At 34.4% G+C, this 288,358-nt stretch overlaps 6 protein-coding genes and 2 long non-coding RNA genes across 61 annotated transcripts; 5 read left to right on the top strand and 3 right to left on the bottom strand.

The window, feature by feature from the left end:
- The first annotated feature begins 50,494 nt into the window (after positions 1 to 50,494).
- On the top strand, positions 50,495 to 51,391 carry LOC127855966 (uncharacterized). The gene has a single exon (XM_052391905.1). It carries the CDS (start codon positions 50,495 to 50,497, stop codon positions 51,389 to 51,391), a length of 897 nt encoding a protein of 298 aa, XP_052247865.1.
- A 6-nt stretch (positions 51,392 to 51,397) lies between these two features.
- On the top strand, positions 51,398 to 75,101 carry LOC127855965 (neuronal acetylcholine receptor subunit alpha-7-like). The gene is given in 9 exon segments (XM_052391903.1): positions 51,398 to 51,971; positions 60,836 to 60,981; positions 64,988 to 65,032; positions 69,411 to 69,520; positions 69,839 to 70,380; positions 71,120 to 71,205; positions 71,207 to 71,335; positions 73,520 to 73,633; positions 74,317 to 75,101. Coding segments are annotated over 9 exon segments (2,139 nt in total). The 3' UTR covers positions 74,710 to 75,101.
- Positions 75,102 to 84,890: 9,789 nt separating this feature from the next.
- On the top strand, positions 84,891 to 90,466 carry LOC127855029 (uncharacterized). 5 transcript variants are annotated; one of them, XM_052390318.1, is made up of 5 exons: positions 84,891 to 85,119; positions 86,577 to 88,316; positions 88,353 to 88,379; positions 88,413 to 88,726; positions 89,051 to 90,466. In XM_052390318.1, exons 1-5 carry the CDS (start codon positions 84,996 to 84,998, stop codon positions 90,344 to 90,346), a joined length of 3,501 nt encoding a protein of 1,166 aa, XP_052246278.1. In that variant the 5' UTR covers positions 84,891 to 84,995; the 3' UTR covers positions 90,347 to 90,466. The 5 variants fall into 5 exon arrangements, with proteins under 5 accessions (XP_052246278.1, XP_052246279.1, XP_052246277.1 ...); XM_052390319.1 differs by lacking the exon at positions 88,353 to 88,379; XM_052390317.1 differs by having other exon boundaries at positions 88,353 to 88,726.
- A 62-nt stretch (positions 90,467 to 90,528) lies between these two features.
- On the bottom strand, positions 90,529 to 120,514 carry LOC127855032 (coiled-coil domain-containing protein 34-like). 45 transcript variants are annotated; one of them, XM_052390347.1, is made up of 8 exons: positions 120,415 to 120,514; positions 117,509 to 117,682; positions 116,700 to 116,852; positions 113,943 to 114,484; positions 95,625 to 99,902; positions 95,367 to 95,581; positions 95,195 to 95,323; positions 90,529 to 95,151 (listed from the first exon to the last, which is right to left on the bottom strand). In XM_052390347.1, exons 1-5 carry the CDS (start codon positions 120,429 to 120,431, stop codon positions 99,748 to 99,750), a joined length of 1,041 nt encoding a protein of 346 aa, XP_052246307.1. In that variant the 5' UTR covers positions 120,432 to 120,514; the 3' UTR covers positions 90,529 to 95,151; positions 95,195 to 95,323; positions 95,367 to 95,581; positions 95,625 to 99,747. The 45 variants fall into 45 exon arrangements, with proteins under 45 accessions (XP_052246307.1, XP_052246312.1, XP_052246321.1 ...); XM_052390352.1 differs by having other exon boundaries at positions 90,529 to 95,024; XM_052390361.1 differs by having other exon boundaries at positions 90,529 to 91,851; positions 92,142 to 95,280.
- Positions 101,460 to 112,436, top strand: LOC127855031 (poly [ADP-ribose] polymerase tankyrase-1-like). Its single transcript, XM_052390320.1, has 14 exons — positions 101,460 to 101,614; positions 103,381 to 103,540; positions 103,959 to 104,103; positions 104,702 to 104,832; positions 105,237 to 105,437; positions 105,681 to 105,779; positions 106,075 to 106,210; positions 106,559 to 106,848; positions 107,090 to 107,262; positions 108,355 to 108,614; positions 109,193 to 109,359; positions 109,712 to 109,912; positions 110,295 to 110,390; positions 110,716 to 112,436. Exons 2-14 carry the CDS (start codon positions 103,382 to 103,384, stop codon positions 110,872 to 110,874), a joined length of 2,217 nt encoding a protein of 738 aa, XP_052246280.1. The 5' UTR covers positions 101,460 to 101,614; position 103,381; the 3' UTR covers positions 110,875 to 112,436.
- Positions 120,515 to 123,476: 2,962 nt separating the features above from the next.
- On the bottom strand, positions 123,477 to 127,851 carry LOC127856247 (uncharacterized). The gene is made up of 3 exons (XR_008037923.1): positions 127,531 to 127,851; positions 125,914 to 126,062; positions 123,477 to 125,353 (listed from the first exon to the last, which is right to left on the bottom strand). It is a non-coding gene; the product is annotated as an uncharacterized LOC127856247 (long non-coding RNA).
- A 1,713-nt stretch (positions 127,852 to 129,564) lies between these two features.
- Positions 129,565 to 255,823, bottom strand: LOC127855313 (fatty-acid amide hydrolase 1-like). Of its 5 annotated transcripts, none has more exons than XM_052390774.1 (17): positions 255,704 to 255,812; positions 232,081 to 232,110; positions 175,767 to 175,954; positions 173,219 to 173,332; positions 168,428 to 168,484; positions 167,612 to 167,704; positions 162,589 to 162,722; positions 156,102 to 156,308; positions 152,252 to 152,292; positions 150,863 to 150,987; positions 148,804 to 148,929; positions 144,564 to 144,661; positions 142,586 to 142,691; positions 141,553 to 141,596; positions 140,873 to 141,024; positions 137,157 to 137,296; positions 129,565 to 135,983 (listed from the first exon to the last, which is right to left on the bottom strand). In XM_052390774.1, the coding sequence occupies exons 1-17, from the start codon at positions 255,771 to 255,773 to the stop codon at positions 135,855 to 135,857; spliced, it is 1,854 nt and encodes a 617-aa protein (XP_052246734.1). In that variant the 5' UTR covers positions 255,774 to 255,812; the 3' UTR covers positions 129,565 to 135,854. The 5 variants fall into 5 exon arrangements, with proteins under 5 accessions (XP_052246734.1, XP_052246733.1, XP_052246736.1 ...); XM_052390773.1 differs by lacking the exon at positions 255,704 to 255,812 and adding an exon at positions 236,072 to 236,198; XM_052390776.1 differs by lacking the exon at positions 232,081 to 232,110 and having other exon boundaries at positions 255,704 to 255,823.
- On the top strand, positions 188,927 to 190,903 carry LOC127855315 (uncharacterized). Of its 2 annotated transcripts, none has more exons than XR_008037477.1 (2): positions 188,927 to 189,138; positions 190,705 to 190,903. It is a non-coding gene; the product is annotated as an uncharacterized LOC127855315 (long non-coding RNA). The 2 variants fall into 2 exon arrangements; XR_008037478.1 differs by having other exon boundaries at positions 188,927 to 190,557.
- Positions 255,824 to 288,358: the final 32,535 nt, after the last annotated feature.

Below are 288,358 nucleotides of genomic sequence, written 5' to 3'. Positions count from 1 at the left end.
TGAAACGTCTTTTCCTTATATTGTATCAATTGATTGGTGTTTAATTATTAAATAATTAATTGTTGCAGGTTATCATTCCCACCTGCAAAAAGAATAATATTATTATCGGTAATCGGTCATTAGTCAAAGGCAGTTTTAAAAAAATCTTTCTCGTCCATGTTCATTTTTGACAAAAACTTTGTTTTCGTCATGCGTTATACACTTTAAGTCCTTAGTTGTTCGATACTCCAAAGAATTAACTGTTGACCAGAGTCAAACACGAACTAATTATGTCATTATCTAAAAATAAACCGCATAATGACTTTAAACTAATTAACATTTACAAAAAGTGTAGTTATTATATTCAATGCTTTATAAGACATGGCAATACGATCATGTCACTCTGCACTTGTTTATAATTCGCATATTTAAATTATAGCATATTTAAATTCACTTTTTATTTATATGCACGCTACGTGTGCATGGAACGGCTCTGTCAGCAAGCAATATTGCAGTTATCGAACCCCGCTTTAAAAATCAAACATTTTATAATGCGGGGTAAAATGCTACATATGTAACATCTGTTAGATAACAACAAAACTACAATGTGTATACGAATATCATAATGTATAGTTTATGACTGTAACGGACATTCGATTTCGTCTCATTGGATGACATTAAACAGATGTTAACCTAAGAACGAGTCTGTTGATATAACAGTGATGAGATATCTTGAAATGAAATTAACGATAAATAATTCAACTTCATTCTTTTTCATATTTAATTTTCGCAAATTTATTTTTATATAATGAATGTTACTTATACTATGAGGATCGTATTGTTAAAAACATAACTTATAGTCATATCTTAAGCAAATACGCGTTATATGTTCTTTTGACTTTTATAAGATATTCAAATTATGTTGATGCGATTGATACCTGTATCATATGATGTATAATACAAATATAAATACGTAGATTTTTATTACAAACGCATATCTATGCTACATTTAGTCCCTGAAAACAAGATAAACACATTTTGATACACCCTAGATGTGATTACTTTTCACGGACTGTGAAGTTGTTCATAATGGTGATATTATGTATATATAGGATCTGGCACGAGTTGTCATATCATACAATATTTTATTAAACGAGTTCAGGAATTGTGTTATTAAGCGAGCCTTTTGCGAGCTTACTAACGAATTTCCTGGACGAGTTCAATAAAATATGGTATGATATGGCAACGAGTGTCAGATCTTTTTGATCACAGGCTTTTAAAAGAGCAAATTAAATAAATATCTACGCAAACATAATGATAAATCCCGAATGTTGTTTACATTTCGTGACGTCATTTGACGTTGCAACGTCTTTCTTCGAAATAACAAATTGCGAATTGTCAATAAACAAAAACTAAGCCAATGAAAATGCTTAAAAAGTATATAACACGTGTGTAAGATAAAATATATGTAATGGTTATATTACATGGGCAACAGGATATGCCATGTGATAAAGTCCAGTATTGTATGGCAATGGTCACTTATATATGAAAAGCGGATAAATGATCGTATGATTTATGTGTAATTTCTGTTTCATTAACATTACAATAAGAACACGTTTGTTACACTTAATTGTTGAGGGTATGTCACATGTTAGTCTGCGGTTCTTACACTGACTCAATGCGGATAATGAAGGGGACATACGACCCCAATGAAGGGGACATACGACCCCAATGAAGGGGACATACGACCCCAATGAAGGGGACATACGAGACCAATGAAGGGGACATACGACCCCAATAAGGGGACATACGACCCCAATGAAGGGGACATACGACCCCAATGAAGGGGACATACGACCCCAATGAAGGGGACATACGACCCCAATGAAGGGGACATACGACCCCAATTAATGAAGGGGATATACGACCCCAATGAAGGGGACATACGATCCCAATGAAGGGGGCATACGACCCCAATTAAGGTCATTAGATCTAGTACAAAGAAATGAGTTGAATAATTTGTTTCAATGTGGTGCAATCAATATAAAATACCAATTATAGCACAATATCTTCTGCAGAAAGCGGGAAAAATATGTCTAAGTAAAAAAACAGCCACTTATCAGAAATTGTGAGTGCCTCAGATAAAATAAAATATAAGTATATCGCACACACGTACACACTACTAATATGACTTTGCTAAAATATGTGGTTATGCCAATTGCACGTTTAAACAACATATGTCGTGCAAGTAGGTCTCTTTTAGGACGATTGGTAATGGTTAAATATAACGTAATATCCCGTAAACCCAAATCCTGATTCCGCATATGTTGACTATTTAAAGCGCTGATCCAAAACTTAACTACCGGTAATTGTAAGTCATTTTCGGATTAAATTGCAGTTTTCCGATGGGTTGTTTGTAAGCTAGTTATAATACGAGTTCACCACGCTTAATATACGTTTAAGACATTCTTACTTTACAGCAACTTCATACAATTATGCAAGAGTATGTTCACAATAATTACGTATATAAAATTAAATATATAAGACCATGATCGCATATCATACACTCACTATTATACATGAACGATTCGCGATTACTAATGTTTTCATACGAGTTTCCGATACACAAAACACGCACTCGAAATACTTTGTAGTGAATCTTATGCGTCAACTTATATATAAAAAACATTCTATCATTCTATCAAGAAGGTGATTACTTATTAATCTAACTAATATGACTTAGCACACGGTAAGTGTATCCATTGAACCGCCCGAAAGCCAATTTCTGCTTTACAACTCCTTAAACTAGTATGAACATGTTGTTTTGATGTGGGGAAACATGTTGGTAAGAGATAAATGATCTTTTAAGAGATAAATCCATTTCATACGAGAAATCGCTGTTCGTATTAAACGTTTATGTAATGTTTAAAACATAATAATACCAAAGAACAAAACGGTATTGCTGAATTTTGAAATATATTACTTTATAATAATTTCGAATAATCGGTTTCTAAGTGAAATATGTTGTCAAAGATATAACATGTTATTTGTTTTTCATTGGAGACTGTTTGACTTCTTGGTAATAAGAGACGTATTCACGGACAGTATTTCCAACGTTTGGAAACAGATTAAACGATAAAACAACATTGTTCGTGTATGATAAGTCATAACAGTATAAAGCGTTTAAAATGCAACAAGATTTAATAGCCGGGAGTGTTTCTGTCGTTATGGCTTTGATTCTTGCTAATACGAGAATTTGTGTGATTAGTTAAAATACGCAGAATACATGGTAATTGTCAAGATGTTCGATGGCTTAATGTTGTAGCCTTTTAATCACAGTCGAATCCGGCTATGGTCAACATTTGTTTATCCTAGATTTACATTATTTTCATGTTGTTATACTCGAGTTATTGTATTACGTTTAATCCACAAGTTAAACTATTAATTGGCGAAAAGTCATTATTCTGTGAATAGGGCCCATTAACGTCAATGGTATTTCCTCCTCATATATCGGGTTCTCTTGTAACTATGGTTTGAAGAGGTACTTGCTTACTGAACAACATGTTACAAAATACACGCTTCCTTAGAAAGGTTGTCTAGCATATATCGATAATTTCGGTGCTTAATTTAATAAAGACGTTGTGTATTACCGTTAATCGATGGAAAACACAAATGCTTCTCACATTAATTCGTAATTGTGTCGCGTTCTTACAAAACTGGGCATGATGCCTGTGTGTAAAGTGTCGTCCCAGATTAACCTGTGCATTCCGGTAAGATTTTCGGTAAGAAGGGGCTTCCTTTAAACGAAGAATACCATTAAAGCGGAAAGTGTCGTCCCTGATTAGCCTGTGCGGACTGCACAGGCTTATCTATGACATCACTGTACGCACATGCATTATGCCCAGTTTTCTCAGAACGCGACACAATTTATCATTTGCACATCACCGATTTTCTTTTCTTATTAGTTATAATTAATATTGCACATCTTGCTTTTCACCAAACGTTATCTAGGAATCATATTATCTCTGTTATATATTTCGCTATAATTTATCACTGGTTACAGAATTTCTAATGAATAAATCGTTTTGAAAGAATGTTTTCTAGTGTAGTATGAGAATTGGAATTATGTCACCAAGCCATTAACAATAAGTTCATGTTTGTATTGTCACTCGGTATCGTTTTGGGGAATGTAAATAATGTCATTTGTGACTTAATGGCATTTCGAGTACAGACCAAAAACATTCCCGAATATTTGAGAGCGTTTGTCACGCGATATTTAAATGTGCAATGAATTAACTTGTTCATTTCACTGCATCAACAAACACCTAGAGACTTTTTTCGCTAGCAATTTGTCTGTACAAAATAGTCATTAATGGTTAAAGAATTCCACTTCTTCGAGTGCGTAATGCTTTATCTATTTACAAAATATATTCTTGTTTGCTTACAAGTAATACTTCTGGTCAAGATAATTATATTTGTATACGATTTAGACAAATATTGATTAATTTCATGACATAGTTTAAAATATTCTAAATTAAGACAAACACACGGGAATAAAAGATTTATAAAGTACTGGTGTTGAGCTTTCATAGCATACATGTATCAAGATTTCGTCTGATATATGCTGCGATTTATATGTGTAAATTCCACTTATACACGCTATATTTCTTGGTTATTAATCTTTGCGTAGACGCAAAATTGCTATTTTGCCTGCTGCCATTTTCCAACCAAATTGACATTTGGTACAGCTACTTAAATTAATAGATACGTCAATATGCGCCCTGAAGTGTCATATCCCATTATTCTTTTATGGCAAATTTACAGAAATGTTTCAAGATAATGTGTACTTCGCGTTATTATTTTCTGTATTCAGTTGATTTCGTGTACTTTTTCGATAGCTCTATTTCGATATGAGTAGTGTCTTGTCAAATCAATTAACTGTGCACCTGCTATATATATATATATATATATATATGTATATATATTTATATAGTTTACCGTCGTAAAGTTTGTAAGTATCCCGTGTACCTCCGATGTTATATTGGGTTTCATAAGGCAACTTTCAGTTGTTGTTTTTAATCAACGATGATCGATACACTTAATTCTTAACGCTTCAAACGACAGACGTTATATGCCCCATAGTCCATGTAGTGTGTCGCGTTATGCGTCGCGTGTCGTGCTTTGGGTGAACGTTGAATACGTGATATCATGTCGAGTGTCGTTGAAAATTGCTATTCGTCGTGTATCGCTCTTAATGCGTGTGTCATACTTAAGCGATTAACGTCGAGAGTTTTCGATTCCTCATTTGCTCGGTCTCGTGGGTAAATATATTATAAGCTGCTGCTGACGATGCGCCATCTGCCATTGGAAAAAAACAACTCCATAATGAAGCCCAACATGTGTTATATATCGTTTGTTCAAACCCTATTGCGACCATCAAATGTTCCTATATTGTTTGTCAGTGTTTATTATACAGTTGTGATGATTTAGAAAGATTAATCTAAAAAGAACTAAAACAATGTGGGTTTCAATATGTTGATGATTTTAATGAGACCGCTCCTGCAACGTCGATTTGAATACAGAAAATTTAATAACCAGAATATTTCATAAAGACTTTGAAGAAAATGGATAGCGCTTTTCCGGACTGCTGGAATATCAAGAGTAAAACGACGAATATTGTATTTAATATTAGGTCTATTATCCAGACAAAAAAGACATAATCTTCTTACATGAATCTTATGAAAGGTTGGTAGTTGGTATTATGTTACAAAAGCACTTGATACGTACATAAATTCAGAACTCTTAATACTCTTATTCTCTGCTTTGTTTGGAAATGGCAATAACTGTAACATTACGTGCGACACGGAGTTGCGGTGTCCATTAAAGAAAGAGTATATTATCCCATCATAAATGTCCTTTAACATCGATCGTATTGTTTCAACCGAACGGACTTTGTCTCGGTCTAGATGTATTTATTGAAAGAAGAGTCGTCTTCGTTCATAATGGTTTACGTAAAGTGATAATAAATGTTTAGTCTTCCTAATTGCAAAAATGTAATATCAGCAATTTTGCGTTATTAATTAAGTGCCAATTAAAGTAAAAACGCTCACACAAGATTAGGAGACACTCTTATAATTCCAACACCGGTTACTAGTATATAAAGCAAATGCAATTAGCGAACGCCATGCGGAAATGAGTCATGTCATAATTGTCCAGCGTAACACAGACCAGCGGCCTGCGCAGTCGTACAGTTCTGTCAGTGGATTACCTTTCCGCTTTAATGGCGCAAGGTTGCTCGGTCTCATACGCGGACAGCGTTAAGCCTGACCAATGTGTGAATGCACAGGCATGGCTGGAGCAACACATGCCGCTTTTGACATAAGACCCTTTTTTCACATGACGCGGGTCAAATCTTGCCTTCTCTAAGCAAAACCACAAGCACACCGAAAACATGTGACAATCGTCGACAGGTCTGAGGAACGGTAATTATAAAGCATGATGTCAAAACCGATTTCGTTCAATTAATTATCGCGAATAGCTTAAACGCATTGTATTCCTATTTTTGTCCATATCTCGTTAACGCCATTTAAATATAAATGAATTAAATTTACATGAGTTACTTGTCCGTCAATAAAACGTTACGAAAAGTCAATGCATTATATACTCGCTTGATATCTTTATCTCATTAACTACTATTTTAATATCGATGAAAAAAGAAAGGAGAACAACTAGAATTTAAAAAAAGCAATCATTTAGCCTAATGCGAATGAATTCTCTTTTGGGAATGTTCATTTCCGAAGGTATTTTGTCAAAGGTAGACTGACAACATTCATGCTATATCCGTGTTTCTTCTTTTTAATTAAAATGCACTGTTTTACTCGACTACATGATTTTGAGAGAAATGAGGCCATTTTTTGTTTTGTTTAAACATGTGGGCTGTGCTCTGTAAAAAAAAAGGTATAATGCATGTGCGTAAAGTGTCGTCCTGACTGCACAGGCTAATCAGGGACGACATTTTCCGCTTTTATGATATTTTTCGTTAAAAGAAAGTCTCTTCTTAGCATAAAATCATTTAAGGCGTAACGTTTCGTCCCTGATTAGCCTGTGCGACATTCCATATAATATATAATATATAGAGCCATTCAATTCAATGTGGTTTAAAGTATTATTAACAAGTCACATTATCATACTAAATTTGCATCTAAATCATTATAATAATTAAATATTAACGTGTCCCGTTAACGTTCATAAATTAACTCAATGTTAATGTGTACTATGTTTCAACAGCATGTGTACAATATCGAAAATAATGCTAACTAAGTTCCGATTATAACATGGTTTTGCAATATAATCTCGGCATTTATATCATATAGATTAGGTTAAAGATTGCAATATTCATCCTATACCTCTATGTCGTTAAAGTGAATAGCAGACTACAAATGTTAACTTTTAACATAACACCATTTGCATCTACGCTTTCAAACACAAACGCATCATGGTGGAAATATAACAAAAACAAGTAAGATCAGAATTACCACGTCTAGCATTGCAAAGTCAATTATTCATTTCTTGAACAAGATAGAGATCATATGCATATTTATGGGACCTTAAAGCAGCTGAATGTTTTGCTTTTGATTTATTTTCGATAACTACCAAACACACGCGTTTATATTTGATGTTAGCATTACATTTAATCCCCAAACCATTCGCAATTTAGACTATAACAGACATGGCGAGTTGGATGAGCCAGATTGATTCCAATAAACCTACTCAAATGTCAAAATCTTATGGATAACAATACATAACCGTCCGAGGTATTACGTAATTGTAAATGCACAATGGTTGCATTTACAAGTTATGTATGTATTGAGTCAGTTGTACGTTGCGATCATCTTGTTCTGATGCGACTTTCATTATGTAATTTGATATGCAATATTCAACTGCATTAGAATTGGTTTGCCAAAGACTGTTTCAAATCAGACGGATATTTGGAATTCGGCATACATTCGATGACATAGAATTAATTCGCGTAAGAGAGCGTTGGATAATCGAATTGGCGCAATAACAGTATGGGATATTCAATGCGAGGAAATTGCCTAATGATTTTTAATCTTTCTCACGAGCCAAATTGAACGTTGACGTATAAATTGCGACTGTTGGCATGGTGATAATAGGGATGACGGCCTCGATACATTAGCATTTCAGAAACATCTGAAATGTGAAAGTTGTCTTCGAAGTTTCCCAGAATTTCATTTAATTTCAAATTTAAACTGTTTTGGTGCGTTAAATATTTTAACCGTTCAGCAAGATAACGTGAAAACAGTCTTATACAAACATAGGGTAGTCACACTCCAGAAACATTATGAGGAAAGAACTCTGTGACCGCTAGTGTGTTAACCCTTTACCACTTAGACACGTATGTTTACGCTTATGAAGTCCTTTAGAAAGTTAAATTCAATTATAGACCTGTATCACTAGATTCAAGTTTTAAAGGCTTCATTTTCAATCCTTAGATACTGATGAGCACCAAACAGCATACAATCTGAACAGACTACGAGTCACTATGGAATATAATACATACATTAATTATTAGTTATGGGGCCTTTTATATTCACTTTCTATTAGTAATAAGATCTTATCAAGAAATGTGATTAAATTATTCTGATCAAGATACAATTAAAAACATGTAGGCAGATAATCTTAATGGGCATCTCCTAGTGGATTTCTTAATTTGTATTAACGCTGGGTTTTTATATGCGCATATGACTAGCAATATTGAAGATAACGGAAAAGATGTAATTTTTTATGTAAAGTAATTTTAACAGTTATTCATATCTCAAAAATTAAAAAAATATGTATACATGTATCATACTTTACACGGAAAGAATAATTATTAATCGTACAAGCCAGTCGCCTCACTTCGTATAAAGTAAATTAATGCAAAATAAAATAATAAATGTCATATGTTAGACGGAAACAAATAAATAATAATCGTTCAAGAAAGGTTTTCTGTTTTAATCTAGATTTTGTTGTTTAACAATAACCATTAATCTGCTGATTATTTCTATCAACATAAAATTAAACTTTTCATGTTTCATGGCAGGCTTAATGATAAAAACAACTACATAAACACCCTTCGCGTAGTCAAAATGTAATGCAGATAAACATATGCTATAGTCGTTATTTATAGTGAATTGTTCAATATATAGCAATAGTGAGAAATATAATAAGGATAGAAATTCTTGTCTGATAATCTTTAATTTATGAAAAACTACCATATCCCCGTACCATATAGGAATCTGGGATAATCGCCAATTGGCCTCGACGCAATCACCAAATACACACGTTAAAATAAACATTTACCTTTCGTAATTAAAATCAAATTACGTATCAAAATTATAATATAATGAAATGCTATTTTAATTACTTAAATGTTTAAAGGACTTTATGATAATGATTGCAATTTTATGAAGCACCATTAAATAAAATCAGTCTACGCATTAGCTTAATCCCTTCTTGCTAACACTATTTCAAACCACCAGATCATAATGTAATAATGCCCACACCAAATGTGTTTAATCTAACATCATGTATAGATCTATGTGTTGTATACAAAGTCATCCTGTTGGTTTTAAATGTATTCGCAACGATGTGGTTAACAATGAAAACGTTATTTTCAAGATATAAATCATAAATGCAATACTGTTTGATTTAAAGTTAAATTATAATACCAAAAAGCTAAATAGCGTTTTGATAGTTGTATTACATCCTAACGGCATCTGCTGTTTTTACGTGCTGTGAGCTTGATATGAACATGTTCAAAAAATATGAATAGGCGATTTTGCAATCATTAAGTCCGTTTTGGTAAACCGAGCAGAAGAAACACGCATATCTTTATTTTAAATGACTAATCTTGCTTTCATGAATATGTAGATGCTGCAAATGCGTTTTGAATAGTCTTTGTCCTGATTTAAGTCGATGACGTCAATCTCAATGTCTCCGTTCGAAGGGGATGATTCTTGCACATGTAAATGGTGAATGTGCACTGTATTAAAAATAAAATGTACGGCTTTGTTTTGCCTGAAATATATATTTTTACATTGGAAGGACACACAGTACAATAAGTTTCGCTAAAAGGACCTTGTATAAAAAAGGTAAACACAATATAATATGAAATAAGGCAAAGCCTCAAAGCGAGCTCGATTAATGTTTAATAGAACTTAGAAAAAACTAATTAAAAAACTATAAAGATAATATTTGAAATAAATGATTGAAGGCACTTCATAACAGAAGAACGTGGAGTTCGTAAAGACTGGTATACAAAATAAGGAAATAAACTTTTAATTATTATATTAATCAGCAATAAAACAACAAACGGGCCATATTAAAGGGTTTCATGTGACTTGATGAAATGAACTGTTATCCCAAAACCCCGCCCAAAACAGATTGCCACACTATCAGTTGCCAGCCTTGCAACCACAAGTTTACCTGCGAAAGACAGATCGGGATGCAAAACCGAAACCACCCATGAGCCATTTAATGATACCGGCATGGGTTACTCTACCTGACCTTTTGAAAAATATATATGTAAACTGCAATGCCCATTGCTGTGTAATAGCATGATTACCTTGCTTAAGAAAAAATAAAAAAGAATTACATTTAATTGAAATTTTGTTATGATTCAGAACAGTGTGTTGTCAGTTGAAAAGCTATAATGAGGTTATGTTTGAAAAGCCCACACAAGTTTCTGTTTGTAAAATGGTGCTATTTTGCCGACTGTGTAGTTGAGATAAATTACCTTATTTTGCACAAATCAGGTAGAAATATACATCGTTCGAATACCAACTGCGTATAAGAGTAACAGAACAGTCCTTGCAACTAAATAACTTATATATTTTATAAGTAATTATCATAACCATAAAGTGACCTATACTTCAATAATTATGTATACCTAAAGAGAAGATATATAGGTAAAAGATGCTGTAATGCATGAAACTATAAACACATTGCGCAGCAACCAAAGATTGGTATATACCACGGGAACATATATTAATCCAGTATGTATGTCTTTGGCATTACCTCCTAAAGTTACTTAACAATCAACTAGAAAATACTAAGTAAAAATTAAGAACAGCCAACTGTTGCTACCTTGTCAATTATAATTTTCAGGTGCACATCATTGTCACTTGCATCAGCAATTATTTTCCATGTTGCCTACTGTTCCTAGATTTAACATTATTTTCCTTTTTGAGCATTTTAAGACAAAGTAATTTCAAGTTACAATAATTTAGGAATTAATGCAAGGTAGAACCAGGTTAGCGACAATTATGCACCCACAAAAACATGTTATTTAATACCATCGATATAACACTTCGACATTTTTACACTTGTAAGTATATATTTTTATTCGTACCAAAATACTATGATTAAATTAATTTGTATATTCCCAACTACTGTTTAAAAGTCATTCTGATAAGCGTCTATTACGTCACCAACCGTACTCAAGGTAGCGACTGTCATGTCACCCACCGTACTAAAGGTAGAGACTGTCATGTCACCCACCGTACTCAAGGTAGCGACTGTCATGTCACCTACCGTACTAAAGTTAGCGACTGTCACGTCACCCACCTCAAAGTTATTTATATCGTATTTGGATTTATGTTTTAAATATGGTTAATCACATTTTATCAAATCTTCTGATTGCTTGAATCAATCACATTTGATAGTATCTATAAACATTGCACTATTTGTAGTAAGTATCAAATAATTAATATAGAATGTTCTTCACCAGAAAGGTAAGCTAAGGTGTCAATTAGGGCACTCAATATCTCCCTAACTATGAGATAATGTCAAAAGGAAGCAATATTGGTTTGTATCATGCCATTTTGTGAGGCATAATAATTAAGCTAAATTGTTGTGTTTTTTTTTCAATAGAAGAGAATATATATATAGAATATATTATAACCACTGATGAATAATTTGTGATGAGATAACACAATTTGGTCATGTTGAAATGATCAAATGTGATTTACCACCTTTAAATTTAAATGTAATGCATGACTTAAAAAAATAAATGTACTATATGAAATGATTATGAAATCGAGTATTTGATTGTGAAAAGTTTGGTACCTGAATACATGCCGAACCAATCGTGTGTTGGTTCCTCAACGCCAATCTTCCAATTAAATAAAAGCACCTTCTTGTTTTGTTCTCATTTTTAATAAAAAATGCGAGTAGTCGTTGGTGTTTACACTTGCTATGTACACACAAAACGGCGACGACATTCGTTACTTAGATAAATTTGGTGATGACGTCATCGAACATGGAACTCACGGAATGAAGACAACTGTTTTACAAGAAGAATGCTGATCATGGCGTTATTCGATATATAGTAACAATCAATACAGAGAAGATTTTAAGAATATTTAAAAGCCTTAAATTTGATCATTTTTTTATCTATTTATCATTATCATCAATCAGGAGACACCGGTTATTTACTTCGAAAAATTCCAGTTCAGGTTTCCGGTTCGGATATTGCGCGAGCAGATACCAAACTTTTCAAAACAACAACCTGTGCAGTCAAATACTCATGTAACCGTAGTGCTCGCATTGCTCGCAAGCCTGCGGCTTGCTCGCTCGAGCTCGCTATAAAAAGCACATCAACAGGTATAAACGAGTTTTGAATAAGATGATTTCACACTATATGCTTCGATTCTATATTTATTATTTCACTCAAAAATATAAATCCACTAACAAAAGCAGGGGAACTCGTTAATATCCCAACGTCATTTATTTGAAGCAGATAGCCTTTATGCCTGTTTAGCACAGTACCAAAACAAAAATGCAACAACATGAAACTGATATATTCGTCATCTCCTAAACTGATACAACATCCCGGCATCTTATACAACCGTCGTCACCGCCGAAAATGATACAACCATTTCCCCACAACTGATACAACCGTCGCCTCCGCTTCTTATACAACCGTAGTCTAAGCAACGGACACAACCGTCATCCCGGCGACTGATGAAACTGTCATTTCGACAACTGATGCAACAGTAGTAGTAGTAATAGTAGTAGTAGTAGTAATAGTAGTAGTACTAGAAGTAGTAGTAGTAGTAGTAGTAGTAGTAGTAGTTGTTGTTGTTGTTGTAGTAGTAGTAGTAGTAGTAGAAGTAGCAGTAGTAGTAGTAGTGGTAGTGGTAGTAGTAGTAGTAGTAGAAGTAGTAGTAGTAGTAGTAGTAGTAGTAGTAGTAGAAGTAATAGTAGTTGTAGTAGTAGTAGTAGAAGTAGTAGTAGTAGTAGTAGTAGTAGTAGTAGTAGTAGTAGTAGTAGTAGTAGTAGTAGTAGTAGTAGTAGTAGTAGTAGTAGTGATAGTAGTAGTAGTAGTAGTAGTAGTGGTAGTATTGTTATAAGTATTATCAGTGTTATCAGTATTATCATTATATTGTGTCTTGTTAAATCTATGTAACTAGATCACCTCTAGCGTTAAAATTGTGTCTATTGCTATAAGGAACATTGATTTTTTATGTGTAATCTTAATTTTTCGAAATAGTTTACAAAGTGTACGTTGATTTTGAGTGTTTATAGGCTTTAAACAGGTGGGCAAAGTTAAACTATTAATCCTGACCATTATGTTTGTTTGTCAGACGCCTGTTAATACAAACTGTATCAAAGTATCCTTCCCAAGATCAATTATTGGGTTTCGGAACATTTACTATTTTTAAACACGTAAATTATGTTTTACTTACACTGCTTAAGAAATTAGCACTCGATAATGAAGAAATAAACGACCATTATAGAAGCTCGTAAAGCATATAACCAGCTTTCATTACAGTGCTTTCTTTGTCAGTTTACTATACAAATAATGTTTACTTTATTTTCATTTACGTTGCACCAACATTGAACGACCGTTTCAGGGTTTGTTTGTCTATAAGAAGACCAAACGCTTTAAATTCAAAACCTATAGCTTTTTAATCACTAAGTAGGAAATAAATTCTTCTGCGATAGAGGAGTTACGGTTATTTGGCATGATATACATCGACATGGAATGTTACATTTCACGCGATAGTGAGTGAACAAACGGATATATTCTTTAAACAAAAATGTATTTTCACTAGATTGATAAAATAATACTTTGTTCATTTGAAGACACAAGACATTTGTTTCCAACTTGAAAATCTTTGAAAGACAGACATAAACAAACGCATCTTCAAATCGATTCATGAAAGGGCTTCGCTGGAAAATCTTCTTAAGTTTCGAAAAGTAGCCGAAGCACTATGTCTTCACTACGTGAAGCTTCCTTACCCATTATAAAGAATTTTTTATAAATATATGTATATAATATATAATGAAGAATACGCAGTCTAACTCCGTTCTATATAAACGACCAGGAAGTAGGTTTTTATAGATACCATGTGTATATCTGTTACACATTGAAGCATTTCGGTACAGCATTTATGGTGAAATTAATTTTTATTTTGCAGCTGAATTAATTATATCTATCATTGCGAATACTAAGTAATGTCCAGAAATACTAACCGCCACAAAATAATACATTACCCGGTTACCGTGAACTGGTAAAATGCTTTAAATCGACGTATGTTGCAGTCAGTACGTCATGAACATCAACAACATTCGATGCTTCGTTTTCGATTTGGGATTAATATAAAGAAGGGACACTCCAATTGCTCCAGCAGTATTGCATTTCTATTATATACACGTTCTTGGTCCTTTATTTATGACATGTAACCAATTACCAGAACAGTACGGCACAATACAAAACAACATACACACTTAGTTTTCAAAGCAATTAAGTTAATTTACCTAAAATCAGTCAAGTTTTCTGGCTCTGGCACACGGTCGATATTGCACTACGTCTCTTTGGACTTTCTTATTGTTAAATAATTGACTAGGTATAATAAACGTCTTAGTAACTCAAAACAAGGAAATTGTTTTATGATCTAAAATCTTCCTCTAGGGGCGAATAATGCTACATAAGTTTCCAACTCTTTAAAATGTTGACAATCTTGACAGTGCTCTCTAAGTATTGGAACGTACTGAAACCTTCTTCAAATACGGCATCCAAATTTCAATATCTTATTTTCAAAAAATCAATTATCAATTATTGAAAACAGGAAACAACAAATAAAACAATAAATTGAGAGGAGAATGCATTTATTGATTGTTCTATATTCGCCAGGGTCAGTTTCTTTGTGGAAATGGTAGTTATTGTAACAAGTATGCGACCATTCCCTCAATACTAATATAGAAGACGTTCATGCTACAGGTGATCGAAATATTGACTCTATATGCAGCTGAAGAACAGAACGCTCTTTACAAGTGCGGCGTCCATTTGTATGGCAATGACCAGTTGTCCAACAATTCGACAGAATAGTAAAACACTCGAAAAATGGCACCTTTACACAATAACCACTTGAAATGAATAAACGGCGAGCAGCGCCTTAAAACGGCCAATGAATGAACGGTCAATGAATAAAATGACGTTTAAATGGGTAAAAGCTGGCCTCGACCCTAAAACTATGCCCAAACATATAAAGACTACATGTCAAACTATACAAATAGGCGTATAGCGTATCAATTCGAATCAAACAGCAATAAGGGGAAATAATTTCAGTGTAATTTACTATTTAACGAATCGATTAGTGGTCATTGATGGCAAACAAGAGCAACATTATTATACCACATTCTTAGGATCAACACGAAGCACAGCATATATATGTTTATCAAAAACAAATGCCAATCACTTAAGGTAAATACGAAAGCAAAGATTCCGTTACTTAACTATTGGACTATATTGTGGCAAAAGAACTGATGTTTGAAAAGGGGCTGTAAAATTTATTGATATAACACTTTACTCAGGTGGTTTATGATATTCTTATTTAAGAAGAATATAAACTCAAATACATCACCTCCCTCATAACACTTTTCCTATATATATGCATATACGCGTTTACATGCTATCATTCTATGAATGTAGTTTTCTAATTTTTCACGCTGAAGTATGTTTCAGTCGAGTTGATCTGTTGAGCATCTAGATAAATAAACCTTTGTTGAGGACAGTTTAGTATTAAACTGCAATATAGCTTACGCCTTTATACCAAATCCGTTTTAGTTATGTGCATATTAAGGCTTCGACAGAAGGTCGTATACAATTAAAAACGAATCTTGAAAAACTAAGAGGTATTTATTAATTGTTATACAATTAACTGGGTCTAATAGTCTGAAAGAGGAACGAGGAAACTGCGTAATGGTCTTCCTCCGGGGTCAGTTTTTACTGTTTAAAAGATAAATGAACCGCGCGAAGGGAAATTCGGGCGAAATGAATGTACCTTAAATGTCTCATATTAGAGTGTTCAGCCAACGTAGGTGAATCAAGGACATCACTTTCCGCTTTAACGGCCGTTTTGTTGACAAGACGTCTCTTATAAACGAAAATCGATAAATTGCGGTATACAGTGTTCATAGCTATCAGCAATAACATTAAAAATATAATAAAAATATATTAAAAATGCTCATTATGAACCATCTTTATTAAATACATTTGTTTCTCTTTGAATTAAGGCTAAATACCTTTGTTGACCATTACGATCTTCAACAAATATGCGAATGTTGCGAAAAGTTCTTAAACGTTCATGAGGAGCATGTTAAATTAGTAAAATAGTAAAATACAGTTATCTATTTCAGACAAAGTCTGCTGTCATTTTTTTTCTAAACGTTTGCAAGATCAGGAACCTTTTTTGGACTTTATTGCTATTATAATTACATTGTAATGGAAAACCCGTCTATTACAATTTGTTATGCAATTCGCAATGTGTTTCTTGAAAAAATCAATACAATTCGGTTTAACATGGTCCTTTGCAAAACATTCATTCTGAATTTATCTCAGAGATATTGGAATTTTGTATCGAAATTAATTCTGCCCAAACGAAGCAATATTCATTGCAACTACAGTGATTTGATTTTATCACAAAATTATATTCCACTATGCAACGGTCTCAGACAAAATGACACGGACACATACAGTGAGTAAGTAAACACGATCATTCACATTGTTTGAGAAACAAACTGACGAATAACGATTTGTTTTATTTACATCTTATTTGTTACTTGTGTTTTGTTAATGCCTCTTCTTTTCCGTTTCTCAGAAAAACACAACTATTATATTATATTTTGTTCGTTTGCATACACGTTTTTTTAGAAGAAGTTAATATATGTCTATTAGATAGATAGATAGATAGATAGATAGATAGATAGATAGATGGATGGATGGATGGATGGATGGATGGATGGATGGATGGATGGATGGATGGATGGATGGATGGATGGATGGATGGATGGATGGATGGATGGATGGATGGATGGATGGATGGATGGATGGATGATGGATGGATGGATGGATGGATGGATGGATGGATGGATGGATGGATGGATGGATGGATGGATGGATGGATGGATGGATGGATGGATGGATGGATGGATGGATGGATGGATGGATGGATGGATGGATGGATGGATGGATGGAATGGATGGAGGATGGATGGATGGATGGATGGATGGATGGATGGATGGATGGATGGATGGATGGATGGATGGATGGATGGATGGATGGATGGATGGATGGATGGATGGATGGATGGATGGATGGATGGATGGATGGATGGATGGATGGATGGATGGATGGATGGATGGATGGATGGATGGATAGATAGATAGATAGATAGATAGATAGATAGATAGATAGATAGATAGATAGATAGATAGATAGATAGATAGATAGATAGATAGATAGATAGATAGATAGATAGATAGATAGATAGATAGATAGATAGATAGATAGATAGATAGATAGATAGATAGATAGATAGATAGATAGATAGATTTATTTCAGTATATAAAATACATATGGCATGGTACACAACATAATTAAAAATTACTGCATAACACGAAATAGAAATATCACAGATCAGCTAAAAGACAGGAGCTTAAAAGCAATTAAAAAGCTATCATTTGGTAAAAAAAAAACATAAATATTGCTTCTTGTTATATCATTTAGAAAAAAATGGTTGCAACACATATTAAATACTATCATATTGTACCAGGGCAAGTTCTCATATACCCAGGATAGCACAAAAAAAGGAAATGTGAATTTCCTTATTTCCATTGTGGTCCTGGATGAATGATGACATGTCCAAGCAAGGCACAACTATTATGTTCTTATGGGTGGTAAAATTAGCAAATTAACATATGAATAACAATACACATCATTTGAATAACAATTCACATCATTTGAATAATAATAGTCATCACAGAGAGATTACAAGCTTTATTAAGAAACTATAAACTATTTAAAATATGATTTTTTACTGCAACCTTAAATGTCTGTAAGCTGGGGCAATCTTTTATGACAATTGGTAAGCTGTTCCATAATGAACATCCCATATATGAGAAGGACTTTTTGCCAAACCCTTTTACTTTAGGGATACTGAAACATGACCCTTTGCTAAATATGGTATTATGGCTATGAACAGTACTGGCTAGCATAAAATTCTCATTCAAGTAAAAAGGGGCAGAACTTGAGTGTATTTTAAAAACATGGTTAAGAATTATTTGTTCTACTCTTTTTTCAACAGGTAACCAACCCAACTGAAGAAAGTATTCTTTATTGATGTGACTTCTTGGATCTAGTCTGAAAATAAACCTAATGATCTTGTTCTGTGTAACCTGGAGTCTGTTCTTCAGATTCTGAGAAATGCCAAAATACCATATAGAACAGGTATTAGTATTTTAATGAAATATATAAAAGATTAATTACTGTTGTTTTTCATTTATACCTTGTGCGCCGTGTATTTTAATTTATTCTAAACGAAAGATACATGTATCTTTTAAAAACCATTATGGCGTTAATTATTAAAATAAGACTTGCAAATTGAAATTAATGCATTGTCCGTTAATTTCAGAAGACTTTTTATTTATACCACATGTATATATTTTGCCGAAGTATACCAATTAAATTCATTTAATGTTCACATATTTGTGTACACTTAATATACTAATACTAATAGTACATGTATAGTCCATGTCACGTGCTCTTATTTATGTATTATAATATCATTTATGGAGAACCTTTTTGTTTGTATAACAATTGAGACAAAATGGATAAAATAAGTTGTATATTCGTCAAAAACGATATGTAAATAAGGTATGTACACGTATGTTCTCATGTATTTACACTATTATCGTCTTAACATGGCGCACTACACTATTAATGTAGTGATTGTTTACTGAGAAAATATACGGTATTTAACATCATGTTTTTCCAAAGATAACGATAATTGCGTCGAGCCATTATTCATCTTGAAAACCAGACTGTGCTATCAGAATACACGTTCACGTAAACATAGCCTGTAGTGACTTCTAATTACCGATATACTAGGAGGGCTTATCGATCGTGCAGTGTCCGTGAAAGGCTGTCCGATGGAATGTTTTGTGTTTAAAGTAAGCGTACCCATATAGCATCATTGCATTGCAACTTATATAATTAATGTAACAATTTAAAACGTTCGAATATTTACGTCAAATATGAAGACGTGAAATTCCTTTGTTTATTATATTAAGATTTTCAAGGGAACATCACAAATATTGCGAGAATTATTACGCATACTAGTTTAATCACAACGCCGACACAGACACACAGCCTCGTATTTGCCTCGACACCAAAAAACGTTGACTATCTTTTTTATAAACATGACTGCATAAAAAGTCGGGATAACAATGAATATCCGTTAAGCTATACTACTAAACGAAAAATCGTAGAACATTTTTTCAATTGATAATTTGACAAATATTTATAAAAAAAATGACTCGTTTTCTTTTCTGCTTAATTAAAGCCACACACCTAATTTGGCATAGCAAATTTGAGTATATATAATTAACATATTTTATCTGTGCCAATTAGAATATATCTGGTGGTAACAATGTAGAAATCCGTCTTTTTTGCGCTTTAAAGCTTAAAAATAATCGTGTTTGTCGAAATGAATTGACGTTTACGTCTAGAAATGCTACTTTCGGTTTTAAAAACGGTACCGTTTGAAAAATAATAAATTACTTGCTAACTAGGCTTTAGATTTAATGACAATTTTGCACACTTTCAAAGTACATCTTCATGTATTCATTAACATGTATTTTATTTCAAAGTCAGAGGCAAGGTGTGTGGCTTAAATTAACGCATTGTTATACAATTAAAAAACAACCCATTATTTATTTGGGTCTTCATGTGGGAAATATTGTCAAAGATTCATTTGACATACATCGATATCAACAATTGCCAAAACTTAGATTGTATACCGACGCCAGAATAAAGTAAAATATTGTTTTTTAATTTGATAGTTTTCCTTAAAATCAGATTCATTTAAACAGTAATTTATTTCATCAACACATGTCGTTATAATTATATTAAACCATGTTTAACATAAAAAAAAAATTGTCTGAAAAGTAACAAATATAATACATTAAGAAAAAAAAATACAACTATTGATTTGATTTTCAGTTGACTGTCGGCTACAGTCAATCCTTAGATCTATGATCAATTTGCTGTATTTATCCGGTTCTACACTTCACATTGAAAGAGGCGGTTATTACTATAAAGAACTCAATCGTAAAATAGTATAACCGTTTGGACCCTGGCCTAAGAAGCACTTGGCTATATGAGGTCAAAAGTGTGCCATTGATTTCATGTTTTCACAATAATGTCCTATTGTATCAAACCAAATGCTTAATGCGCAATATTGCAGACAAGCATTTGCCAAGATTTACTTGAACGTGTGTTGAACCGTTCAGAAATTGGATATTGTTTGTTAATGAACATGCCTTGGAAAAAATCCGTTCACTCTCAACTGTTCTTTTGACGCACCTGTATGTTTGCAGATAGGCGTGTTCATAAAACACATAGCGTGTGGCTAGTTGAACAAAGGCATGTCAATATACGAGAAAAAATCTCCCAAATATTCTTTTGCGTCTTTTCTTTTGGCGAAAGGAACCTTCCATAAATAAAACGAACGCCTGTTATAATACGATTCTCTCCTCTGGAACAGCTTAAGTTTAATTGTGTGTATCCAGAATTGTGACAGTACTTTATGGTGTGTTTTAAGGAGAATTTTGTGTTTTCTTTTAAGACGCGCGCCGCAATGCCGGATGAATGTCAGGTGCGCGTCTTCTGCTCGAAAATACATTAGTTGAATTACGGACCTATGTAGGGACCATTGCTATTGAGTATTGCAATGGTATGCTTCGTTAGATTACAATGGAGTGTTTACATGAAAGCTATATGTAGGACATATCTACCAATGAAAAGACGCTTGCATAATTTCATTATCGCCACAGTCTTGAAATTGTTTGTGATTTGCTTTATGTGTATTATATTGACATCTTGCCTAAGTTCGCCAACAGTTTCGGTCTGTTCAAAAACATGGTCAGTATAATTTGTTAGGATGGACGGGATGTGGGAAAGCACATATCAATAAATGCTTGCTCAAGCATTAAATACGTTTATGGCGAATGGCATGCGTTAAACGGAAAGGAAGAAAATGAAGAAAAACAACTTGTTTTCTTTTCCAATAGGCAAAGCTAGGTTTTTGTATGTTCAGTTAGCTGAAACTGTTAACAAGATTCAATGTGTGTTTTTGATATTGAATTGTCTGAAAGTTGCAGTAGCGATTACACTGAAATATATAAGAAAGCTTGAATTGCGAACACAGTCGAGTTACCATTAACGGACCAATAGCTTAGTAAAGTTGTGCTGGTGCAAATCAATACATGTTTTGATACATATATTACTCCAGTTTAATACAATATTGTTCTACTGACTGTGTAGGTCTATGAGTGTTATTGTACAGATAACGGCTTAGTAAATTCTGGGTTGTTAATAAAATGACTTCAAGACAATAAACGTTCTCAAACTGCATATTTATTCGCTATTTCCGTTCATCTTCAACTTTAAACATGATACGATTAAAGTCGATATAACACGTATGCAGGCACCCACTGGCTAACACATTCTGTGTATCTATTTAAAAGGATCAGTGTAAACAAAAACAAGCCCAGGATAAAATACATATGGATTATAAAATTGTGCTTATAAAATAATTAAATTTAATGAGCATAGTTTATACTAAAACAACGCTGGACACGACTACTCCCGGTCGGTGCCTGTTTATGATGACAAAACAGCAACATTGAGATGGTAAGAACTATTAAAACAAGCATCTTCAAAGTAATTCATAAATGCTGGGGCATTTCATTATTACCTTTACTTACTGTTAAAGCAAATATTCTGTTTTCAAATGCAGACAATATGTTTTGTGGCACGTGTTGTTTAAAGCGGAATTCATGCATTAACGGATCAGTTGCCGCCATACAGGGTGCACCTCAAACGCTATTTGAACTGTCAAAATATTAAACTTGAACTTGTATACAGTGATTAAAACATTGTACATAGTACTGATATGCTCATAAACAGTGGTTATGTTGTGTTTCATATAGTTTTTTTACAAATTGCAAGCCGTGGAAATAGACATAGCAAAGTCTGCACTAGACTGAAACAACCCACTAATAAACCATTTAAACATGGCCTTGTTTATCTACTAAAGGTAGTTTTATTCCATTAATAACAATTGCTAGGAGGATTATTAATAGGTCAACTTTATTTGAGCAGAACATGAGTAAGTTTCTCCACAGGCTAGCTAATTTAGAAAAATATGTATTGTTTCACTGTGAATTATTTGTTTAAATTCTTCAATAGATCCAATAGATATGAAATCTTATAAAACATGATAATTTATAATCATATCTAATCATCGATATTTAATATGTTACACAAATAAAACGTGAAGATAACAAACTATTATTAACATTAATTGGAAAAGATTTGCCTACAGTTTAATATATATTTACATAATCAATGGGACCACATTTAGTTAAAAACAAATTATCATAGACAACCGTAAACTATACGCACTGAAACAAAACTAAAACAACTGAACACCATTACGTAAAATAGCATTAAATAAAAATACAAAAATATCAATGTAAAATATCATCATATAAAACAAATCATTGATGATATACATGTAATTATATTAAAAATGATGACTGATGATTGAAACATGTACATGTTACAATTAAAAGAACTGAATGACTGATTTTTAAAAGTATTACAATTTTGAATAATACATTTTTTTAAGGAGTTATAATTTACTTAAAATGTTGCATGTTATACTGACTAAACTTGAATGACTCAGTTGAACAAAAATTGGAAAGCGTTAAATCATTTTAAAAAACGTATAATTTAAAATGCGGCACGGGTTCACAAATATTTTTAATACTGATGCTAATACGGTTTGAACTATGGACATGGTCCAATATCATACTTTTATTGGTAAATTTCTTTATCAAAGGTTGCGACAAAAATGTATGCCATCATCTACGAAAAAAGCATCAATCGAAGCTAGGTGTAAATATCTTAGCATTTCAAATAATGTCTGATAATGATATTAGTACTTATATTATGTATAGGTTACACACACTTTATATCATACAAAGAAGGATACAACGAATAATACTTATCAAAGAATTAATAATACTTATCAAAGAATTAATCATTTCATAGCTTTGCCCTCGACCATATCGGAACGCGCTTCAGTTGGACTGGCAAAAGTGCTTTCTGCATCATCAACAACAACATATCAACGAGGTTTGATAATGTCTAATGTAGAAAATGCCATGGTGGGACGCTTAGATAAGGCTCTACTGTAACAATTGCATACATAGAGTCCAATATTCTTAGCAAGCAGGCAGACAATGTGCTTGGCATATGGCTTACAGCCATCCCAGCATTACGGTATCTTACAATTGCAATTATTTTTCTGATATGTGGCCAGTATATGCAAATAGATATTAAATTAATAAATGTCATGGATCTACACAAGACAAGCATGTTTATCTACATGGTTTATATACTCCCGGTCAATAAGAAAGTAAGAGTCTGTGACAGGGGGGGGGGGGTAATTTTATCAATACGGTGACCCTAAATAAACTGAATTGTCAATCATGATAGTTGCTGTAATGCGTTGATGTTGATGGATAGTGCATGAGGGACTTGTGGCAGCAACTAAACGCTTAGCATCTTCAGTGGCTACCTGAAACAGACAAATACATATACTTTTAATAATCAATATTAATAGCTTTGTAAAACATGAATTATACCCTTACACTTCTCAGCAATGTTCAAAGACAAATAATTTAAGAATGTGTTGGGATGCAAAGTGTCCTTCACATCTACAATTCAGGGTGATTACATTTTTAAGTTTAAATTGAATCTCTTTGGAAATGTGGAAAAATTCCAGTACACATACTATTTACATGTTATGCTGACACTCACACAAGAGTTTGTTGTTGACATTATCGTTCAATTTAACAGTTAATGTTGATGCTGGTAAAAAGCTTATCAAGTAGGCCTACAAACATATGTACACATGCACTTTTAATTTTAGTGATAAAACCATTTTTAATCAATAAAACTATTTGACTATTTTGTATTTTTAACTTATGAATGAACAGTATATGTTTATCACAATTATGTCTAAATGTATCATACAGAGAAAGCTCTTATTTTATAAAGATTCTATATAACATAAGATTAAACAATCCCCTAACATCCTTAACACGTAAGTTAAATGTCAGTAACAAAATTGGAAGGCTTATCAAACGTTTGAGACAGCCCCTTTTACTCAGGACACGCTTGATCCGCTATTGCCCTTTATCTTCATTCCCTTTACGGTGGTGTAAAATCTTAAAATCGAAACAAAACTGAAATGGTGTTTTGTAGGCAGAAGGACTTCGAAATGGCATTTAAATATATGCATATACTTATTTCTTACCATCAAATTTATACAATGTGGCTGCGCTAAATGTCCAACCTTATTTTCGAAAAGAGACGGAAGTACACAAAGTCGTAAGTGCATGTACATGTCAGCAAAAACACACCAAAATTATTGACAAAGAGGTGCCCGATTCTGATTTTTAAAAATATGGCGTTTAAAAACAAATGCCTCGAATATTCTGTTTGCAAAGTATCATCTAACAATGTTAACTATTAATCGTGATACGCATTCTTGAACATCAAAGTGATCCGCTATTGGTAATGTTCCGTTAATGGTTACTTGTCTGTATTTAATAATATTTTTTAAGCAGAATTACTGCTACTTGACTATTTTTTCGATTTTAAATTATCCGCACGATGATTATAAAAAAGGGAATCAAGGATTATCCCTAGGCTTATATCATGATATGTAAAGAGATGAATATTGAATCGGTATTCTCAAAACCCATATGTCTTTCTAAATATCAGTTCATCCCATGACGGCCCATTTCTATAAATGGAACAAAGAGCTGCAGACGCCTATGCTCTGTATGATTAAGTAATACTTTATGACATTTTATGAGGCTTGACGAAAGAATCAAGGGGGTCAAATGATATGTGGTATCTGAACAAACATTTCATGATTGGTGACTGATTATATGTTTAAATATATAAAATGCATATTTTTTTACTATAAGAAGTTTGAAAGCAACTTGCTAGAAATAATTTTACTAAAGGTGCAGTGCATCGGAAATATACATTGCGAGACACGATAGGAAACTAATCGTATGGTCTCAAACAACCGCGGTCGAGGCTATTTAGGAATATTACAACTCCAGAATCTTCATCAGGGGAGAGATTATTGTAAACATTAGCTAGTCATTGATTAAAGACTATGAGCAAATTGCCTTACAATTACTTGGAAACAAAATAAATCAACTTAAAACATAAAAATGATTCAACTAGTTGTAACTGTCACTGTAAAGAATTGTATTATTAAAATTAATACAAAAGATGTTTTATTTAGACTAAACATAAATGGTAGAATAAAACTGAATTATATGTGTATTACAATATAATAACGTATTTGATGCTTTCAACAAAATTTAGACCTTCAGAGGATTTATGAAATAAAGCAAACACTTTTTTCGGCTAAATAACGTCTTGTTCATACAAATGATTTGTAACGAGGGAGAAATGGCATGTCATTTTATTTTGTGTACACGTCGAAGCATCTAGTAAAATAAACCTTAAGATAAGTATACTGGATATTTATTGACTTGTTAAATGTAAGGCATAATGGGGAACCACAACATAACGTCTACTTTCCGAGCCTGGATACATTAATACTCATCATTCCGGTTTGGTATGAAATCCCCGGAATAGAACAGATAAACACAGTTAATATGCTTGTAATAAACGCCTCACGACACTATTGAAAACACGTTTAAGCTAGCAAACACACAAATGATATCTAAATATAACTCTAAACACTTAATTTTTAATTTACGTTTATTATATTTCTAAATCAATATTGCAATCGTGTTTTTCGAGTTAACACTCAAGTCCACTGCAACAAAGCACATTAACAAACGTTATACAGCGCCATGATTGTAACTCCTTCAAACAGGATAGTAACTCGTTTTACCGTTTGCTATTAACGTTTAATACAGTAAAATAAGTTAGCCATGTGACCATTTCATTTTTTTAGAACAAATATACAGCGAAATACATGCAAAATGTTAAAAACGTTCATAAATTAAATCGGTATTTTAGTGCAAACTAATGCACACTTTTTAAAACAACCAGTTTGAAAGCAAGTGTTGCCATACGATAAAGACTTGAGAGAACAGACGTGAACAGATGGTACTTGAAATAGCAACATCAATCTTCAATTTTCGAGCGATCAAATTTGAAAAAAAAATAATGGCAAAGCCAAGCGTTTCGTTTAAGCATTAACATTTTTGCGTTCCAATTGACGAAACTAAATCCAAGTACATTTTAGTATGCATTTACAGTAAAAGCAACTTTTTATGTCATGTTGGCATCGTAATGTGAATTTTTTTTAACAAATTAACAATTCATACAAATTTAGATGGGACACTTTAATATAAATATTTTATTAACATGACGGGAATACTTGTTTATTCGTGTATTTACGTATATGTCATAGCTATGCCGATATTTATAAGCAAAATATGTATAATATGTATATTCAGATATAACTGTTTCAAAAAAGTCCCTATGCATCAAATACATAAGACAACAACACACATCGCGATATTTTGTGCAAACAATATACAAATATATGTGTGTGCTCTTGGATCACTTTATACAATAAATTATATACAGGTTTCGATACGGAAATTTGAGAATAATAAATTTATAACGTTTGGGCAACGGCAAAATATGTTAAAATATAAACTTTTCGTGTATATAAATATACGCCAAGTACATGTAATTTATCGTGAAATGCGATGTTTATAGCATAAACGGCTTATATGTGAACAGTGTTGACGCGTATACATCGCGTAAAAAATCATTACTTCAACAAACGATTCACGAAGCAATACGTTCATTAAACGCCAAAAGCAAAAAAGTTGTGCCCATTATCAATGTCTTTTGAAAGCGCAATAATTATTTTGAAAAATGACTTACGAAACACTTTGTTATCTTGAGTCAAACGTGTTGTTGCCATTTTTGTACAATGAACTCATGTTTTATTGAAATCACAGTCACGAAGAAGATCCTTGATAGCATAATTGGAAAGAAATAATGATAGTGTATGTTAATAGCTGTAGAACAAACCCTCAGCGCATGCCATCAGTCCCACAGTTTGCTGAAATGAAGTTTCGAATCAGCTGAAATTGACTTCACCTCATACAACCAACATTTATTAATTATCCTTATGTGTTATTTGTTTTAATAACATGTTATTGTGTTATCATTTGTGCCTTTACTATTTATGGCTTATATACTTTTTTTTCGAATATAAGTATATACTTTGTTATTATAAAAGGATGAATGCTTTTCGAGTTTGGGAAATTATTTTGAACTTTATACAAAACAAATACCAAAAATTGCAGTTCTTCGCGTGAGTATTCGAAACAATTGTCACCATAGGTACGTGTTTTTATTCTGGCGTTTATTTTTATTATTATTATTTTATTCTGGCATGACATGAAAAGCAAATCACGAAATTTATTAATCCATGTGTCTATTGTTTGCGTCTGCTGTGATAGACACGCTTATTTAAACCAGTTTGGCATGCTCCTAAATGCAAGTTGATTTTGTAGAGTGCAACGTCAAGTGGACCGTTGGTTTGAAAAATGGAAAAAATACACTAAATGAAAAATCTTAATTGTATTGCAACATTAGCTTCTGGTATTATTTTCAAAATGCACCTTGTTTCTTTGAAAACAAGCATATTAAACCAAACAGTAGCTGTGTATTTAGCTTTAAGAATATATGCCGTCATAAGCGAACAGTAATTTGCACCCCATAACGTGTTCATGAATATAAAATTACTTGCGCATTTCAACGTCGTGTAATTCTCCATTAGGAATATAATGTAATTGATGTTAAAACACGATATTTGCGTGTTAAGATGGTTATTAGTACTCGAAAATATAAAAATTTGTTTACTTAGGAGGATTGTTTTCGGAAGCAAACCATGTACCTTAACCTAAAAAAGCGCTTAAGATGCATTCAGTTTACTAGTCCTTAAACGATAGCTTAGGATGATTTTGATACCTTTCTGTTTAATTATCTTTTAATGCTGAATATCAGTGAATAGAATAACTATGTTATATGAAACTTTATCAGGATCTTTTAGGGAGGTTATTCTTTGACTATTGACATATTTTGCATTCAAGCCAAACTGATGTACTCATGGTGGGCAGTTAAAAGCGTAAAAATACTATAAGTTATATACAATATTCCTTAGCATTACAATTCTCACAAATGTTTGTCAGAGACTGAAAAACTGCTGCTCCTCTGGGGTACATCCACGGGGTTATTGCTTTGCAGAATGAGTAAACCGTTGTGCATCCATCTTTATGCAGCTCATCTTTAATCTCAATTCATTATCACCTTTTGCTGCGGACATAAGTTATTTATTCCAAATGTTGTACAGAACTATTAAATAACGTATATGATAAACTATATCAAAAGCCGATTGTCTTCATCTACCTCTGTACGTGTGTAACTTGTATGCAGATTCATGAATGAGGGTCATATTGACTAAGAACTTCAATTTGGTTAGTATAGCCGAAATTACTTGTGGATGTAATATTATTGAAAACATGCGATAATGCATCTTATCGATTACTTATATTCACCATCTGATTCGTCTTTTTGAGAAGAAACTGGCAAAAACAGTGTATATTATCTTTCTCGACCATTCTGACACTCCTTCGTGGTTCTTGCAAAAGAAACGCTAAAATATGTCGAAATATATCCTGAAAGAATGTATACCCCAGCCAATGCTTTGCATTAACCATTGACCCGATTGTTATGGTTTTGATTTTCATTTTCCTTGCAATCAATTCAGAAATATTTTTAATAATAAGTAGTTTCACTTGCTAATGCACCTGACGTCTCACTTTGTGCACAATTGTAAATACAAATCTTAAACTGAAGTACCCGGTATGTATTGGTCCATGTAATTTTATTTTAAATCTATAGTATTAATGAAACTCTGGGAATATAAACGGGAAAGGAATGCGTGTCCGCTAGTGTTTTAGAACAAAGAAAAATGAATAGTTTAAGCTCATTACACCACATTGGAATGGTCGACGCAAAAAATAGAGGGTTTAAACCGATTGAAAAGCTTGCATCTTACGCTAGAATTACACACAATAAACGAAAGTGTAATTTATATTATTTCCTCGCAATTAAAATTAAAAACCAAAACAATATAACATACATTCGATTTTATTTAACTTTGATAACTCGTATGTTTAGGGGAGCAACAGCATTATACATTAAAATAAAAGGAACTTAATACAATAATCACATACGTACTTTCTGTTTAACAAGGTTTCATAATAAAGCATCACTTAGTAAACAATCCTGATCAGCCTTAATCATACGAAGAAGATGACTTTAATAATGGCGTAAATTTTCTTAAATCAAGGCGAGTATTGCCTTAAATCACGGAATGCATTGTCTTAAATTAAGAAGTGAATTGCCTTAAATCAATTAGTGACTTGTCTTCAATCAAGGAGTGAACTGTCTTTAATCAAGGAATGAATTGTCTTTAATCAAGGAATTAATTTTCTGAAATCAATTAGTGAATTGCCACAAATCAAGGAATGAATTGTCTTAAATCAATGAGCGAATTGTCTAAGATCAAGTTTTGAACAGTCTTAAATGAAGGAAATAATTGTCTTAAATCAAAAAGTGAATTGTCTTAAATCAAGGAGTGAATTGTCTTAAATCAATGAGTGAATTGTATTAAATCAAGCAGTGCATTGTCTTAGATCAAGGATGTGAATTGTCTTAAATCAAGGAGTTAAACTCATTTGACCTCAATATTATTGTATCTCATAGTGTGCAGATTGAATAAAAATAAACATCTTTTAAAACTTCCATCGGTATTGTTATTAATATTGAAATGCCATTATTAACCCTAAAATAATACATGAGGACTAGGTCAGTCGTTTTCTTTACATCCTTTACCACACATTTGTATGATCCTACTGGTGAGTTTTCGGACACAGTAAACCGATCTTATCCTGTCACATGCCTTTAAATCAGCCTGATTACCAGGTAACCTAATAACCCAAAAGATATTAGGCTAGTTGACCACGTGACCTTGAATATCCGTCAGTCGCTCTACGCGCATTCGAATGCCTTTACTATTTTCTATTAATAAAATTCCAAATACAAGTAAAGTACTAAAATGATTAATATATATTTAGCACTTAAACATGTCGGTATTACTAATACAGGATTGAGTACACGCACAAATAAATTAAATGTTATAATTATTTTCTTTAATGTAAACAGTTGGATATTTTCCACTCCAAAGCCATACTCTAAATTCTGAAAATTCTAAGCATCGATGTAAGGCATAGGCTTTTAAAACAGTTATATGTACACAGTTATATATGAACAAAGTGATTCGATATTATAAAATCATAAAATACAAATGCGAATAAAACAATGTTCACACCCTTAGATCGACTTTAGATTAAATCAGCTACCATAAGAATGTCCACAAAAATATATTTGTCTTCACGAAATGTAACGGACGTGCTCTGTTCGTCGATGCGGAACACGCTATACTGTTTTTGCGCGGTGGATTAAATGGATTAAATGTGTATATTATCAGACCACACATGTTTTGTGTTTTTTATTCTCGTCCTTTTCCTTTTGAAATCAAGACGACAATCGTCTCGGACAAGCCCGGCATTAAATATAACCATCAGCGGAAAAATTCTATAGAGGTTCTCTATTAATGTAACCCAAATCATTTCATTTTCGCCTATAAATTCAGCTTAATATCAGTGAACAGTTTTTGACTTCGTGACATCGTTCAAAAGCAGAAGCATTCATTCACATATTTATGAAAATGTTAAACAAAAAACAAAAAAAGCAACAACTATAGAAAAATATAAACTTCATTTAGTTTATTTGCGCATTATGTGTTTACACTATGTACACACACTTTTAATATGGATTCTCACCAAAGCCAGAAGTCTTAATACTTACAGCTTACCGTTTAATTAGGATTTATCAATCAGTGTTTCAACAGTATATGACTATGTGATGTACGCCTACAAAGTTGTTATCGTCTTTGGTCATTTAAGAATGTATAGTATGCCTCGATTATCGAAGAAGTCAATACATTTGATTCTCTAATGAACAGCATGTTCCATAAAATGTCTTACCTAGTAACCACATTACTGAATCGAGCGTACACCATTGCATTGCATTTCATCGACCACAAAGAATGCCATGAACAAAGAGAACAGTAACGCCATTTTAACATAACATAATACTATCCATCATATTTTAAATTGAAGAATCTGTATATATATATATTTTACAGACGATAATGTCACTTTGTTGAATATTTATATATGAATCATATCGAAAGAAATGGTCTTGGAAAATGACAGATAGTTGCCTTATTTCCGCCGCAGCGATTGTGGAAGAAAATATTTTGTTTCAAATAAGTACGATGTGATGTTTTACAATATAACATGCATTTATGTGTTGACACTACTGTCTTTGGCAGTTCAAAACGTATCAAATGTTGAGTCTATGACATGCTTATCGGTCGATAAATATCAACATCATTCGTCTTTTCTTCTTTCATTTGAGGATCAAGATTCAACTAAACTCAAGCTTATTTAACAACGATCATTTCAAATCGTGAAGTATTAATGTTTTGGAGACAAGAGATGCGATTTTTCCGTTCATTATAATGCACATCTAGTATACATTTTACGCGACTAATGGATATTCTACTTTAATCGCATATGCCATTTATGCCAATAATTTCCTTTACTATTGATATTGTTATACATATCAGTTGAACTAAATAGCGAAAAATAGTAGAAACATAAACCTAATGATCCCCAGAAACATTATTAGGAAAGATTTGTTATCGTCCGCATGTCGTTTAGTCCAGTCATGTCACAACTCGCTTATTCAATACATGACATTAAAAAACATTATAACAAAGGATTAAAACAGATGTCATTATTAAGCCCCATATTTTATAGCATAATCATAAGTAAAATTAAAAGTGTATGTAACCAAAGAATCAGTGTCGTTCATCGGACTCGTTGCAACTGAGCTTCAAGTTACATTCAACTACTTTAAGTCATAGGATGTGTGTTTTACTTGTGTTGTGTTGTTATTCTTTTGTTTACTTTCAGTCAAATATAGATATATATAGCCTCTATAAAAGATTGAAGAAAAAACAAGCATGACTGCAGATTTCCCCCTTGTTATAAACATTAAAGACACATACAACGTACGGTACGTTGCAAACAGCATAGTGAATATAAACTATGTTTCATTATTTTTGAACGGAAATTCATCAGGATGTTTGCTAGATATGAACGTAGATAATGTTTGCTTAGCTAACACGTGTGTACCAGCTGCTGATACCATATGCTTGCGAAATCTGAAATACCTTCACCTTGGTAATCAATCACTGCAAAACAAGGGAAGCAATTAAAGTAATTAACAATATTTGTTCGAAAATTTACATCGGAGTTTGCGATCATTGCATTTTCAAAATGGTGCCTTGAAGTTATTCGCCCACTATGCAAGACTGAACCAAGTTGCAATAGGAAGGAGGTCATACGATCAATGGATATTACCGTTGTCAATTGACATTCGGAAATAGCTACAGGGACCTTATTGTCCACGCGCGATTAACAGAACCTTGGGCATAAATTTTTTTTTTTAATATGAATGAATCTTGTTTGAGACCGTGTTTACATTAATTTTCTTATACATGTTTCTGTCAGGATAACGCTTATTTTGAAGCATTAATTTTATCTTCTGAGATGCATTAACGATGTTCCGGGATGTGTAAAATTCTGCTTGCTCATATCTTATTAATAAGAAGTGTTTAGATGATGTCTGTATTTACTTTCTTTCAGCGTGCTTATAATCTTTCTCTGATACATATAAAACAAAACCATTGATTAAGTAAAATGCATATTAATTTTCATTCGTTTCTTTCGAATAAAAATAACAAAGATATCTATTTACACGCGTGTATAAGTGATTAATGTGGGGTAAAGTAAGAGGTATGACGCGTTAGTCAACCTTTAACCACTCCTTCCCCACCCCCCCTCATGCTTTGCATTGAGTGTTCCAAGAAAGTGAACCCAGTTTTGACCAGTTTAATGTTGAAGTCGTGTTGTATGTACACTGAATGAAATATCAGCGGGAATATCAAAATTCGCTTATGATAATGATAATGTTTGTGTAGTATCAGTATTCCTATATAGGCAAGGTGGAGATACATCAGAAGATACAAGTCTACGTGACTTCCGAAAAACAAATCAGATTCACTTGATGCATTTTTAAAATACGAATAATGTTGCGATAGCAATACAGATTTACTACCGCTACAATATGTTTAGCTAATGAAATGTAAATGGCGAATTGATAACGACTTGTCAAAATTAGACATTGACATACAAGCATAAAAGTATTTCACACATTTCAATTAATCTGGACTAATATCTGTAAATTTGAGAGAAAATAGCAAACTTATATGAGGCCGAGTGTATTGTTCCATTTGTCTACAATGACATATTAATGAAAGCCGACAGTAAAAGTATTTATATATAGGAAAAAAAGCGTTTGCTAAAAGTAGTATCTCAAAACGTATATATAATGTAGGAGAGTGTCAATATTAACAACATTAGCAGATATGATTGACTATTTAAGTTGGTATAAAGCGGGACTACAAATACGAGATTCGCGGGAAGGATTTCCAGACTAGCAAAATATGATCAAGGCCAGTCCCCTTACCGCTTAAACAAGCGGGGAGTGTACAGTTACTGGCATAGGAAAGTGCACCAAATTCTGGTATGCAACTTTTTACCCAAGAAAATATTGATTGTATATACTAACCCGAAGGGGTATTTTTACACTGTTGATAACGGATACATGTATATAGAATATTCGACTTAAACCCAAACAACTTGTAAAGTTTAAGGTCACTGCTATTGCGAAGGAATGAAAAAAGAGTAATATCATGAGTAATATCCACGAGAAACGATAGCAATGTCTAAGGTCTAAGTATTTTTAAAATAGGCGATGTTAATTATTATTGTAATTTGTGTTCGTTTATATTGGCATTTCCCGCCTGACGTTACAGACAGGTCACATTTCACGGATTCCCAATGAATAGGGAAATACAATACCAGAAAAAGCTTTCATGTACATTTTAATGCGTCTAACGTTTTACTATCGGAGCGTTCTTTGTGGTGATGTTTGTGCGTTAAATGGATAGTATATCAAGAGTTTTAACATTGTTTCGTCTCTTGTAATTACAAGGGACAACAAAACAAACCAATCATAGTATTTCATAGTATTTCAAATCTTGGCATACTTTACATTACTTTTTACATTAATAACAAGTGGGAAGCACGACAACGCCACATTAAACTTACTTTTACATAATCAATTAACTAATAATTAATTATATATATTGTATTCTGCAGATAATATACAATACAAACAGTATCCCATATGGCTGGGAACGATCTTGTGTTTAGCTTACAAAATGTGACATAACATTGTTCTAGTATTTTAATAACTGGTAATCTAATGAGCCATTAACATTATTCATGACGAACATGAGTCCCTGGATAAAGATTCAGCATAATTAAGATTAATTTGATCTGTGTAACTTGTAGTTCTTTCAAAGGATTGTGTTAAAACCGTTATACCAAACTGAACATGGACATGCAAAACGGCATTGTATCAATAATATTACAAATAACCACGTGGTATGCTGGTTGAGACAACCTATTTGAAAATAGGAAATTGGACTTCAATTGGTCTTTTAATGAATGACTCGGCCACACTTCTAAAGGACACTTGTTGATATATGATATAACTAAGATAGTTGACTGAATAATTATATGAAGAAGTATATGCAGTTAATTTGTTGAAAGTTGGCTGCAACAAAAACGGTTTTTGCTTTGAGTCAAATAGGATGGATTCAGTTTTAATGTTAACAAATTATACTCTCCATCGACCATAACCTGACAATCAAACATCAGACAAAGCTTCTTTCTTTAAGAGGTATGTTCTATTATTAAAAAACTATCGCTTCTGCATCATGTTAACATTCTGGCAAACATTATCCAAGCCTAACTTCTGTATTCCCTTTATACTCAATCGCTTCCCAAAAAGCGTTTAAATTACTTGTGAATACACACGCATGTAACCATTTTAAATCCCAAATCGGGGTTAATATCGTTTAGGGTTGAATTATCATCTTTGTTGTATCATCTTACAATGTTTTGTCTTATGCCACGAATCTATTGTATATCGCACAATTTGTTTGAGTATAAACATCAACAAGTAAACCTTAACCACTCTTCACTTGCATATTGGCCGTGCTCTGTGAAAAATGAGTTTAATACATGTTCGTAAAGTGTCGTCCCTGATTAGCCTGTGCAGTCCGCACAGGCTTATCAGGGATGACACTTTCCGTAAAAACTCGATTTTTGCTAAAAAGAGGCGAAACGAAAAATATAATAAAAGCGGAAAGTGTCGTCCACGATTAGCCTGTGTGGAGTCTGCAGGCTTATATGGGTTGACACTTACGCAAATTCATTAAACCCCCTTTTAACAGCGCACGGCCCATATTGCTGAAAGCAAAGGTTGTTCTTGAACGTGCTTTTGGAAATCAGTAGAGTCAAGTGAACGTTGTTGTTTGAATTCTCAAATGCACATCCGAAATCTAAGGTCTCTCTATGTTTTAGTAATATCAAACAGGTTCTGTGCTATGTCATATGACCATATTTTGGAAACGAGCATACGGAATTGCCCACTCGCATTTTAATGGAACTCTATGTAAGTGCTGAAAATATTAAAATGCTTTTAACAGCAAAGCTCCTTACTGACACCGATGTGATAAAGGCCTATACAACAGTATTGTTATAGATAACACTATTTTATAACACTGTGTTGCTTCAATAAAAGCTTGGCAATGAATTCATCTTGCCATCAACTTTTCCTTATCCAATTATAAAAGTCTGCATTGAATAATACAAAATGCATTTTTGGAATTAGAAAAAACAATTTATTGTAGTGTGGATACCATTATGTTTACCATCTTGTTTACATTTCAAAAAGAAATAAAAACACGAGACGCATAAAGTGATTCACGTTAATTTATACTGAAAATATGTTTTGATGCAAATTATTATAAATTATATTTAAGGGACTGTCAACCACGACGACGAAGAAAAGAAAAGTTGTAAAATATCGTATTTTTGTACAATAAGTAGTTTATAATGATTAAAATATCACGACTGGTACATTATATTACTTGACAAAACTTGTTAAGTTTTCATATTTTCAGTAAATTTGGTAATAAATTTTACTGGGTATGTCTACCAGGTAACTACCAATTAACTATAAATAACGCCAGTAGATTGATCATCATTGACACATGGTAAACTCAGGAATGCAAATTGTGCATGCGTAGTGAATTGTATGTATTTATTATATAAAATGATCAATCTACTTGCGTTATTTATAGTGTGTAAATCGTTATGTCACCTATTTTCACGATGTACTTTGGATTTCACATCGCGAAATTTTATTACCGAATATACTGAAAATATTAACTTTTTTCAAGAAATGTAATATACCAGGCGTGATATTTTAATCAATATAAACTAACAAATGTAAACAAATACGGTATTTTACAACTTTTCTTTTTTCGTAATTCGTGGTTGACAGTCCCTTTAAATCGCGTCTCAAGTATTTTACCTACAAAATGATGCAATAAATTGGTTGTATGAATCATTACTGACCAAATATCTAGATTAGGATCTCTAGCACGTATCTGACCCAATCAATCACAATCAAGTATTATATGCGAGGTAAGAAAAGTAACTTGAACGTAATTTTGTATATATGTCAACTATATAATACATCTTGCAAGAATATAACACGTGCCTTGCATCCATGTCAACCCATGCGTTAGTTCGCAGGAATGGAACATTGATAAAGGATAAAGTAATGGTATAGATTTATAATCAACCGTGAAACATACATTGAAAGGTCGACAAGATTAAGGTCATTCTTCTCCAGAATGCATGACATGAATAATCGGAGGAATACAAAGAGAAATCATTACTGCAGTGAATCACTGAAATGATAATTAACCCAAACAAGGCCATTTCCGTGCCTCGACGCTGCAGCCTATTCGTATTTTTCCATAACTTACTGTTTTGTTATGCATCTTTATGAGCATATAGTGAATAAGTCAATCCATTTATAACAGACAGTGTGCATACATGTATGGTGGCTAAGAAACATGCACACAAGCAACACTTATCATATTCATGTATTTATTGTCGTTAATATTAAGTTTTGTATTTTATATGCGCAATAATAATTTATCAAGACTACTTAAGAATGCTACGCATACATTTTTCCGGGATTTTACATAGTAAGTAATCATACCACTTTTTGAAATAATATCTATCGTCCTTATGATTGAACTTGCTAATGGACAACTACAATTGCCATACCAATATAATATGATTGCTTTATTCATTGGAATGGCATCCACACAATTGGCAACCGTATGAATTCCCAAACGAATGCTTTAACCTACATTTTTGCTGCAAAATTACAATATGTTCATGTACGTTTTGCATTCTGTTGTTTGATTGACCGATGGTGATCTTAAACATGGCATGATATTTTAACTCTAAATGTTTTTTAGGCCTATATTAATAAACCGATCGCGCTTTAAAATATCTACAGCACTTATATTTAGAAAACTACATTTTGGAATTTATTATTTTGAGTAATAAAGAAATCGTCAAATAGCGAGAAAAGATAGACATGGCCGGGACAATTAATATTTACCGTCTGAACGTCTTTGCCTATACAAACTTAGACAAAACATACGACCACATAAAGCAAAACATAAACATGGTAATGACTGAGGTCACCTAGATGCAAATCAAATTCAAAACAATCGTTCTTCAAGGTCGAACCCGGACAATATGTCAAACTTTACAGCAGTGCGTAAACCGTTTAACATCTCGCTTTCTTTCAATACATTTCATATATTTAATTCGCCCATTATGTGTTTAAAATCTGTAATAACAATTTGATTAAGGGTTGTCGTGTACATACATGGGTTTAATTATTAAATGCTTACAATTTAATCAAGATGAATAAATAAGCGTTTCAATATCCCATAACCATGTACACCGATAAAGTTGTTTTGTGGCGTGGTGGCACTTTTTGTATTCATGGCATTTCAAAATGCATATTACGCCAAAAATTATTAATCCGATCACTTTGATTTTATGAAGAATAGCATGTTTCACGAAAAGACTTACCTACTTGTTTTCATTGTGCACGAGGCTCTATTGAATATCATCTGATAAATCGTGAATAACATAAATAAGAACACGAGCAAAAAAGTATTATAGTTACGACACTTCAGCACTACATAATCGTTCGAATTATTTGCTACAAGGACGAATTTGTATCGAAGATTAAGCCACTTTATTGGTTATTGTTGCATGATTCATAGCAAGAAAATTGTCTGTACTTTGAATATGAGTTTTTCCGCCACAGTAATTGTGGACGGTATTTCGGTTCAGAAACAAACGGTGTGAGTATATAAAATATAGCATGCACCTATGTGTTCACAAGACAGCCTTTAAGCTTCGACACGTATTCAACGTTAAATAAGTATATTTCAGTCAAGCTGATCAATTGACTATATACAGCGTTGGTGTTTTCTTTGATTTTAAAATCATATTTCAACTACATAATTCAATCTTCGAAATCCAGAGTGACGAATCGTTGGGCAATTGCCCACGTTCCATACAGACGATTGCTGGTTATCCACTTTTATAGCAACGTATTTCTTGACACCCAAATATGTTAATATTATTTTTATTTGGTTGAAACGTGATGGTATTAAGAAAAATCTGCAAATAACAATGGCAGCAGAGATATGTGCGATGTGTAAGGATTTTCAATAGAACTTACAAATGCCTACAGTTAATTTATCTAATTAAACCAATTATGTTTATGCTGAACCTAATGCTATGTACATGTATGTCTTTTTGAAGCGGAACTCGACTACCAGAACATGTAAGCGATTTGGTTCAAATCTGTGATAGCAAAATGTTGTAAAAAGAATCTTGACCATGTAGATAACATTGATAAATGTACATAATTGAACACCCGAATATCATAACAGTTTCTCGGTGGCAATACGTTTGGAATAATAAAATTAATTAATTTATCAAAAATCTGTTTGTTATTTATTGTTTGAGCTATTTTTGTGCGTTTGCATTATGTGAATAAAACCTACAAAGAAGGTTGCATATTTTGGTGTTTATTTAGGCTGCTTTTTTACACAGTGATTGTTGTGCATTGTGTGTCATGTCTATAACATGTAATGTGTGTCATATTGTTTTGCAATATGATTGTTAATTTTTCTATCAATCTATCTATACTCGTTGCTGGGATTTTTTTTTAATCATATCTATGTAAGCAATTAACTAACTAAAGTAACGCGGAAAGAAACTGGAAAGTGCTTCTTTATCGTGTTCATGACAAAGAATCTCGCATATACATTGCACGCGACTAATAGACATTTCGCTATGATCAATTAGGCCATTATAGCCAGTAATTTCCTTCAGTATTGGTATCGTTATAAATATCAGTTGCAATTAAACCGAGCATACAACTTAGAAATACTTAAATCCTAAAATCTGTATAATGACAGAATGATTATATTGGCTGTCGGTCTCTTATTCATGTCAAAGTATCAATCGCTTATTCAATATGTTGCAATGCATCAATACCAACAAAACATTATTGAAGCGGGGTTCAGAATTAAGCCACCTGTTCCTCGTTGTTTTTCTTTCACACGTATAACATAATCATTGTTAAAAATCCATGGACAGGTAAGATACAAAAGAATCAGTGTCGTACATCGCAAGCGTTCCAACTGAACATTACATTGCCGACAATTACTTTTAGTGATAGGATATCTCTATTTTAAAACAGACATACCACACGAACGCTACGTCGCCAACATTATGGTTCTTGTTCTCATATGAAGCTACGTGTATTTTGTTCAGTTTCAAAATTGACATGGGTCAAAGTTTGTGAACGTAAGTTTATCAGAAAGTTTTCTCGATAATGTTTGCTTTGACTACTTATATGGTTACAAGTTTATGATGCCTTATATTTATGTATCCGAAATGCCCTACTAGCTGGTAAGTTATTAACTTAGATCAAGTTTCAAGTTTCAAGTTTGTTTATTTGTGATATAGGCCTCCGGCCCCTGACACATATATATTACAATCCATGCAAAACAATGGTGTGCACAATTGGTTGGCATAAAATGTAAGCATATAATCGAGTGGTAAACGATTCTTACAATAACATGCTAAAAGATTGTACAACATTTGCATTTAGTAGAGCGGAAATGTATATTATATATAGATATACACATACATTCACAAACATATACATACATATTCATATATATATATATATATATATATATATATATATATATATATATATATATATATATATATCATACATAGGAATATATACATGTTATAAAGTAAATATACAACGGTATAGTCCCTGTATATAACCTACCCCAATAGAAGAGACTTTCGAATAGTATTCTAAAAATGTATAGCGGAATTTAGGCTATATGGGTAGGGCCTATAATAAATTGACACATATGGTATACCGAGTAGTAGGCCCTATCAAAACAAAATATAGGACTTTGTCCGTAGGAACTACATTTTAACCATAAGTACTCTTTTACAATTATTTAACACAGAGCCAAGTCTTGTGGAAACCCACATGACTAGGTTATATCAAAGCTCAAGAATTAATGTTTCAAGGGCGTTAACAATGTCAGAAGCAGTTTGTTTTATTGTGTGTTCATTTTTACTTAACAACAGTATGCACAATTTGAGTATACTTGGGTTTATGAAAAATTTACGTTGTATATATGTTTTTCGGATGTCATGCAATACAGGGCACTTTAATATGAAATGAAATTCGTTTTCTACTTCACCAGTATTGCAAATTGGGCAAAACCGTTGTTCTCTAGTTATACCGCGATATCTGCCAGTTTCAATTTCTATCGGAAGAGTTCCGGAACGGAGTTGAGCAAAGCTGCGCCTAAATTTGCGCACAGATAGGATGTCTAGGTATGCTTCATGTTCGTATTGGGACTTAATATGTTTGTAAAGTTCCAATTTGGGAGATGTATGTACTATACTCCACGAGTTCTGTATGTATTGGGACTTAGCCCGTTCTCTAAATTCATTTATAAATTTGAGTGGGTTTGAGACATGCTGGTTCATCCGAATGTACTGAAATCCATTTTTGCTTAGTAAGTCCTTAATTTCATTGGCCCAATTAAAGAAGAGGTTTATGTTTGTGTTCAATAAAAAATTGTAGCATTTTTTTACGTATCTGGTGTCGGGCATGCCTCTTATTTTAAGCAAATATTTTATGCATCGAATTTGTGACTATAACAATAGGGTATCGACCACAATCTCCGAGACTCGTGATATTTGATGTTTTTTCACCGACACAGACGTACCTTTTACAGGCGTGTCGGTGGACCGATTCGATACATGGTAATTCTTGACATCCCCAAATTTCGCTGCCATGTAATAAAACAGGACCTATTTTGCTGTCGAACAGTTTAAAAAAGACTGAATTAGATAGTTGACCATATTTATACAGGGACAATAATATGCCATTCAAGGCACGTTTCCCCTTAGTTGCATTTTCATTAGCCATTTTAGTTAATGAAATAGAAGAAGACACCAACGTAGGGGAAGGACTGCACAACGTCAATTAAAGAACCCGCATAACTCCATTGTTCATTCCTAGCTAGTTTTCCCCCCTTTCTGAAAACCATAACTTTTGATTTCGGTATGTTCACCTGTAATCCTGTTCTTGTGAAGAATTGGTGCAATGAATCGAGTTTGCGCTGTAAACCTAAAACTGTATCAGCTAAAAGAGCAACATCGTCTGCAAACATAGGCATTAAAATTTCAGCATCATTTGGTCCAATTTGTATCCCCCTCACGCCGCTATTTAATAGTTCTTGTACCAATTCGTTGATAAAAAAGGAAAATAATTGTGGTGAGACCAAACACCCTTGTTTTAGACCGATTTTGCAATCAATGTAGTCCGTGTACCCGTAACTGCATCGGACACGAGCCTTGACGTTCTTGTACATAGCCTTTAGTATATTAAAAAGGTTTACCCTGTATGTTAGCTTCTTGTAAGATTTGCCATAGAATACTGCGGTCTACTGAGTCATAAGCAGTTTTAAAATCAATAAAACCTACGTAAATTTTCCCGCGTTTTTTGGACAATATTTTTGAAATTAGCGTTTGCAGCACGAACGCGTTATCTATTGTCGAATAACCAACTCAAAATCCGGATTGACTCTCATGTATTTTAGAAAACGCGTTAGCAAAGAACGTTAATCGTCTATTAATCACACTAGTAAACAATTTACCAAATATATCCAACAATGAGATGCCTCGATAGTTTTGAGGCGAGTTGGGATCACCCTTTTGATGTATTGGAACTATTATAGCGGAGCTCCAGTCCGATGGAAAATAGCCTGTATTAAATATTCGGTTAAATAAATGCACTAATATTGGTAAAATAAATGTATGCGAATATTTAAAGAATGCAAGGGGAATTCCATCTTGACCTGGGCTCTTGGATTCATGAAGAGCTTTTATACTTAATATAATTTCTTCATCGGTAATTTCACCAGTGAATAGTTCTTCTTCTACTTCGGACAAGTGACTGGTAATATTATGGTCAGACGGTATATTGTCAGTGTTCGCATTTGCCGTAAACAGCGTTTCAAAATGCAATTTCCAGTCGTCAGAGCGAATTGAATTTTCGTTATTATTTATTCCGGACAGATTCTTGAGTTTCTTCCAAAAGGATTTAGGGTTATTGATATTTGCGCATAAGTCATCCAGCTTGGTCTTATAAAAAAGATGTTTCTTATGGTTACAACAATCCTTGAATTCTTTTTTCGACTGAACGTATTTATTCAAATTAGTTTCCGACGAGTTAACGCGAAAATTATGCACATACGAAAGTTTCGCCCGTTTATAATCGCGACATTTTTTAACAAACCATTGTGGTCGGAGCGTGGATACTTTGCCTTTTGATTCTTTGAGACAAACAGATGAACATTGTTGAAAGATACCAACAATATGACTAACGATACTATTGATATTATTGGAATTGTCATTTAGATATAATATCTTAAACAAAGCATTACCATCGGAGTTTACGCATTTTTAGAACAATGCCCCAAAGTTATTCACTCAATATTCAATACTAACTCGTATCTAGTTACAAGACGAATAGGTCATCCGATCAATGGATATCCCCGTTGTCAAATGGCGTTTTGAATTGGTTACAGAGACTTTATTGCCCGCGTGCAATTTAGAGATGAGTAAACATAAATTGGTTTTAAATGAGAATGATGCGTGTCTAAGACTTTCTTGCCCGTATATCGTTATACTTTATGCAGGAAGTGAAACGCTTAGTTTGAAGTTTATCACTGTTATGTGAACCCTGTATAAAGGTTTCTTCTTGATATGTATTATGATGATCTGATGCTCGTAATATGTAACTTTCTGCAATGTTGTAAACAAGAAGGTATTTAGTTGATAATTGCACTTACTTAATTTCATCTTGCATCAGAAAGTGGATACTATGTTGCTTTTATTCATATAAAATAACTGATAAATTGCGATTAAATTGAATTTATTACAATGCTCATTTATTGCTTTTTAATGTGAATAACAAAGTCACGATGTTCATTTAATTTTGATATTAATTCCGGACTAAGTGTAAATAATAATAATTAATATACTACTGTGCTGTTTTTTAATGCATACATTATTATTTAAACTTTCCATTTATATTTAATTTTAGTTACAAATATGTGTAAACAAAGCAAAATAGAATGAGGTCGAAAATTCTTCATAGTTTTAATTCCTCTATAATTTCATTTAATAATAATGGAAAGCCAGGATATATTTCTGAACAGTGATATAACAAGTATTTTAAGTAAGGAATGGATTGATAATATTGTAAAATATTGTAAAAAGAATTTAGACAAAACTCGAATATGAATAAGATGGGAAAGTATCACAATTAGCAGGTTAGACAGGTTAGTAAAGTTGGTATACAATTAGACATCGCATTCTAAGATCGCGGGTACGATGTCCGGCCCCGTAATATATTGAGTGTGATTATTCGTGTCCCAACAGTTAATTCATGTAGGCCATATGTAATTTATGGAATGATGAATTGCACTGAGTTCCGGTACAACAGCTTTGTCATGATGGGGAGGAGCTGTAAACCGACCGAAGTTATATGATTCTGTTAAAATTCTGTTGAAATTGGATGCATCCATCTTGTTGATTTGAATGCAACCTAAAAATGTTATGTGCATGGTCGGTGTGATGAAATCTCAATTGAATGCCGAAACGATGGAAAAATGTGAGCATATTTGTAAGTGACGAAGTTTATTGTCATTGTAGATCGCGTCTTTTTTTCTGAGCTTTTCTCCTTTGACAGGTCACAAGTAACGGAATTTCGATGAATAAGAAACATGAACCAGAAAAAGCTTTCAAGTGCATTGAAAGGCGTCGAGCTTGTAATTATCGGAGCGTCCTTTGTGGTGATGTGTGTACGTTAAATGAATAGCACATGAAGGGCTCTAACATTGCCTCGTCCCTAGTAATAATATTGGACTTAAAATCAAACTAATTATGTATTTTCAATATTGCCGGCTTTATAATACTATTTAATTAAGTTCACATTTTAAGTTGTTTCTCTCTATATATTTGTTTTAATTATTTTGATTAAACATGTGATTCAAAAGAGAATTAGACTGGGTTGTAGCCTATATGACATTAAAGACTATTAAAGAAATATCCACACTACATGAGCATTTTGATTTATCTATGAAAAACTTCAATGAGATCGATCTTAATTACGCAATTGCTCTTGGTTTTATATCAGAATTTGAAATGCGTGGTTAAATTACAATAAATAAGAATTATAATTCTATATATTTATAAGTTAAATACCAAAAGAAGTTTAGAATATTATTCTCTTTAAGGTCATTGTCTGCATATAATAAAACATCGAATGACCATTAATTGCAACATTAATAAGTACATCAATCTGAATGTGCAAACTATTCATAATTGATCAAATGGATTTTTTGGGACTAGCGATTTTTGAAAATTGGTTTGGCTAATGAAAACAAAGAATTGTCAATGATGCAATCTCAATGCATTAATATTTGGCAGGGCTAGTCATGAAATTTGCATTCATTAGAATTCCCAACGGAATGTATGGAAGTCGGTGGCGTAACTACTTTATGTTCATGGCTTGCTTACATGTTCACATATGTTAGCATGTTAGACTTTATAATGGAATAAGTCATTATGTTTTTAAATGATAACAAAAATGCGATTTTTAATATGAGATTGTACTTAAATATATTTTTATAAATGTTTTGCGGTCTTAATCGCAACTATTGGAATTTCAACATGAGCTTTAGGTAAAAACTCCAAACCTTTTTAATCAACTTATATGGAAATCGTGGCCTGGCTTGAAATACAATATTATTAAAATCATATATCCTCAGATCCTAATGGATATTTATTGCAGGCACTTTTCTATGGTATTGATATTGCAAGAAATACTGATCGAAATCACAAACCAAGCACATAACTACTAAGTGTATGTTCCACGATCATCGATAATAAATTTGTATTAATATACCAAAAAGACCAACATGAGATATATCTGTAAAAATGCGTGTATCTACAAATTATTTTCAAAAATCAAAATTGTAAAAGCATATTGAATACATGCAGATAATGAATAAAATTAGCATCAGGGTTAACAGTCATTGAATCGATTGTTGTAACAATTAATGGTGCAAGCCAAATACCGTTCATTTTCATTGGAATGGATCTGGCTATTTACCCAGGACGATTACAAATTTAAAAAACAAATCGCTTTTGAAAAGATATGTTTATGATTTTGGTCACTATGCACGGAGATTATTATATTTCGGATTATTAAATTACAAGAAAGTACTACTTTGGTTGTTCTTCGAATTTCTTGTCGACTTATTCTTTTCAATTGTTCTTTTTTATCCAAAGCTTGTTCAGTAGTATGAAGCTACTCATCCCGTAAATATGCGTAAAATGGATTATTGTTTCAAACATAATGATTCAAATTGCTTTCATTTGGAATTAAATAATTGAACACGAATTGCGATGTTTAAGTATATATAAACGACACATGTTTTTATTTAATATTATATTTAACAAATAGGCCAAGAGTCATAATTATTTATTTAATTAAACATGATTTCAGTATTGTATTCAATTCCCTCTGAATGTGAAGTGATAATTCAAATGTGTATTTATTCTTGTTTAATTAGTTCAGAGCATGGTAAACTAGTTGATTCCATAATTAAATGCACACATATATCTGTTCAAGCGGTTTAAAAATCCTTGAAATAACGAAGAATGCATCCTTGATACAAAATTTAGCATCAGGCATGTGGAAATGTCATCATGATAGATCTAAATAGCCCGGGTGAAATAAATATGTATTGGGAGTAAATTGTTTTTCGGAGATGGGGGAAGAGTGATGTATAGAAAATATCCTTCATTGTGCCTTACAATAACAAATTAATTGGTCCGAGCATATGGTGGATTTTTTCGTTTTCCATTCTGTAATGATGAAAATAACGCATTGGCTTATATAAAACTAATCTCAAATAATTGCATGAAAATATATGTACATGCATCTTAACAATTTAGCAACAATATAAATTAACTCAATATGATTGAATTTTTCGTTTAACTTAAAACAATAATATATTAGAGATGCGTAGAAAAAAAACATTTGGTTTGTTTAGATATGTATATTCATTACGGTATAGGTAGCAGAGTATCCTATATACCAAGGAAAACACAAAAAGTCATTGTTACTTTGTGGCAAGACAAAATGTCTAATGCATTAACTTATGAATAACTACATCTATTACTATGCATTTAATCTAAAATATAACATATACAACCAATGTGCTGTCTTTCGAATTAATACAATTTTCACATGCTAAACATATATAATTATTAAAAAATCCAAATACAAGGTGCTTCAAAAGTATTATTTTTACAAACCTATTTTAAACATATTGAATAAGATTATGATATCAGTGAGAAAAACTATCAATTTGTCCCTGATGAGGCAAACTATCTTCAGAGTAAAACTGTACTAAAATATAGAAGGGGGAAATAATCTCAAATTTTGGGTTATATTATATAGCGTAATATGTTACCTGTATAAAATCATATTACAAAACGCCACAAAGTCTACAATTCTACTATTTCACGAGTAAATGTGATACAACAACAAACTATGGTATAGAAAAATAGATTAACCAATGTTATACCTTTTTTTTTTAACAAAACAGAAATGCAATAATTTTATTGCAAAACTTAATCGAGTGTTTTATAGCAATTTTATATTTTTATGACAACCCGTTTTGCAAAAAGTGTATTGCTTTATCGTATTTATTCTATAATCCACAACCTTCCATTCCATTTGATTGCAGGCGAAACCCACAGTTTCTTTTTTTGTTGACAAAAATATTATTTAAATACTACATTTGAAACTTTATGTTAAGTGTTTCCAATCAATTTGAAGTATTGTATGCGTGTTCAATGATTTTATTGCAAAACGGGTTTATTAAAAAACGGGTTGTAATAACAATATCAAATTGCAATAACAATATTGTATTTCTGGGTTTTCTTAACTTGAGTTATTAACTGGCTGAAATCACTTTCTATCACACTCTGTTTTGTTTTATCACTTTTACTCATGAAATATATACCTTTCAATGTCTTTTCAATATTAAGTCGAATCTTACTCTTCTGTTTTATTTTTACAAAAAATCCTTACATACGAAATTTCAGACTTATTTTTTTTAATATTTACCAAACAAACCAAGACAAAACTCAAATACAAAATACACAATACAAAAGATAAACATACTAATAACTGAGTTCGCCATCTTGGAATGGTCAAGACATGCATTTTTAAAACAATCATTCTTCAAGGTAAGACCTTGTCAATATGTCAAACTTGCAGGAGTTTGTAAACCGTTTCACATCATTCTCCCTTGTTCTCTATGTCTGACAATAGTTAATGCGTTCGACATGTAATCAACATGTACTTAAAAGTATTAAACTGACAAATCGGCTAGTTATTACTTGACTGTTTTATTGAAACTGCTGTATTCTATTGAGGCTCAGACTTATAAACCTATTGATTTAGTAAGAGTGTTTGGATGTAAGCGATTATTCATTATGTCAATATTCAATAATAACTGTCTGACAGTGATTATAGTGGCTGAAACCGGAAAGCCAAGTTTACATCATCCATTTTTTCGTTTGCCTTATTTGACGTAGCAGACATGAAAAACTTAAATGAAAACTAGTTGCGATTTGAAGAAAATAGCTCATAGGTTGTATATATAGACAAAATAAGTGTTGATGTAAGCGAAATTGTATATAAGTAAATTTTTCAATATAACCTAATTTTTTAGAGCAATTGATACACTTTATTTGGTGTTGGGGTACGCGCGGAAAGTTTAAACAAACAATACAAGTATCATGAACTTATGTGTTACACTGTCTGGTGAACAGGATCCGGTAAAGTCATCAATTAGGTTAACCAAAACTTCAATATCTGCTTTATGGTACTAAGAACTGTTATAAGACTGAATGCATAGAATAAAGTTAGCAGGCCAGATCGTCGTGTATAACCTTTAAAGTAAGTGTTGTCGTGACAGGGGCGTAGATAATGGGGGGGGGGGGGCAGGGGGGGGCGGCCGCCCCTCCCCTATATTTCGGCTAGTCATCGTTATATAAATAAACGTAAAATCCCCAAAAAATCGCCGCCCCAAAACATGTATTTTTGTAATCACGCGCCGTCAGTGCAGAAGCCATGTGTCCCCTCTCCGTCTGCTCTGAGGTTGCCAATGGTGATGTGTCAATATCCCTTGTTAGGTGTCATAAATTAGGGGCCGGGGTAAATGTCATTGTGTTAATTGTTTAATTGTTCTTTTCCGTGATTGCTCTGTCGGTGTTTTTATTAGGGACAGGCGATTCTTTAATTTTAATTGATCGCTTTAATTCAAAGGTAACTGCCACTTAAAACAATTTTGAGTAAATATACGCGTGAAAAACAGTAATTAGTTTGAAAATATTTTCGTTCTCTAAGTACATCAGTTAATATTTGATTAGAAGTTGGGCAAGATCGGCAACTCGAAGGTGGACGGCAGCTTCATCAGTGACGGCTTCTCCAACTGGAAAGCGGGTACCGAGAAGTTCCGGAAAAACGACGAAAGCGAGTGCCACAAGAAGGCGGTCGAGCGACTGGTGACTCTTCCCGCCACGACGCGTGACGTGGTTGAGATGCTGTCAGCGGGGCACGCTAAGGAGAAGGCCGACAACCGGAAGCAGCTGCTGCAAATCCTACGCAGCATACGGTTCCTCGCACGCCAGGGCATCGCGCTACGTGGGCACGACGACGATGAGGGGAACTTCATGCAGCTGCTACAACACCACGGGGAGACGGACAGCTCTATCCTCACGTGGCTGGAACGGAAGCTGGACAAGTTCTTCGCCCCTGATATCCAGAATGAAATACTCCAGCTCATGGCACTGCACATCCTCCGTTAAAATGGCCAGCGACATCAAGACAAACGAGTTCTATACAATCATGGCTGACGAGACAACAGACAAGTCCAACCGAGAACAAGTGGTGGTAGTCTTCAGAGACGTGGACGAGGACTTAAATGTGCACGAGGACTTTGTTGGGTTTCACCAAGTAAATTCCATTGACGCCACTACACTGACGTCGGTCATAGAAGACACTCTTCTAAGAATGAACCTAATCTTGAGCCAGTGCAGAGGGCAGTGTTATGAAGGGGCCATCAACATGACCGGAGCGAAGCGTGGTGTGGCGACAAACATCTTAGCAAAGGAGGAGCGATTTGTTTTCACGCACTGCTACGGACATGCGCTCAATCTGGCGGTTGGGGACTGTGAACGTCAGTGCAAGCTCTTGCGCGACACCATGGATACAGTGCATGAAGTCTCCAAACTGATTAAGTATTCACCAAAGAGGGACAGTACCTTACAGACCCTGAAGGAGGAGATGAGCCCCGATACCCCTGGGTTCCGTGTACTGTGCCCTACGAGATGGACAGTGCGTGCAGCAAGCCTGTGTAGTGTCTTAGACAACTACACTGTGTTACTGACCTTGTGGGACACCTGCTACGAGCAGACCAAAGACTTGGAGATCCGTTCCAGGATAGTAGGCGTGCGGTCCCAGATGGAGAGCTTCGACCTCTTCTTTGGTGTCCATCTGGATTACATCATCCTGCGACATACAGACAACTTGAGTCGCACCCTACAACAGAAGGACATGTCCGCATCAGAGGGTCAGGCAGTTGCATCAATGACGGTGGAAACATTGACCAGCAAGCGCTCCGACGATGCCTTCGACAAGTTTTGGGTTGACGTCAACAGCAAGCTCGATGACGTCGACGTAGGAGAGCCAGTGGTTCCCAGGTGACGCAAGATGCCGAAACGCTATGACGTTGGAACCGGGGCCCACGAGTATACAGCCACAGCACGTGATCGGTACCGCCAGGTCTACTTTGAAGCATTCGATTTGGTGATCGCGTGTATCAAGGACAGATTCGATCAGCCAGGCTACAAAACCTACAGATCCCTCCAAGACCTTCTTGTGTGCTGCGCCCGTGTTGGTTACTACGCCACTCATCTGCGGAGCGTGATGGACTTCTACAGGGACGACTTCAACGAGCAGGCGCTCACCACTCAGCTGGAGACGTACCAGGTCGCCGTACGGGACAAGAAGGTCAAGACCATCACGGACATTGTCACGTTCTTCCGCGACTTGCCTCCTGAGTCTCGCCTCTTTTTCTCGGAGGTGATGCGCGTCCTCCGCCACGTCCTGGTAATGCCCACCCCTAACGCCACCAGCGAGAGGTACTTCTCCGGCCTGAGACGCCTGAAGACGTACCTCCGGACGTCTATAACACAGGAGAGACCCCCCCACCTCATGACGCTCCACGTGCACAGGTGTGCTACCGACGCAATGGACTTGTTAGATGTTGCCAATGAGTTCGTCAGTGTGAATGAATCACGGTTAACTATCTTCGGGAAGTTTTCATAGAATGTGACACTTGGCATTAACATTACGCGAACAGTGCATGATAAATTGTGGCTTAAAAATGAATTATCCGTAATTTTTGTTTATCTAACTTAATTTAATAATATTTATTCATCCTGGTTCAGTATTTTAATAGTGCTCGAAATGTGGATACATTATTTACTAATCATGTCATATTGTATTGGTTGTTGTGTATTTTCATGTGGTTATTTATACACTCTCCCATTTTCAGGTGTTAAATATGTCCATCAGTAATAAAATATATCCATTGTGAATGTAATGTTAATGTTTTTATTTCTCATATCACTTGTTAAACTCCGTCATTAAAATACATAAACATTTACTTAATTTTATGTTGTAATTAGAGTTTTTGGAAAGAAAATAATTACATTTATATCAACATGAAAGTTCCCCCAAAACGCACCATATTAATTGTAATTGTATTTTTTTTTTCGGAAGCACGGGAGAGAACAAACGAACCTCTTTATGTTCCCAGTACAGAAACTGGACCCCCCCCCCCCCCAATGTTGGGAGGTTATCTACGCCCCTGCGTGAGCTTACACGGACGTAAAACAAAAAGCAAAGCAAAAAACAGTTGGAGCCTCAAAACTTAAAGTGATCCATGTAGTGATGGTGTTGAAAACCAATATACAGCAGCACTTCCCTTTATAATTGTTTATATGCAAACGAACAGATCGAAATTATCATTAAGACAATAATGTAAATAGTACATACATGGGAAGTTGTAAAATCCGCCACCGCATTGTATTCGTAGTATGGATTGTGAAATTAAAGGCATAATCCTTTTGATTTGGCTGCCTTCCGATGCTTGAAATTTCAAATACGAAGAAACAGGAGAGACTTTTTTGTTACCATCCAATATTTGTATTTTTAGGCAAACTAAATATTGCTTATGTTGCTTTACAGGACAATATACAAAACAAATATACGCACAATTTGCGGAAAAAGATAAACGATAATAAGATAATTTGACACATGTATTACATTCGCAAAAACTATATCACCTGCTTTGTGGCATTTAGATTTTAATTAAGATAGAATTCGGACATAAATGCGACATTTGTTTTGCATCGATAGTAATGTGAACTTTCTATTAACAATACAATGTCGTTTTGTTAATTGCATCATTGGCAAAATACGTTTGCAGTGATGTAGTAACGGTCAATTATACCCGGATATACATATGAGATCGTATAGTGTTTAAGTTGTTGTACATATCGGTCGCTGGTTATAAGTAGAATAAGGTAAATGAGACAATTGTATGATACGTTATGTTTTGATCTTCGTTAAATGTCTTTGATAAAAATAAAACAAATGTAAAGAATTGTGTTTATCGACATCCTTTTAAAAAGCTGACTTATTGTTTTTTTGTAGAACAAAATATTCTATTCATACGCCTGAACATAGAAATAGATGTATGATAACTCTTAATACTTAATATAGGAATTTCAAGAAAAGGGCGAAAACAATGTCTGGTCGCCAGTATCGGGGACGTCAGAACAAACCAAGTTTTGTATTTGCAATATTGATTTTATTTATATCAAGAATACATTTAATTTGGTGGATTCTGTCTGTATATGTATATAACTCCTTTGATCAAACATTCGTATGAAATCAATATTTTACCTTGGTTAATGCTTTTGTATAAAGTGTAATCTTTATAACAATACATCAATAATCCATGAACATTGTTATTTATATTTGAATCACTATAATGAGGTCTATATATGTTATGCCATTACTCTGTATATGCCGTGAGAATGTTCAGAATGTTGTATAGCAATAATGTTATTTATTTATATCAATGTTAAATACCGAACGAATATGACAATGGTGTGCTCTTCCTATTAAGGTCTTTTTTCTGCAGATAATACACTATTGAATGACCAACCAATGCAACTGGAAAGAGCACACCAATTGTAATATGCAGGATTCATAGACCATAACGTTTTAGCGCTCAAAATGCTAATTATTCGAAAGATTGAGTGGGCTAATGAACACATCGAAGCGTCCAAATAATGAAACGAAACTCAATGCGTTACCATTTAGCATGCGTAATCATGAAATTGGCTTCCATTAGAATTCCCAAAGGAATGAGTTTTTCTGTATGTCTTAACTACCATATGTAAATGACTGACTTACATTTGGATATATGTTTGATTTCTTTAAAATTGTTTTTGTCACTATATAACGAAATGATCGGCATAGCGCGACTTTTAATTATGAGGTTGTCCTTGAGGTCTTATACGCAAATATTGACATTAAAAAGTGATTTCAAATATAAACGCCGAGCCCTTCAAATCGTGTTCTTCTGTGGAATCATTTTTTCAATTTTAATGTACATGTACTTATATATCTTATGTACATTAAGATGTACTATATCTGCAATTATTGCAGACACGTTTATTTTGTTTTAATATTGCTAGAAATACCGCTTGAAATAATACCATGAATATAACTTCACACAGTATTCCCAGTATATCGATATAATGGGTGAAGAATGGTTTATATAAAATTTCCTTCAGTGTTTCTTACAATACGAACGTTTTGAGTATCAGAAATGCAGTGCCAGTAAGGCACTGACTTAAATCAAATCAATTAAACAATTAGCATATCACTGCATGCGAGTGCCTAATTATCTACTCGATTAGCTAAGTAATAAGAATATTTATGAATTCAATTGTTTTAAATCCAAGCATCAGACACATAAAACAAAGAACTATAAAAAAAATTATTTTAAACCAAGTACATTCGAAATGAAATAGAATACAGGTGTTTTTATCAATTAGAAAACACACAATAAAATGTTACCAAATGAGATCTACAATGATCAGTGAAAAAGAGCACTGACATACAAAAGTGATGCACAATGTTTCTGCTTAAAACAAAATAGTTTTTGATGACGACCTTGATTTTCTGAAGTGTGTCGGTACATGCAAAACTGGTCATTAAAATATTCCAAACTGTTAAATTCTTTCCTTTAACATTGAGAAGATTGAAACACCCTGTGTGTTTAATTCTGTGTCGTGTCCAGTGTCTAGACAGACATGGGAGTAGTCAATAAAGCTAGGGGAAATCGTGTGGTTATGTGAATGTGACTTGTAAATGTGACATAACATGGTGTTTTAGAGTATTCTGTTAAGTGGTAACCATATGATTAATTCAAAGTGTTGCTGGACCAACATGAGTTTGAGAAATTAATCCGATCAATGTGTTTTGAGTTACCTGCAGTTATTATGTGAATTATGAAGAACCGGTATACCAAAACGAACATGCATAGTCGAAAAGGCAGAGTATCATTACAAATAAACATTTTGAGATACTCTCCTTGACTTTGATGTTGGGTCTTGTTAATTCATAACTGGGCTAACGGACAAGTGTTGATCTATGGTAACTCTAAGATAGTTGACCAAACAAGGAGATGCAATTGATGTATTATTACAAGCTTTGATGACAGTGTGTTTTGATCTACGCTGTGAGAAATCTTCAGACCATTCTTTACTCCAAGGGTCATTGCCTGAAACCAATATGGCTGCATCTACATTGATGCATAAAGAAACTGATTCCACTTCATAGTAATGTGGTTTCCAAACTTTCCATTTAATTTATTTAAATATTTATTTTAACAAGTATGTGTGTACAAACATTTATAAATCTCAATAAGTGGTTGATATAATTTAGAGTTATATGCTCACCTTTATTTTAGCATCTTACAATACACGTTTAATATACATGTGTTTATACCATGATCGGAGTAGTAACTTTTCATATGAGTTTAAATATTATTTATCATCTTATATTCATTATGGGAACATTTACATGGGGAAGACGATATATTTTTAAAAGACCCTCGGGTACGCTTTCAAACCTCACAATCGGACGTTGATTGATAAATAACAGTGTCTAAAATCACAGGTGTGTCTCATGCATGTATTGTATGAGCGTATATAATATTTATAACACAATTAATCATTTATAAATATTTTAAGTAGAAGCTACCACATACAATACGGAAATTGTTGTCATTACTAAGGTATCAAAGCAAGTGTCGAATACATTGTATATCGCATACATCGTATTTGTAAAACTATCATGAAGAAAATCTTAACCTGTTTACGTATAGTAATTTCCTCAGGTGAATATTGTTGTGAATAAGTGATTCTTAAACGTTTTCTCAGAGATCGCTTGAGTCGAGAGCACGTTTCTGTTTAAATTCGAAGACGCGTTCACAAAAGCTAAGGTCGAGGTATTTATAATATGAAATACGTTTTCTGATGGTTCATTTGTAAATATTAGGAAATGTGGACATGCGGAATTAGAAACAATTCCAACTGTGTTTATAATGGAACTGTCTGAAGTGCTGAACTTGTTGAAATGCTTTTAATTGCATAGCTTCTTACTGACACCGATGTGGGTCGGTAACACAATATAAATAAATACCGAAAAATATTTTGCATCACACAGTGTTGGGTCAAAACAATCAGTATTTAATTGTGCATTCTGTTTCCATCTCGTTTATATTTCTAAAATAGGCAAACATGAACCAAATGTTGTGATTTACATAAATTCATGTGTTTATTTTATTCATGTATTTAATGGCGTCTTAAAGCATAGCTTAAATTTGATGCACGTAATAATAATTAATCAATACTGCATCAAGACTGCATCAATACCACCCTTCCGTTATCTCACATACATATATAATGCGATTAATGCTACCTCACAGTTGATGTAAATTAGATTAAAGTGCGTAATGCGCACACCGTTTCTTTTTGTAAAAACTTAAAGAAAGTTGTACAAACGTTATTGTTTGTAATTAGAAAATAATTGCTGTTTAACTATTGTTTTATTTACAAAACAAAATATAAGTTAAGCAATAAACTCGTTTTCCCAGCTAGAACTTGAGCAATGAATTAATGTATGACAAAAAATGCCCCATTTACGCATTTAGGAAAAATAAAACCCCAGAAACATTTCCCATAGAGGATTAATTACTACCATTATTTCATATTTTGTTAATTACTTAAGGCACGTTATGGAATGCTTGTAAAACATAGGACAATAATACCAGAGTCTATCTGAGAATTTGATTCCGTTTCTTCTATTAAAGACAGTGGATTAGACCATATGAACTACCGGTGGATTCGACCATATGAACCTACCGGTGGATTAGACCATATGAACCTACCGGTGGATTAGACTATATGAACCTACCGGAAAATCAGTATAAGAAATGTTAGTTTGTGGTTCGTACCATTTCCTTAGAATAGGTTCTATCGTCCCAATTATTGAACGTGCTAATAAACACATATAATGACAATGTTAATATAATATACATACGAAATCAATGGCAATGACACTCATAAAATTAACAACCGTATGAATTCCCAAAAGAGTGACTTCGTCTACATTTTTAATTGCAAATTACAATATGTTCGTGATAGCTTAACATACTTACGTGTGGTTGACCCATGGAGATTTTCATCTCAAACTTTGAATTGTCGTTTTAAGGCGTATTTGAATAAACCGATTGCACTTTAAAACAAAACCCAAAGTTCGAAAAATAAATTTTGCGAATGCGATTCCGTTTTGACAGATAAAATTGATGAATAGTGAAAAGTCAAAAACATTTTTGGAGAAAAAATAATCGTCACAGTCTCAAAGTACTAGCATATACAAACCAAAACAAAACAAACGACTACTCATCGCCAAACATAAACATAATGACCACTGTGGTCAACACCGTGAAACAGTCGATGCAAAGGAAATACCAAACAATCGGACTTCAAGGCAAGGCCCGGTCAAAATGTCAAACTTTGCAGGAGTTCGTTCACCGTTTCACGTCACTCTTTCTGACAATAATTAATACATTCGGAGCATTTCATTGTATTGTATTGACAAATATAAAACTGCAAATTCGGTAATATCATTGCTAGTAATTATTAAACAGTTTTATCGAAATAACTTCTTTTAAGGGTCAGATGAACAGACATATTTTTGGTGGGTGTTAAGTGGACGTTAATAATCATGGCAATATTCGATACTGAATGTCTGATATTGCTTATAGTGGCTGACACCGAACAAACTAAATGTTCTGTCATCTATTTGCATCGTGTGTCATATTTGAAGCAGACGACATACAAAATTGTATTGAAACTATGTAGTTGTTTGCAATGTATTAATTGCGATTTTAAGAAACTTAGTTGATACGTGGTATATATAGAAAAACAAAACTATGCTGAGTAGTGCGCAATTGTATGTACGGTTATAGTTCAGTTCACTTAAAGGTTCAGTTCAATATATAAGTATCATTGGGTGATGGTGAACGCGCGGAAAAGCAAAACAAACAAATTAAGTATGGTGATCTTATTTGTAACTTTGTATTTGTTTGGGGAATACGAATAGCGATTATGATGTAAACTATGAAACATGTATCAGGCTTACCAAAAGAAACATATCAGTTATACGGTATTTAGATCTACATTTAGATAGAGACCATAGAAACAATTTAGCACCCACGTTATGTTTACCGTACATAAAGATGTTGAATCAGATAGCGATAGACAAATAGATCTTCATCTTTCAAGTGCTTATAGACGAATAGATCTTCATCTTTCAAGTGCTTATAGACGAATAGATCTTTATCTTTCAAGTGCTTATTGACGAATAGATCTTCATCTTTCAAGTGCTTATTTGTCTTAAGCTAGCTTGCACTGATATGAAACAGATATCGAAAATAGTGTGTAAGAGCTGATAATGTGTATGAGCTGATAATGTGTAAGCGCTGATAATGTGTAAGAGCTGATTAATGTGTAAGAGCTGATTAATTAAATTATTTACTTAAAGTGTTCCATATAAGCATGGTGTTGAAAAGCAAAATACAGCAGCACATGGCTTTTTATTTGTTTATATCCAAATGAACAGATCGAAGATGTTATAAAGACAAGAATGTAGATCGTTCAGTCGTTGTGAGTTCTGAAATCCGCCATAATATTCTCATCCTAGAAGCATTTTATAATCAACTATGAAAATAGATGTTCAATCGTTTTTTGCTTTGACAGTCGCCCGATGATTGGAATTAAGAAATAATGAAACATTAAAAACATGATCAAGAGATATTTATGTTACCATTCGCTATTCGTTTATTTTAGGCAAACCACTAAGTGCTTTCATCATACAGGACATTAGACAAAACAACCCACATTACAAATGGAATCACATACAATTAATAGTCATTAAACAATTCAAGCATAAAATGCACATCTCGTAAGGATCAGGTTGCAAAACATAATTAAATTTATTGCGCATTATGAATAATGTGTTATATGCTGGTTTGCGAATAGACCATCATCGCATGCCCATAAAACAAGCTCAAACAAAGTTTGACTGATAACAGTCAATTATAATAAACAATTATAACGGACTGTCTCCCTCATCGTAAGCTAATTGTATATACTGATGTTGAAAAAGATTTTACTTAAATATAAAGAATGAACCGCTAACTTTATTTATTAACTTGCCATTAAGCTAAACAAAAAGTGCTAAAGGATCTTGTCAATTAATTGGGAAAAGATGATAAACTTTACAATCAGTAAATGATTTTAAATTAAACACAATTCAGACTTATACAACATTCTTATTGCAACGGTAGCAATACGAACTAATGTTTGACGATACTATGCCATTTTATAGATTTAATTGTTTAACATTACGCTAGGAAAAAGCCATGCAATTAAAAAAGTACGAATACCCCGTTAAAAAATGAAATACTAGAATATACATACATACGATACAATAATATTTTAGTCTTGGTATATATATAAGACGTTAGGTGATTAAGGAAATAAAATATAACAAATAAAGTAAGTTAATTACATAATGTCAATTACATTCATCAAAAGACCTTTTGAAAAAAAAAATACATGAGTAGGTTCCGTTCATGGATACCAATTCGTCAAATGTCTTTTTTTTTGCTTTTTGTTTTCAAAAGTGTTCAACCGTTAGCGCCTTAATATTACAACATGTTTAACACGTTGCAAAAATTACAACCAGAAATACAGATGGTTTCTCAATAATCACAACACTGTCAGATAATAGACCAATGATGTGTATTTTTATGAGACGATCATCTACATGAGAGTGGTGCATCTCTAGATCCCACTACTAGATCTCACTACTAGATCTCACTACTAGATCTCACTACTAGATCTCACCTCTACTTTCAACAAGTGTTGAAGTTGGTGACTGCCATACAGACAAAAGAACAAATGCGACTTAGTATCTTGCAGAAATGTTGTTTTACGGAATGCCTGTTTGCCTGTCTGTCCGTTCGTCCAACTTAATTTTCGGACTATACAGCGTTCCTGGTGGTTATACGTTTGTCCAATATTGCGCCCGTCATATTTTACAAATTGCATTCATTTATGTCCTTTGTGCTTGTCCATTTGGTACAACAGTACGATTAAACAAGATTCTTATCATTTGACATACTTGTCCTTTCCTTTAAAATTAAGTTAGGCTACGCAGTGGCAAATTGTAGCTCAACACCTTAAAGCCATTTAGGCGAACAACTTTAGACATTTATGAATTTAATATAGCAAGTACCATGTTTATCAAACATTGAAATACTCTTTAGACATAACTTGTTTTAATAAACCCTAAGTGCATAGTCTTATCCTTGAATGTGCATAAATTACTTTAACCGAAATGAACGGCCGATAGCTTCTCTAGGCATTTACGTTTTGAGCAATTTCACCAGACATTTTTATACAGACTTATTGAAATGATTGCATTTTATTTCAGTAACGTGTGTTTACGCCGACGTTAACGAATACCGTCTGGTGCGTGACCTGTTGCGCAGCTACGATAAACGTATTCGACCATCGTTGAACGCTAGCATGGCCCTCAACGTGACTTTCGGATTCTCACTTTCACAAATAATTGACGTGGTAGGTTGTTTGTTCATTTTGTTTATTCCGCCGTTTTAAACAATTGTGTAGTCATGTCAAGGTAGACTGGCAAACCAAACACAGGTTTATAGACACACTTTACCAAGTTCTGAGCGATGATAAATATAAACGTTACTGAAAACTGTCCTACTTGAGTCAGAGATTGGGGATATCTGTCGAAGAAGAAAAAATCCACCACAATTTATATGGCCGGCCGGGTTGGGGCAACTTCTGACTGTAATCAAGCAATAACATTGTTTGTCCATCGTCATGACATATATATTGTCCATGTTTAGGTATAAATATCAAATGTTTTTGTACTGGTAAATGAGATGAGTAATACACTACTTAACCGAATACATAATTTTTTAAACGAAAACATTATTCGTTATATTGTGGATTACAGAACTAAAGAGGTAAGATGTTATTCACTTACATTGTCCAATTACAATACATGTAATTAGTTATTCAGATTGATAGTGCGCACAAAACGTTTTACTCAATGTGAGTCGATTTACATTAATATCGTTTACGGTGAACACGCAAAATTTAGAAGACATTAGACTAATACAAATCCCATTCCCATTATTACCGATGTTGTGTAACTACTCAAGCGACGTTATCAAAAGTATCAATGAAACATGTTTATAAACAAACATAAAAATTGAATAACGAACAAATAAAACCTTTCGCATTATGCAGCATACAAAGTATTTTCTATACACGGCAAACATGTATAAAATAAGCTCCTGATATATCATTAGATGTTTGTGTGGTCTCCACTTTCGGTCATTAAATCTGGGGAGTGTTGGCCACATTTCTGGGAATTTCAAGGCAAAACATTTCGAACGGAAACAAGATTTCTTTCTTTATTTATTTTATATACACGGTCATTTTCCAGCTGTGATATTTACGTCATAAAATGTCGCTTTTGTGAACCTTTTCAGTTACACTGTCTCTTCATCATCGCAAGTAAATTTCTATATTTTCATGAATATCATAGAATACTATGTTCGTATGAGAGCACTGAATTGTATTGCTAAACATTTATATTACCATGCAACGAGGACACCAGTCATATTTAAAATACAGGAACAAATGTCGATATATTTCGTCACTTGCCTTCATTTTCTTCTATTATTGCCGGATTGGTTTGTCTTTAAGTCGGTGCAAATGAAATTGCGTACATGTCAATTTTTTAAACTACGGGAAAAATCCATAATCATGAACGTTTCTTTATGTAACTTGGTCACCGATTCATCTGGAGACAACGCTCATAATATTGATATTTGAGTCGCATTAAACGGGTATTTTCACAGATTTTTGCATGTATTGAAGTTTATCATTAAAGGGGCCTTTTCACGTTTTGGTAAATTAACAAAATTGGAAAAGTTGTTTCAGATTCGCAAATTTTCGTTTTAGTTGTGATATTTGTGAGGAAACAGTAATACTGAACATTTACCATTGTCTAATTGCCATATTATGCATATTTTGACGATTTAAAAACTTGATAATTGTAAAGCATTGCAACGCGAAACGAATGAATAATTTGGAGAGTTCTGTTGTTGTCGTTAAATTTTGTGAAACTACGAAGATTGCTTATGTAGCCGGGGTTTGAGTTTATAACGCAACCTGGATTTTACGTTCCAAGCTTTTAATACTATAAAGTATAAATGATGAAAATGATGGCCTGAAACATGAATAAAAATCATGTTATAATTAACAAATGACAATTATAATAACAATTTAAATAATTCATTGTAATACATAATAATATGCAATACAATACAATTACAATTCAAGAAAATACAATTATATAAACATAGAATAATGCACTCACCAGTGACCTCAAGACTTATTGTAGAAAGTGGCAATTGGAAAAAGCCTACTACCTCTCACAAGGTTTTACAAACAAGTGACCAAATGTTGAGTTATGATTTAAAATTATATAGATGACTATGAAATCATCTCACAATAAAGAGAAAATACAGCATGCACTGTTAGTAATTAAACTCACTCATACATCACAAAGTATCCCTCACACTGAACTTCTCTCAGTCTTGATTGGGTTAGTATTGTTAAAAGGATTAGTGTCAGAGTAAATACCCTGTTACACTTATATAAAGTATAAAATTCGTCTCTTATTCATACTTGTCAGGATGGCCGAGCGGTCTAATTTATTTTTACTCCAGGACTCCGGGGATCACTGGTTCGAGCCCTGCTGAGGGCTACTTTTTCCTTTTTTAATTTTATTCTTTATTTTTTACTGGAGCTTTTTAGATCCAATGTTTACATTTATCAATACAATGCATTAAATGATAAACTTCAAAACATGCCAAAATCTGTGAAAAGGCCCCTTTAAATGCTATATATTGATACATGTGAGCATTGGATCTAAAAATGTCCAAATAACAAGAATAACATTAAAGAAAGAAAAACAGTAACCCTCAACTTGGCTCGAACCTCTGACCCCTGGAGTAAAAGTCGATCGCTAAGACCACTCGGCCCTCCGTGCTCATACTTTATATAAGCAATCCTTGTAGTATCACAAAATATAACGACAACAACAGAACTCTCAAAATTATGCAATCGTTTCGCGTTGCAACGCTTTATAATTTTCAGGTTTTTAAATCGTCAAAAATGCATATAATAGATATTTTAGAGCATGGTAAATGTTCAGTATTACTGTTTCCCCACGAATATCATACCTACAACAAAAATTTCCGAATTTGAAACATTTTTTTTGTCAATTTTGTCAATGTACCAAAACGTGAAAATGCCAATTTTATGGAGCCTATAGTGTTTCATCTTATTCGCGTCTGTAAATATGTAAACCTATCCCATAATTGAGTTGTCGGTGACAGATGTGGAAATACACCATTGGGAACAATCAACTTACGTTTCGGGTTTTTCAGTATAATTATATATGTTACCCAAGGAACATTGTGTGATGTACTTATTATTTAGTGCTTGAATTGTGTTAATAAACCGATAAATTAAAAATTCGAGTATTGGAAGCGCACTTCATAGATGTATATGTACTATTTTTCTATTACAGCGAATCTTGCTTTTACGTTTTAAACGATACTTTTAAGCAATTGATTTACGTGCGACTGCAATGATATAGATGAACTAATATAACTAACAATAATCACGACTAAAGTAAATTTTAAAACAAAGAAACCGATTTCATTTAATATTCACTTCCTTAAAGACAATCGTCGACAGGTATGATTTTGAAGATATACACGGTTAAATGACATCAGCACATTATGAAATTAGTAATTGAAAACATTCCGATTGCTTGAATTAATGAAATGTATTTGACAAAAAGCGTTTGAAGAAAGTTGTGCATATCAAAATTAACCATTTCCCACTTAGAAGCAAAGTGAAAATGACTATGTGCAAACAGCATAAAACCAGAACAGCCTGCGAGTAACTCACAGTCTGTTCAGTTTTTATGCTGTTTGCTGCTCATCAGTATCTAAGGGTTGGAAATGAAGCTTTAAATCTTGAATCTAGTTAGATGGTCTTTAATTAAATGCATATTAAATACGTTTCTTAGTGGTAAAGGGTTGAATACGTTTCTGAATGGTAAAGGGTTAAATACGTTTCTAAGTGGTAACGGGTTAAAAACGTATCTAAGTGGTAACTGGTTAATTACGTTTCTAAGTGGTAAAGGGTTAAATACGTGTCTAAGTGGTAAAGGGTTAAATACGTTTCTAAGTGGTAAAGGATTAAATACGTTTCTAAGTGGTATTGGGTTAAATACGTATCTTAGTGGTAACGGGTTAAATACGTATCTAAGTGGTAACGGGTTAAATACGTATCTAAGTGGTAAAGGATTAAATATGTATCTAAGTGGTTACGGGTTAAATACGTATCTAAGTGGTAACGGGTTAAATACTATCTAAGTGGTAAAGGGTTAAATACGTATCTAAGTGGTAAAGGGTTGAATAAGTTTCTAAGTGGTAAAGTGTTAAGGTATGTTCTGTGCCTGTTTCAGGATGAGAAGAACCAGATCATCACAACGAATTGCTGGTTAAACCAGGTATGTAAGTGATTCGTGTCGTTTTTACATACCGGTTTTTGTTTCTTGGCATATTGTATTCGTGTTGTACCAATAGCAGATGGCAATATTACATAAACGAACAATTGATAAGATTTTTCATAAAAAAACGCTATTTCTGTACTCGTTCGATTTCCACTGGACGAAATATAACGAAACTAATTTTTGGCACCTCAAGTATTTTGTCTCAAAAAAATAAAAATATATCATCGCTACTAGATAAAACATGTGCCTAAAACGTATTAGTATACTTGCAGTTTCTTATTACTTGCATCTTTTAATATAATAAAGCACATAAAACAAAGTGCGTTTTGGCGACATCTGAGCAAATAGATTTATTATATCGCACCCATGCACGACTATATCTGTCTATAGCTGTGTCAATAAACAACATCAGTGGTACCTACTTCATCGGAAATCTTGGAATCTGGCATACCGTTGTGTATATATGATGCAGAACAACACGTGATGAGTATGGCATCATTAGTGCGAGCAGCTACTATCTCGGTGAGCTGTTAAGACGGTCCGCTAACTAATAAAGCCTTGTTCTGAGAAAACTGGGCTTAATGCATGTGTGTTAAGTTTCATCCCAAATTAGCCTGAGCAGTTCGCACAGGCTAATCAGGGACGATACTTTCCGCCTAAACTTGATTTTCGGTAAGGAGGGACTTCCTTGAAACTAAAAATACCATAAAAGCGGAAAGTGTCGTCCCTGATTAGCCTATGCGGACTGCACAGGCAAATCTGGGATGACACTTTACGCACATGCATTAAGCCCAGTTTTATCAGAACGCGGCTCAATAGATACGTAAATAATCATGTGAACATACAACTGCAACGTCTAACATATCTTAAAATTACAGTAGAATTTTGCTCTTCCGATGCAGTTCACTTAGAAGTTTCATTTATATTTTCTACGCACGAATATTGGTTTCGAATGCTCCGTTTCATTGTTTGAAAATTTCTGCAAATATATTGAAATTCTTAAAACGATAATCTTTGCGAAGCATCGTTTCTAACAGACATTTTTCGGTAACAGTACAAAACAACGCATTGGAATTGTTCAACTCATAACAAATTGTTTTTTATCAATTATATTGTTTCTGTGCACGCGATATCGCACGATGCCTAGATATATTCACTGCATTCGTACCAAGCGGACAGTAAAGTGTATATTCCATTTTACTCGTGCTCTTTCGAACATAAACACGCTAAAGTTTATTTTTCTTACAAATGTTCTGGTGTTCAGTGCAATAAAAGTCATTTCTTTTATAAGATGAAATGCCATTTCAGAGTGTGTTGTATTATTTTCTGTGAAGAGGGTAAAATAAACACGATTGCGTCTATAACCAAATGCACTCTGGCACGCGACGTCTCGTATGGACTAGTCTAATACATTTGTAGTTCTATTTTTTGAGCATTAGTTCTACACTTCATTTCATGCTTAAAGGTCGCTTTACTGTTCAGTAATATACGAATGGGTTGGTAGTGGCGCATCTCAAAAAATGCAGATATTGCGATCAGAAATAAAACTGTATCAATCTTGAAACAAAAATTCACTCGATCAATTTGCGCACATGTAATGCTTTAAGGATACATGAATCGCCGTGCCCCTTCAGTCTGTGACGTGTAACGTTTAAATACTTAGTGTGTTGTTTTTATCATGCTTTATTTTGAAGATTTAACAAATATTGTTTTACACTTCCGCCTCATAACTTCAGTTTAAAAGCATTGCAATCACGCTAATATCAAATATATGTACCATTTCCAACATATCCTCCTTCATATGTTCTTACACTGTCTAATCCCATGAAAATATGTGTCATAAATTAAAAATCCTACACAATAACTACGTTATTATTAAACACATAGCACAAAAGATGCGCATAACAGTTCCTACATAGCTCAGGTGAGCGACCTATACCGTAAGGCCCTCTTGTATGCGAGAAGGTCTTTCGCATATTGGTTTACCCGAAACGGACACACCCGCACGCGCATACACACACTGTCTAATATACATACACAAACACACATAAACATGCACACGGCAATCAGCTTATCATTGTTAAGAGAGACCTACACGAAACATCCGAAAATATTTACTCTACGTGCGTGCCGGTAATGGAATTTGCCATTTATATTCTAGATAAATGGCTGTATATATTAGTACAAAATCATGCTCTCAAAACCATGAATATCAGCGTTAAGTGTTCAGACGCACGCACCTTTGATTGTTTATGTTCACAAAGAGTGAAAATGTAAGTGCTATAGATATTGTGCTTGTCTTGTTTTTCCATCATCCACATCTACCATGGTATAACTCGCCAACTTAATCCTGATAAAAAGGTAATAATGTAAACATTAATTACTCACTTTAAATTGATATCCATATTCATGCTTGTTATTTGTAGAATAATACCAAATGTGTATGTATGCGTAATATTTTGTAATGTATTGAACCAACTACATGTAAGAAAATAAACCATTTCACGTAAACGTTTTTCATAGTGCATTCACACAAGTATCAAGTACCGGTATATGTTGGCGAGATAATAATGTATGATGGAGATTTAGTCACTGAGTTGAATGTCAGACAGACATAAAGACGGACGGAAACAGGAACAAAAAAATCGGGAATCGTTCAAATCATCAACAGGACACAATGGGTAAAAGTGAAAGTCAAACTGCATAATTTTTTGTGTTTTATCAAGTGTTTATTTGGACTTTTTTGTATTGAACGTTAGTATTTTTATAATCTTACTAACATGTATTTGTAATCATATTCAACTCCAAAAGAGCCATTAACATTTTATTTTTTCCTGACGAAAAAAAGACGTTTAGAACGTCGTTCTGGTTATATTATTTTAAATACAATTTATTTCTCTAACCATAGACTTCCTACTTAGATTTAGTTATCAACCCACGTAGGCCGACCCATTGGTCTGAATTGATAAAGATTGATGAAAAGTTGGTGTTAATTAGCCTCTCGCCGTGCAACGGCTCTCGCATACGTCGTCCAATCAATCCCGTCAATGAGTGATGCCTGAACGCGCCTATTATCATCGTGTATTGAATCACGCTTTGGCGGTTGTTTATTGATATGCACCTAGAATATTTCTGCAGCTTATAATTATAAGTACTGCTTGTAACACGTTAGTGTTATATTTATTTCAAAGTTTCTTTTTTAACGTTTAGGTTGATTAGCAAGTTAAATACTAGGTTTCATTGTCTAAGTTACAATGGTCCAAGTCCCAGCTACTGACCCTTCGGATTGCTGGGAGTTGCACATCGTAACGGCATTTTTAATGTAAACTCGCTGCCATGAATGCAGACGGCACTTTATTTTGGTACCATGAGCCACAAATATGTTTCCTGGCATAAATAAACACACTTCATAAAACTGTCATTTTTGCGCAAATGAAAACAACTGACGTGATATGGTGTGCGTGCACAATAATTAAATTAATCCAAGTTTCAAACACAGTGACTGTTCCAGAAGATGTCTATATGTATGCAATCGAAACGTCGAATATTCCTCATTTGAAATTTTGTAAATATATCAATTTATTTTACCCAACTATATAACACAAAAGATCAAAGCGCTGAAAACACTGAAGTTGTTCGCTATTGCATAATATTAGAAGCAACTCAGTTTTCAAACTTATTTGATAGCTTTTTATATCCCAAGTTTGAAATGAACACAACCCATTCAAATTTTAAAGAGTGTGTCTTAAAGCACAGGTCGAGATGTGTGTGACTGTTTATCCCCATATTTATGTAATAGAGATAACTTAGACAATATAATAACAATACAATATGTCTTTTTTTACAATTGGTTGCTGCACTGGCAACCATCTTTAGAATTTTGGTTGTCTTGCTATAGAATAACAAGCTTATAATCATGAACATTTTGTGATACGTATATCTAATACTTTTTGCCTTTTCCTTTCAGCTGTACCTATGTTCACACAAAAACTAAAAGAATTGAAGAAGAACTATGTTTTAAAGCGCACTTTAATCGACTTTTATTTTTTGCAATTATTTATTTCATATGTGTTGAACTAGCAAACCAACATTATGACGATCGATTAATATAATACTATCATAAAATTATCATGTCATAAAATCATTGTCATAAAATTATGTAAGTATTGGATCAAATATCTAGAATTGCCAAACCACGTTCATATCTGTTTATAATTTATAAACTTTGTATGCCTCGTCTGAATCAATCTTTATCGAACTGTCACAAAATCTTGTCGAACACTACACAGGCTTATCTGGGAAGTAACTTAACGTCAATACATTAAGCAAGGTTTTCATCGAGCGAGACTCATATTTGACTTTTGTGTGATTGCAGATGTGGATAGACTACGGACTGCGCTGGAAGCCAGACAAATACGGAGGACTAAAAGTCATACGCATTCCCCACGACTCAGTCTGGAAACCGGATATCCTTCTGTATAACAAGTAGGCTTGCCTGAAAATAGTATTAATGCAAAAATTTGAAGCCCCGTGTGTTTCTTATTCTGAAACATTCACACAATCGCAATCCAAGCTTTATTGAGAAACAACTTATGTTGGTCACTGATTAAAACCTGCATATCTGTAATATCTAGTATATTAGTTGTCAAGATGGGAAATACGTTTAATAAATTGGCTTATATATTTTAAATCAAAATATGATTCTTAAGTGTTTTAGGTCCGGAGACTAGTTTCAAGATTAATTAACATATATTTAGTGCACATACAATGTGATGTCAGGCAAAACCATTTTCACCCTTTCAGCGCTGACGTCTCCACCTCTCATTTCTCCTGGATCAGTTCCAACGTCATTGTTACGTCAGACGGTAACGTCACATGGCTCTCGATGGCAATATTCAAAAGCTCGTGCGCGATTAACGTTCGCTACTTCCCTTTCGACGTTCAGAATTGCTCCATGCAGTTTGCCTCTTGGACATATGACGGGTTTCAGGTCAACTTACTGATAACCACAAACGAGGGGGACATATCCAACTACATTGCCAACAGTGAATGGGACTTAATGAAACTCTACGTTGAGCGAAACATCGTTTACTATTCCTGTTGCGTTGAACCCTACCCAGACGTTACGTTTTATATCTATATCAAACGTCGGCCTCTTTTTTACATATTTAACATGTTTTTACCGTGTATACTGATAACACTGGTCGCGTTGCTAGGGTTTTATATCCCTAGCGATAGCGGTGAGAAGGTCACTATGGGAATAACGACGTTGTTGTCAATGACAGTGTTTATGATGTTAGTCGCAGAGAACATGCCTCCTACATCAAATGTGCTGCCACTTATAGGTACGCTATGGATATTCTTGAAAAATTACTCACCTTCTAACGATAAATAATGTGCGCATAAGAATCAAAGCAATGTGTTTTGTCATTTCATTCGATAACTTTTGCATTGCTCAGCACTTATTTTTGTAATTTTTGATCATCATCATCATCATCATCAGCAGCAGCAGCATCATCATCATCATCACCACCATCACCATCATTATATATTTTTATTGAGATTGTCACCATACACACAACAGAGACATTTTCTTTCTGTGTGGTGATCATATTTCTCTTGAGTCAGTATTAGCATCAGAATGATTGATATCATCTTCGCCTTCGTTGTGTCCGTCACTATCAGTGTCGTCGTCTAATTCATCAAATGTACTGTAATGTATATTTGTTTGAAATCAACCACATATACCGATACATCTATTCAAGATGCAAATAACAAAGAAAGACGATTGAAGTAAGTGCATTAATATAAAAGTATATTTATATCTTTTAATCAATTACACTCATCAATACCGTAATAAAATTCCTTAAAAATGTATCTCTTTACGCAGAAGTTCACACAATACCATTATGTGTGACCTATTTGCAGATTCTTATATTTATGTCTTGCCATTACTATCATCGATACAATTGATATCACTGATCCGCAGTATTCTCTGAATCAAAGAATTAGCCCCACGACGACCGATTTTAAATCATTTTTGCTCTTGCTTTTTGGAAGACTTACCATAATGTCGTATTTCAGGTGTCTACTACGGTATCACCATCTCCATCGTGTCCGCGGCCACCATGATGACGGTGGTCACCCTGAACATACACCACAAAGGGACCTTCCGGCGTCGAGGTGCCCGCAGCCATCAAGGCCGTCTGCTTTGGAATTTTCTCCAAGATATTCTGCATGCCTCTCCATATACCGGACCATCCAGGCGCGCCGAACCACCCACAGTATGAGAGTCAGACGGTAATACGGCGGGGCATGTAAACGTTCGTAATTGTATAGCTTTCCTCGTACAGAATGCTCGTTTTTATTGGCTGCGCCAGGTCACGTGTTGATCTTTTTTGTACTTTCTCGGAACGCATTTGTTCATAAGCACTAAGTAAATCATTCGTTCAAAGTTTAAGTAAAATGGCGCCACGACAAAATATGTCATCATAAAATAGAGGCCAGCTTAATATATGAATATAACTCAATAAAGTTAATTATATGGGCAAGTGTGCGTACTCGATAAGATAAATGTTAGGGATCTTTAGTTGGCTTTTTCCCCTTTTTCAACAATGTTCCAGTCATACCCAAGCGGTCAGTTTTCCTACTTGATCTTTTTTCGGGCAAGCTGGTTTACCGGTACACATATTAATGTCAGTAACTGGCAGCTGCGATAATCAAATCAGAGGTACCGTGAGACTGGCCGTTAACCCTTAAAGCGCTGGGGCCGAATTTTAAAGGCCTTTGCAAACAGTTTGGATCCAGATGAGACGCCACAGAACGTGGCGTCTCATCTGGATCCAAACTGTTTGCTATTCTGATAGTATTCTTTGAAAAAAAATGAAGAAAATGCTTATTTTAGAAATTCAGCAGACGACATTTTAGCAGAAGACAAATTACCCAGCATGCAAAGGGTTAAAATGACCAATTGCATGCAAAATAAGCGTTACGCGTGTGCCAGTTGTATTTCGTGGCTTATTATTTCATAGATAAAATAATTCTCCGTTTTAATTCTTTGTTTTCTCTCGGATCTGAAATAATTTTTAAAATTTTGTAATTAAGTTGTGACAATGCAAATACAAACGTGTACTTTAGGAGGACGAACAATGCTATCTTTATATTAATATGGCTCTGAGTAGTCAGGTAATAAGTACATGACACCTACTTAAAACAAGTATCAGAACGTTCAACTGTATGTTAATATGATATAATATTTTAGTTTAAAGACGAATTTCTCTTCCTTTACTAGGATTTACTTAGTTACAATATTTGCCATCTCTAGAAATGTTTATATTTGCTTTTTTGTTCATCGAAAATTTAGGGTGTCTATAACTATTAGAAATGCAAACGATGGTTAGCTTAAACCAGAGGTTAAAATATTAAAAAAAATCCGTTAATGTTCAAGATTGCCTGGCTCTGATTGCTACACATGATATCTGTGTTCGAAGACGAAATTTCGAATGAAAGCGGAGTTAAGTTAAAGTACACTGGGGGTACGTTAATTATATTTCATAAGCGAATTCATTGTTTTAATTACCGTCATGCTAAAGATCATCCCTCCAGAGGATGGGAAAAGTCAACAGCAATTTATCGATGCATCGTCTCAGAAATTTTGCTTATTTTCTTGGAACATTATTCAGGCCGCTTTGCGCCGATTTTATCCAGAAATACAAACATTAAATCAGACCGAGTTTCAGTAATTGTCGGAAATGTCCCTTATCTTTTTTAGCGTCAAGAATCTGTCCAATTTAAGCTGATCAAATTTTTCATTAGCATAAATCATTAAAAAAATAGATTTGGGTTTAAACGAAAAGTCATAATGGACAGTTTCGGTATGCGCCTTTGTGTCAATTCCAGAACTCCAGTATTTAAGTATGAAATACAAAAATCCAGACCAACAGAAAACAATGGTGAACTTACGAGTTAAGATATGTAGTCAGACTTCGAACAAGCTAATAAATTTACACAATTTCATTCATTATCCCGAGTAGTTAAAACAAAATAAGGCCTTCCACAATGTCGTCTCCTTAGATTTATCAGATGAAAATATAGATGTATAATACATCGAGTTGTACATTATACATTGATATGTTTGGTTCATTGCCTCACTCGTTAACCTTGTTCCAGTTTGAACGCGGATAGCATGTATTGAAATGTCAAAACTCCCATGTATATTTCTTATTTATATGTTTACTACGAATTATTAAAAACATTCTAAAAGTAGAAATGTTTGCGATAACATTTTCAGCTGTTTACTTAACTCAGGCATATTTTTATACACATATTTAAAAGAAATGAAAAGGGTGAATGACAAAAACTGACATAAAAACGAACATTACATTTTTTAAAAGGTCAATTAAAGAGCCGAATGTTACAACTGTTTGCAGCACTAAGTTGGTTTTTCTCAGACAATCAAAATTAAGCTGATTTGTTACATTTCAGTACACACCTTGTGCCGTGTCGGGATCTGATGGTGACTACACCCGGTACAAGATGTCCGGCGAACCGGAAGTGCAGTGTGCCGATACCAGCTCATCACAACGAAGTCAAGCATTCGTGAGTGCATATTGTATTCCGTGTATTAAATAAGTATCATATTAAATGTATCATAGGACGTGCCGGTAGTAAAAAAAGACATAGTTCGCATCTGATACGCAGAAGTTTAACCCATTTATGCCTAGTGGACTCTCCCATCCTTCTAAATTGGATCAATTTATTTCCAAAATTAGAGATGGCTGGTATATGTATTTCTATATTTAGAATATTTCTTACAGAAACTCCTTTAAGCAAATAGCGCATCATGCGGCGTCTCATCTGGGTCTACGCTGTTTGCCATGGCCTTTTTTCTAGACGTTAGGCATAAATGGGTAAAGCTATTTTTGTAAAATAATATGTTCGTTACGGCTGACAATCCTTCAGCGAAATCAGCAAGTACCGGTATACCTTGACTTATCGCTCGCAGTTGCCTAGCCATATTCGCAGAAATGAAGACAGTTTATATGACCTGTTATTAACACGCGTCTGATGTATGTGCCGCAATAGCAGTCTGATGTTTGGCTCACACTATTTGAGTAGTCCAACAGACTGTACATTTAAGTCACATACAAATAGGCAAAAGTAATATCGGACACATAACTGCGTATGTTACGTGGATAATCTGTATATTTCTTGTGTTCCTCATTTTAAGAAAAGCGACGTTTGTTATTTGCGTATATATGGTTTCAAAACTTACTTTGCAGATGATGACACCAATGGGAGAAGGTCATCAGTTTACCTCACGCGTAAGGCCGGATACCAGTCTACCAGCTTATAACGGATTTGGGCCCAAACATCTGGGAACCAGTCAAACATCAAGCGGTAGCCAAGCTCAGTCCAACGCTGTATTCGCGCAATTAGCGGACAAGGGCGTTAACTCGCCAGACAATGTGGAGAAGTTGTTTGTTAAAGTATTAACTCGCGTCAACGCCACGATAGAAATGAATGAAAGGCGTCTAGCGGACCAAGATTCTAAGGAAAGGATTAAATTAGAGTGGGAACATGTGGCAAGGATTATTGACAGAATTCTTCTGACCATTTTTGTCGCAGTAACTTTAACAACCACCTGCGCGGTATTGTTTCAAAGGGAAGATTGAGAGTGGTTATTTAGAAACGGTAATAAGAAAACGATTTTTTTTTCGCTTAAGGATGTAAACGTGAAACCATATATAACGTGGTTACTGCAAGACATACTTTGAGTGGCGGTATATTTCATTTTGGAATTTATGTTTTTTAGAAAATGTTACCGGCTATGCTGAAAGAAGAATGTAGTACATTAGCATTAAACAATATAAGCAGCTTCAAGCTTGTGTGGAAAATGAGAATATCGAAATCGATTATAATGCTAAAATGAACATGTTGTAAATTTTTGTTGTACGGAGCGTGTATTTTTCAAATAAGAATCTGTGTGTCTTTTTACCGAGAGGAGTGGCTTATTTCCCGGAATCATCTAATCCAAATGTACATAACCATAAGATATCACGTTTTTATTTTTGTGGCTGTGCATATATTCATTTATTTTATATTCACGTTAATTTTACAAATATTTAAAAAAATAAAAAATAAATAAACAATGTTGAACACAAAATTCTAACGCTATATCAACTACTGTTCCAGATCGTTGAAACGTATTTGACCCATTTATGCCTAGTGGACTCTCCCATCCTTCTAAATTGGACCAATTTATTTCCAAAATTAAGGATGTCTAGTATATTTGTTTCTATATTTAGAATATCTCTTACATAAATTCCTTTAAGCAAACAGCACAGACCCTGATGAGACGCCGCATCATGCGGCGTCTCATCTGGGTCTACGCTATTTGCCAAGGCCTTTTTTCTAGACGCTAGGCATAACTGGGTATCCATGTGCACCCTTCAGCAACAAAAATTCCTAAAAAGATGTACGAGTTTCAAACAGCTTTAGGTAATGGAGTACTTTAAATGTGGTTATAACGCGATTGCAAATTTGTTCTGTTATGTTTGTTGTGTGTTTTTTCACGTCCATATTTTTCAACTGCTGCGCATTCTTAAATTCTATGAGTTCACGTGTTGATTTTTACTGATACTCATCAAATCAGCATGAGCGATTGTCAATCAAATTCTGGATTGTGCCAATTGCTTTTTAAACACGTACATGCATTTATAATTGACCTCATTTGCTTACATTACTTCAATGTGACAGACGTTATATCTTAGTGTATAAGATGGATCGTAATGGTTTTAGGAGAACACGAACTACCGAATAACATGTTATAACAAGGGATATCAAAGTACTGTCAGTACTGGTGTGACGATGCTTTTGAGAAGGATGGATATCAAAGTACTGACAGTACTGGTGTGACGATGCTTTTGAGAAGGATTGGTATAAAAGCATCAATTTAAGTGTATCTACATCATCACAATTGTGTATGTGGGTACGACAATTTTGGGTAAGAAAAAAAAAGTGTACGAAAAGTTTGGGTACAAAAATTATGCCAAAAAAATTGGGTACGAACACAAATTTGGTTACGAAAAAAAAAATGAGTAGAAAAAAAATTGGGTAGGAAAATAAATTTGGATAGGAAAATAAATTTGGGTACTAAAAAAACATTTGGGGTACGAGAAGTAGTACCCGTTGGGGAACTTGACCCATTCAGCGAATCTGGGAGTCGGGTTACATTATTGATCTAATATAACAAGACATATCTTTCAAAAAATATTCGACGTGTATTTTCTGCACCACTTATCTTAAAAAAAAAACGTTCTGTTACAGTAAAACATTTATGGGTTATAACATTACGTTTCAGCAGATATATTTAAAACTTGACATGCTCTTTAATTACACCATGCTCTTTAATTTTACAAGTATATCATACCAAACTTTATATTTCGTTGTTTCCTTTCCTAAGTTAATGATAATTGTGTACGAATGTGATGTCACATGCCCATGTGTATGAAATTTTTTTTTTTCTCTTTTGATTATTGTTTTTTCTCTAATTTAATAAGCTTAGGCACGTTCGTTCGTTAAGTACAACAATACTTTTATGATGATTCCAGAAAGTAGGTATGAGCACATAGTTGTAAGAGGACTTGAATACGTGAGTTCGCCCATGAACACATGGTAAGATTAACTAAATCTCCGCGATAAGACGTAATATGTGTTTAAAACAGCAAACAATATCCAACAAACGAATGAATTATCAAACATAGTATAAGCACTGATGTGGCTCTGTAATTTCTGTTTGAAAAGTTTATTAAAAATGCAAAATGAGAAAGCACGCATAAAAGCGAGTTTCATAGATATCGTACGGCTAAATTAATTATGTTGTTTATATACAATATTCGCTATAAAGTTTACAAATGGCAGGTTCGAAATAATTCGTTTTCTTTACACTCATGATCGCGTTAAACGTTAATTATACACGTTTTCATTCGCAATTTATTTACAAAATCACGACAAATGTCCAATACAATACAGAAAATGCATAGTTGTTTCATTGATCTATAAACATATAATGGATTGAATATAACTGATTTAAAATTAATGTTTTCAAACTATTATTTAATCTTTTTCCCAGAATATGCTGTCCTATTTATAGCTGAGCTTCCTTTACCTTTATCAATGATAATCAGCGAGGTATGCCGATTAGAAAAATCGAGCTATCTCAATCGGACTGGTTCGGTCTTTTACATAGGTCGCCATTTTGAAGAATTTTTTCATGGTATGATAACTTAGACGAGCTGCTTCGCAGCATCGTCAAAAAAAAACAACATAGTGTACATCGTAAGTGTCACTAGTACCGGGTAGCTTTTCTTTTCGAATGTCGATGATATCTGTTTTAAAATAATTATCCGAATGTGTAACAATGCTATTTTATGACTATCATAAAATTATATTATTAAAACTACTCTAAATTTTCTGTTAATTTGCTCATTATCAGTCCAATGTCGTCGTTTTGGTGCGTTCATTTAAAGCCAAAATCTAAATTGTGTGTCAAGTCGTTCAGTTACACAAAGCGTTTGAAGCTTTAGCAACGTCAAATAATCACATTCGGTTCGACTTTGTTATAGCGGGATCATATGGTGCTTGAATTCAGTGGAATTGTTTACTTTTTGATAAAAGCAATAAACTTGACACATTTGTAGATTAAAGTATTTTATTCATTTTTAGCTATGGACCCATCTCCAATTTTCAAGATGGCCGCCATTTTCAAGATGGCCGCCAAAATTTAGGAAATTACATGTTACTGCCATATTTGAATTAAAATATTCTGTTTTTGGCATTGGAATTAGCTGTTTTATGTTATAAATTAATTAAATATGTTTCTACATGAAACAAAATGAATTAAATAATGCATAAAAGTCAAAATGGCTTCCAAAATGGCCGCCTAAGTACCAAAAATAGGATTTTCCTACTTCAATCTATAATTTCAATATTCAACGAACGTATGTTATATAAGCAAGTGTTTTCCTTTTTTGTATTTACAGATATCATTCATTTGTATAATATTCTCAACATATTGTTTCAGTCCTAAAATAAAGAAATAACTGCATTCAACGAGTTCACTCTTCCAGACCTTAAAGCCTTAAAATCTAACCGCGATCACATCCTCCACCACATATGGTGCTTGTATTCAGTGGAATTGTTCACTTTTTGATAAAAGCAACACACTTTGATCATTGGTAGCTTAATGTATTTAAGACAAAATAGTCTATGGACCCAATTCATATATTCAAAATGGCCGCCAACCTATTAAAAAAGGAGAAAATATCGAGGTTGTGATTTTTTGTTGCGATCTTTTACAAATCAAATGAAATAGTACAATACTTTATTACTAATTATGCTGATAATCAAAACTCTTTGCGAGAAAAACATTTATTATAAGTATTTTGTTAATTTTGTAATTTTTGTAAGGTCAAAAGGTCATTTTTTTTGGGGGGGGGGGGGAATTATGTTTTTTGGCACATATTTATTTACTTAAATAATAAATAAATCCATAAAGCAGATTATCATGGTCCGAGAGCGCAGGTGTTTATTGCAAGTGTTGAGGCCATTTTTGTGTATATTTGAAAAGAGAATTTTATATCCTTCCAGAAAACCCATTTCTTAAGTGTCACAGCCGTGCATATCAATGAATTACCATTAGCAGTGAAGATTACGGAAACAACGGATAAGTTAATGAAATCAATGCATAGCATACTAGCACTAGGGATATCGTATTTCACCAACGGTATGTTTATTAAAATTGTATTTTGTTTTTGTAGACGTGGAACAACCCGACTTTAAAAACAAAAACACATATTTGATAAAGTCTGAATACAGTTATGAGTAAACAATGGAAAAGCGAAAATAAATACATATAAAAAGTTAAACTTAATTGGTTTGTATTAAGATATATTTTCTTCCAAATATAAACAAACGTTTTAGCTTTTAGATATTGCTAAAACAATTACATGAATGAATAAACTTTACCTGACAGCGTGACTGCATTTAAGATGTTCCATAACAGCCGACGTGTGCCATATCGAGGAGAAGCTCGTCGTTAGAATGTAATAAATCATATTCGAGAGAACCGTGCAATTTAATGTGGACCCGTTGCAGTTAAAAAAAACACATTCCTTATGAAGTACACGTATCTCACAGTAATAGCCAGTAATAGCACAGATGAGTCGGTGTTCTGAGAAAACTGGGCATAATGCATGTGCGTAAAGTGTCGTCCTCGATTAGCCTGTGCAGTCCGCACAGGCTAATCAGGGACGATACTTTTCGCTTGTATGACATTTTTCGTTTAAATGAAGTCTCTTCCTAGCAAAAATCCAATTTAGGCGGAAATTGTCGTCCCTGATTAGCCTGTGCGGACTGCACAGGCTAATCTGTGACGACACTTTACGCACATGCATTATGCCCAGTTTTCTGAGAACACGACTTATATTTAGAAAACAGTTGTTTCACGAAAACACATAATAGACCAACTGAGAAACATAAAATGACGGCTCCATGTTCACAATTAATTGGGAATATGTTGACCTTAGCGAACGGGAAAAATAGCGATAGGAAAATATAACCTTTGCACACTTGGAACCATTCAACCACGAAACAATGCAATTACCGGTCTAAGTTAATAAAAAAACACAGTTCTTCTGCTGATTTTTATCTTAATAAGTAAAGAAGTAAATCCGGGAAAATCATTCCCGTAGCACCCGCTTACTCACGACACGTAATGTTCTAAGGAAATAAGGTTAGGAAGATTGATATAACGTTATGGTGTCCGTATGTTGGCCTTGGTATTTGTGAGCGTTCTTTAAGTAACTTGATAGTGTTTGTATTGAGAAGCGCTTGTGCCGAGTCTTGGTAACCCCCCGTTCACACATAGACGCCGTTTCTACTACGATCAAAGTGTGGCCAAATACGTGGCCGATCGTGACAAATCGCAAGAGAAACGTAGTAGAGTCTTCATAAGCGCACTATGATCGCGGTAGAGTCTTCATGATCGGAGAGCTCTACGCTCTCGCCACGCCTATTTTGAACATGCTCAAAACAAGCGTAACGGGATCGTGGCCAACAAGAATCGGCGTAGAGTCGTAAAAAGAGCATAGTAGAAGCGCCTTAATTGTACAGGCAGCGGGGAAGCATTGTGGAGAGATCTTCATGATCGTAGTGAAAGCGCAGTAAAAGCTCCGAGTAGCGTCGTAATATGATCTTGAATGTCGCGGCAGTAAACGCAGTAAGAGTTTAACGTATGGGCATCGTAGAACGGTCGAAATGAAGACCATAATTTTCTAAATTGCTCGATTAAGACTGCGATCGGCCTCGCTCCTTTTTGTCAGATCGTGGCTTGATCGGGATGATCGTCGTAAAGTCGTAGCTATGTGTGAACGGGGGGTTACAAGGTTTGTGCTACGTTCCCACTATCACGATTTCCGCCACGATTGTAATCGTGGTCTTCATTGTAAACTTGGCGTGGTGAATATATCATTTCGCATCGGGTAAAATAATCTTGAAGTCAACCTTGGAAGTCGTGCATGTTAATTGTTGAAAGGTTTTCAACGGTTAAAAAAAAGTACATGATCAGCACGATGAACTGCGATTAATTGTTAATTGGAGTCATCGTGTCAACTCGCATTTTATCTTGACAAAGCGCAACAAGTCGTATCTATTCGCATGTCCACAGTGTGGTGATAACATTTGAAGAAAAATGTCACATTCATTATAAATGAAGTCAATAATAAATCGAGCTGTATGTTCATGTATATCATTCAGGTCCACTCGTGGCTCCAGTCGTGGAATTAATCGTGAAAGATATCGCAATCGTAGTCGTATCGTTTGTTAATTGATTGCAATGATTCTTAAAAAATGCTGTAATTAATGTTATCGTAAAACACGTATTAATTCGATGAGCCCTATCATTGAGATCAGTGTCGAATCGATAGCAAATCGCGGACTATTTCGAAACACTCCTATCCAATATATGTAATCGTATCTGAACTGGATAGCACACCGTGTCAGGTCGTGGACCCTGTAATATTTTCCCACTGTATGGCATAAGGCCCATTTTCGCATTTACGTGGTTCATTTGAATGTTTGACTGCGGACTTAAATCGCGTAAGCTTGACACACGCCATCCATCACGCGTCGTTGGTCACTGTCTTGTGTCCCGACATAAAAAGGTCGTGGGTTTGGGTATTTTTGCCACATACGACATTCGACGACACGCGACAACGGAAAACTTTATTCAACGTTTAATGAAAAATCTATCTTGGCTTATTCTTTCGCGGCAAAGCGATATAAAAATGTGCAGACATCGTGCTATATTGTGAATGGTCGTGTGTCTCGTTGCAATGTCGTGTTTCTATCGTTGCGTCGTTGTGTTTCTACCTCAGAGGGCAGCAGGCGATATCTCATCTGGCATTCACCAGCTCATTTACAATATAAACTATCGGGATGGGGTGATTTTTTAATGAAAGTTAGTAAACTGAAAATGTACGAAAGGCTATTTTTCTTGTGTATTACTAGCACATTTACTCATTTAATAACCATCTTTTACAGACAAAACATACAAGAGAATACGGCGAGGCAGCATAAACTTATCGATTAACCATTTCAGAAATTTCCTCAATAGTTCGAAATGTCTCTGAAAATGATCGATTCTTACTTTGCAGAAATTCGCATTAAGAAGTTCTGTCAATACAAACATTAAATCCCGCTGAGTTTAAGAGATTGTCGCGATTGCCACTTTCTTTCCAAGCGTCAAAAAATCTGGCCTATAAATGCTGGTCTTGGGTAAAATGGAAGTTTCAAATAAACAGCTTTCGGTTGAAGTTTCGCTTTAGGTGTATTTCAAGGCGACTAACATTATAAAAATCGTAAACATGGTTTTAATGGCATTGCATTTTATTAATTACTCGCACGATGCTCTTATAATTATGCAACTGAATAGAAGCATAGAACATCCTGCTGGAATGATATTTGTTTTATGTTGATTTTATTAAATAATGCGGCGTCATTAATTTCTAGTTCATACGTCCTGTTTGGATGTTGTTGTTATTTTTTTTTTCAACGCAATAAAGTTGAATCATTACAGATATTGTGTTCCCATTATCAAACTTTAGCTGCACTATTTGACATAAAAAGTAAAACAATATATTAAAATGATATTTACAAAACGCTATTTTTATTTGAATGTTTGTAAAATACACCTGTTAATATTGTTAAAAGGTAATCCATAATTATAAAAATAAAACAAATTTAAATATATTTGGGAACTAGCTAATCTGTACTTAGCATATGCTTCTTTAACCCATTTATGCCTAGCGTCTAGAAAAAAGGCCTTAGCAAACAGCGTAGACCCAGATAAGACGCCGCATGATGTACGAAATATTTTAAATATAGAAACCATATACTAGACATTCCTAATTTAGGAAATAAATTGATTCCAATAGAAGAATGGGAGAGTCCACTAGGCATAAATGGGTTAAATGCATCTGCTAAAAATCTGAAGCGACTGATACAAGGAAATGATTATTTCCTGATGCCTCTGGGCTGTTCCTCACACTGTGTTAGAGACAGAGAGCTTAACAGGTTGACATTTCTAAAGAGAGAGCATTGCATAAATGGTTTACTGTTGACAGTCTAATAATTCCAAGTAATCATTAAGCGAATAACACAATCTGAATTTTTATAATACGTGTGTTTGTCGTTGGTAAATGTTATTCGACCACATGGCCGTATTCTTTAATTAAGGCAGTGAAAATGAATTGCATTTTATGTATGTTTTATCTACATCGCACATTCGGGGTGCAGGATCAACGGGGTTCACAGGGGTTCACAGGGGTTTACACACGGGCTGGACAGAATGAAAGCACACCGTTAAGAACTGTATTTTTGCAAATATCTCAAGTTATTGAAATATAATTGCAAAAATCTTTAGTGCGTAAAATACAGTTTTTCTTGCAGTTTAAGATTGAATACGTCTGAAATCGATGCCAAAGTTTCAGGTGGCGTAAAGCATAACCGTGTACATGAGTCTTGCATTGACCGAATGTTTTGCCAAGAACACATGCTTATTAAATAAAGTAATTATGATGTTTTTAACATTTCCATAAGCCGCATAAATACTGTTGTATGCACTAGTTGACTTTTTTTCAGAAAAAAATGTTACAAAACGTTATTTGAAAAAAGCACCACTTTCCGATATGTTTACATCCAATAACAACCATTTGTGAACGCTATAAAGTCATGTGATCCTAAACCCTGACACTGTTCTCTGGCCTTTCTTGACATTCGTGCGCGCATCGCATTATTAATATCAATTTTAGTTTTACAATAGTTGTAATTCAAATAAACCTAATTTAGTTAAGATATTTGATGGTAAATGCATATGCTAAAGACAAGTATTGAATTAACAATGTCATGCCTTGTTATTAATATATGGACTTATTTTACTCAAGCAATAGGAAAAGTACCGCAGTATTGCTCATTTGATTTAAGAAAAAAAGCCATTTATTGGTCTATATAAAATCCTTTTATTGGTCTATATAAAAAGATTGGAGTTCTAATGCGTCTGACTTAAAAAACACTTGTCGTGTATGTCTGAAGTTGATTGCCAGACAGTTGAAGGTTAAACGAGTCTGTCCGATATTTGAGCGGCGCAAACACACATTTTTCTTGACAAAGTTTTTTGTATATCCGGCTTATGTTCATCGGTGTGACTTATTTAAGCACCTATCGAGCATGCACTGCTATGCAAAGCATATCCAACTTACACATATTTTAACATTTGTTTTTAGATTAAATTTTAAAAAGGCTATGAAAGCATGTAAGTTTATTCCGATATGACGATACTTGTATTGGTCTAATCGAATGTCATAAACAGCGAAAGTACGTCAACGGAGAGGCTACTGCACTGACGTTGGCATAACGAGCTCACCCTAGTCTTCAAACACACGCCCTAACATGTATCAGTCGACTTTATTATTTATTATTTTATAAGGACGAAATATAAAATAAGCATATATATATATATATATATATATATATATATATATATATATATATATATATATATATATATATATATATATATACACCTTCATTTCGCGAAGAATCCATGTTGTCAACATTTGAACAGCGAGTGATCTGAATTATAAAAACGTATCATCAAAATTTACAAAACACATGTGTTATTTTAACATTGGAAGTTACAGTATCTACCGTCATCGAAATTGCCAATATACAGAAAATGCACACCAAAAAAAAAGAAAAACAAGAAGATGAAAAGATCATTAAGAGGGAAATAATGATGAAATTTTCGAATAATTTAAATAAATATATTTATACTATTTATGTTGTTCAGTAAATTACAAAGCTGTGTAAAAGATAGAACAGTAATCCTGATCCATGTCGCATAATTCTAAACATGATTAAGCTATCACCTTCAACAGCAGAGCTATTGGAAGCAGGGTAATTTCGCATTTAAAATTCGGACGTACAGGCAGTTCATATATATAATGAATAATATAAGTATGTATTATTCATTGAATTTATTTGTTAAATATTGCCTGATGTGAAACTTCAGTATGGTCAAAATTACTCGCTCTAAGACTGGTAAATATAAGGTTGATAATTTGCATTGTATACTGAAAGTAAATGATCATTTGCATTGCAGAACAAATAGGTAAGATATTAATTTGCATAAAAATATTACATAGAGCTCTGCTTAAATTATTATTTTGTTCTTAACGTCTTAAATAACGAAATTCGACGATTCATAACACAAACGACACACATTGGCGCCATGACGTTGACGTCACTTTCGTTGCGTCATATACTTGACAATTGCAAAAAAATGGTATTATTTTGGAGAAAACTACGTTTTAAACTGCTTTCCTTGGTCCATCGTTAATTAATGAGTCGAAACAGCGTGCCGGGTCCTCGAACAACGCCGATGAAAGTTCGATGCCGACGGGAAGAGTATAGACCTGACGAGATTCCAACTCGAGATCACAATAGTCGGCGACTGATATCTACCGGTAAACAAATGTGATAAGCTTGAGTAATAATTTTTAAAAATATGTTTAAAGATAAGCATAACCCAGTAAAATGTTATTGTTGTCAATGCGCATTATTGGTATTATTTTAATATCTGAAGACGCAAATATAAATGTGTTTTTTTTACCGACGCATATCAATAAATGAACAGACTTATTGTCAATCGATATAAAAATAAGTGAAACCTTATTATTGATCATAAAAAATTGTGCTGTAAAATATACACATGTTCTTTGGTGCAGAGATAATGGACGAAAGTAACCAACTACCTCCGGTAGATCTACTTTTATTGCTGGAAATCAGGATGTAAGTTCGAATCCACCAGCGGCATTTATTTTAACTTTAATAGATATTAAAGATAATAAATTACTTTTTTTTCTTTAATATTTGTATTGTGTTGGTTTTTATTACTTTTACTATATTTATTTAATTTACCTTTTCTACTTCCAATATGACTTATTATATATCAATCCCTATTTATCGAAAAGTAAGTGTCTATGCATAAGTATTATGACTTTATGTTAAAAATGTTATTCAGTTAAAGCACTACCAGCCAAAACTCATGTTCTGCGTGAGCTTCTTCGCCAAAATCGTTGGTGTTTTCCACTTGGGCCCAGAATAATGATCCCTTTAAATGTAGCACAAAACTGTCGACAATTGATATGGTCCTCCGGAATGTCACTCTAAAGAGTTAGACAAACATTATATTTCGTTGACCAGATCACTGACCAATTAGAGTTTATTTATTCAAATGTTGTTTACTAAGTTTTCCAACAACATAATCTTGGCTTTAACAACCTGACTGCCTGATTGCGAATAATGGTCGTGTTCATTAAGACTAGTCTGTGAAGCAGGGCCTTTTATTTTTGGCTACAGGGATAGTCGTTTGGGGGCAAAATTTAAGGACAAAACAATAAAAACTGTTCCAAACCAACTGAGCAATTATTGAATATTGCCCTATTTTGAAGAAGTTTTTTGTGCGTGGGGACCTATACAAGAGTGTTAAACCCAATTTCAACAATGAAAAAGGCCCCTAAATGTTTAAGTTATACTGCTTTCTTTACTTACATGTGAAATATTACACGATGCACCCTTAATTGGAGCAGCGTTACAACTTTTGAACGTTAGTCACACATATAGTTGTTCTTTTTATGCACTTTTTGGATGAATTACACAAAAGTTAAACATATGTCAAGTGCGTAAAAAACTTTTGTATATTAACAAATAACACTAGTGCTTATGTCGGGCTCGAACGCACACCAATACAAAAAAGTATTTAAGTTTAGGCATCACATGTTTTTTTCCCAATCGCTGCAATTGTTCTGAAGTTTATACTATTAAATGAGCTTCTATAAATTAAAGTACAGTATTCGTTACTTCAGGGAAACTCATTATTTGGCGTTTTGTTGACTTAGTTTTCATATATTTGGTATTGCAGATCGCAACAGACTTGCAAGCGCGCGGGTGCGGCGAAGCTTTCCGTTTTCGAACCAAACACGCATAAGCAAACGAGTTCCTCCCCGAAGCCATAGTGAAGAGAGATGTGTCACACGCAAACAGTCACCAATACGTTCAAGCAGCCGGCGATTTTCGGCGTCGGTAGAAAGATGTCATAACCTTTCCATACCGAACCAAACGCGAAATAACTCTGCAACATTTTCGTCTGTGTCCCTGCCATCAAGCACAAATGAGAGAAACACCCTTGCAGAGCATATTTTTAATTTCTGGAAACATGGACGCTTGTGTGACGTCATTTTACACGCAGGAGGGAAATCGTTTCATGCTCACAGGCTCGTTTTGGCGGCTAGTTGCGACAAGTTAGCTCATTTCAGCGAAAATGGAAAACAGCTTATCGAGTATGAAATTCCAGGTGCAAGTTCTTCCGCAATACAAGACGCTCTCGTATTCTTTTATACATCTAACATTGATATCAGCGAAGAAAACGTGCAGGACTTGCTACACATCGCACATACTCTAGGGTCCGAGCAATTAAAGAACATTTGTGCGCAATATTTAAGCATGGCATCATTGTCGAATGCTTTTGCAAATAGGACGATCGCTCTAAGATTTGGCTTGTTAGACGTTGTAAAAGAGGTAGACGAATACCTGCGTAGTATTTCCGACAGCCTTATCCAGTCAGACGTGTTCTTGAATAGCGAATTTAACCGGTTGTATGATATCATTTCTTCCAATATTCTTACGAATCTGAATGATTTGCAGATTTTCCATGCATGCACACGGTGGATTGCTCACAAGCAGTCTCAAAGGATCGTCTATGCACCTGCGTTAATGGAATTAGTTCGCTTTGCCAACATTTCTCCGCAAGACATAGTAACCCACTGCGAACCAAACGCAGCCATATTCGACATTCCAGAATGCAAAAATATGCTATTCTATGCATTTCGACACCATGCTCTGAATAGCCAGGTAACCGACTCTTCGTCATACGGCTTTAAGAGATCAAAGACTTACATCCAGTCTGAGCATAACTATGCACAATTACCTACACAAAATATTGAATTGAGTCCCTTTCCATCCCCAGGCGCAAATTCTCGGGACGACGGGAATGAAGCTACCGAAAAGGTGATGCAAGACACATCGGTCTCTTCCTCTGAGACAAGTAGTGCGTCTAAATCGTTTACAAAATCATTAAAAATGGTCAAAAGTAGTTCATCTGCAACGAGTAGCGAGAATTTTGAAACTGACAACTTAGAATCAAGTAAAAGCACAGAACAAACAAAGCAACAGTTGGCGGAAGAAAAGATGGAAAGAGTTCGTTCTTACGTTGGAAACGTCCCGACAGACGCTTTCGTTTTTGATACACGGGATATTTCTGCGAATAACGTGGACGCTCTAGTAAGTAAATTATCTGGGATATCATTGAAAACTTTGCAACAAAATAAAGTCTCTAGAAAGGATCTTGCGTCGTATCGTGATTTTAAAAATGAAAGCAAGAAAAAAGAAAAAAATGAATCGGAGTTATCGAATAATTTGTCAAACGAATATGAAATACACAGTGAAGATTTAAAACAAAATGAAACAGAGAGTATGCCATCTTTATTTAGAAATCGCTTTCTTCGAACGGCTCGTAAAATCGGCGCCAGCTTGAAAATGAAAAAACCCGGGTCCGGGTTGTCCGGTGAAGAAATATACGAACGTCAACCGCATAGCGATCAAGGCTACATAGACTCTCTAGGCTACATAGACTCTCTAGGCTACATAGACTCTCTACAGACGCAAGAATTACAACAGCGGTCCAAGCCAAGCGATCAAGGCTACATAGACTCTCTACAGACGCAAGAATTACAACAGCGGTCCAAGCCAAGCATTGTTAAGCTCTCACCAATACCATTGGATGGTGGTGATTCGGAGAAACATGATTCACAAAGTAGGCAAACGTTACCAAGATTTGAGCCGAAACGGTCCGGAACTAGCGAGCAGGGTTACCATGACGCTCAAGCACCTTATGATACTCGGCATGTAATAGATTTACAAAGGCATTATGACCATCGACAGTCACAGCACAGTGTTGTTCAGCTGTCGCCCCTTTCATCCGAAATGGAACGATCTCGCAGATCCACCCTGAGAGTAAATGTTATCACATAAAATATTCTGTGATATAAAAGTCACCGATACGTTTAATACTTGTCATATCTTTATTAAAAATGTAACACAGTAACCACAGTCGAAATCAGACTTTGTCCCTGTTGGTCGCGGCTGCGTTTTAGCGTTTTAGATTTCTTATATCGATACAATAATCGTAAGTTTTAAGTCTAGAGAAATGTATAATTTATAATCATTATTGGTTTCTATCAATCGCTACCTTTACCTTTAATGTCAATATTTAAATGATAAAAAAACTTACTTCTCGTTCTATTTTCTGAAATGCAAATCTCAATATTTTCACTTAAGGTGCCTCGCAGGGATAGCCAATATTTGGACAAAAGGAGATCTGAAGGCAGAAGCGAACACCGACGCCCGACTATGGATAAATGCTTATCTGTTATTATGGAAAATGTGCAAATTCAGCCGATCCGCGATGGTTGCAATATCCCGCGCAAATCTTCGACGTCGGCAGCGTATGCCGCGCGCATCTCGAGCAAAAGAGAGTTACATCCGGGATCAGTCGCGCGCCTTAATTGCTCAGGCACAGTTTCCCGGGACGATGATACAAACGAGTCCCCAGCCAAAATGTGTCGATCGCGACGAATGATTTCGTCGTCAAGTTTGGGCTCGAATTGCACCAGACTGCTACCGAATGTACCGACAACTCCGCCGCCTCCACCGCCTCTCCCGCTTTTTCCTGTTGTTATAGTTGCAGGCGTTTCAAATCGAAATGTCCCTATGTCTTTGTACCAATTCGACCCACTTGAGAATAACTGGTCGAACCTGACGCAACTTCCGTTTCAGGTGCACTATGCCGCCGTTTCTTGTCTGAACGATAATATATACGTCACTGGCGGTCGAATAAAAAGTTCCAACAGCGAAACTTCAGTGAAGGAATGTAACTTCTACAACATTTTTAGCGGACGCTGGACCAAAATGACGCCAATGAAAACGGCGCGCGCGCACCACACTTCAGTGACGTTAAATGGGCTGCTGTACGTGATTGGAGGCGAGGACTGTGTAATGATGAGCCTCAAAAACGTGGAGATGTATGACACAGAGACAGGCGCCTGGACGACAATTGCCACTCTTAGAGATGCACGGGTCGGTCCGGCGGCGGTCGCGCATCGCGGAAGGATTTACGTTGCTGGCGGAATATTGGATACGGATGAGCAATTTCTGCTTGACAGCTTCGAAGTGTACGACCCGAGGTGCAGAGCGTGGAGTCTTCGTTCTCCCTTACCAACAGCCTTGTGTGACGCGTCTCTAGCGGAAGTTGACGGCGTGCTTTGTCTAGTCGGCGGTTACGTCATGAAAGACAAGCGGCGGATAAGTCAGTCGAGCGTCTATCGGTTTTGCGATGAGACGGACACTTGGCAGGAAGTGTTCACGCTGAGCGTTCCGCGGCATAGAGCGGTGGTGGTGGCAATAGATGCCCGGATGTTCGTCATTGGAGGGGAATCCGCCGACCCAGAATCTTACGATAAGGTGTTGACTTCAGTTGAGAGTATCGACATAACCGGAAGTTGTAAAAATGCCACGTATACGTCACTTCCGGAAGCCTTGGTCGGACTTGCGGGATGTGTAATGCACGGGAATTGACAAACATTTGCGTGAATATTTTGTGTCATTTTATATATCATTAATAACTTTACTTTGTAATAGTTAAATCTAAAATTCATTTACAAATATTAACAAGAATTAAATAAATATGCCCTTGAACTTGTCACAATTAAATCAACGGATGAATTGACAGCAATCGTGATTATAGAATAGTAAAAAAACACATTCACAATTTTATTTATTGTTTTATCACAGACAATTGTAAACCAAAAAAGGAAAATAAACACACAGAATATAAATCACACCCAATGCCTTTGAGAGTTCTAGAACTAATATTTTAGACTCGGCTGAAAGAGGAAAAGGACAAGTACATATTCAGATTACAATTACAAATGTCATTGTTTAACATTGAAATGGCATATTTACACAGATAAGCAAGTTGACCATTTCTCTTTTAGATATAGATTTCGAATGAACACTTTGTCCTACTAGATATGAAGACAACACCCCGAATTCCTCACTGTTTAAATGTACATTTGAAGAGAAAGAAACGAATTCCAACAAGGGCTGTTTGTAAAACATGCATGCCCCCCATATGGGCTCTCCGTTGTAGTGACAGCCATTGTGTGAATATGTTTATTGTCACTGTGACCTTGACCTTTGACCTAGTGACCTGATAATCAATAGGGGTCATCTGCGAGTCATGATCAATGTACCTATGAAGTTTCATGATCCTAGCCATAAGTATTCTTGAGCTATCATCCAGAAACCATTTTACTGCTTTGGGTCACCGTGACCTAGACCTTTGACCTAGTGACCTGATAATAAACAGGGGTCATCTGCGAGTCAAGATCAATCTACCTATCAAGTTTTATGATCCTAGGCATAAGCGTTCTTCAGTTATCATCCGGAAACCATTTTACTATTTCGGGTCACCTTGACCTTGACCTTTGATATAGTGACCTGAAAATCAATAGGGGTCATCTGCGAGTCATGATCAATGTACCTATGAAGTTTCATGATCCTAGGCATAAGCATTCTTGAGTTATCATCCGGAAACCATTTTACTTTTTCAGGTCACCATGACCTTGACTTTTTACCTAGTGACCTCAAAATCAATAGGGATCATCTGCAAGTGATGATCAATGTACCTATCAAGTTTCATGATCGTAGCCATAAGCGTTCTTGAGTTATCATCCGGAAACCATTTTACTATTTCGGGTCACCGTGACCTTGACCTTTGATATAGTGACCTAAAAATCTATAGGGGTCAACTGCGAGTCATGATCAATCTACCTATCAAGTTTCATGATCCTAGGAATAAGCGTTCTTGAGTTATCATCCGGAAACTATTTTACTAATTTCGGGTCACCGTGACCTTGACCTTTGACCTAATGACCTGAAAATCAATAGGGGTCATCTGCAAGACATGATCAATCTACCTATCAAGTTTCATGATCCTAGGAATAAGCGTTCTTGAGTTATCATCCGGAACCCATTTTACTATTTCGGGTCACCGTGACCTTGACCTTTGACCTAGTGACCTGAAAATCAATAGGGGTCATCTGCGAGTCATAATCAATGTACATATGAAGTTTCATGATCCTAGGCCTAAGCATTCTTGAGTTATCATCCGGAAACCATTTTACTTTTTCAGGTCACCATGACCTTGACTTTTTACCTAGTGACCTCAAAATCAATAGGGATCATCTGCGAGTGATGATCAATGTACCTATGAAGTTTCATGATCGTAGCCATAAGCGTTCTTGAGTTATCATCCGGAACCCATTTTACTATTTCGGGTCACCGTGACCTTGACCTTTGACCTAGTGACCTGAAAATCAATAGGGGTCATCTGCGAGTCATAATCAATGTACCTATGAAGTTTCATGATCCTAGGCCTAAGCGTTCTTGAGTTATCATCGGAAACCACCTGGTGGATGGACCGACAGACTGACCGACTGACATGTGCAAAGCAATATACCCCCTCTTCTTCGAAAGGGGGCATAATAAATGTTTATAAAGATATCAAAGGTTCAACCACTGTTTTTAAAAGCATGTATCTGAATATATTATCAAGGCTGGTAAAAGATGAGACTTGCCAATTTTGGCAGATACTTTTGGCCTGTAATGCATGTTTTTTAACAAGTCTTTCAAAAAAAAATTCAGTTGTAGAACTTTTAGTCATGGCCCATAGCCTAAAGCAGTTAAAAAACCATGCAAAGCTAGAAATGCATGCGGCCTGTAAGCAGAAAGCTATTTTCTAAAGCTAACTCTTATACAGACTCAGTTATTTACAGGAGTAAAACCATCTAAGATGTACCAGCAGAAACACAGCATTGATGGACATACAGGAGTAAAACCATCTCAGATGTACCAGCAGAAACACAGCATTGATGGACATACAGGAGTAAAACCATCTCAGATGTACCAGCAGAAACACAGCATTGATGGACATACAGGAGTAAAACCATCTCAGATGTACCAGCAAAAAACACAGCATTGATGGACATACAGGAGTAAAACCATCTCAGATGTACCAGCAGAAACACAGCATTGATGGACATACAGGAGTAAAACCATCTCAGATGTACCAGCAGAAACACAGCATTGATGGACATACAGGAGTAAAACCATCTCAGATGTACCAGCAGAAACACAACATTGATGGACATACAGGAGTAAAACCATCTCAGATGTACCAGCAGAAACACAGCATTGATGGACATACAGGAGTAAAACCATCTCAGATGTACCAGCAGAAACACAGCATTGATGGACATACAGGAGTAAAACCATCTCAGATGTACCAGCAAAAACACAGCATTGATGGACATACAGGAGTAAAACCATCTCAGATGTACCAGCAGAAACACAGCATTGATGGACATACAGGAGTAAAACCATCTCAGATGTACCAGCAGAAACACAGCATTGATGGACATACAGGAGTAAAACCATCTAAGATGTACCAGCAGAAACACAGCATTGATGGACATAAACAGTTGGCAAAACAAACTTTTTGCGCTGGGCTAAATGCATGTGTGTAAAGTATTATCTCAGATTAGCCTGTGCAGTCAGCAGTGACCACACCTTCCTACATGGACTGGATTTTCTTTTATATGTAACTTTATTTAAATGAAAAAAAAATCCATAAATAAAACAAGCTGAAAAGCCTGTGCTGACTTCTCAGAATAGTGTGGGATTATAATTTACGCCAATTCATTAAGCCCAGTTTTCACAGAGCACAACTCAAAGAATAGATCTACTCAGCATTGGTTTTGTTTCATGTTCAATTATTACAATATTAACAACTTATTTGCATGGGATCTCTATTGCAATACACTTTACTCGGAACTCAACAAAAACTTTTCACTGTCAAAAGAATATTCACTTGCATTTCCTAAGTTTGAATTTCCTATATAACCCGTTCAATTTGATCATTGTAATTGTACCTCTGTAAATAAGCTGAAAAAAACTGATTTCAATGCGTTCAAAAAGACAAATACTGAAATGACATCATATTAAAATATTTTTGAAAAAAAAAAAAAGAACGTAAACAAATTCGCTTTGCAATCATATCAAAACAATTACATAGAGGATATTTGTTAGATTCGGTGGATTATCGATTTTAATTTACGAGTGATCATAGAAAATGATATTTTCACGAGTGGCGCAGCCACGAGTGGTAATATATATTTTCTATGATCACGAGTGAATTAAAATCGATAATCCACCAAATCCAACAATTTTTTTTTTTTTTATGCTTTTTTTTCACAGCTTATATATATTGTTAAAGACTTTAACTAAAGAATTTTGCTGTGATAATGACGTCATTTCGTCAAAAAATGACATCATTTCACAGTAAACAATGAAAATTATCGATAATTTTCACTGATAATTTTCACTGTTTGAAACAGTGAAATTATCAGTTATAATTCACTGATATTTCTCCATAAACCACCAGAAAGCATAAAATAAATCAAAGAAATTAATGTTGTCATGATATTAAATATGCAATTAGCCCCATGATGCTACATAAGGCTAAAGGTCTGTTAACATTTGAATTAAATATAATTAATAACACATGCAACTTATTTATCAAAATTACTGAGTGCTTCAAAAAAGCAAGTAATAATAAATAAAAAAATTCACATATAACAGAATTGCAACAACTTTTTTTTAAAATTCATCCCAAACTTCATGACCATTAACTTTATTGCCCATAAACAGTTTTCTAGTCCTGATACCATAGTTATTATCTAAGTTCTTTGCAAGATTGTGCAGGCATAATTTAGGATAAGGTAAGAAATATAAAACATATCAAAATTAAAAACACGAAATAATCTACCTAGTTCCATATTCACAAAACATCAAAGGATAATGCAATGAACTTCTTTTAATTAATAAAAGTCTTAGGAAATTTCGTGTTGAGGTATTTGAAACAAGAAAATGTTTTAAACAAGTTAATATTGCTAAACAGGATAATTGTATGTAACAAAAAAAATTGGCGTCTGAAGTTTTCACTGAGATACAACTTAAGTTGAGATTCCTTGGAAAGCTTTGTATATAGCAGCCCAGGAGACATGAAATCTGTGATTTGTTCTGTCTTATTGCCCTTTTGTGGTGTCTCATAAGTGGACAGGGTAGCTCTAGATCAGAATGCGCAAAAAGGCAGGTTGATCATGAGCTTCACTTACCGCATATGATGCTAGACCTAGGCTGATTTTGAGCTTCACTTACCGCATAGTGTTAGACCTAGACTGATTTTGAGCTTCACTTACCGCATACAGTGTTAGACCTAGGCTGATCATGAGCTTCAATAACCGCATACAGTGTTTGACCTAGGCTGATTTTGAGTTTTACTTACCGCATACAGTGTTAGACCTAGGCTGATTTTGAGCTTCACTTACCGCATACAGTGTTAGACCTAGGCTGATCATGAGCTTCAATAACCGCATACAGTGTTAGACCTAGACTGATTTTGAGCTTCACTTACCGCATACAGTGTTAGACCTAGACTGATTTTGAGCTTCACTTACCGCATACAGTGTTAGACCTAGACTGATTTTGAGCTTCACTTACCGCATACAGTGTTAGAATTAGGCTGATCATGAGCTTCAATAACCGCATACAGTGTTTGACCTAGGCTGATTTTGAGCTTCACTTACCGCATACAGTGTTAGACCTAGACTGATTTTGAGCTTCACTTACCGCATACAGTGTTAGAATTAGGCTGATCATGAGCTTCAATAACCGCATACAGTGTTTGACCTAGGCTGATTTTGAGTTTTACTTACCGCATACAGTGTTAGACCTAGGCTGATTTTGAGCTTCACTTACCGCATACAGTGTTAGACCTAGGCTGATTTTGAGCTTCACTTACCGCATATGATGCTAGACCTACCGGTAAGCTGTTTTGAGCTTCATCTTACCGCATATGGTTTTAGACCTATTTTCCCATAAGATACCAAAAATCTGTTTTTTGACATCCTAGTCCAGACGCAAATTATTTTATAAAGTATCTAAAAACACACACGCATATTTATTGCTACTGCTTACAAAAATATATATAATACAATCTAAGAAAATAATTAAGAAAAAAATGTATTAAAACACTCAAATATCAGATCTTAAAACATCAATAAAAGTATAATATTACATTGCAAAATATGACAGATAATTAAAGTCCCAACTTTGTACCATTGAACACTAGTAGTCAAAACAAAAATCCAAGCTTTGCTAAAGTTGCAATCAAGATAATTAACACAAATAGCCATTAAATATTGATGAAACAATTATACTAGTTATTTTTTTCAATTTGAATATCTTACACAAGTTAATTTACTAACCATAACAACTTTCAGAGGCTTAATGAGTTTCATTGAAGATTATTCTATCTTCAGCAGTAAAATTTTCTGAACTTTCATAACTTCCAACATGTATATCTCCTTAAAATCTAGGGCTAATAAGTTTACAAAGTTAGCTAATATTAAGGTAGTAAATCTCGCCCCTAACTATCTGAAATAGATATTTGGAATAGCATGTTCAGTTGAATTTTATTCCCTATGAAAAAAGGCCTAACAAAAAGTGCGCTATTATATTTACAGAAAAATACAGCTTGCAGAATTGAAAGGCTTTATACTGTTGCCTAATATTTGTTAAACCTAGACCAATTAAAGAGCATTACAAATGAGTTTAGGAAAACAGGTCTTACTCTGTGTGTAAGATATAGTCTAGATTAGCCTGTGCAGTTTGCATGGGTAAGCCACAGGACATACTTCCTGCATAGACAATAACAAAAACAAACAAGGGCTGTTTGTAAAACATGCATGCCCCCCCATATGGGCTGTCAGTTGTAGTGGCAGTCATTGTGTGAATACATTTTTTGTCACTGTGACCTTGACCTTTGACATTGTGACCTGAAAATCAATAGGGGTCATCTGCCAGTCATAATCAATGTACCTATGAAGTTTCATGATCCTAGGACTATTATTCTTGAGTTATCATCAGGAAACCATTTTACTGTTTCGAGTCACTGTGACATTGACCTTTGACCTAGTAACCTGACAATCAATAGGAGTCATCTGCGAGTCATGATCAATGTTCCTATGAAGTTTCATGATCCTAGGCCTAAGCATTCTTGAGTCATCATCCGGAAACCCTTTTACTGTTTCAAGTCACTGTTACCTTGACCTTTGACCTAGTGACCTGAAAATCAATAGGGGTCATCTGCCGGTCATGATCAATGTACCTATGAAGTTTCATGATCCTAGGCATAAGCATTCTTGATTTATCATCCGGAAACCATTTTACTATTTCGAGTCACTGTGACCTTGACTTTTAACCTAGTGACCTGAATATCAATAGGGGTCATCTGCCAGTCATGATCAATGTACCTATGGAGTTTCATGATCCTAGGCCTAAGCGTTCTTGAGTTATCATCCGGAAACCATCTGGTGGATGGACCAACCAACCTACCGACCGACGGACATGTGCAAAACAATATACCCCCTCTTCTTTGAAGGTGGGGCATAAAAATTACATAAACCAGACAGTGTCGACCCTGATAACCTTCTATGGGCTAATTTGGATATACACTTAACGCACATGCATTGAGCTTGTTTTTTAAAATGAAAATGTTACAGTTAAACTTGATTTAGAGGTTAAGTATTATGCCATTGTGTGAACACTCTGAAAGCACACAATTTTCATCAAAATTAAGATCTCAAATTTGCTTAACCAAAACAAGAGATGTGTTTGTCAGAAACACAATGCCCCCTAATGCACCGCTTTTTTTTACCTTTGACCTTAAAGGATGACCTTGATCTTGACCTTTCACCACTCAAAATGTGCAGCTCCATGAGATACACATGCTGCCAAATATCAAGTTGCTATGTTCAATATTTCAAAAGGTATTGCGAAACTTTACTATATTAAAGTTTTAAATTTTGGACCTTTGACCTTGAGGGATGACCTTGACCTTTCACCACTCAAAATATGCAGCTCCATGAGATACACATGCATGCCAAATATCAAGTTGCTATGTTCAATATTTCAAAAGTTGTTGCAAAACTTTACTATATTAAAGTTTAAAATTTTTGACCTTTGAACTTGAAGGATGACCTTGACCTTTCACCACTCAAAATGTGCAGCTCCGTGAGATACACATGCATGCCAAATATCAAGTTTCTATGTTCAATATTTCAAAAGTTATTGCAAAACTTGACTATATTAACTTTTTTTATTTTTTACCTTTGACCTTGAAGAATGACCTTAACCTCGACCTTTCACCACTCAAAATGTGCAGCTCCATGAGATACACGTGCATGAAAAATATAAAGTTCCTATGTTCAATATTTCAAAAGTTATTGCAAAACTTTAATATATTAAATTTTTAAATTTTTGACCTTTGACCTTGAAGAATGACCTTGACCTTTCACCACTCAAAATGTGCAGCTCCATGAGATACACATGCATGCCAAATATCAAGTTGCTATGTTCAATATTTCAAAAGTTATTGCAAAACTTTACTATATTAAAGTTTTAAATTTTTGACCTTTGACCTTGAAGGATGACCTTGACCTTTCACCACTCAAAATGTGCATCTCCATGAGATACACATGCATGCCAAATATCAAGGCTATGTTCAATATTTCAAAAGTTATTGCAAAACTTTACTGTAAGGTTAAAGTTTTGGGACAGAATGACAGACAGACAGACAAGCCAAAAACAATATACCCCCGATCTATTGATCCGGGGGCATAAAAAAAGATTTTTCTGAAATCAGGGAAAATAAGAACCCTATCAGAAGGACTCACTGATGTTTTTAAAGTTTTTCTTTCTTCTGTTAAGAAATCCCTTACAGACACAAATAAAACAAAGCAACAAAGAAAAATAGTAAATGCCTTTCCACATGAAATATATACTTTCTTGTTAAGCATAGTGCTCACCAATTTTCAAGAATCAAGCCTTTAAAGTAACATTACTATTCAAAATCAACAAAAATTTCGTACAATATTTCGTAAAATAAACTTAACCAATTTAAATCAGTGTTCCTTATGACAATTGCAGAAATTTCAAGGCCAGATGTGGTCTGGTAAAATAAATGTTTGTAGATACAAAATGCTGGTTGTTTTTCCATTTTAAATTCCCGCAACAATATCTATTCATACGACACATGAACACTAACATGGTGTTCGAGTGTCACATTAATAGATATATTTACGGGAATTCAAAATGGAATATATTGAAGTCACAAATAAATAGAAACGAGCATTTTATATCTACAAAAATCTATCTTATCATACCACATCTAGCATTGAAATTGTGGCTATTGCTATAAGGAACACTAATTGTTTAGGAGTTAACTTTATTTTAAGAAATACTTAACGAAATTTTAGTTGATTTTAAGCGTTAAAGAGACTTTAACAATTATTTTTGATAAAGAAATCTTCACATTATACAGCAATTTAATACTCAATGCTTAATTAAAACAACATCACCATTATCGCAGCTATGAAATACCGGTACTAGTTCACCTATTCAATATTTCCATGTATTCAAAATATCAAATGCCGCTATCTCAATATTCATACTACTTGTCTTAAAATACAAGATTTATACAAAATTTATTCTGGTAGTCCAAAACTTTTAAACATATCAAGATTTCACTAAGTGAATACCTAAATACATCAACCCAAACATACACATGCAATTGTTGCTATGTCATTAAACAATTGTCCCTCTCTTGTGTTAACATTATATTTTAATTTATTGAGTTGTAAGGATACAAGAAATTCCTGTTACAAACTAATGGGGGGGGGAAGCTACATGTATAGTACATATCTTCATTCAATGCAAAAATACTATTTTTCTCAATATTGAATAGGTACATTAAACTTCCATATATTGTGTTGATTTGATAATCACTGCGCCTGTTATCTGTATTTTTCTGGGTTCCACGCATATTTGGGTTTCGATTTCACTCTGCGTTTTGTCTTCTTCTCAGACGCAGGTCTGGGGATGTGTATGGGCTGCCAGGGCATCGGGTTGTAGAACGAGGGAACTGGGTATGCACTGGTGTCGTGGTAACCTGAATATGACAAAATTAATAGGGTACTTTTTAAAGGGGCAAATGGTTTACCGTTACTTATATAGTTTCATAATAATACTTTTCTTAAAAAAAAATATCTTTAAATAATTGATTATTAATGCACACATGTCTAATTTTTATACAAGCTCTCTCTAAATGAATACTATTTGCAAGCCCAGGAAAGAAGTAGTGGTGGTAAAATCATAGTAAATGAAACTGTATGTATAATGTGCTGCTACTGGTTAATGCATGCTAATCCTCAACACAGTGATGGTGTAAAACCATGTAAATGATTTTTTTTATCCACTAATTCATAATAATTGAATGCACCACATTTCTCTCCCACACAACAAACACCCTCTTCCAGCCTTTCAGTCTAACTTCGGTAAAGGAGGATAATTCACCATACAAGACATACCATGTTTTATTGAGCAACCTTTAAAGATATAAACCTTATGAGTAAAGTGGCCAGTATAATAATAAGGAACTCAGCACAATTGTCTGATTTTAACATCATATGATACAGATGGTCAGTGTGTAGAATGGTTCAAACCTGTAAGCCTTGGGTATTAAAACAAGTCAGTTTTACATTAACACTTTGAACATCCCATCAAGATGCAATAAATGTTAGTTTTAACCAAAACTGGACAATAAATAAGTATCACTCATCTCCCTTTTACTACTAGCATTCTTAATATTAGTATTAACCTAATCAAACTAAAATTTTACAAAATAAAATAGCTATTATCCACGTGACACAGACGTTCAGCTTTAAAAGGCTTCCATGAGTGTTGAAATTGGAGCCAAGTTAGCTCAGACACAAAATTTTGCAATTTCATAGTTTTGCATATAACAAAACGCTGGCTTTTAAACATTTAATTTTAAGTTTAATCCCATTAAAAATCTCTTTTAATATGTCCTATTTTCATCAAATGTAAGAATCTATATATATTATTTTTTCATTTAAGATTGTACTGTATACATTTACATATTTAATATATAAATATTTAATTTCCTTACACTTCACATTATGAAAAGAGCATCAATGCTCAAAAATTACTTTAAATAAATTATGTTATTAATTTTATTTTTGTTTTTCACAAGTATAATATTGAATGCACAGAAACAATTTATTCTGTTAACCACAAAATGTATAGCCAAAAATTAAATGAAATGTTAAAACATTAAACCCTTATCAAATTCCATCAATGCTATAACTTTGCCTAGAGCATTTTCTACCATATATATAAAATACTGCAAACTTGACATAAAATATTTATAAATAAATTTTCAAAAGGAGAATCGACAAGTTTAAATGCAAATATGACACCTTTCATTCAACCGCAAGAAATTCAACTCTTAAGCCTTTGCCTTGCAATTATCTATGTATTTCAATAAGAAATTCATTTACAAATTCTTAAGAAAATTAGCCTGGGCTTTGACAGAGGCCTACCAAAGGCTGAAAGATAAATATTAGCTCTTCAATCCTTGATTCATTGAAAAACGCTTTCAACCTTTCACGCACCAAGGCTCTCTGTAATAGCCTTCAACCTTGCTACTATTTAATGGCTGCCTGGTTGCCAAGATAAATAACTCCCTAGATACGGAGCGAAAGTCTTCTGTCAATGGTTGGATTGCTGTGTAAATTGAAACTTTTGGTATTGTTTTAAAGGCTGATATTTGATAGGATATAGTTTTCTCAGAGAGAAAAGGTAGATAGGTTTTGTTTCAATGAAATGTTTAATAAATTGATATTTTCTATGGTGTAGGGTTTAAATGTCTTTTCAAGTTGTCAGACAAACTAGACAGTGTTAAGGAAGATAAGATTGTTTATAAATCTTGCTTAATCATTTATTTATGGACACAAATATGTTTAAGTGAAATGAATACTGACAGGGATCAAGAACTGTAAAAATTACTTGCATGGAAGGTTTAAATGGTGACATTGAAGATGAGCATACCATTAGATTAAAGGGATCTTTTCACAATTTGGTAAATTGACAAAATTTTAAAAAAAGTTGTTTTAGATTCGCAAATTTTCGTTTTAGTTATGATATTTGTGAGGAAACAGTATTACTGAACATTTACCATAGTCCAATATAGCCATTATATGTATCTTTTGACGATTTAAAAAAATTAAAAAATTATAAAGCGTTGCAACGCGAAACGATTGAATAATTTGGAGAGTTCTGTTGTTGTCGTTTAAATTTACGAAACTACGAAGATTGCTTATATAAGGTATAAAATAGTTTAACCTGTGTATACCTGGCGGAATAGCCGAGAGGGCTAATGCGTTTTTACTTCAGACTAACTCCAGGACTCCTAGGGTCACTGGTTCGAGCCCTGGTACCGGCTACTTTTTTACCTTTTTTAAATTTTATTCTTGATATTTGACTGGAGCTTTTAAGATCCAATGTTTACATTTATCAATATAATGCATTTAATGACAAACTTCAAAATATGCCAAAATCTGTGAAAAGGCCCCTTTAATGCTGTCAACTGTTGATATTGATATCATTTGCACAACATGCCTTATCAGGAATTAAAGCTTACTTTTATTTTACATATTTGCATATTTATTTTATATACGAAAGATAAAAAGACAAGAGATGTGTTTGTCAGAAACACAATGCCCCCTTCTGCGCCGCTTTGAAGCCATATATTTGATCTTTGACCTTGAAGGATGACCTTGACCTTTCATCACTCAAAATGTGCAGCTCCATGAAATACACATGCATGCCAAACATCAAGTTGCTATCTGAAGTGACATAGAAGTTATGAGCATTTTTCGAAACCTAAATGCGAAACCTAAATGCAAAGTGTGACGGAAAGACAGACAGACGGACGGACGGTCCAATCTCTATATGCCCTCTTTGGGGGGCATAAAAGACATTAAAGATGTTTTTAAAAAGACTTCTAATTTGCAAATATGATTTCATGGCTTAAATAATGCTGGAATGCCAATAGTGACAACAAATCAATTTTCCAAGGAATGCAGCTTATTAAAAAAGCTTTAGGTTAATATGTCAATATATCAAGCAAGGGTGATTTAACTTTTTGCAGGTGTAGATTGCAAACAGAACACAATAATTGAGCATGTTCTTTTAAAACAAGAAGTGGCTGCTGAAATATTTATTGTCTGCTCATACATTTCTGTGGATTATAATCTCAAATACATTGTGTAATAAGAAAAATACATTCTTGCAGCAATAGTTATGGTTTACAATTGAACACTATATAAACAAAGTCATGTTTTATTAGTGTGTTCCAAAATATTGACTGAAATCCACTGACTACATGTAATTCCATCCCCCCAAAAAAGACAATTGATTTAAAAAAACTTGCAGATAATTTATACTTCAATAGAAATGTGAACTATTTTGGATAAAATCATGTACTAACAAAATCTGAATATACACTCTAAATGTATAACAACAAAGCTAACACACTATTTCTTTACAACAACATAATTTCATAGAATGGAGACGACAAAGCTCTACATAGCGCTGGTCTCAGGCAACGATGAAGATGTCCTCAAACAACTACAGGAGCCTGAAGATGACCTTGACATTACAGCACGAAACCAAGCAGGCCAAACATACTTGCATCTTGCTGGGCAGAAAGTAAAATCAATTGAGGTTAGATTTGGATACTTTTGTTTGGCCTTATACATGTATAATAACCTATGGCGACTTAAATTAACTTTTGACCAGTTTTAATTATATATAATTATCAAGAATTTGCGGCATTTTGGGTTGGATGACAGCCAGTAAAAGATAGATTTCTGAAGGCTAGTATACCTAACAAACATTACAAAACCCTCAACATTACCGTATAAAGATTCTTGCTTTCTGTGAAATCAATAGTTGTCTGACTTTTTATATGTTGTCTGGCTTAAATAAGGTTTTGTTAACCCAGTATGTTAGGAAAAACGCTTACTTTTTGAGAATATTTAAGTGAAATAGAAGTATTGTGTGGAGCAAAAACTATTGTAATTCACAGAGATAAAATAAACAGAAAAAAAATCAAACAAACACACTTTTGCGCTTTATAAAGGTCTTGAAAGCCCTACTGGAAAAAGTAGACCCCAGCGTACGAGACGAGGAGGGTAACACAGCCATTGACCTCATTCTGGGGGTCAAGGACTGTCCAGTCGAGGTCAAGATGACTGTGCACGAAACACTTAAACAGAGACTCTCAGGTTTATAGCTTTTGCATTATGTAATATAAATGGAAATATTCTGTCTTTTCCGTTTTTAACATTTGAAGATTAACTCTTTCCCTGTCGGAAGCAAAGTGAAAATGGCTATGTGCAAACAGCATAAAACCAGAACAGCCTGCGAGTAACTCGCAGTCTGTTCAGGTTTTATGCTGTTTGCTGCGCAGCAGCAACTAAGGGTTGGAAATGAAGCCTTTAAAACTTGAATCTGGTAAGAAAGCTCTTTAATATTAAATGTAACTTTCTAAGTGACTACAAATGCGTCAAAATACGTATCTCAGTGGTAAAGGGTTTAGAAACTTTGGTTTTTAGTTTTAAACAATGTGTGAAAAACAGCAACTGTTTGATTTAAGTTTTTAACATTGTCCGAATAAAGATTCTGAATAGGGAAAATACATTGAACCTTTTCAATTTATTTCTTTTTTTCTACATGCTCATGTTAAGGTAATACTGATTTTTTTTTCAAACGTTTGCTTTCTTGCTTATCCTGGTTTTTATTCATACGATGTAGCAAAGTACACAAAGAGATTAACATTATAAAGAGTTTGTTAAATAGAGTTCAGTTGTGGATGATTCATAGGGAAGAGCTGGACAGAGCTAGTGGCTGAGCTTCTTAAGGGCTTTCTTGAGCAGTGGATGATTGACCTCCTTACGGGGGAGGAGCTATCAGAGGACATTAAAAAGTTTAAGGAGGAATTTCCCAAGATGATGGTAAATAAAGCGCTAAAATTTCAAATGAATTTTATTTTGTTGTCGCAAATAGCGAGGGGGATAGGCAAGTTTCTTAAGCAATCTAGCTAACTTCTTAGATAAATTGGCACATCATAATGACTTCATACTAAGTCAAGTAGACTGACTTCATTAAAGTATCTCAGTTAAAATTAACAAAATGGAGCAGATATGACCAAGCTAAGCCTTTCTTGCTAAGAATCAACGTGAAAAATTAATGGCTTTTGTAACCAGCATAAAACCAGAACAGCCTGCAAGTTACTCACCAGTATATCTTAGGGGAATTGAAGCTATATAAACTTGAATTTGATTTTATATAAGGTGACAATTGGGCGAGCATGTGTATCTCAATGACAAGATTTACTCAGTCTATCAATAAACTACAGGCAACCGTTGCAAGGCTACATGCAGCGATTGAAGGCAACAGCTTGGAACAATTCAATGACCTCCAGGGAGACGAGACCCTGTTGAGGGCTGGGGACCGTACAGGACTGACCCCTCTACACAAGGCCGTGGCGATGGGTCATAGCGAACTGGTCAAGAACATAGTGGGATCCTATCCAGAAAACATCAAAGTTTTGGACCATGTATGGCTACAGAGAATATATATATGCATTACAACATTTATGAACTAGAAATTGTCTTTGCCTGTACGCATAACTGTTAAATTTGTAAAGAAACAAAAAACATCTTTAAATGCAATAATATTGCCCAGTAGGATGTCACTTAAATAATCACAGTTATTGAAGTATTGTTTCATTCTTAGTGTTAACAAACTTACAATTTAGCAAAGCACCAACTTTGATGTTGGATTTTTTGCTGAACTTCAGATGGGGCGTTCTGCTCTCCACTATGCAGCTGGTCAAAAGGAAGATGATATTTACAAGTTCCTAGTGGAGGCAGGGGCAGATGAAGAGTTACTAGACTTGGTATGAACCACATTTTAAGCTGCTTTTTAAATGTGTTTAATCACTGAAGTTTTATGCTGTGTCATTATATATTAAATAAATATATACAGTTGTATATATAAAAATAAATACTGTAATTAGAAGAATAGAAGCCCAACACCCTTAGTTAGGCAATATTTTGTGATTTTGTCTTTTCATAAATTGGATTAAATCAGTAATACTAACTAACCTGCCATCGCCTATTGTAAAAAAAAATCTAAATACTTCAAGAAATGAAAACTATTATGTGAATATTCTTCTGCTTGAATGTTTGCAGAACCAGAAATCTCCCAAGGACATAAAGGAAGACCCGCAACTCCTGCCAGGGCAGGTTACTCTAGAGAGATTGCAGAGGAAACTGAATCAAGTCCAGAGAGAGGTACAGGACTCCACACAGACTGCAGAGGCACCAGGTACTACATAGAATTCAATAATATTGCATAAATGCAAATGTATATTTTTTAGCAACGTTTCTCATATAATAGGCAGGTTTTTGGTTTGTTCCTTTAAGATTAATTGACATATTTTACAGCTTAGGGCCACCAATTTTTCGGAGGAAAAGCCCTACATTTATTTTATACAACTGCGTTCGTCCAGCAACAGAAATCATTTAAGGCCTTTTTTCTAACAAAAAAAGAAACAAACAAACTACTGTATATTGTTCAACAATATTTTGACAAAAACATTACACTTCCTTTTTAAAAATGACCAGGAACTATTTGGTATTCATGAAGTTGTTCATGTAATTTGCTTATTTTCAGTTGAGGAGCAGAAGCCCCCATCCCCAAAACCTGCCACTCCACCGCCTGCCTCTACCCAACAAACCAGGCCTGTCCAGAATCCAAACCGTCCAGTACAGATGTACATCTCCCCGGACGAACGCCCCAATCCCCCACCCACCACAGTGGACGGACGCTACGTGGCCGAACACCTGGGCAACGCACTCACGGCGGCGTTGTCAGAGATTGCGGAAAAACGGCCAGCAGACCCTATAGAGTTCCTGGCCAAGTGGCTGTATATGTACCATGCAAATGCTAAATATAACGACAAGGTGAGCTCAGTTGGATTTCTTTTATACAGTAGCTTGAAGATCAATGGCTGCTTGAATTAAATTTTTATTTCTGAAAGTATCCAAATGAACTATTTTGAGGGTATTTGTTTTTTAAATTCCTCCATTTCAGGTATTTTGCATAAAAATTCCGACCAGAAACAGCCTGTGCCTCACTCCCCGAAGATTGAGAATATGCCCTGGGTGTAATTGGTACATAATGTTAACTATAATTTGTTTACAGCAAAGGGAGCTGCTTTCCCAAATCAGGGAGGAAGAAGCTGCCAAGAGAAAGGAGCGGGAAATCCGGGAAAAAAGGAAACAGGAGCTTCAGCAGCTCCAGGAGGAAGAAAGGAAGAAGCAGGAGGCGGCAGAGGAAGAGAAAAGGAGGAAGGAGCAGGAGGAACTCCAGCGGAAGTATGGGGAGATAAATTGAGGGTTGACTCTAGCTTATGTATATACAATACAATTGTTTAGGGGATTAAACTGAGGGTGAACTCATTACGTGTGTATATGAGATACAATTGTATAGTGGATAAACTGAAGGCTGACTCATATCTTACGAGATACAATTGTATAGGGTATAAACTGAGGGTTGACCCATAACTTGTGTACATGAAATACAATTGTATAGGGAAAAACTGAGGGTTGACTCATAACTTGTGTATACGAGATACACTTGTATAGGGAATAAACTGAGGGCTGACTCCTAACTTATGAGATACAATTGTATAAGGTATAAACTAAGGGTTGACCCATAACTTGTTTATATTAGATACAATTTGTTTCATTATTAAACCCGATATTAGGAAGTGATGACACGTAGGAATAGTGAATGAAAATTTGTATTTGCAAAACAGATAACAAAGCATGTGATAACAACATAAACTTGCATAGACTTCTAATCTAATACATTTAATTGATGTAAAATGTTTTTTGTTAAATACATTAATGAGTTAACGTAATTTTAGTGTATCTAATACATTCATGCAAAGCACATACACCACTTTTGACCTTAACCATTGATTCTGTTCCTTAACCTTAATCCTTTCCTGCTCAGTAGCACAATGAAAATGCAACCAGCATAAAACCAAAACAGCTTGCGAGTAACTAACAGTCTGTTCATGTTTTATTCTGTTTGCTGCTCATTGGTATCTTAAGTTTTGAAAACGAAGCCTTTAAAACAAGAAACTAATATGAAAGATTTTAAATAGGATTTACCAGGGAAATACAATATGCTTCAAAGTGTGTATCTGAATGGTTAAGGGTTAACTCTTTCAGTATTGGAACCAAATTTTGAAGGCCTTTGCAAACAGTTTGGATCCAGATGAGACGCCACAAAACAGTGGTGTCTCATCAGGATCCAAACTGTTTGCTATTCTGATAGTATTCTTTGAAAAAACATCGAAGAAAATGCTAATTTTAGAAATTCATCAGACAACATTTTAGCAGATGACAAATTTCCCAGCATGCAAAGGGTTAAGTGTCTCCCATTTTCTATGGACACAGGGCTAAAGAGGCAGCCCTATCCCAGCAGCCAGGTCTAGAGACAGTGATGGAGGACAGGGAGGAGGAAGACGCACCCAAGGACAAACCCCACAAGGATGTGTACGGACAGACTGAGCTGCACAAGCTAGCGGGCCAGACCGGGGCTGACCTGTTCACCCTGCTCAACATGGGGTACAGCCCCTCAGAGCGTGATTGTAACAACAAGACTGCCAGAGACATTGCAGTGGAGAGCGGAGTGAGGGAAAACGTGGAAGCTATTGGTAAATATGAAATTATGTGTGTATTTTTATTGCTATCGTTTGACTGTCATGCAATGTATGTCAGTGATTGTGCATTCTTAATATGAAATATTTCAGGTGAATGCTTAGGTCTTGTCTTTTAACCAAATTAACCCATGAAGAAAGTGTTGAGTTTTTACCACTTAGAAAATGTGAAGTTTTTTTTAAGTTTCATATTTCCGATATATAAAATGTTGCAAAACACTGCCAACTTACACTACATGTTCATGGTTCAGCAAAATAAAATAAAAAAAGGCTTTCCTTCCAAAAGAATAAAGGACTATGTGAAAGACTAAAATAAAACGAATAGAACTATGGGGTAGTTAAATTAGCTTAGCATTCAGAGAAATGGTGGTTAATGATTGTACTCCTCCAAAAAAAATTTAATCTAAATGCAAAACAACATTTTGAATTGTGTGTACTATATTTAAGACAGTCAGTTCCTGTAGATGACATTTGAGTTGTGGTCTGGGAAAACTGGGCTCTGCGGACTGACAGGCTAATCCGGGATGACATTTTACACACAGGGCAGGCTAAGACCAGCTAATTTCTACTTGCAGACCAGTATGTACAGAAGCTTGTGGAGATGGGTGAGTTTGACAAGCTAGAGGACCTGATGCTGGCTGGCTATGACAAGTTTGATGTTGTCCTGGCCAAGCTACAAGAGCTCACTACGAGTCTGCCTGAAAAAACGAAGGCCTTCCTCAAAGAACTACCTGAATTTCTGGTAATTCACTTTGTTTGTAGTTTGTAGAAGATTTGTCCTTTAGTGCACTTGTATTTCTCCTGTCAGAGAATCGCCATAAAAAAAACTTGTAATTTGGATTACAGGAGATAGTGTGTGAGATAGGACCGATCATTTTTAGTTAAGGGGAAATTGCTCAGACAGAAAAACTTCAAATCAAAGCAAACAAATACAACTGTCAATTAAAACTTTAATGGCAATTCTGACTGGTTATTTTCAAACAACAATTGTTAAATGTTCTAAAGCCTTTTCATTTTGTGACCAATATTGGGTACTTAATCATGGGTTGACAATATTTCTAACATTATACCCCCTCCCCCTTATCTAACCACAGGAAAAAATCCAGGCCGTGTTCAGAGCAGTGCAAACAGGGGGTCTAGCCGACCTCAAAGTAGCCCTAGAGGTCAAGAAGTTGGCCCTGGCACAGGACCAAAGAGGTCGGTCCCTGCTACACCTAGCCATCCTGGGGGGTCACAGGGACGTTGTGGAACATCTCACATCACACTTCCCCATGGCCATGAAGTGCAAGGATAATGTGGGTCACATTTGTAATATATTTGTTTAAAAAGGTTTTTTTAATCAAAAGATAAATTAAATTCTCAAATACCAATTTTTTTATCAAAAACTTACCATGTCATAACAACATTCTTATTTACACAAATATTTAGTCAGCAATATTTAAATTGTTGAATAAATATTAATTTATTTTTATGTCAAAGTATTTTGTTTATTCTACAGCTTTTTTATTTATATACATGTACCTTTGCAATACGTGTATGTCACAAGTTGTATCATTCGTATAAATTTGACATCCAGTATTTACCGTTTCTCCTCCATGATCAGCAGGTACATGTGTACATGTATGGAATACAATTTTCAGACCAATGTCATAAATTAAATACATATTAAAACTTCAGTTGGACCGGACCCCCTACCACTACGCCATGGCTGTGTCCGAAGAAATGGCTTCAATACTTCAAAAGCATGGGGCAGATGTTTTAGCACAGGACGTGGTAAGTGGACAAATAGTGCAAGGCTTGACATTCACTAAAATCCACTTATGGCGAATGATTGCTGGCAAAAAAATTGCACCCTGACCTTAATTTTGCCAGTCCTGACATATGTATCTGAATATAAGATAGTTTACAGCAATAATTATAATGATAAAGCACTTTCTTTTCTAACATGACTGATACTAAGACAATTCATATTGAAAAAGGTGCAATTTCACCACTCCTTATTCTACATTGAACAACAAGCCCAAAAAGTGATTCTTTAGGAAAAAGCCTTTATTATGACAATTTCCTGTATTTGCAATAAAAACAGCACTAATTTCAGAAAAAACAGCAGCCATCATTCTACAAAGACCATCCTGAGGAGATTCTAGCCATGAAATCAGAGTTGACATCTGGATTTACTGGTACCCAGCATGATGCGGAAAAGGAAACCAGTCCAACTCAGGGAACCAACCAGCAGGAAACACAAGAAGAAGCATAAAATAGAACCAGTTACAGGAATATTCTGACCAGGACTGATATTTGCGTCTTTTTTAATTCTAGACTAAATTTGTTACTTAATTTGGAGAAGTTATATTTTTGCTTGTGTATAAGATTTATAACAAATATTAATTTTTATGTAAACACTTCTGTATGTTTTATAAAATATTACACAGATCTATTACGAAAACAACCTGTGCATTCAAATTTACCAAAGACTTTTTTTATACTTATTTTCATGTTCATAACTGTTCCACCATTACACGGAAAATTAAACCTTTTTCTTGCATTTGTTATACTAATATGCTAATTTAAAGCAAGCTTGTAACTACAAAAAAAAGTAAATATTACATGTTTTCAAATGCTGTCTTATTTGTTTACATATAACAATATTAGAAATATAAACAATGAAACTTTGTAAAATGCTTGATAATTCATATTGATTTTAAGAACAGGGTAGTTTGAGAAATTTAAGTATTTTTTTTTTTCAATGTGTATATTTAATACTTTTTACTTCTTTGATACAAACATTTTAGAGAGCCATTCACGTACTTACTTGTGCAAAATCATTTCATCCATAAATTAATGTGTACGCAATAGTCTTTTTTTAGACATAATTTATTTTTTCAATATGCATTTTTTTTACTATGCATTTCTTTTAACTACATGTGTATATACAGAGCTCCAGATAAGGGTCGTATTTTCGTAATTACGAATTATTTTCAAGTCCGTTACGCATTTATTTTAAAATCTTGTCGTACCATTAAGAATTACAAAATAAAGTTACGAATATTATTTTTACATTGGTTCATATCGATTTTTATTGAGTTCTTTTCGCGTATTAAAGATCTTTGCGGTGCTTATATAGAATGGTTATCGTGTTTGTTTAACAAAGCGCATTTTTTCCAATAAAAGCGGTGTATACAGTCTATCTGTCAAAAAACAATGGCGGGGCCCAGAGAGCGTCCTAAAAAACTGCAAAGCGTCCAAAAACACGCTTTTAACATATTGTACACAAAGTGAGCCGAAGTTAAATGTTTAGAAAGATATTATAGAAAAGATCTTATACGATGTTGTATGTTCAGTTGCCGACACAGTCGGAAATGCTAAACAAAAACGCGACACGACGGGTCCAAACTTAAACACAAAAAAAACATTAAACGAGTGGAAGGGACAAGTCCCGTGGTTAATCGTTGAAAAGATTGAAGGGGAGACCCGTTTTAATTGTGAAATATGTAAAAATTCATCTAAGGCATGCAATCTAAGCACAGTTTGGGCATATGAAGGTATTTGAAAAATAAAATTGTATAATACTGAAAAGACACTGTTGAACTCGTATAAATAAAGTTGTTAGTATGTTTATTTTGATTTTTTTTGCATGAAAATAACCATTATTATTGATTTTTAGGTCATTTAGAAAAATTAAGAATTATTTTCCAAAACTTAGTAGTAACATTAAGAATAAAATTTCAGAATTAAGAATTCTTTTTGAAAATCTGGTAGTAATTTAAGAATTTCACAAAACCTTATCTGGAGCTCTGGTATATATATATATATATATATTGTGTGTGATATTAATTGTATGGATTGCATAAACATGTAGCAATTTATATTTTAAATAGTATTTTTACAATAAATTATAATTTGAAGTTAAACTTTAGGGGTTTTTTTTATCATTATATGTTACAAATTGCAGTCCGCACAGGCTAATCAGGGATGACACTTTCCGCTTTTATGATATTTTTTGTTTAAAGAAAGTGACTTTTTAGCATAAATATGTTTAGGCGGAAAAAATAAAATATCAAAGATTATCGCATAATACACAAACATAAGGACTTGCACTCATAAATAGTTTTAACTACTGTTCAACATATTTATACACAGTCCAACATGACTTAGCAGTCATCTGAGAACAGTGTTCAGTCTAGATGGTTCCCGACAAAAATCATTCTATGGTACAACTAAGTTATTGCAAAATGTTAAAGTTGGCGCAAACCAACCAACCAACCAACAGACCAACAGACAGGGCAAAAACAATATGTCCCCCACTACTATAGTGGGGGACATAAAAATATGGGCAACTGTGGTCTGGTGTATGGACAAATATGGGCAACTGTGGTCTGGTGTATGGACAAATATGGGCAACTGTGGTCTAATGTATTGACAAATATGGGCAACTTTGGTGTCGTATACAGACAAATATTGGCAACTGTGATTTGGTATACAGACAAATATGTGCAACTATGGTCTGGTATATGGACAAATGTTGGCAACTATGATCAAGTATATGGACGAATGTGGGCAAGTACATGTATGGTGTGGTATATGGACAAATGTGGGCAACTGTGGCCTGGTATAGACAAATATAGGGAAGAATGGTATGGTACATGTATATTGAAAAATATGGGCAACTGTGGTCTGGTACATGTATGTGGACAAATATGGGCAACTGTGGTCTGGTGTATGGACAAATATGGGAAACTGTGGTCTGGTGTATGGACAAATATGAGCAACTGTGGTCAGGTGTATTGACAAATATGTGCAACGTTGGCGTCGTATACAGACAAATATGGGCATCTGGGATGAGGTATACAGACAAATATATGCAATTATGGTTTGGTATATGGAAAAATATGGGCAACAATTGTCTGGTATATGGACAAATATGGGCAGCTGTGGTGTGGTATACAGACAAATATGGGCAACTATGGTTTGGTATATGAACAAATATGGGCAACTATGGTCTGGTGTATGAAAAATATGGGCAGCTATGGTTTGGCATATGGACAAATATGGGCAGCTATGGTCTAGTATATGGACAAATGTGGGCAGCTATGGTGTGGTATGTGGACAAATATTGGCAACTGTAGTCTGGTATATGGACAAAGTAGGCAGCTGTGGTCTGGTATAAGGACAAATATGGGAAACTGTTGTCTTGTATATGGACACATTTTGGCAACCGTGGTCTGGTATTCAAACAAAATTATTGTTACAAAATGTTGAATGTTAATAGAAGGAAAAATGTTCAATAGAAATGTGTAACTATAAATCAATAGAAGCTCTACTAACCTGTCAATTTCCCAGACGTGTATCCAAAACTGTTCGGCAGTGGCTTTGGTCTTGAGTCTGCCTTTTTACACCATTCTTCAAATTTCTTCTGTGCCTGAACTCTCTGCTGCTTCTGCACCCTCTCTTCTTCCTCCTTCTTTCTTTTGTCCTCTTGTTTTTTCCTTTTCTCTTCCTCAGCCTTCATCTCCTTCCACTCCTGAAACTTCCTCTCTGCCTTCACCTGCTCCAATTTTTTCTGCTCCTCTTTAATCATCACATCTGTCTTTTCCCTTTGCTTTTCTACCTTCTTTTTCAGTTTTTCTTCGAAATTCTTTTTTTCCACCCATTCCTTTCTGATCACTTCTGCCTGCTGCAATTTCTTCTGCTTTACTGCCTCTTCTTCCTTCTTTTTTTGTGCTATTTCCTTTTTCTTCCTCCGTTCTTCCCGCCTCTTTTGTCGATCATCCTTTACCTTCTGTATGAGCCACTGTTCCCATGGTGACAAGCCAGGTTCAGGAGATTCTGTTGCAGTGTCATCTGTGTACGAAGACTCCACATATTTTCTGAAAAAATAACATCAATTCATACTAATTTCTCTTCATGAAAAAATCGACATACAGTCGAAACTGACCTAACGGCCACCTGAATTTACCGGTCACCTGCAGACAGCGGTCAGTCTGGAATCCCCCCGACGAAAAACACTCTATATTACACCTGAATTTAACGGCCACCTGTCCATAACGGCCAACGGCCACTATATTCAACTCCGAAATTCATGTTTGAACTGATATCAACGGTCACGCGTCAATCGTCTCGAGTCGCGAAAATTAAAAATACTGCACATCATTTGTCCGTCTATTTTGCGGTTAAAGCGTTTGATAGCGGTAATTGCCTTTGATATTATAAAAGCGGCCCGCTGCGAGTAAACAAATAATAAGGTGTTGAGAAGGTTTGTTTTCCCGAAATAATTGTGGGGGTTTTTTCAACAGAAAATATGTCAGAGTTTTTGACACGTTTAAAGTAATAATCGCTAATTAAATGACCGCTAATTAGTACATTTTACTTACAATATTGAGTATCGATTTTAAAGTAAAATTTTCGGATCATTCTTTTAAAGAGCTTTCTAGCGTTCACAACACTTTTAAAAGCAATCGGAATAATAAATCACGGAATAACAATGAGTGGTGAACGTAAGTTCCTCACATTAGAGGAGCGAGTCAAGTGTTTGAAACTGTTTGAATATGGAAAAAGTTCGCGTGTAATAGCAAGTGAGCTCTGTGTTGGACGTACGCAAGTGCAGAGTGTGCTTAAGCATAAGCGAGAAATAATGTAGGAGTATGCATCGAATGCAAATGTGAGTTTGAAGCGTTGTATTTTGTATGAGGTTGTTGAATTAAAATTGCTTTTTGTGTGATGTTTGCGTACGAATAAATTTTAACAAACTGTTTGCGTCTTTTTTTATTAGAACGGTACAATATCACCGTACTATCGATTTATGAATGCGAATCCGCTTTTTAGACTTGTACGGACGTGACGTCAACGGCACGTGACATGTTTTATTTATTGAATGATCAAGATGCATGAGTAAACAATTATACAAGCGTTGATAAAGTCATTGCTTTAGTTTAATAACAATATGAAATTAAATCAATCTATAATATATTATTCTGTATTTTTCAATGTACGTAAATTCTGTTATTATGCTTAGTTAACGGCAATGAGCATTTGTTTAACACCGTATGCAAACGACTGGGTGGGGTAACGACGTAGCAATACTACCGAATGACAAACCATCTGAAATTTGTGATCCGAATTAAACGGTCACCCGTGGACAACGGTCACTTTGGTTATTTTCCTTGACTGACCGCTAAATTCAGGTTTGACTGTATATGGATGCCCACAGAACACATGTTTGAACGCAGGCAAAGAATGTGTCACCATTTTACTTCTACCAATTTATTGCGCATTCAGCCAAAATGTGTGCCTATTTGTTAAAAGGTATGAATCATGTAACACCATGGCCATGAAGTCAGCATGCAACCACTAACTGACAAATATTCTATTTTACAGGATGCCTGTATTTAAAAGGCTAAAGATGCATTGTTTGACCTTTGGCATTTTTTGTGATTTTGACTATTGAACAAGGACACATTTTCCAACACATGGTAAACCTTGATAATATTTAAACATTTAAAATTGAATTTTACTGTCCAGAAAAGCTGTTTTATGGCCTAATTTGACCTCAAATATTGACGTTGACCTTTGAGATAAGTAACAGTCCTCAAAGCTGGGTTATGACTTTTGACCAAAAATGTTGACTTTGACCTTTGAAGAAGGGAGATGGGTGTAACATGTGGCATGACATCTCAAGTTGGCGAACATTTGTTGCAAGTTTTGTTGCAGGATGAATAACTAAGTTACAGTCCAGGCCACAGGAGGGAATCCCGTATTTTTTTTGGTATATATGCTATAATAGCAACTATTATTTCGTTTAAGCATATATACATAAAAAAAATATTTAAAAAATACGGGATTCCCTTCTGTGGTCTAGGCAAACTTAAATTCATGCATGCATGCATTTACACTTGACCATTTTGAGTGCCTTATCCTTCTTTCCCGAAGCAGGCACGATAACGATAGATAAAGAATCAGCAATATTTACCAATGAACACATAACAACATTAATATGCTCAACAAGTCTTCTGGATACATAATTGTATTGAAATAGCAACATAAATGCCATGATATATATTATGCCACCACAAAACCTGACTTTACCTGACTATCTTTTTCTTGCCCACTTTTTTCTCTTTCACAAAGGTATTATTGTGTATTTCCTGCTTGTTTTTTATTGGTTCCTGGTTTTCCTTGCCCCCAAGCTTATTTGGATCAGTGGGTGATGAGTCATCATAGTAACGCTCTTCATCATCACTGAAAGAAGTGGAAAAACTCTGTTCATGGGCTGCACTGTATTATTTTGAATACGGCTTGCTTATATTCATGCTGAAAATGTTATTTTGAATACGGCTTGCTTATATTCATGCTGAAAATGTGTATTGCAGTTTAAATTTTACTGAGATTAATCATTATAATACATTTTAAAACTGAACATCAATTTGAAATTCCTGATTAATCATGCAAGTCCTGAAACCAATGATTATTTTCCCAATTGGGAAAAGTACCAGTGCTGTACCAATTTGGAAAAATTACCGCCCGAAGCCCTGAAATTTGAACCATTTTTGGTGATTTCGGAAGTCCTGTGCCCAACACTATGAGTTATTTACTCCTTAATATCTGTTATTGCAAAACTTGAATTTAGCCGCTACAGCTGCAATAGAGGTCAACAATAAAATTAATATTAACTATTTCAGTGCTGGAACCGAATTTTGAAGGCCTTTGCAAACAGTTTGAATCCAGATGAGACGCCACAAAATTTGGCGCCTCATCAGGATCCAAACTGTTTGTTATTCTGATGGTATTCTTTGAAAAAAAATCGAAGAAGATGCTAATTTTAGAAATTCAGCAAACAACATTTTAGCAGACGACAAATTTCCCAGCATGCAAAGGGTTAAATCCTATTTGCTCACCTGACACTGATGTAGCTATCATGGTCCAGTACAGAGGTGAGGGATGCAGTGGATCCAAGCGACTCCACTGACCTAGATCTCGGACCCACGATGGCTTCGGGTCGCATCCAGCTTGGCTTTGTCACGGTGGCAGTCACCGGACGTGGGCGTAGGTTGGTGTCACGCCCTCTTGGTCTGCAAAGTTACAGTCACATCGCATGTACAAATGTTGTTTATTAGGAGTTTTGCCTCATGATGATAAATATTTTCCTTGACTTAGCTTGTTTTGCTTTATTTGGACTCATTTACACTGTCAGACACATTGTCTAATTACGTAAGGATGTTTTCAGATAGTTGTATATTAACAAAAACATTTCAAGATTAACTTGACTCTTGATAAGCTTTATTTTTAAATAAATAATAAGCTTTTTGCATTTGGACTATTACACTTTCAGTTGTCATTGAATGTTCTTTTAGCTACTAAATTTTCATATTTTTGCCAATATTTGTCCAGCATCTGTTTCACATTTGGTTGGACACAAACACACTCAGTTAAAATAAAAATAAGCAGTATTTTAATGTTTAATCTTTTGAATTCTTTGGGAATTAATTTGTTGCAATTCAGTGGGAAAAAAAAAGATATCTGAACCTTTAAACAGTGTCTGTCCTCAATCATGATGACATTGAACATGAATAAAGGTAGCCAGTTAATATTTCAGCAAATACAGAACTTGTTTGGAAAGAGGATTAATCATTAAGCGCTCTGCAAGTAAAGGTTTTTTTTAATTATATTTCAAAAACACAATGAAACTGTCAACAATGCTGACATTAGTCCATGAGTTAAAATAAAGTGTTATAAAATAGATGTTAAAATAAAGAGTTATCCTTTTCTTTGTTTCTGAGAATTATGTTTGAATAAATAAATCTGAAATATTTATGCAGCCAACTGTTACAGTAATTTTAACATAAGTCAATTATTTTGGTCACCTGAATTTTTTAATGTTTATCATATGGAAAAATGAAAAACATTTATATAAAAATAAAGCATATTCAAACTTATGATGTTACTTCTAATAATTTGAGTCATTATAAAAAATCATAGTAATAAAGAAATAATATAATCAATGACATTAATTTAGTTGTAAGCTTTTTTAAATGATTGTCAGATCAACCAATAGTTTTCACGTTGCGAAAAAGTGGCAATAGCTTTTTGGACGCCAGTAAAATCGCTGAAATGGTGAACTCATATCAGGCATTCGAATGACAGCATAATTACAGACCTGTCTTACCACCAAACAATAGGATAACAAGATGTGTTTGTGAAGCACAATGTCCCCCTATATGACGTTTGACCTTAAAGGATGACCTTGACCCTTCACCACTCAAAATGTGCAGCTCCATGAGATACACATGCATTTCAAATAAAAAATTGCTAGCTTCAATATTGCAGAAGTGACATTACATGAGCAATTTTGACCCATATATTTGACCTTGAAGGATGACCTTGACCTTTCACCACTCAAAATGTGCAGCTCCATGAGATACACAAGCATGCCAAATATCAAGTTGCTATCTTCAATATTGCAAAAGTATTGATAAAATAAGCGATTTGGGCCACATATATTTGACCTCTGACCTTGAAGGATGACCTTGACCTTTCACCACTCAAAATGTGCAGCTCCATGAGATACACATGCATGCCAAATATCAAGTTGCTATCTTCAAAATTGCAAAAGTATTCATAAAATGAGCGATTTTGGCCACATATATTTGACCTCTGACCTTAAAAGATGACCTTGACCATGACCTTTCACCACTCAAAATGTGCAGCTTCATGAGATACACATGCATTCCAAATATCAAGTTGCTATCTTCAATATAGCATAAGTTATTAAAAAATGTTAAAGTTGGCGCAAACCAACCAACAGACCAACCAACAGACAGGGCAAAAACAATATGTCCCCCACTACTATAGTGGAGGACATAAAAAAAAATGGTGCAGCTAATCGTTTACTTTCCTTGACTATAATTGTTAATTCAAAACTTTTGGTTTCTGTTTGATAACGTATTTTTATTAAGTTTTTGTTTAGAATATTTCTCCATAAGACACGCAATTTGATGTCAAAGGTAGCCGGTATTGTGTTTGTTACCTCATATTAGGCTTTTAATATTGAACTCTATTTAATGAACATACAAAGGTTTATTATATAAAAAGGGTTTTGCCTTTGAGAGGAACTGTAAGCTATTAGTCTGACTCCTAACAGCTCAAAGCATTAAACAAGAAATAACATCTATACAGAACAGTTCTTCTTGAATGCTCTGAGCTTTTATGGGTACATACCTACAGCTCAGAGTTGTCCTTGTTAACTGATGTCAAAAAAATAAGTCTCAATACAGTTTGTCTATAAATTTGAATTCAATCAACCTAAAACAGCGTTACAAACACAATAATTGTTACATGTACCATCGATATAAATTTGCATGTTGTTTTTGGATAAATGCTCAACACAAAAAGTTTATAAAAACAGTTATCAAACCAAAAGTCGAAGTTTTAAATTGACAATTTGATCTATCTTACAGAGGTTCCGTAGACAGTCTTGCAATTATCAGTTGCAACTCCCACCGACCCGGAGGGTAGCTGCGAGTTGGATTATTGCAACTACTATACAGAAAAAAAACAGTGGAAGGAAGGGCAGATAGATAGACAGACAAAGGCAAATCTATATGCCCTCAAAAGAGAGGCATAACAAAATAATAACAGGCATTATAACAAAGATCCAAGGAAGTAATTTGTAAAATGTATCAAAAATTAAAATGCTAAGTTGTTACAATTAAAACAGGATTTTAAATATGAAACAATCCAATAAGACTATGCAAATCACATCTGTCAAAATTAAACCAAATTTGTATTAATTGTTTTTTTATACCTTGAATAGATGTCCATTGTTTAAAATCTTGCTTAAAACAGAAGAACGTTATTTGTTGACATTTCGTTTCAAGTCAAAACAAGTGAAACCGAATTGAGCCCAAATAAGAATCAACATCAAGAATAGGCGTAACTCCACTAAATGTGTTTCGCAGTTTCTTCCCTCATTTAGTCTTGAGTCGGTTTACGTGGATGTGAAATTTGGTCGACCTGTACAAGTTAATAAACTATCAAGGAAAATTAAGTGATGATGAATTTGCCATTTTAAACCTAAACTATATAATTTTATGTTAAACATCTAGAATTTTGTGTCCGAAACATTACTATGATATTTGTTTTGTCACAGAGCCAATCCCGCGGGTTTTATTTTAGTTAATTTAATTCAGTAACCAATGTCAACTGTGTTTACTTATGAATCACAGGGGATAGAGCTTTAGGACCTGTTCTCAGAGTCTGTTCTGTCAAATTAAGTTGGAAGTGTGCTTCAACCAATTACAAATCATCAGAACCTTGGTAAGTGCAGATAAAATAATAATATTGGATTTCGACCATTGTCTAGGGTTTACCTAGTCCGACGGGTATAAAATACACTGCACTTGGCGTATATAAATCCCCGCTACCAGGGTATGTGAGATTGGTTAGTGATCACCAAACCAGACAGGTGGGGTTTCCTCCAGGGACTGCGCCCCCACGCACACACACAACGCAAGTATACTGTGAAACCATTTATTTTCGTCGGCACAAAATTTCGCCCTTTTCATAAAAATGACTATTTCGTCCGCTCTTAAATTTGTCCATTTCTGGTTTTGAAAAAACAAAACAAAAAACGTCCGATTTGTTTGTAATACATGTAATACGCGGTTGCGAAAACATTGTGCTGGGGAAAGAGAGGTGCAGCACTTGGTAGTCACTTGCAGGAGGTGGGCCTTGTTTGGCATATGCCAATTAGCAAGTCTGTTATTTTAGGTGATAGTAACTGTCCCTTATCATTTTATGTCATTGACACGTTCTTTGTTTTGATTAGCGGATAAGTTGGACTGAGTAGTAGGTTGATTAGGTAGGAGTGCTGGGACACACGTACTCGATCCTCACATAATGCAGCCTCAGACTCGGAAGGACCACAACAAGCTAAGAACACACATACTTATCAGCTCTCGGACACTCAATGTTAAACCCACTGCCGAGTCTGTGACACTTGCAACAATAACGAATTGATAATTTCTATGGACCGTATGTATATTTCGTAGATGAGTCACATTAAAGAAAAACAATTGAAAACAACTGTCTTAATGCATTAACGATGGTGACTGGATTTCAGCTTCTACATCTATATTATTACAGGGATCAAACTTGTCTTTCATTAACCTGCAGAGCCATAGGCTAATTGTAAAGATAGACTTAGCTGAACTATAAAGTGAACTTTACACCTGAAATACTTTTAGTTGAACTGTTTAGAGAACTTTAAGCTTAAATGTTAGTGAGAAAAGACTTCTGGAATAGAAATGAATGTTTCTTGTTGTTAAGTGTGTTTTTCAACGTTTGAAAAACACGTTTTACTGCTAAATTAACCGACTTTAAAGGCCAGTGATGTCTACAACCTTACAGAATACCGGTAGTGTCCAGAAAACAGTTAACCAGAAAGTTGTTCGCTATTGCATAATTTAAGACGCAACTCATTTTTCAAAATTAATCGCAAGTTTGAAATGAACACACGCCATTCAAATTTATAAATAACGCACTGGTCGAGATTTGTGTGCATTTTTTATCATCATATTTATTTCATAGAGATAACTTAGACAAAAATAACAACAGCATGACCCTCTTTGGACGTTCTGAAAGCATAGAAAGTATGATGAAAATGGTAATGAGAACTAAATATAAAGACAATTTGCAATCACCATCATATTCAATGAATATTGCTGGAATATCGAATACCTATCTCACTAAGAATATAATTTCATGATGAAAATTCCCTGTACAAAACTTTTGTTTTTTGACACCATAAACAAATTCAAAATATTCAATAAGATAGTTTATGAAAATAAATATGCAAGCAACTCAGATATACGGACATACAGGTGAAGGAGGGGCGGACGGAGGGACGGGCAGACAGACAGACAGACAGACAGACAGACAGACAGACAGACAGACAGACAGACAGACAGACAGACAGACAGACAGACAGACAGACAGACAGACAGACAGACAGACAGACAGACAGACAGACAGACAGACAGACAGACAGACAGACAGACAGACAGACAGACAGGCAGGCAGGCAGACAGGCAGACAGACAGACAGACGGACAGACACACAAACAGATAAACAGCTAGACATAAAAACATACAGACAGACCATTAGATTTTAACAAGAACCGAATGTTCCGAATGAAAATAACGCCAACTTACATAATAGCGAATGAAAAGGACATCATGCTAGACAAACCCGCAGGATAGTACAAAAACACACATCATACCATGATAAACACACAGCATACCATGACAAACACACAGCATTCCATGACAAACACACAGCAGACTATGGTAAACACATAGCATATCATCACAAACACACAGCATATCATCACAAACGCACAGCATATCATCACAAACACACAGCATACCATCACAAACATACAGCATAATATGGCAAGCAAACAGCATACTATTATAAACACATATCATATGATTTAAACCCACATCAGTTCAATGAAATCTCCGATATATCAATAGTCAACAAGTGACAGACTAGGCGTTCAAAAACTTTCTGGCGTAATTTGGAAGCCTCAGAAAATTTGCAAATTGCAAAAGTCATTACATATATTTTTGATCTAAAAGTTTCTTGTCATAACATATTTATCTTTTTCTAACATTTAAGTATTGTTCTGAGTGAATAATATATAAATATTTTATATATGTCCCCTACTTAGTAAAATTGTGCAACTTAACTGTTAAAATATTATTATGAATATATGCTTCACTTTTAATTCCATGAATATTGGACATTTTGTTATGTAAAATACCCTTTTCTGATGCGTTTAAATATGATTTTAACAACATAAACTTCAGGTTAACTTTGTTTATTTTGCAAATACGACTTGAATACAACTGTTCAGCTATTGTAGTGACATACATATTTTATCCTGTATATACAATATGTCAATTATATTTCATAATTTTAACCGATTTTATTGACTGCGAAAAAAAACTAAATGAGGTATCATACCGTATCAACTTGAAACTCAACAGGTAGGTAGTTCTTATTGACAGGATATGCACTACATGCGAACAATTGAGTCGCGTCTTAAGAAAACTTGGCATACTGCATGTGCGTAAAGTGTCGTCCCAGAGGACGACACTTTCCGCTTTTATGACGTTTTTCGTTTAAATGAACGAGGCTAATCTGGGACGATACTTTACGCACATGCATTAACCCCAGTTTTCTCAGAACGCGACTCAATACATTGTGCTCTCCTGTTTTTGTTTTTAAAGTTTTGCCCTGTTTTCTTATTTTTTCCGGAGCATAGTTTGTGCAGTTCACACTAAGTAAAACTCTTGCCCCCTCTTGAAAAGTTATTGCCTTAATTGATTCAATTCTTCTTTTGGTATTTTTCCGCGTCTAGGTTTGCCATTCTGTATGCCTCACCAGTTTAATGTATTCCGCAGCGAGGGGCTATCCCTGAAGTACAATTCCGAAAACTTGATGTTTTAATGCTGCTGTGGGGTTAGGCATTTTCGTGGCTCTTTCAGTTTCCAGGACTGACAAAGAATTTGTCAGAATCGCCGAAAGGTTGGTCTTTCTGCATGTAATGTTTGCAGCATGCATTAATTCTCCCACTTATGTCCTGTAGTTTTTGCAGTTGAGTTTATCTTTGAAAAAAGTACGTTTTACACGATTACTTAATATAGTATTTAATTGAATCATAATAAATAACATGTACATGAAATACCGTAGCTTGTATGCGATCGCTACGTACTATTAACGTCACTATTCTACAAAGTGTTTATAAACTTTTTAAAAAGTACGGGATTTTGCGGGAAACGTTTAGAATCCCACTGAAACCCAGTATCGACAAATTGTTCTTATAATATGTATTTTCATAACGAAAATTAAATTGAAAGTGGGAATACACATCTATTAAAAAAGGGGGAAATAACGTCTATACGCTCCTTAAACATTAATTATGGAGAGGATGTCCAGTGAAAATAAGTGATGAAGCATCATTTGCATGTATAATTTTTTGGGTAAATATGGCAGTACAGCCAGGTTATTTTATTAACTCAATATGAACTTTCATAAATGTGAGCACAACGCGTTTGAGCATACAACAACCATAACGTCAACTGCTATCGCTATCTGATGCTTTCATCAGAATTCATTAGCTATATCTAAATAATAGTAATTAAATAGCATGACTGAGTTGTCACGGAATATGCAATAAATGGTTGTTATAAAGAATTGATTCAACCATATCATAAACCCGTTTTCCTTCGATAACTACTTCGCCAAGTAGTTTTAAGACATGCTGATTATCCTGCTTACACATCACGGATATCAATTCAATTCGCGAAGGAAGCAAGTGCACCGCCATAGCCGCTAATTTTCTAGTTATCCATGGATGGTGACGTGAAAGAGTTTTTGAATAAACTTCAGAAGCAATGACAGAAGTTTTGTCATGGTCTGAAGCGTCTTTTAATTTATTCATAAACTCGACAATAAATTCTAACGCCCAGTGAAGCCGCAGCAAGGCTCTGCATCCGACAAAACTTTTAGATTTGCTTGAAAGGTCCGCGTTGTTGATCTCAAAAGCTGCCATTTGTTTAACCGATGTATAATTCAGATGCATGTGGTCGTCGTCCAGCTTGTTTTGTATCACATACATTTTTCCTTCAAGATCTTTCGCTACGAATCCAAATAGACGACCAGTGAGCTTGAAAAACCTTGAAAATGATACAAAGACATTTTATTTGGTACTGTATAAAGTGTTAATAAAATACAGTAAAGTAGTACTACCAATACTCCACTAAGTTGTAGAGACCTGATAGGAAGACGCGTAAGACATATTTTACGCTTACAGTGGTAATAAAGTTGGTTTGGTTTTTTGGATACAATTGGTGAAACTGTAAAATGACCGCGTAATTTCATAGAATTGTGCAAATAATATCCTTAACCGAACTATAACAACGAAAGAATGTCAGTATAAATCATTTTAAAAATCCCCAACAATTCTCCATATCACCCCTAAAAACTGCAATGTGACTGGCATAGTATGTGTCTTGTTCTGTGCAGTCCACACAGGCTAATCAGGGACGACACTTTCCGCTTTAATGGTATTTTAAGTTTCAAGGAAGTCCCTCCTTACCGAAAATCCAGTTTAGGCGGAAAGTGTTGTCCCTGATTAGCCTGTGCGGATTTCACAGGCTTATCTGGGACGACACTTAACGCACATGCATTATGCCCAGTTTTCTCAGAACGCGACTCATATTATAAAGCATCTTACCTGCACAATTCTGCATAAGCCTGCAAATAATGAGGAATAGAAACATCTGTTCCACCCAGCTGGCTCATCCGCAGAGCTCTCAACACCACCTCGAGGTCAAAGTCATGTTTGTTGGTGGAAACTAGACTGACTTCATGAAAATCCATGACCTGTAATGACAGCACAAAATGAACTGCGAGCCGTTATGGGTTTGGCTTTGAAATCAGAAAATGAACTGCTAGCCGTTATGGGTTTGGGTCTGAAATCAGACAATAAACTGCTAGCCGTCATGTGTTTTGTTCTGAAATCAGAAGTGAACTGCTAGCCGTCATGTGTTTGGGTTTGAAATCAGAAAATGAACTGCTAGGCGTCATGGGTTTGGGTCTGAAATCAGACAATGAACTGCTAGGCGTCATGGGTTTGGGTCTGAAATCAGACAATGAACTGCTAGGCGTCATGGGTTTGGGTCTGATATCAGACAATGAACTGCTAGGCGTCATGGGTTTTGTTCTGAAATCAGACAATAAACTGCTAGCCGTCATGGGTATGGGTCTTAAATCAGACACTAGGCGTCATGGGTGTGGGTCTTATATCAGACAATGAACTGCTAGGCGTCATGGGTTTGGGTCTTATATCAGACAATGAACTGCTAGGCGTCATGGGTTTGGGTCTTAAATGAGACAATGAACTGCTAGGCGTCATGGGTTTGGGTCTGAAATCAGACAATGAACTGCTTGATGTAATGGGCTGGCAAAGACTCAGGTACGAAATATCAAATGATCAATCATTTGCTTATTTTCAATAATAAATAATATTTTTTTGAGTATATCCAATATGTGCAAATTTGGTCAAGATAGAATGAAAGAAAAGATAACTATCACGGATAGAAGGAAAGAAAAGATAACTATCACACCTTAAGCCCAAGTTTGACTATATTTTGACAGCGGATACATTTTAGGGTACTTTTCTTAACAATTCCGTAACCGACCAATAAACAACGCATTATATGCAGACAACATGTCCAGTACTTGTTACTTTGAGGAAAAAAAACATAAACAAACTCGTCTTACATAACCCATGGTTGTGGAAGTAAAGATCGTAGTCGAAATAACTAATTGCCTTTTATTTTCACAAGGAAAACTGGCGGTAAATATGCCTTATGTTCAATTGTGTACACGGTTAAATGACTATATACAATATGAGCAAATTTTGTCGAGATAGCGTGAAAAATAAGGTAAATAGATCATATCAATACACATAACTATTTACTTTTAACAGACGATGGTTTAATGCGGACGGAACACAAATTGAAAAGTGACGTAACTTGCATAACAATCAAAATCCAGCGTGCAGCCAACCTGCAAAATACTTGGTAAATATGTGGCTTTCAGAGAAAAAACATCCTACGTACATTATTGGGAAAGGAGTTAGTGCTAAAGCAAACAATCTTATATGGTTTTCCATAGTGTGCAGACATTACAGAATATTGTTACTGACTAGAATGCTCGTCTGATGGCAACAACAATTAATATGACACGTTTAACACCCTTTCAAATGTCATATACACGTCACAAGTATACAAGTATTAACTAGTGTTCCCGCTAATTATTTTAGTGGTAGAAAGAAAATATAATATACCTTCAATTTGATCCAATTTCACACTTTGCTTGAATACGAACAATGACAATCGCAATATCAACGACAACGGCGGTGTACTTTGAGATCTTACATAATCAGCGGGCAATCGCAAGATCAACGACAACGGCGGTGTACTTTGAGATCTTACATAATCAGCGGGCAATCGCAAGATCAACGACAACGGCGGTGTACTTTGAGATCTTACATAATCAGCGGGCATTATCTACCACGATTTCCTACACGTGTTTTCTACTTTTAAAATTCCAATTAGATCTACATAACTTTACACCGTATGTTATTTTCAATCACTGACAACCCTGGGTACGGAAAATCCGCTTAAAGGCATGCGGCCATACTCCGATGTATTTTTTAAAGTATATTTTCCGTACCCACGTAATGTGTTAGGTACATGTACTTTGAAGTACTCGTGTACTAATATTAACTGAGTCGACAATGACCAATCTAGCTATGATAAGTCCCTATTAATTCATTGTAGTTTAAAGACCAATTTTAAGCTGTACAAAACTACTACCCAAACTAAATACGCGGTCGCCGTGGTGTAATGGATATGGTGTCCGCTTAGCGACCGGGAGGTCACGGGTTCGATTCCCAGAGTGGGAGCGTTCTATAGATCTTCCCCAAAGACACCAAGTACTGGTTCTAGGTCCAGGAAACGGACTCGAGAGCGTTTATATAAGCCTTAGGCTTTCGATGCAATCGAGCTAAAATAAATTGGTTTAAACTAATACCAGTATGCTTATAATAGGCTGCAACAAGAAATGTATTTATAGCAATCTAATTATATAAAACTGAATATGTTTGTCGTCAGATAACCCTTGTTGAGATTCAGATGCGTGGGGAAGCATACGTGATATGATAATGCATAGCTATTGCTTTATGGTGGGTTATCAAATGATAACTATACGGACTAAAACAATATGCAGATACCTGTATTTAATGCTGCCAGTGCAATTTCAGTAAAGGTATTAAAATCGTATTTTTTCCGGCCCTTGATATATGTCGCGGGAATTGGTCTTACCACCTTAACCATCTTTTTTTACTTCCGTCTAAACATGTTCAATTCTGTCGAATTATTTCAAAAACATTGAGTTGTGACCTTCATATTGGAAGTAACGACTTGTTTCTTGTGAACGACACTCCGTCTTATCACTAGCACCAAGACTTTAGAAAATCGAGCCAACTGAGTCAATGTTATGTAAGCTATAATAGAGGTAATAACCAATAGGTCATTTATGGGCATGATGCCAAGTACAGGGCAGGCAAGTCAGGGTCAGTACGGTTTGAACATGACCAGAACAGTACACGATTCGTAGGGGTCAAAGAAGGCAGCGATTCAAACTTCCCATGATAAGCACGGAGAGCGTCTCCTCCTCAAACGCGGAACAGCACGTCTCAATGTGTAATGTGATCATGCGCAAAAAATGCATTTCCGAACTTCATTAAGAGCCCCTATTGCTTAAAAAACTGCAATTAAGTGAAACTAAATCTGAAATAGAACGTGCTAGCCTGTTCTGACCCAGATTAGAACTCTGTCTTTATATTGTCAAGACAACAATTTTGACTAAGTTTCATAAAGATTGAGTCCTAAATGTGGCCTCTAGAGTTGTAACAAGCTTTATATAAGATAGAACACTGTGACCAAAAAGTTGGATGCATGTCAGCCAGATTTGAAATTAGTCTGGAAAATGTCACGGTAAATATTTTGACCAAGTTTCATGAAGATTTTTTTATACATGTGGCCTAAAAAAAGAGTGTTACAAGTTTTTTTTATGATTTGACCAGGTGATCTGGTTTTTGACATCACATGACCCAGTTTGAAACTCGTCCAAGATATAATTGTATTAAATGTTTTGATCAAGTTGCACAAAGATTAGACAATACAAAATACCTCTGGAGTTGTCACAAGGTAGATGTGGACAACGAACAAAAGCCAATGAACAACAGACAAAGGGAGATCACAAAAGCTCATCATGAACACCTTGTGCTCGGATGAGCTTATAAAAGTAACACACATTTTGTTCTTTCATTTTTTTATTTACAAAAATTATACAAATTGTGCAGACAGGAGGAGCCCAATGTGCTAGCTTATCATGCAAGAAGAGCCTGCCATATACTGAACAATCAGTATTTAGGCAGTTTAAGCTAGACAATAAATAGGATTGAAATGTGGTATTCAGAAATCTGTCTTCATGGAGCTAATTTTTCCTCTGCAAGCTACAAGTGGATAAATTAATAAAAATGTATTAATTTGTTTGGCTCATATAGATGTGATCAAGTACATGTATTGTGCTTCTCAAAGAGACGTTGGGTTGTAAAAAAGGATTTAACTACAAATCAGCATAGTAAAGAAAACTGTTAAGTGATTTTTTGTTGGAATGATATTTCAGACGGGACTTGCAGGACTTGGCAAGCATTTACATTTGACAGCTATAAATTACTGCACACTTGCTTGAAACACAATGTAAAAACATCATTTAATCTTGCACGCAACAATAAGCAATTTTACATCCTGGTTAAACACAAGCCACCAATACAAAAGCATTGTTTTAGGTATATGGACACTAGTAGGCTATAATAAAAGTAAGCTGTACACTCATAGGCATGTAATATAAATACATTACAATAAATGTTTGTCAACTATGTATCCCCACGATTTGCTGACCAGTCATTATTATGTTCAATTGTTAAGATTTTTTATTGCATGCCACTGTCTCAAAATTGTTATGGGCCTCACAACTAAAATTCATACTTATTTGTGATTTTTCGTTTAAAGCTCTCTCTAGATATTGTTTGGAAACGATTTTCATTTAACATGCCTATGTGACTTCAACATCTTATTGTGGTTGACCTCAAAATGGATAGGCTTCATTTTCCCAAGCATATCCGGCAAACTAATTTGGATGATTACAGGTTAAACCAGTTCTTAAATAGCCAGCAGAAACAATCTGGTCTATGGTGAACAAAGTTTGCAGGTTACAAGCACCTGTGAACTTGACCGTCAACTTATTGCTCCCAAAGCTAATAGTAATAGGCTTCTTCCGATGAACAAACTTACCAATTCGGATGATGGCTGTCAGAGTATTCTTGTAGTTTTGTGTGACATGAATGAATTTCTTGTTCAATTATACCTTTTACCTGAAAATCAACACCAGCCTTTCTTTCCTTTGAAGTATCCAACATTCAATAAAGATGATTGGCGGTCACTTGAGTAGATACAGTGAAAAATCAAAATCAATAGATGTCTTCCTTTGCTCGCAAACAACCATCATACCCATTTACATAATCGTAGGTCAAAGCATCTTCTTGATATCATGCAGAAACAAGATGATCTTTGGACCAGACAAACCAACTGACAGGTGCATAGCAACATACCCCTACCTCTTGGAAATGGGGCATCATTAATAAAATAATTCCAATTGAACACCTTTATGCTTAAAATACAAAATACACTTGATATGATTCAATATAAATGTAGACATGTTTAAACACTGTGAAGGTATTAGGATATTAAATACTAAATGACCCGTATATTACATCTGCTTACAATTCCAATATTTCATGTATGTGTAAAGCACCATAAATTTTTGTATGAACACTTGTTAAATGCTACTTGTATAATATCATTTTTTAAACATAATACAGAATACATCTGTGATAAATCTAAAACATAAATGCAATTAAAGGCAGCACTTTGAGATATATGAATATGTTTTTACTACAGGACCAAAATTCATATCATGTAAAAAAGTCGCAAGGTGTAATACATTCATAGGGAATAAACTATAAACATGACTTACCATCACATTTATATGAACACTTGTTAAATGCTACTTGTATAATATCATATTTTGAACAGAATAAGGAATACATCTGTGATAAATCTAAAACATAAATGCAATAAAAGGCAGCACTTTGAGATATATGTGTATGTTTTTACTACAGGACCAAAATTCATATCATGTAAAAAGTGGTTAGGTGTAATACATTCATTGGAAATTTCATAAACTATAAACATGACTTACCCTTAAATGTCTGGTACCCATACACGAAAGTGGACATAGAGAAAATTGAGATGGTGCAAAGGAGGGGCGCCAGATATGTATCAAATAGACATGGTAATAGATCAAGGATTACAGATATGTTGGAACAACTAAATTGGAAATTTCTTGAGACAAGGAGGAAGGAAGCCAGACTTTTAATGCTATACAAAATCGAAAACAAAAAGTTGCCATCAATAAAGAACATCGCTTAATACCACCAAGAAGACTCACCAGCGGCATGCATGAAAAAACCTTCCAAATTCCATCATGTAAAAAATGACTACAGACTCAACTCATATTTCCCCAAGGACCATCAGAGATTGGAACAAGCTGCCGCCAGACATAGTATCTGCGGGTCAATTAAGTGCTTCAAAGCTCAATTGGACAAACACTTTATATAAACTGTAAAGAACTCTGTTTTTAAACTGTACATGTACATTCTGGACTTTTAATCGTTTATTCTGCAACTTTTCTTCAACACCCACACTACGACATAATAATCAACGAGTTGATTGTGGTCGTCAACTGGTAGAAGTAGAAGTAGACAGTTTGAAATATGAGGCATCTACAGTACATACAAAAACAGTAAATAATATTGTTGCTAACTAACAAACAATCATAAGTACTTGAAATCACAAGGCAATTACACATTTTCTATAATCTGTAGCACAGGTCTACACAAAGACTTTTAAGATCCTTTAATTGTTGTACCACTTAGCACTACTTGTAAGTCTGAGGGAAACAATACTGCGTTCCTTTTTTATAAGGCAATTTTTCTCAAAATTCATAAAAAAGCCCCATGTTAAATTAGCATGTTATACACATGAAACACCTCATCTTATTGACTACAAGTTTGTTCCCATCACCATATGGCAATTACACCTTTAAACAAAATTCCTCAGAGCAATTGTGTCTACACATAATTTGTGATAAAAATATATATGCTGACTAAAACAAGAAGTAAGATTATTGTTTTGAGAAAAAATATGATAACACTGAACCATAAACAAGTCTTGGGTGTAAAAATAAACATTCATGTTTTGCTGTTTTTTTCCTGAAAATTGACCTACCTTTAAAATGTTGGTATCCAAGTACATTCATTAGGACAAGCATTTTTTCAAAAGTTCTGGCACAACAAAATATTGCTAGAGAGAAAAAGACATGTATTGGTTATTATTTGACCTATTATCCAAACTGACATGTTCAGAAATCACGTCGGTCCAAATGTTATTTTGCCAATTACAAGACGGGCACTTTATAGTAAACTGAAATAATACATTCCTTACATCAAATTAAACTATAATATAAACTACTGTTATCAGAAAAGCACACTTTTAAAAAGCAAAAAACATGAAAGAAAAACACAAAATAAAATACACACACATTTAACAGCTAAAATAAAAATGCAGACTGCTTTTATTACAGATTTTAAGCTCATTAGAAAAATTGACAGCATGGTTTACAAGTACAGTAGACTCTGCCAATACCGGACTCTCTGAATACCGGAACTCTCCCGATTCCGGACGGTCGGGCCAGTCCCGTATTTTCTCCTTCTATTTTATTGTTAAAAAATATTGAATAAACCGAACTCTCTGAAAACCGGAAACCGGACGGGTATCTCCGTAAATTTTGTCATTTTCAACGTAAAATATACATTGAGTAAACCGGACGGTCTAAATTCTCAAGATGCCCGAGGCGTGAAAATAACAATACCTAGTCAACACAGCGAGTGCGGTGTCACACATTTTGCTCGCGCAATTATCGATAATCGGATTAAACATACTATTAAGGTGTCAAGTCGTTACCGCGCTATGGGAGTCCGATTAAGTAATGTAAAACAAACTGTGAATGTCTATAATAGACGTGCGGTAACACCAAAAAGTGATTGACTTGATCGTTTTATTAAATATTTATTATCGCCTATGATAAACAAGTTAATTGTTTGTTTGTTTTTGTTTTTGTTTTATACCATTTATATAGCGCCCTTTTCATACTCGCGGGTGCGTTCAAAGGCGCTTTACTGGTTTTTCCCTGATCACTGGATCACAAGTTGTCCGTTAACAACTTGGCGCAGTATGCAGCCACGGCATATTGGCTTATTTCCCTCACAGGTACCCATTTATACACCTGGGTGGAGAGGAGCAGATATCGGATAAATTTCTTGCTCAAGGAAATTCCAGTGGTCAGGGCGGGATTCGAACCCGGGACCTCTCGATCCCTAAGCCAGCGTCCTACCATTAGACCACTGCTCCCATAAACATAGCATAATTAAAATGCATCATTAAAAAATTAATGCATGCCGTTGCGACAATCACTTTCTTGTGATCTTCTCGGGAATTTCAAAGATCTTATAGCCATGTTTTTAACGCTGAAATGGTTGTTTGTTTGTTTGTCAGATAAACTGTCAGAAATATGACTGTTATTCATTCATTGCCGTTTACTAATTTCGAACGCATCTTAAATGTCGCAACCTCCAGCTAAACGCAGACGCGTAGAGCTTACGTTAGAGGATAAGATAAAGCTCATCACGGAATCAACTGCTCAACCAAAACCATCTCTGAAGGCACTCGGCGAGCGCTTCAATCGATTAAAAACACATTTTTTAAGAATGCAATTTACATCATCAGTACCTGCGTACAGTTATCACATGGTACATGTAAATGTATAAGGTTTGTTTTATTTTTATGTGATTCTGTACACAATGCATACCATGTATATTTCGGCAATATGCATACTCTTGGTAAACCGGAACTCTCTGAAAACCGGACGATCAGGCCGGTCCCGAGACCGTCCGGTTTACAGAGAGTCTACTGTATTCAAAACTCTTAAGAAAAATTGAAAGCAGTCATTAAATGAATTCTCAACCATTAAGAACATCCCAAAAGCAAAAATTACTCAGATCCTAAACTCTTGAGAACAATAAAGAAAGTCAGGAGTATGAATTCTTAAACATTTAAAAATATCAAAGCAATGACTGCATCAACTAGACCTTATTACAGCAGTGAAAAATAACGCTAAGCGCTGAATGAAGTAGTTATTATGAAGCAATTTTTAACATTGACAAAATTGGTCCCTGTGGCCAGGGACATTTTTGAAAATGTTGATCGATTACCAAAATGCCATGTTACATTTCTTTGAGGCTTGTGATTTCAGAAGAGGATTATTTAGCGGTAACTTGCTTTCATATTTAAGTCTACCTATATAATCTATCTGACCCAATGGGTTTGGCCAGTTTTAACCACAAGGTCATGAGTTCAAAACAAGTGCACCGCTTAACGGTAGCCACGCTCGGCTGCGGTTGCAGTTGTGAATAAATGAAAGCTTGTCAGAATTTTTGTTTTTTAATAGGTCACTGTGACCTTGACTGTGTGTCTTTGTGTTTAAAGTATTATTTTTAAAATGTGCTTTTATTCGATTAACAGCAAAAAACATTCCATATAGACTAGGCAATAAATAAATTTGAAGACAGACGGATGGATACTGAACGGTCATATTTCTCACAGTTTTATCTGACAAACAAACACACAACTATTTAACCGATTAAAAAATGGTAATAAGATCTTTTAAACTACCCGTGAAGCTCACAAGAAAGTGATTGTTGCAACAACATGCATTAATTTTGTAATAAAATTGTTTATCATAAGCTTATAAAAACGATCGCGTCAATCACTTTTTGGTGTTACCGCACGCCTATAAAAGACATTCACAGTTTGTTTAACATTATTTAATCGGACTTCAATACCGTGGAAACGACTTGACCTTTACGGTTTGATTAATCCGATTATCGATAATTGCGCAAGCGGAATGTGTGACACCGCATGCGCCGTGCTTACTAGGTATTGTAATTTACACGCCTCGGGCATCTTGACAATTTGGACCGTCCGGTATACTCAATGTATTTTACGTTGAAAAATGACGAAATTCAAGGAGATATCCATTCGGTTTCCGGTTTTGAGAGAGTTCCGTTTATTCAACATTTTTAAACAAAGAAATAAAAGGAGCAAAAAATAAGGGACTGGCCCGACCATTCGGAATCGGGAGTTCCGGTACTTGGAGAGTACTGAGAGTATTGGCAGAGTCTACTGTATTACTATATTACTACTGTATTACTATATTACTACTGTATTACTATATTACTACTGTATTACTATATTACTACTGTATTACTATATTACTACTGTATTACTATATTACTACTGTATTACTATATTGCAAAAATAAAATGTATGCACTAAAAAAAAAAAAAAAAAGATTCTTTGATTTCTATTTTCTCCTTGGCTTTTTCAGTTCTGTTTCCAGGTCCCTCATGACTCGCAGTGCCATCTCGTCTCTAAATGGTAAGGCTACACACTGTACTGATACTGGCAGCCCAGTCGTCTCTGAGCTGTAGTACTGCAAATGTAAGATATCAAACATTCTAAGGATATCTGTTTTCTCATTAATAAATTAGTTGTTTGACCCAATCAGAACTGAATAAAGATATTTAAACATTTTAAAGTTGCAGACAGACTGACAAATTGACCCAATCAGCACTGAATAAAAATATTTAAACATTTAAAAGTTGCAGACAGACTGCATGACGAAATAACTCAGGAACAACATAGGCAAGTTTTGAGTCATGAAAACATTCATCTGTAAAGACAGAATTATATCTTTAACAAGATCTGTTTGTTATACAGCTTGTTTAAACGCAACCAAGAAACTTGCCTAAGATATCATAGAATTTTCAAGTTAAGTAGAAATCTGATGAAATCTGTACTTACAGACTGGAAATGATATTAAAAGGACAATTGATTTCAGAGTCTCTGTGGCTCATTGTCCCAATTTATGAAGCATGGGAAGATCAGATATACTGAAATGTGTAACTTTAGCCCACTTTGACCCAACTCCAAAAAATCATGCGTATTATATTTTTTATACTGGAATCCTGCTGAGGTACCATTAATCAATACAAAGATGCAGCTGAAACATTGCAGTAAACCCTTGACTAGTCAAATGAGAGAAAAGATTGTAGATTTCCATATTTTAGCATTGTTCTAAGAAACTAGACCTAATGCATATCCATACAGTGTCGTCTCAGAGTAGCCTGTGCAGTTTGCATAGGCTAATCAGAGAGGTCACTTTCTGCCTCAACGGATTTTTTGTTCACAAGAGACTTCCTTCAAACCAAAATGACCATAAGAGCATAAAATGTCGTCCCTGATAAGCTTATGAAGACTGCACAAGAGAGACAAAATTTGTCTACTGACCAAATGAGAGCAAACCAATACCCCACCATCCACCATCTTCAATGGCAATACTTTAACACTTTCCCCCATAAGAAGCAAAGAGAAAATGGCTTTTGCAAAAGCATAAAACCAGAACAGCCTGCGAGTAACTTGCAGTCGGTTCTGGTTTCATGCTGTTTCTGCTCATCTGTATCTTAGGGTTGGAAATGAAGCCTTTTAAACTGTTATCCAGTAAGAAAGGTCTTTAATTAAATGCAACTTTCTAAGGGACTACACATGCGTAAAAATAAGTATCTAAGTGGTAAAAGATTAATATCAAACTCAAGACCTATTATACCTTTCTAACAAACTTCTCAGTCAAAGTGGTGCTTGGATAATTCTCCATTTCCTTCTCATCAATAGCGGTCACCCTGGTGACTGGCACACACCCTGCGGGGTAGTTGAGTACGTTGTACAGGGTAGTGTATGTGGCACCACCTGGAGGGTGTAGGAAAACAGTACAGCCTCACTCAAGGAAACGTTGGCTTAATGCATGTCCGTAAAATGTCTTCCTAGATTAGCCTGTGCAGTCTGCACATGCTAATCAGAGATGACACTTTCCACTTTTATGGCATTTTTCCTTTAAAAGCTCAAAAACACTTAATATCAACAATGGTATCTTGAAAAAAATAAAGTTAACACATAAACAGAGCTGTCTCCATAGGATGAAATATGCCCCCGATAAACGCTTTGATAGTAATTATGAGCATTTTTCGAAACCTAAACACATTTTTCGAAACCTTAACGCGGACTCTAAGTTCAAGGTCAAGGTCAAAGGGGTCAAAATTTGTGTGCATATGGAAAGGCCTTGTGCAAATACACAAGCATTCCAAATATGAAGGTTACATCTGAAGCGACATAAAAGTTATGAGCATTTTTTGAACCTAAACGCTAAGTGTGACGGACAGACAGACAGACAGACGGACAGTGCATTCACTATATGCCCTCCTTCGGGGGCATACACATTTAATGTTCCTTATAGCAGTAGCCAAAATTTCAACGCTAGATGTGATCTGGTATAGATAAGATTTTATACAATACAAAATGCACGTTATTTTGTTGTGTGTCATATTCCATGTGAATTGCAGGCTACAATTTCAGAACATTTTCAAGCGAACCCGAGATTGGCTTCGGGCAGTTTTGGAAGCATGACTTTATCTCATGAATACATTGTTATTCAACGCTGCATGAAGCCAGTCCAGCGTTTGCTTGTAAATGTTCGGATATTGTGCGGGAAATTAACATGGAATATACTAAAAATTACCAAAAAAAAATAATCAATTAAACAATTTGCTTAAAGAATATATTAATTTACATTATTTGTTAAATGTCTTTGAATCTTTTTAAGAACGTTATAAAATTCAAAATTTAGCTGGCTTAAAATACAAACAAGAGCACCGCCTTGCGGGTGCAGACCGCTCATCTATTTTCTTTTTAAAGGTGAAGGGACTCTCATTTTCAATCACAATTGAGGGAGGGGTGGAGTGAAGAGGGGTGTATAGTGTGGGGGCGTGGACATTTATTACATTATCTTCCAAAAATGCGGGAAAAAAAAAAAAATCGGCGGGGGGGGGGGGGGGGGGTATAGTGTGAGGGTGTGGTGGTCATTTGTGAGATGATCTTAAAATATAAAATAAAAAAATTCGTGGGGGGGGGGGGGGGGGGGGGGGGTGGAGAATTCGGGGGGGGGGGGGGGGGGGGGGAGTGGGGTATTCTTGGGTGCGATGGTTGGACGGTATTTCAAACATAAAATAATAAAAATAAATATTTGTGTTTTTTTAACCGTTTCAAACAAAAAAATTGGAGGGTGGGGTGGGGGGGGGGTGGAGGGGGGGGGTATAGTATAGTGTGAGGGTGTGGTGGTCATTTGTGAGATGATCTTAAAAAAAAAAAAAATAGGGGGGGGGGGGGGGGGGATACTATAGTGTGAGGGTGTGGAAGTCATTTGTGAGATGACCTTAAAAAACAAAAAACAAATTAGGGGGGAGGGGAATTCGAGGGGGGTATTCTTGGGTGCGATGGTTGGACGGTATTTCAAACATAAAATAATAAAAATAAATATTTGTGTTTTTTAACCGTTTCAAAAAAAATAAATTTGGAGGGGGGTGGGGTGGGGGGGGGGGGGGTATAGTATAGTGTGAGGGTGTGATGGTCATTTGTGAGATGATCTTAAAAAAAAAAAAAAAAAAAAAATAGGGGGGGGGGGGGGGGAGGGGAGGGCACGGGGGATGGTTTGGGTGGAGTCTATTGTGACGTCAGGTAAGAGTAGTTTTGTCAAAGTTGTAATCAAATCTAATCATAAATAAAGAAGTTGTGGCATTTTTAGCAAAATTTAATAATTTGACCTTGAGAGTCAAGGTCATTCCAAGGTCAAGGTAAAATTCAACTTGCCAGGTACAGTAACCTCATGATAGCATGAAAGTATTTGAAGTTTGAAAGCAATAGCCTTGATACTTTAGAAGTAAAGTGGATCGAAACACAAAATTTAACCATATATTAAAAATAACTAAGTCAAAAAAGGGCCATAATTCCGTAAAAATGACAACCAGAGTTATGCAACTTGTCCTTTTACTGTACCCTTATGATAGTTTGCGAGTGTTCCAAGTGTTAACAAAATTTTCAATTTTCTAAGTATAAAGGGCCCATAATTCAGTCCAAATGCCAGTCAGAGTTACATAACTTTGCCTGCACAGTCCCCTTATGATAGTTAATAAGTGTTGCAAGTATGAAAGCAATACCTTTGATACTGTAGGAATACAGTGGACCTAAACACAAAACTTAACCAAATTTTCAATTTTCTAAGCATAAAAAGGGCACATAATTCTGTCAAAATGCCAGTCAGAGTTACATTACTTTGCCTGCACAGTCCCCTTATGATAGTTAGTAAGTGTTGCAAGTATGAAAGCAATAGCTTTGATACTAAAGGAATAAAATGGACCTAAACACAAAACTTAACAAAAAATTTCAATTTTTTAAGTATAAAAAGGGCACATAATTCTGTCAAAATGCACGCCAGAGTTATCTAACTTTGCCTGCCCAGTCCCCTCATGATAGTAAGTAAGTGTACCAAGTTTGAATGCAATAGCATTGATACTTTCTGAGAAAAGTGGACCTAAACGCAAAACTTAACCGGACGCCGACGCCAAGGTGATGACAATAGCTCATAATAAAAAAAAAATAGATGAGCTAAAAATGTTCCCATTTAATCGATACCAGTACTATTCCTAAAGTGGTGAAAAAAAACGCTGGTTTATATTCTGACTCAAAATTTAGTTTATCTCAATTTTCAAGCTGAGCTTGTCCATAATTCTCATGTGTGATTAAGATTTTATTTAAAGTGTTGAGTTAGACTCAATCCTGAGTCTGAGGAAGAATATATGAATATTCCTACAGCTGTGATTTGAGATTGTGTTCCCTTACCAACAATGCGATGTTCTGAATACTTACCGTAGCTGAGTGGAAACTCAAATCTCAGATTTCAAGTTGAGCTAAAAAATTGAGAATGTTCGTGACACTGAGCCCAGAGCTTACAGATTTGTGTCAATTGCAATCACTTTTGCTAATGACTGACATCTAGTAAAGCCTTTTCAACTCAGAAGCAAAGTTTTAATGGTTATGCCCAACCAGCATTAAACCACAATAGCCTGAAAGCAGCTCGCAGTCTGTTCAGGTTTACTGCTGTGTGCTGCTTATCAGAATCTTAGGGGTGCAAATGAGACCTTAAAACTTAAATCTAGTAATAAGATCTTCAATTAAAGTTGATTTTCTTAATAACTAACAAGAGATATGTTTGTCAGAAACACATCGCCCCCTATTGCGCCACTTTGAAGCCATATATTTGACCATTTTTTTGAAGGATGACCTTGACCTTTCACCACTCAAAATGTGCAGCTCCATGAGATACACATGCATGCCAAATATCAAGTTGCTATCTTCAATATTGAACAAGTTATGGGAAAAGTTAAATAGGTCAAAGTGTGTATCTGAGTGGAAAGGGTTAAAAGCATGGCTTACCCAGCAGGAACTTGACCGCCCCAATGGGAGAGGCTACAAAAGGCATCACTGGACACACAATGGCATCCAGTCCCTTTTCTTTCCAGAGTCTCTCAAATTCCAACTTGTACTTCTGGATTTCATGTGCCAGTTCCCACCAACCGCTGATGGACCTAGTGTTTATATCAAAGATTGAAGATGAATCATGATTGGGTTAATAAATAATTTTTAATTTAACTCTGTTTTTTTTATTAATAAACTACAATTTTGAGTTCCCATTTAACAACTGGACATAAAGGGAATTAACAATAAGTGCTAATCCTTACTAATCTACCTTTCAAACAGAGGTAAGAAGCATCAGGTGAATGACCCAGTTGTACAATTACATGACATCTATATACAGAGGTAAGGAGCATCAAGTAAATGTGCAAGTATACAACTACATGGCATTTATATACAGATGTAATGAGCATTGGGTGAAAGTGCAGCTTTGCAACTACAGGGCATCTATATAAAGAGGTAAGGAGCACCAGTTGAATGTCAGATCTAGGCAATTATAGGACATCTTTCTATAGATGTAAGGAGCATTGGGTGAAAGTGCAAGCTATAAATTACAGGATATCTATATACAGACGTAAGGAATATCAGATGAATGCGTCATCTTTACAATTTACAGGACATCTATATACAAAATTACTTACTCCCCTCCTAACATACTTCGCATCTGTTGACCGGGTACTTCATCCTACAAAGACATGGAAATTGTTTAGTCTTGCAACTTGCATATTGGTTACAAACAAAATGCAATTATTTCAAACTAATGACCAAGTCAAAAAAGGGCCATAATTCCGTAACAATGACAACCAGAGTTATGCAACTTGTCCTTTTACTGTACCCTTATGATAGTTTGCGAGTGTTCCAAGTATGAAAGCAATATCTATGATAGTTTAGGGGTAAAGTGGACCAAAACACAAAACTTAACAAAATTTTCAATTTTCTAAGTATAAAGGGCCCATAATCCCGTCCAAATGCCAGTCAGAGTTACATAACTTTGCCTGCACAGTCCCCTTATGATAGTTAATATGTGTTGCAAGTATGAAAGCAATAGCTTTGATACTGTAGGAATAAAGTGGACCTAAACACAAAACTTAACAAAATTTTCAATTTTCTAAGTATAAAAAGGGCACATAATTCTGTCAAAATGCCAGTCAGAGTTACATTACTTTGCCTGCACAGTCCCCTTATGATAGTTAGTAAGTGTTGCAAGTATGAAAGCAATAGCTTTGATACTTGAGGAATAAAATGGACCTAAACACAAAACTTAACAAAAAATTTCAATTTTCTAAGTATAAAAAGGGCACATAATTCTGTCAAAATGCACGCCAGAGTTATCTAACTTTGCCTGCCCAGTCCCCTCATGATAGTAAGTAAGTGTACCAAGTTTGAATGCAATAGCATTGATACTTTCTGAGAAAAGTGGACCTAAACGCAAAACTTAACCGAACGCCAACGCCGACGCCAAGGTGATGACAATAGCTGATAATTTAAAAAAAATAAATAGATGAGCTAAAAAAGAATCTTGTTTAACTTGTTACAAAACTTGTTACAAAATATTCTTTTTTTTACCTCCTCTTAAATTAGGAAATTCACCAAGTACTCAGAACTAATGAAATTGTTAATATCGCTATACATAATTTGGCTTACACTTTAAAGTAATGAACTGTAAATGTTTACCTTGTGTACTAGAGACACAATGTAGGACAGTGGCCGTAGGAGAAAGTTGGGAAACTTATATGCGTAGATGAGCATCTGAATGGAGGAATCTACTACGTCTTCTGACCTGTAACCACAGTGGTGGAAACTTATATGGTGGTCTAATTTTATACAATCATAACACTTCTATTGACATAATATCACACTGGTGAATGAGCAAAGCTGTATTTTCACCTAAATCAACAAAGCTTACATGCATAGAAAATTGAGAAAAAAAAATCAAAAGTAATATTACATTTTTTTTTCTATAGTCTTTTTTTTTTCAATAATAATTAGACGTATCAAACTAATGCCAACACAGCATATGTTTGGACACAAACAAGCGAATTCCTTGTACTTTTATCCCCTACCAAATACATTTTGTTTATGGATGGGTGCAGAATTAAAAGAAAAGGTGTAAGTGAAGGGTTAAACAATCTGAAATGAAGCATACTTTTTAACATAACAAAGGATACTATTACAAGGTGGTTTTATTAAAAGAGGAAGTGTATGGACACATGTTGTGCCTCATTCAGCTGTCACTGTATATACATGCCGCTCAGTTTTAATTTAATCTTCCATAAAAAAAGCTTATAAAAAAGACATTTTAAAGGAAGAAACAGTAATAAATTTGCTATTTAAAGGCAGTGTGCAACAAAAGTTGTGTGACAATGACCATAGGGACATGGGTCTTTGGTGTGCATCAATGCCTGATAACGATGAGGGCATTTGAGAATTTAAGAAAATAAGGAATAATAAAATCAAACAATTTTACATTTGACCTCAGTGTGCAACCTGGACCACCCTACAGACCTGGGCCTTCCCTGTGAAATACAGCCAGATAAAGAAGAACAACTGTATACAGTTATTACAATATCCCTTAATGCATAGTGTAGTAATGGCTTAATTATGAATGATTCCTCAAATGTGTGCTTTATCCTTCTTAAAGAAACAAGAATACCATTTTTTTAGTAAATGGGCTTTGTGCATCATTTACAAATATCATGTATATACATCAACATTACCTAGTGTGTAAACATCTGTTAACCCTTAAAGCGCTGGAGCTGAATTTTAAAGGCCTTTGCAAACAGTTTGGATCCAGATGAGACGCCACAGAACGTGGCGTCTCATCAGGATCCAAACTGTTTGCTATTCTGATAGTATTCTTTGAAAAAAATCGAAGAAAATGCTAATTTTAGAAATTCTGCAGACGACATTTTAGCAGACGACAAATTTCCCAGCATGCAAAGGGTTAAAAGCTACTCATACTGAAGGACTACTAGCTGACAAAATCAGGTGGTCCTTCATGAATTTTGTTGGTGCTCTTAGTTTAACATTTATCACAGTCATCAAATCCTAATAAATTATCTTAAGTAATTGTGAATATCAAGCTGAAATAACATTTTGTGGGAAAATAAATGAGAATCTAAATGCATATATCATCCCCACATTATTTAAATGGTTACAGTTACGAATAGTATGATAAATGTAATTGAGCGATGCTCTGTGAAAAGGGGGTTAAATGTTTGTGCATAAAGTGTTGCTTTCTGCCTAAACTGGATTTTGCCAAGACACTTCTTTAAACAGAAAATATAAAAGCGGAAAGTGTCGTCCCTGATTAGCCTGTGCAGACTGCACAAGCTAATCTGGGACAACACTTTACGAACTTTCATTTTACCCCCTTTTCACAGAATACAGCCCGAATGCATTTTATACCATCAGACTAGACACAGGGTCACAATGTTGCTCACAAGCACATATTCCAAAACCAAAGCCCTGACTGATCTGAAAATGGCGTTTGGGGGATGAGTCAAATAACTGGTTTAACCCAAGTGCTGACTGATCCAAAAAAGAGTTTAACGTGATGAGTCAAGTATTTGGGATATCATATTTGCCTGGGGCAAAATGCTAGTCAACACTTTGAGCCGGCAAACAATATTGTACATGTGAGTTAACATACAGCTGTGAGATGAAGTTCTTGCCCCCGTCACCAAATACCGCACCCGCAAACAGCTTGCAAAACATGCCCCGTGGGTCTGGCACCTCAAACGGAACAAGCTGAAAATATATAGATGTTCATTAAATGTTTTTATGGCAAATTTGTGACAGAAATTTGGCTCCATTCCCCTGCTTTACAATTAAAAATTGCCTTTTCTTTTACTTTATACCCCCCCCCCCCCTCACCCACCCAGGCTTGTAAGTATAATTGTCAAAACAACAAGAGCGCAATTGTAAACAAGAGCTGCGTTTTAAAAACATAATTCCCCCTACTGTGCACTTTGTAGTCCAGCAGCAGCTATTTTACAGAAAACAAGGCCCATAACGCTGCCAAAATTCAATGGACCAAAACGAAACTCACACTTCATCTGTAGGTCAAGTAGGTAGACTCAAATACCCAATATCAGCTCAATATGTGAAAGTGTTGCATAAAAAACCTTCGGATAATGGTTATCATAGAGATTTCTTAGTCCAAAGCCCACAACTTAGCCAAAAATCAATGGACCAGAACAATTTTCAGACTAGTTTCTAAGTCCAAGGCCTATAACTTTGCCAAAAATCAATGGACCAGAACATTTTTCAGACTAGTTTCTAAGTCCAAGGCCTATAACTTCGCAAAAAATCAATGGACCAGAACAAATTTCACACTTCATCTGTAGGTCATGAAGGTTAACTTATATACCAAAAATCAGCACAATATCTGAAAGCGTTGTGTAAAAAAACTCCGTAAAATGGTAATTAGAGAAAAAACAAGAGCTGTCACCATAGGATGACTTATGCCCCCTATAAACGCTTGGTAGAAGTTATGAGCTTTTTTGGAAACCTAAACGCAGATTTCGAAACCTAAACGCGGACCCTAAGTTCAAGGTCAAGGTCACAGGGTTCAAAATTTGTGTGCCTTGTCCACATACACATGCATGCAAAATATGAAATTGCAGGCTTTTTCCGCTCCATTTTGGGAATACGCCACACTGGAATTTTGGGAATTTCGCGTCGTGAAAACCCCCATTTTGGGAAAAAAATTATTCGCAAAATTGGCTCAATTGGGAAAAATGATCGCATGTAAATAGTGTTTCTTATATTTCAAAGAAGAAGCCGTTAACTGGTAAATAACGACTATTTTGATAACTTATTATTAAAATTTTACAAAGTATTATGAAGGTGAGATAAGTGCAGGTTTTTTAATCTGAATTTGGGGAAAAGGCCTGGCCTTTTTTGAGGTGAAAAAAATCGTGTGAAGCGCCGGATTTTGAGGAAAATAAGGAAAGTCTTAAATAATCATTAACATATTTTACAGCTTTTAAAACAAATTCAAGGAAACAGATAATTTAATTATGCAACACTTTCTATTTTCTACACCGGATCAGGTAAACTTATATATTTTAAGTTAAAAAAAAAAAAAAAAAATTTTTTTTTTTTTTTTTTGGAATTGGGAATATTTTTTTTTCGATTGGGAAAAAAACAACCAAATTTGCATTGGGAATGGGGCCGAATTTCGGACCCGTGGCATAGGGCGGAAAAAGCCTGAATTGCTATCTGAAGCACATAGAAGTTATGAGCATTTTTCGAAATCTAAACGCAAAGTGTGATGGACAGACAGAAGGACAGTCCGATCACTATATGCCCTCCTTCGGGGGCATAAAAATGTCTTAAAATATCAAAACAAATCAGACAGCCACATAAACAAGAGAGCAGACACCATGCTTAATCCTTGAAATGCACTAAGTGACCCTGTGACCTAGTTTTTGACCCGGCATGACCCATATTTGATCTTGACCTAGATATTGTCTTGATACAACTTCTGACCAAGTTTGGTAAAAATCAGATGCAAACTACTTAAATTAGAGAACGGACACCATGCGAAATCCTTGAAATGCACTAAGTGACCCCGTGACCTAGTTTTTGATCCAGCATTACCCATATTCGAACATGACCTAGATATTGTCTTGATACAACTTCTGACCAAGTTTGGTAAAGTTCAGATGAAAACTACTTCAATTAGAGAGCGGACACCATGCTAAATCCTTGAAATGCACTAAGTGACCCCAAGACCTAGTTTTTGACCCGGCATGACCCATATTGGAACTTGACCTAGATATTGTCTAGATACAACTTCTGACCAAGTTTGGTAAAGATCGGATGAAAACTATTTGAATTAGAGAGCGGACATGAAAAGAGTGACAGACTGACAGACAGACGGCAGTGCGAAAACTATATACTACTCTTCTTCGAAAGGGGGCATAAAAATGGAGTCCAAGGCCCAAATTCAATGGACCGCGCCAAATTTTAGGTTTAATCTGCAGGACAGTCGGACCACAGTGCCACTGCTATATTCCACCCTACCGGGGGCATAAAAAGACACATCCATATATATCTAATGCCCTTTTAAGGAAATAATTTTACAGACAAAAAACATTTGTTTGATATATTGTACTTTTAACCCTGACTTGTGACCTTGACCTTTTCTATGGTTGTGTAACCCAGTCTTGCTTAGACTTTCATTTTTGCTAGGTCACTTTAAAATTCACTCATGCTGGAGAAAATTTTGCTACGGACAGTATTTGAGGTTTACTTGTTGTATTTGACCAGTGACCTTTAACAGTAACATTAATCATGACCCTAGGGACTGTGCTTTTGAGTGCAAGACACTTATCTCACCATGCTTTTGCCAAGCTTTTTGAAGATCTTTCCATGCTCAAAAAAGGTTAAACATGCACTCCTAAGTCTCAGATTACAGATCACCCCCTCGGAGGTTCAAATAACATTGTCTTTTATTTGTTACTAAATTAACTAAGGTCAGAGCTCCAGATAAAAATTTGGTCAAATTCTTATTTACTCCCTATTTTAAAAATTAATTCTTATTTTACCCCCTTTTTATAAAATTAATTCTTAACAATATATTACCAAATATTTTTTTATTCATTGTTTTTGACATATCAACAATTCAACATTTTGGTTTATAGTCTTGGAAAAGCCTGGCTTTCCTTCTCCGTTTCTTGCTTTCCCGTAATCGGACCGCTTTTTCTGGTCTGAACCTGAATGTTTTTTGAGTGCTTTAGATTCACAGTCATTTACGCAAGAGCTTATAAGTTGATCAATTATTGACGAAACCATGCTTTGGGTATTTGAATCTAATTGAAAGACTGCATGCAGCGTGGACTTTAGACACTGAAATGGCTTTTTTTTGCCTTCCACGCTTCGATACACCGCTTCGGTCGGACATTTTGATTTTTTATGTAAAACGGTCACTGACACTTCGGCTTAGGTCGTAATGGCCTTTTGGTCGCCGTTAAAGTCATATCAAAAACTATATTGAACATTTAATTTTCATGAAATATTGAGTAGGTATACAGTATATTACTTGTGTATAAAAATTACGATAAGTGTAATTAAAAAGGTAAAATAAAAAGCAATGACTCGCCTGCAATTCTAGGAGAACAGACTCGAGACCGTTTGGCCTTTCGACCGTTCTTAGGTGTGGCCCCTCCTCACAGCAAACGCTTGAGTGACGTTAACTTAAAGTTGTAGTTTTAATTGAGCGCCTAGACGAGTCATAACCGGGATGAAATGTTTACCGTATATAATTTGCTACTGGAAGTTTCACGCGCGTTCGAAAATTTCGAATTCGTGTTTTATTTTTTCAATGCTTAACTTTACGCAAAGATTTAAAATCTAAATCGTTATTTAAGACATTCAATTCATTTTTACGCATATACGCATGTTATCTGGAGCACTGTAAGGTATAATTATATAAAAGATTTTACCAACTATCCCTGCAATTTTGTGGAAAACAAGAGCTGTGTTTGTGAAACACAATGCCCCCTACTGCTCCACTTTGAAGCCATTTATTTAACCTTTGACCTTGAAGGATAATTGACCTTACACCACTCAAAATGTGCAGTTCCATGAGATACACATGCATGCCAAATATCAAGTTGCTATCTTCAATATTGCAAAAGTTATGACCAAGGTTAAAGTTTTGGGACAGACAGACAGACACACACATACAATGACAGACAGGCCAAAAACAATATAAACCCGATCATTCAATCCGGGGGCATAAAAAACTTGTGTTGCAGCAAATAAATTCCTCATTGTTTTACAATAAAATATATAAAATTAAAAAACATATATATTGATTCCACTTTGTTTTAACACATCATATCCAATATAGTTAAGAAAAGACAGCTGTATATACATACTGTATGTCCTTTTCTCCTGAGAGCTTCCACAGCCAGATTTAGGCCCCTTTTTACTCCAGGAATAGGCGGCACATACCCATCACTGTCATAGTAACCAATGCACAGGCTGTCACTGGAGTCGTATAACTGAAGCAAAATGATACAAAATATGTTTGAAATAAAATGTGCCTTGCTCTGGGAAAACAAGGTTTAATGCAGGTCCATATATGCAGTCCCAAAGGCTAATCAGCGACAACACTTTCTGCCTAAACTGGATTTTCACTACGAGACTTTGTATAATAAAAGTTACAACAACACACAAAATTGTCATAAAACCAGGTTTTCAATTTGAACAAGAGCTGTCACCATAGGATGACTTATGCCCCCTATAAACGCTTGATAGAAGTTATGAGCTTTTTTCGAAACCTAAACGCAGATTTCAAAACTTAAACGCGGACCCTAAGTTCAAGGTCAAGGTCACAGGGGTAAAAATGTTCGTGCGTATGGAAAGGCCTTGTCCATATACACATGCATACCAAATATGAAGGATATATCTCAAGGGACATAGAAGTTATGAGCATTTTTCGAAACCTAAACGCAAAGTGTGACGGAAAGACGGACAGGACAGACAGACAGTCCAATCACTATATGCCCCCTTTTCTTCGAAAGGGGGCATAAAAAAAAAGTCTGATAAAGGGAGACAAATCAAAATGTGCATTGTTAGTGATTGTTCCTAGATACCCCCCTTTGGCAAATTCCATCTATTTTTAGTCGTGGCGACCTTGACCTTGGAGATATCGATGTAATTCTTTCACATGACACACCGTCCAATGATTGTCAACAAATATACCGAGTAATTTTAAAAGCTCACGATGAATGACATAGTTACTTCACGCACAGTTACTTCACACACAGTTACTTCACGCACATGCATAAAACACAGTTTTCCCAGAGCAAGCTCACATAAATAGTAGATGTCATATCAGTGCATAACATAAGGCCAATAATAAGTGAGCCATTTAAAATGTAAGACATTACAAATGGAGAATACTATTACTACTCCATCTTGGGATTCAAACTATTTATATAGTTTTTGTAATTGGAACATTCTTTATTAAGAATATATTTATAAGGTCTTGAGTGGTAATGCTTATCAGAATCTTTTACACTCATGTTTAACAGCCCAACTTTATTGAATAACAACAAAAAACAACTTTATTTTAATAAGTAAAATTAATTTTAGCAAACTTAAATTTCCCTTATTTTAAAAAGTAATCTTAATCTTAGCAAACTTAAATTTCCCTGATTAAAAAGAATAAATTATTTATCAACTTTATTAATCATGAATGTCTTTCAGAATGAAAATATATTGTGTTGTATTTTTGTTAAGCACACTTTTTTTTTTAGTTCAAGCTTATCAAGGTATTTACTGTAGTACAATTGAATTTTTTAAAATAATTTTCTCAAAGGAGCACCTAATTAAAATTTTAGCTCAAGCAGCCAATTAGTAAAACAGTGGAATTAGGTAGAGCCTTTTGGATTTTTATAAGAGGACCACCAAAAGAACTGTTGTGTGAAATTATTTTCAAATATGACATCAATACAAAATTTTACGCAAATTGTTAACTACATCGTAACGCCCGTCTACCCACCCATCCCCCTCATTTTTGCTCATCTAAATGCAAAGAATTTGCATAGAAAAATCCAGCTAAACAAGAGATGTGTTTGTCAGAAACACAATGCCCCCTATTGCGCTGCTTTGAATTTTTTTTTAAATATATCATTAGGCAGGTTTAGAAATTATATTCCTTTTAAAGCTTATTACTTCCCTTGGATTGTATTTTTTACTTTTGACCTTGAAGGATAACCTTGACCTTTCACCACTCAAAATGTGCAGCTTTATGAGATACACATGCATGCCAAATATCAAGTCGCAATATTTCAAAAGTTATGGCCAATGTTAAAGTTTTCGGACAGACGGACAGACAGACAGACAGACTGACGGAAAGTTCAACTGCTATATGCCACCCTACCGGGGGCATAAAAAATAAGCTTTCAATGTGCATCTGCATGTTCATACCTCATGATTGAAAGGCAGGGGAGGAATAGAGGTGTCCATTTGAAATAACATTGAGCTCCACACGGCTTCCATCACCTTCCCCAGAGTGTACACATCTCGAGCCATAGGGCCTATTGTTGCCACCACTGAGAATAAAAAATATATAATAGCTCTTGTCATGCTTGCCAACATGGGAAATCTCACAATAACATGAATATTTTAAATACCCAAACACTGAATTTTTTATCTATCACTATTTTTGCATACCAAAACCAATTTAAACAAGAGATGTGTTTGTCAGAAACACAATGCCCCCTAATGCGCCGCTTTTTTTTTACCTTTGACCTTGAAGGATGACCTTGACCTTTCACCACTCAAAATATGCAGCTCCACGAGATACACATGCATGCCAAATATGAAGTTGCTGTGTTCAATATTAAAACAGTTATGAAAATTGATGTTTTTTATATTTTGACCTTGAAGGTTGACCTTGACCTTTCACCACTCAAAATGTGCAGCTTCACGAGATACACATGCATGCCAATTATGAAGTTTCTGTGTTCAATATTAAAAAAGTTATGATAAAACTTTAATGAAGGTTAAAGTTTTAGGAAAGAAAAATACAATGATATTTGACCTTTGACCTTGAAGGATGACCTTGACCTTTCACCACTCAAAATGAGCAGCTCCATGAGATACACATGCATGGTAAATACCAAGTTGGTATGTTCAATATTGCAAAAGTTATCGAACTTTAACCAAGGTTAAAGTTTTGGACAGAATGACAGACGGACAGACAGGACAAAAACATAATACCCCCGATCTAGTGATCCGGGGGCATATAAACAACACCAATTTAATGATATGGCCATTGGTGAAATATGTACACATACAAAACAAGGTACATCTACACAAATCAATCAATCAGTTTGCTTAAGAACATCATACATTGTAAGTCAAGGTCAATGTTGGTAAACTATTGGTTAATATTGAAATACACGTGAAATTATAAATACCTAAGGAAACCTGAACTAAAATTATAATTGCATTCTATTGGTTTATGTTTTTGTGACTAGAACAAAAAATTGTTTATAAAACTTCGATGGAGTTCTATTAATCCAACCATTGCCTGTGTTAATGCAGTATTAGTGCTAACTATAAGTCTGACTACCCAGGGCTGGTGAAATGCTATTTGGGCTTATATGAATTAACAATTAATAGAGTTGGGATAGTGGATTTTATTCCTGTTTTAATGACAGCATAATGATTTATGCTAGTGGTTTCAATATATACTATCAAAAAGGTAGTTTATGATGTATTTTTCTTTACAATAAACACAACAATGCAAAGAAAAATGCTTAAGCCTGATTTACATCCATTAAAAGACATTTCTAATGCAAGGCAACTGACCTAGAGTTTGTCCACGCACCAATTCTTCAGTTGACTGGAACCTGAAACGAGTTTACATGAACAAACTATAATGGAAAAAAATGAGTAGCAGTGCAAGACAATTAATCTTGTAACTGAGTGTCTGAAAAGTTCTAAGGCCAGAAGATTAGTAAACTTGACTAAATGACATAATGTTCAATGCTAGTTGTAGCCCCATTCCAGCCCATTGTTTCAAATTAACTATAAATTAATAAACAAGATATGTGTTTGTCAGAAACAATATGTCCCCTTTTGCGCACTTTGAAGCTATATATTTGACCTTTGAACTTGAAGGATGACCTCGACCTTTTAACACTCAAAATTTGCAGATCCATGAGATACACATGCATGCCAAATATCAAGCTGCTATCTTCAATATTGCAAAAGTTATTTCAAATGTTAAAGTTGGCGCAAACAAACAAACAAACACACAAACAAAGCAACAAACCAACAGACAGGGCAAAAACAATATGTCCCCCACCATAGTGGTGGGGGGCATATAATAACAAACTGCAATTTGAAGCCATATATTTGACCTTTGACCTTGAAGTATGACCTTGACTCAAAAAGTGAAGCTCCATGAGATACACATGCATGCCAAATATCAAGTTGCTATCTTCAATATTGCAAAAGTTATGACCAAGGTTAAAGTTTTGGGAAAGAATGACAGACAGACAGAATGACTGACTGACAGACAGGCCAAAAACAACAAACCCCCCGATCGTTCGATCCGGGGGCATACAAATAATAATTAATTGGAATGGGGCTACAGGTTAGTTACTTTTATATTAATACTTAAAATAAAAAAAATACATTTTTTTTTAAATATAGTTATTTGAAACAGTTTGCGTCATTAAATAATAACTACAAAGATATTTCATTTAACCAATGATAAAACACTGATTCATCTAAGATTATCTAAGACTTTTTCACAAACAATGATACAAATATTGTACAATTTCTGAATAGATCAACAGTAATGACAATAGGCTTAAAAGCTTGTTAATGCCAAAATGATGAAACTTGAATGAGAAAACCATGAATAATTAAACTTGTATTATGCCAGATGACTGCAAGATTCAGAATATGCTGGTAGCAAGCAAATGACAAAAGCTATCAATTCACTTTAATTCATTCATCCCTGTTACAATTTGCAGCAGTTTAAAATCAGTTTATAAAATTGCAGTTAGCAATATAGATCTGCTGTTTTATACATCATAAACCCTTGAAAACATAGTGACAAAAGGAGAAATTACTCATTATGAAAACTTTCTCCTTTCATCACTTCATGAAGATTTTCAAATGACGCCTCCTGAAAGACGCAAAAATGCGCCAAAAACCAGACAATACAACCTAGTTATACAAAATGTACAATGAAAGCTCCATATTAAATGTTTTGAAATAAAGTATTTATAATTAAGGCATATAATGCTCCCAAGAAGAAAATAAAATGAGAATGGTGAACAACATTAAATGAAGACTGCAGCAAGAATGATAAATGTTCTTGTGAAAAGAAGCTATTATGCTACTGTAACAAGAATTAACCTTTTTACCTTACTTCTGTTGTTCATACATTTTCTGAAAATACATGCCATTTGTCTACAATCTATTCTTGGATAACTGACTCTTGCTGCGGCGACTTGTTAATAGCATGGTTAATTATTGAAGACACAAACAATTTTATTCCATTCCCACTACTGACCTAGCTAAGTAGTATACAAATAATAAAAAATAAGTTGTATAGACCAAGGAAAAAGTTGTTTTTTTTCAACAATGCAGTGAAAACAAGACTATTGCCAAGCAATATATGTCCCCTACTGGCTCCACCATTGTCAGAAATATGTTTTTTAAATATATTCGTTGCCATAGCAACCAGAATTTTTGACGTAGGAACACAATGAAATGACATGCATAATGTCCATTTTGCCATCTATCCATGTTTCAAATTTCATTAAAAAAATATTAAGAACTTTTAAAGTTATCACAGGATCCAGAAAAGTGTGACAGACTCACGGACTTACTGACTGACTGACACACAGAGCGCAAACCATAAGTCCCCTCCGTTGAAACCGGTAGGGGACAATAAACAAGTATAATTTCTTGTAAAAGAATTCATTCACTCAGAAAAACAATAATCAACTCCAGCATGAATAAACTTCTAGTTTGCAACTCTTTTCTTTCATTTTGTTTGTTATGGACAAAACGCCACTACTTTGAAATCAGACATAACTTCAGCGAATACAAAATTAAATCATCTTTTCATTTTTTAGCTTCTTACCCATCCTTTATCAGCATAGGGTGCAGGAGTGAAAACATTTTTTTTGTTTCATTTCAGCTTTATATTAATCTCTTTCGTCTATTTATAGGAAAACTATTCAATGCATTCACATAGTGTATTTTTCATAACTGGAATAAAAGGGATGGATACCATAAGCAGTTTATCCGTTTCTTTAAGGTCAACATTCATCTCTAAATCTTGATTTTAGTGAATGGGTAAAAGATACTGTGTTGAGGTATTAACTTTGAACTGTATTTGTTTACTGACAAGAAAAGTGCACTTTAATAAAAGACGGGTTTGTTGTTCTAAATGGCTTAATATGAAATTCCCATTTAAGTAACTGTAGACCATATATTCTTATCCAGAGTGGTAAATTTGTGTCAAATTAAAATCTTATTAGGCAAATTTTTGAGTCGCATTGCAACGATCCCATTGGAAGCTTATTTGGCACTAATTTAGTTTTTTATTATCAATTTCATCAATACATAATTTCTACTTGTTGTCCAGTCTGGCTTGAGTTGAACATCCAGGGATTACATGACAGATGAAAAGTTAACAAGACTATTGTCAAGCAATATGGTCCCGTACCGATGAAACTCAACCATTTTCGGCAATATTTCTAGTCTATTTGTTGCCATAGCAACCAGAATTCTTGACGAAGGAACAAAATGAAATAAAGCGCATAATCTCCATATTTCCATCTATCCATGTTTAAGTTTCATGAAAAAATATGAAGAACTTTTAAAGTTATCACAGGATCCACCATTTTCAGCAATATTTCTAGTTTTTTTTGTTCCCATAGCAACCAGAATTCTTGACAAATGAAAAAAATGAAATGACATGCATAATCTCCATATTGCCACCTATCCATGTTTCGCATGAAAAAATATGAAAAACTTTGAAAGTTATCGCAGGATCCACCATTTTCGGCAATATTTCTAATCTATTTGTTGCCATAGCAACCAGAATTCTTGACATAGGAACAAAATGAAATGACGTTCATAATCTCCATATTGACATCTGTCCACAGACTGACAGACAGAGCGCAAAAACGTAAAAACAAATGAAATGACATGCATAACCTCCATATTGCCATCTATCCATTTTTCAAGTGTCATGAAAAACTATAAAGAACTTTTAAAGTTATGGCAGGATCCACCATTTTCAGCAATATGTCTAGTCTATTTGTTGCCAAAGCAACCAGAATTCTTGACGAAAGAACAAAATGAAATAACATAATCTTCATATTGCCATCTATCCATGTTTCTCATGAAAAAATATGAATAACTTTTAAAGTTATCGCAGGATCCACCATTTTCGACAATATTTCTAGTCTATTTGTTGCCATAGCAACCAGAATTCTTGACATAGGAACAAAATGAAATGACGTTCATAATCTCCATATTGACATCTGTCCACAGACTGACAGACAGAGCGCAAACCATAAGTCCCCTCTGGTTTCACCGGTAGGGGACAATAAACCACTGAAAACAAGTTTTAACTCATGCCTATAATCATAGAGCGCACTGGACCATTTTTTCAGTAGATACATACCCCAGTCTCCCAGCTGTTGGCTTCAGACAGCAAACGCCACAGAAGTGGCTAGGGATGCGCAGGCTGCCACCTATGTCGCTGCCCCAGCCTAGCAGGGAGGCCTCGGACCCTAATATAGCCCCTTCACCGCCTGAAGACCCTCCCGGGCCCCGTGTAAGGTTGTGTGGGTTAAAGGTTGTGCCATAGATTGGGTTCGAGCATTCAAAACTGCAAAGAGAGAATAGATAGAAAAACTGATAACATTGGTTTGTGTTGTCACTGGATTCAAACATTCAAAGCAGGTTTGCAATAATACATTGGTTAAAACATAAGATTCAAACACTAAAAACTGGTTTAAAAGAATATTTATTTTTTACACAGCATTTAAACAATCAAAACTGGTTTGCAATGATAAATTTCTTTATACTTGATTCAAACATTTACAACATGTATGCAATAATGGAGATGTTTTAAGTCTGGATTCAAACACTCAAAACCGGTTTGCAAGAATGGTTTTGATTTAACACTGAATTAACACACTAAAAGCAGGCAAAATTATTTTCTCAACAATCATCTACACATTAAGGTCATTCAATTATTAATGTCTGAGCAAGACCACCCTAATAGTTAAAGATAAGTTGAAAACACAAGCAGAAGGATGTAAGGAATGTATGAATGGTCGGAATGCTTACCGTAAATCCACGAATATAATACGCCCTCGTGCATAATACGCATCCCCGAGTTTGGTCAAAATTTATCGGTAAAAATTGAAAATCCGAGTAAAATATTCACTAAAAAAATCAGTGTCCGAAATTGGCCATTTCCGAAAAAATGTGTCAATATATTTTTGTGCTGTGAAAATAGCAAATCAATTTGGTATTGTCATAGTGCTGTTGTTATGACAGTTGCATAATAAATATCTCTGTCTATTGTTTATATTACCATTGATTGCTACCGATACACACGGGCCCTTTGCTGACATCCGGGTCAAGCAGTCATAATTACAAAAGAAAGAAGAAGAGACGCTGTTTTTTGCTTTTACATTTAATTCAATTTGACAATATTTGGGACGATAATAATTATAATAATAATAAAGTAATAAGAAGACAAAATGGTTACTTCCGTTTTTATAGTTGTCTAGATGAATTCCTTTTTCTTTTTTCGAGTTACAAACTCGATATTTTAATATAACTTAAAATACAATTAAACTGCTCGTGTTTTTCATGATCTTGTTAATTGAAATATGCTGCTGTCATTTAGGCTAGTTTGGGAGTAAAAAACAAATTAATTATCACCTTTCAATTTAATGCGGCAATCGGCAGACAGGTGTAATAGACTCTATTAGCATCAAAAACTAATTATTTAATTACCACTCTTCACTATAGATATGGTAAATATGCAGTAGAAAGATAAATAGTGGTCAGCTAAGAAATATTTATTTACGGGTATTGTCAGTTGTTTTTTTTCATTTGCTAATTTCTTTATACGACTTAGCGTCCAGTCGCTATTTTGTAGGCAGACAACGATATTAACTGTGTATTCAAAGTATACAGTGTCTGCGCATGGATGACCCAATATTATCTGATAGCTCCTCCTGTTCTCACGTTTCATTCGACAACGTCATTTCATGTGTAAGCGAGCTCAATGTTGATTGGCCAGCTACCATGCACACTTCAATAACAATAAGGTAAAGCGATGTCTCAAAATTGGGTACAGACCGGGTTTCGTTTACTGTTCGAATTGCGAACACTTTCATTAAAACGAAGAGACAAAAATAGAAAACCAGTCCTATTTAAATGGCGGATGTTTTCTATGAAATTTTACTAGATTTTCGCATTTTAACAAATAAGATTTTTATTGAGCCAAATTCTCAATATTTTCGCAAATGACTCAAATGGCGAACGACAGCGCGAGCCCTGTTGCACCCCTTTGATGTAATGGTGTAGTTCAAAATGGCTGCCACGAAGCGAATAACAGCGATTAAGTTGAAAATTTGCACAGGAAAATTTTTGTTCTGCTCTAAACTCGTATATTATATGCACCCCCTACTTGAAGAAAAAATCTGCAGGTAAAAAAGTGTGTATTATATTCGTAGATTAACGGTAATACCTCCCACACAATGGGGCCAAAAAATAAATAAAAATGTTTTATTACAAGAGGGCCATGATGGCCTTGAATCGCTCACCTGACTAACCTTGCTTCATGAACTTAAATTTTATTAGACCCATATACAATCCCAAGCCAAATTTCATTAATTAATACATTCTGACAAAATTTCATTAAGACGTGATGAAAACTGTGACCTCTTTCATCTACACAAGGTTTTACTAGAATTTGCCCGGTGACCTAATTTTTGACCCCAGATGACCCATATACGATCCAAAATCAGATATTATCAAGATAAACATTCTGACCATATTTCATTAAGATCATATGAAAACTATGACCTCTATTGTCTTCACAAAGTTTTTCTATGATTTGAGCCCAGATGACCCTAATACAATCCCAACCCAGATTTCATCAAGACTAATATTCTGGCCAAATTTCATAAAGATTTAATGAAAACTGTGACCTCTACTGTCTACAAAAGTTTGTTTTTTTAATCTGACCTAGTTATTGACCCTAGATGACCCAAAGTCAATCCCAATCCAGATTTTAACAAGACAAACATTCTGACTATATTTCAATAAAATCTGATGAAAACTGTGACCTCCATAGTCTACACAAGATTTTTCTATTATTTGACCTAGTTGCTGACCCCAGATGACCCAAATACAATCCAAACAGGGCTCCTCTTGCCAAAAAATTTCTGTGGCCAACATTTTAGCCAAATGGAATTTTGTGTAGCCAAATTTTAGAAACTGTAGCCAAAGTTTTAGCAAAGCATTTGCAGGGGTCAAAGTTTTTGAAAATCCTGAACTTCAAGCTGGGGGCCAGGGGGCCGCAGGGCCCTCGGTGGGTCCAGGGGACAAGGGGGCCAGAGGCCCCCAGAAGCTCATGGATTCGACACATTTAAAGGGGGCCTGTACCTGTTCTGGTGATTCTATTTTCTTAAACAAGAGGGCCATGATGGCCCTGAATCGCTCACCTGACTCATTAAGATCAGATGAAAACTATGACCTCTATTGTCTACACAATGTTTTTCTATGATTTGACCTAGTGACCTAGTTCCTGACTCTAGATGACCCAAATACAATCCCAATCCAGATTTCATCAAGATAAACATTCTGACCACAGTTCATAAATATTGGATGAAAACTGTGACCTCTATTGTCAACACAAGGTTTTTCTATTTATTTGACCTAGATTTTTACCCCAGATGACCCAAATACAATCTTACCCAGATTTCATCAAGAATTCTGACCAAATTTCATAAAGGTTGGATGAAAACTGTGATCTCTAATGTCTACACAAGGTTTTTCTATTATTTGACCTAGTGACCTAGTTTTTGACCCCAGATGACCCAAATAAAATCCCAACCCAGATTTCATCAAGATAAACATTCTGACCAAATTTCATTAAGATTGGATGAAAACTGTGACCTCTATTGTCTACAGAAGGTTGTTCTATTATTTGACCTAGTGACCTTGTTTTTGACCCCAGATGACCCAAATACAATCCCAAACCAGATTTCATCAAGATAAACATTTTGACCAAATTTCATCAAGATTGGATGCAAACTGTGACCTCTACTGTCTACACAAACAAATTGTTGACGGATGGACGCACGGACACACGCAGGCACGCACAACGGACGCCGGACATCACACGATCACATAAGCTCACCGTGTCACTTCATGACAGGTGACCTAAAAATATGTGTCGAGATAAACATGAACAGTTGTGGTTAAAATCCCATAGAAACAAGGGCTGTTTGTAAAACATGCATGCCCCCCTATATGGGCTATAAGTTGTAGTAGCAGCCATTGTGTGAATACGTTTTTTGTCACTGTGAATGGTGGTGGTGGTGGTGGTGGTGTAGTAGTAGTAGTAGTAGTAGTAGTAGTAGTAGTAATAGTAGTTGTAGTAGTAGTAGTAGTAGTAGTAGTAGTAGTAGTAGAAGAAGTAGTAGTAGTAGTAGTAGTAGTAGTAGTAGAAGTAGTAGTAGTAGTAGTAGTAGTAGTAGTGGTAGTTGTAGTAGTAGTAGTAGTAGTAGTAGTGGTAAAAGTAGTAGTAGTAGTGGCAGTAGTAGTAGAAGGTGGTGGTGGTGGTGGTGGTGGTAGTAGTAGTAGAAGTAGTAGTAGTAGTAGTAGTAGTAGTAGTAGTAGAAGAAGTAGTAGTAGTAGTAGAAGTAGCAGTAGTAGTAGTAGTAGTAGTAGTAGTAGTGGTAGTAGTAGTAGAAGTAGTAGCAGTAGTAGTAGTAGTAGAAGTAGTAGTAGTAGTAGTAGTAGTAGTAGTAGTAGTAGTAGTAGTAATAGTAGCAGTAGCAGAAGCAGTAGCAGCATTACAAGACCAATACTTAAGAATGATCAAATGGGAAAAGGTAACCTAGCACTGGCAGTAAATATGGGGCTCATTTACAGGTCAGATTTGGAATCTCTGCTGTAAAATGAGATTTTGAATGATTTAAAGGGAGGCAAATCTGTAATAAAAAGAACATGCATAAACCGTAGTTGTTTCCCTTGTTTGAACCATGCTAAATCCTTACAAGTTTGGAAAGAATTGGATGAAAAATTTGGACTTTATTGCATAAACACCATTTTCTCAATTCAAGGGGAGGTAATTCTGTACTTCATGGACCAATAACGCTCATTTTTTGTAGGGTTCGTTTCCTTATTGATATAAAGACACTGTGCAAATTTGGAAAGGATCGGACAAAAAATGTGGAAGATTTTTTAAAATTTTCACAAAATAGGCAAAAACGAATAAACATGCAAAGTTCAACGAGCTCCTGCGGCCATGTTTTTTGACGAATCAAATTTCTTTGAACAACTTTTTCAGGGGAGCCTTCAAAGGTCATCCCTGTGAAATTTTTTGAAAAACTGATGAGCGGTTTCTGACAAGAAGATTTTTTAAGGTTTTTACCATATATGGTCATGGCGGCCATCTTGGTTATGTGATCAAATTTTTTTAACAATTCTTTTGTCCCATGACCTAGGGATGCTCCACATGAAATTTAGTTGAAATTGGCTCAATGGTTTAGTAGAAGAAGATGTTTACAAATTGTTTACAGACAGACGGACGGACGGACGGACGGACGCCGGACGCTGAGTGATCACAATAGCTCACCCCGAACTATCGCTCAGGTGAGCTAATAAAACAAGGGCTGTTTGCAAAACATGCATGCCCCCAATATGGGTTGTCAGTTGTAGTGGCAGCCATTGTGTGAATAGATTTTTGTCACTGTGACCTTGACCTTTGACCTAGTGACCTGAAAATCAAAAGGGGTAATCTGCTAGTCTACTGCCATTATCAATGTACCTATGAAGTTTCATGATCCTAGGAATAAGCATTCTTGAGTTATCATCAGGAAACCATTTTACTGTTTCGAGTCACTGTGACCTTGACCTTTGACCTAGTGACCTGAAAATCAATAGGGGTCATCTGCCAGTCATGATCAATGTTCCTATGAAGTTTCATGATCCTAGGCTTAAGCATTCTTGAGTTATCATCCGGAAACAATTTAACTGTTTTGAGTCACTGTGACCTTGACCTTTGGCCTAGTGACATGAAAATCAATAGGGGTCATCTGCAAGTCCTGTTCAATGTACCTATGAAGTTTCATGATCCTAGGCATAAGCATTCTTTAGTTATCATCCGGAAACCATTTTACTGTTTCGAGTCACTGTGACCTTGACCTTTGACCTAGTGACATGAAAATCAATAGGGGTCATCTGCCAGTCATGATCAATGTACCAATGAAGTTTCATGATCCTAGGCGTAAGCATTCTTGAGCTATCATCCGGAAACAATTTTACTATTTCCAGTCACTGTATCCTTGACCTTCCACCTAGTGACCTGAAAATCAATAGGGGTCATCTGCCAGCCATGATCAATGCACCTATGAAGTTTCATGATCCTAGGCGTTAGCATTCTTGAGCTATCATCGGGAAACCATTTTAATATTTAGAGTCACTGTGACCTTGACCTTTGACCTAGTGACCTGAAAATCAATAGGGGTCATCTGCCAGTCATGATCAATGTACCTATGAAGTTTCATGATCCTAGGCCTAAGAGTTCTGGAGTTATCATCCGGAAACCATCTGGTGGATGGACCGACCGACATGTGCAAAACAATATACCCCCTCTTCTTCAAAGGGGGACATAAAAATGTCTGAGGAAGAGCATTGCATGTGTATTGCTATTTACTGTCTGTTTGTTCTCCCAGATGCATCCCATTAGATAATATACAAGATGCATCCCATTAGATAATATACAAGTAACTTTAAAAAAACATCTTAAATTTAAATTGTTAGGTATCAATACTTAAGTATTTAGGTACCAGAAAAGAAACAACCTATTCTGTGATTTCAACACAAACAATGCAACACAAACGAAAAGACCCTACGTCATCATGGACTGTGGAATATTGGTCCTCACAAAAGGAATGGCTCCAAGCTCCTTCAGTACTGTGATCATGTGACCGTCTTCTGACCTTGGTTTGAACAAGAAATTACTCAACCCTCCCGTACTGTCATAGCCCTGTGAACAAACAGGTGACATACCACCATTGGTTGAATATATATTTATGGTTGAATATATTTATTTGTGGAAAAACATCCATCTACAAATCAACAAATATATATAACAAAGCGGATTTTATTGGAGGCCCTACATTGGTCGATGGCATAAAGAATAAGACTATTGCCAAGCAATATATGCCCCCTACCGGCTCCACCATTGTCAGATTTTTAAAAAAATATTTGTTGCCATAGCAACCAGAATTTTTGACCTAGGAACAAAATGAAATGATGTGCATAATGTCCATATTGCCATCTATCCATGTTGAAGTTTCATGAAAAAATATTAAGAACTTTTAAAGTTATCGTAGGATCCCAGGGTTTTACATTCATGTCAAATTTTAGGGGTCCCTAGGACTCTAGTTAATAATTTTCAGGGGTCCTGTCACTAAAAATGGGGGTCCAAATAAATATGCTGGCTGTGTCAAAGTCAATTAGTTAAAAGTATAGTAATCCATTATTTTCCTTAACAATAGTCGAGATTTATCACACACCTATACAATTAAAGATTGTATTTATTTTTATAGTTTGATATTGCTTTCCAGATAATAAGCTTTCGTAACCTTACTATGCTTTTCTTTCATAGCGACATAAATAGCTCACATGTACGAATGTCATCTCAATTCGGGACTTTGCACCTACCAACAGCAGGTGCACGATAACACGATTGGTCGATAAATCAACAAGCGAAACAACTCGTACATCCTTCTACAGGGTTTTTTTTTACTAAGAAAGTGACCCCGATATTCGGCGTCTTCCCCTACCAGAATTTTTCCCCTAAAAATACCATTTCCCCTCCAAAAATATAATTTTTCACCAAAATATAATATTTTACCCTCAAAGAAATGTTTTTTTTTCTTTTGGGAAGTCGACACTTATCCAATTTGTACCATGTACAACGATCTCGCTCTCTCTCTCCCGACGAACACTCAAATCTGGGAATCCCAGTGATTCTATATATAGCTCTTAAATTACGTCATGGAAACCGGGCAACTAATCGTATTAATCATGTGACTATTTTACTGGATTCCGGTCTTGCCCGAGAAGGGTGTTTCGTCAATTAATTACCGGAAACCAGTCGAATTTTCATCCTGGTTATGTGAAAGCCAATGTTAAAACAGAAACTAGAAATGGCGCGGCAGAGGCCGACGCGTATCCCCACGCCGAATGTTTGACCTAGATGTGCCCCAGGGTTGGTAATGGGGCCATGCATAGCTGAGATTGACCGTATTGTCATAAGAGAAGTTCATCATCAATTAGAAGTGAATTGGTGTAGAAATGAAGAAGTTATAGTAAAAGGCAATTTTGGGTGGGTGTGACATATGTGGGCAGGGCGCCCCAGGGTTGGTAATTGTGCCATGCATAGTTGAGATTGACCGTATTGTCATAAGAGAAGTTCAGTATCAATTTGAAGTGAATCGGTGTAGAAATGAAGAAATTATAGTAAAAGGCAATTTTGGGCAGGTGTGGTCTATGTGGCCGGGGCCCCAGGGTTGGTAATGGGGCCATGCATAGTTGAGATTGACCGTATTGTCATAAGAGAGGTTCAGTATCAAATTGAAGTGAATCGGTGTAGAAATGAAGAAATTATAGTAAAAGGCAATTTTGGGTGGGTGTGGTCTATGTGGGCGGGGCACCCCAGGGTTGGTAATGGGGCCATGCATAGTTGAGATTGACTGTATTGTCATAAGAGAAGTTCAATATCAATTTGAAGTGAATCGGTGTAGAAATGAAGAAATTATAGTAAAGGCAATTTTGGGTGGGTGTGGTCTATGTGGGCGGGGCCCCAGGGTTGGTTATGGGGCCATGCATAGTTGAGATTGACCCTAATGTCATAAGACAAGTTCAGTATCAATTTGAAGTGAATCCGTGTAGAAATGAAAAAATTATAGTAAATGGAATTTTTTGGTGGGTGTGGCCTATGTGGGCGGGCGCCCCAGGGTTAGGATTGGGGCCATGCATAGTTGAGATTGACCCTAATGTCATAACAAAAGTTCAGTATCAATTTGAAGTGAATCCGTGTAGAAATGAAAAAATTATAGTAAATGGAAATTTTTGGTGGGTGTGGCCTATGTGGGCGGGGCGCCCCAGGGTTGGGAATGGGGCCATGCATGGTTGAGATTGACCGTATTGTCATAAGAGAGGTCCAGTATCAATTTGAAGTGAATCGGTGTAGAAATAAAGAAGTAAATGTAAAATAACCTAAAAAAATGAGTGATAATTTCTGACGCGGCCCCACCCCAACCGCTATAACTTTTGACCCAGGGGTCAGATCAAAATTCCAAATAGTGCAGGGTCGCACATATGCTCATAGCTACCATGTGTGTAAGTTTCAAGGTTCTAGTGCTTTTAGTGTAGGAGGAGATAGTGGCCAGGACGGACGGACAGACAGACAGACAGACAGACAGACAGACAGACGGACGGACGGACGGACGGACGGACGGCGGAGATAACCACAATATCCCCACCTTTTTTTCAAAAAGCGTGGGGATAAAAAGTCTCACAATTGGCGTTCATACGCGAACAAAATAAAACGTTCGGACTCGGAAAATATCAATTGCATTGACGCATTTTTTAAGAATGAATCATCAAAAACCGTTGAAACACAGCAGGATTCGGAGGTACATGAAATCAACATCGATTAATACTGTCGGATTATTGTGAAAGTCAAAGTAGACAATCGGCAGCTGCCGCACCTTTCCCTTCCAATACTGTAGCAGATCTAGATCGTCAACCCATTCATCATGAAATTGAAATCATAATATTGACATCGTTCCCCGGCCCCAGTTGAAAACATTTCCCATTATTAGATCTACACCTGCAACTTTATTTAGACTTTGACTTTAATTTACTTGTTCATGTGTTTAAGAACAAAAAGGTCAGAGACATGCCTCTTTTTCTATAAAAAACCTGAAGTCTGAAGGTGAATTATAGACATTGAAATGAACAGTTTTTATTTTTTCCCCAAATATGTCTCTTTCGAGCTCGATTTTCCCCTTTAACCCAGCGTCCAGCGTCTTCCCTTTTTTCTAAAAAAAACCCCTGTTCCAGAAAATTATTTACTGCAGTTGTCTTTCAGAGTTTCTTGTTGATATTACGTGAACCAATACGTCAAAATGATTGTGCGTCCCATGGAACGCAAATTAACAAATATGACGGGTCCTGACTGGCTTTTTATGCGTATTTGACGCAGAATATCGTGTCCCGTATAACCATGGATCCAGAAAAGTGTGACAGACTCACGGACTGACGGACACACAGAGCGCAAACCATAAGTCCCCTCCGGTGAAACCGGTAGGGGACAATAAGGTGAAGTACGCATTTCTTATGGTGATCAGTAGAGAAACAAAGAGGAATAAGCAATCCAGTGTTTTTTTCACAAATAGGGGAATGGTGGCGGGGCCTGTCCAAAGGGGAAAAACGCGTCGTTTTTTAGGATAAGGGGGAAAATTAAAAATTCACTCTTTAGTATGTTATGAAATTTTATATGAATACACATGTATGTATGAATGTTATATTCACAGCTGAATTTCTCTGTCCTATTCTAAAATATATCCCAATGATTTTTTCAACATTAGTTTCAGACAGTTTAGCCTTCATGCACACTCAAGTTTTCCTAGCCATTTTGAGTCTAATTGGGACTTTCTAATCGATAAAATGGCAAATTTGAGCATTTTTAATCAATAAAATGGACCAAATTGGAATGTTTTTATCATCAAATATTGACACAATGTATGCAGATACATCAGGCCTTTTCCTGGCTATTTTGGGAAAAGCATGAAATTCATATGAAAAGTACACTGATTTGGGAAATACTAATTTAATGTTACTCTTTATAATAATTCAAAATCATATTATATTATTAATTTGTTATAAACTTTGTTAGTTGTTATGAAAAAAATATTTATTATATAAGAGAGTTCTTTCTAAAAAAAAAAAAAAATTTTTTTTTTTTTCAATTCTTGAGGGGATTTTTTTTCTACAAAATCCGGGAAAAATACATACTCTTTTTTGAGGGGAATGGGGCCGAATATCGTCCCCGAAATTGCCATAACAAACACTGCAATCTTTTAAGGGAAAAAGTAAATTACAACAAGGGCTGTTTGTAAAACAAGCATGCCCCCCCAATGGGCTGTCAGTTGTAGTGGCAGCCATTGTGTGAATCCGTTTTTTGTCACTGTGACCTTGACCTTTGACCTAGTGACCTGAAAATCAATAGGGGGGGTCATCTGCCAGTCATGATCAATGTACGTATGAAGTTTCATGATTCTAGGACTAAGTGTTCTTGAGTTATCATCCGGAAACCATTTTACTTTTTTGAGTCACTGTGACCTTGACCTTTGACCTAGTGACCTGAAAAGCAATAGGGGTCATCTGCCAGTAATGATCAATGTATCTATGAAGTTTCATGATCCTAGGCATAAGCGTTCTTGAGTTATCATCCGGAAACCATTTTACTGTTTCCAGTTACTTTGACCTTGACCTTTGACCTAGTGATCTGAAAATCAATAGGAGTCATCTGCCAGTCATGATCAATGTACCTATGAAGTTTCATGATCCTAGGCCTAAGCGTTCTTGAGTTATCATCCAGACACCATTTTACTATTTCAAATCACTGTGGCATTGACCTTTGACCTAGTGACCTGAAAATCAATAGGGGTCATCTGCCAGTCATGATCAATGTACCTATGAAGTTTCATGATCCTAGGCCTAACAGTTCTTGAGTTATCATCCGGAAACCATTTGGTGGACGGACCGACATGTGCAAAACAATATACCCCCTCTTCTTCAAAGGGGGAAATAATAATGTATGAGGTTGAAAATCTTAAATACCTGCATGGTTGTTCTTACCTTTATGTAATAGTTTTCTTTTACGCTAATAGGAATTCCGTGCAATGGCCCTCTCTTGTTTGGTGGAACTTTGTCCAAATCCACGGCAATAGCCTTGAAGATTGGTTGAAAAAATAAATCAACTGCAACCTGTTTCCAGGTAAGTTATTCATTTCTTGTACATGATAATAGGGAACACATGACTGGTGATCGGATGGAGATTTCCAAGCAATAAAGGATTAACAATGTACAATAATTGAACAGCATTGCATTGCTAGAAATGTGAGCGTATGACACAGATGCCCACACATTCCAATTTCGTCTCAAAACTCAAAAAATTCCTACAAAAATTAAGAAGCTTGCAAATTCCCACTACAGTTATGTTTATAAATTTCATCAACATAGTAATAAATACTTTTCGAGTTATGCGAGAATAAAGTAAACAAAGTAGACTTTTTTAAATCAAAAGTGGCAATAACTCAGTTATTTTGAAAAGATCAAAACCAAAATATATTGGTGCACATGTTCACATGCTGGTGTACATGTATGTGGTTTCATAATCCTAGGCCTAAGCATTTTTGAGTTATCATCCGGAAACCATTATACTATTTCAAGTCAATGTGACCTTGACCTTTGACCTAGTGACCTGAAAATTAATAGGGTCATCTGCCAGTCATGATCAATGTACCTATGAAGTTTCATGAATTTTTAATCCTAGGCCTAAGCGTTCTTGAGTTATCATCTGGAAACCATCTGGTGGACGGACCGACTGACGGACCGACCGAAGTGCAAAACAATATACCCCCTCTTCTTCGAAGGGGGGCATAATAACTGTACCATAGCCTCTGTTATCGGCTCCACCATGAAATTAAGATCTTCATTTTTCTTAAGTGCCTGAAACAAAGATAAAGACATTTTGCAAACTAGAAGAAATTATGCACAAATTTCTTTTTAAGACATCCAATTAAGCATACATCTTAAAAATCTAATAATGTCTTGCTGAAATAAAAAGAGGAAACAATTACACAATTAAGCAAATTTTCTTTTGCTTAAAATGGTCTATTATTGTTTTCTTCAGGATTAATTATTTCTAGTAGCTACATGTTTTCTTGAAATCGTGACTGAGTATTAACCAAAAACCCCTCTGGAAAAGCTGTATTTAAAGGGACCGACAACCACGAATGACGAGAAAAGAAAAGTTCTAAAATACAATTATTAGTTCATATTGATTAAAATATCACAACTGTTAGGCCAGCATTTTTATATTATTTGTTTTCAAGAAATTTTTCAAAAAAATTGAGTCAGGGGATAAATAAAAATAAAAATAAAATTATGAAAAGTGAGCGGTCTACCAAAAAAAAAACAAAAAAAACCTGTCTAAACTGATTATTTATTTTATTTTTAAATTTAAAATTAAGCCAATTTAACCTTATGTATACTTGCATTAACCTTTAAGTGTTTTATATATCTTATTACACTGTTGTAGAAGCTTTTTTTATAATATAAACATATTTTTATATATATTTATATGTAAAAGCACCTTTCGCATGTATTAGACAATATTGCTTCAGTAGAGACCATTAACCACGCCAGGTGTGTAGTGTATTATAGTGATCGTTAAACTTTTGTTGAGTGTTAATCATATGTATGTTTATAACAACAAATATAGCATGCATTTGACTTGAATAAAAAAGAATTGAAAACTTTTTAAATTGTTTAATAGCTTTAAATAACAACCAACTTTGTAGCGTTCATCCATGGAAGGAATATGCACACTAAAAATACTATTTAATATACAACAGACTTGCTTTATATCATGATAATTTGTATCAATCATGAGAAAAAATGAGCCACATAACAGGAAATTGAACCTTAGGGCGATTGCGACCATTTTGGCTCCAAAAGAGCAGTCTGATAAGGATCCAAACTGTTCAACATAATTGTCATTCAGTCAGTACTTCTAAAGATGTTAAGCGAACACTTTGGATCCTGATCAGACTTCGCTTGAATTGATCTTGATTCAAACTTTGTGTAGTGAAAGTTCTAGTACATAAAATGTGAATATTTTATTTAAGAAACCGTGAGTTATAGACTTATAAAAATATGTGCTGCATTTCATTTCATATTCAAAGAGAGTTATAGTGTTTATATATGTAAAGTGAACACAAGAAGCATGACTACAATATTTGGTGTGTAACATCGTTATGACGTTCTCTTTGAAGTTTGTTCAAATCATGCAGACAATTTGCCCTCCCTAGGGGTTACTGTTTTGCTTATAAATATAAATAGCATAATCATTCTCTGAAACCGCAAGGCCCTTTGGTTTGTTGCGTTGCATGCCAACCATATAGTGGTTCTTTGCTAAGTTTCCTCAAAGCATGTCTCCGTGGTCAAAACTGTTTGCGCTTCAGGGATCAACTGATTTATATAGATTAATGTCTTTGATAATCCCTAACAACACAGACACCGCAAGGGTCAGGGGTTCAATACTTGGTGTGTAAAATGTTAGTGTTTTCTTCTTGTAAGTGTGATCAAATCATACATTTGGAGTTAAAAATAACCCGTCCTTGTTTCGCATGCGTAATATTTACTTATATAATAAACAGTTAAACAATATTATTCTCTCAAAACGCATGGGTTAGGTGATAATTATTTTGTATGTGACATTGTATGGCGGTTATCTTCGTTGGTTTTGTATCATGTCCATTGGCTTCACATTAGCCCCAACAAAATATTGAGGTAAAAGACACAATATACCTAGAAACCTAAATTTATTTCATTGAAAATATTCTTAAGTGAAAGCCCTATGAAGAATTAAATAGCACATGTATCAAGGATTTAAATTGTTCTAGTAGAATTACTCTGCTGACTGTATATAACTATTTGCAAGATTAATTATCTATAGACTAGAGCACAACTTTTGAACTATGTAATTGTATATTTTAAAATAGTATTTTATTTTAAAAATTTCGTAAAAGACTCACAGTATTGTCAAAATAAAATGGTGTAAACTTTTGCACATATTATTTTGTTCCTCTCTTATTCACAGTTTAAGTTCAAATAAAAATTGTTATGGAATGTGTTGTCTGTATTATTTTAAGGAGAAACAGCAATGACACGTTTTGGATATATAATAAACAGAGAGAGCTATATAAATGTGAAGATAATAATAACCCTTGGAACAAATACATAGAGCCGATTGAGCACGAGGGCCCTTGCTACACTTTGGTGGATTGGGGCCGGGGCCCTTAGAGGGGGGAATTTCACGTCGTTTTCGGCGAAAAGGGGAATTTTTCAAGATCTTTTCACCAATCATTCAACACTTAATATTGCTCTATTGTAATGTAATTTACATAAATATACCTTTAATCAAAGGTTTATAGCAAGATACCAGCTGGCAACATAGGTTTAAAAGTATAAAAAAAATATTTATTTTTTTGTTTTGGAGGGGGCAATTTTAGTTGAACTAGGGGAAAAAAGTATACTTTTTTAAGGTGGGAATGGGGCCAAATTTCGGCCTCAAAAACGGCCAAACGAGGGCCCTGAGCACATTTATCAACAGAGCCTGAGGTGTGATAAATTTATTTGCATTCCTTGCAGTACAAATCTTGCAGTATGAAAACATTATTTACAGTTAATAGAACATCATATTCCGGCTAAATAATAACTCATTTTTGAAAAATAATGTCAAGAAAAATAAATAAAACTTTCTTGTGACTTTGATGGACATACGAACATCGGGACCCAATGTTTTTTTTTTCAGAAGCTGTGTTGCATACTTTTTTCTAAATAAAGAATATATATGGGTGGATGGGGAATGGGATTATTGATGCAAGTACCTGTGGTTCAGTCCTCATGTTCATTATAAAGAAACGTAAAGTAGTACTTCTTGGACATTTTCGGGATATTGATTTTATCTATAAAAATATTATAGGATATGCATTTTAATTAATACGCATATTTATTAAACCTAGCCAAAACTTTTTAAAACACAGAAAGTTATCGATGGTGACATCTCTGCATCATCTGCCAAAACTCATTATTATTTTGAATTTCGTATCACATAATATGGGCATGATGTCAACAATGGTAGTCTGAAGATTATCTTTTCTAATTGAAATTGTTTCTGCTCCGTTTTTAATTAATTTGATTTTAAAATATGCTACATTTGTCTCGTTGATGTTAATGTCCGCCATTTCGGAAATGCAATATGAAAATCATTTGTTAAATACTCACCGATTGGCTAATAGCGTGTGGTATTGGCTGCAATAGCCAATGAAAATCGCTGACGCTTTACAAGTCAAATTGGCACAACGCAAAAACCGGATTATAAACAAATTTTGAACAACACGTTCGGAAATCTGCGCATTTTTTTTCTAGTTTTGGATAAAAAACTAGGTCGGCGGGTGAAATGTAAATAAAAAAAACGAAAGTGACTTTTATTTTTATTTGTATTTGTCGAAAAATAGGGTTGGTCGCTCCCGTAAAACAGATAATTAAAAAATGCTGGCCTTATATTAAATTGCTTGAAAAAGTTCATATTTTCAGTATATTCTGTAATAAAATTTTGTGATGTGAAATCGTAAGTACATCGGGAAAATAGGTGACATAACAATATACACACTATATGTAACGCAAGTAGATTGATCATTTTATATATAAAATATATACAATTCACTACACATGCACAATTTGCATTCCTGGGTTTACCATGCGACGATGATGATCAATCTACTTGCATTATTTATAGTTAACAGGTACTTACCTGGTACCTGTACCCAGTAAAATTTATTTCTGAATATACTGAAAATATGAAAATTTAACAACTTTTTTAAAGTAATGTAATATACCAATCAAAATATTATTTTAATCAACATAAACTAATAATTGTAAAAAAATACAGTATTCTAGTACTTTTCTTTTTTCGTCATTCGTGGTCGACGGTCCCTTTCAGGCATGTCATTACATAAGTATTGACCCAAAACTTCCTGCAAATTAAATACACTGTTCTTGTTCTGCATTTTTTTTACACAAGTGAGTTACTTTGCTTAACAAGAGGGCTCAAAGCCCTAGTTTGCTCACCTGAGATCCAAAGCAACTTAACTTAGTTCTGATTAGCTTTTGAAAAATTTCAAGAACCAATTTAAAACTCGGCCAAGTAATGATTAGAACTAATTTTCTTAGCAAGATTCATGATGATTAAGCAAACAAATGGGCCTCTAGATTGTTTATAAGCTTTCAAGTTAATTTGACCCTGTGACCTACTTTTGATATCAAGTGACACAGTTTTTAACTTGACCAAGAAATCAAGAGTTAAGTGTTCTGACCACATTTCATGAAGATTGAGCATTTAATGCACATTCAACGCACAAATCATACAGCGTGAATACCGCAGTATTTCATGTGCATTAAATTCACTTTAAAGAACGAAAATTTTCATAAAAGCTCCATAAGGCATATGCATTAAGCCTGTGTATCCAAGAGCACTTCTCATTTATGTTAAATCCACAGACAAACAACCTTGGAAAAACAGAAAAAACTTGAAAACAACTGGCCATGGGCAACTGGACAAGCATAAGTTGATATGCAGCAAAACCATAGTTGTAATTCAAGGGCATACAAAATCACCTTTGTCTGAAATGCTTTGAGAACATCAACTGCTTTTAACTCCCCTTTCTGTAGCTTTGAATGTAGTTCTTCAAATGACAGGCTTGTTATGAGTTCAACATCGTTTTCTGATGGCTTAAACAAGAGAATATTAACAAATATAAATTACAAACATCTTCATTGTAATAGGAGTTTACAGTGGGTAATTATTTCTTAATTAAGTTTGCAGCAGTTAGTTTTTTTACCTTCATATTTTAGCCAATTATAGCAGATAGTCGCCTTTTTGAGGCTGATAAAATTGATGCCAACGTCCAAGATATGGGTTAGAGCCAATGTGTGCTGACAACAGCTTTTTAACAATTTAAACATTTATTTCCAAACAAGAAACCGTCGAAGTCGGTGATGCTCTCCAAAGTGTTTTTTTGTCCCAATATTGCTCTATATATTCAGATAAAAGGAAACGTCTTGAGGGCACAGTAGTTGGGGGGACAATTTTTTTTTGTAGAAAATTTCAAAGGGCCATAACTCTGTGAAAAATATCCGGCCAGAACCCGCTGATAATATGCACATCTACTCTTGGTAGTGAAGCTTCCCATAAAGTTTCATTGAATTCCGGTCATTAGTTGCTGAGAAATTATAAGCCCAGACAAGAATTGCACTATATGTACAGTAAATGGAAAATTAAAAAAAATTCAAAGGGTCATAACTCTGTGAAAAATCATCCCACCAGAACCCGCTGACAATATGCACATCTCCACTTGGTAGTGAAGCTTCCCATAAAGTTTCATTGAATTCCGGTCATAAATTGCTGAGAAATAGCCCGGACAAAAATTGTGCATGGACAGTCACACAGACAGACAGACGAAGCAGCGACTATATGCTCCCCCCAAAATAAATTTTGGGGGAGCATCAAAAAGGTGTTTCATTACTATTATTGCATATTAAAACATTAAAAACAATTAATTTACTTCAAGGACATGTGCAGGACAAGGTTGGCTAAAAATAGGCAAGCGAATCCCGGGCTTGCTTTGAGTTTGAATGCACTCACCTTTTTTTATCCTCTTAAATGCTATAAAGGAAGATAAAACATGTTCTTTGTTAGATAATTTATCTCTTATCTATAATAGTGCAAATGAAGATGAAAACATAGCAATATTTTCCTCTTTCAAGTGCATAATTTGCTTTATTTTCTGCCAAACAATCTTTCAATGCTTGTTGATTAGAGTGTAATTATCTCAATGTTTTGAGTGTTTTTTACTCTTCAGTTAATTTATAGTAGACGCAAAACCTAGAAACATGTGAAATGTTATCAACTTATACATGTTTATTGCCAATATATGTATTTCCACTAGAATAACAAGAGATGTGTTTGTCAGAAACACAATGCCCCCTATTGCGCCGCTTTGAAGCCATAAATTTGACCTTTGACCTTGAAGGATGACCTTAAAGAGATCTTTTCATGGTTTGGTAAATTGACAAAATTGAAAAAAGTTGTTTCAGATTCGCAAATTTTCTGTTAAGTTATGATATTTGTGAGGCCACAGTATTACTGAACATTGGCCATGGTCTAGTATAGCCATTAAATGCATCTTTTGACGATTTAAAAACCTCAAAATTATAAAGCGTTGAAACGCGAAACAATTGAATAATTTGGAGAGTTCTGTTGTTGTCGTTTAAATTTGTGGAAACGCGTAGTATATAACGTATAAAATACGCATCTTATGTATGCTTGGCAGGATAGCTCAGTTGGCTAATGCCATTTTACTTCAGGATTCCGGGGGTCACTGGTTCGAGCCCTGCTGCAGGCTACTTTTTTTTCCTTTTTTAAATTTTATGTTTGATTTTTTACTGGAGCTTTTAAAATTTAATGATTACATTTATCAATATAAAGCATTTAATGACACACTTCAAAACATGCCAAAATCTGTGAAAAGGCCCCTTTAACCTTTCACCACTCAAAATGTGCAGCTCCATGAGATACACATGCATGCCAAATATCAAGTTGCTATCTTCAATATTACATGTACAAAAGTTATTGCAAAAGTTTAACCAAGGTTAAAGTTTATGACAGACAGACAGACAGACAGACAGACAGACAGACAGACAGACAGACAGACAGACAGACAGACAGACAGACAGACAGACAGACTGACACATACAATGACAGACGGACAGGCAAAAAACAATATACCCCTGATCATTTGATCCGGGGGTATAAAAAGTTATGACCAAACTTTAATGAATGTAAAAGTTTTAGGACACAAAAAATACAATATTTGACCTATGACCTTGAAGGATGACCTTGACTTTTCACCACTCAAAATGTGCTGCTCCGTGAGATACACATGCATGCCAAATATGAAGGTGCTATCTTCAATATTGCAAAAGTTATCAAACTTTAACCAAGATTAAAGTTTTGGGACACACACAATAAATGAATGAATGAATGACAGACAGGCCAAAAACAATATACCAACGATCTTTCGATCCGGGGCATAAAAAACAATACATGTAGATAAAACAATATTTATGGAAGAATATAAAATTATATAATACCAAGACAGATTACCCCATTTTTATCAAGGGACTCTTGCAAATTCTGTATTGCTTTCCTGCACTTCCCTTGCTTGTATCTGATTTTTTCCTTTATGCCGCGCCACTTCCATAAGTACTTTGCTATGCATAGTGCTCCAATTGTGCCAACAACCAGAGAGGCATAGTGGCCAGCATTTTCTGAACAGTATGCAGACAATGTCTCTACAACAGATCAAGCACAATATGATTATGACACATCTGGCATTTTTGTTACCATTTTGTATAAAGTAGATCTACATAGTACTGTAATTCTTTTTTTCCCCGAAAATTTAGATACGGAAAATATTTAAAAATATTGAGACAAAATTTAGAGACAAAAATTAAATCTATGCACAAATTTTTTTCTACTATGAAAAAAATACAACTTAACAGCTTTGCTAACTCTTGCCTGGAATGATACAGAACAAAAAATTAAAAACATTGAACATTATACTGCTTCCTCAATCATTAAAAATGCTGTTGGGTGAAGCGATTGTTTTATACCGGTATGCATATTTATTTACCCAATTACACAAAGTTTATGGTCCATTGCCCTCAGGTATGCGTCTCTGAGGTTTTATGACCTTATTTAGTATGTAAATACCCATGATAGAAATGTCGCAAGATAAGGGAATACAGTTCTGAAATCTGGTAAAATAGCGCTATAGAAATATACTGTCGGAGTCCTTAATAATAGACGAACACGTGCTTGTCCAAAATATTAAGAGCAACAAAAAATAATTATTTTTGCCAAAAAGGAGGTGTCCGAAAACTAACAGTGTCCAAAAACTTAGAGTAATTATGGTATACAAGTGAAACTTATGACAATCAGTCTATCTCAACTAGGCATGGCCCCATAATACCAACCCTGGGGCGCCCTGCCCACATAGGCCACGCCCACCCAAAATTGCCTTTTACTATAATTTCTTCATTTCTACACCGATTCACTTCAAATTGATACTGAACCTCTCTTATGACAATACAGTTAATTTCAACTATGCATGGCCCCATTACCAACCCTGGGGCGCCCCGCCCATATAGACCACGCCCACCCAAAATTGCCTTTTACTATAATTTCTTCATTTCTACACAGATTTACTTCAAATTGATTCTGAACATCTCTTATGACAATACGGTCAATCTCAACTATGTATGGCCTCATTACCAACCCTGGGGCTCCCCACCCATAATAGGACACACCCACCCAAAATTGTCTTTTACTATAATTTCTTGATTTCAACACTGATTCACTTCTAATTGATACTGAACTTCTCTTATGACAATACGGTCAATCTCAACTATGCATGGCCCCATTACCAACCCTGGGGCGCCCCTGGGTCAAACTTGGGGATACGCGGCCGCCTCTGCCGCACCATTTCTAGTATTGAAATAAAACCAATCAATAAATGTGCAATAAATATATTGTGTTGTACTGTCCTATTTGTCTGATTTCAACAAAATACTTCACTTATTTGCAATCTTTTACCTGAAATTGAATATAAAAACATTATAAATCAAGAAATGTGTTTGTCAGAAACACTATTTCCCCTACTGCGCCACTTTGAAGCCATATATTTGACATTTGACCTTGAAGGATGACCTTGACCTTTCACCACTCAAAATGTGCAGCTCCATGAGATACACATGCATGCCAAATATCAAGTGGCTATCTACAATATTGCAAAAGTTATGACAAATGTTAAAGTTTGACGCAAACAAAAACACACAAACAAACAAACCAACAGACAGGGCAAAAACAATATGTCCCCCACTATAGTGGTAGGGGACATAAAAACAACCATACTGCTTCCTGAATACAATATCATTTCAATTGTTGTTTGGTGAAACCATTGTTTACTACTGGTGTTTATGGTGATCTACCCAATAACCCAATTGTAATGGTCCCATGACCTCAGAGCATTCTATGCCAGGTAAGGGTATCACGTTTACAGATTTTCTAAACGTTGAAACAAAATGAAATAAATGGATTGTTACCGTTTAGACGGTATCCCTTTGTCCGTTTTGAAAGCATCAATGCAATCGCATTTCCAAACTGAAAGTAGGAATTATTTCTGGGATATTTATTCAGTGCATATCCCATTTGCCCAATGATGTCATATAAAACAAACTGGTTTACATATTTTCAAAGTTTCTTTTTTGTAATATCAAAACAAATATCTGTTCAGGCGGTTGGTTGAGACATCTGTAGCTGTAAAGTGTCCACACGCTCAAGCACACTATCATGAACTTGTTTCTTCTGGGGCTACATCATTAACGGCAATGATCTGTACCTGGGGTCTAGAAAAGCGCATATGACCGGTATTAAAGCTTCATGTGATTTGTCATTGTCAATGTGATACCTTTTCAACAAATCAGAATGCACGTCTTCTCGAATTTTGCAACAGCGGGAGTGTCTTGTTCATTCTCAATGAGGTGAATGTTTATTATACTGAAAAGTATCGGTTGATTACCACCGTCGGTCGGGAACAGCTCTGAACACATTGTTTTCTTTATAAAATTTAGTGGTTTTAAAACCACGACCAGACCCAAAATCATTTTCAGCTGGTCATCATTTAGGTCAAGAGAACACGCATCAGCAATTATTGTTACCGCAGAGTCGTGCAAGACAGCATACATCGGTAGACACTGTTCGAGATGCCTTTGAGCATGTTGTATGTTGAATTCCAACATGTTAAACAGTCAATGATAAAGCTGTTTTCGTTGGACTTGGAGCCTATTTGCTTTAGTTTTTCTTCAAGTGCATTTGAGACAACAACATATTTTTGAAAGTGTTTTACTAATCTTCTGCATGAAACCAATGCCTTATGGATAGTCTTCAACTTCTCATACCCACTTCGAATGGACTATTGTAGCATGTGTCCAAAACAGCGTATGCGAGTCCACTGAAGTTGTTGTACGCACACCACCATATATGATGCATTGTCAGTTACAATAGTAGAAACATGCTCATGACTTTTATGCCAAATTCATGGGTTATCAATTTGATTTCCGCTGCTGTATTTTCTGCAATGTGTCGCTCTTTGACAGCGTGAGTGGCCAACACTCTGTTGTGGTAATTCCAATCTGCAAACAGAAAATCAATTACATAAAAAATCTTCTTACATGCTTAAATAAGTTAAATTAGCTTTTTTTTTAACAAGATACTTTATCATTTTTGGCATAATACTTAAGTTAACATTTAAATTTCACTAACGTGATGAGGTAATTTTTCCTACATCCAAATTGACAAACTCGTACATGATGTATACTATATTTGTTTACTAAATCATTGAATCACTACAGCAAACTTAAAATATGTCCTATTTCAATACAAACATGCCGCTTACTTAGACGTCAAATTTCCAATAATTAAATGATTAATGTAGTGTAATGTACTGCGGTTTCCATACACTAGTTTGGTATGAAATTATTTTTTTTTTAAATATATCAATGCATGTATACTTTGTGCTTACCTTCTTCAAGGAAGTGAAAAGTTACTGAAATATAGCCCTCCGTTGCAAGGCTAGTCCAATGGTCCGATGTCAGTGACACGCAAGTCTGCATGGATAATATGTTAAGCAGGTTGCATTTTCCGACTCCTACATTTTTTGTAACGTAAGTTGACACTGTGCTAAGGCCAGGCAGGTCATATGACGGATTAAGCTCTCAACAAAAGTCATTAAAACCTTCTCCATTCACAATGGTAATAGGTCGAGATCTCGCGCACACATGAGGGCTAATTTCTCTGAGCAAACTATCCATTTTTTCTGAGTCATCGTGGGTTTGGCAAAATCATTCAGCTTCCACTGCTGTTTCTAACTATTGTCTGCGGACGTTTGAGTTGCATCCAGTCGCACAGACTTGTGAACCATTTTAATGTGGTTCGCCATGGTCCCCGTACTTCCACCTTTGTATGACAACTCAGTTGCACACAAATTCATTTAACCTTTTCTTTTCCGCATACTTCTTTTCCGCGACCTGTCTCGTTCGCCATATCTCTAAAAATGAGTGCGGATGAAGAAACTGCAGGAAAATTTCCTCATGCACTGTGTGCAGATACACGTGGAATGTTCAAGATGATTCGGGGCATGCTCATGCAACAAAAGGTGGAAAAATTTTCACAAGCACTTCGTGCCAACGCGCGTTAAATATTCAAGATTTATAGTCCGTACATGGTGTATTGTTATGTTCACGGTGTTGTGAATAAGGTCCATCTGGCGCAGGTGATACGAGTCTTTTAAGTAGTTGTTAATAAGATTTGCAACATCATAACATAATGAACTAAAATGGATTCTGTTGATATTGACGTTTAAACGTTAACTGTTTTTGCAAAAGTTTTTTAGCAAAACACGAAATGCGACCGTTTAAAACGTGATACCCTTAATGTCAGGTTTTATGACCGGTTGTAAAACTCCATGATCCAAGGGTAATAGATAAGAAAACAAAAGGGCCTGAAAGGCCCAAAGTCACTCACCTGAGATAACAAGATATTATTGGGACAAATCTTCTGACCAAGTTTCATGAAGATCGGAAAATAAATGTGGCCTATAGAGTGTTAAAAAGGTATTACTTTAGCCATATAAAGGCCACCTGGCAGTCATGTTTTTCAACCAACCGGCATCATTTTCGAACGCGTCCAAGATATTATTGGGATGAATCTTCTGACCAAATTTCATGAAGATTGGACAATAAATGTGGCCTCTAGTGTTAACAAGATTTAACTATAGCCATATATAACCGTTTAAGGAAAAATGCACCGCCCCTTGGCAGCCATGTTTTTCAAGCAAAGGTTACCATTTTTGAACTCATCAAAGATCTCATTGGGACAATTCTTCTGAGCAAGTTTCATGAAGATCGGAAAATAAATGTGGCCTCTAGAGTGTTAACAAGGTTTTACTATAGCCATATACATGTAAGGAAATATAGAGAAAACTGCCCTGCCCCCTGGCGGCCATGTTTTTTCACCGATCTGGACCATTTTCAAACTCTTCAGAGATATCAATGAAACCAATGTTTTGACCAAGTTTCATGATGATTGGGCAAAAATTGTGACTTAAAGAGTGTTCACAAGGTTTCTCTATAGCCATATTAGGAGTACTGCCACGCCCCCTGGTCGCCATGATTTTCAACGGACTGGAACCATTTTTGAACTCAACCAACAAATCATTTAGACAAACATTTTGACAAAGTTACATGAAGATTGGGCATCAAATGTGACTTCTACAGTGTTCACAAGGATTTTCCTTTTTATGACCTATTGACCTAGTTTTTGACCCAGCATGACCCAGTTTCGAACTCAGTTGAGGTATCAATGGGACAAATGTTCTGACCAAGTTTCATGAAGATCGGACAATAAATGTGGCCTCTAGAGTGTTCACAAGGCAAAATGTTGACGCCGCACGACGGACAAAAGGCGATCACAAAAGCTCACCATGAGCATGTTATGCTCAGGTGAGCTAAAAACAGGGCAGAAATCTAGGAAAATAGCGCTGTAAAATATATTGTCTGAAAATTTGGAGTCATTAATTATGGACAAAAACCCGTATGTCTGAAAATATATAGTCACGAAAATTTATTATTTTGGCTAAAAAAAGGGGATTTACATGAAAACTTAGATTATCCAAAAACTTTAAGAGTAATTACGGTATTAATTATACTGTTATTATGTTGGTCAGTACAAAATTTCTTCTGAAAACCGCCCACTGCATCTTTGTTTTATTGCCTAATCAAGCCCTGAACATCCAATATCCTGTGTATTACCACACCCAAATTTTAGATAATCACCTGTCGTTTGTCGAAACAATGATAATATATGTAGGTCAGTAAACATAATGAAGAAGCTCACACAGACTTGCTTGAAATATGTAAACAAGAGGGCCATAATGGCCCTGAATCGCTCACCTGACTAACCTTGCCACATCAACTTAAATTCTATCAGCCCATATACAATCCCAAGCCAGATTTCATTAATTAATACATTCTGACAAAATTTCATTAAGACTTGATGAAAACTGTGACCTCTTGTCATCTACACAAGGTTTTACTAGCATTGGCCCGGTGACCTAATTTTTGACCCCAGATGACCCATATACGATCAGTGCTCCCCCTGGCCCAGGCCTTTACCGCTCCATTTTTGGGAAAACACCACACTGGAATTTTGGGAATTTAGCGTCGTGAAAAACCCCATTTTGGGGGAAAAAAAATTGCAAAACTGGCTCAATTGGGATAAATAATCGCATGTAAGTAGAATTTCTTAAATTTCAAAGAATTCGTTAATTGGATAATAACTATTTTGATAACATATTATTAAAATTTTACAAAATATTATGAACATGTGTGATAAGTGCAGGTTTTATTATCTGATTTTGGGGAAAGGGCCTGGCCTTTTTAGAGGAGAAAAAAATCATGCGAAACGCCGGATTTGGGGGAAAATAAGGAAAGTCTTAAATAATCAATATAACATATTTTATTGTTTTTTAAAACAAATTCAAGGCAACAGATAATTTAATTTAAGTATGCAATATTTTCCTATTTTCTACACTGTATCAGGTTAATTTATATATTTAAAGGTTAACAAAACAAACAAAAAATGTTTTATTTATTTTTTTTTCAATTGGGAAAAAAACAACCAGATTTGCATTGGGAATGGGGCCGAAATTCGAACCCGTGGCATAGGGCGGAAAAGGCCCGTGGCCCAAAAATTTCTATAGTCAACATTTTAGCCAAATGTAATTTTTTGTAGCCAAATTTTAGAAACTGTAGCCAAAGTTTTAGCAAAGCATTAGGAACCACCTGTTGTAAGTCTAGGCTATGGGGTGTAAAAGAAGAAACTACAAAACAAAGCTTTAATATGTTTATTACTATAATCATCATGTGTGCATAACAAAAATTAACAGTTTACAACAAACCATTTATAGAAGTACATACATCATAACTCAAGTACATGTTCATAAAATAAGCATATGATAAATTTACATTACATTAGCACATGTTATCCTGAACATACATTTTAGCAGAAGGCCATAATCCACATCATGTGTGCATAACAAAAAACAACAACAGTACAACAAAACATTTATAGATATACACACATCATAACTCAAGCACATGTTCATAAAATAAGCACATGATAAATTTACATTACATTAGCACATGTTATCCTGAACATACATTTTAGCAGAAGGCCATAATCCGCCTCAACATCAATCCAGCCCAAATCTTGAAAGCACGTTTGAAATCAAACTTTTCCATTGGTAGGCTGTCTATGGACAAAATCAACAAGTTCTACAAGTTTCAATTTGAATAGAATTTCTGAGAGATGTTGAATGTCAATTCCCTTTCTACCAAGCAAATTAACTACATTCTCATATATGCTCTCTGCATTTGCTCTTTTAAGTTCAGCCACACCTAAAAAGTAAGTATGTGGCAAAGCATTTCCAAACTCATCAGTTTCCTAAAGTCTTACATAGGTCACTAAATTTTGCTTCACTGAAATGTCTGTACTCTCATCGATCATGATACAGTACTTGCATGATGTCTGTATCTTCTGGAGAAAATCACTCCTCAGAACGTCTGCCATACAGTTTTGAAATTCCGACACACTGGAGCTGTGTTCATATGACTCGAAGGTCATTGAGCTGGGTTGCACCCTGAAATATATTAATACAAATTTTCATCCTGAAAATATAATTTATGATTTCAAGTATATTTTCATCAATATTTGTAGCAAACTTAAACAAAATCAAATTTTATCAATCAATTTAAAACAAATCACCAGCGATGATGCAAGAGTATGTTGTGCAGCAAAGTACACATTAGGTTTAGCCGACACTACAGCCCCTTCACTTTTGGATATTGCTGCAGCATGTGCATTAGTCATTGATGTTTTCAGACTTCAAGCTTGTGAGTCTTTGTGATCTGAAATAAACAAAATTAAATATGCTAAATTCCAAAACAAAAAGCTCATTTTGAAAAGTGTCAATATATATTTATTATGAACATAACAAAATATTATTGTTATTTTTAATATATTATTAATAATATAAAAAAAATTTCATGTATATTCATTTTAATATTGATTGTCATTCCTTTTTATTACCTTTTGATTTTTCGTGTTTTGGAATGTTGTCTTTCTTCAACATACTACACCCAAAGTGAATGAATTTGATTTTTGAAACTGTATGCATATTTTGCAATACATCGTTTTTGATTTGGCATTATTTTGCACTTGAATTCTGAAACCCAAACATCTTTGAATGATCTATTATCAGTTTTGATTTTTGTTTAGACCATGTCATTAGATTCGTCAGAGTCCAAAGGACCCTTATTGCCTATGGTCGCCATAATGGCAGTAGGAATTTTCGACAATTTTGCCGACAATGTCAAGGGTTTTATACCCATTCATCTATCATCATTCACAATTGTAACACATTTAGCCTTAAATCATTACAAACATTACGAACTTCTTGAAATTAAAATCAATTATCAACTTCTTTACTTACCAGGGGTGTCAATTTTCCAAATCTAAAATCCTGAAAATAGGCCTATCGTTTTGGGGCCAGAGCAAAAAAGGTTTAATAATTCATGTAACTTTGTTTACTATTGTATATAACTTTGTAAACAATATGTCAAAGTAAAATAATTTGTGTTTAAGATGACATTTTGTGACAATAATCTTAAAATTTCAGGAAAAAATCCTCTGATTTATATCAAAATAAAAATTGGTCCCTAAGAGCCAAAATCCTGATTTCAGGAATAATCCTGAACTTTGACGTCTCTGACTTACGTTCATTGTGTGACTAAGTTGATAATTCGCTAACGGCTTTTACTCAAATTGATTGAAATTGGCAGCAATCTTTAATGTTTAATCAGATGTTATTGTTTATTTAAGCCGATAAGATGTACGATTACACCATTGTTTTGATTTCACACCAGTCATTTTCATTTGTCTCCATGCTGCGTATCAATTTTTCGGGTCAATAACACAGCAATGTATTGAAGCACAGTCTAAAGCTGAAAGAGTTTATTATCTAGGATGGCATTTGTCAGGAAAACAAGATGTGTTTGTGAAACACTATGTCCCCGTATATGACGTTTGACCTTGAAGGATGACCTTGACCCTTCACCACTCAAAATGTGCAGCTCCATAAGATACACATGCATGTCAAATATAAAATTGCTAGCTTCAATATTGCAGAAGTGGCATTACATGAGCAATTTTGACCAAGATATTTGACCTTAAAGGATGGCCTTGACCTTTCACCACTCAAAATGTGCAGCACCATGAGATACACATGCATGCCAAATATCAAGTTGCTATCTTCAATATTGCAAAAGTACTCATCAAATGAGCGATTTTGGCCACATATATTTGACCTCTGACCTTAAAAGATGACCTTGACCTTTCACCACTCAAAATGTGCAGCTTCATGAGAAACACATGCATGCCAAACATCAAGTTGCTATCTTGAATATTGAAAAAGTGTACATTAAATGAGCAATTTTGACCCATATATTTGACCTTTGACCTTGAAGGATGACCTTGACCTTTCACCACTCAAAATGTGCAGCTCCATGAAATACATATGAATGCCAAATATCAAGTTGCTATCTTCAATATTGAAAAAGTTACTGCAAATGTTAAAGTTGGCGCAAACCAACAGACCAACCAACCAACAGACAGGGCAAAAACAATATGTCCCCCACTACTATAGTGGGGGACATAAAAATCGTTCGCTGAACGTTTTCGCAGAACGATTATTTTATTCGCAGAATTTGCTAACTTTTCACCATTGGCGAATCTGGCGAACGGCAGCAGGAGCCCTGTAACGATTCAAAATCAGTTATTATCAGGATAAACATTCTGACCATATTTCATTAAAGGGATCTTTTCACGGTTTGGTTAATTGACAAAATTGAAAAAAGCTGTTTCAGATTCGCAAATTTTCATTTTTCTTTTAGTTATGATATTTGTGAGGAAACAGTATTACTGAACATTTACCATATTCCAATATAGCCATTATATGTATCTTTTGACGATTTGAAAACCTAAAAATTATAAAGCGTTGCAACGCGTAACGATTGAATAATTTGGAGAGTTCTGTTGTTGTCGTTTAAATTTACGAAACTACGAAGATTGCTTATATAAGGTATAAAATACTTAAACTGCATACCCGGCGAAAAATAGCCGAGAGGGCTAATGCGTTTTTACTTCAGACTAACTCCAGGACTTCGGGGGTCACTGGTTCGAGCCCTGGTACCGGCTACTTTTTTTTCCTTTTTTAAATTTTATTCTTGATTTTTTACTGGAGCTTTTAAGATCCAATGTTTACATTTATCAATATAAAGCATTTAATGACAAACTTCAAAATATGCCAAATTCTGTGACAAGGCCCCTTTAAGATCAGATGAAAACTATGACCTCTATTGTCTACACAAGGTTTTTCTATGATTTGACCTAGTGACCTAGTTTTTGACCCTAGATGACCCAAATACAATCCCAACCCAGATTTCATCAAAATAAACGTTCTGACCATATTTCATAAAGATTGGATGAAAACTGTGACCTCTATAGTCTACACAAGGTTTTTCCATTATTTGACCTAGTGACCTAGTTTTTGACCCCAGATGACCCAAATACAATCCCAACCCAGATTTCATCAAGATAAACATTCTGACCAAATTTCATAAAGATTGGATAAAAATTGTGACCTCTATTGTCTACACAAGGTTTTTTATATTATTTGACCTATTGACCTAGTTTTTGACCCCAGCTGATCCAAATACAATCCCAATCCAGATTTCATAAAAACAAGGGCTGTTTGTAAAACATGCATGCCCCCCATATGGGCTCTCCGTTGTAGTGACAGCCATTGTGTGAATATGTTTTTGTCACTGTGACCTTGACCTTTGACCTAGTGACCTGAAAATCAATAGGGGTCATCTGCCAGTCATGATCAATGTACCTATGAAGTTTCATGATCCTAGCCATAAGCATTCTTGAGTTATCATCCGGAAACCATTTTACTATTTCGGGTCACTGTGACCTTGACCTTTGACCTAGTGACCTGAAAATCAATAGGGGTCATCTGCGAGTCATGATCAATCTTCCTATCAAGTTTGATGATCCTAGGAATAAGCGTTCTTCAGTTATCATCCGGAAACCATTTTACTATTTCGGGTCACAGTGAACTTGACCTTTGACCTAGTAACCTCAAAAACAATAGGAGTCATCTGCGAGTCATGATCAATGTACCTATGAAGTTTTATGATCCTGGGCATAAGTGTTCTTGAGTTATCATCCGGAAACCATTTTACTATTTCGGGTCACCGTGACCTTGACCTTGTGACCTCAAAATCAATAAGGGTTATCTGCAAGTCATGATCAGTGAACCTATTAAGTTTTATGATCGTAGCCATTAGCTTTCTTGAGTTATCATCCGGAAACCATTTTACTATTTCAGGTCACCATTACCTTGACCTTTGATATAGTGACCTGAAAATCAAAAGGGGTCAACTGCGAGTCTTGATCAATCTACCTATCAAGTTTCATGATCCTAGGCATAAGCATGCTTGAGTTATCATCTGGAAACCATTTTACTATTTCAGGTCACCATGACCTTGACCTTTGACCTTGTGACCTCAAAATCAATAGGGGTCATCTGCGAGCCATGATCAATCTACCTATGAAGTTTCATGATCCTAGGCATATGCGTTCTTGAATTATCATCCGAAAATCATTTTACTATTTCGGGTCACCGTGACCTTGACCTTTGACCTAGTGACCTAAAAATCAATAGGGGTCATCTGCGAGTCATGATCAATCTACCCATGAAGTTTCATGATCCTAGGCGAATGCTTTCTTGAGTATCATCTGGAAACCATTTTACTATTTCGGGTCACCGTGACCTTGACCTTTGACCTAGTGACCTCAAAATCATTAGGGGTCATCTGCGAGTCATGATCAATCTTCCCATGAAGTTTCATGATTCTAGGCGTATGCGTTCTTGAGTTATCATCCGGAAACCATTTTACTATTTCGGGTCACCGTGACTTTGACCTTTGACCTAACGACCTCAAAATCAATAGGGGTCATCTGCAAGTCATGATCAATGTACCTATGAAGTTTCATGATCCTAGGCCCAAGCGTTCTTGAGTTATCGTCTGACAACCATCTGGTGGACGGACCGACCCACCGACATGAGCAAAGCAATATACCCCCTCTTCTTCGAAGAAAGGAATAATAAACATTCTGACCAAATATCATACAGATTGGATGAAAACTGTGACCTCTACTGTCTACACAAACAAATTGTTGACAGACACACACACACACACACACACGCACGCACAACGGACGCCAGACATTACACGGTCACTTAAGCTCACCATGTCACTTCGTGACTGGTGAGCTAAAAATAACAATATTTATTTTAATAGCTAAACACACGAGAAGCAAACCAACATACATTTGTACACAGACGACACAATTAAAAATAATTTTGACAATTTATTAAAATACAATTTAAATACAATGTTGGTTTATTTTCACAAAATTGACTTTCAAACGTCCCCATTTCCCATTTTTTTTGACAGTAATTGGGAAATTTGTATTTTTTCCTAATTGGGAAAGTGCCGTTTTCCGGTATTTTATAAAGAAGGAAAAATAGCTGCAGCGTGCTTGAATATTATTATATTTAGAGGAAATGTTAATGCCAAATATTTTGTGAGACACCTGGTTACTTTACTTGAAATTTACTACAAAACTTTTAATTGAAATTAAAAGATCCCAGTGTTGTCCCAACCATTAAAGGGACTGTCAACCACAACGACGAAGAAAAGAAAAGTTGCAAAATACCGTATTTTTTAACAAAATATCACGACTGGTATATTACATTAATTGGAAAAAGTTATTAAGTTTTCATATTTTCAGTATATTCGGTAATAAATTTTGCTGGGTATGTCTACCAGGTAACTACCAGTTCAGGGGTTCCGCTGTCGATTTTTTTTAAGTACCTCCAATTTTTTTAAAGTGGCGAATTTCAAAAAATCGGTAAGATCCTATCCGAAAATGTACTGCGAGTCGAAAAGCACGCGACCGTGCATAAGCGGCCAGCGTTTGTCAGTTGTAAATATTGATTTACGACGATGTAAGCGACCTACAGTGTAGAGTGCACTGAAATCACGGAAGCGTGAAGTGTTACAGTCGGTGTTTTTACTGCTATTGTCAAGTTTTATGGGGGTTATTATCGGATTAACGGTTCTTTTATGATAAAGAACACTCAATTATGTAACACTTAGGACAAACTGGCACAAAAATCAATGATTATAACGATATATAAGGCGGCTACTCTTTAATCAATACCATGGTAACGGTATTGTTATTTACACATTAGTTAAAGATTGTTCATATTTTTCACAGTTTATGTTGATGGCTTTCGTATATAAAGACACATAAATTATATGATTACATATTCACAAGCAATCATGGCGTTTCATGACTTCTTTAATCCTCGAAAGCGTGCTTAAGAAATTGAAAGAAATGAAAGCAATGAAAATCCTTAAAAATTGCAAAAACATGATAATTCTGGAGCAAAGCGAAAATTCAATGATAGCTGGAAGTCAGAATTCCCTTTCATTTCATATGATGCAAAAACAAAGTCAATGTTTTGTGACTACTGTGTTAAAAGCCAGTTCGAAAATGCATTTACATCTGGTTGTATACTCAAACCCGGTTGAGTCGCGGGTCGTTTTGACTCGCGGTATTTCATTAGCGCCCTCTGGATTGTGTTTGTAAACAAACCTGCGTGACCTACTTTTGAAATCTGACAGAAAACATCTTTTGCTGCCAGTATGAATAGATTTTTGGTAAGCAACTACCAAAAAACGATTTAAAACATCATTTTAAATAAAAATTATGTAAAAATCCATGTTAAAATGAAATTTCCCTTTCAACTTTTTCACTTTTTAAGTTCGTCTGCTTGCGGTTGCTTAGGTCAGACACTACCAATATTATTCTCTTTGTGAAGGGGTTACACACCACCGATTTTTAAAAATTATTTCGATAGGTCAGGCTCTATAAACACTTCAATATTAAGCTAATAGATTCATCTCTTGAAAGTGACACAGATGACGTATGCTGTGTGTGTAAGAAAAGTAGTCCACCTGCATTGAGGAAGGATGTTTCGGTTGTTTTTTTGTGAAATGGGATGAATGTAGTGTGTGTGCACATTGGGTACATCTGAGCTTCTGCACTGATGTACGTTTCTTGAGGCGAGATAGCTTCTTCAGGTGTCCCCATTGCGCAGAAGAATGAATGAACATGAACAGTTATTTGAATATTGAGAATTAAAATTAGACACTGCTTGAACATAACTGTGATATTTATTTTATTTGATGTATTAAATTCCATATGTTCTAATTGTTATATACGTTATTGATTGTTACTTTGAATAGTATGTCAGATCTTTATGTTTATTCATGTTAAATTTAATATTAGTGTCGTTTAACCTATTTACCGCGAGTCAACCGGGAGGGAAAATAAACAACAATGGCGGACAGTGGTGTTGTTTTTGTTGATACCGCAGTTAAAATTGAAGGATTTTCGTCATAAAAAGGCTATTTTCCAATGAAGTTAAGTCAGATATGTTTGTCTTTTAAATTATTTATCTGATATTTGAAGATGGTTTCTAGACGCAATTGAATATTCCTTAAGTACCGCGACTCACCCGGGTTGCAGGCTAACGTTATGAAAAAGGAGTCCTTAACTAAGCATGTAAAAACAAAGGGTATGTTTGTGTGTGGTAGCAAATTGTTTAGTTTAAAGTGCATATTCACATTGCTTCCCAGCTGTATTGTTTGTATTGAAATTTGATTATACAGTATGGAAATAATAAAAACAAAGTCTCATGGTATTATTTATTTATTCTTTTCAGAACACCAGACTGCTGCTAAGGCAATGCAGCTTCGGAAGGATATGGCTGCTGCCAGCAAATCATCAATCTCAAAGAATGAGGCAGCAGTGAAGGCAGCGCTCACCAATGTGCTGTTCCTGGCAAAGAAGATGGTTATATGTGATTGTTTATCATGTGCAAACCAATGTTTTTATGTATAAATAAAGCTTATTAAGACTAATGAAGTTACTTACTATTATTTATGTATTTACATACTTTTAAAAGTAATAATATAGTCAATGACATTGATGTTGTAAGGTTTCTTAGACGATTGTCATAATTAATAAGGTCGGAATAACTGACAGTTTCGCGCCGCGAAAAAGGGGCGACGACTTTTTTGGGGCCAGTGGAACCCCTGCAGTTAACTATATAAATAACCTCAGTAGATTGATCATCATCGTCACGTGGTAAACCCAGGAATGCAAATTATGCATGCGTAGTGAATTGTATATATTTTATATATAAAATGATAAATCTACATGCGTTATTTATAGATGTATATAGTTATGTCACCTATTTTTGCGATGTTCTTTCGATTTCACATTGTGAAATATTTTTACTGAAAATATGAACTTTGTTCAAGTACATGTAATGTAATATACCAGTTGTGAAATTTTAATAAATATCAACTAATAATTGAAAAAAAGAAGATATTTTAGAAATTTTATTTTTTCGTCATTCGAGGTTGACAGTCCCTTTAAATGAACTAAAATGGTATTACCCACATATATATAAATACACCGTATACACTGTAACTCCAATATAACGCAGATGATGGGGTCCAAGCCACGCAACAGCGTTATAAACGGACAGCGTTATAAATTTATTTTGAGCTTATGTGTTTATATGATTATTGTCATGCTGTGTTGTCATCCGCAAATACATGCATATAAATCAAATCGTAAGATAACAGTATATATACCGCTTTTCTAATGTGCACATATGTCCGATAATCCAATATACACTGTAACTCCAATATGGTGCGGTCTGTTATAACGCTGTGTCCAATATAACGCGGGGGGTCCTTGGATCCCGTTTCTTCTCCAACCTTCCATACTGATTCAAATCCATGTTATGCAACGTCATGTATTTTCATAAATTCAAAGAAGCCGGCGATCACAGCTTGATTGCTTTATCCGTCAGTTTAACTGATTTTAATCGATTAGAGGTTAAACGACACTCGACAGCTAATTGGTGTTAATCTGTTGTGTAATGTCAATAAAGTTGTGAAAACTCGCGAGTCGGTGTTTATTACATGTGTTCCCTATCAGAGCAGTTCGGTGCGCTGATTTCAATAAGGCAAGTGGAAACGGAATAATGATCAAATTATAGTTATTTAAAACGATTACCTGTTTATGTTTTGTATTTATCGTGTATTGTATTTTATTGTATAAACTATGGCTGTGTGTGTTATCGTTTATTATATGCTACACATGCTTGATAAATAAAAATATCTTTGTGTGTGTTTAATGTTTCAGTACGTATACGAAAAATAAATAAAAAAATCCTGACTAATTATTTACATGCTAACGCAGTGTAATAGTTAACAGAGATGCACTTAAATTTTTGCCCGTTATCAGAAAGTCAACGGAAAGCACGTTTTTTACATGCTGCGTATGACGCAATAAAACATTTCTTTGTACATGTATCGTATTGCATTAAATCTAAATTTAAATTCGCTCGTCCAATGAAAGCTGTGTCCCATCATGCACTGTACTAATTTTTCTGAAAAATGGCGTAGGCATATGAATTTGTTTACGAAGTTCGTAAACATATTTCTTGTCATAAATGTTAAAAAACATTTTTTCGTAAGTGATGTAATTATATTGGATTATCGGATAAATGTGCACATTAGAAAAGCGGTATGTATACTGTTATCGTTCGACTGGTTTATATGCATGTATTTGCAGATGACACAGCATGACGATACACAAGACCTATATTATACTTTACCTGTTTTTATAGCCCCTTATATAAATAAGCTCAAAACTTATAACGCTGTCCGTTTATAACGCTGTTGCGTGGCTTGGACCCCGTCATCTGCGTTATATTGGAGTTACAGTGTAATTACAACATCACTTACGAAAAAATAATGTTTTATGATATTAAAACAAATTTTTAAAGTAAAATTCATTTTAATTATTAAATAAACATTTATTACAAGAAATATGTTTACCAATTTCATAAACAAATTCATATGCCTACGCCATTTTTCAGAAAAATAGTACAGTGCATTATGGGACAGAGCTTTCATTGGACGAGCGAATTTTAATTTAGATTAAATGCAATACGATACATGTACAAAGTAATGTTTTATTGCATCATACAAAGCATGTAAAAAACATGGACTTTCTGATAACGGGCAAAAATTTAAGTGCATCTCTGTTAACAATTACACAGCATTAGCAGGTAAATAAATCGTCAGCATTTTTTAATTTACTTTTCGTATACGTACTGAAACAATAAACATACACAAAGATCTTTTTATGTATCAAGCTTGTATAGCATTTCATAAAGGATAACACACTTACACAGCCAAAGTTTATACAATGAAATACAATACACGATAAATATAAAACATAAACAGGTAATTGTTTTAAATAACTTTAATTTGATAATTATTCTGCTTGCACTTGCCTTATTGAAATTAGCGCACCAAACCGCTCTGATAGGGAATACATGTAATAAACATGAACTCGCAAGTTTTCACACCTTTATTGACATTACACAACAGATTAACACCAAGGTCTGTCGAGTGACGTTTAACCTCTAATCAATTAAAATCAGTTAAACTGACGGATAAAGCAATCAAGCTGTGATCGCCGGCTTTTTTGAATTTTCTGAAAATACAAGTAGTTGCATAACATGGATTTGAATCAGAAATGGAAGGTTGGAGAAAAGACGGGATCCAAGCACCCCCCGCATTATATTGGACACAGCGTTGTTTCAACCTGAAGTGTAATAACGACCTGAATTGTAATAAACTTTATTACATTATTACAATTGCGTGACAACCTGAATTGTAATAACGCCCGAAAGAGTAATAATATATATATATATATTAATAGGGTAATATGACCTATGAATGACAAAAAGGTGTTCTCATACAAACTCAATTGTAATAAAGTTATTACATTATTACAATCGCGTGTCGACCTGAATTGTAATAACGCCCGAAAGTGTAATAAACTTATTTCTTGGTTTAAAATTGCATCTTATCACATTTTTAAGCACATATTTTTGCAAAATATAGTGTATATATGTATATAAAAATGTATCTTAATAAGGTAATACGACCTGTGAATGACAAAAAATGTGAAAAAGACATGCTATCTTTGATTTCATTCATTAAACTCTTTAATTTCCACCAACTCCAACCACAATCAACGCCGTATATCTTTTGCTTTAAAGATATTTCTTGTTTATAGATTAAGAAGGAAAACGGATTCGGTTACGGTATCACGATCGACTCGATTATTTATTTAAAAAAAAAAATGATAGAAAATGTTTTTTTAGGTCTTGAACTCAATAACGAATTGAAATATTGGTTATACATATTTATTTTATTCAAGGTTTAATATAATACATACTGAAGTGAGTATTGATACCGCGCGGTTTATTTGTCATACCTGAGAAATGTACGATGGATTCATAATTTTGAAAACACTAGGGATTTGTTTGTAGTTAAATTATATTTAAGTGTGCAACACCAAAAATAACAAAAACAATTGTGAACAGAACAGGGTTTTATATATTTATTCATTCATTCATCCGTCAATTCGTCCGATCGTTCGTTCGTTCATTAGTTTGTTCGTTCGTTCATTTATTTATTCATTCATTATGATTCATTCATTTTTTTATTCATTCATTCATTCATTTCTCTGTCCGTCCGTATGTTCGTTCGTTCGTGTGTTCGTTCGTTCGTTATTTCATTGATTGATTGATTGATTCATTCATTCCTTCATTCATACATTCATGCATTCATTCATTCATTTTTTTATCTATTTATTTATTTGTTTGTTTGTTTGTTTGTGTTTGTTTGTTTGCTTGCTTATTTATTTATCTATTTATTTATTTATGTATTAATTTATTTATTTATTTGTAATAGTTAATTCATTCATTCACTCACTCACTAACTCACTCACACACTGACTCACACACTGACTGACTGACTGACTGACTGACTGACTGACTGACTGACTCACTCACTCACTCACTCATTCATTCATTCATTTATTTATTTATTCATTCAGTCCACCGTACGTTTGTTAGTTAGTTCGTTTGTGCGCTTGTGCGTTCATGCGTTTGTTCATTGGTTCGTTCATTCCTTTATTTATTAATTTATTAATTAATTTTGTTTTGAACTTTAAACCTTTATTAATTGATTAAATGCAATACTTTTCTTTATAAATATCTGTGTGTAAAAAAATACTACACAAGAAAATGTTAGTATAAAAAACGTTCCAAATTGAAATACCGTCAATAACTAAAAAGTGTATATTTAATAGAAGCGCGATAAAACCATCCCAGTCATTCATTAAGATGCTTAAAAGTATTAAATTGATACAATTATTTGCCATAATGTATGTCTATGTTCTTGTGTGTACATTCAAAACTTGTTCTTATGTAGAAGTCTTCAGGGAAATATCATTTGGGAAGTAAAATTGGTGCTTTTCACAGTTAAATACAAGTTTAAACTGTCAAAGACGAGAACATATTTCAAGGCACGTTATGAAAGAACTAAGTAATTTATGCGCAAATTCGGTTTCTAATTTACAGCACATACTGCATGTGAAATAAATATTCGCTAGCGAAATATCTAATGGGACAGAGATGCAATTATATTATATTCCTGTATACGGTTTTTAGTCTGAACTTATCTGTTCGCCTTTAAGTAAGACATAAACTGCCTCCATGCTATGCGAATGAATTGTTTTATTATTTATTTAATTGTATTTGTCGTCCTCATTAAACTCGCGGTGTTCTTTGTTTCTTCCAGAAAATCAATTCTTCGACTTTGATGTCGTCTATACTCTTCAATTTAAAAGTCAACGGCGCTATTTTCAGATGTTTATTTCAAAATTGGAATCCATGCTATTTTGCATATGCTGTATAAACAATACCCCCAATATAACAGCGGAAGTCTGCACTGTGTATTAGCAACCGCTGCGGTGATCCCTTTCTTATCCTTTTGAGCGTCAGGTTATCACACACAGATCAGAGATCGGCCGGTTCCCCTCATAACTTAGTCTGACTTAAATTTTCTGTCGTAAAGTATTGTGGTTATATTTTTCATTAAGAAAACGCAAGAAGTCATTAATGTATGATTAAAATGTGTGGAAAGACAACTGCGTCTTTACAACAAAATATTTATCGCTTCCATTATCGTAGTTAAGGTATGTTAACAACTATTTTAACAATTAATGTAATTTCATATCTTAAAAATAAAGACAGCCACACCTGAGTTAATTTATATACTTTTTTTTATATAAATTGCAACATAGAAAGGGTCAGAAAAATAAGCCGTGACATTTGTTTTCGAATTTTCATATTGCGTAACAATAGAAATAACGGTTATCACCACTATTAAAAGCGGCCTAATCATAATTCGGGTCCGATTAACAGAATTTTGTAGCATGACACACCCACATCAAAAACCCTGTTAACACGAGATGTCATAAAGTACCCAAGACCCCCCTTCTGCTGCTACGAAACAATCAATTTTTAACCTTCATCCATCATTTATTTAATCATTGTTTTAACGTGGCAGCATTAACATAATATGCATATTATATAATATAAAGTACAAATAATCATAAAAAATATACCAAACATAAAATAAGAAATTAAAATAAAAAAATAAAAATGATGATGATGATGATGATCATAATGATGATGATGCTGCTGCTGATGATGATGATGAAGATGATGATGGTGATGATGATGAATGTGGTTATGATGGTGGTGGTGATGATGATGATGATGGTGATGATGATGATGATTATGATGATGATCATCATCATGATCATGATCATTATGATGATGATTGTTATGATGATGAACATGATGATGATGATGATAATTATGATGATGAAGATCATGAGGACGATGATCATGATGATGATGATGATAGTCTAAAGGCCTTAGAATCAAAGAAAATTATTAAATAACGAACGAACGAACTTAGAAACGAACCAACCAACGAATGAACCAACGAACAAACCAAAGGACAAAAAACGGACGGACGGACGGACGGGCGAACGAACAAACAAATAATAAATAATTAAATACATACATCATTAAATAAATAAAAATGAATGAGTGAATGAATGAATGAGTGAATGGGTTAGTGAATAAATGAATAAATGCAAAAAATGAATAAAAAAATCAATGAATAAATTAGTAAATTAATAAATGAATGAAAGAAAGAAAGAAAGAACGTGCGAACGAACGAACGAACCAATAAACAAATGCACGAACGCACAAAAACGCACGAACGAATGAAAAAACAAACGGACAGACGGACTGAATAAATAAATGAATGAACGAATGAACAAACAAACAAACGAACAAACGAACGAACAAACTAACAAAAGAACGAATGAGCGAAAGAACGAACGAGCGAACGAAAAGAACAAACCGAAGAACGAACAAACAAATCAATGAACAAACGCACGAACTCACGAACGAACGAGCGAACAAACAGACGGACGGATGAATGGATGCATAAATAGATAAATGAATAAATGAAAACAAACGAATCCCTAGTGTTTTCAAAATTATTAATCTATCGTACATTTGTCATGAATGACAAATAAACCACGCGGCAACAAGATTCAATTCAGTATTTATTATATTCAATCTCAAAATGTTCCGAAGTCCTTAAATAAAATAAATATTTATAACCAATATTTAAATTCTTTATTGAGTTCAAGACCTAAATATGCATTTTCTTGCATTATTATTTTAATAAATAATCGAGAAGATCGCGATACCATAGACTATTCCGTTTTCCTTCTGTTTAGTTATAGAACTTTCAGCAAGGTTATCTATCGAAATGTTATGGCGTTAGCCTCTTACCCCATTCCAAATGGTATGATGGTAATACCATTGCCTGTCCGTACAACGTAATTCCGTTAACCTAAGGCCTGTTGAACAGAACAACTCGAGTCGTATCGGGTGAGTTACAACATTTTAAATAACTCTTTTGACCAGTAATTCTTTTCAGCTCAATTCAACAGTGAAAAATGCATCTTATATCACTTTAAACCAAGAAAAAAGTTTATTACACTTTCGGGCGTTATTACAATTCAGGGCGACACGCGATTGTAATAATGTAATAACTTTATTACAATTGAGTTTGTATGAGAACACCTTTGTTGTCATTCATAGGTAGTATTACCTTATTAAGATACACTTTTACATACATGTTTACACTATATTTCGCAATAAAATGTGTTTAAAAATGCGATAAGATGCAATTTTACACCAAGAAATAAGTTTATTACACTTTCGGTCGTTATAACAATTCAGGTCGACAAGTAATTGTAATAATGTAATAACTTTATTACAATTGAGTTTGTATGTGAACACCTTTTTTGTCATTATAGGTAGTATAACCTTATAAATATACATGTTTTATATACATGTATACACTATATTTTGCAATAATTTGTGTTTGAAAATGCGATCAGATGCAATTTTAAACCAAGAAATAAGTTTATTACACTTTCGGGCGTTATTACAATTCAGGTCCACGCGCGATTGTAATAATGTAATAACTTTATTACAATTGAGTTTGTATGAGAACACCTTTTTGTCATTCGTAGGTCGTATTGCCCTATTAATATATATATTATATCCATGTATGCATTATATTTTGCAAAACTCTGTGTTTGGAAATGCGATCAGATGCAATTTTAAACCAAGAAAAAAGTTTATTACACTTTCGGGCGTTATTACAATTCAGGTTGTCACGCAATTGTAATAATGTAATAACTTTATTACAATTGAGTTTGTATGAGAACACATGTTTTGTCATTCATAGGTCGAATTACCTTAGAAAGATACATTTTTATATACATATATACACTATATTTTGCAAATATATGTGCTTGAAAATGCGATAAGAAGCACTTTAAAACCAAGAAATAAGTTGATTACACTTTCGGGTGTTATTACAATTCAGGTCGACACGCGATTGTAATAATGTAATAACTTTATTACAATTGAGGGTGTATGAGAACAGCTTTTTGTCATTCATAGGTTGTATTGCCCTATTAATATATATTTTATATCCATGTATGCATTATATTTGGAAATTATCTGTGTTTTAAAATGCAACAAGATGCAATTTTAAACCAAGAAATAAGTCTATTTCACTTTCAGGCGTTATTACAATTCAGGTCGACAAGCGATTGTAATAATGTAATCACTTTATTAGAATTTAGTTTGTATGAGAACACATGTTTTGTCATTCATAGGTCGAATTACCTTATAAAGATACATGTTCATATACATGTATACACTATATTGTGCAAAAATATGTGCTTGAAAATGCGATAAGATGCACTTTTAAACCAAGAAATAAGTTTATTACACTTTCAAGCGTTATTACAATTCAGGTCGACGCCCGATTGTAATAATGTAATAACTTTATTACAATTGAGTTTGTATGAGAACACCTTTTTGTCATTCATAGGTCGTATTGCCCTATTAATATATATTTTATATCCATGTATGCATTATATTAGGAAATAGTCTGTGTTTTAAAATGCAACAAGATGCAATTTTAAACCAAGATTATTTTTTTATTTCGCTTTCGGGCGTTATTACAATTCAGGTTGTCAAGCGATTGTAATAATGTAATAACTTTATTACAATTGAGGTTGTATGAGAACACCTTTTTGTCATTCATAGGTCATATTGTCCTATTAATATATATTTTATATCCATGTATGCATTATATTTTGAAACAATCTGTGTTTGGAAATGCGATCAGATGCAGTTTTAAACCAAGAAAAAAGTTTATTTCACTTTCGGGCTCTATTACAATTCAGGTTGTCACGCGATTGTAATAATGTAATAACTTTATTACAATTGAGGTTGTATGAGAACACCTTTTTGTCATTCATAGTTCGTATTGCCCTATTAATATATATTTTATATTCATGTATGCATTATATTTTGCAACAATCTGTGTTTGGAAATAAAATCAGATGCACTTTTAAACCAAGAAATAAGTTTATTACACTTTCGGGCTGTTATAACAATTCAGGTCTACACAAGATTGTAATAATGTTATAACTTTATTGCAATTGAGGTTGTATGAGAACACCTTTTTGTCATTCATAGGTCGTATAGCCCTATTAATATGTATATTATATCCACGTATGCATTATATTTGGAAATAATCTGTGTTTGGAAATGCGATCAGATGCAATTTTAAACCAAGAACAAGATGTGTTTGTGAAACACAATGTCCCCCTATATGATGTTTGACATTGTATGATGACCTTGACCATGTGAAGGATGACCTTGACCTTTCACCACTCAAAATGTGCAGCTCCATGAGATACACATGCATGCCAAATATCAAGTTGCTATCTTCAATATTGCAAAAGTATTCATAAAATGAGCGATTTTGGCCACATATAATTGACCTCTGACCTTGAAGGATGACCTTGACCTTGACCTTTCACCACTCAAAATGTGCAGCTCCATGAGATACACATGCATGCCAAATATCAAATTGCTATCTTCCATATTGCAAAAGTATTCATAAAATGAGCGATTTTGGCCACATATATTTGACCTCTGACCTTGAAGGATGACCTTGACATTGACCTTTCACCACTCAAAATGTGCAGCTTCATGAGATACACATGCATGCCAAATATGAAGTTGCTATCTTCAATATAGCAAAAGTTATTGCAAAATGTTAAAGTTGGCGCAAACAGACAGACCAACAGACAGACCAATAGACCAACAGACAGGGCAAAAACAATATGTCCCCCACTACTATAGTGGGGGACATAAAAAAGTTTATTACACTTTCGGTTGTTATTACAATTCAGGTTGTCACGCAATTGTAATAATGTTATAACTTTATTACAATTGAGGTTGTATGAGAACACCTTTTTTGTCATTCATAGGTCGTATTGCCCTATTAATATATATTTTATATACATGTATGCATGATATTTGACAATAATCTGTGTTTGAAATGCGACCAGATGCAATTTTAAACCAAGAAATAAGTTTATTAAACTTTCGGGCGTTTTTACAATTCAGGTCGACAAGCAATTGTAATAAAGTAATAACTTTATTACAATTGAGTTTGCATGAGAACACATTTTTTGTCATTCAAAGGTCGTATAACCTTATAAAGATACATTTTCATATACATGTATACACTATATTTTGCAAACATAGGTGCTTGAAAATGCGATAAGATGCACTTTTAACCCAAGAAATAAGTTTATTACACTTTCGGGCTGTTATAACAATTCAGGTCGACACGCGATTGTAATAATGTTATGCCTTTGTTACAATTGAGGTTGTATGAGAACACCTTTTTGTCATTTATAGGTCGTATTGTCCTATTAATATATATATTATATCCACGTATGCATTATATTTTGAAATAATCTGTGTTTGGAAATGCGAACAGATGCAATTTTAAACCAAGAAAAAAGTTTATTACACTTTCGGGCGTTATTACAATTCAGGTTGTCACGCAATTGTAATAATGTAATAACTTTATTACAATTGAGGTTGTATGAGAACACCTTTTTTGTCATTCATAGGTCATATTGCCCTATTAATAAATATTTTATATACATATATGCATTATATTTTGCAATAATCGGTGTTTGAAAATGCAATAAGATGCGATTTTAAACCAAAAGATAAGTTTATTACACTTTCGGGCGTTATTACAATTCAGGTCGACAAGCAGTTGTAATAATGTAATAACTTTATTACAATTGGTTTTGTATGAGAACACATTTTTTGTCATTCATAGGTCGTATTACCTAATTAAGATACATTTTTATATACATATATAAACTATATTTTGCAAACATATGTGCTTAAAAATGCGATAAGACGCAATTTTAAACCAAGAAATAAGTTTATTACACTTTCGGGCGTTATTACAATTCAGGTCAACACGCGATTGTAATAATGTAATAACTTTATTAAAATTGAGGTTGTATGAGAACACCTTTTTTGTCATTCATAGGTCGTTTTGCCCTATTAATAAATATTTTATATACATATATGCATTATATTTTGCTATATTCTGTGTTTGAAAATGCAATAAGATGCGATTTTAAACCAAAAGATAAGTTTATTACACTTTCGGGCGTTATTACAATTCAGGTCGACAAGCAGTTGTAATAATGTAATAACTTTATTACAATTGGTTTTGTATGAGAACACATTTTTTGTCATTCATAGGTCGTATTACTTAATTAAGATACATTTTTATATACATATATACACTATATTTTGCAAACATATGTGCTTAAAAATGCGATAGGATGCAATTTTAAACCAAGAAATAAGTTTATTACACTTTCGGGCGTTATTACAATTCAGGTCGACACGCGATTGTAATAATGTAATAACTTTATTACAATTTAGTTTGTATGAGAACACCTTTTTGTCATTCATAATTCGTATTACCCTATTAATATATATATTATATCCATGTATGCATTATATTTTGCAATAATCTGTGTTTGGAAATGTGATCAGATGCAATTTTAAAGCAAGAAAAAAGTTTATTACACTTTCGGGCGTTATTATAATTCAGGCTGTCACGCAATTGTAATAATGTAATAAAGTTTATTACAATTCAGGTCGTTATTACACTTCAGGTTGTAACACAGCTTAAAGGGATCTTTTCACGCTTTGGTAAATTGACAAAATTGAAAAAAGTTGTTTCAGATTCGCAAATTTTCGTTTTAGTTATGATATTTGTGAGGAAACAGTAATACTGAACATTTACCATGGTCTAATATAGCCATTATATGCATCTTTTGACGATTTTAAAACCTAAAAATTATAAAGCGTTGCAACGCGAAACGATTGAATAATTTGGAGAGTTCTGTTTTTGTCGTTAAATTTTGTGAAACTACGAAGATTGCTTTTATAAGGTATAAAATACCATAAGTATATATACTCGGCGGAATAGCTCAGTAGGCTAAAGCGTTTTTACTTCAGGACTCTGGCAGGACTCCAGGGGTCACTGGTTCGAAACCTGGTCCGGGCAATGTTCTTTTCCTTTTTTTAATTTTATTCTTGATTTTTTACTGGAGCTTTTACGATCCAATGTTTACATTTATCGATATAAAGCATTTAATGAATAAGTTAAAAAATGCCAAAATCTGTGAAAAGGCCCCTTTAATAACAGACCGCACTATATTGGAGTTACAGTGTACTACATATTAAATATGTGTCTAACATATGCCAACAAAAGACAATTGAAACACAAACCTATTATTTTGTTTAACATGATCCAACATCTGTTGCACACAATCCATTAGGTTTTACATGTATACCCTCCAGCTAACAATATGCATACTTAAATGTACATGTACCATATTTATCATTTAATTAACATGCACTTGCATGACTAGCAATTCTTATCTCACAAATAGAGAAAGATACTGAGTGATATAGGTCACACTTGAAAAGTCTGATGTAAAAAATATTCCTCATTAGTAAAAGTATTTTTAATTACTTTGTAATGCATGTTGTTTTTTTGTTGTTGCAGATAAATGGCTACAATTTAAACTTATTTGTCAATTTAATCTAAGATTCATAAAATAAAGACCATGCCTATAAATTATTTGTGCCCATTCACAACAGGGGTTATATATATGGTAATATTGATAATGTACTTGCTCTGTAAATGTATTAATTTCCTCGTTTATTGTTTAAATTAAGGACCATTAAGATGATCAAGTGGTGGGATAAATTTACATAACAACGATTTTTTTTTGTCTAATTGGGAAAAGTACCCGTACCAGTGCAATTGGATAAATTGTGCGCAAAAAACCCTGAAATTGGGAAAATTCGTATCATGCAGTCTTCATATTGGGAAATTGGTGTGTTTAATTTTTTTCTCCAAAATAATTTAAAATTGGTAACTAAGTGTTTTCAAGTTGTCAATATTATATTTACTTAGGTTCAAGCCATAGAGCTTCATAAGGAAAATAACTAAAATTTTTATTTATATATAAAAAAAAAATAATTGAGAAAGTGCTGTTTTTTTGGTATTTTATAAAACAAATCGCTGCATAATAATTACATTTTTCTCTCAAAGGAACAGTAATTTTTTTTCTCTTTTTTCATAATTTCTGGGATTATTTATAAGCCTATAGCAAAAATCTTGTAGTTGGTCATGCTTAATTTTAAGTAACAAAAAATGCCTGAACATTGATGCATACAATGCAATACAGGAGTTCCCATGATTGGTCCAGTGACAACCCCAAGTTATGAATTAAAATGTTTGAATTAATTTAGACATAGATTGACAGTTGAACTGATAAATTAACTGACAAACAGACAGACATATGTAAAACCTAGTGACCCGAAATAGTAAAATGGTTTCCGGATGATAACTCAAGAACGCTTAGGCCTAGGATCATGAAACTTGATAGGTAGATTGATCATGACTCGCAGATGACCCCTATTGATTTTGAGGTCACAAGGTCAAAGGTCAAGGTCACGGTGACCCGAAATAGTAAAATGATTTTCGGATGATAACTCAAGAACGCTTTTGCCTAGGATCATGACACTTAATAAGTACATTAATCGTGACTCGCAGATGACCCCTATTAATTTTCAGGTCACTAGGTCAAAGGTCAAGGTCACAATGACAAAAATCGTGCTCACACAATGGCTGCCACTACAATGGACAGCCCATATGGGGGGCATGCATGTTTTACAAACAGCCCTTGTTAGTAATCTACTCAGTGGATATATGTAACGGAAATGAATGTTTGCATTCAGTTTACTTGCAAAGTTAAAACATCTGGAAGGATTATTGTTAAAAAATTAAATAAGGCAAACATGGTTTCATTTATATGTTCAGGGTTTTACATTCATGTCAATGTTTAGGGGTCCCTAGGACTCTAGTTAATAATTTTCAGGGGTCCTGTCAGTAAAAATGGGGGTCCCAATAAATATGCTGGCTGTGTCAAAGTCAATTAGTTAAATAGTTATGTTAATCGATTATTTACGTAAACAATAGCCGACATTTAACACATACTTATACAATTAAAGATTGTGTTTATTTTTATACAGTCAATCTTGTATTAAGAGACCACTTAAGGGAGTAATCAAAAGTGGTCTCTTAATAAAATGGTCTTTAAATAAACAAGAGGGCCATGATGGCCTTGAATCGCTCACCTGACTCATTAAGATCAGATGAAAACTATGACCTCTATTGTCTACACAATGTTTTTCTATGATTTGACCTAGTGACCTAGTTCCTGACTCTAGATGACCCAAATACAATCCCAATCCAGATTTCATCAAGATAAACATTCTGACCACAGTTCATAAATATTGGATGAAAACTGTGACCTCTATTGTCAACACAAGGTTTTTCTATTTATTTGACCTAGATTTTTACCCCAGATGACCCAAATACAATCCCACCCAGATTTCATCAAGAATTCTGACCAAATTTCATAAAGGTTGGATGAAATCTGTGATTTCTAATGTATACACAAGTTTTTTCTATTATTTGACCTAGTGACCTAGTTTTTGACCCCAGATGACCCAAATAAAATCCCAACCCAGATTTCATCAAGATAAACATTCTGACCAAATTTCATAAAGATTGGATGAAAACTGTGACCTCTATTGTCTACAGAAGGTTGTTCTATTATTTGACCTAGTGACCTTGTTTTTGACCCCAGATGACCCAAATACAATCCCAAACCGGATTTCATCAAGATAAACATTTTGACCAAATTTCATTAAGATTGGATGCAAACTGTGACCTCTACTGTCTACACAAACAAATTGTTGACAGATGGACGCATGGACACACGCAGACACGCACAACAGACGCCGGACATCACACGATCACATAAGCTCACCGTGTCACTTCATGACAGGTGACCTAAAAATATGTTTCGGAGATAAACATGAACAGTTGTGGTTAAAATCCCATAGAAACAAGGGCTGTTTGTAAAACATGCATGCCCCCCTATATGGGCTATAAGTTGTAGTAGCAGCCATTGTGTGAATACGTTTTTTGTCACTGTGAATGGTGGTGGTGGTGGTGGTGGTGGTGTAGTAGTAGTAGTAGTAGTAGTAGTAGTAGTAGTAGTAGTAGTAGTAGTAGGAGTAGTAGTAGTAATAGTAGTTGTAGTAGTAGAAGTAGTAGTAGTAGTAGTAGTAGTAGTAGTAGTAGAAGTAGTAGTAGTAGTAGTAGTAGAAGTAGTAGTAATAGTAGTAGTAATGGTGGTGGTGGTGGTGGTAATGGTGGTGGTGGTGGTGGTGGTAGTACTAGTAGTAGTAGTAGAAGTAGTAGTAGTAGTAGTAGTAGAAGTAGTAGTAGTAGTAGTAGTAGTAGTAGTAGTAGTAGTAGTAGTAGTAGTAGTAGTAGTGGTAGTAGTAGTAGTAAAAGTAGTAGTAGTAGTAGTAGTAGTAGAAGTAGTAGTAGTAGTAGTAGTAGTAGTAGTAGTAGTAGTAGTAGTAGCAGTAGCAGTAGCAGAAGCAGTAGCAGCATTACAAGACCAATACTTAAGAATGATCAAATGGGAAAAGGTAACCTAGCACTGGCAGTAAATATGGGGCTCATTTACAGGTCAGATTTGGAATCTGCTGTAAAATGAGATTTTGAATGAATTAAAGGGAGGCAAATCTGTAATAAAAAGAACATGCATAAACCGTAGTTGTTTCCCTTATTTGAACCATGCTTAATCCTTACAAGTTTGGAAAGAATTGGATGAAAAATTTGGACTTTATTGCATAAACACCATTTTCTCAATTCAAGGGGAGGTAATTCTGTACTTCATGGACCAATAATGCTCATTTTTTGTAGGGTTCGTGTCCTCATTGATATAAAGACACTGTGCAAATTTGGAAAGGATCGGACAAAAAATGTGGAAGATTTTTGAAAGTTTTCAAAAAATAGGCAAAAACGAATAAACATGCAAAGTTCAACGAGCTCCTGCTGCCATGTTTTTTGACGAATCAAATTTCTTTGAACAACTTTTTCAGGGGAGCCTTCAAAGGTCATCCCTGTGAAATTTTTTGAAAATCTGATGAGAGGTTTCTGACAAGAAGATTTTTTAAGGTTTTTACCATATATGGTCATGGCGGCCATCTTGGTTATGTGATCAATTTTTTTTAAACAATTCTTTTGTCCCATGACCTAGGGATGCTCCACATGAAATTTAGTTAAAATTGGCTCAATGGTTTAGTAGAAGAAGATGTTTACAAATTGTTTACAGACAGACAGACAGACAGACAGACGGACGGACGCTGAGTGATCACAATAGCTCACCCCGAGCTATCGCTCAGGTGAGCTAAAAAGGCCATTCTGGAAGAATGCTTACCCTCAATTTTAATCGATATGAAGGATAATCTCTTTTGTCAACAATGATTTTAATTTTTATAATAAAATGAATATAAACACAATACATAAACAATATTTTACTTATAATGTGTTTTATGTTTTCACTTATTATAAATTATCATTTATTATAAATGAATTGTATGTACATATTTATTTGCAAAAACAACATTATTTTCCACGTTTTCAAGCACCTCGGCTTTACGCTTAAGAATGTTCTGAATTTGAGTTTTACCGACTCCAAACTCATCTACGATTTTACGTCCAAAACCCGAATTTTCTCGTTCAACGTTAACACTTTTCGTTTTGACATTTTAATTTCTGCGCATACGCGTAAGGTAATCTGACTCAATTATGATACATAATGAGCTGAAAAATTAAAACACGTCAATTGAAAACAAACAAACAGACCTGATTGGAAAATTTATTAAGTAAATAACAATGTGATTGGCTAACAAATATCTACTAATTAGCATAATTACAAATTGGTAATGTACGGATTCAGACAGATGTTACCGATTAAAAGTTTATTTTCCGCACTTCTCGGGAAATGTTTGTGGCTTACAGTGCATTGTTTCTGCACCTGTTATCTATACTCGAGAAAAATCGGGGTTGTCTCTTAACGTTCCACATAGTAAACTATTTAAGCTGTAGACTGTGCGTAATATCTTCCTCTATTATTCAACTCAATAAATTGATACGCAGTCTACAACAATACCGGTCAGAACCGGTCAACAAGACAAAGCATAATCATTATGGTTGGTGTGAAAACAAAGCAGAGGTGTATCAGTACATCTTATTGGCTTAGATAAACAATTAACACGAATTTGTCCCTGAAAGATCAATAGATGAACCACTTTTACCTCCCTAAGCTTTGTGGTCGCTTAATTCAAGATTCCGACATCAAAATACACAAAAATCAGTGGTTGCTGGTCGCGTAAGACAAAAGTCGCTTAATACAATATCATTTTATAGCGAAAAAGCTCCGTGGGATTTCAAAATGGTCGCATAAGACAAAGGTCGCTTAATACAAGTGGTCGCATCCACAAGATTTACTGTAGTTTAATTTTGCTTGCCAGATAATAAGCTATCGTAACCTCAGTAAGCTTTTCTTTCATAGCGACATAAATAGCTCACATTAACGCAATGAAGTCTCAATTCGGGACTTTGCACCTAGCAACAGAAGGTGCCTGATAACACGATTGGTCGAAAAATCAACAAGCGAGACAAATCTCACATCCTTCTAGAAAATTACATACTGCAGTTGTCTTTCAGAGTTTCTTGTTGATATGACTAGAACCAATACGTCAAAATGATTGTGCGTTCTATGGGATGCAAATTAACAAATATAACGGGTCCTGACTGGCATTTTATGCGTATTTGACGCAGAATATCGCGTCCTGTAAAACCCTGTATGATAGTGGATCTGTTTATAATCAGATTCATATGCATATAATTGCTTTATTATGTTTGTCATGCTCTACAGTTTACTGAAACAGCATGGAACTTTAATGGAAGACAAAGCAAGATAAATATATTAATATTAGATAAAGTTAGTTAAATACATCAAGGCTTTACACAGGCCATTTAACGATCCCTTGCTGGGGCGCTTGAATTTCTAAATCAGAGTCCCTGGGGCCTAGAGCTGCCACGATTCACCAACAGCTCGATTTGATTTGATTTCGATTGCAGACACTCCAATACCGATTTTTTCGATTCGATTCTCTTCTGCCTCAAAATAAACATTTCTGTTCAAACTTGTCGCATACCTAGATACCTTGGGCATTTGTCAAATTGTGTGTTTGTTTGATATAGTTTGGTTGGTTCAACAGTGTTTTAAAAACTGTTGAAAGTGTGTTAAATTAACCGGTGTAAGAAATATTTTGCAAGAAACTGCCAATTGTCTTTCAAACTATGTCAATATTTAAATAAAACACATATATATAGCAAATTAGGACTCAATTTTTATATAAAAAACTTCTGACTAGAAGATTGTGTTGAATACACAATAATATAAAATTAAATAAATAATCATAAGGACATCTGGAATCAGTGGAGTGATAGTACTATCACTATTATACTTATATCCAAAACCGCTACAGGCATGTCTATCATTGTGCCGTGACAGCACCACCTGTTACCTGTAGGACAAAGCACATTCTCTAATAAACTTAACAAATTCCCAACAGAAACAGAACTACTTTTCTGGCTGGCGACTTGAGTAGTTGCTCTTGTGCTACCTCTTAGTCTTGCTAAATCAACGTTATGTTTGCATCTGTGAAGCACAGTTTACACTTTGATTTATCAGAAGGGCTACAATCCTGAAACCCAAAATACTGCCACACTTTTGATTTTAGCTTCTTAGGCGCATCTGATAATTTCAATTCGTCGGCCACTACTTGTTCAGCCATTTTGACGCTCTTTCCGAAAGTAGACCGTAACGCGCTTATTGATTGGATGACTAAAGTAATAAGCAGCCAATCGCACACGTCGTAATTACAGGTAAAGGGAAAACCTACACCTTCCAGTATCAAATAGTCAGAATACAGCGAGCTTTACGTATCTATGTATATATATGTCTATATGTTAAAGAATCAAATTGAATTTGGAAGGTTTGGTATCGTTATCGAATCGACGCATTTCTAACCGATTTTCGATGCATTGGATCGAATCGTTGCAGCTCTACTGGGGCGCTTGAAATTTTCCGATCAGTGTATTTTTCAGTAAAAGATAGTGGAGATTGTCAAAATAAATCAAGGTTTCTCTAACAGTGTATCAATATTCTCTGTTTTAAAAGAGCACTCGGTACCTACTTTCACAAGTAATCGCCATAAACACCACATGGGGTAATGGATAATCCACTGATAAGAGAAAAGCATGACGCGCGTATCGATTATTCTAGCCACATTACACAGTCATTTAAATGCTGACAAGGATGTATCACAGGAAACTCTCAGGTAAAATTCAAGTCGTCAAACTGTGATGTTCATCGTCCAATCGGTTACGCGAATGCGTATGAGGGCGGGGTTAACTATTGACCATTACTTTTGATTGACGTCGGGCACAAAGTAAGAGTTTATCACAGCTTGATTAGCAAGAAGTTGTACCATTTACGTAATATAAAACTGGTAACTAGTACAGTACAGTACATTAAAGACAGTTTCGAGCATCATCATCAGACCTTTTTTAATATAAACAATTGTTTAGAACAATTACCTATGACTCATAATTTATACAAGAAATTAATTGCAAGTGGTAAACAATTAATAACTTATAGCGAGTAAGTTGTGCAAATAACTCCCGGTTAAAAGTATGCGATAACAATTTAATTCCAGTACATGTATATTTCATCATGTCCATTTATAGAACTGATTCACCTCGTTTTTCTGACATTAATTCGACACGTAATGCGCTTTAACAAATTTTCATTGAATTAATTACGCACACTTGTAAATGTTTTGTCCGATAATCGATACTTAGAAGACTGATGACGGCAACGAGCCGTAATCCTCGTGGACAACGTGAATTTCATGCATAATTCCGTCAAAACATTTATTCGACTCGTAATGTGTTTAAACAAATTATTGTTGAATTCATAATGCAACTGCTAATATTTGTTGAAATCTCAAATGGGAATAAATAAATTTGTAATCCGAAACCCATTCCCGAAAGTCGATGTTAACGCGTTTTTAATCCGAAACACACTTCCGAATGTAAATGTTACCGCAACTTTAAAATATTCTTGCAGTGCTTCAAATTAGCAGTGCACATTTATTTTATGTTGAATCTTTTTCTCAATTAAAAAGAGCGCGAAAATTATGCACCATGTACAACGTCGCGTCATTTGCATGTATTGAGCGTTTCAACAAGCACACAACACGTCAGGGGATTTACGCATGTTCAGAGGCAATATTTCATCAAATCTATAAATAGTCCCTTAAAATTTATTTGATACTATAGAAAAATGGAAAGGTTTGTGTTAAAGAAATCAGTGTTTTTTTTCACCTATAGGGGAATGGTGACGGGGCCCGTCTTAAGGGGAAAAACGCGTCATTATTTAGGAAAAGGGGAAAATTTAAAATTTACTCTTTTATATGTATTAAATATAAATGATATTTATTATATGAATACACATGTATGCATGAATGTAATATTCACAGCTGAATGTCTTTGTCCTATTTCTTAAATATACACCAATGATTTTTTCAACATTAGTTTCAGACAGTTCAGCCTTCATGCACAGTCTTAGTTTTCCTTGCCATTTTGAGTCTAATTGGGATTTTTTAAATCGATAAAATAGAAAATGTGAGCATTTTTTATCAATAAAATGGACCAAATTGGAATGTTTTTATCAACGAATATTGACACAATATACCTAGATACAGTGCACTCCACGCGTTTTCCCCAATTTCCCTCCATACTCCGCGGGTTTCGACCTGGAGGGAGATTAAGAAAATCCCGCTATACGCGGTGTTTGCATGATTCTGGACGCGGCGGTTAACGATCGGCAAAACTGATAAGCCGACGCGGCGGCCCTCGGCGTTGGCAACGCGGGGGAAACTCCGCGTTTTACGAGATAACGATCAATTTAATTTTGTTTGACTTCCTGATTTTCAAATAAAATTACATTTATTACAAGTACATACATGTACATGTAGTATAATATTTACAATTAAAAAAAACAACCAAGATAGATCGATCCCGACGTGGTTGTAGAAGTAGTTGTTGTTGTATAGAAAACTCGTTGATTTACGATACACAAAACGTCGTCTTTTAACTAATACTTACCAATTAATATAAACACAGTTTGCAACATTGTTTTTATTTTGATAATTTAATCCAAAGTTTTCATGTTAGCAGGTGATTTTCTATACTGAACATGTACACAAATGACCAAGGACCCTAAAAATCTCGCAAATCTGTGTGAATTGACAGTTTGACGTAATCAAAGAAAAGTCGCTTCCTGTCTACAGGCATAACTTACTCAAGTAAACACGTTCAACGAATGCATAAGGAATGGTTTTAATTGTCGGAACAAAGTCAATTCTCTGCTCGCTAATGCATTGATTTTCTCTTTGTTTGTAGGTTATTCCATTGATTGCTAAAAGGTGGTAACTATTGAGTTGATAATTGCATTTAATATTCACAGTTGTATTCTTGTTGCGTCGACATTCTAAACAATGTTTACCAGTAATTATGGACCAAATCGGCAGAGTGACATTAACACATGTTAATCCCTTTTGTCAAAACACCGCAGACAGCAGTCTACACAATAGACAAGCTTTGCGTGTTTTCATAACGTCAAACACTTAAAATCCAGTTCCGCCCAGATGTCTTCTTTAATCAGTTTACTATACAATTAGTGTTAAAATAATTACTCTACTAAAATACCGTAACGATAAAGATTCGGCGTGTTCGATTTGAAATTATTTTAGAGGAAATATCAACTTATTCGCGATATAATTTCGTTAATAAATACCAAAGAAACTTTTAACCGAAATCAACAAAATTCAATGTTCTCTGCTCTACAAAGTTTGTATCAAAAAAATCAATACACGCACGCTTTGCAGGAGTATACATTGTACCTTGACCTTGTACATTGCAGCATAATTTTCGCGCGCTTTTGTCGGGAAATATACATGACTGTATATTGGAAGCATTTGTAAACGTCGTGTCAGCAATTAAAAATCGTAGTGTGTTTCGGATTACGAATTATTATTCTCATTTGGAAATTTTACGGAACATTTATTCTTGTGTCATATGTGTTATGATTTAAATATTAATTTGTCAAATGTATTATATTAGACTAATTCATATTGTAGACGTAACTGTGAATTAAAAAACATAATATTTATACGTATTAATTTTCTATACAATTATCTTTTTTATACATGTACTACAGTATTTAAACAATTTATTATAACAATGTTTTTATTTTTTGGCATGCCCAGTAACACACTGCTAACGCGGCGTTGCGCGGCGGTCACTGATAAGAACGGAAAGTGTCTGCATTTACCGACTAGCCTAAAGTAATACACGCCGCGATAATTAGCGAACGCGGCGTAACGCCGAGCGTTTTATCGAGTTCACCTCGCTCTTCCAACGTCGCGTGAACACTTGCTAGCAGAAAAAACCCGCGGAGGGAATGCGTTTTTTGGGGAAAACGCGTGGAGTGTACTGTACATCAGGCCTTTCCCTGGCCATTTTAGGAAAAAAATGCAATTCATGTTAAATTAACTGATTTTGGAAAAACTAACTTAATATAACTCTTTATAATAATTCAAAATCATATTAATTATAGTTATATACTTTCGTCTTTATTAGTTTATTATGAAATAATTTGAGATATACCAGGGCTCAACATTAACCGAAAAACCAACTTGCCCTACCGGGCCAGTACTTCCAAAATCTACTTGCACTGAACAGAAAGCAACTTGCCCAAACATGAAATATCACATCAACTGTAAACCTCATATTGTTTGATAAACCAAAATGATACACCACAAAACCTTTTTTTATTTTTGAACATTTAACAAAATGATTACAGCAATTAAAGTCTAAATTAAATGCTCTTTGTTCTTTTTTGCACTTTTCCAGGCGGACAACTTCTTGATTATAAAATAACTTGCCCAGACCCATCTTTTACTTTCATCTTTTCTGTGGTGGGTTATAACTTAAAGAAAAACAGCGTCAAAAGACGTCATTTGGTGCGCTATGACTCTTCAAGAAAATCCCCCAGTCATTTAAAAATATATATTATTTGTTATATTGTTTAATTGTTTTAAAACTTTTCCGCACATATAGTAAAATCCCGACTCGAACGATTCCCCAATACATCCATTTCAACCCGACTCTATTACTGTATACTTACTATATTTCAGGTTTCTATTTATTACCCGATAATCCCGTTTATTCCGTTTTTATCAATCTCTTTCTGGTAAATATTTACGATAAAAGCTTTCAGTTATTTCTTTAACACAAACCGTGCCATTTTTTAAGTGACTATTTATAGATTTGATGAAATATTGCCTCTGAATATGCGTCAATCCACTGACCTGTTGTGTGCTTGTTAAAACGCTCAATACACGCCATTTGTATGCAATAGACGCGACGTTGTACATGCTGCATAATTTTCGCGCTCTTTTTAATTGAGAAAAAGATTCGACACAAAATAAATTTGCACTGCTAATTTGAAGCAAAAATATTTAACGTTGCGGTAACATTTACATTCGGAAGTGTGTTTCGGATTTAAAACGCGTTAACATCGACTTACGGTAATGGGTTTCGGATTACAAATTTAATTATTCCCATTTGAGATTTCAACAAATATTAACCAATGCGTTATAAATTCAACGATAATTTGTTTACACACTTTACGAGTCGAATAAATGTTTTGACGGAATTATGCATGAAATTCACGTTGTCCACGAGGATCACGGCCGGTTGCCATCATCAGTCTTCTAACTATCGATTATCGGACGAAACATTTACAAGTGTGCGTAATTAATTTAACGAAAATTTGTTAAAGCGCATTACGTGTCGAATAAATGTCAGAAAAACGAGGTGAATCAGTTCTATAAATGGACATGTTGAAATATACATGTACTGGAATTAAATAAATTGTTTTCACATAATTGTAACCGCTATAATAATTAATTGTTTACCACTTGCAATTAATTTCTCGTATTAATTATGAGTCATAGGTAACACTTGTTTACAGTAAAAAGGTGTGATGATGATGCCCGAAACCGTCTTTAATGTTCTGTACTGTACTAATTACCGGTTTTATATTGCTCAAATGGTACAACTACTTGCTAATCAACCTGCGATAAACTCTTACTTCATGCCCGACGTCAATCAAAAATAATGGTCGATAGTTAACCCCGCCCTCATAAGCATTCGCGTAACCGATTGGACGATGACCTTCACAGTTTGACGACTGGAAAGTTACTAGATACATCCTTGTCAGCATTTAAATGACCGTGTAATGTGGCTAGAATAATCGATACGTGCGTCATGCTATTCTCTTATCAGTGGATTATCCATTACCCCATGTGGTGTTTATGGCGATTACTTGTGAAAGTAGGTACCGAGTGCTCTTTTAAAACAGGGAATATTGATACACTGATAGGGAAACCTTGATTTTTTTGGAAAATCTCCACTTTCTTTTACTGAAGAATACACTGATAGGAAAATTTCAAGCGCCCCGGGGACTCTGATTTCGAAATTCAAGCGCCCCGGCAAGGGGCGCTTAAATGGCCTGGGGAAGACCCTGGTACATGTGAGAACATGCAAAAAGACAAGCAGAAAATCAACTTTATTTATGGGTAGCTCCCTACAAATAACACTAAATGCAACAAACTTCCTGTTCATATTTCACAGGTTTAGCTAAAACAGATGCATCAAATTTGAACATTGATTTCTCTGTGGCAGGTAATTCACAGCAACAATATACATTGGTGCTTGTGGGCATCAATCTCTATAATATATTATATTATATACCATTATAAGAACTTTTTGCAGTACATATGTACTAATAAAAACTCAGAGCATTCAAGCAGAATAACATAAGCATCTCTCAGAGAAACGCAACTGTCAGAAATCACCTTACAAATGAAAATATCTCAGGTATAAGTGAAAAAAAAACAGAAATTAAACAAACGCTCTTCACAGATGACGCATGCTTCCTTCTGGATGGATCCAGATTATCTTTTGAGACCCGTATTGCAACCCTTGACAATTTTAAAATCAAAGTACTGACAGTACTGGTGTGACGATGCTTTTGAATTGATATAAAAGCATCTATTTAAATTTATCTACATCACCACAATTGTGTATGTGGGTACAAAAATTTTGGGTATGAAAAAAATGGGTACGAAAATTTTGGGTACAACAAGTATGCGAAAAAAAATTTAGTACGTAAAAAGATTTGGTTACGAAAAAAATTTGGGTAGGAAAAAAATTTGGTTATGAGCAAAAATTTGGTTATGAGCAAAAATTTGGGTACGAAAAAAAAATTGGGTACGAAACAAATTGGGTACGAAAAATGTAGGATACAAAAAAAAAATTGGGGGTACGGGGAAGTAGTTCCCGTGGGGAACTTGATCCTTTTAGCGAAACTGGGAGGCGGTATACATTCTCGATCAAATATAACAAGAAATATCTTTAAAAAGGTATTCGACGTGTATTTTCTGTACCACTTATCTTAAAAAAACTGTCTGTTACAGTAAAACGTTTGTGGGTTATATCATTACGTTTCAGCATATAAATTCAAAACTTGACATGCACTTTAATTTCACATGTATATCATACCAAACTTTATATTTCGTTGTTTCCTTTCCTAAGTTAATGATGCTATGTGTACGGACGTGATTTCACAATCCCATGTGCATGAACATATACTTTTTCTCTTTTGATTATTGTTCTTTTTCTCTAATTCAATAAGCTTAGGCATGTTTGTTCGTTAAGTACGGCAATAATTTCATGATGATTCCCTATCAAAAGTGGGTATGAGCACATAGTCGTAAGAGCACTTGAATACATGAGTTCGCCCATGAACACTTGGTAAGGTTAACTAAATCTCCGCGATATGACCTAATATGTGTTTAAAACAGCAAACAATATCCAACAAACGAATGAATTGTCAAACAGTATGTGCACTGATGTGGCTCTGTAATTTATGTTTTAAAAGTTTATTTAATATGCAAAATGAGAAAGCACGCAGAAAAGCGAGTATCACAGATATGATACGGCTATTATGCTGTTTATATACCATAGTCGCTACAATGTTTACAAATGGCAGGTTCGAAATAATTCGTTTTCTTTACACTCATGGCAGTCATGATCGCGTTGAAAGTTAATTATATACGTTTATTTACTGAATCACGACAAATGTCAAATACAATACAGAAAATGCATAGTTGTTTCATTGGTCTATAAACTTTAATGGATTGATTATAACTGATTTAAAATTAACGTTTTCAAACTATTATTAAATCTTTTTCCAGAATATGCTGTCTTATTTATAGCTGAGCTTCCTATACTTTTATCAATGATAATCAGCGAGGTATGCCGATTAGAAAAATCGATCACAATCGGACTGGCTCGGTCTTTTACATAGGTTACCATTGTGAATAATTTTTTCATGATATGATAACTTAGAGGATGCTTTGCAGCTTTGTCAAAAATATCAGGCCTAAGATTAAATAAAAACAACAGCTTGTCAAGTAGTGCCAAATCTCCGCCTAAATGTGTTTGCTTGTATGACAACATTTGTTAAACTTTTAGAGAGTAGAATAATATTTGTAAAACATGGCAGCTGTGTCATCTATTTACAATGTATATTTCAAGGAACAATTAGTTATATAGTTGGAATTATGCTGTAGAGAATAAAATATATGGAAATGAAAGAAAGGGAGGTACTTAAAAAGAAGATTATAAACAGTTACTGTTCTTGATCACTGTATTTTTCCTTAAACTCATCTATTCATTTTACAGTGAATACTTCAGTGTTCAAATTAAAATATGATTGTAAAATTAAATAAAGGGAGATATTAAAAATTGAAAAGCTAACATTTTTACTATGAAATTAAATTAAATACAAGGGCTGTTTGTAAAACATGCATGCCCCCCATATGGGCTGTCAGTTGTAGTGGCAGCCATTGTGTGAATACGTTTTTTGTCACTGTGACCTTGACCTTTGACCTAATGTAAGTTATCATCCGGAAACCATTCTAATATTTGGAGTCACTGTGACCTTGACCTTTGACCTAATGACCTGAAAATCAATCGGGGTCATCTTCCAGTCATGATCAATGTACCTATGAAGTTTCATGATCCTAGGCGTAAGCATTCTTGAGTTATCATCCGGAAACCATTTTACTCTTTCGAGTCACTGTGACCTTGACCTTTGACCTTGTGACCTAACAAGAGCTGTCAGAGGACAGCGCGCTCGACTTTTCAAGTGCTTGACAGCATAATGTAAGCCATCACGGGGAAAGTGTTCATATTCAATAATTTATTAGACGATCTTTCAAAAATAAAAAAAGGAAAAAAATAACTTTTTTTTTTGGTGGGGGGGTAGTGAGGGAAGTGGGGGTAGGGGGGGGGGGTAAAGGGGTGAGAGGGGGGTGGGGGTGAGAGGGGGGTATCATGTGGGGTGTGGTAATTTATTAGATGTTTAAAAAAAAATCGGGGGGGGGGGGTGGGGGGGTATCATGTTGGGTGTGGTAATTTATAAGATGTTAAAAAAACACAACTTTTTTGGGGGGTGGGGGGAGGTGGGTGGGAGTGAGAGGGGGGTATAATGTTGGGTGGGGTAATTTAAAAAAAAAATTTGGGGAGGGGGGGGGGGAGTGGGGAGGGGGGGGGGTAGGGGGAGTGAGAGGGGGGTATAATGTGGGGTTTGGTAATTTATTAGATGTTTAAAAAAAAAAATTTTTTTTTTGGGGGGGGTGGGGGTAGGGGGATAGGGGGGGAGTGAGAGGGGGGTATAATGTGGGGTGTGGTAATTTATTAGATGTTTAAAAAATAAAAAATTGGGGGGGTGGGTGGGGGGTAGAGGGGGTGGGGGGTGAAAGGGGGGTATAATGTGGGGTGGGGTAATTTATTAGATGTTTAAGAAAAAAACAATTTGGAGGGGGGGGGGGGTAGGTTGGGGGGGGGGGGGAAGGGATTCTGGTAGGGGCGTGGGGTATTGTTTGGGTGGAATCCATTGTGGTATTCAGGTAAGTGTTGTTTTGTCAAAGTAATAATAAAATGTGATCATAAATAAAGAAGTTATGGCAATTTAAGCAAAATGTTCAATTATCTAAGTGTAAAAGGGGCCATAATTATTTCAAAATGCTTGATACAGTGGTCTGCTCTTGTTTATAGGTTGGGGTTGGGGTAAACAAGTATGAAACATATAAAAGCAATATGTCAAAGGATATAGGAAATATTTGGGGTAGTACGCAAACTTTAACATAGATTTATCAATTATATGCATATTCTAAGTATAAAAGGGGCAATAATTATGACAAAATGCTTGATAGAGTTGTCTGCTCTTGTTTATAGGTTGGGGTGATGTTGGCAAACAAGTATGCAAAATATTAAAGGAATATGTCAAGGGACAATGAAAAAATTAACAAATGATCTCACACTGACATGAACAAATATCCTCTATTTATTAAACATGAAATTTAAACTTATTGCATTTGTTTCCCCTGTATATAAGAAACATATAATAGTGTATTACCTCCCCTGTCCTGCTTATATTTATATTAATCACAAAATTAAACATTAACACAATATTTAATTTACAAAATATACAAAAAAATCTCATATTCTGATAATATTTTTACTAATCCACTTTATTTTACTCAAATGATGATGTTTCATTGGACTGATAATTATAGATTTCGGATTACAGACCAGTTGCTTCAGTTATATTGTTCAGAGTTCGCCCTGTTGGCCGCATTTGAGTTCTTGAGTTATCATCCAAAAACCATTTTACTATTTCCAGTCACCGTGACCTTGACCTTTGACCTTGACCTCAAAATCAATAGGGGTCATCTGCAAATCATGATCAATGTTCCTATTAAGTTTCATGATCCTAGGCCCAAGCGTTCTTGAGTTATCATCCAGAAACCACCTGGTGGACGGACCGACCGACGGACCGACATGTGCAAAGTAATATACCCCCTCTTCTTCGAAGGGGGGCATAATAATTTTAAATTAAAAATAAATAAAAAATAAAAAAAATAAAACAAGAATATCAGTGAAACTGCTGGATGCTCCCCTGATGCGTTTGGTCAATCTATGTGTTAATAACCACCTAAAAAAATCTATTATTAGTAGGGATGCAAGAGGTTACAAAAATCAGTAACCGGTTAACCTTTTGCCATAACCGGTTATTAACCGGTTAACCGAAACGCTTTAGGTAGTTTCAATGTTAGAGTACATAAAAATGTCATATCGCTCGAACTGCTCTATAGAAACGAAAGTAATTTCTAATTTGAGATCGCTTGCGTCATTATTTTATTTTTGATTGGGCCGCTTATATTACGTTTGCGTCATATCGCTCACAAAAAGGTGTTTCTTTGTTAATTATGTTTCCATTTTTAAAGCTCAAATTGACCTAATATTAACATGTTTTTTTTCCTTTCTGGTTGACGTAAAGAGGGTCATGTGTTTCAACGAATCCGCATCTCTCTTTATTGGATAATTGCATATTTTCAATTATTTTGTTATTTGCATTTGAGCGTCTGTAGCCAAATTATTATCGTTTAATGTTCATTTTACATTTAAATGTGGGTAAAATAAAGCACACAAATTCAGATTCTGAGTTAATTTTTTATTCACAGTTCCTAGTTCTGTCTGCAGAATAAATCAGTCATGCACTACAAACAGTGAAAATCAATGGGACAGTTCAAACAAAACATCACATATACAAGTATTTGCACAACATGCAAAGCACAACATTATTCATTTGGTCAAGAAAATGACCTTGTCAACAAGCTTGTGGCTGATGCGGTTGCGAGCCTTTGTAACAAGACGCCCTGTTTTGGAGAACACTCGCTCCGATGGCACGGATCGATGGCATGGACAACAACTTCTGGGCGACATGCGCTATTGTTGGGAAACGTTGTCTGTGTTCACACCACCACACCAACGGGTCGCAATCGGATTCACAATTCACCCGCATGTACGCATCCAACTCATCTTCATGGTTTGTAGCCTCTGTCTGGGATGTGATCAGGAAGCTGAACCTTGGCCTTTTAGTCGGAGGCTGCTGACTATCATCTCTGGTATGAACACGTAGTGGTACCTCCTCCATCATTTCTTCGAGTGCTGTACACGTCTTATTCTTCAGTTCCGGTGTCAGGAAGTTAAGGCGCTTGTACCGGATATCAAGTAGGGTTGTTACCACTGGTATGCTTGCGGCCGTCTCAGACTCGTAAGGCCGGAAACGGCGTTTCAACTCGTCCCAGAGTGTCTCCTTCACGCGACTTATCAACGCACTCGTCACTCGAGCAGCTCAGACTGTTAACGAGCAATCCAAAAACAACGGGATATATCTCGGATGACGAGACATGCTTGTCGGAACACATGTTATTTGTTGCCTCTGTGAGGTCTTGCAACGCAGACGCAACATCTCCGGCAATCTCCCACTCAGCGTCGGTCAGCAGGAAACCCCTGTCACGCTTTTCTGTTAGGTGTGGGCTGAGTAGGGTGTCGGTAACAACACGCACTGCTCCACAAGTCGTTGCAACATCATCTGCGACGAATTCCAGCGCGTCGGAACATCCTGAATTAGGTCATGGTCAGGAAGTTGCATGACAACTTGTTGCGATCGCAGCTCTGCTGTCATGGTTGTGGAGTGCCGGAAGTGGCGGACGATCTTTCGTGCTCTCGACATCACGTCTGCTGACGGAATGTCCATGACCGGCTTCATGCACAACTGAAGGGTGTGCGCGAAACACGGGAGGTCCAACCAGTCGGGACACAGACAAAAAAAATCAAATATTTTTTTCCAGGTTAACCTTTTTCCCGAAAAATGTAACCGGTTAACTGGTTGTTCGGTGGGTTAACCGGTTATCCTCTTGCATCCCTAATTATTAGCCTCGGTGACCATGACCCCAGTGACATCAAACCTCATCAAAAGGTAGAGATTTATGCAAGGTTATACCTACATGCCAAATATGAAACAGATCGGTAAAAAATTGAAGGTGCTATGAGAAACCGTAACAACAGTGTGATGGAAAAATCTATTATTAGCCACGGTGACCTTGACCCTAGTTACCTCAAACCTCATCAAAAGGTAGAGGTCTATGCAAGGCACCTACATGCCAAATATGAAAGAGATCGGTAAAGAATTGAAGGTGCTATGAGAAACTGTAACAACAGTGTGATGGAAAAAACTATTATTAGCCTCGGTGACCTTGACCCCAGTGACCTCAAACCTCATCAAAAGGTAGAGGTCCATGCAAGGTACCTACATGCCATATATGAAAGAGATTGGTAAAGAATTGAAGGTGCTATGAGAAACTGTAACAAAAGTGTGGCGGAAAAATCTTTTATTAGCCTCGGTGACCTTGACCGCAGTGACCTCAAACCTCATCAAAAGGTAGAGGTCCATGCAAGGTAAAGAATTGAAGGTGCTATGAGAAACCGTAACAACAGTGTGATGGAAAAATCTATTATTAGCCTTGGTGACCTTGACCCCAGTGACCTCAAACCTCATCAAATGGACCTACATGCCAAATATGAAAGAGATTGGTCAAGTATTGGAGGCGCTATGAGAAACAGTAACAAAAGTGTGACGGAAGGAAGTAAGGAAGGAAGGACAAACTGGCAAATTTTGTTTCGGGGAACATAAAAATAAACAAGAGATGTGTTTGTCAGAAACACAATGCTCCCTACTGCGCCGCTTTGATACATGTTTTTTTACCTTTGACCTTGAAGGATGACCTTGACCTTTCACCTCTGAAAATGTGCAGCTCAATCAGATAAACATGCATGCCAAATATCAAGTTACTATGTGAAGGGACATAGAAGTTATGAGCATTTTTTGAAACCTAAATGCAAAACCTAAATGCAAAGTGTGACGGAAGGACGGAGTCGGACGCAAAGTGTGACGGAAGGACGGAGTGGGACGCAAAGTGTGACGGAAGGACAAACGGTCCGATCACTATATGCCCTCCTTCAGGGGCATAATAAAAATAAAGGGAGATAATTAAAAAACTATAGCCGAAAGAGTTATGGTTCCTATTCACTGCACTTATTCTACTTGCCATTTTTTTTTTTAGCTTCAAGTAAATCCCTTCAGTAGATTTAGAGTTATGCTATGTACAAAAATTTACTTTGAAATTAAATAAAGGGAAATAATTAAAAAACTAAGGTAGATGGAATTATGGTTCTTATTCACTGCACTTCTCCTACTTGTCATCTGTTTATATTTCAAGTTTTAAGTAAATCCCTTAGATTTAGAGATATGCTCCGGACAAAAATTTACTTTGGAATTAAATAAAGGATGATAATTCAAAAACTAAGGTAGATAGAGTTATGGTTCTTAAGTCACTGCACTTCTCCTACTTGTCATCTGTTTATATTTCAAGTTTCAAGTAAATCCCTTCATTAGATTTATAGTTATTCTCCGGACAAACATTTATTTGAAATTAAATAAAGGGAGATCATTAAAAAACTAGGGTAGATAGAGTTATGGTTCTTAATCACTGCACTTCTCCTTCTTACCATCTGTTTATATTTCAAATTTCAAGTAAATCCCATTAGTAAATTTAGAGTTATGCTCTGGACAAAAATTTACTTTGCAATTATATAAAAGGGGAGATAATTCAAAAATTAAGGTAGAGTTATGGTTCTTGGTCACTGCACTTCTCCTAGTTGCCATCTGTTTATATTTCAAGTTTCAAGTAAATCCCTTCAGTAGATTTAGAGCTATGCTCCGGACAAAAATTTACATTGAAATTATATTATATTAAAGGGGAGATAATTCAAAAACTAAGGTAGATAGAGTTATGGTTCTTGGTCACTGCACTTCTCCTAGTTGCCATCTGTTATTATTTCAAGTTTCAAGTAAATCCCTTCAGTAGATTTAGAGTTATGCTCCGGACAAAAAAAAATATACTTATTACAATTTTGGAAGATTGTCGCATAATTGATGTATTTCATGTCGCATAATTGGTGTATTTCATGTATATTCCTTGTTCGGTGTAACTGAATACATAATATCTGTCTTCATGAAGAAATGCATAAATGGGCATCATATGTCGTCGTCAAATTAGACAAAAAAAAAGCACCAAGTTATTGCCCATGGCTGGGTTCACTAATTAGTTATGTCTATGGTAAGCACATGCGCACTGTTAATTTGTGTATATTTTCATGTTAAATGACAGGTGAACTTTCATATATGCAGTTAAACAAACGTGGTCTCGCTTAATTATTGGCATATATATGCACAAGATGTGTGAGTCACACATAAAGCCATCCAGTATCAGGTAATTCAACTCGTGTTAAAGTCAATCATCCAGACAGCCGTCACCCAATTTATTTGTCCATTAAGGTATAAATTGGCATCTGCGTTGTATGAAGAGAGTCTTACTTAAACGGCCGAACATACAAGTCGCATTATTGCTGGCTTTCGCGGGATGGGCCCATTGCGGGCTTCGCATGTATCTAGTATTTGACAAACATTTTGGAAACGTTGTGTTGTGTTAATAAGCAGAAATAAAACGCAAAGAAATCAGAAATGAACTTTGTTTGTTACTGTGTGTTTTACACGAACAATACACAATTACGCTACAAGATTTTATTTTTTGGAATTGGGAAAAATTCAATCAAAATTCGATTGGGAACGGGTCTGTTTGCTTTGGGAATCTTCCAAAATTACTGCCGCGAGTAACCCTGAACAGACAGACTCGGACGATATGCAGCAAAATGTAACAGCAACAGAAGTAATGCCAGGGCCGTCAATCACAAAATCGGCAACTGAATGCTCAGAGCCTTGTTAGAAAGTTGTAGTTCAATCGTCATTTAATACATTAAAGTATGAAATGAAATACCCATGGCTCTATTTAAGCTCGGCCAAAAATATTGCTGTATTTTGTGTTTGGGCAGTGTTTGTTTTGCATGTGTTTATATAAAGAAAATTGTTAAACCACAGACTTATTTAAGCATGATTAATTCATTTTTTTCCCCCAAAATGAGCCGTTTCACGAAAAAAATATTCCCAAAATGGGCAATTTTGTCGATAACAAATTCCCAATTTGGTCAGACTCCTTTTCCCAAAGTAGGCAGAAAAACCCCTGATCTGTTTATATTTCAAGTTTCAAGTAAATCCCTCAGTAGATTTAGAGTTATGCCTCGGACAAAAAATTAATTTGAAATTATATAAAAGGGGAAATAATAAAAACACTAAGGTAGATAGAGTTATGGTTCTTTGTCACTGCACTTCTCCTAGTTGCCATCTGTTTATATTCTAAGTTTAAAGTAAATCCATTGAATAAATTTGGAGTTATGCTCTGGACAAAGTTTTGGACGGACGCACAGACGGACAGACGGATCCAATTACTATTTCTCCTCCGAAAAATTTGTTGGCGGGGATAATAAATGCACTGTTCTGCACATAGGATGTATGAAATTTTCAAACACTATTTTCTTTTAAAAAACGTAATTTTTCTTGGACATCAAAAAGTGCAAAAATATTAGGTATAACATTTTTGAATAACACGGACGAAATGACCGAGTATAACATAAAACCAATTTAGATTAAAGAGTTTAAAAATTGTCTCGCAAAATGGCAAACATGGAAACTAAGTTTAATGGGTAAAATTACAATTTTAAAGACATTCGCCTTTCCGAAACTTATATATCCATTAACAGTTCTAAATAATCCAGAAAATGAAATAATAAAAGATTTAAAGAACTCAATGTTTTCATTTTTGTGGGATTACATGTATAAACCAGATAAAATCGCGAGAAACAAAATTGTTCAAAACTACAAAAATGGAGGACTCAAAATGATTGATCTCGAAAATTGTATAGACGCACTAAAATCAAGCTGGGTGAAAGAATGTTATATCAACCAACTACAAAATGGGCAACAATTTACAGTGACATGCTTGAAAATAATGGCAATCTCTTTATCTTTAAATGCAACCTAAAATCATCAAAAGTAGACTCTTTGGAATTGAAATCTAAATTTCTTACTGAATGCTTACAAGGATTGTGCCGCGCGAACTATAAAGAAAAACAGACAATCATAGGGAAGGATATACTCTGGAACAATTCAAACATATTACTATTTAATAAAACATTTTTTTTACAAAACATGGTTCGATCGAGGTATTACACAAATAGAACATATCTTTAACTACAGGAACAAACATTTTCATACCTTCACAGAACTTCAAGAATTATATGATTTGCCTCATTCTGATTTTTTTAAATGCCACACATTAGTTGGTTGTATACCAAAATGCTGGAAAGAAAAAATGAACAATGAAGAAATCTCATACGTGTCACCTAGTTACCTAATAAATAGAAACACTCGACCAAAAAATATGCAAATTTACAAACAAACTGTTAATAGAGAATACACATCTAAAAAACAACAAACAAGAACAAAAATGGGAAAAGCTTTTTAATAAACAGTTACATTGGGAATCAATATTTACTAATTATATTCAAATCACAATTGATTCCTCCTTAAGAACGTTCCAGTATAAATATCTGATGAACATTGTTCCCAACAATGAAAATCTGTTTAAATATAGCATTGTAGAATCTAGTCTCAGTGATTTATGTTCAATGTCTGTAGAAACAAATATGCATTTGTTTTGGAATTGTCCTAATGTTCATATTTTTTGGAACAACATTGAGACAAATAGAAACTCAACTTAGCATTTCTACTGATTTCAAATTGTCTTATAAATGTATTTCACTTTGTAATATTTTTATCAACAAAAGGAACTGCTCAAACTGTGTCAATTTTATTGTATTACTAGGAAAATATTTTATATTTAAATGCAAATATCAACGATGTCCACCAATTTTGAAAGATTTTTGGAATATTTTAAATACAAAATAAAAATCGAAGAGATAATCGCAAGCTGGAAGGGTAAAACTGAAAAACATACTCAAAAATGGAATAATATTGTTATTTAATTATGTTTTGTTTTTAATTTCAGGGGGAAAAAAAGAAGATAAATATGTTAATATTTCTACTTCATATGCTTTTCTACTTGTATACGTTTGTGTCCTTTATTGTTCAAAACATACCACCTTTTTCATTTTCATGTATTCCATATGTATATATATGTACTTTCTCTGTGTAAAATTATTGTATGTACATATATATTATGTATTAATAAAGTACAAAAACAGGGGGGGGGGGTCAAGATTTGTGAACTTGTTTTTCTTGAATGCTTTGAGCTTTTATAAGTACATACACACAGCTCTCATTTTTTTCTTGATAAGGCAGAAACCTTGTTAAAACATATGTCACTTGTCTATAAAATCGAGTTCAAGCAATCTAAATCATAACAAACACAATACTTGTTAAATCGACACCAATTTACTAGTTTTTTGTGGAGAAAGGCTCAAAACAAAAAGAGATGTGTTAGTCAGAAACACAATGCCCACTAATGCTCCGCTTTGATTAATTAATTTTTTTATCATTTGGCAGGTACAGATAATTATCTCCCATTGAAGCTTATAACTTCCCTTGAATTTGTTTTTTGACCTTTGATCTTGAAGGATAACCTTGACTCAAAATGTGCAGCTCCATGAGATACACATGCATGCCAAATATCAAGTTGCTACCTGAAGCGACATAGAAGTTATGAGCCTTTTTCCAAACCTAGACGCAAAACCTAAACACAAAGTCTGACGGAAAGACAGACGAACGGTCCGATCACTATATGCCCTCCTTCGGGGGCATAAAAACTTGATTAAAAACTGTTATCAAACCGAAAGCAGAAGTTTTGATTTAACAATTCAATCTCTTACTGAGATTCTGGGGATAGTTCATGTACCTTGATTTGTTGATTAGACACGCTATCTTGTTGATTTGACACAATATCTATTGTGCCGAGGATTCCAGAGATAGAAGATGTGTATTTTATGCATTTTTTTATTTGGAAAACTTTGTGATTTCCACTGCAACAACTAACACATTTCTGTGGCCCAATTAAGTGATTGAAACTTGGATTTATATCATTATTTGGTAAGCTTATGTAAGCAGTGTTTTTTTTCACCTATAGGGGAATGGTGGCGGGGCCCGTCCAAAGGGGAAAAACGCGTCTTTTTTTAGGAAAAGGGGAAAATTACAAATTCACTCTTTTATATGTAATGATATTTATTATATGAATACACATGTATGCATGAATGCAATATTCACAGCTGAATGTCTCTGTCCTTTTTCTTAAATATATATCAATGATTGTTTCAACATTAGTTTCAGACAGTTCAGCCGTCATGCACAGTCTCAGTTTTCCTAGCCAATTTGAGTCTAATTGGAATTTTTTAATCGATAAAATGGCAAATTTGAGCATTTTTTATCAATAAAATGGAGCAAATTGGAATGTTTTTATCAACAAATATCGACACAATATAGGTACATCAGGCCTTTTCCTGGCCATTTTGGGAAAAAATGAAATTCATGTGAAAAGTGACCACTGATTTGGGAAAAAACTAATTTAACTCTTTATGATAATTCAAAATCATATTAATATTATATTTATATACTTTGTTAGTTGTTTATGAAATAAATCTGAGATATATTTATCATTTGACAGTTCTTTCTAAAAAAAAAATAAAAATTTTTTTTTTTTTTTTTTTTTACTTCTGGAGGGGATTTTTTCTACAAAATAGGGGAAAAATAGATGCTACTTTTTTAGGGGAATTGCCATAAAAAAAACACTGGTAAGTTGTTTTAATGTGCGCATTAGGAAAATATTTATGATCGTTTTGTGTTTATTTATGCAAGACAATATTTTATGTGGCTCATATAACCGTTTTAAGAAAACCTGATTCCGTGTGAGTCGTGTAATACCATAGGGGACAGTGCTGTGTATTTTGGCATGAACTTACATAGGGAAAGTAAAAAAAAAAAAAAAGAAGGTCAAAGTCCAATTTGAAACAACTGTGCATTAGCATTGATAGAAAAGGTATTGGCCTACATGTAGAAAAACACCTGACAATTTTCTTTCAACAAATGAGCGAAATGTGGCTCCCTGAAGTAGAAGATCGGGCAAAACGGGCCATGTTCTGGCATTTAGGGGAGAAAAACTGCTTTAATTTGCAAGCCACTACAATAATTAAAGGATTGCAGTGATTTTTTTTGCTTTAATTTGTTACAGCCTGTGGCATTTGAATTGGGAAAATTAGCGCGATAAACCGTGAAATTGGGAAAAATAGCGCAATAAACCATGAAATTGGGAAACATTAAGCATTATAAATAGGATTTATATAAGTAACAGAAAAGATATTGTTTTTAAGTGCATGTTCAGGGAGTTTCCTAGAAAAGGAGTCTGGTCAAATTGGGATTTTTTAAATCAATAAAAGAGGCAAGTTTGGGAATGATTTATGGACAAAAATGACTAAATTCAAGTTATATATTTTGTAAGATGTTTAAAAAATAAAGTTGAGACCTAGATTTAAGAAATCATAATTAAGTAATATGAGACTTCTTTCTAAAAAAAAAAAAAAAAAAAAAAAAATTTTTTTTTTTTTGGAAGTTGGGCTTTTTTTGGGAAATTTTGGTCAGATTTTTGGTAAAAAAACGTGTATTTTTGCGATTGGGAAGCAGCCGAAAATCGGCTGTAAATTTGAGCAAAAAAAATCACTGGATTGATACAAACTTTCACATGTCTGCCATAACCTCTCAGCAGGGTTTCTCCAGAAAACTATTTATTGTGGAGAAATTTGCGTTTTTAATGACTATTTTGGGAAAACATGGATACCATCTGGGGAAGACCAGGAAACCCTATGTGGGCAGTGACTTTATAATTCTTGTTCAGCCATTTTGTTGCAATTTCTATGCTTTGTAGAGGCCTATAGTAAGTGTATGTGGGCACATATGCATACACATGTACTTTTAATGCCTTATATATTATCAATAGTGCCATTTCAACATTCTCGAGTTGTATTTCTTTTTACCAACACTATTTGGAAAATACAAAGAAAGACTTGACTGCTTTGTCGCATAATAGGTTAGGTACATATGTAACAAATGATGTCTTAATAAGTGTATATGGGGGTTGTATGTATAATATTTATGTTTTACTATGTAAGTTCATGCCAAAATACACAACACTGTCCCCTATGGTATTACACGACTCACAAGGTATCGGGTTTCCTGGGGTGACTAAAGCTATTCCAATTTCAAAATTTGCATACCTATAAATAGCCTAAAAATTGAAATTGCAGAGAAGGTTAATTTCTTGTAAAACAAGATACAGTCCACTCTCGTTATCTCGAAGTCAGCGGGAACAAGAAAATATCGAGATAGCGAGAGTTCGAGATATCCGATTAGGCGTTTTCAAAGAAAAAATGAGACGAAAATTTACCTTGTTTTTAGCATCTAAATACCTGCTAAGTGGTCTAACTAAAGCCGTCACCGTGTGGCATAATACTCTCTACCTGATATATACGCGTTTTACGAGGCACGATTAATTTTGCTATTAAATGCTTAAAATGACGTTTTAAGTATTACAGAATTGCATAAACACATGCAGATAATTTTTCTAAACTGTCGAGAAAACATCCGGTAATGTTGCTATTTAAAATTATGATGCAATTGACGTCCAATCAAGACGAGGGTTTTCCATCTGAACATGCGTAAATCACGTTCCGGGATACTGAACTGTACATGTAAATTTTGTAGTTTGAAATGCAAAGTTCAATCGATTATTGGACTGGATCAAATAAAAATGAAAAGCCATTTTGAGTCTTGTCTTATTATCTTTATTACTCAATATCCCCAGAGTAACAGGCCTTACTCAAGTGTTAATGGCTAACGACATTACACACGTCAGGGGTTTTTATCTGATTTAGGGGAAAGGGCCTGGCCTTTTTTGAGGCGAAAAAATGCGCTAAATGCCGGATTTTTGGGGAAAAAATCACTCGAAACGCCGGATTTGGGGGAAAATAAGGAAAGTCTTAAATAATCAATTCAACATATTTTGCTGTTTTTAAAACAAAATCAAGGCAACAGAAAATTTAATTATGCAATATGTTATATTTTCTACACTGGATCAGGTTAACTTATGTATTTAAAGTTTAAAAAAAAAAAATAATTTTTTTTTTTTTTTTAGGGGAAAAAAATGAAGTCTGGGGGAAAATTTACCTGCTGAGGGGAAAAAAATCTGAGGGGAAAGGGCCGATTTTCGGCGGGTCCCTAAGAAGGAAAAAAAGCCCTGCACGTCAGCGATTTTCCTCCTTCTTTATAAAGTACCGGTAAACGGTCACTTTCGGCGAGTGAACAAAGAAAATCATATAGTTGTGTGTAACCACGCGCTCGATTAATATCGGGTTTTATTATTCAGCGCGTTCAATCAATAGAGTCGTTACTGTTTGCGGTTCTTTTGTCAGGCAGCCAGCGTACTGTTTGCTTCGGTGTGAAACCTTATCGTAGTTTGAAATGCCCTCCAGCACTACCTCTGTGGAAAGGTTGTTCAGTCTAATGAACAATCTTTGCACGACCAATCGGAACCGTCTATCACAGGACACATTGACAGCTCTAATGATGCTGTGCAGAGAGGGATGCCAGCAACTGAGTGATGATCAAACATCAAAGATTGTTGAAATTTTCAAAAAAATGAAAGTGAAAGTAATTTCTTTATAAGAAATTAAAACAACTAGTAATTGATTTTGTGTCTTCTATATAATATTTTGTTATTTATATCAATTTTATTACTTTAAGTAATGGTCATTAAGGCATGCCTGCAAATGATTATTTTAATGGGTATGTTCAATTAAGTTTGAACTGTATGATGAATTTAATAAGACCAAAACTTCACGACGCGATTTTCCCAATTTAAGGATTTCACGACTCGATTTTTCCCAATTTTGAGGTTTTCACGACTCAATTTTTCCCAATTGGACCGGTACGGGTACTTTTCCCAATTGGACAAGGAAAATCGCTGCACGTGTGATCATTGATGCAATTAACGGATCAATTTTCTACAGCACAGTATCGGGAGCAGCCGGGCAAAGCGGGACGGTGAAGTATCAAAGACAACATTTCTTACCTTTTGCCGACACCGGAACAGTTATTCGCACTTCGAGATAAACCACAGTAAATACATGTAAAATCGGGACTCGGGACAAAATTTTATATCGAGATATCGAATTATTCCACATAACGACAATCGAGATATGCGATGTTTATTTATATACATAAAGAAGGAAAAAAGTTGGGACATTGAGCTTACTTCGACATATCGAGAATATCGAGATATCCGATGTCGAGATAACGAGAGTGGACTGTATGTGTTTGTCAGAAACACTATGTACCCTACTGCGCCGCTTTGAAGCTATATATTTGATCATTGACCTTGAAGGATGACCTTGACCGTTCACCACTCAAAATGTGCAGCTCCATGAGATACTCATGCATGCCAAATACATGTATGAAGTTGCTATCTTCAATATTGCAAAAGTTATGGCAAAATGTTAAAGTTGGAGCAAACAAACAAACAAACAAACCAACCAACAGACAGGGCAAAAACAATATGTCCCTCACTATAGTGATGGGGGACACAAAAAATTTCAATAGACGATGTAGTAAACTGCATGGAAAAGACTCATAAATAAACAATTTTTTGTTACTTAGGAACACTATAAACAATTTATAAAAGAGGAAATATTTGATAAGTGCTCTGATGAATAACAATATTGACCTGTTTTTGTCTTTTTATCAGCAAAACAATGGTGACCTGGTCAAAACTTTTTTCCATAACAACTGCATAATGTGGGAACGTTCTATCACGTAATTTCAGACAATCTTTATACCCACGACTCAACAATCACCAACCATACCCGTAGGATAACTCAGGGCTCGACATTAACGGTAGTCTGACTGTCCGGGACAACCAAATTTTTAGTCCGGACAAGTAAATATACAATTTGCTAGTCCGAGGGGACAAGCGGTAGTTATAATTTTATTACTTAAAAAATGCCTTTAAATCCGTTATTTCTGTGGAGTTACCTCAAAACTTTTTCGATTATATTATGTTAACGTTTAAGCGACAAAGCGCAAGGTATTCTGATAGTTCCATGCAATACTACACCGTACTGTTTACAAGGGAAGCAACCCTTAACATTTTCCTTTGCCAAGATAACAAGAATATTCTCCCTTGTAAAGAATATGCATTTTACGACACCGGTACACACCGATCTTACAGACAATTAACGAAGTGACGTGTCATCTCTATGTATAGAATGATTTTACATAACACAAGTTTTTGTCAGGTACTATGGCTTTGTATGTTTAAAAATCAATAATCTCGAGTTTTCCGTTATTCCAGTCAGTTCTTTATGTATTGAAATTGCCTACAATTATGTTAACATGTATTTTGAATTATTACAGTCGTTATGATTTGAGCATTTTGTATTATTGCATTATTTTGCAAAGTTCTGAGCAGATTAATATATAATGGTCAGGACAAGTTGCTTTTTGGTCAGGACAAGTGAAATTTTGGTCTACTTGACCGACCGGACAAGTGGCTTCAAAAGTTAATGTGTCAAGCCCTGATAACTGTGGATGGTTTTCAGGTTCTTAGCTACGTCTGAATCATACAATTTAAGTCTTTTGTGTTCTAGTGTTGGTAGTTTAAGTTCTTTTAATCTGGTCTTGTATTGCACATCCCTTAAGTTTGGTTACTAATTTGGCACCGTTTAAAAGTGTCACTTCGGTACTTGGGTTTGACCAGTTCGGCATTCACAGTTAGTTACTTCGGCACTGGTATATCATCACATATTTAAATGATGTTCAATCAGTCTGCAAATTATATACACATGCCACTTAAAGCAGGTGTAATGTATTTTTCTTCAGTTGGCCAGATAAAAGTAAAATAGCAATTAATTAAGGCTAGTTAATTGATCCATAAAGGTGTTTGGTATAATTAGATATTAGCACTTTAATAAATTGACGATTAAAATGGTATATAAGTCTAAAAAAGCATTTCATATCATCCTCACAATTTGTGCTCACATTGGCAACACAGAACCTGCGATACTTGTAAGTTAAATCATTGTTGAATGTTGTATAAATAAATGATATTTAATCTAAGTAAATACCAATCAAAACAGAAAAGAAAAGATGTCACTGTCAAATAAGTTCAAATTGTGAGTAAAATATATGTGAGTAAAATTATATAATAGTTTAAATTACATGTTTCTTCTATTAAGATCGACGTAATTTTGCCAACATGTTTTGTAAATTTATTTTTCAAGATGAATTAATTTTTGTGTGTGGTTTTTACTTTAAAAAATATATTGCCAAATGTTAATCATTTGAACGGATTCTTTCTTTCTCAATTAGTAATTGAAGCTCCTGCTAGATTTCCAATATGAAAATCATAATCCTGTATACGTGATATGTTTTAACGCATCGAAAATGCTTTATTGATTTGAAATTAAAATTTTCAAATGTTTGTTGTATGTAAAACCATTTAATTTGCATATCTAAATAATTTACATTGGTATTCTTAAAAAAACATTTTTTAAATTAATGTATTAACTAATTAATTAATTTAGATCTCCAGCCAAAGACACCAAGCACTGGTTCTAGGCCCAGGAAACGGACTCGAGAGCGTTTATATAAGCCTTAGGCTTTCGATGCAAACGAGCTAAAATAAATAGGTTTAAACTAAATTAATGTATAAATATTTTATCACATCCTGTGTAAATGTTTAGAGTGTTTTGCTGCATTGTCTGTCTTTAAAAAAAATATCTGTTGGTAAGAATATTGTAATGGGCACCTTTTGGGATTAGGGTGTTAACAATTGTTTTCTTATCAACAAACTTCGTTAATTACTGTCCACATGTCACTATGTCAACTAACAGTGCTTGTGGCATAATAATCTCGCTTAGCACCATATTAGATGTAGCGGGTATTTTTTATCTATTAAACCATCAGTTGATCCTAAAGTATAGAACATCAGTACTTAAATCTCCTTTGCGATATTGGAGTATTTAGGGAAATAATTAACCTTGTGACTATATTTTAAAATCAAATTCAAAGTGACCATTTAATTAATTGTTCAATTATTTCAAAGTTTTAGTAAAATATATTTAAGTATGCACAATATCAATTTTAACTTAAAATTGATTGTTATCTACGTCTCTGTTTCTACTTTCATGACCGCCAGAATTTTACTGTTTAATAGTTTTATATAACATTCTGTGTAAACGCTGTTTGAAATGTAGTTAAATTAAGGAACATTTTAGTATATCATTTAATATTTGGATAGGCTTTAAACTCAAACAGTGCTTTCGTTCATGCATTAGATAAAAGGTTAGCAGATGCAAATAAATATTATACATGTTATTCAAACTTGATTTTAGTATTAGGTATAACATATCGGTTGAAAATAGTTTGATGTTTAGTTCAATACTATATGTGAGTATATATATTTTTCAGACGGCATATAACTGGAAAGATGACGTGTTTCATTTCTTGCGCCATGTCATGGAGAGAGATCTCCGCCTCACGTCTTCTGTCATATCAATTTACTAATAAATGCATTTAATTTATTAAAACTTAGGTACTTTTTTAAAAAACAAACTAAGTGCCAAATTGTCTAACTATTAGTGCCGAAACATCCAACTTCAAGAGCCGAAATAACTACCGAGTGCCGCAGTGAATAAATTCCGAAATAACGGGAAGCGGTCAACAAAAACAAGCGAGGCCTGGTATAGGGGAGATAACCCTGGGTTATGGTTAGGGGTCGGGTTAGGGTTAAGGCTAACCAAAACCCGACCTCTAACTCTAACCCTCTAACCCCCCCCCCCCCCCATGTGCATTACAATACCAGGCCTCGCTCGTTGTCGTTGTCCCCTTCCCGAAGTAGCAAGGTGCAGATCTTACTAGGATTAATTTGGACCCGCACATAGTCCAAATAATTAGACGTAATCTACCGATTAAATCGACCTCATATTTATAGGAGTACAATTTAAATATGCTAAAGTCAAATGACCATATTCCCATCTGTATGGGTTTCAAAATACATTACGTACCTCTTGCACACAGAAAATTCATTTTGACCCTCAACCAGATCCCTTTAGCGCCTTTATTTTTTTCATACATGGTTGTTGTTGTTGTTCGTGTTCTTGTCCACTGCGAAAGTTAAAAATTAAATTCAATAAAAGCGAGAACGCTGTTTTCCAAATAGATTCATCACCCAAAGAGAAATTGCTCAAAAGTAGTGCGGTGTTAACTCCGCCCACAAAAGGAGATAACTTATTTTTTTTTATAAAAAAGACAATCTCCTACGCAGTGGTCTCCCTTATTCCAGAATAATCTGAAATGGTCAAAAATGTAATTTGTATGATTGGTTTTTGGTTTCGCTTGAATGTTAACGTGCAAAAAATGATATTAATGTTAATTAGGAAGCACTCTTGACAACATAAATTGCCTCTTAGCGGGCATTTCGGTAATTCTACACAAGAACTAAAACGCGCACCGGTACCGAAATCCCCGCTTTAATTCAAAACCTTTAATTCATGTGTAAACAAAAATCATTATAGTGCTTTCTTATAGTAGAAATCAGTGATACAGACAATAACGTAACAACAATCTCCCCTTTGGTAACTTCTGTTGAAAATAATGACTTATATAAGGGATTTCGGTAATTCTACATTCGCCCGCCGAGTACCGAAATCCCCCATAATTAAGCTTTTAAAGGGATCTTTTCACGCTTTGGTTAATTGACAAAATTGAAAAAAGTTGTTTCAGATTCGCACATTTTCGTTTTAGTTATGATATTTGTAAGGAAACAGTAATACTGAACATTTACCATGGTCTAATATAGCCATTATATGCATCTTTTGACGATTTTAAAACCTAAAAATTATAAAGCGTTGCAACGCGAAACGATTGAATAATTTGGAGAGTTCTGTTTTTGTCGTTAAATTTTGTGAAACTACGAAGATTGCTTATATAAGGTATAAACTACGTCAAGTATGTGTGCTCGGCGGAATAGCTCAGTAGGCTAAAGCGTTTTTACTTCAGGACTCTGGCAGGACTCCAGGGGTCACTGGTTCGAAACCTGCTTCGGGCAATGTTCTTTTCCTTTTTTTAATTTTATTCTTGATTGTTTACTGGAGCTTTTACGATCCAATGTTTACATTTATCAATATAAAGCATTTAATGAATAAGTTGAAAAATGCCAAAATCTGTGAAAAGGCCCCTTTAATGGTTAATATGACATCGGTATGATTGTTTTTGGCATCGCGTAAATGTTAATGTGCAAATAACGATATGAATATTAATTATTAAGCACTCTTGACGGCATACGTTGCCTCTAAGTGGGGATTTCGGTAATTCTACACAAGAACATAAACGCACGCCGGTATCGAAATCCCCGCTGTACTAACCTTCAAGTGTAAAAAAAATCATAATAGTGCTTTTTATAGTAGAAATCAGGGATACGTACAATCTCCCATATGGTTACTTCTGTTGGAAAATAATTACTTGTAGCGGAGAATTCGGGCGTTGCGTTAAGCGAGAGATGCGAAGTAGATTATACATAATTAAAACTGATACTTTTCTTTCAGCTTGAGTTATAAATCCTGCTCCATCGCGCCAATATATTCATTGTTTCATAAAATTGAGTATAAAAGCAAAACGATTGAAACATAACGCCAGCAGACCCGAATGAATACACTTCATTTATTCCAATTAGGTACAGAACAAATATAACAAATATTAAAACAGGGGAAGTCTACACTGTGTATTAGCAACCTGCTGTGGTGATCCCTATCTTATGAGCTCAATACACAGGCATGGGTTTACCTCATGTAAGAAATATTGAAAATTTTATCAAAAGGACCAGTAAACATGACAGTCACAAAGTACACATATATTCAAATAAGCTTATCGATGAGAGAGAGATTAAAGAATAGTATAGTTGACACAAGGCCGGGTATGTTTGTATTGGTCAGGCAAAAGTGTTTATTCAGTTAAATCTCTCATCAAAAGGCTGGATAAAGCTTGTTAATATTTGGGTGGTTTGTTTATCCCGTTCCCAGGGCTTCATTGATTCAGTATCTTAAGTAATCCATCCAATCAGAAACAACCATGCATAGAACACTGACCAATGGGATTGATAACTGAGTTTCACCGCGTACATGTTAGAGGGAAATAGTCAGTTAGCGTTTTGACCTAAAGGTGGATAGTTGGAAAAAGACACAATCATGTAGCAATCACAACGTATTTGTATTACTGAAATATTAGTTAAGTCAGACATTAAATTGGACTAGAAACTGATATATGGTGTTGTTGAATATTTTATCCTTCATTATGCAGAGAAATTAATATTACTAGAGAGGGACAGACTTGTTCCATGCGCGACACGAGAAAGTGGTAGTGAATGCAAATCTCGTCATATTCGATAGGCTACACGCCGGTAATTTAAGAGTAATGAACATTGTTAGTAACTATGTGTCGTCCATGATATGAACGATTACGTGACAAAATCATTGCTACAGCTAATCAGTGTGCACAGCTAATCTCATTTGACATGCATATCACTGAAAGCAGCCAATATGTACAGATTTCAATGATAAACACTAGACTGGCCAACGTGTTAAATACACACTATGTACTGTACCAGTGAGAACAGGCAGATGCGGTGGTTATTGCAGACGCTTTTAGCATTCTGTCGTCTGCTAAATTTTACTGGAGTTATCCACACATGCAGTCAGGGGTTACGGTTCCTGGCGTAGCTAATGCATACTGATTTGCAAAATTCGGTCTGCATTATTTGTGAGCTAATGCTCACAAATTGTTGTTAGGTTTGTATACGTATCATATGTTTGTACTATAAAAATTAATATAATGATTTTTTGACACTCGAAGGTTTGCACAGAGGGGATTTCGGTACTTGCGCGCGTTTAATTTATTGTGTAGAATTACCGAAATCCACGCTAAGAAGCAACACATGCTTAAAAGTTACCAAAATGGGAGATTGTTGAGAGTCAACGTAGCTACAATCCGTGGTTTCTGCAAATATATCCCCAATTAGACATGGCGCATGCGTTGTTTCTGCCCCGGAGTGCATTGTATAACTTTAGACCCCTTTATCCTCGGCAAGACAACGTTGCTCATCTTAGAAGTATTTATACTCAGATTCAGCTCGTTTACGTCCTTGTCATGTAATTCCAAATAGATATTGCACATTCCGAACTATCGCAAAATGCAAGTTCAAATAGATATAGCATATGTGATATTAATGTTCTTAATGATCAGAAATGAATTACAATTTACTCACTCACACGCCTAATATAATTATGTCCTATACACGCTGGTCGTGTAATTCCAAATAGATTTTGCACATTCCGTGCTATCGAAAAAAAAAACTAGATCTATTACACTTGCGTTCAATGTGTTGTTTTGCTCCGAGGTGTGTTGCATGAGTTACACGCACGCCTTAAACAAAGTATAGTAAACGCTAAGAGAAAGACATCGTTGCACATCTAAGCAAATGTCTACACATATATTGTCTATACACCCTGGTCATGCAATTCCAAATAGATATTGCACATTACGCGCTTTCTCAAAATATAAAAAAAATATAACTCGAAATATATATTGCACATATTTGGTCAAAGTGATGTTATGGGCATCTAACAGTATATGCTATGTGTATAGGTGTCTATAGCAACCGTTGTTTATTTGTGGTGTTTTCACTTCATATACATTTATTTTTGTTCATGCAGCATCAACATACTAAAACAATATCCCGGATAGAGAAAAATAATGCATTTGAATATCAACCGTACTTTCGTTTTGACATCTGAAGACAGAAATGATTCGATATACGATGTGAATCTAAATTTAGTTTTAGTGCAGATTCGATCATGAACACTAACTCCGATCCTATTAAAAAGACAGTTCTGTTCGGCTTAGAAGACTGGGTCAATCGTGTAAAATATCGTATATAATATATATTTTTATAAACAGCTGGTAGAAAGATGAGTTGAAGATTATTGGTCAGTTAGCACTTTTTAACTAACTCTTTTGACCTGTTTATTCTTTTCAGCTCAATTCAACAGTGCAAAATGCCCATAATATCAATTTAATGCTCCGTATTGTGTATCGTTGCACTCATTCACACGCCTTAGACTTGACAACGGATGATACTCGCTCGGAAAAATACAAAGCTGCACGTCTGAGTGTTATATACACACATATATTGCCATAAACCCTGGTCGATTATTTTCAAATAGATATTGCACAATCCGTGGTTTCTGCAAATATATCCCAAATAGACATGTCACATGCCACATGCGTTGTTTCTGCCCAGAAGTGCATTGTAAAACTCCTTGTATAACTTTACTTTATATAGGCAATCCCTCGTAGTTTCACATAATATAACGAAAACAACAGAACTTGCCAAATTATTCAATCGTTTCGCGTTGCAACGCTTTATAATTTTCAGGTTTTCAAATCGTCAAAAGTTACAGATAATGGATATATTAAAGCATGGATAATTTGCAGTATTGCGGTTTCCTCACAAATAGCCTAACTGGCACGAAAATCTGCGAATCTGAAACAACTTTTTTTATTTTGTCAATTTACCAAAACGTGAAAAGGCTCCCCTTTAATTCTCTGTAGTGTATCTGTCACACGTTTAAAGGCCTTCAACTTGACAAAGGATCCTACTCGCCCGGGGAAAGACAACGTTTCACATCTAAGTATAATTGAGACACATATATTGCCAAAACATCCTTGTTAATCATTTACAAATAGATGTTGCACAACCCGTGGTTAAGGCTAATATATCTCCAAATAGACATGTCATATAATATGTTGCTTCTGCTCCGAAGTGCTTGTTTCGCTATTTAGTAATGCAACAATAAATGGAATTCGAAGGATATATTCAATGTGAATGAAGCACTTTCTGGATCTCAACAGTTTGACAAGGCGAAACTGGCATACTAATGATACTGGTACTTTTAGATATCAATTTAAGTCACATTTTGCTTTATAAATTTTGTTCGAGCATTAAACAAAGTCAATAATGTCTGATGAACAATTCATGAACCACATAATCTGTTAAGGTGTATGAATCGTTCATCATTAGTTCATGAACCAACTCATGAATCTTCCTTGAATGAATTATTAAACCATTTTGTTCATGAAACATTCCTCACTGGTGCATGAATGTGTGTTCATGAATCATTCATGATCTTTAGTTCATGAACTTGCTATCATCGATTTCATGAAATTTTCATGAGCTGTTCATCAACTGTTTGTAAAGTTTATGAATCATTCATAAATTCATTAATTTCATGCCGCAGGGGTCAGAATCGCATATATTTAATTCCCACTCACAAATATCATCCCCTAGCAAAATCACAAGACACATTTTTGCATTTTAATATTCACAATGCCATAACACACACACATAATCACAATACCATTCATAGCAAAAACTTAATAATTATACATACATACATTTATATACAAAAAGATAAATATTATGACCAAAGTTTTATCCACTTGGCTGTCGGGCTGTGGTTGAACTGGCTATGGTAGTGTCCAGCTCTGTTATTGTGTAGTGTCAGGCTGTGGTTGAACTGTTTATGATAGTGTCCAGCCTTGTTATTGTGAAGTGTCAGGCTGTGGATGAACTGGCTATGGTAGTGTCCAGCTCTGTTATTGTGTAGTGTCAGGCTGTGGTTGAACTGGCTATGGTAGTGTCCAGCTTTGTTATTGTGTAGTGTCAGGCTGTGGTTGAACTGGCTATGGTAGTGTCCAGCTCTGTTATTGTGTAGTGTCAGGCTGTGGTTGAACTGGCTATGGTAGTGTCCAGCTCTGTTATTGTGTAGTGTCAGGCTGTGGTTGAACTGGCTATGGTAGTGTCCAGCTCTGTTATTGTGTAGTGTCAGGCTGTGGTTAAACTGGCTATAATACTGTCCAGCTCTGTTATTGTGTGGTGTCAGGCTGTGGTTGAACTGGCTATGGTAGTGTCCAGCTCTGTTATTGTGTAGTGTCAGGCTGTGGTTGAACTGGCTATGGTAGTGCCCAACTCTGTTATTGTGTAGTGTCAGGTTGTGGTTGAACTGGCTATGGTAGTGTCCAGCTCTGTTATTGTGTAGTGTCAGGCTGTGGTTGAACTGGCTATGGTTGTGTCCAGCTGTGTTATTGTGTAGTGTCAGGCTGTGGTTGAACTGGCTATGGTAGTGTCCAGCTCTGTTATTGTGTAGTGTCAGGCTGTGGTTGAACTGGCTATGCTAGTGTCCAGCTCTGTTATTGTATTGTGTTGGGCTGTGGTTAAACTGGCTATGGTAGTGTCCAGCTCTGTTATTGTGTAGTGTCAGACTGTGGTTAAACTGGTAGTGTCCAGCTCTGTTATTGTGTAGTGTCAGGCTGTGGTTGAACTTGCTATGATAGCGTCCAAGTGCATGATACTGTTTAGCGCAACACAAATGACAGCAATTAATATATGGAACCCCACACAAACCCCCTATATGCCTATTAAATTTAAAATGTATATCAAACACAAAATCATAAAAGAGCAGCCACGTCTTGAGACAGGTTGTTTAGAAATACAGAATCTTCTTTATACATACTGCCTAGAATTCTAAACTTATAAACACAGTTGATGTAAGCAAATAATGGAATACTTGAAATGATATACAAACACAATGTTTTCTATGTTCAAATATCAAAGAACAAACATGGTTTATACTTGGTAGCAAAAGGTCGAATAAAGTTAACTGTAAAATGTGCAATAAAAATGAACAAAAACACTGCTTGCACAAGTAGAATGAAAATTCTAGAATTCTAAATTTATTAAAACAGTTGAAGTAAGCAAATAATGAAATACTTGAAATGATATACAAACACAATGTTTTGTTATATGTTCAAATTTCAAAGAACAAACATGGTTTATACTTGGTAGCAATAGGGCGAATAAAGTAAACTGTTAAGTGTGCAATAAAATGAACAAAAACACTGCTTTAAACAAGTAGAATAAAAACAAAAAAATATCATCAAGGTATTCAAAAATAAGCACCATTTAAGGCAATTATCCCAACAAACCAATAAAATCAACCAAGAACATTCAACCAACAGTAATACAAATCAATATAAGAATAAATACGCAATCCATCAACAACAAATTAAAGCAACAACAATCAACAATGATAAAAATCACAAGAAAAAACAACAACAATCAGCTAACAACTATCCTTAATAATACAATAACAAAATAAACCAACAACAATCAACCAATATCATCAACATTTAGGATAACAAAACTTTCAAACAACCAATGCAAACACCTACAAGCGGTATTGAAAGTAAACAACCAACATCAACCAAAACCAGTTGTGGTACTTAATAATTAGAAACTTGCCCAGGGCTAAACACAACACGACAAAGTATGCATACCGATAAAAAAGAATTTGTTAATTTTCTGTAAATATATGAAACTGACTTATTTCAAGGTTGGAATACTCAACCATTTGCTTTGACCTAGTAAATACTGTTAAGTTATTGTGTCAATGGAACTTAATTCTCAACCATTTATTTTGGCCTAGTAAATACCGTTAAGTTATTGTGTCAAAGGGACTTTTCATTGCCATATTTTTTAAAAATAATTTCATTAAAATTTACTAACAAGTCTGTAATAATTTTGGATATTTAAAATAAATCAAATAACATGGAGAGAAAAAACACACTCAACAAACTTAAAATAAACAGATCTTGTGTGAAAGTGGACATTAATTTGGGAAAAAATACTTCTTATGGAATCTTCATAGCATACTTAAATTAGATTGTATAACTATTTACAAGCTCAGAAGATAATACTGATAATAAATAGTAAAGTAAATTGAAACGGGTAACATACGATCTTTGTTTTATAAAAAATCACCACAAAACATAACGTGACAGATAAACACACAATAAACAAGTAGCCAGGTCCGTTCAGTTAATAATATTTTTTTAAATTACTATTCATCTTCTATTGTATGATTCTTGATTTTATAAACAAATGCTCAAGATTTCAGTCAATACAGTGGTTTTGTTATAAAAAAATGAGGATACAACACAAATAACTGTACAAAATGTATAAGCAGTTTGTACATTTTAATCAAAGTACTGGTTTGACGATGCTTTTGAAGAGGATGGATATATAGAGTATATTTGTTGGATTCGGTGGAATATCGATTTTCCCAGAAAAACTGCGAAACATATCGATATTTTCACTGTTATTTTGCACTGTTTGAAACAGTAAAATACCAGTTTATTTCACTGATATTTCTGTATAAATCACCGGAAAGCATAACATGAATAAGCTTCCATTTAAGTTAATCTACATCACCGCAATTGTGTAATTTTTATTGCTTGTCATTTATCCGCAGGTCATTAGTTAATGGTTGTGGTGCAATCGTTTTCGTTCTTGGACACTGCATCCCTTCAATGAAATTTATTTACCTAAATATCTCATATTTAAACTAACAACTCTTTTGGGAGAAATGGTCCAGACAACTGGATAAAACAGCAACAATATGCTAACCCATTATTTTTCGAGGAACATTCCTGTGCTAGCCCCCAATCACGGTATGTTGGGGTATAATAATAGTCAAATTTTGTTTATCTTCTCAAAATATTGTCGTAGATTATAAGTTGAGGAATATTTCATCCAAGACTACAACTTTTAGAAAGCCATTTTTTTCATTTATTTTTATTGATAAACAAGGTTTTGTAACAATCTATACTATACATAGATAGCTTTAACAGCACAATGTGGCTCATCTGAAACTGATTGTTTCCTTTCTTCATGATGATCTAGAAATAAAAGGCATTGTGAGTATGAACAAACTATTTGCGTCTATCCGATCTAGTTGAGCCTTGTTACCGAGTTCCTACTTTTATTTATTTGAACATTCTGATCAACTGCCATGAAGATCAGGTAAAAAATGTAAGTGTTAACATAGATTTTAATGATTTTAGTTATTGATCAAATGCTTGGAAGCACATGACCCACTTTGGAACGTGACCTGTTAATCACTGAGACTAGACCTTGTAACCTAAATGTTGAATATGCTACTTATAAGCTTGACTTTGAAATCATTTAAAATAATGTTCTAACCAATTTACAAGTGGATCAGAGAGAGAGTGTGACCACTAAAGTTTAAACAGACCTTTTCTTATATTTGACCTTGTTCCCTAATTTTTGATAGAATATGAAACCCAAAATGACATAGAGCTGACTTGTTTCATCAGAATCTGGTAAAAAGGTGGCACCCACATTTAAACATCGCAAAAGGATATCTTATGTGTTCACAATAAACTTTGGATAAAATTCAACAAAGATTAATAACAAAAGCTCACCTTGTCACATCAGAACAAGTGAGCAAAATAACCAAAACTATGACATCATATAATTGCTCAGTTACTTCCAATAACAATAAAATGTTACTTTTGAAACAAATACAATACCTTTCCTTTCTTACTACAGGCTGTTCTAAAACAAGATAGCCCTGTATCGCTCACCCCAAACTCAACTCCTTCTTTAGTGTCAAAAACTTGTGTATAATTTAACTAAGTTGTAATCTAGCTTTAGCCTGCCAGGACCAACTTGCAAATTCAGCTTTTGATTTGATTAAGATGGACATTGTAAGCAATTGTCATGAAAATCAGAAAGATAATGTGACCTGTAGAAATGTAAAGGAAGTTTTCTATATTTTGACCTAATGACCTAGTTGTTGACAAACTACCAACTTTCAAACTTAAACTTTTTTTAATCGAGATAACATTCTGTCCAATTTTCATGAAGATCTGGAAGAAAATTTGACCTCTGGAGTGTTCACTAACCTTTTCTGTGATTTGGTTTGTTGACCTAGTTTGGACCACATATGACCTATTTTCAAACTTAACCTAGAATTGAAAGAGATGAACATTTACCAACATAAGACAAACAAGGGCTGTTTGTAAAACATGCATGCCCCATATGGGCTTTCAGTAGTATTGGTAGCCATTGTGTGAAAACATTTTTTGTCACTGTGACCTTGACCTTTGACCTTTGACCTAGTGACCTGAAAAACAATAGGGTCATGATCAATTTACCTATGAAGTTTCATGATCCTAGGCCTTACTATTCTTCAGTTATCATCAGGAAACCTTTTTACTGTTATGAGTCACTGTGACCTTGACTTTTGACCAAGTGACTCGAAAATCAATAAGGGTTATATAACAGTCATGATCAATGTACCTATGAAGTTTAATGGTCCTAGGCGTAAGCATTTTTGAGTTATCACCTTGACCTCTGACCTAGTGACCCGAAAATCAATAGGGTTCATCTGCGAGTCATGATCAATGAACCTATGAAATTTCATGATCCTAAACATAAGCGTTTTTGAGTTATCATCCGGAAACCTTTTTACTCTTTTGGGTCACCGTGACATTGACCTATGACCTAGTGACCTCAAAATCAATTGTGGTCATCTGCGAGTCATGATCAATGTACGCATGAAGTTTCATGATCCTAGGCATAATTTTTTTTTAGTAATCATCAGGAAATCATTTAACTATTTCTGGTCACCATGACCTTGCTCTTTGACCTAGTGAGCTCAAAATCAATATGGGTCATCTGCTAGTCATGATCAATGTACCTATGAAGTTTCATGATCCTAGGCATAAGCATTCTTAAGTTATCATCCGGAAACCATCTGGTTGACGGACATACGGACTGACATGTGCAAAACAATATACCCTCTCTTCTTCGAAGTGGGGCATAATAAGACAGAAGCATGAACCAGCAAGGGAGGCAACTTGTTATGTCACAATTTAGCAGTGTATAAAAAGTGGTACTTAATCATCTCGCTAAACATGGTTCTGATTGGATGAAAAAGTCCAAAATCATCCAATAAATAAAGTCGAGATATTTATCTTGCGGAAATGCAATGCCATGCCGCATGCAAGCTATTTATAAAGTAAATATCGTAAATCAAAAAGTTTGTTATGTTGTTGTTCGCGGTCATAGACAATGTTCCTGGCTGAAAACGATGCAATATTACTTTTAAATCATTCATGCATTAGTTTTTATCAAGAAAGAAGTAGAATATTAGTGCAAAACATTTTTTTTCATTTAAACGTGTGTCTGCTACCATTTAACGAGTGGTTACGAAAATTACCGATTGTACAGATGTTTCGACGGACATATGCAAAACGAAAGAATATATTACATATTTCAAGTTTATCAGCCTTGAAATTACCTTTTAATCAAATGAGAATCGAACTTTTTAAAATATAAACCAGTAATGTTCATTAACACCAAAATCTTTCGGCACAACCATCATATTTTTTGAAACCGTGACGTATTGTTTTTCGGAAACTAACGATCGGTAATTTCCATAACCATATGGAAAATTTCATCAATGACAAGTTTCGTTTCTTATGTTTTTCTCAAATATTCTACCACAAAATTATTGTATACCATTAAACAAATGAATGACAAGTAATAATTCCTTGATTTTGGGGAGGGACTGTCTATTAATGCTTATAAACACCAGTGACCTAAACAAATGCTTATAAAAACCAGGGACCAATACATGTTTGTATAGGTCCCTGTAAAAAACGCATTAAGGCTAAACTTAAGTGCATAAAATATTGAAAAATAAATCATAATTTAAGTGTAGACAAGTGTTCGTTTTATCCGATATATTCATTCATCCACATTGGTCAGACACTCAATTATATTGGACATTATTACGAATATCTGATAAAACTTGAATTATTAATTTTTATCTTTAAACTTCCATTTCATAGATGTTTTTTTGATAAACGTCGTCAATTATTAATTGTATATATATTTCTCTATAGTTTGAAAAATATTATGGCAAATATTTCTCATGTAAGATAAAATGCAAATAATTAATAAAATATTCCCTTTTAATCAGTATGTTGGTTTATCGGTCGATAACAATATCACTTTGAACATTGAATTATTTAAAAGTTATAACAAACATTAAATGTTCTACGAACAAATTATTCATAACACATATAACAGATTGATAGAAAGATATGAACAAATCAAGGTTGCTAGGTTTCCCGCCTAGAATGGTCCTGTTAGTATGGAAGTACTTGATATATACATTTATTAGCCTGTCGGTGTTGTAAAGACATTAAATATTTTAGGAATGTCTCAAAGTGTAGAATTATTTTGCATTTAGTAAAAGAAAGGAAACATATAACCCTTAAGTGGCTGACGAGAACTTGTGGCTGAATACAACTAAAAAGAGGCATTATGATTCTTGAAAATAAAAGTAAACATCATTATATATGCATTTTCTGATCAAAAGTGTTATTTTTAGTGAATAGGGGAAATACATTTTCAAGAATAAACAATATAATTATAAATGTTTTGGCGAGGTGCATCACAGTATTATCATAGTACCAGTTTTGGTCTAAAAATCCAGTAACATTTTTTAAATTTCATAACCCCTTGTTGCAAAAAATCATGAAAAATAGAATATTCAGAGTAACCTATTAAAATAAAATAAAAATGCTTTATCAGACCCTAGATATTATTTTTGCAATCATCTTTCATCAATTACAAATGTTTAAAAAAAATATTGTTTCATGCTACTCATGGTACCAGTTTTTTGTCAGAAAGAGTTATGTTGTTGTTGTTTAATTGTGTGAAGCTGTTGTTGTTCAATTGTATGAAACTACAAAGATTGCTTATCTTAGGTATAAAATACGTCAACCATTTATACTTGGCAGAATAGTCGAGCAGGCTAATGCGTTTTTACTCCAGGACTGAGGGGGTCACTGGTTCGAGCCCTGCTGCGGACTACTTTTTTAAAAGAATTTTATTCTGGATTTTTAACTGGAGCTTTTAATTTTCAATGTTTACATTTATCAATATAAAGCATTTAATGACTAACTTCAAAACATGTCAAAATCTGTGAAAAGGCCCATGTAACATAATATCTGCTCCTATAAATATGAGTTCAATATACATGGACTAAACGGTAAATAACGTCTAATTTTTTGGACTTTAATGATATCAACTACTTAAATAGAAAGAAAAAAGAATTCATACTTACTGATTTGGGAAAAAACTAATTTAACTCTTTATGATAATTCAAAATCATATTAATATTATATTTATATACTTTGTTAGTTGTTTATGAAATAAATCTGAGATATATTTATCATTTGACAGTTCTTTCTAAAAAAAAAATAACAATTTTTTTTTTTTTTTTTTTTTACTTCTGGAGGGGATTTTTTCTACAAAATAGGGGAAAAATAGATGCTACTTTTTTAGGGGAATTGCCATAAAAAAAACACTGGTAAGTTGTTTTAATGTGCGCATTAGGAAAATATTTATGATCGTTTTATGTTTATTTATGCAAGACAATATTTTATGTGGCTCATATAACCGTTTTAAGAAAACCTGATTCCGTGTGAGTCGTGTAATACCATAGGGGACAGTGCTGTGTATTTTGGCATGAACTTACATAGGGACAGTAAATAAAAAAAAAGAAGGTCAAAGTCCAATTTGAAACAACTGTGCATTAGCATTGATAGAAAAGGTATTGGCCTACATGTAGAAAAACACCTGACAATTTTCTTTCAACAAATGAGCGAAATGTGGCTCCCTGAAGTAGAAGATCGGGCAAAACGGGCCATGTTCTGGCATTTAGGGGAGAAAAACTGCTTTAATTTGCAAGCCACTACAATAATTAAAGGATTGCAGTGATTTTTTTTGCTTTAATTTGTTACAGCCTGTGGCATTTGAATTGGGAAAATTAGCGCGATAAACCGTGAAATTGGGAAAAATAGCGCAATAAACCATGAAATTGGGAAACATTAAGCATTATAAATAGGATTTATATAAGTAACAGAAAAGATATTGTTTTTAAGTGCATGTTCAGGGAGTTTCCTAGAAAAGGAGTCTGGTCAAATTGGGATTTTTTAAATCAATAAAAGAGGCAAGTTTGGGAATGATTTATGGACAAAAATGACTAAATTCAAGTTATATATTTTGTAAGATGTTTAAAAAATAAAGTTGAGACCTAGATTTAAGAAATCATAATTAAGTAATATGAGACTTCTTTCTAAAAAAAAAAAAAAAAAAAAAAAATTTTTTTTTTTTGGAAGTTGGGCTTTTTTTGGGAAATTTTGGTCAGATTTTTGGTAAAAAAACGTGTATTTTTGCGATTGGGAAGCAGCCGAAAATCGGCTGTAAATTTGAGCAAAAAAAATCACTGGATTGATACAAACTTTCACATGTCTGCCATAACCTCTCAGCAGGGTTTCTCCAGAAAACTATTTATTGTGGAGAAATTTGCGTTTTTAATGACTATTTTGGGAAAACATGGATACCATCTGGGGAAGACCAGGAAACCCTATGTGGGCAGTGACTTTATAATTCTTGTTCAGCCATTTTGTTGCAATTTCTATGCTTTGTAGAGGCCTATAGTAAGTGTATGTGGGCACATATGCATACACATGTACTTTTAATGCCTTATATATTATCAATAGTGCCATTTCAACATTCTCGAGTTGTATTTCTTTTTACCAACACTATTTGGAAAATACAAAGAAAGACTTGACTGCTTTGTCGCATAATAGGTTAGGTACATATGTAACAAATGATGTCTTAATAAGTGTATATGGGGGTTGTATGTATAATATTTATGTTTTACTATGTAAGTTCATGCCAAAATACACAACACTGTCCCCTATGGTATTACACGACTCACAAGGTATCGGGTTTCCTGGGGTGACTAAAGCTATTCCCATTTCAAAATTTGCATACCTATAAATAGCCTAAAAATTGAAATTGCAGAGAAGGTTAATTTCTTGTAAAACAAGATACAGTCCACTCTCGTTATCTCGAAGTCAGCGGGAACAAGAAAATATCGAGATAGCGAGAGTTCGAGATATCCGATTAGGCGTTTTCAAAGAAAAAATGAGACATATTACCTTGTTTTTTAGCATCTAAATACCTGCTAAGTGGTCTAACTAAAGCCGTCACCGTGTGGCATAATACTCTCTACCTGATATATACGCGTTTTACGAGGCACAATTAATTTTGCTATTAAATGCTTAAAATGACGTTTAATGAACAATCTTTGCACGACCAATCGGAACCGTCTATCACAGGACACATTGACAGCTCTAATGATGCTGTGCAGAGAGGGATGCCAGCAACTGAGTGATGATCAAACATCAAAGATTGTTGAAATTTTCAAAAAAATGAAAGTGAAAGTAATTTCTTTATAAGAAATTAAAACAACTAGTAATTGATTTTGTGTCTTCTATATAATATTTTGTTATTTATATCAATTTTATTACTTTAAGTAATGGTCATTAAGGCATGCCTGCAAATGATTATTTTAATGGGTATGTTCAATTAAGTTTGAACTGTATGATGAATTTAATAAGACCAAAACTTCACGACGCGATTTTCCCAATTTAAGGATTTCACGACTCGATTTTTCCCAATTTTGAGGTTTTCACGACTCAATTTTTCCCAATTGGACCGGTACGGGTACTTTTCCCAATTGGAAAAGGAAAATCGCTGCACGTGTGATCATTGATGCAATTAACGGATCAATTTTCTACAGCACAGTATCGGGAGCAGCCGGGCAAAGCGGGACGGTGAAGTATCAAAGACAACATTTCTTACCTTTTGCCGACACTGGAACAGTTATTCGCACTTCGAGATAAACCACAGTAAATACATGTAAAATCGGGACTCGGGACAAAATTTTATATCGAGATATCGAATTATTCCACATAACGACAATCGAGATATGCGATGTTTATTTATATACATAAAGAAGGAAAAAAGTTGGGACATTGAGCTTACTTCGACATATCGAGAATATCGAGATATCCGATGTCGAGATAACGAGACTGTATGTGTTTGTCAGAAACACTATGTACCCTACTGCGCCGCTTTGAAGCTATATATTTGATCATTGACCTTGAAGGATGACCTTGACCTTTCACCACTCAAAATGTGCAGCTCCATGAGATACTCATGCATGCCAAATACATGTATGAAGTTGCTATCTTCAATATTGCAAAAGTTATGGCAAAATGTTAAAGTTGGAGCAAACAAACAAACAAACAAACCAACCAACAGACAGGGCAAAAACAATATGTCCCTCACTATAGTGATGGGGGACACAAAAATTTCAATAGACGATGTAGTAAACTGCATGGAAAAGACTCATAAATAAACAATTTTTTGTTACTTAGGAACACTATAAACAATTTATAAAAGAGGAAATATTTGATAAGTGCTCTGATGAATAACAATATTGACCTGTTTTTGTCTTTTTATCAGCAAAACAATGGTGACCTGGTCAAAACTTTTTTCCATAACAACTGCATAATGTGGGAACGTTCTATCACGTAATTTAAGACAATCTTTATACCCACGACTCAACAATCACCAACCATACCCGTAGGATAACTCAGGGCTCGACATTAACGGTAGTCTGACTGTCCGGGACAACCAAATTTTTAGTCCGGACAAGTAAATATACAATTTGCTAGTCCGACAGGACAAGCGGTCGTTATAATTTTATTACTTAAAAAATGCCTTTAAATCCGTTATTTCTGTGGAGTTACCTCAAAACTTTTTCGATTATATTATGTTAACGTTTAAGCGACAAAGCGCAAGGTATTCTGATAGTTCCATGCAATACTACACCGTACTGTTTACAAGGGAAGCAACCCTTAACATTTTCCTTTGCCAAGATAACAAGAATATTCTCCCTTGTAAAGAATATGCATTTTACGACACCGGTACACACCGATCTTACAGACAATTAACGAAGTGACGTGTCATCTCTATGTATAGAATGATTTTACATAACACAAGTTTTTGTCAGGTACTATGGCTTTGTATGTTTAAAAATCAATTATCTCGAGTTTTCCGTTATTCCAGTCAGTTCTTTATGTATTGAAATTGCCTACAATTATGTTAACATGTATTTTGAATTATTACAGTCGTTATGATTTGAGCATTTTGTATTATTTCATTATTTTGCAAAGTTCTGAGCAGATTAATATATAATGGTCAGGACAAGTTGCTTTTTGGTCAGGACAAGTGAAATTTTGGTCTACTTGGCCGACCGGACAAGTGGCTTCAAAAGTTAATGTGTCGAGCCCTGATAACTGTGGATGGTTTTCAGGTTCTTAGCTACGTCTGAATCATACAATTTAAGTCTTTTGTGTTCTAGTGTTGGTAGTTTAAGTTCTTTTAATCTGGTCTTGTATTGCACATCCCTTAAGTTTGGTTACTAATTTGGCACCGTTTAAAAGTGTCACTTCGGTACTTGGGTTTGACCAGTTCGGCATTCACAGTTAGTAACTTCGGCACTGGTATATCATCACATATTTAAATGATGTTCAATCAGTCTGCAAATTATATACACATGCCACTTAAAGCAGGTGTAATGTATTTTTCTTCAGTTGGCCAGATAAAAGTAAAATAGCAATTAATTAAGGCTAGTTAATTGATCCATAAAGGTGTTTGGTATAATTAGATATTAGCACTTTAATAAATTGACGATTAAAATGGTATATAAGTCTAAAAAAGCATTTCATATCATCCTCACAATTTGTGCTCACATTGGCAACACAGAACCTGCGATACTTGTAAGTTAAATCATTGTTGAATGTTGTATAAATAAATGATATTTAATCTAAGTAAATACCAATCAAAACAGAAAAGAAAAGATGTCACTGTCAAATAAGTTCAAATTGTGAGTAAAATATATGTGAGTAAAATTATATAATAGTTTAAATTACATGTTTCTTCTATTAAGATCGACGTAATTTTGCCAACATGTTTTGTAAATTTATTTTTCAAGATGATTTAATTTTTGTGTGTGGTTTTTACTTTAAAAAATATATTGCCAAATGTTAATCATTTGAACGGATTCTTTCTTTCTCAATTAGTAATTGAAGCTCCTGCTAGATTTCCAATATGAAAATCATAATCCTGTATACGTGATATGTTTTAACGCATCGAAAATGCTTTATTGATTTGAAATTAAAATTTTCAAATGTTTGTTGTATGTAAAACCATTTAATTTGCATATCTAAATAATTTACATTGGTATTCTTAAAAAAACATTTTTTAAATTAATGTATTAACTAATTAATTAATTTAGATCTCCAGCCAAAGACACCAAGCACTGGTTCTAGGCCCAGGAAACGGACTCGAGAGCGTTTATATAAGCCTTAGGCTTTCGATGCAAACGAGCTAAAATAAATAGGTTTAAACTAAATTAATGTATAAATATTTTATCACATCCTGTGTAAATGTTTAGAGTGTTTTGCTGCATTGTCTGTCTTTAAAAAAAATATCTGTTGGTAAGAATATTGTAATGGGCACCTTTTGGGATTAGGGTGTTAACAATTGTTTTCTTATCAACAAACTTCGTTAATTACTGTCCACATGTCACTATGTCAACTAACAGTGCTTGTGGCATAATAATCTCGCTTAGCACCATATTAGATGTAGCGGGTATTTTTTATCTATTAAACCATCAGTTGATCCTAAAGTATAGAACATCAGTACTTAAATCTCCTTTGCGATATTGGAGTATTTAGGGAAATAATTAACCTTGTGACTATATTTTAAAATCAAATTCAAAGTGACCATTTAATTAATTGTTCAATTATTTCAAAGTTTTAGTAAAATATATTTAAGTATGCACAATATCAATTTTAACTTAAAATTGATTGTTATCTACGTCTCTGTTTCTACTTTCATGACCGCCAGAATTTTACTGTTTAATAGTTTTATATAACATTCTGTGTAAACGCTGTTTGAAATGTAGTTAAATTAAGGAACATTTTAGTATATCATTTAATATTTGGATAGGCTTTAAACTCAAACAGTGCTTTCGTTCATGCATTAGATAAAAGGTTAGCAGATGCAAATAAATATTATACATGTTATTCAAACTTGATTTTAGTATTAGGTATAACATATCGGTTGAAAATAGTTTGATGTTTAGTTCAATACTATATGTGAGTATATATATTTTTCAGACGGCATATAACTGGAAAGATGACGTGTTTCATTTCTTGCGCCATGTCATGGAGAGAGATCTCCGCCTCACGTCTTCTGTCATATCAATTTACTAATAAATGCATTTAATTTATTAAAACTTAGGTACTTTTTTAAAAAACAAACTAAGTGCCAAATTGTCTAACTATTAGTGCCGAAACATCCAACTTCAAGAGCCGAAATAACTACCGAGTGCCGCAGTGAATAAATTCCGAAATAACGGGAAGCGGTCAACAAAAACAAGCGAGGCCTGGTATAGGGGAGATAACCCTGGGTTATGGTTAGGGGTCGGGTTAGGGTTAAGGCTAACCAAAACCCGACCCTAACTCTAACCCTCTAACCCCCCCCCCCCCCCCCCCCCCATGTGCATTACAATACCAGGCCTCGCTCGTTGTCGTTGTCCCCTTCCCGAAGTAACAAGGTGCAGATCTTACTAGGATTAATTTGGACCCGCACATAGTCCAAATAATTAGACGTAATCTACCGATTAAATCGACCTAATATTTATAGGAGTACAATTTAAATATGCTAAAGTCAAATGACCATATTCCCATCTGTATGGGTTTCAAAATACATTACGTACCTCTTGCACACAGAAAATTCATTTTGACCCTCAACCAGATCCCTTTAGCGCCTTTATTTTTTTCATACATGGTTGTTGTTGTTGTTCGTGTTCTTGTCCACTGCGAAAGTTAAAAATTAAATTCAATAAAAGCGAGAACGCTGTTTTCCAAATAGATTCATCACCCAAAGAGAAATTGCTCAAAAGTAGTACGGTGTTAACTCCGCCCACAAAAGGAGATAACTTATTTTTTTTTATAAAAAAGACAATCTCCTACGCAGTGGTCTCCCTTATTCCAGAATAATCTGAAATGGTCAAAAATGTAATTTGTATGATTGGTTTTTGGTTTCGCTTGAATGTTAACGTGCAAAAAATGATATTAATGTTAATTAGGAAGCACTCTTGACAACATAAATTGCCTCTTAGCGGGCATTTCGGTAATTCTACACAAGAACTAAAACGCGCACCGGTACCGAAATCCCCGCTGTACAAACCTTTAATTCATGTGTAAACAAAAATCATTATAGTGCTTTCTTATAGTAGAAATCAGTGATACAGACAATAACGTAACAACAATCTCCCCTTTGGTAACTTCTGTTGAAAATAATGACTTATATAAGGGATTTCGGTAATTCTACATTCGCCCGCCGAGTACCGAAATCCCCCATAATTAAGCTTTTAAAGGGATCTTTTCACGCTTTGGTAAATTGACAAAATTGAAAAAAGTTGTTTCAGATTCGCACATTTTCGTTTTAGTTATGATATTTGTAAGGAAACAGTAATACTGAACATTTACCATGGTCTAATATAGCCATTATATGCATCTTTTGACGATTTTAAAACCTAAAAATTATAAAGCGTTGCAACGCGAAACGATTGAATAATTTGGAGAGTTCTGTTTTTGTCGTTAAATTTTGTGAAACTACGAAGATTGCTTATATAAGGTATAAACTACGTCAAGTATGTGTGCTCGGCGGAATAGCTCAGTAGGCTAAAGCGTTTTTACTTCAGGACTCTGGCAGGACTCCAGGGGTCACTGGTTCGAAACCTGCTCCGGGCAATGTTCTTTTCCTTTTTTTAATTTTATTCTTGATTGTTTACTGGAGCTTTTACGATCCAATGTTTACATTTATCAATATAAAGCATTTAATGAATAAGTTAAAAAATGCCAAAATCTGTGAAAAGGCCCCTTTATTTTTTTTTTTTTTTATTCAATATCATACATATAATGTAAACATGTATATGATCATACAACACAGTGATTGTATAAAGCAATAAAGTTCACACACGTTATACAAGATATGCTAATATATATAAATATTTTTTTTAGAGAGAAAAGAAAAGAACAACAGAGGAATAGTTATGAAAAATGATGAGTTGTATAAAGTCGGAAGAAAAGCATACTGTATTTGTGTGTTTAGTTGTATATTCACAATGATCTTGTCAGATTGAAAAAAAATATATAAACAAAAACTATATTAGAAAGATAAAAAAAAACTATTTTAGGAAGATAAACTAACATTAGAGTGAAATGTATATAAGTGGACAAAACATTATGAGAATTTAATCCGATTCCATTTTTGTTCAAAGATTTGTAATGTGTCATTACTAAGAGCTATTTCTTTCTCAATCTGGATTTTTAGTTTAAGACTATGGACAAAACAATTAAAATTTGGTACTTGTTTTTTGTGCTTCATGTTTAAGATAAAATATTTCATCAATATAACCATAAAATTCACAATATTATTACCGTCTATTGATTTCAATGAGTTAATTCCGAAACTTACATTTAAGAAAGATAGTTTAACGTTTAGTTGCTGTTGTTCAAGAAAAGATGTTAATTGATTCCAAATAGGCTGGATGTGTTTGCACTCCCAAAAAAGATGTTCTATAGTTTCAATGTTTTCACTGCAGAAGTCACACAGATTTGAGTTAGATAGTTTGCATTTAAAGAGATATTTATTTGTAGCTATAATTCTATGGATGTATTTATATTGAAAATTTCTCAGTGTGCTTTCAATAGTTGCTTTATATGGCATGGTAAATATGTGTTTCCAATTAAGTTCATTTTCTCCAAAAAGGACTTGCCATTTATTTTGGATTTTGGAGTTTTCCGTAGGGTTTTTAATTTGTAGTTTGTAAAATATTTTATTTGTTTTGTTTTTTCTTCCAAGTATGTTTTCTACAAATGTTGTTTGAGTACATGGTGTATTATTTGTATTGATTTCAGATTTAATATGTATGGGTATGCTTTTGATTAGTGTGTAGTACTTTAGAAAATTATTTGAAGGTATTCCGTATAAGTAGCATATATTATCAAAAGAGTAGAAATCCTTAATTCTATAGTCATATAATTGGTCGACATATTTAATGCTTCGTTCAAACCAATCTTTATAGAAAAACGTCTTATTGTTTGAAGTTATGTCTTTATTGTTCCATAAAATTGTTTTACTGCTGGTTTGGGTTTCTAAGTTATGAGTGACATCACTCCACGCTGATAGAACATCAGACAGAAATATGTTTTCGTTTGCAATTTCATGTAAGATAGTATTGCTGATGTTACATTCAAAGAGTAAGGAGTCACCATATTTTTTTAGGATATTCTGGTAGAATAATTTCCATTTACTCGTATTGGTATTATCTAGGTATCTTTTAACCCAGTTGCATTTGATTGCATTCAAGAATGAGTCAATGTTCGTTAATTGGATACCTCCATTTTCTATAGATTGAATTAACTGAGTTCTTTTTATTTTATCAGGCTTACCATCCCATATGAAGTTAAATATTGCTGATTTTATATCGTTAATAACATCATTTGGTGGATTTGGGAGAACTGTTAATACATATATTAATTTAGGAAGTGCAAACGTTTTCAATACTGTGTTTTTTCCGATTAGTGTAAGTTTACGATGATGCCATGATTTTAAGCAGTTTTTAAATTTCTGTAATTTAGGTAGTATGTTTTTAAGAACTGTATCCTTTTCATTATTTGTGAAAGTAATTCCTAACGTTGTGGCTTCATCGGAAGTCCAATTAAATTTCATTTCTTTTTTATATAGAACATTACTTTGTTTTAATTTACCTACTCGTAGCACAGTACATTTACTTTTGTTTAGTTTTAGACCCGATGTCATTCCGTAAAGGGTTAGCGACTCTATTAGGTTATGGAAAGAATCGTAATTGTCGTTTAAAAAGTAAGTTGCATCGTCAGCAAATAGGGATTGTTTGATTTCTTCGTCAGGTTCTAGTGATATGCCTTTTATGTGTTTATTTGATTGTATGTGATGTGATAGATACTCGATGCAAATAATAAATAGCGATGACGAGAGTGGACATCCTTGTCGAACCCCCCGTTCGATGTTAAAACTGTTTGAAAAGAAGCCATTGTTAATGATTATACTATTAATATCGGTATAGAAAAGTTTGACCCATTGAATGAGACTTTCACCAAAGTTCATATTTTCTAAGCAGGAGAACATAAATGAATGATCAAGCGAATCGAATGCCTTTTCAAAGTCTGCAAAGAATATTAGACCAGGACTATTTGAATTGTTGAAATAGTTTATGCATTCTTGGATAAGACGAACGTTTTCACCAATGTAACGCCCTTTTATGAAACCAGATTGAGATTTTGAAATAATTGATGGTAATTTTTTTTTTATTCTGTTTGCTATACTTTTAGTTGCAATTTTATAATCATTGTTTAGTAAACTAATTGGGCGCCAGTTTGATAAGGATTCTAAGTTTTTTCCAGGTTTTGGAATAAGTGATATAATACCTTGTTTTTGTAGGGTAGTTAAGTTTTCATTGTTAAATGAAAAGTTAAGTGAATTAATTAGATGTGTTTTTATATCATTCCAGAATATTTTATAAAATTCGATTGTGATGCCATCAGATCCTGGGCTTTTGTTATTTTGCATTTCTTTTAGGGCTAATCCACATTCATATTCATTAAGCAATCCGTCGCACAGTTGTTTTTCCTCCTGGTTTAAAGCGTGATGTGTATTTTTAAAAAGGGTGTTATTTTCAACATTTTTTCGTTTATAGAGGGTTTCGAAAAATAAACGTTGTTCTTCTAGTATTTGAGTTCTGTTTGTTATATCTTTGCCATTGACTACTAATTTGTGTACAGTTTTTTGTTCACTTCTACGTTTTTCAATGTTTGCGAAATATTTTGTGTTTTTTTCATTGTGTTCAACATGCTGAGCACGCGCTCTTAGTATTATTCCATTGAGATGTGTATGATAGATTCCATCTAATATTTGTTTTTTTAATGTTATTTCATTTTCAATGTCGGTGGTATCATTTGTGTTTGTTTGGTGCAATTGTTTTTCAAGTGTTTCAATGGTTTTGATGGTTTCAGTTTCAAGTTTGTGTGTTTCTTTTTGTTTAAATGATGTGTATCTAATTGTTGTGTTGCGTATATTTCCTTTAATTACTTCCCATAAGGTGTTTGGGTTTGCATCTTTATTATTTTGAACTGTATTTAATATTTCCTGTTTTATTTGTGTTTGATATTGTGTATCTAATAAGATGCTGTTGTTAATTTTAAAGTATCCTGGGCCTCTTTCAGGTTGTATATTGTGCAGTTTAAGTTCAACTAGAGAGTGGTCAGTCATGAATCCTGGTTTTATGTTGCATGTGTCAATAATGTTGCAAAGAGATTCAGATATTAAAAAATAGTCTAATCTACAAAATATTGTTGGTTTTGTGTTTGAGTGCCAGGTGAATTTGCTTTCGTTTGGATATATTGTACGCCAGATGTCTATCATATTGTAGTTTTCAATTATGTTATTTAAAATGTTTCTATTTTTAGGATGAGTATAAAGGTTTCCATTCTTTTTGTCTAATAATGGGTTAAGAACAGTATTAAAATCACCACCGATAATAATGTTTTTATCTTGGTTATTAATTATAAAGGATTGTAATGTTTCATAGAATGTGGAATCATCTATGTTAGGGCCGTAAACATTAATTAATGTTAATTCTGTTTCGTGTATTTTGATATCTATACTTGCTTGTCTGCCAATTATTATTTCGTTAAAGTTATTGACTGTGATACCTATATTATTTTTTATCAGAAAGGCAATGCCTTGTTTATTAGTATGTTGTCCACTAAGATAGATGTCTCCGTCCCATTCATCTTTTAAGGTTTGTGCTAAAGTATGTGTCAAGTGACTTTCTTGTAGTAGGCATATACTATATTTTTTTTCGTCTAACCATTTGAAGATTTTAATGCGTTTGTCTTTATTGTTTAGCCCTTTTACGTTCAGAGTGCATAATTTAATCATTTAAAGAGAGGGAGGGTGTGTAAATATTATTATGTGGGTTTGTCCAGTAAGTTTCTATTTTAAAGATGTCCATGCATTCATACAAAATTAGAAAACAAAAATTAAAGATCCAAAAATATGAAGATTCTATAGACGTGAAGAAGTGAAAAGAAATAATGACAGAAGGAAGAAAAATGAGCTGTAAAATATGAATCCCAAAACAGGTATCTTTGAGCAATATATATAATACAATATTCATAACTTTCAGCTTCTGCATGTTTAGACACAAACAATTCAGCAACTTAAACACAAACATACAGTATAAGAACAAAATAACAAAAAGTACAAAAGGAGGCTTAAGGTATAATGAATGATTGTGGTTGCAATCAAACATAGGGGCTTATTTACATTAAAATACATGATTTACAACATATGAAAATATATTATATGTAATTTTATGGGTAATGTATTATGTATGGTGAAACATAAACATGTGACAAACAAACTACTGTCTTCATAAATCACACAAATAAAACCCGAATGCAACAATGTATGATGGTTCATTTTATTTCTACTTTTCATATGTTTATAATTTAAATAATTATTAATTAAGCAATAAAGTTGGATAATTTGGAAAAATCTACACTTAAATATACTTATTACAAATACATTTGAGCTAAACATATATTTATGGAAAAAAAAAACATCACCAGATATATTAAATTAAGGATTTTCATCAACATTCGTGTATTGCAGATATCAATTATATTCATTGAAAACATTTAGTAAGAAAGAAAAAACACATCCCTAAAATGAAAGAATTTTCATTGACATTCATATTTCTAATAATAAGAACATTTCGCAATAATTTTTAATATGGAAAGCTCACTTCATTCAGATTTACTTATTTCACAAAAACTGCATTTACACATACTTTTTACACATGTACACGTGTTTATCATATAATTAATGAAAGGATACATATCTCAGATAATAAGAGTTTTCATCAACGTTCACTTGTTGCAGATATCAATTACATTCATTTATAGACCTGACAATATTTAAAACATGTATCAAAACTTATTTATGTTCTAAAATATGTGTCCTTTACAGACTCTTATTTCAAACATTAATAAAGAAAATGAACAAGTCCGGTTGAATAATTAACCATTGTGATAAACTGCGTATGTTGTAAAGAACAATTACATTCATATCTATCTTTACATCTGAGATATAGTATACAAGAAAAGGCTAGTTTACAATAGTTGTAGTTCTTACCACTCACAGTAGAATTATAAGCATAGAGTAGTTTTAAAGGAGTCAATATAAGAACATGTAGTTTTATCTTGTCAAGCTTACATGTATAAAGGAAAATAATCATTGTGATCAGATAAACCGTTAAAATATAATTATAAGGATGTTTAATTTTCAATAATTTAAGAGCATCAGTAGAAATTGCAATTTACAATATATTTTTCTTTGAAGAGCAATACATTGTTTGTAATAGACCCATACGGATAGGTATAGGGATAACAATCATAAAATGTGCAACACAATCCTCTGTGCCAGAGTATGGAACATAATAAAAACAAGTACAATCATAAAATGTGCAACACAATCATCTGTGCCAGAGTATGGAACATAATAAAAACAAGTACAATCATAAAATGTGCAACACAATCATCTGTGCCAGAGTATGGAACATAATAAAAACAAGTACAATCATAAAATGTGCAACACGATCATCTGTGCCAGAGTATGGAACATAATAAAAACAAGTACAATGTCTGTATTTACATTAAATACAATAGTTTCTGACTTTCAAAAATGATGTAATTTAGTTCAATAGTTCCCCTGTAATGTTTGTACATCACTATGTAGGGTAGGTTTATTAATGCATACATTATCCACAAATCTTAATGCAGCAACCAGTCAATAACATGGGAATATTTACTGTTAATTATAACATTTGATGTGTAATTTACATAACCTTAGTTCATACATCTTCACAGATTTTAAAATTAATGGAATTAGTATTTTAAACTAGATAAGGACTATGTTCTGCACTGTATTATTGCATAAGTGCTATATGGTCATGCTAAAAATAGAAAGTATGATTCTATAGTCAATTTTTCAATCCAACAGGTGATTTTATAGTTAGTATCTTTATTTACTTATGTGATTGCTGCTTGCAATTAATCGTAGTTTTTGGTAAAGGCTATATGGTCATGCTAAAAATAGAAACTATAAATCTATAGTCTATTTTTTTATCCAGCCGGTGATTATATAGTTAGTATCTTTATTTACTTGTGTGATTTCTGCTTTCGATTAATCAATTGCTAATTTCTACAAATTTAGACATAAACTGTTATGTTTTTTTGTTTTAGAAAAAAAAAATTGTATTAATGTCTTTTTTTAAAGTTATATGATTATTCCAAAGATTAGGTTAAGGTGTTTGTTAAACATCTACGTACATACATTTTAGAAGATAACAACACAAACGGGTTCAACATAGAACAGATTAAAGCTAAAAATGCGCTGTTTTGGTTTTACATGTAATATAGATGTACAGTCATAAAATTAGAAACATACCACTTATGCAAGTAATGTTCATTTCTCCGGGTGTCCGCTCACGCCATTTCTTCTATATTGCCTGAAGCTTTCGATAACATCATTCACATTATCATATATGTCGAATTTGATTCGCTCACCGGCAACAGTTTGTCCATATACCGCACCATTAAAATACCACGCACTGTCAATATTTGGATGCAGAAGAAGCCTGTTGATTAAGCCCTGGTTCGGTTTCGTGACATCGTCAACCAGCTTGTAACCGTTGCTCTTCATTGGAGCCCGTTTCCGCATGATGGCAGATTTCGCAGAGTTGTTGCGTAGCTTTATAAGTACGGGGCGAATCTGTCCCCTCTTGGTAGGGATACGGTGCAATGCCACTATATCTAAGGCCCCTTTAATGGTCAATATGACATCGGTATGATTGTTTTTGGCATCGCGTAAATGTTAATGTGCAAATAACGATATGAATATTAATTATTAAGCACTCTTGACGGCATACGTTGCCTCTAAGTGGGGATTTCGGTAATTCTACACAAGAACATAAACGCACGCCGGTATCGAAATCCCCGCTGTACTAACCTTCAAGTGTAAAAAAAATCATAATAGTGCTTTTTATAGTAGAAATCAGGGATACGTACAATCTCCCATATGGTTACTTCTGTTGGAAAATAATTACTTGTAGCGGAGAATTCGGGCGTTGCGTTAAGCGAGAGATGCGAAGTAGATTATACATAATTAAAACTTTCAGCTTGAGTTATAAATCCTGCTCCATCGCGCCAATATATTCATTGTTTCATAAAATTGAGTATAAAAGCAAAACGATTGAAACATAACGCCAGCAGACCCGAATGAATACACTTCATTTATTCCAATTAGGTACAGAACAAATATAATAATAAAACAGGGGAAGTCTACACTGTGTATTAGCAACCTGCTGTGGTGATCCCTATCTTATGAGCTCAATACACAGGCACCTGGCTAATGTACTGGAAAAATTGGATTTACTGCAAAAATAAATAATTTTATTTATTGCTATATTGTTGTGTACATTTAAAATGAACAACGACAATGGATCAACATCACCGTTGCACATGTTTAATAAGTTCACAGTAATCTGTTCTTTAAATAGATAAATGTATAGCCTAATCAAAGACGGCGCTAATAAAGAATGAAGTGTGATGGTGGATATTCAGAAATAAGTTCCATTTTCGCATGACACTGGCATTATAGCATGTAGTTTTATATAAAAAAGACAAATTTAAGACATGGATAAAATATAAATAACACACATTTGCATCTTTCATTTCTTAAAAAAGCACGTGAATCTGAAGCAATACATTTATTACTGACACCTTATTCTAAAAGTCGACATACAACATAAGTTTAAAGAGGGAACCGCAATGAAATAAGATCCATTTTCGCGTGATACAGGTTGTATAGCAAGTAGTCACATATTAATTATAGCTTGCATTAGTTGAAATAATTTTGTTAAGTGCGCGTGCCATTGAACTTTGAGTTAAGCGAGAGGTGCGAATTAAATTACACTATTAAAAACGAATATTATTCTGTCAGCTTGAATTGGGCTAACATAATTAACTCAGTAGTGTCAAATAATATAAAATGCCAGTGCCATATCGCGTTCAGTGAATACTGCATAAGCGAGAGGTGTGAATTAAATATCATATTATTACAAACTGATATTATTATGTCAGCATGAATTGTGCTGACATCTTAACTCTATAGTATCAACTAAACTAAAAGTCGGAAGAAAAGCATACTGTATTTGTGTGTTTAGTTGTATATTCACAATGATCTTGTCAGATTGAAAAAAAATATATAAACAAAAACTATATTAGAAAGATAAAAAAAAACTATTTTAGGAAGATAAACTAACATTAGAGTGAAATGTATATAAGTGGACAAAACATTATGAGAATTTAATCCGATTCCATTTTTGTTCAAAGATTTGTAATGTGTCATTACTAAGAGCTATTTCTTTCTCAATCTGGATTTTTAGTTTAAGACTATGGACAAAACAATTAAAATTTGGTACTTGTTTTTTGTGCTTCATGTTTAAGATAAAATATTTCATCAATATAACCATAAAATTCACAATATTATTACCGTCTATTGATTTCAATGAGTTAATTCCGAAACTTACATTTAAGAAAGATAGTTTAACGTTTAGTTGCTGTTGTTCAAGAAAAGATGTTAATTGATTCCAAATAGGCTGGATGTGTTTGCACTCCCAAAAAAGATGTTCTATAGTTTCAATGTTTTCACTGCAGAAGTCACACAGATTTGAGTTAGATAGTTTGCATTTAAAGAGATATTTATTTGTAGCTATAATTCTATGGATGTATTTATATTGAAAATTTCTCAGTGTGCTTTCAATAGTTGCTTTATATGGCATGGTAAATATGTGTTTCCAATTAAGTTCATTTTCTCCAAAAAGGACTTGCCATTTATTTTGGATTTTGGAGTTTTCCGTAGGGTTTTTAATTTGTAGTTTGTAAAATATTTTATTTGTTTTGTTTTTTCTTCCAAGTATGTTTTCTACAAATGTTGTTTGAGTACATGGTGTATTATTTGTATTGATTTCAGATTTAATATGTATGGGTATGCTTTTGATTAGTGTGTAGTACTTTAGAAAATTATTTGAAGGTATTCCGTATAAGTAGCATATATTATCAAAAGAGTAGAAATCCTTAATTCTATAGTCATATAATTGGTCGACATATTTAATGCTTCGTTCAAACCAATCTTTATAGAAAAACGTCTTATTGTTTGAAGTTATGTCTTTATTGTTCCATAAAATTGTTTTACTGCTGGTTTGGGTTTCTAAGTTATGAGTGACATCACTCCACGCTGATAGAACATCAGACAGAAATATGTTTTCGTTTGCAATTTCATGTAAGATAGTATTGCTGATGTTACATTCAAAGAGTAAGGAGTCACCATATTTTTTTAGGATATTCTGGTAGAATAATTTCCATTTACTCGTATTGGTATTATCTAGGTATCTTTTAACCCAGTTGCATTTGATTGCATTCAAGAATGAGTCAATGTTCGTTAATTGGATACCTCCATTTTCTATAGATTGAATTAACTGAGTTCTTTTTATTTTATCAGGCTTACCATCCCATATGAAGTTAAATATTGCTGATTTTATATCGTTAATAACATCATTTGGTGGATTTGGGAGAACTGTTAATACATATATTAATTTAGGAAGTGCAAACGTTTTCAATACTGTGTTTTTTCCGATTAGTGTAAGTTTACGATGATGCCATGATTTTAAGCAGTTTTTAAATTTCTGTAATTTAGGTAGTATGTTTTTAAGAACTGTATCCTTTTCATTATTTGTGAAAGTAATTCCTAACGTTGTGGCTTCATCGGAAGTCCAATTAAATTTCATTTATTTTTTATATAGAACATTACTTTGTTTTAATTTACCTACTCGTAGCACAGTACATTTACTTTTGTTTAGTTTTAGACCCGATGTCATTCCGTAAAGGGTTAGCGACTCTATTAGGTTATGGAAAGAATCGTAATTGTCGTTTAAAAAGTAAGTTGCATCGTCAGCAAATAGGGATTGTTTGATTTCTTCGTCAGGTTCTAGTGATATGCCTTTTATGTGTTTATTTGATTGTATGTGATGTGATAGATACTCGATGCAAATAATAAATAGCGATGACGAGAGTGGACATCCTTGTCGAACCCCCCGTTCGATGTTAAAACTGTTTGAAAAGAAGCCATTGTTAATGATTATACTATTAATATCGGTATAGAAAAGTTTGACCCATTGAATGAGACTTTCACCAAAGTTCATATTTTCTAAGCAGGAGAACATAAATGAATGATCAAGCGAATCGAATGCCTTTTCAAAGTCTGCAAAGAATATTAGACCAGGACTATTTGAATTGTTGAAATAGTTTATGCATTCTTGGATAAGACGAACGTTTTCACCAATGTAACGCCCTTTTATGAAACCAGATTGAGATTTTGAAATAATTGATGGTAATTTTTTTTTTATTCTGTTTGCTATACTTTTAGTTGCAATTTTATAATCATTGTTTAGTAAACTAATTGGGCGCCAGTTTGATAAGGATTCTAAGTTTTTTCCAGGTTTTGGAATAAGTGATATAATACCTTGTTTTTGTAGGGTAGTTAAGTTTTCATTGTTAAATGAAAAGTTAAGTGAATTAATTAGATGTGTTTTTATATCATTCCAGAATATTTTATAAAATTCGATTGTGATGCCATCAGATCCTGGGCTTTTGTTATTTTGCATTTCTTTTAGGGCTAATCCACATTCATATTCATTAAGCAATCCGTCGCACAGTTGTTTTTCCTCCTGGTTTAAAGCGTGATGTGTATTTTTAAAAAGGGTGTTATTTTCAACATTTTTTCGTTTATAGAGGGTTTCGAAAAATAAACGTTGTTCTTCTAGTATTTGAGTTCTGTTTGTTATATCTTTGCCATTGACTACTAATTTGTGTACAGTTTTTTGTTCACTTCTACGTTTTTCAATGTTTGCGAAATATTTTGTGTTTTTTTCATTGTGTTCAACATGCTGAGCACGCGCTCTTAGTATTATTCCATTGAGATGTGTATGATAGATTCCATCTAATATTTGTTTTTTTAATGTTATTTCATTTTCAATGTCGGTGGTATCATTTGTGTTTGTTTGGTCCAATTGTTTTTCAAGTGTTTCAATGGTTTTGATGGTTTCAGTTTCAAGTTTGTGTGTTTCTTTTTGTTTAAATGATGTGTATCTAATTGTTGTGTTGCGTATATTTCCTTTAATTACTTCCCATAAGGTGTTTGGGTTTGCATCTTTATTATTTTGAACTGTATTTAATATTTCCTGTTTTATTTGTGTTTGATATTGTGTATCTAATAAGATGCTGTTGTTAATTTTAAAGTATCCTGGGCCTCTTTCAGGTTGTATATTGTGCAGTTTAAGTTCAACTAGAGAGTGGTCAGTCATGAATCCTGGTTTTATGTTGCATGTGTCAATAATGTTGCAAAGAGATTCAGATATTAAAAAATAGTCTAATCTACAAAATATTGTTGGTTTTGTGTTTGAGTGCCAGGTGAATTTGCTTTCGTTTGGATATATTGTACGCCAGATGTCTATCATATTGTAGTTTTCAATTATGTTATTTAAAATGTTTCTATTTTTAGGATGAGTATAAAGGTTTCCATTCTTTTTGTCTAATAATGGGTTAAGAACAGTATTAAAATCACCACCGATAATAATGTTTTTATCTTGGTTATTAATTATAAAGGATTGTAATGTTTCATAGAATGTGGAATCATCTATGTTAGGGCCGTAAACATTAATTAATGTTAATTCTGTTTCGTGTATTTTGATATCTATACTTGCTTGTCTGCCAATTATTATTTCGTTAAAGTTATTGACTGTGATACCTATATTATTTTTTATCAGAAAGGCAATGCCTTGTTTATTAGTATGTTGTCCACTAAGATAGATGTCTCCGTCCCATTCATCTTTTAAGGTTTGTGCTAAAGTATGTGTCAAGTGACTTTCTTGTAGTAGGCATATACTATATTTTTTTTCGTCTAACCATTTGAAGATTTTAATGCGTTTGTCTTTATTGTTTAGCCCTTTTACGTTCAGAGTGCATAATTTAATCATTTAAAGAGAGGGAGGGTGTGTAAATATTATTATGTGGGTTTGTCCAGTAAGTTTCTATTTTAAAGATGTCCATGCATTCATACAAAATTAGAAAACAAAAATTAAAGATCCAAAAATATGAAGATTCTATAGACGTGAAGAAGTGAAAAGAAATAATGACAGAAGGAAGAAAAATGAGCTGTAAAATATGAATCCCAAAACAGGTATCTTTGAGCAATATATATAATACAATATTCATAACTTTCAGCTTCTGCATGTTTAGACACAAACAATTCAGCAACTTAAACACAAACATACAGTATAAGAACAAAATAACAAAAAGTACAAAAGGAGGCTTAAGGTATAATGAATGATTGTGGTTGCAATCAAACATAGGGGCTTATTTACATTAAAATACATGATTTACAACATATGAAAATATATTATATGTAATTTTATGGGTAATGTATTATGTATGGTGAAACATAAACATGTGACAAACAAACTACTGTCTTCATAAATCACACAAATAAAACCCGAATGCAACAATGTATGATGGTTCATTTTATTTCTACTTTTCATATGTTTATAATTTAAATAATTATTAATTAAGCAATAAAGTTGGATAATTTGGAAAAATCTACACTTAAATATACTTATTACAAATACATTTGAGCTAAACATATATTTATGGAAAAAAAAAACATCACCAGATATATTAAATTAAGGATTTTCATCAACATTCGTGTATTGCAGATATCAATTATATTCATTGAAAACATTTAGTAAGAAAGAAAAAACACATCCCTAAAATGAAAGAATTTTCATTGACATTCATATTTCTAATAATAAGAACATTTCGCAATAATTTTTAATATGGAAAGCTCACTTCATTCAGATTTACTTATTTCACAAAAACTGCATTTACACATACTTTTTACACATGTACACGTGTTTATCATATAATTAATGAAAGGATACATATCTCAGATAATAAGAGTTTTCATCAACGTTCACTTGTTGCAGATATCAATTACATTCATTTATAGACCTGACAATATTTAAAACATGTATCAAAACTTATTTATGTTCTAAAATATGTGTCCTTTACAGACTCTTATTTCAAACATTAATAAAGAAAATGAACAAGTCCGGTTGAATAATTAACCATTGTGATAAACTGCGTATGTTGTAAAGAACAATTACATTCATATCTATCTTTACATCTGAGATATAGTATACAAGAAAAGGCTAGTTTACAATAGTTGTAGTTCTTACCACTCACAGTAGAATTATAAGCATAGAGTAGTTTTAAAGGAGTCAATATAAGAACATGTAGTTTTATCTTGTCAAGCTTACATGTATAAAGGAAAATAATCATTGTGATCAGATAAACCGTTAGAATATAATTATAAGGATGTTTAATTTTCAATAATTTAAGAGCATCAGTAGAAATTGCAATTTACAATATATTTTTCTTTGAAGAGCAATACATTGTTTGTAATAGACCCATACGGATAGGTATAGGGATAACAATCATAAAATGTGCAACACAATCCTCTGTGCCAGAGTATGGAACATAATAAAAACAAGTACAATCATAAAATGTGCAACACAATCATCTGTGCCAGAGTATGGAACATAATAAAAACAAGTACAATCATAAAATGTGCAACACAATCATCTGTGCCAGAGTATGGAACATAATAAAAACAAGTACAATCATAAAATGTGCAACACGATCATCTGTGCCAGAGTATGGAACATAATAAAAACAAGTACAATGTCTGTATTTACATTAAATACAATAGTTTCTGACTTTCAAAAAGGATGTAATTTAGTTCATTAGTTCCCCTGTAATGTTTGTACATCACTATGCAGGGTAGGTTTATTAATGCATACATTATCCACAAATCTTAATGCAGCAACCAGTCAATAACATGGGAATATTTACTGTTAATTATAACATTTGATGTGTAATTTACATAACCTTAGTTCATACATCTTCACAGATTTTAAAATTAATGGGATTAGTATTTTAAACTAGATAAGGACTATGTTCTGCACTGTATTATTGCATAAGTGCTATATGGTCATGCTAAAAATAGAAAGTATGATTCTATAGTCAATTTTTCAATCCAACAGGTGATTTTATAGTTAGTATCTTTATTTACTTATGTGATTGCTGCTTGCAATTAATCGTAGTTTTTGGTAAAGGCTATATGGTCATGCTAAAAATAGAAACTATAAATCTATAGTCTATTTTTTTATCCAGCCGGTGATTATATAGTTAGTATCTTTATTTACTTGTGTGATTTCTGCTTTCGATTAATCAATTGCTAATTTCTACAAATTTAGACATAAACTGTTATGTTTTTTTGTTTTAGAAAAAAAAAATTGTATTAATGTCTTTTTTTAAAGTTATATGATTATTCCAAAGATTAGGTTAAGGTGTTTGTTAAACATCTACGTACATACATTTTAGAAGATAACAACACAAACGGGTTCAACATAGAACTGATTAAAGCTAAAAATGCGCTGTTTTGGTTTTACATGTAATATAGATGTACAGTCATAAAATTAGAAACATACCACTTATGCAAGTAATGTTCATTTCTCCGGGTGTCCGCTCACGCCATTTCTTCTATATTGCCTGAAGCTTTCGATAACATCATTCACATTATCATATATGTCGAATTTGATTCGCTCACCGGCAACAGTTTGTCCATATACCGCACCATTAAAATACCACGCACTGTCAATATTTGGATGCAGAAGAAGCCTGTTGATTAAGCCCTGGTTCGGTTTCGTGACATCGTCAACCAGCTTGTAACCGTTGCTCTTCATTGGAGCCCGTTTCCGCATGATGGCAGATTTCGCAGAGTTGTTGCGTAGCTTTATAAGTACGGGGCGAATCTGTCCCCTCTTGGTAGGGATACGGTGCAATGCCACTATATCTAAGGCCCCTTTAATGGTCAATATGACATCGGTATGATTGTTTTTGGCATCGCGTAAATGTTAATGTGCAAATAACGATATGAATATTAATTATTAAGCACTCTTGACGGCATACGTTGCCTCTAAGTGGGGATTTCGGTAATTCTACACAAGAACATAAACGCACGCCGGTATCGAAATCCCCGCTGTACTAACCTTCAAGTGTAAAAAAAATCATAATAGTGCTTTTTATAGTAGAAATCAGGGATACGTACAATCTCCCATATGGTTACTTCTGTTGGAAAATAATTACTTGTAGCGGAGAATTCGGGCGTTGCGTTAAGCGAGAGATGCGAAGTAGATTATACATAATTAAAACTTTCAGCTTGAGTTATAAATCCTGCTCCATCGCGCCAATATATTCATTGTTTCATAAAATTGAGTATAAAAGCAAAACGATTGAAACATAACGCCAGCAGACCCGAATGAATACACTTCATTTATTCCAATTAGGTACAGAACAAATATAATAATAAAACAGGGGAAGTCTACACTGTGTATTAGCAACCTGCTGTGGTGATCCCTATCTTATGAGCTCAATACACAGGCACCTGGCTAATGTACTGGAAAAATTGGATTTACTGCAAAAATAAATAATTTTATTTATTGCTATATTGTTGTGTACATTTAAAATGAACAACGACAATGGATCAACATCACCGTTGCACATGTTTAATAAGTTCACAGTAATCTGTTCTTTAAATAGATAAATGTATAGCCTAATCAAAGACGGCGCTAATAAAGAATGAAGTGTGATGGTGGATATTCAGAAATAAGTTCCATTTTCGCATGACACTGGCATTATAGCATGTAGTTTTATATAAAAAAGACAAATTTAAGACATGGATAAAATATAAATAACACACATTTGCATCTTTCATTTCTTAAAAAAGCACGTGAATCTGAAGCAATACATTTATTACTGACACCTTATTCTAAAAGTCGACATACAACATAAGTTTAAAGAGGGAACCGCAATGAAATAAGATCCATTTTCGCGTGATACAGGTTGTATAGCAAGTAGTCACATATTAATTATAGCTTGCATTAGTTGAAATAATTTTGTTAAGTGCGCGTGCCATTGAACTTTGAGTTAAGCGAGAGGTGCGAATTAAATTACACTATTAAAAACGAATATTATTCTGTCAGCTTGAATTGGGCTAACATAATTAACTCAGTAGTGTCAAATAATATAAAATGCCAGTGCCATATCGCGTTCAGTGAATACTGCATAAGCGAGAGGTGTGAATTAAATATCATATTATTACAAACTGATATTATTATGTCAGCATGAATTGTGCTGACATCTTAACTCTATAGTATCAACTAAACTAAAAGTCGGAAGAAAAGCATACTGTATTTGTGTGTTTAGTTGTATATTCACAATGATCTTGTCAGATTGAAAAAAAATATATAAACAAAAACTATATTAGAAAGATAAAAAAAAACTATTTTAGGAAGATAAACTAACATTAGAGTGAAATGTATATAAGTGGACAAAACATTATGAGAATTTAATCCGATTCCATTTTTGTTCAAAGATTTGTAATGTGTCATTACTAAGAGCTATTTCTTTCTCAATCTGGATTTTTAGTTTAAGACTATGGACAAAACAATTAAAATTTGGTACTTGTTTTTTGTGCTTCATGTTTAAGATAAAATATTTCATCAATATAACCATAAAATTCACAATATTATTACCGTCTATTGATTTCAATGAGTTAATTCCGAAACTTACATTTAAGAAAGATAGTTTAACGTTTAGTTGCTGTTGTTCAAGAAAAGATGTTAATTGATTCCAAATAGGCTGGATGTGTTTGCACTCCCAAAAAAGATGTTCTATAGTTTCAATGTTTTCACTGCAGAAGTCACACAGATTTGAGTTAGATAGTTTGCATTTAAAGAGATATTTATTTGTAGCTATAATTCTATGGATGTATTTATATTGAAAATTTCTCAGTGTGCTTTCAATAGTTGCTTTATATGGCATGGTAAATATGTGTTTCCAATTAAGTTCATTTTCTCCAAAAAGGACTTGCCATTTATTTTGGATTTTGGAGTTTTCCGTAGGGTTTTTAATTTGTAGTTTGTAAAATATTTTATTTGTTTTGTTTTTTCTTCCAAGTATGTTTTCTACAAATGTTGTTTGAGTACATGGTGTATTATTTGTATTGATTTCAGATTTAATATGTATGGGTATGCTTTTGATTAGTGTGTAGTACTTTAGAAAATTATTTGAAGGTATTCCGTATAAGTAGCATATATTATCAAAAGAGTAGAAATCCTTAATTCTATAGTCATATAATTGGTCGACATATTTAATGCTTCGTTCAAACCAATCTTTATAGAAAAACGTCTTATTGTTTGAAGTTATGTCTTTATTGTTCCATAAAATTGTTTTACTGCTGGTTTGGGTTTCTAAGTTATGAGTGACATCACTCCACGCTGATAGAACATCAGACAGAAATATGTTTTCGTTTGCAATTTCATGTAAGATAGTATTGCTGATGTTACATTCAAAGAGTAAGGAGTCACCATATTTTTTTAGGATATTCTGGTAGAATAATTTCCATTTACTCGTATTGGTATTATCTAGGTATCTTTTAACCCAGTTGCATTTGATTGCATTCAAGAATGAGTCAATGTTCGTTAATTGGATACCTCCATTTTCTATAGATTGAATTAACTGAGTTCTTTTTATTTTATCAGGCTTACCATCCCATATGAAGTTAAATATTGCTGATTTTATATCGTTAATAACATCATTTGGTGGATTTGGGAGAACTGTTAATACATATATTAATTTAGGAAGTGCAAACGTTTTCAATACTGTGTTTTTTCCGATTAGTGTAAGTTTACGATGATGCCATGATTTTAAGCAGTTTTTAAATTTCTGTAATTTAGGTAGTATGTTTTTAAGAACTGTATCCTTTTCATTATTTGTGAAAGTAATTCCTAACGTTGTGGCTTCATCGGAAGTCCAATTAAATTTCATTTCTTTTTTATATAGAACATTACTTTGTTTTAATTTACCTACTCGTAGCACAGTACATTTACTTTTGTTTAGTTTTAGACCCGATGTCATTCCGTAAAGGGTTAGCGACTCTATTAGGTTATGGAAAGAATCGTAATTGTCGTTTAAAAAGTAAGTTGCATCGTCAGCAAATAGGGATTGTTTGATTTCTTCGTCAGGTTCTAGTGATATGCCTTTTATGTGTTTATTTGATTGTATGTGATGTGATAGATACTCGATGCAAATAATAAATAGCGATGACGAGAGTGGACATCCTTGTCGAACCCCCCGTTCGATGTTAAAACTGTTTGAAAAGAAGCCATTGTTAATGATTATACTATTAATATCGGTATAGAAAAGTTTGACCCATTGAATGAGACTTTCACCAAAGTTCATATTTTCTAAGCAGGAGAACATAAATGAATGATCAAGCGAATCGAATGCCTTTTCAAAGTCTGCAAAGAATATTAGACCAGGACTATTTGAATTGTTGAAATAGTTTATGCATTCTTGGATAAGACGAACGTTTTCACCAATGTAACGCCCTTTTATGAAACCAGATTGAGATTTTGAAATAATTGATGGTAATTTTTTTTTTATTCTGTTTGCTATACTTTTAGTTGCAATTTTATAATCATTGTTTAGTAAACTAATTGGGCGCCAGTTTGATAAGGATTCTAAGTTTTTTCCAGGTTTTGGAATAAGTGATATAATACCTTGTTTTTGTAGGGTAGTTAAGTTTTCATTGTTAAATGAAAAGTTAAGTGAATTAATTAGATGTGTTTTTATATCATTCCAGAATATTTTATAAAATTCGATTGTGATGCCATCAGATCCTGGGCTTTTGTTATTTTGCATTTCTTTTAGGGCTAATCCACATTCATATTCATTAAGCAATCCGTCGCACAGTTGTTTTTCCTCCTGGTTTAAAGCGTGATGTGTATTTTTAAAAAGGGTGTTATTTTCAACATTTTTTCGTTTATAGAGGGTTTCGAAAAATAAACGTTGTTCTTCTAGTATTTGAGTTCTGTTTGTTATATCTTTGCCATTGACTACTAATTTGTGTACAGTTTTTTGTTCACTTCTACGTTTTTCAATGTTTGCGAAATATTTTGTGTTTTTTTCATTGTGTTCAACATGCTGAGCACGCGCTCTTAGTATTATTCCATTGAGATGTGTATGATAGATTCCATCTAATATTTGTTTTTTTAATGTTATTTCATTTTCAATGTCGGTGGTATCATTTGTGTTTGTTTGGTGCAATTGTTTTTCAAGTGTTTCAATGGTTTTGATGGTTTCAGTTTCAAGTTTGTGTGTTTCTTTTTGTTTAAATGATGTGTATCTAATTGTTGTGTTGCGTATATTTCCTTTAATTACTTCCCATAAGGTGTTTGGGTTTGCATCTTTATTATTTTGAACTGTATTTAATATTTCCTGTTTTATTTGTGTTTGATATTGTGTATCTAATAAGATGCTGTTGTTAATTTTAAAGTATCCTGGGCCTCTTTCAGGTTGTATATTGTGCAGTTTAAGTTCAACTAGAGAGTGGTCAGTCATGAATCCTGGTTTTATGTTGCATGTGTCAATAATGTTGCAAAGAGATTCAGATATTAAAAAATAGTCTAATCTACAAAATATTGTTGGTTTTGTGTTTGAGTGCCAGGTGAATTTGCTTTCGTTTGGATATATTGTACGCCAGATGTCTATCATATTGTAGTTTTCAATTATGTTATTTAAAATGTTTCTATTTTTAGGATGAGTATAAAGGTTTCCATTCTTTTTGTCTAATAATGGGTTAAGAACAGTATTAAAATCACCACCGATAATAATGTTTTTATCTTGGTTATTAATTATAAAGGATTGTAATGTTTCATAGAATGTGGAATCATCTATGTTAGGGCCGTAAACATTAATTAATGTTAATTCTGTTTCGTGTATTTTGATATCTATACTTGCTTGTCTGCCAATTATTATTTCGTTAAAGTTATTGACTGTGATACCTATATTATTTTTTATCAGAAAGGCAATGCCTTGTTTATTAGTATGTTGTCCACTAAGATAGATGTCTCCGTCCCATTCATCTTTTAAGGTTTGTGCTAAAGTATGTGTCAAGTGACTTTCTTGTAGTAGGCATATACTATATTTTTTTTCGTCTAACCATTTGAAGATTTTAATGCGTTTGTCTTTATTGTTTAGCCCTTTTACGTTCAGAGTGCATAATTTAATCATTTAAAGAGAGGGAGGGTGTGTAAATATTATTATGTGGGTTTGTCCAGTAAGTTTCTATTTTAAAGATGTCCATGCATTCATACAAAATTAGAAAACAAAAATTAAAGATCCAAAAATATGAAGATTCTATAGACGTGAAGAAGTGAAAAGAAATAATGACAGAAGGAAGAAAAATGAGCTGTAAAATATGAATCCCAAAACAGGTATCTTTGAGCAATATATATAATACAATATTCATAACTTTCAGCTTCTGCATGTTTAGACACAAACAATTCAGCAACTTAAACACAAACATACAGTATAAGAACAAAATAACAAAAAGTACAAAAGGAGGCTTAAGGTATAATGAATGATTGTGGTTGCAATCAAACATAGGGGCTTATTTACATTAAAATACATGATTTACAACATATGAAAATATATTATATGTAATTTTATGGGTAATGTATTATGTATGGTGAAACATAAACATGTGACAAACAAACTACTGTCTTCATAAATCACACAAATAAAACCCGAATGCAACAATGTATGATGGTTCATTTTATTTCTACTTTTCATATGTTTATAATTTAAATAATTATTAATTAAGCAATAAAGTTGGATAATTTGGAAAAATCTACACTTAAATATACTTATTACAAATACATTTGAGCTAAACATATATTTATGGAAAAAAAAAAACATCACCAGATATATTAAATTAAGGATTTTCATCAACATTCGTGTATTGCAGATATCAATTATATTCATTGAAAACATTTAGTAAGAAAGAAAAAACACATCCCTAAAATGAAAGAATTTTCATTGACATTCATATTTCTAATAATAAGAACATTTCGCAATAATTTTTAATATGGAAAGCTCACTTCATTCAGATTTACTTATTTCACAAAAACTGCATTTACACATACTTTTTACACATGTACACGTGTTTATCATATAATTAATGAAAGGATACATATCTCAGATAATAAGAGTTTTCATCAACGTTCACTTGTTGCAGATATCAATTACATTCATTTATAGACCTGACAATATTTAAAACATGTATCAAAACTTATTTATGTTCTAAAATATGTGTCCTTTACAGACTCTTATTTCAAACATTAATAAAGAAAATGAACAAGTCCGGTTGAATAATTAACCATTGTGATAAACTGCGTATGTTGTAAAGAACAATTACATTCATATCTATCTTAACATCTGAGATATAGTATACAAGAAAAGGCTAGTTTACAATAGTTGTAGTTCTTACCACTCACAGTAGAATTATAAGCATAGAGTAGTTTTAAAGGAGTCAATATAAGAACATGTAGTTTTATCTTGTCAAGCTTACATGTATAAAGGAAAATAATCATTGTGATCAGATAAACCGTTAGAATATAATTATAAGGATGTTTAATTTTCAATAATTTAAGAGCATCAGTAGAAATTGCAATTTACAATATATTTTTCTTTGAAGAGCAATACATTGTTTGTAATAGACCCATACGGATAGGTATAGGGATAACAATCATAAAATGTGCAACACAATCCTCTGTGCCAGAGTATGGAACATAATAAAAACAAGTACAATCATAAAATGTGCAACACAATCATCTGTGCCAGAGTATGGAACATAATAAAAACAAGTACAATCATAAAATGTGCAACACAATCATCTGTGCCAGAGTATGGAACATAATAAAAACAAGTACAATCATAAAATGTGCAACACGATCATCTGTGCCAGAGTATGGAACATAATAAAAACAAGTACAATGTCTGTATTTACATTAAATACAATAGTTTCTGACTTTCAAAAAGGATGTAATTTAGTTCAATAGTTCCCCTGTAATGTTTGTACATCACTATGTAGGGTAGGTTTATTAATGCATACATTATCCACAAATCTTAATGCAGCAACCAGTCAATAACATGGGAATATTTACTGTTAATTATAACATTTGATGTGTAATTTACATAACCTTAGTTCATACATCTTCACAGATTTTAAAATTAATGGGATTAGTATTTTAAACTAGATAAGGACTATGTTCTGCACTGTATTATTGCATAAGTGCTATATGGTCATGCTAAAAATAGAAAGTATGATTCTATAGTCAATTTTTCAATCCAACAGGTGATTTTATAGTTAGTATCTTTATTTACTTATGTGATTGCTGCTTGCAATTAATCGTAGTTTTTGGTAAAGGCTATATGGTCATGCTAAAAATAGAAACTATAAATCTATAGTCTATTTTTTTATCCAGCCGGTGATTATATAGTTAGTATCTTTATTTACTTGTGTGATTTCTGCTTTCGATTAATCAATTGCTAATTTCTACAAATTTAGACATAAACTGTTATGTTTTTTTGTTTTAGAAAAAAAAAATTGTATTAATGTCTTTTTTTAAAGTTATATGATTATTCCAAAGATTAGGTTAAGGTGTTTGTTAAACATCTACGTACATACATTTTAGAAGATAACAACACAAACGGGTTCAACATAGAACAGATTAAAGCTAAAAATGCGCTGTTTTGGTTTTACATGTAATATAGATGTACAGTCATAAAATTAGAAACATACCACTTATGCAAGTAATGTTCATTTCTCCGGGTGTCCGCTCACGCCATTTCTTCTATATTGCCTGAAGCTTTCGATAACATCATTCACATTATCATATATGTCGAATTTGATTCGCTCACCGGCAACAGTTTGTCCATATACCGCACCATTAAAATACCACGCACTGTCAATATTTGGATGCAGAAGAAGCCTGTTGATTAAGCCCTGGTTCGGTTTCGTGACATCGTCAACCAGCTTGTAACCGTTGCTCTTCATTGGAGCCCGTTTCCGCATGATGGCAGATTTCGCAGAGTTGTTGCGTAGCTTTATAAGTACGGGGCGAATCTGTCCCCTCTTGGTAGGGATACGGTGCAATGCCACTATATCTAAGGCCCCTTTAATGGTCAATATGACATCGGTATGATTGTTTTTGGCATCGCGTAAATGTTAATGTGCAAATAACGATATGAATATTAATTATTAAGCACTCTTGACGGCATACGTTGCCTCTAAGTGGGGATTTCGGTAATTCTACACAAGAACATAAACGCACGCCGGTATCGAAATCCCCGCTGTACTAACCTTCAAGTGTAAAAAAAAATCATAATAGTGCTTTTTATAGTAGAAATCAGGGATACGTACAATCTCCCATATGGTTACTTCTGTTGGAAAATAATTACTTGTAGCGGAGAATTCGGGCGTTGCGTTAAGCGAGAGATGCGAAGTAGATTATACATAATTAAAACTTTCAGCTTGAGTTATAAATCCTGCTCCATCGCGCCAATATATTCATTGTTTCATAAAATTGAGTATAAAAGCAAAACGATTGAAACATAACGCCAGCAGACCCGAATGAATACACTTCATTTATTCCAATTAGGTACAGAACAAATATAATAATAAAACAGGGGAAGTCTACACTGTGTATTAGCAACCTGCTGTGGTGATCCCTATCTTATGAGCTCAATACACAGGCACCTGGCTAATGTACTGGAAAAATTGGATTTACTGCAAAAATAAATAATTTTATTTATTGCTATATTGTTGTGTACATTTAAAATGAACAACGACAATGGATCAACATCACCGTTGCACATGTTTAATAAGTTCACAGTAATCTGTTCTTTAAATAGATAAATGTATAGCCTAATCAAAGACGGCGCTAATAAAGAATGAAGTGTGATGGTGGATATTCAGAAATAAGTTCCATTTTCGCATGACACTGGCATTATAGCATGTAGTTTTATATAAAAAAGACAAATTTAAGACATGGATAAAATATAAATAACACACATTTGCATCTTTCATTTCTTAAAAAAGCACGTGAATCTGAAGCAATACATTTATTACTGACACCTTATTCTAAAAGTCGACATACAACATAAGTTTAAAGAGGGAACCGCAATGAAATAAGATCCATTTTCGCGTGATACAGGTTGTATAGCAAGTAGTCACATATTAATTATAGCTTGCATTAGTTGAAATAATTTTGTTAAGTGCGCGTGCCATTGAACTTTGAGTTAAGCGAGAGGTGCGAATTAAATTACACTATTAAAAACGAATATTATTCTGTCAGCTTGAATTGGGCTAACATAATTAACTCAGTAGTGTCAAATAATATAAAATGCCAGTGCCATATCGCGTTCAGTGAATACTGCATAAGCGAGAGGTGTGAATTAAATATCATATTATTACAAACTGATATTATTATGTCAGCATGAATTGTGCTGACATCTTAACTCTATAGTATCAACTAATATAAATAAGAATAGCACTAGATGACTGGGAGAATATTATTCTACAATGGAAAAAGTAGTATTGTTCGGTGATAGCTATATCAAACGTCTCCGTATTTTTGCGAAGATAGAATAGGTCTACATGTGCCTTATAATGCACGATGGTATGGAAAAGGCGGATTGAAAACTGACAAAATGGACAACAATCCTACTGCATGATGCTCCAGGAAAAAGCGGAAATCGAAATCGTAGCTGTCGGGGGAAATGACATCACAACAACATCAAAACTAAAAGAGATTGTGGGAAGAATAACCTACATTGTCAATGAAATACATTACAATGACTGTAAGCACGTGTAGGAAGTAACTGAAGTAATCAAAGCACTGAAGGCACTAATTTGTTCGCTGTTGTATAATCTTAGACGCAATTCAGTTTTCAAAATTATGTTATAGTTTTTTTATATCGCAAGTTTGAAATGACCACAACCCATTCAAATTTATAAAGAGTGTGTCTTAAAACACAGGTTGAGATGTGTTGTTGTTGTTTTTTCAAATTGTCACATTATGGCTAGAAATTGTACGTGAAATATGTGGGTTTACCTCATGTAAGAAATATTGAAAATTTTATCAAAAGGACCAGTAAACATGACAGTCACAAAGTACACATATATTCAAATAAGCTTATCGATGAGAGAGAGATTAAAGAATAGTATAGTTGACACAAGGCCGGGTATGTTTGTATTGGTCAGGCAAAAGTGTTTATTCAGTTAAATCTCTCATCAAAAGGCTGGATAAAGCTTGTTAATATTTGGGTGGTTTGTTCATCCCGTTCCCAGGGCTTCATTGATTCAGTATCTTAAGTAATCCATCCAATCAGAAACAACCATGCATAGAACACTGACCAATGGGATTGATAACTGAGTTTCACCGCGTACATGTTAGAGGGAAATAGTCAGTTAGCGTTTTGACCTAAAGGTGGATAGTTGGAAAAAGACACAATCATGTAGCAATCACAACGTATTTGTATTACTGAAATATTAGTTAAGTCAGACATTAAATTGGACTAGAAACTGATATATGGTGTTGTTGAATATTTTATCCTTCATTATGCAGAGAAATTAATATTACTAGAGAGGGACAGACTTGTTCCATGCGCGACACGAGAAAATGGTAGTGAATGCAAATCTCGTCATATTCGATAGGCTACACGCCGGTAATTTAAGAGTAATGAACATTGTTAGTAACTATGTGTCGTCCATGATATGAACGATTACGTGACAAAATCATTGCTACAGCTAATCAGTGTGCACAGCTAATCTCATTTGACATGCATTTCACTGAAAGCAGCCAATATGTACAGATTTCAATGATAAACACTAGACTGGCCAACGTGTTAAATACACAATATGTACTGTACCAGTGAGAACAGGCAGATGCGGTGGTTATTGCAGACGCTTTTAGCATTCTGTCGTCTGCTAAATTTTACTGGAGTTATCCACACATGCAGTCAGGGGTTACGGTTCCTGGCGTAGCTAATGCATACTGATTTGCAAAATTCGGTCTGCATTATTTGTGAGCTAATGCTCACAAATTGTTGTTAGGTCTGTATACGTATCATATGTTTGTACTATAAAAATTAATATAATGTTTTTTTGACACTCGAAGGTTTGCACAGAGGGGATTTCGGTACTTGCGCGCGTTTAATTTATTGTGTAGAATTACCGAAATCCACGCTAAGAAGCAACACATGCTTAAAAGTTACCAAAATGGGAGATTGTTGAGAGTCAACGTAGCTACAATCCGTGGTTTCTGCAAATATATCCCCAATTAGACATGGCGCATGCGTTGTTTCTGCCCCGGAGTGCATTGTATAACTTTAGACCCCTTTATCCTCGGCAAGACAACGTTGCTCATCTTAGAAGTATTTATACTCAGATTCAGCTCGTTTACGTCCTTGTCATGTAATTCCAAATAGATATTGCACATTCCGAACTATCGCAAAATGCAAGTTCAAATAGATATAGCATATGTGATATTAATGTTCTTAATGATCAGAAATGAATTACAATTTACTCACTCACACGCCTAATATAATTATGTCCTATACACGCTGGTCGTGTAATTCCAAATAGATTTTGCACATTCCGTGCTATCGAAAAAAAAAACTAGATCTATTACACTTGCGTTCAATGTGTTGTTTTGCTCCGAGGTGTGTTGCATGAGTTACACGCACGCCTTAAACAAAGTATAGTAAACGCTAAGAGAAAGACATCGTTGCACATCTAAGCAAATGTCTACACATATATTGTCTATACACCCTGGTCATGCAATTCCAAATAGATATTGCACATTACGCGCTTTCTCAAAATATAAAAAAAAATATAACTCGAAATATATATTGCACATATTTGGTCAAAGTGATGTTATGGGCATCTAACAGTATATGCTATGTGTATAGGTGTCTATAGCAACCGTTGTTTATTTGTGGTGTTTTCACTTCATATACATTTATTTTTGTTCATGCAGCATCAACATACTAAAACAATATCCCGGATAGAGAAAAATAATGCATTTGAATATCAACCGTACTTTCGTTTTGACAACTGAAGACAGAAATGATTCGATATACGATGTGAATCTAAATTTAGTTTTAGTGCAGATTCGATCATGAACACTAACTCCGATCCTATTAAAAAGACAGTTCTGTTCGGCTTAGAAGACTGGGTCAATCGTGTAAAATATCGTATTTAATATATATTTTTATAAACAGCTGGTAGAAAGATGAGTTGAAGATTATTGGTCAGTTAGCACTTTTTAACTAACTCTTTTGACCTGTTTATTCTTTTCAGCTCAATTCAACAGTGCAAAATGCCCATAATATCAATTTAATGCTCCGTATTGTGTATCGTTGCACTCATTCACACGCCTTAGACTTGACAACGGATGATACTCGCTCGGAAAAATACAAAGCTGCACGTCTGAGTGTTATATACACACATATATTGCCATAAACCCTGGTCGATTATTTTCAAATAGATATTGCACAATCCGTGGTTTCTGCAAATATATCCCAAATAGACATGTCACATGCCACATGCGTTGTTTCTGCCCAGAAGTGCATTGTATAACTCCTTGTATAACTTTACTTTATATAGGCAATCCCTCGTAGTTTCACATAATATAACGAAAACAACAGAACTTGCCAAATTATTCAATCGTTTCGCGTTGCAACGCTTTATAATTTTCAGGTTTTCAAATCGTCAAAAGTTACATATAATGGATATATTAAAGCATGGATAATTTGCAGTATTGCGGTTTCCTCACAAATAGCCTAACTGGCACGAAAATCTGCGAATCTGAAACAACTTTTTTTATTTTGTCAATTTACCAAAACGTGAAAAGGCTCCCCTTTAATTCTCTGTAGTGTATCTGTCACACGTTTAAAGGCCTTCAACTTGACAAAGGATCCTACTCGCCCGGGGAAAGACAACGTTTCACATCTAAGTATAATTGAGACACATATATTGCCAAAACATCCTTGTTAATCATTTACAAATAGATGTTGCACAACCCGTGGTTAAGGCTAATATATCTCCAAATAGACATGTCATATAATATGTTGCTTCTGCTCCGAAGTGCTTGTTTCGCTATTTAGTAATGCAACAATAAATGGAATTCGAAGGATATATTCAATGTGAATGAAGCACTTTTTGGATCTCAACAGTTTGACAAGGCGAAACTGGCATACTAATGATACTGGTACTTTTAGATATCAATTTAAGTCACATTTTGCTTTATAAATTTTGTTCGAGCATTAAACAAAGTCAATAATGTCTGATGAACAATTCATGAACCACATAATCTGTTAAGGTGTATGAATCGTTCATCATTAGTTCATGAACCAACTCATGAATCTTCCTTGAATGAATTATGTAACCATTTTGTTCATGAAACATTCCTCACTGGTGCATGAATGTGTGTTCATGAATCATTCATGATCTTTAGTTCATGAACTTGCTATCATCGATTTCATGAAATTTTCATGAGCTGTTCATCAACTGTTTGTAAAGTTTATGAATCATTCATAAATTCATAAATTTCATGCCGCAGGGGTCAGAATCGCATATATTTAATTCCCACTCACAAATATCATCCCCTAACAAAATCACAAGACACATTTTTGCATTTTAATATTCACAATGCCATAACACACACACATAATCACAATACCATTCATAGCAAAAACTTAATAATTATACATACATACATTTATATACAAAAAGATAAATATTATGACCAAAGTTTTATCCACTTGGCTGTCGGGCTGTGGTTGAACTGGCTATGGTAGTGTCCAGCTCTGTTATTGTGTAGTGTCAGGCTGTGGTTGAACTGTTTATGATAGTGTCCAGCCTTGTTATTGTGAAGTGTCAGGCTGTGGATGAACTGGCTATGGTAGTGTCCAGCTCTGTTATTGTGTAGTGTCAGGCTGTGGTTGAACTGGCTATGGTAGTGTCCAGCTTTGTTATTGTGTAGTGTCAGGCTGTGGTTGAACTGGCTATGGTAGTGTCCAGCTCTGTTATTGTGTAGTGTCAGGCTGTGGTTGAACTGGCTATGGTAGTGTCCAGCTCTGTTATTGTGTAGTGTCAGGCTGTGGTTGAACTGGCTATGGTAGTGTCCAGCTCTGTTATTGTGTAGTGTCAGGCTGTGGTTAAACTGGCTATAATACTGTCCAGCTCTGTTATTGTGTGGTGTCAGGCTGTGGTTGAACTGGCTATGGTAGTGTCCAGCTCTGTTATTGTGTAGTGCCAGGCTGTGGTTGAACTGGCTATGGTAGTGCCCAACTCTGTTATTGTGTAGTGTCAGGTTGTGGTTGAACTGGCTATGGTAGTGTCCAGCTCTGTTATTGTGTAGTGTCAGGCTGTGGTTGAACTGGCTATGGTTGTGTCCAGCTGTGTTATTGTGTAGTGTCAGGCTGTGGTTGAACTGGCTATGGTAGTGTCCAGCTCTGTTATTGTGTAGTGTCAGGCTGTGGTTGAACTGGCTATGCTAGTGTCCAGCTCTGTTATTGTATTGTGTTGGGCTGTGGTTAAACTGGCTATGGTAGTGTCCAGCTCTGTTATTGTGTAGTGTCAGACTGTGGTTAAACTGGTAGTGTCCAGCTCTGTTATTGTGTAGTGTCAGGCTGTGGTTGAACTTGCTATGATAGCGTCCAAGTGCATGATACTGTTTAGCGCAACACAAATGACAGCAATTAATATATGGAACCCCACACAACCCCCCTATATGCCTATTAAATTTAAAATGTATATCAAACACAAAATCATAAAAGAGCAGCCACGTCTTGAGACAGGTTGTTTAGAAATACAGAATCTTCTTTATACATACTGCCTAGAATTCTAAACTTATAAACACAGTTGATGTAAGCAAATAATGGAATACTTGAAATGATATACAAACACAATGTTTTCTATGTTCAAATATCAAAGAACAAACATGGTTTATACTTGGTAGCAAAAGGTCGAATAAAGTTAACTGTAAAATGTGCAATAAAAATGAACAAAAACACTGCTTGCACAAGTAGAATGAAAATTCTAGAATTCTAAATTTATTAAAACAGTTGAAGTAAGCAAATAATGAAATACTTGAAATGATATACAAACACAATGTTTTGTTATATGTTCAAATTTCAAAGAACAAACATGGTTTATACTTGGTAGCAATAGGGCGAATAAAGTAAACTGTTAAGTGTGCAATAAAATGAACAAAAACACTGCTTTAAACAAGTAGAATAAAAACAAAAAAATATCATCAAGGTATTCAAAAATAAGCACCATTTAAGGCAATTATCCCAACAAACCAATAAAATCAACCAAGAACATTCAACCAACAGTAATACAAATCAATATAAGAATAAATACGCAATCCATCAACAACAAATTAAAGCAACAACAATCAACAATGATAAAAATCACAAGAAAAAACAACAACAATCAGCTAACAACTATCCTTAATAATACAATAACAAAATAAACCAACAACAATCAACCAATATCATCAACATTTAGGATAACAAAACTTTCAAACAACCAATGCAAACACCTACACGCGGTATTGAAAGTAAACAACCAACATCAACCAAAACCAGTTGTGGTACTTAATAATTAGAAACTTGCCCAGGGCTAAACACAACACGACAAAGTATGCATACCGATAAAAAAGAATTTGTTAATTTTCTGTAAATATATGAAACTGACTTATTTCAAGGTTGGAATACTCAACCATTTGCTTTGACCTAGTAAATACTGTTCAGTTATTGTGTCAATGGAACTTAATTCTCAACCATTTATTTTGGCCTAGTAAATACCGTTAAGTTATTGTGTCAAAGGGACTTTTCATTGCCATATTTTTTTAAAATAATTTCATTAAAATTTACTAACAAGTCTGTAATAATTTTGGATATTTAAAATAAATCAAATAACATGGAGAGAAAAAACACACTCAACAAACTTAAAATAAACAGATCTTGTGTGAAAGTGGACATTAATTTGGGAAAAAATACTTCTTATGGAATCTTCATAGCATACTTAAATTAGATTGTATAACTATTTACAAGCTCAGAAGATAATACTGATAATAAATAGTAAAGTAAATTGAAACGGGTAA

This window comes from Dreissena polymorpha, chromosome 13, assembly GCF_020536995.1.
Source record: "Dreissena polymorpha isolate Duluth1 chromosome 13, UMN_Dpol_1.0, whole genome shotgun sequence".
Lineage (NCBI taxonomy): Eukaryota > Metazoa > Mollusca > Bivalvia > Myida > Dreissenidae > Dreissena > Dreissena polymorpha.
This window is presented reverse-complemented; position numbering and strand designations above follow the sequence as displayed.

Bases quoted from the DNA above. Each gene is read 5' to 3' on its own strand.
- LOC127855966 (XM_052391905.1), top strand. From the start codon at position 50,495: ATGGCCAGCGACATCAAGACAAACGAGTTCTATACAATCATGGCTGAC.
- LOC127855032 (XM_052390324.1), bottom strand. The intron at 116,853-117,508 runs GTGAGCAAATAG...CACTTCTTTCAG, and splicing joins GATAGCTACATCAGTGTCAG to TGATGATGAAGAGCGTTACT. The intron at 99,903-113,942 runs GTTAGTAGAGCT...TGTCATATTCAG, and splicing joins CACGTCTGGGAAATTGACAG to GTTACCACGACACCAGTGCA.
- LOC127855029 (XM_052390315.1), top strand. From the start codon at position 84,996: ATGAGTCGAAACAGCGTGCCGGGTCCTCGAACAACGCCGATGAAAGTT. The intron at 85,120-86,576 runs GTAAACAAATGT...TTGGTATTGCAG, and splicing joins TCGGCGACTGATATCTACCG to ATCGCAACAGACTTGCAAGC. The intron at 88,727-89,050 runs GTAAATGTTATC...TTTTCACTTAAG, and splicing joins CTCGCAGATCCACCCTGAGA to GTGCCTCGCAGGGATAGCCA.
- LOC127855031 (XM_052390320.1), top strand. From the start codon at position 103,382: ATGGAGACGACAAAGCTCTACATAGCGCTGGTCTCAGGCAACGATGAA. The intron at 106,211-106,558 runs GTACTACATAGA...GCTTATTTTCAG, and splicing joins ACAGACTGCAGAGGCACCAG to TTGAGGAGCAGAAGCCCCCA. The intron at 106,849-107,089 runs GTGAGCTCAGTT...ATTTGTTTACAG, and splicing joins ATGCTAAATATAACGACAAG to CAAAGGGAGCTGCTTTCCCA.
- LOC127855313 (XM_052390774.1), bottom strand. From the start codon at position 255,773: ATGTATGAAAAAAATAAAGGCGCTAAAGGGATCTGGTTGAGGGTCAAA. The intron at 144,662-148,803 runs GTATGTATATAC...ATATATTTTCAG, and splicing joins TCAGGAGAAAAGGACATACA to CTTGTTCCGTTTGAGGTGCC. The intron at 141,025-141,552 runs GTAAGTAATTTT...TATAAACACTAG, and splicing joins CGAAGTATGTTAGGAGGGGA to GTCCATCAGCGGTTGGTGGG.